A 288,358-nucleotide genomic window follows, 5' to 3' on the forward strand; every position below is an offset into this window, starting at 1 on the left:
TTTTGTAATTGTACTCCATTGCAATTACAGATTACATTGTAATTTAATTGAATGAAGATCTCAATTATAAATTACAATATGATTGAATTACATTGTAATTCAATTACTTTGTAACTATAATTCCCGGAGTAATTCAATTGTAATTCTGCACAACTCTGCTTACAATGACGAGCAAAACTGTAAACACACTTCGCTGGTTTTACATAAAACGTGATAATACAACCTATTTTTCAATTGAATGATAAAGCTTAGGTAATAATAAGTATATGGTGATAAACAAAACATAACAGTTTATGTTAGATAATATTAACAATATATGTAAAAGAAATACGATAGAGGTTATGTAAATTTATCGTATTCCTTTTAAAACTCATTTTGAATTAGATACGTATTGCGCATGTCTGTAAAACAAGATGGCGGATTGACAGTTGATAAGAGTAGAGACAAAAGAGAGAAAAGCGAAACGCATTAAAAAATCTAATTGATTAGGATTGTCTGAATAAAGTGTCACTTTCTTACATAAATCTTTGTGGAATAATAGCTTTTAATATCGTTAATTTATAAAGCTTTATTTCGACGAGCACAATTAAACTGCAAAACTGTAAAAATTGTCTTCAATCCCTATTTCCGATAAATATTCCGTATACTGTTAATATGAACGAAAATAAACTGTCCTGTTTATCCTATTCACTTTGGAATTATTAGTACCTAATCTTTATCATTCAATTGAAAAATAGTTTGTCTTATGTAAAACTAGCGAAAACTGTAAGTAATTGACGCACAGCCAACGGAGCGTTCCTCTACGTATCTCCAAAATGGAGAATGGCTGGAGGAAGTGCTCACTCGTCAAATTCTATTGTTCTAGTTCTCTCGCCTCTTCTCCAAAGCGCGAAGACTGCCGAGTCACGGTGCTCACGACCGGTCAGAAATTTACAGTTTTTGATTCGTCTAAGAACATTAACTAACGCCAGAAAAGATTAAATCAGATAGCAGATTAAGTCGTAAAACTATTTGCAGTTCTACGACTCGATAAACTGTGCAACTCGCATTCACTCTTATGCCAATATTCCTACCGAATTCGCTACCGTACGTTGAACGACCTCGTAAATGCTAGGCCATACTCGGGCCCCTCGAAGTGGTATTGCTCACAGTGGAAGACGGCGGTTAGGCATTTCCTCCGGCACAATCTCGTTCGTTTATTGCGGCGCGTTGCTCGTAGCCTTTTACATTTTACCGAGGACGTTCTCGGGGTGCGCCGCCGGCTCGATTCAGATAGGTTCTAGTTTAGGGTTTCCACTGGAGCCGCCTGCGGACCACGAACATTCTCGGCGAGCTGGATATTAATTTATCCGGCGGATAAAGTATCCCTTTATCGGCCGGCCGGTAACAAAATATTCGAAGACTCCGTTGTTCCCGCGCGTTTCCTGTGGCCAACGCGGGTTACAACATAGGTGACTCCTAGCAGGTTCAACGCTTCGATCGTTCCCTCGAGGCGTTGTCCACCTGAGCATCCTTGAACGAAGAAAAAGAACGCGCAAGTAACGACGGAATTCCCAGGGACCGGCTTCTCTCGTTATTCCGGAATCCGCTCGCAAGAACAATCGATGATAATCGTTGGTTATTCTCGCCGAAAATTACGACACTGGTTCCTTTTTTCTTTTTGCTACCGGCTTCCGTTTCCTACAGCCGGTTTTGACGAAGGTTCGACGAACCGGACGTTGACCCTACCGGCTACGTAATTTGGGTAACTATCGAGGTAATAGACGAACATGCGGGCGATTAGGCGCGCCAGGGGTCATTCAAGCGCCGCTTATGTTGCTAATGAGCGCCGCTTGCTGTTTGGTAGCGTAATTTGATGCTGGAGCCGAAGATAACCGTTCGAGATCCGCCGTTTGGCTGACTCGCTGTAACTTTGCGAAAAATCGGCATTCATGCGTGCAATAAATTGCCTTGTATTCGTCGGAGATTGGCGAATGTATTCACAAAGTTTTAAATTAATAGATTCATTAGTTTCGGTTTTGAAAATTTTCGAAATCGCGTCCTTTCTCGACGATGAATGTGGGAGGAGCCTTTCATGGTGTACCTCCATGATCGAAGTACTATAACTTTGGATAAAACCGCTATCTCTGCATAAAAAAATTTGGTCGCGCTCTTTAAGGGCTGCCCAATAGACCCGCAAAATATTAAATTAATACATTCATTGGTCTCGTTTTAAAAAATTCTGAAAAATCACTTTCGACACCCCAAAAAAGATAGACCCCCTGATTCGAGCCTCTGTGATTAAATTACCATAACTTGGGAAAAAATCGCTATTTCTGGACGAAATAAATCTTGTCGTACTCCTTAAGGACTTCCAACACGCATCCCTAAAATCGCAAATTGCTAAGCCCGCTAGCCAGGTTGCAAAAAAATCCCAAAGACCACCTGTTCTCGAAAATCACGTGGTTCTCTCTTATCGACGTCGATTATCGACGTGATAGCGTGTCGATTAGATCTGTTCTAGGAAACAGTGTACAAACAGCCTGAAAATGTCCCAGAAAATGCAGCTCACCCTCTGACAAAACAGAGCAAACATTATTGTTGCGGTTGTCGCGCGAAATTCGACGACTCCGTGGAATGTTATCTAGCCGTAAAACGATGAGTTTCAAGAATGGCACGCAGGCAGGGGCCTTAGGCTGTCGCGTTCTTCTTTGGCTCGCCGAATGGGGATTTTTATTTTTTCAGAGATCGTGTGTCGATTGGAGAATATTACTAGGGGAACCTGTTGCCGGCCGGCCACGCGGAAAAATATAACGCGCGTATGCGCGCGACGAACAGAGAGGACCGGACGAGAGATGCGCCGGGCCGATGCAGCGAAGATGATTTGCGACGATCCTGAAAGTCCCTGCTACTTGTCACTCTGGATTTACGATGCAGTTTGTCCCATCGCGCTTATCATCGCGAATGCGCGCGCCTTCGACGCACACGCTCCTATGCATACGCTTGTTCTGCTCGCGATTGCAATTTCAACTGCAACTCTCACAGAATATGTTTCATTAGACTAATTTATATTTACGGAGGACCGTTATCTGCAAGATAAATTTTGTAACAAGAATATTTCCGCTCATCCGAGTGATCGAACACAGAAATAGTGACGACGTATGTTATGCCACAAGAATTTAATTTCAAATTTAATATAATATTATACTATAAAATTTGATATAATATAAAAATTTAATAGAATATTATACTATAAAATTTAATATAATATAAAAATTTAATAGAATATTAGACACCTTTTCAAGCGGAATAACTTTTTTTAAATTGGTCCAAATGACTTGAATCTTTCTTAGATGTTAGACCAACTAGTTTGCTAGAGAATGACTGAACAAACTTTTTTTTGGATTGCGATTGGTTGGAACGATAGAAAGATGAATAAATTATGATTTTTCAACTTTTTTATCTGAGCCTATAACGATAATTTGAAAAATGCGTTTTGTAGATTTCGATAACTTATATGCATACTGAAAATTTCATAAAATCGGTCAATGTTGCGATGAGCTACAAACATTTCAAGATGAGAGTTTAAGGGTGAAAGTCGCAGATTTTCGACCTTGCCAGGGGATTGAAAATTTTATATGGTTCATCTCTCAAAAAACGCATCCAGCATATTTTTAACCAATTTATTGTTTCCCCGTTCGAATTCTTTACCCTTTTAAAAACTGCGTCCTCCAAAAATTTTGTTCATACGAAATCCTCTTGTCCCATTTCATTTAGAATAAAGTTATTACCTTCCCGGCACTTTTCGATAACATTATAATAATCTTGGGGGACAAACGGTAAATTATTTTTCTCTAATAACATTTCTACGATGCCAAAAAACAAAACTAATTAATTAAAATTACCTTCGTCACTGCCTTCGGCCATTATCAATAATATTTCCAATATTGCCACTTTCACAGTGATAAGTGAAAACTTATGCGTCCAAAATTATCGTATATACTCTGAATATACTTAACCGCAAATGTTGTTTGCGACAGCTAACTTGAAGTCGTACACGTAATTACGGGCAACAGAAAATAATTGACAAATGGACTCAGGCCACTTTCAAAATAAACTAACTACCACTTATTGCCACTTATTTTATATTCTAAAAGGACAACTGTACTCTATTTGTTCTTTTTCAAATTTGCTAGATCTGACACAAAACAGTCCGGCATAAAATACAAAATCTTTTCTTAAAGACTCGTAAGACACAAATATAATCGACGCAATATAAAGACACAAATTAAGGTCGAAGTTGAGATCGTCATTTCCGCGAAAGATTAACAGAGTTAAATAAGTTTCTGGATAAACATGTAACAGGAACAGAAAAAGAATATATTATGCACGCACGAGATATTACCAACAGCTAAAACATTTGCATGGGCTGTTCAGCTGCCAGGAGTTGCAGCACTTAATCAAGAGAGCGGAGATGCACGATCGGAGCGCGGGAAAAATGGCCCATTCGAATAGTAATTGAAAATGCAAGTTACGTGACAGAACTGGTTTCGGATCAGGGTCGCGATTGCGTTTCGTCCGGTAATTGGTTTCCAATGCGGGGAATAAAGGATCGATGATCCTGCGGGGATCACTGGAACGTATTTCGATCGGGTCATGGCGAGGATCGAGGATCATACTCGTGATAATGGCCCCGAATAATGGAACGAGAGAAAGAGAGAGAGAGAGAGAGAGAAGGTACTAATTGCAGTAGGGTATCCCCGAGAGATCTGAATCCGCGGTAATAAGCGTAACAACGCGTAATGAAACCTGTCTCGAGTGAATTCACGGGAAAATCAGCGGTTAGGCATTTCTATGGCGGATAGAAGGGGAACATACAGAACTATGTCGAGTTTTTGGGAGCTCGAGAAATTTATGCTCGCGGAGGGAACGATGTTTATGAAAGTTCGCGCGCTGACGTCTCTCTTTCTTCGATATCGGGGTACCGTTAGCGTTCAGGGACTTTTGATTCGTTTGAGAAATATGCGGCCTCTCGGACGATCCTCTGCTTCGCTATTATGGCAACTGATATTCTATCTGGGTCGTCGACGGTGTTACGGAATGCTGATATGTATCGGAACAATTTTGGTTTATTGCGTTCTACCCGGCCCGGGTTGTATGAGATATTGTTGGTTGATGAAGAACGACAGATATCAGTGTTATTTTATTCAATTTTATCCAGCTAGTGTTCTACTAGATATTCTTGGTTGATAAAGAACGCGTCGATCGGAGAACTTTAATTTTATCAGTTGTTATCAACTAATAATTTATGAGTTAAACGACGGATTTTACGCATTTACGATGAGTAGGTGTGATTTCAAACAGTGGAGGCATTAGCAAAATTCGAAAATGCTATTATTTTTAGCCTGTTAAATATATCAAAAAAGAAAATAACTTTCTATCCCATTCCAGTTTGTTGCAATTCAGGTCAGAGTTGTGCACAATAGAATTACTCCTGGAATTATAATTACAAAGTAATCGAATTACATTGTAACTCAATCATATTGTAATTTATAATTCAGATCTTCGTCCAATTAAATTACAATGTAATTGCAATTGGAGTACAATTACAAAATACTTTGTAATGAAATTACATTGATTACGAAAAATCCGCTGTCTGACAAGTTCAATTCATATGGAACGCTAATCTGAATCAGTACGATTTTATTTGATTAAGTATGGTTCAGCTGATATTGTACACGTCAATTGATATAGAACGTTAATGTCATTCAGTTTATGCAGCCAATATTGTACTAGATATTGTTGGTCGATAAATAACGATAATGACGGTGAGAGGAACATAATTTTATTAGTTTTTGTTCATCTAATGTCACGCAAGATGGCGACTATCGTACATCGTTGCAGGACGGGTAATGATAAAGTTCAGATGTAGGAACCTTTTTTTAGGAGCATTAATTTTTAAACAAGTAGCTGGCATAAAGATAGTGTAATCAGAATAGAAAACGTGGTTAACGATTAGTATAAGATAAGACTCCGCAACTTCATTACTCTTCTTTGTTGTCATCTAAGGCCAGTGACGTACTAGTGATAAAATTAAGTATTACTTTCACTTTGTTTACACGTTACCACCTTTATGTAACATTCGACCAATATTCTACTTCTTTATTTGCAAATCAATTTTGTCTCATTTAGTTTCCAGTTTAATTATGGTGTATTTGCTCATTGACGAGTGGTATTAAAAACATTTTTGATGATCTACAACTTTTGTTGTACAAATACAATATAACTATACATAATACAAAACATATTATATATAATCAGTATTAAAAGAGATATACGAAGTCTAAAAACACATGACAGTGATACTGTGATCATTGCAAACAACAGTGTCGACGAATTCGAAATTGATCAGAATTAATTTTTAAGAAGATAAAAAAGACAGATCTCCACAGACTCTGGGAAAATATTATGACTTTAATGCTACACCAACGTAAGAGTGTTAAGTAAATAAAAATGGCAAAAATAAGTCGTCGAGGAACTTTCGATTAATAAAATTAATATTCAACAACGCAGAACAGACAGATTCAAGAATTTAGTTAAGATCGAATTACAATGAAAGATTTCAAATTGATAAAATTAAGATCCAAAAAAGACGAGAACAGTGTTTCCGGCAGAGTTATGCTAATTCAGTTACGTTGTAATGTAATTGCACAATTAAAATACATTGTATTTCAATTATATAGTAATTCAACTGTGTCGTAACTGAATTACACAATTCAAACATTTCAATTAATCGTAATTCTTAATTGTTGTAGTTTAATTGCAAAGTATTGTATAATTGTACTCCAATTGCTATTACGAATTACATTGTAATTTAATTGAACGAAGATCTGACTTATTTACAATATGATTGAATTACAAATGTAATTAAATTACTTTGTAATTCTAATTCCAGAAGTAATTCAATTGTAAATCTGCACAAGTCTGATCGTAATTCGTAATCAATGTAATTTAATTACAAAGTATTTTGCAACTCTACTCCACTGCAATTACGAATTACATTGTAATTTAATCGAACGAAGATCTGAATTATAAATTACCATATGATTCAGTTACAATGTAATTCAATTACTTTGTAATTCTAATTCCAGGAGTATTTCAATTGTAAATCTGCACAACTCTGCTTACAGTGACGAGCAAAACTGTAAACACACTTCGCTGGTTTTACATAAAACGTGATAATACAACCTATTTTTCAATTGAATGATAAGGCTCAGGTAATAATAATTGTATGGTGAATGTGATAAACAAAACATAACAGTTTATGTTAGATAATATTAACAATATATACAGGGTGTCCCACATAAATGGGAACACCTAAATATCTTTCGTATTTACAGTCCTATCAGAAAACTGCAGAGGACAAAGTGACACTATTGCAGGGGGGCAATATAATGGTGAAGAAAAAAATTTTTTATGTCGTGTTGATTAATGAAATTTCAAGGTCATCAAGGTAATCAATGTAATTTGATTACAAAGTATTTTCTAATTGTACTCCAATTGCAATTACGAATTACATTGTAACTTAATCTCACGAAGATCTGAATTATAAATTACAATATAATTCAGTTACAATGTAATTCAATTACTTTGTAATTCCTGGTGTAATTCAATTGTAATTCCGCGCAACTCTGGTTTCCGGCGTCGGATTGCCGATCAACTGTGAAAACTCATTGTTGGCGTACGCGACAATGGAAGAAACCATGATCGTAATTCGTAATCAATGTAATTTAATTACAAAGTATTTTGTAATTGTACTCAAATTGCAATTACTAATTACATTCTAATTTAATCGAACGAAGATGTAAATTATAAATTACAATATGATTGAATTACAATGTAATTCAATTACTTTGTAATTCTAATTTCAGGAGTAATACAATTGTAAATCTGCACAAGTCTGACCGTAATTCGTAATCGATGTAATTTAATTACAAAGTATTTTGTAATTGTACTCCAATTGCATTTACGAATTACATTGTAATTTTATTGAACGAAGATCTGACTTATAAATTACAATATGATTGAATTACAAATGTAATTCAATTATTTTGTAATTCTAATTCCTCGAGTAATTCAATTGTAAATCTGCTCAAGTTTGACCGTAATTCGCAATGAATGTAATTTAATTACAAAGTATTTTGTAATTGTACTCCATTTCAATTACAGATTACATTGTAATTTAATCGAACAAAGATTTGAATTCTAAATTACAATACGATTGAATTACAATGTAATTCTAATTCCAGGAGTAATTCAATTGTAAATCTGCACAAGTCCGATCGTAATTCGTAATCAATATAATTTAATTACAAACTATTTTCTAATTGTACTCCAATTGCAATTACGAATTACATTGTAACTTAATCTCACGAAGATCCGAATTGTAAATCACAATATGATTCAGTTACGATGTAATTCAATTACTTTGCAATTCCTGGTGTAATTCAATTGTAATTCCGCGCAACTCTGCACTTTCCGGCGTCGGATTGCCGATCAACTGTGAAAACTCATTGATGGCGTACGCGACAATATAAGAGGCCGCGAGAGGAGCGTGTTCCCGCGATAGAAAAGAAAACCGATCGGTTCTGGGTTGGTCCGGGCCGGTCGGTGGTCGGGCCGGCATTGGCTCCGTGTAATGTGTAACAGCATCGGGAGCGTGTAACGACCGGTGGACGGTTTGTGCCCCCTACCACCTGGACAACGGAGAGCCCACGATTCCCTCCTCGGTGTTGTACACGCAGGCACACACGCATACGCACGCACGTGCAGGGGGTACCGACTCTACGTAGAGACATTGAACACACACACGTGCTCGCCAATTGGAGAGCCAAGAGTTGGCCAAGTCTTTATAAGTAGGAGCCATCCGCGTCCTCAGGACTTACTCCCTCTCGAGAACGTGCCGCGATCGGCAACCGATTTCCAGAATAGTTCCTGAAAACACGCCGGCCTGCACGCGTCGAACGGATCGAGTGGATCGCCGCGCCGCACGATCGATCGATCCCGCCCGAGGAAACACCGGGGAAATCGACCACGCGACATGAAGAGAGGAACGACTGATTAGGATTAGAACACTTTCCTTGATCCTGAGACCAGGTGAGTGCAGCTGTCACCTACATTTATACTATTTTATTCTCGGTTATGTTTGTTCAGTTATGGTGATCTTCAGCCCGCGAAATTCACGCTAACGAGGTTTTTCGTTAATTACGAACGTCGCGAGTGACATTTTTTGGGGCGATTGAAATTGTGATTCCTTTCAGTGTTTTATTGATTCGAAGTTTGTCAATGATTTTTCATTTGGGTTCGCGAATTTTTGCTGGAGTGCTTTCAGCTTAAAGATTAGGCGGAACGTGTTCAGGTGTCATTTGTCTTGCTTGTGTTTTAGTGTAGTTGGTAATAGCATTTTTACGTTGCACTTTCAAGCAAAAATTACGAAAAATAACTCAGATTTTTAGGAATACATTGTGGTTTCTGAGGGAGCATTTTTTAGAAAACAGACGAGCTCAAGTTTAGGTGATATGTGTCCGTTTCCTGGTTCGGTAGAATTGCCAAAATATCGTTTCCAAATTAATTTTTATAGGAAAGTTGCAAAAATCAACAAAAGTTTCTATAGTTTTTGAGTGAACATTATTTGTAAATCTATAGGAATCAGATCAGCTCAGATTTAGGTGATGTATGTCGCCCTCCAATTTCGGTAAAATTGCCAAAATGTCGTTTCCAAATTAATTTTTATACCAAAGTTCTAAAAATCAACAAAGGTTTTTATAGTCTTTGAGAGAGAATTATTTGTAGATTTGTAGAAATCAGATGAGCTCAGATTTAGGTGATATATGTCCGCCTGGTGTTTCGGTAGAATTCCCAAAATATCGTTTCTAAATTAATTTGCACACTGGTGAAGATAAACAAAAGTTTCCACGAGAACTCTGCAGCTTTTAAGGTTTCTATAGTTTTTGAGAGAGCATTATTCATAGATCTTTGGGAAGCAGATGAGCTTATATTTAAATGTCCCACGTCTCTCCTCTCACTATAATCTATAACAGTGTCTCCAACACCTCCACAAAACTGTTCGAATGATACCTAAATCGCCTTTGAAACCTATTCGCGTCTTGAACGCCTTGTTGACCCTCCGATTATGATCCATTAGATAACTGCAGTCGGTTTCGAGGCTGTCGTTGAGTCACCGGGATCGTTTTGCATTTTGACCACGCGCGAGGGAATAAATTCGCGATGATGACGTCAAAAAATTCGAGTGCTATTAATCGGACTCGCCTCGATCCGCAGGGGAAGTCCTTGCGTATATCAATGTTTCATATCGCTCGGGCGTTACGATAATTAAAACGTCGCTGTTAATTCTCCGCTACGGAACATTGACCGTTCATTGATCAACGAGCGGCTCGATAACACAGGCGTAATTACGCTCGATAAGTTTCTCCGCTCCGCTAAATGCTCTTCACGTACCTGTAATTAGTCCCGATTACGCTCGTCCGACGGTGCTTCTCCCGGTGACTCAACGGCGAACTGCTTTTGTTGCGAACCCTCCGAGAAATGGCTAATCGGTTTTCTTCTAATTCGTCCATTTGCCTAATCGACGATGCGAACGATTCTCGTTGCACTCGGGAGCATTGATTTAAATCGAAATTCTTCGAAAAAGAAGATTTCGGAAATTCTTAACTCGGTTTCATTTATATCATTCAGAGAAGCGATCAGAGGACAATGAAGTTCTCACCTTGTGTCATAATCTAGTTCATTTCGGCGGTAATAAATTATTACGCAATGCCACTCATTTTTAAATAATACTATGGCCACCGGTGACCACAATGGCGTTCAACGTGTTCACGCTAGGTTCATGAAGCACTAATGGTGACTATTTTTAGAAATTTTAGATTTGTTGGATAAATTTTTAAAAACTTTTCAATGAAAACAAGTGAAAAATTTTGAAATTTTATTTATTCCAATTTTTAATTTGTTGTTTTAAATTTGTTTTTTGTTTTCGTGGATGCATCATTACAATCTCAACAATCGTAAATTAAGAAAATAAACCTAGTGTTGAATACAACGCGTTCTCTTGTAATATATGAAAAAAGTATTGTCACAGAAAAGTTACAAATTCTAATATTATGATCCTAAAGTCACGCGTTAAAATTACGAATAACAACATACACAAAATTAATTTCATTTTCGTTGGTCGCGTTAAAGAGATATTAAATTACATTAAACATTAAATTTGGATCTTGAAAGAATGGAGGAACGAACTTACAAATTGTTGTACAATTTCGCGCAGATTGAAACAGAGCCTGCCGGTGGTTATTGTCAGTTTGCGTTTGATCCAGGTTAAACAGAATTCAGGCCCGAATAGTGACACGAATATAGCTATAACGAGGCTCGAAAAGCCACTTAGCGTCACGTAACTGTTCCACCGGGTTACAAACACGATTTACAGCGGTTACAGCGTGTTTGTGACACGGACGTGTCCGAAAATTCCGAGTCCGATCGAGGATTCGCGTCACGTCCGGCTGGCCGAAAAATCGCGAGCTGTATTTGGATCGGCATTCCGGTCGAATCGATTCGTGGCATTGAGTAGATCGCGCACGCAGGAGCTGCGCGATGCAACCTGCTCGGCCTCGACATTGGTCGCGATCCATAAACGGAGTTCCTCGTCATAAAGCGGCCGTAAAAATATTTTTGAAGATCCACCGATCGATAGTCGGCTCGCCGGAATACAAAGCGCATCAGGGTTTTCCCTTGGAACGTTCATTATGCTAGGCTGCGTATCTTTACGCAGAAGAAAATTTGTTTGCGAGAAATTGGAACCAAACAGAGAGTTCTATCTTCCTTCAATGAATTAGTAAATGGTTTTGTTACATTTTTTTTAATTGCACATTGCCATTTTTGTCATAAATGCATCAAATCTGTGCTTGTACATTTGTTCATCTTCTGCGCCTGTTGCAAGAAATAATTCAATTTTCAATTCAATTCAATTCAATTTTGATTCTGATTCAATTTTTATTCTTGCTATTTTTAATCGCTGCTACTTAGTTCTGCCATAAATGCGTACAATCTGTGGTGTGCTCATACATTTGTTCATAGAAAGTCTTCAGGATCTGTTTCAAGAAAAATCATTCAATTCTTATTCCTGCTGTTGTTAATTGCTGCTACTTAGTTCTGCCATAAATGCATGCAATCTGTGGTGTGCTTATACATTTGTTCAAAGGAATATTTTCTGCATCAAGAGAAAGGAAATACAGTGAGAAAAGAAATACAGTGATTTCTCTATATATGTCGCCAAGGCCTGGATGCTAAACGTCACGAAATTCTCCCCACTAACCTATGAAGGACAACAAAGCTCGAGAGGCCTCGGACGCCGAGGAGTGTAAACATAACACGGCTCGGGTATGTCTGCTGGACATATGTGTGTTGACATATATCGAGAATTCACTGTATATTCTCTTCAAAGTTTATTCCTGCTGTTTTAAATTGCAGCTACTCATTTCTATCATCAATGCGTCCATGAATTCAATATTATATTATAAACGAATATAAAACGTTGCTATTTTTGTTAAATATTATATACAGGGTGGCCCACATAACTCTTAACAGCTGAATATCACCCTTATGCTCTCATCTTGAAACGTTTGTACCTCATTGCTACCGAATCATAAGTTACCGAAACCTACAAAACGCATTTTTTTAAATTATCGTTGTAGGCTAAAAAGTTGAAAAATCATCATATTTTCATTTCTTTATCATTTCAACCAATTGCAATCTAAAGAAATTTTTGTTTACTCATTGTCTGGCAAACTAGTCGGTCTAACATCTAAAAAAAAATTCAAGTCATTTGGACCAATCTCAAAAGAGTTATGCGATTTTTAAGAGTGTCCACCTAATATCGTCCCCGACTGTACAAGTCGAAACTTCAAACTGTAATATCTCATTATGGAAACATCTGACAAAAAAATGTTTCAAACAAAATTTACTTGTTTTTTCCTGTAGAATCTAAATATGTAACGTTTTGTAGGGGGTTCTATTTAAAATTATAAAGGTACGCCGGCGCCCTTTAAAGGGAAAGGGGGGCGCCACTTCAGGTTTATGTAATTAGAAAAGCCCTTCAGATCCATGCAATTTCAGACCAAGAACTTTAAAATCGATGGCATAGTTTCCGAGATATTCAGCTGTTAAGAGTTATGTGGGCCACCCTGTATATTGTTAATATTATCTAACATAAACTGTTATGTTTTGTTTATCACCATATAATTATTATTACCTAAGCTTTATCATTCAATTGAAACATAGGTTGTAGTATCACGTTCCATGTAAAACTAGCGTAGTGTTTACACTTTTGCTCGTCACTGAAAAATTGCTTGTTACAATAGAAAATCGTTAATTGTACCAACTGTGAAAAATATTCTTGGGACCGTCAACGCCGATTAAAAATGAATTGAGTGATCCTTCTTAGTGAGATTCGAAATAGATCCTCGGAGGGTCGACATATTTGATGACAACGAACATCCTCGGACAGATGCTAGTTATTTGGCGGTAATGGCGGACTATGGGACATCTTCCTGGCGAGAATAGTGGCCGGCCGCGATAAAAATGTTCGTTTTTCCCGGCAGTTGCACCCGAGAGATCGAAACTGTCGCGTTTGATGGATGCGCGCATGGGCGCTGCACGCGCCGCCTGCAACTTTTAATGGAATACAGAGTTGTGGAGTAACGCTCGACGGGGCGAGGATGCATTATGCACGCGGTGCACCGGTTTTTCACCGGCTTTAACGAGCCATTCTTCCCGGGCCCGCGATAAAAACAGCGAATCCAGCGAATCCACGAAGGACATTCCTCTCTCGCGACCGGTTCGCTCGTTCACCGAGCTTTTTCTGACGCTGACGGATTTATTCGATCGTCCCCTGGGCGAAAACCGCGAATCCATCGAGCCCTTTTACGTCACTCGATCGATGAATCGCCGTTGACGTCGATCCTGCGCGCCATTTCTTTTTTTTTCCCCCGGAGCGAGCCATACGTAGCAACAGGTGCGATTCGACCGGAGAAAAAAATAATATCGATCAGAGTCCACCGGCGAGAGATTAACGATTTCTCGTTATAGAAAATCGCGGAAAATCGCGGTTTATTAACGATCGTAATTGTAGCGGGGCCTTGAGGGATTCAAGAATTCCCCGCAAAAACCGGGCCGTTTTCCATGGAAAAAGAAAAATCCAGTGAGTCATGGTATTATTGCACCTCTGCTTGCGATCGAACAAGATAGTTATTACTCTCGCCGGATAATTGCTGGCTTGCTGACGCTGGTCGCTGCGATCCCCGCTCGATGCAATCCTGCTAATTGACGCCTGTGACGCGCGGCGATCAATGAATTATCGAATTCAACTAATTTATCTCGAGAGAGAGAGAGAGACTCTCCCAGCATTTCCAAGTAGCTCCCAAGATTAAAATGCAGGCGTTTCCTCTTAGTTTGCAAATTTTCTTGCATATTAGTTTTCGAAACACTTCTTCGATTGCCAATCTAGGGACGCCAAATATTCCAAAAAGGTAATTTATTTAATGGAATACAAATTGGAAAGTTAAAATGATACCGGGGACTCTTTTAACCCTCTTGCATGTTTCTTGAATATATTAGCACAAAAATTGATTTTTAAACAATTCTGTGACCCAAAGAGGCGTGATAAATATTTCTAATATTTCCTTGATCGCCGTGAAAATATCCACAGCAAAACAAAAGTACCAACAATCTTCGCTACAAGCACTCGTTTCACAAGTCTCCTGACACTTCCATCTTCGCATTCGCGCGATCTCGCATAACTCGCTCAGAATGTTGTCCAAAGTCCACGGAACTGGGACCAAGACGCTCAGTAACGGTTTCCCGATCGAATCGGCATTGATCGCCGTCAAAAATGGCAATTCAATTTCCCGCGGCGACGAAAACGCGGCGCGCACTCGCAAGCAATCTTCCATAGCAAGCCCGTTATTAATAGCGCCAAACAAGGCCCGGGTTAGGGTCCCCTCATTGATTCATTTGTAATTACGCTCTATTTACGTCGACGTTGATTCCCCCGGCGCGCGGGATTTCTCATTTGCCCCGGAGGATCGAGGCACTCGGGGATCGAGGATCGGGGGGCCTTGAACCTCCGGAGCCCGCATGAGATGCATGATAAATCCTCGGGCAGCGTTGCGGTCGCGAATAAGGGAGATAATGGAAAAATGAAGAGGACGATGCCGAGAGCGGGACACGGCTCGCCTCTGCACGTGCAATTTCCGAGTATCCCTTTAATTGCGGAACGCCGAGGACACAATTACCTCCGCCAAGGGACACGTCCGCCGCGAGCTGCCTAGAAAATGGCCGAACCGACCCTGATGGACCAGTGACGTCGACTCTAGTTGCAAACAGCTTGAACGTCCTCCAAGATCGATTAAGGGGGCCGGCAGGCATTTGGCCTTGACTGTCACGCTATGTTACGCTGTGCCTTTTTTTCTAGACATTTTACGTCTTAAATAAGTAAGTAATCAATTAAAAATGCATACCACCGTGTTTGTACATGTCTTTGCTGCGTCTGTATGGAGCCTTTTTTTCGATACGAACACTAAATCTCTCGAAATTGAGAGAATCTCTCAGCGGCAGCCATCTTGTGACGTCATACTTGATTCAGAATTCGAATTTTCTGCCGAATATTACAAATTACTCCACGATGAGGTAGAAATTCGCAATTTGTGCTCCATACAGACGTAGATTGGACTTTTAGGAAACACAATTGACCACTTCTAAACTGCTCATTGCAATATTGAAGCGGCAGTTTGTCTAGATTTTGACCCTTGCATACGTATATGGATTTCAAACCATGCCGGCTCCCTTAAGGTGGAGTGGGGTAAAACCGACCCAGAAATTGTAAAGTTTACTTTAAACTGATGTATTTTCTATCTATTCCACCAAAACCTAATGATCTTAGTGTTTTTATTTAGCGCATGGTTTATTCTTTAAGTTGCATTAATTTGGGTTAAAAATATCTTCTGAAACTTGTGATTTTCTTAATAAATTAAAAACAGTGCAGCTAGGGCGGACTTCCCCGGAACTGGGGCAAAACTGCACCTACCTGTTTAAAAATTATTGAATCTTATTCCCTTACATTATGGGGTAAAAGCGGAATTATTATTAGTAATAAAATAACATAAAGATAAAAATTCAAATTTTTATTATTACATTATCCAAGGTTAACAGTCCATCGGAAAGACGTTTCTCATTTTCACGTGAAAGTACGGTGTTTCTTCCTCGGGATTCACTTTTTTGTCCACGTTGTCCTCGGATTCGGTCACTAATTATATTTTTTTTTTTGGTATTTTATAGTGCTTGCTAGCTCTATAAACAGTCATTCGGCCAGCTTTAATTTCTGCCAATGCGTCAGCCAACATTTCCTTTGTATAGTGCGGCGTTGTTTTCTTTACATAATTTAGGACCATCGTGGAGTTGCAAAAGTATTATCAGTCTAAAAAATTCAAAATTAAATGCTTACCAAGAAGGGAATTTAATGAAACAGTCGAGTCAGTAAGAATTAAAATGTAACATTGGGTAAATTCGTACTATAGTGCGGTTTTGCCCCGATGGATAGTCCGAATTTGCCACATGCTCAAATATTTCCTGAGCGAGGTTAGACTATTATTTTATCAAAAAATATAAAAGAACCGATATATTTTATTACTATAAAGGAAACTTACCGTACTATACGTTGTGCCTATCGAAGATAAACACATAGATTTGTAAACTATTACTTAAATTATCGTTTTATAATGCTTAACTCAATCTTTGCTCTGCACCTGGAAACACCATGCGCTTTGTCGAACGAGTTAAACGCGGGAATCGCAGAATACATGGCAGCTGTCTATGTTGATCATTGAATACTAACCAAAGGAAGATTTCTACCTTACCCCACTGCACCTTATAGATAATTAAAGAAACGAACAGTGGTGCCTAATGTCAGACATTTTCTGAATCCTCGAGGATTTGAAGATCGGGGTCTCCTCTTTGCAACGATCTTTGAAAAGATGGCGTACGATTTTTTGTTCCGATGTGATTGAATTTTTCATTCTGCTGTCGTCAGTGTTCCAAGTACTTTTCTATTTCTCCACAAGATGGAGAGACGTTATCGCAAAAAACTAATTAGCGGTTTCGAAAGTAGGGATTCCAAGCTGTAAAATGAGCGTAGAATGGTCGGCGTGTTTTTATTACGAAGTTACAAACGTTTTCCCGGAAACGGGAATGGTCCGAGTAGATTCAGACGTTCAACGTCAGACACTGGAAAATCTGTAACAGAGGTTTTCCAGAGTAGTTCGAGAACGTCGATTCCCGCGCCATTGCACGTCACCGAGAATATGAAAGAGAAGGGAAAAGCTGGGGGGATTGGTGGGAGAAGAAACGGCCTTGCGACTTTCAGCGGCAAGGCTGCACTTATTGTAACGAGCACGCCATCATAACGATCGCCGGTTCACTGCACCGGATCCGCAGCAGCGCGCCGCATCTTCGTCAGGTTTGCATCTCGGGCGTCGATTAGCCTCATCATCGTTTACAACCATCCCCCGAGGCCCCCTCCTGCGAACCGGATCGATCATGCCGCACTTTCGTTTTCGTTCCCTTAGGATTCCTTCGCCGCGTCTTTCTCCATTTTACTTATCGAATTTCCCGACACTGCGACTAGCATAAACTAGATAGCAGGATGAACGTATCGTGTTCTGGATTAAGCGCGTTCGCGTTACATTGCTGGAATGCTGCTAAATGCATAGCGATCTTGTAGGAAACTCGCCTAAGTGAAACTGATCTTTTCCCCATTGGTATGATAACTGGACTGCGAGACTTTATGCAAAATAAAAATTGTCAGCATCGACTTCTTTCTTCCTTCCATGATCTTGATAAGTTGAACAATTACAGTAAGGAGCAAAACTGATTACACACTATTTGAAACAGCATAACTTTTTTCAAATTAGTCCAAATAACATTAGTGTTTTGGAGAAGTTAGAAGGATTAGTTTAGAGAGATGTAATACATTTTTGACAAAAATTTGAATTGGAATCGTGAAAGAAATAATAAAAGTTGGTTTTTTCAGCTTTTTTATCTGAGCCTGTATTGAAAATTTTTTAAATGTGTTTTATTCACATTGGTTAATTCGTTTACGAGTTATAAACGATTAAAAGTGGGAAAATTGCCATTGTTCACGATTTTCGACTCAAAATCTTGCTGGACTAATTTGAGAAAAGTTATGCTGTTTCAAATAGTGTGCAATCGGTTTTGCTCCTTACTGTATATTCAAAGACGAAGGAAGAAAGACATACAGTGAATTCTCGATATATGTCAACAACACGGGTCTTGTCAGCGTCGTGTTATGTTTACACTCCTCGGCGGCCTCTCGACCTTCGTGGCCCCTCACGGATATTCCCCTCGATAGCGGGGATAATTCCGCGACGTCTATCATGCAGGTCTAGGCGACATATACAGGGTGCTTCACCTAACTCGAGCATTTAAAATATCTCGCTTGTTTTTCATAATAGAGAAAAATGGCAGAGGAAAACATTAGTTGGTTCAGAAGGACAAATATTATGAAAGGCAAAAAAATTTGTTCAAGGTTATATTTTTTGAGATTTCAAGGTCATCGAAGTTTTTTTAAGTGAAATGATATATTTTTATTATCGCTATATGATAGCCGAGGTCAAGACGAATCCAACGACTTGTAATATTATGACCTTCACAATGACCTCTGCAATTTCTTTTCATAAAAAACAAGCGAGATATTTTAGATGCTCGAGTTAGGTGAAACACCCTGTATAGAGAGATTTCAGAATCCTATTACTTATGCATCATTATTGTTGCATTGAGTATCTTTTCACAAAATAAAAATTGTTTGCATCTATTGCAAGACACAAGGAATCAAATATAGGAACTTGTTTTTCTCTCTCTCTCTCTTTCTCTTTAATGGTTTGATTAAGTTGTAAGAAATGCGTTGATATTCTTTTAATCTTCATACTCTTTGAAATTGTGCTCCCTAATTTTCTCCAAAAATGCATAAAATCGCCAGTCCAATTATGATTAACCCTATTGTTCATACATTAGAAATTCTTCGCCGCGTTTCTCCTTCTAAAAATAAATATAAATAAAACAGACGTCTGTCAAAAATGAATATTCAGTTCGGCCCGTCTCCGATCGCTTCGAACTCGATGCTCAAAGAGAAACGAACGAACCGGCTGAAGGAGGAACCTTTCTCGGCCGTTGTCAAATCATCAGATCGTCCGCCGACAATGACGGTGATCCTATTGCTCAACATGATAATCCGACACCGGCAATCTCAGTTGGCGGCTTTGGCTTCAGCCTTTACAGGTTCGAAGAACGATCGTCGTTTGAGAAGTTCGGATCGAGAACTGGTTCGATGAAACCGGCCATTCCGAGGCCCTTCAAGGACGCGCATGCTTCTTGTATCTCACCCAGGGAGAGCTGGGAGATCGATCAACTTTATCTTCAACTTCTGCGCGATCCGCCGTGAACAGTTTAACCTGTTTCTCTTGGTTGTTTATCCTCGGCCGTGGGGCCACGGCGAAGGAAGCTGCGATTTCGTCGATCGTCGCGAACGTTGTTGCTATTTCTCCGGTTGCTCGGCGCATTATCTGCAAAGCTGGCGATACTCGCGGGTAACTGTACACCACGATTTCCTGAAACGTGCGTCGCGATTCGCCGGACAATTGATTTTAATTCGAGGCCACGCGTGCTCGAGCGTACAGTTACGCGACTGGCAGCGTTTCGATGGAAACCGGCTGTGTTTCGTTGGAAATTGGTCTGGGGATTTTTCCAGGAGACTGGGAAAACCTGTGATCGATTCTGAGAAGGATAGAGATCCTGAAGTTGGCCCTGGAGAGCGCCAGTTTTTGGGAATTTGCATTTTCTGCCGCGGGGGTAGAGATACTTTCGGTAAACTGAGAGCAAGATGGCGGAACACTTGAATCTGCTCGAGATTAATTCTTGCGCGTTATTAGCAAGGTTCTATGGTTTCGTTATTAAAGGGCCTAGCCGATTAAGATGGTCAAAACTGCCCTTAGAGGGTTTTCAATGATTAATGAACCATTCGAAAGCTGACCCAGAAAAACCCCTCTGAGCAAAATTTCAACCCCTATCTTGCCCGTGAGATCACACTATGATGCTTCCTAAAATTCTGAAAAAAATGTGGCATATGTTGGATCCTAAGACAGATTTTTGAGAATTTTTTCAGATTTTTGTCTTGCAAACTGTGGTCGTAAAAAATGCAAAACCTCAAAAAAATCGGAAAAATGTACATTTCTCAAAAATATGAGAACATGCTATTTTACTATTTAGTGCCCCGATAAAGTACCATAACAGGCAGTGTCATCAATTCTTTTTAGATTTTTTGTTGTGGGAAGTCATTGTCAAAAACAAGAAAAACCGAATTTTTTCGACGTTTCTGCTATTAGTAGGAAAGTTACACTTGTTGGTTTTACCGCAGGTATATATTAAGTCATTCTAAATATTATTACATTGCAACAAGTAAGTGTTTGACCTAAGTTAGGTGGTAAGATACTGTGCATTCTAAATTGCTAGTAAATGTATTTGCAGAATCCACAGACCACTCGACTTCAGGAACTGATATATTTCTGACTGAAGTGCAGAAATGTTTCCCATAAAGATGTCCAGCTTTCTCCAAATTATTTATACTGTATATAATACCTAGACTGAGGATTTGAAGCATTTTTGTGCAAAAGTAAATCAAATGCAAAACATTAGAAGAATCTAAAAACACTGCTATATTATTTTCACCCTGTTGAACATACAATTTACTAATGAAACTCATATTCAAATAATTTTTAAAAATCCCTATAATTTTAAACACATTTAAAGAATCTGAAAATACTGCCGTATAGTTCTCTATAAAATTATTAAGTTAATGTCTATGTGGCTCCTATATATATATATATATATATATATATATATATATATATATATATATATCCGCAAGGGTACCATTATAATTCGTAGAGTGAAAAATCCAGGCAGTCAGTTTTAATTGCAGCAGATAAATTTCGGATTGGCTATTTAGCAAGCGTAAAAAGGGAGAAGAAGTTTTATCAGGTGGGGCGGTTATAAAACAAAGAACGCGCGGGATAATCGGTGACGCAGATTCCGGGACACGTTAATCGCATTAAGGCGAAATCGAGTCCCGGGCTTATAGTCGTGGATCGTTACCATAATCTTAGAGATGATGAACTGGTTCCGGCGTTCGGGTCGTCGAACCGGGTTTACGATTGTTGGCCACGGACGCGGGCAATATTAATTAAATCGTTAGCCGAAATTTCTCGTTCCGGGTGCTCCCGTAGAACCGTTAAATGGCGGGTTCGTCGAAAGCAGATGTACAATTACCGACGATTCTCAAAGCTCCTCGGGCCATCTTCGCGTTCAAAGAACATTCAAATCGGATATTCGAAAACATGTTTTGCTCGACAGCTACAACACTCCGAGCTGGCGGGTCCATTTCTCGGGTACCATTTCTCCTGGCCACTTTCCGAGCGGCAATCATCGGAAGAAGGAACCGTTTTGGCCTTTCGAAGGCTCGAGGCTTTTGGAAAAAATTATTTCTTCACGGCCTTCAGCTTATTTGGAATTTTAATCGTTCGAACGCAAGTCGGATTTGTATTCCAGTTTATAATATTATTAAAAATGGTGATATTTGAAATCTATTCTAACGAAGAATTACACAACTTTTCCCTCAGCTGTAAGAGTTTCCTGTAATAGTTTAATATGTTTTTATAAACATTAATTTCGCCTCGATTTGCAACGTTTTGCAGGTTCAGACTGCGACTAAAGGAAAGTTAAAATATACTTGAGTCACGTCATTGGCATACTATTAATAAAAATGAATTAATCGACTGGTTGACTGATTTACAACAATACAAAACAGTTGCTGACAAGAAAGTGAATTTTGTCCAGCTAATTGCGGCTTTCGAACCACCGTGGATGGTAGGGTACGAGACTGTGTAAAAATTAGTCGAGAGAGTGCTTAACGATCTGTCATTAACTCGACGCTCCTCCTCATCGTGGCTGTTTATTATACATTTTGAAGACTCCGGAATAGCGATGTTTACCCGACAAATGTTTGCGATCGACGATGCCCGGTGGTCTTCAGCGAAACGCCCATAAATCGTTGACGATCCACGGCCAGTGATAATTATTATCACTCGTTCACCCGGCCGTGTATCATTCCACTCGTGTAATAATTATAGCGACTCCTGGCAAATAGTGTTTGACGAAGGTCGTCGCTGATCAATTACGATACGCAGCTACGTTGCTGTTTTTACGCTGCGTTACGATAAGCGGCCTGCGTCGGCCGTGGATCCCGCAGTTAAAATATTGGATCGCGCCCTTCCCGAAGGCAATTTCATTCGAATCGAAGGACGAGCGCGGTTATTGTACGTTTTTCTTGGTCGTTTACGATTTGCTCTCTTCTGTATATATGACACTGAGAAATATTCATCGTATCGGTTCATCCATTTATAACTAGTGTTCCTTCTCGAGAATTTCTCGAGAAATTTTATAACTGATTATATTTCTCATTTCTCGAGAAATTTCAATATTTCTCGAGAAATTTAAATCTAGGAAAATTCAGATGAATCTCATGTATTTTATAACACATAAATTCTTAAGTTCTCTTAAATTCTTATTTAAAACTTTAGAAAAACTGAATACTGAATTGAGCAATGAGTTTCTTGTTGTTATTAAAGAAGAAATATCTAAAAGAAGAGACAAGATTGTCGTATCCCTTATAAAATATCTGCATAATCCAGAATCTCTGCAAAAAGATTGAGAAGATACATTTTTTAATTCAACATCCAAGGCAGATATGTATAAAATGGCAAAACAAATTCTAAGCAGACTTTTTGGAAAATATGACAATGATTCTTATGAAAATAGTGAAAAACTTTCAGATTCTCAGAATGAAGAACTATCACTGGAAAAACAGTTAGAATTAGAAATTGCAGATAGCCTTCAAGAATTTAGTGTCGAGAGTTTAGCGGCAGAAGAAAATAAATTCCGGACTCTAACAAAGGAATTCCAAATTTTTGAGTCCACTGGAACAAGGACACCCAATCTTCAGCAACTTTTGGATGTTCTGTATACGATAAAGCCAACATCCACACAAAATGAAAGAAATTTTTCTACGGCCACAGATTTTGTTACAAAAAAAAAAAAGAAGTAGATTGTCTGATTCTACATTAGACGCGTTATGCTTCTTAAGAAGTCATTTCAAAAGAAAAGCGTAATGTTTCACTTTATAAAAGTTTGGTAAAAGTTTCCCAATATTTTTCTATTTTATTAAAAATTCTCGAGAATTATCGAGAATTATCGAGAAATATAGTCTTATTTCTCATTTCTCGAGAAATGAAAAAGTTGAGAAATCAGGAACACTATTTATAACCTCCCCTTTTTACCAAATATAAAAGTAAAGGAGTTTACTGTTCTAAAAAGTCATCCACCGTTCACGATCTCTTCTCTAAATATAATAGCAAATATGTTCATTATTCATTAAAATTAATTGGAATGAGTAGGTGTAATTGAAAACAGTAAAAACACGAGAAGAATTTTAAAATACTGCTATATTATTTTCACCCTGCTGAACCCACAAATTTAATTTACTAATAATGTTCATATTCAAATAATTTTTTAAAATTACCCCCATAATTTCAATAAAAATTTTCAAACAAAATTTTTTACAAATTTTTCTTACAAAATCTCTTACCAGTCAAAATGACTAGTTCCTAATTTTTTCTTTCGCAATTACTGAAATTATAAAAATGTTTTCATCAGAATTTTTTGAATGAACTTTTTCATTGAAGCACATGTTAGAATAAAAATGGTATTAGGTTTGAATAGATGTAGTCTTGTCATTATTACAAAGCAATATTCATCAGTTGTATTTATTACTCGGCAGTTCCAGTGTTAAGGAAGAAAATAATATTCTATTTCACTCGAGATTGTTCCAATCCAGGCAGAAAATTTTTATTTTGCATAAAGTTCCTCTGTATATTTCTCGTTCTGCCAGATTTAGTAAACAAACTGGCGAATCTGACAAAGATATAATTCAGCTCATAGGACTAGCACAAATAAACATAAAATCCCTTTATTTCACTGTTTCTCTTTAGACAATTACGAATAAAAATCTCACTTTGCATAAAGATCTGCAGTCTATTAATCACGCGGTAAGCTTCCCTTAAGTTTAGTCACAGACTAAACTTAAGCTGACTCTGCAAAATTCACGTGACTACTCTTGACTATTAAAATCTCAATAAAATCAGACACGCGGCAGTACGTCACAGGCGACAATTTAAAAAAAAACCGAATCCCCCATTGAGCAGACAAGATCTCCCGGTCGCTATTCCAAGCGCATACTATACCACTATACGTCGCATTAAACAGGAATGAAATACGAGTGCGAGAGAGGCTATTCAAACGGCGCGGTCGTAAACTTTCCTACGCGAGATCCCGGCTCAAACATAGTTCTCCATTCAGCTTCCAAGCGCGGCGCTCCGCGGGGCACCGCGGACAAACAGCTTGGTAATATCCCGAGGAAATACAATAACAACGGTTAACAACTGCCTGCCTCGGAGTAGATATTATTCCAGTCCGGTATGCACGCAGCAACAAAGTAAACCCGTCTTCATTGAACAAATCGTGTCTCGTTCCACGGCGACTCGATCCGCTCCAATGTCACGATCGCCGACACTGACATTGACTCTGCTCTTGCGAGTTATGTCACCGAGGCGCGCGCACGCGAGAGAGAGAGAGAGAGAGAGAGAGAAGCCGCATTCTCGAGTTATGTCACACCGTTCATGCAATCCCCTTTTCACCGGCCAGCGGGAGAAAGGATCTAGAGGATCTTGCAAACTTCTCTTTCTATTTGCAACTCTTGCAAGCTTCTCTCTCTCTCTCTCTCTCTCTCTCTCTCTCTCTCTATTTGGAACTCTTGCAAGCTTCTCTTTCCCTCTCCATTTGGAACTCTTGCAAGCTTCTCTTTCCCTCTCTATTTGGAACTCTTGCAAGCTTCTCTTTCCCTCTCTATTTGGAACTCTTGCAAGCTTCTCTTTCCCTCTCTATTTGGAACTCTTGCAAGCTTCTCTTTCCCTCTCTATTTGGAACTCTTGCAAGCTTCTCTTTCCCTCTCTATTTGGAACTCTTGCAAGCTTCTCTTTCCCTCTCTATTTGGAACTCTTGCAAGCTTCTCCGTCCCTCTCTATTTGGAACTCCTGCAAGCTTCTCTTTCCCTCTCCATTTGGAACTCTTGCAAGTTTCTCCCCCCATTGCAATTAACTGCCGCAAAATAAAAATTGTCCGTGCTAATTTCAAAGGACAGAAATGTGAATCCTCATCGAAACGATCTATCGTCTACGTGTCCGAAGGTTCGGCTAATGTTCTGGGAGGTGTAGCCTTTTTATTATTACTCGCCGTGTTAAGGGACGCCGAGACCCTTTTAACCGAAGCGTTCGCTATCGCGTTATCGGCGGCCTAATGCGTTTTACGACGTTACGCGCCTGTTCGGACAGAACGCGCTTAGGTCGTGGATCACTCGGCGCCGGACTGTTCCTCGCGGCAAATGGCCCGAGCGATTTGGGCGAATAGCCTTTCCCCGTTGAATGAAACATTTCGCGCGGCTCGCTCGGCGAGGCGAGGGTTCGGGCCCCGTTCACACGCGGCTCGTTCTTTGAATACAAATCGGCGTTATGTTCCCGATTCGGGCCGAGGATCGCGCGAAAAACAGGAGGATACGGTTCGCCTGTTGCATTCCAAGCGGGCTTGTCGGAAGACCAAGTGCTCCGGAATTGATGAAGAAAGTCTCGATCGTGATTTTTGCCAGAGGACGTTCCTGGGATCGAACGATCTTCGAAGATCTTTCGCGTTCCTCGACCGGTCTTGTCCGGCGAATAGGAATCCTCGAGCGTGGACCTCTGCGAAATGTCTTCGCGAGGAACAAAATGCGCAGGAAGATTCGACGAAGTTTTTCGTTAATTGCAAATTGCTCAACCACTTGCTTCAGGGTCGAGGAAAACGAGCTGCAATCGTCGGCGTTTCCAAGTGGAAGCTGCGTGTAATGGACAGGCACATTAGCTGGCCGTGTACGAGCCTCAATTTTCTCTAGAGCCTTCCTTTGGACAAACTTCTCTCGCAGTATGTATTAGGCGTACCCATAAGTAATCAATTATTTGCAAAGAATTTGTTTTGCCTTTGGTTCTGTACCGATCAGTCAAGAGGAAACACGTATTCTTTTACAGTTTTCGGTAAAGCAACCTGTCTTCAAAATATTCTAATAATTTTTTTTACAACCCTGTAATAAAATGGCGGCGTCCTCTCTCTCTCTCTCTCTCTCTCTTTGGAACTCTTGCAAGCTTCTCTCTCTCTTTTTCTCTGCATGGAACTCTTGCAAGCTTCTCTCTCTCTCTATTTGGAACTCTTGCAAGCTTCTCTCTCTCTCTCTCTCCCTATTTGGAACTCTTGCAAGTTTCCCTCTCCCTTTCGCGCATGAAACTCTTTTGCAAGAGCTTGCGCTCCCCTCTTTCTCTCTCTCTCTCTCTCTCTCTCTCTCTCTCTCTCTCTCTCCTCTGGGCAGGATTTATGGTTGTTCCTTTCGTCGGCCGTGTACACGCATATCCCGTGCAGTCGTAGGTCGTGCACCGTGCAATTCGTTACGAAGTCGCGCGGCCGATGATATTTATGGCAGCGGATCCGGTGCATCTCGTTGCGTCCGCCGCGTATTGCGTATCCTGCGCCGGCGGAGGTCCTGCGAGAGAGTAATAGGCCCATATACAACGCGAGCCTGATGCATGGCTCGGGTTTTATGAGACTTAATGCTGTCCGGCGTCGAGTGAATCATTACGCTCGAACCCGCGTTGCTCGGTCAATTAGGTGGCCCGGGAAGGTCCTTCGGGCGATCGCTTGAAGGATGATCCTCGCGACAGAATGATCTCGCTTCACAATGAAGTCGCGGGACTCCTTTCCTGGCACCCCGCGGCGTTATTTGTTCAATTAGGTACGAAGCAGAGGCTCTTGACGATTGCAGGGGGTTGAGAAATGTTTCCTCAAACAGGACGTTGATTTTATTGCGGGATGATGTCCTCGAAGATTTCTGTAACATTATTTGTCTAATTAGAACCAAGAAGGAGGAATTTCGATGGGCTGAAAAATTGTTACAAATAGTGCTGATTTCCCAATGAATAAATGTCTTCAAATGTCCCACAATTGTTTCCGATTGCTCTGCAACGTCTGAACCGAAGGTTTAGGGTGGTTTTAAGGACAGAAATCCGTCGATCCGCGCCTATGAGACGTGCAAGATTGTCGAAGGGAACGCGTGGGTGTAGATTGCGGATCAAGGTGCAAGCCGAAGGCAAAGAGTAGCTCGGTTAGTCCTTTTTCCTTGCTTCATCTCGATAAACCAAGGATTTGTGGACTCGTGGCTTTCCTCGCGCGATATCGTCTCCGATGAGCAATAAGATTGCCTTCGCAGGATGATATTTTCTGACAAAGGTCGGCCAGCTCCTCGGGAATTCCCTCCGAGATAGCATGCCCCTTTAGAAATCAATATTTACTATAGCTCGTAACTAATTCGAAGACGCGCTCAATCGCAAGATCATATCGGTTCTCAAGTACCATGGCGGATCAGAGATTCATGAGATTTCAGCTGAGTGTGCTCTAGGTGCAATCAACTGACGTTGGAAAGGTCTTCTATTGTCTTAGATATAAATTTCATTTAGTACTTGATACACAGTACTCCGGACTGCGAATCTTTACGTAAAATAAAAATTGTCTCCACCCTCAACTTCGGGGATTATTTTCAACCCCTCGACATAAATCATTCCGAATGAAGAGAAATATATGTAAAATATTCTCCAACATGAATCCCACTAAAATCTCATGTGTTACACTTAAGACTTGCACTCAACCCCTTGCAACACACACACACACACACACACAGGTTGCTAAGGCTACAAACAACGAATCATTCAGGAAAACAAAGAACCGAACCGTGCAGAAGACACGCAGGAATTTCGAAGCCATAGTAACTCATGTTCATTCAGCGTACACGTCGGTCGGGCTGATCTTCTAATTCCGCTCACGGTTACGCTGATTTACCGATTCGCTGAAAGGACGTATCAAGTCGGATCATTAGAGGCGTGTCGGAAATCAATTCTAGCCTAACTGTACAAGAAACCCGATGAAGCCTAGCCTTCCTCTTGTAGCTCCATCGGTCGTTCAGCTGGAACAATCGAGGTCACGAATCGTTTCGGACGGTGATCGTTTGATCCTGGATCGTCGATCATGTGGGGAAAGGTAGCAAGGTCAGGGGATCCAACAGTTGGCATCCTTGTGACGGGGAAGATTGGACGCGGGCCAACCAGAACGTAGGAGTAACTGTGCGGGCCGTTTATCTTCGCCGGTTTATGCGAAATTCACAAGTGTGGAAATCCACGCCCCACGTCCCAGATAACGATGCGGATTACGTCACTTTGTATTATCCCGTTAAAATGATAGGGTCTGCGAGCTGTGGCGCGCTGTCGATTCACCTGTTGAAACCTTTGGCCGCTCTAACGCAACTGTTTGACATTAACCCTTCATTAACGAGCTGGGTTACGAGATGGTCCCATTCTACAGATTGGAACATCTTAATCCCGTTCGGTATAATAATGAGTCAGACTCGTGATGAATAGACTGCGGGATTTACGCATTTATGATAAAAGCGAGTGGGTGCAATTTAAAGCGAGAGATAGATTAAAAGAATTTAAGAGCTCCATTTTTAATTAAAAATTGGTAAGCACAATTTAAAGCAGTGCACATATTAAAAAGATTTAAGGACATCAGCGTATTGGTTTCTGCTTAATAGTGATTTTGATAATTATGATTTTGTGTCTTGCAATCAATACAAGTGTTTTCTATGTTGCATAAAGATCCGCAGTCTAGTTATTAGTTTCAGCTTGTCAGAATGATTGAAGGAAGAACGAAAACTCTGTTTGGCTCTCGTTTATTGTAGTCGGTAAAGGGCGTATGTTATATTTTGTAAAACAAGAAGACGTAAAAACAATACTTGAGTGCCATTCTTTCTCTTCCTCTAGCCGTTCTTGAGTACACTAAAAATATATAAGATGTTTCACCTAACTCGAGCAGAAAACATTAGTTGGTTCAGAGGGGCAAATATTATGATAGGCGAAAAAATTTGTTCAAGGTTATATTTCTTGAGATTTCGAGGTCGTCAAAGTTTTTTTAAATGGAACGATGTATTTTTATTATCGCTACGTCATAAAAAGTCATCCCTCGTTCACGATCTCTTCTCTAAATACAATAGCAAATATGTTCATTATTAACTAACACTAGAACTACCGGACCAGTCAAAATGACTGGTTCCTAATTTTTTCTTTTACAATTACTGAAACTGTAAAAACGTTTTCATCGGAAATTTTTGAATGAACCTCTCCATTATTACAATAAAAAGTGTATGAAATGTGAATTGGCACAGTCTTGTCACTGTTACAAAGCAATATACGTCAGTCGCATTTATTGCTCGGTATCTCTAGTGTTAAAATTAATGAAAATGGGTAGGTGTAATTTAAAACAGCAAAAACATTAGAAGAATTTAAATATACTGCTATATTATTTTCACCCTGCTGAACCTACAAATTTAATTTACTAATAAAACTGATATTCAAATAATTTTTTAAAAATCCCCATAATTTTAATCACAATTTTCTTGTAATTTACTAATAATATTCTAAGTTAGGTGAAACACCCTGTATATAACTCGTGTAATTTGGATCGTCTTTGCTTGAAAAAAATCACAGGAGCACGGGTCGAATCGCACATCAAGGGTCGAATAATTTTTCCGAAAAAAATTCCGCAAAATTCACGGAAAAACAGCCTCGACAATTGGAATACCCCATTAACACTTTTACTGCCAATCTAGAAACCACAAAAATTCCATAAAATCAAAGTAAGTTATCGAATGAAATAAAAATTGAAAAAAATTGAATGTATGATATTGAGTAGTCAGTAGCATTTTACAGATCCGAATCAAACTTGGTACACTGAATCTACTAACGTAAAAATTCCTTTTAAAACCTAGACAAATAATTCCGTCACCCACATATGGGTGACATGGCAGTTAACGTGTTAAAGGACAGCACCATTTTATGTTGCAGACGAGCGAGATTTGAGCCATGTGGTCAGGACTGCGACTGCTGGGAGTCCTGCTTGCGCTGAGTTTGCACGCGAGGGCCGGTAAGACTTGCTGATTACCATGCGGAATTCCCGTGGAATATTCATGGTCCGAGGTCCCGGCTAAAGATGCAGGCCGAGCAGCCGTTTTTAAGGGGGCGCGTTTGAACAATCTATTTTCCTGACACGTCCATTTAGAGTCCTGCTCAGTGGAGCGCGTGATGCGTTTACTGATTTCATGGGGCATCGCTAGTATTTTTCCCTCCTATCCGCGGGTCGCCTCCACGACCGTGTTGTTTGCGTTTGTCGTTGTTGTTGCTGCCGCTACTCGCGGCTGCCACTGTCGTCAAACTGGTTCCAACGTAGACGCAGCCTTGAACGGATCGGTGGATACTTTATATCGGGGAAAAATGCCGCGCTGTATCTGACAGTGTGGATCTCCCCTTCGGAGATTCCCCCGTCATTTTTCCGCGGGAGAGTAAACACTTTATCGCGATCTTTGATTAACGGCGGCTGTTAAAGCAACATGGACACCTCGGACCATCTGTGCGTGACCCTCGAGCGTCTTCCCTGATTTATCTCGATGTTGTTCGTTCTCTCCCTCTGGCTTTTTAGATCCGTACGACTATATCCAGAATCAGTATAGGCAGACCGCTAACAATGGGTTCGTGTGCACGGAGGAGGGATATCATCCTGATCCTCGCGACTGTAGGGTGTACTACAGATGCGTTGATTGGGGCAACGGCAGTCCGTTGAGTACCTTCAGGTTCGAGTGCGGGGTGGGCACAGTGTTCTCCAAGGCCAAGGGTGATATCTGCACGCACCCTAATGACAGTGGAAGACCAGAGTGCGGGGGGGACGACAACGAGATCGATTCGAACTTTCCTAACTCGCCGGATACGTCTTCGACGCAATGGACCACTACTAGTCAGAGTACCACCAGGCTACCGCCGACAACACAGTGGACTACCAAAAGTCCGTCGACAACACAGTGGACTACCAAAAGTCCGTCGACAACTCAGTGGACTACCAAAAGTCCGTCGACAACTCAGTGGACTACCAAAAGTCCGTCGACAACTCAGTGGACTACCAAAAGTCCGTCGACAACTCAGTGGACCACCAGACAACCACCAGCTAGAGATCCTCCAGAAAGTGGCAGTAACAGTTCCCAGTGCACGCAAGAGGGCTTCCTTTCGGATCCGAACGATTGCAGGAAGTTCTACAGATGCGTCGATGGGGGTTCCGGGAAGTTCATTAAGTACGAGTTTACGTGCGGGGTTGGAACCGTTTGGGACCCGGAGATTCAAGGGTGTAATCATGCTTGGGCGGTAACACGGGAAGATTGTAAAGAAGCCTCGCCGGGCGCCGGCGGTGTCGATAATAGTGGACAATGGAACGGAGATAACGGTGGACAATGGAATGGAGATGCAGGAGATAATGGCGGACAATGGAATGGTGATACGGGAGATAATAGCGGACAATGGAATGGTGATAGCGGCAGCCCTGGACAGCCCGGAGACCCTAATGGTCAGCCGGGACAACCTGGAGATCCTAATGGTCAGCCTGGACAACCTGGAGACCCTAATGGCCAGCCGGGACAACCTGGCGATCCTAATGGGTCACCTGGGTCACCTGGATCACCTGGATCACCTGGGTCACCTGGGTCACCTGGATCACCTGGGTCACCTGGGTCACCTGGATCACCTGGATCACCAGGTACGCCATTTTTTCCCCACCTCCACCAATAGAACCTCCCCCCTAGGATACGTTACTATGACATTATTACCAGGGGGTAATCGACTCACGGCGATTTGAAGACGTATCTCTGCTTCCTTATGTCTATGCATTACATTTTCATAATTTCCCTCTCCCTATTTCCTTTTACTCTTCCACTCCTTTTCTCCATTCATCCAATTATCCTCACAGGTATATGCCGTATTCCTCATGTTACTTCCCGTTAACAAATAAGATACAACAAAATACAATATAGTAACACACCAATATAAAATAAAACAGAATAAATACTTAAATACTTAAATTAATAAATATATAAAACATTTGCACTGACATCACCAGGTACACCTGGAAGCCCCGGAACACCTGGTACCCCTGGAAGCCCAGGAAGCCCCGGAACACCTGGAACCCCTGGTACGCCCGGAACACCTGGAACCCCTGGTAGTCCAGGATCACCTGGAACCCCTGGTACACCAGGAACACCTGGAACCCCTGGTAGTCCAGGATCACCTGGAACCCCTGGTACACCAGGAACACCTGGAACCCCTGGTACTCCAGGAACACCTGGAAGCCCTGGAACCTCTGGTACTCCAGGAACACCAGGAAGCCCCGGAACACCTGGTACCCCTGGTACTCCAGGAACACCTGGAAGCCCCGGAACACCTGGTACCCCTGGTACTCCAGGAACACCTGGAAGCCCTGGCACATCTGGTACCCCTGGTACTCCGGGAACACCTGGAAACCCCGGAACACCGGGTACCCCTGGTACTCCAGGAACCCCTGGAAGCCCTGGAACACCTGGTACTCCAGAAACACCTGGAAGCCCTGGCACATCTGGTACCCCTGGTACTCCAGGAACACCTGGAAGCCCTGGCACATCTGGTACCCCTGGTACTCCAGGAACACCTGGAAGCCCTGGCACATCTGGTACCCCTGGTACTCCGGGAACACCTGGAAGCCCCGGAACACCTGGTACCCCTGGTACTCCAGGAACCCCTGGAAGCCCTGGAACACCTGGTACTCCAGGAACACCTGGAAGCCCTGGCACATCTGGTACCCCTGGTACTCCAGGAACACCTGGAAGCCCTGGTAGTCCAGGAACTTCTGGAAGCCCTGGTAGTCCAGGTACACCTGGAAGCCCTGGTACTCCAGGAACACCTGGAAGCCCTGGCACATCTGGTACCCCTGGTACTCCTGGAACACCTGGTACACCAGGAACACCTGGAAGCCCAGGAACTTCTGGAAGCCCTGGCACGCCAGGAACTCCTGGAAGCCCTGGTACTCCAGGAACACCTGGTAGCCCTGGTAGTCCAGGAACACCTGGGAGCCCTGGCACGGCAGGAACCCCTGGAACCCCTGGTACTCCAGGAACACCTGGAACCCCTGGAACACCTGGTACCTCTGGAACCCCTGGTACTCCAGGAACACCTGGAAGCCCTGGTACTCCAGCAACACCTGGAAGCCCTGGTACACCAGGAACACCTGAAACCTCTGGTACTCCAGGAACTCCTGGAACCCCTGGTACACCAGGAACACCCGGAACCCCTGGCACTCCAGGAACACCTGGAACCCCTGGTACTCCAGGAACACCTGGCAGTCCTGGTACTTCTGTTACTCCTAGTAGTTATAGTTCTCCTGGTAGTTCTAGTTCTCCTTGCACTAATAATGCTGCTACTAACCCATCAGGTTTTTCAATCCTTGCTAATACTCACAATATACTCATTCCACCATAACCTTCAGATGTCACAATTCAGTATCTTTTGTAGGTACTCCAGGAACCTGTACACAGGAAGGATTCTTCCCAGATCCTGAGAACTGCCGCAAATTCTATCGTTGCGTTGCTAGCGATTCTACACTCATTAAATACTCATTCGAATGTGGTGCCGGAACTGCCTGGGATCAGTCTATTCAGAGTTGTAATCATGAATCAGCTGTTCCTGATTGCAAAGGTGGATCGAGCTCGTCTCCTCCTCCGGGCTCTTCGGATTCTTCGAGCAGCCAGTCTCCCGGTGGAACAACTAGTCAGCCAGGTACAACTCAAACTGAAACAAGCACACCATCATCTGCACCGTCGTCTAGTAGCACAGCACCTCCCTCTTCGTCTTCTCGCCCAACGACAGACAGCCAAACAACTGTCGCACAATCAAGCACAAGCACAAGTAGCTCTACAACACCTGCTTCTACATCCAGCCCTGTGACTGCTTCAAGTAGTAGTTCATCCGGTCCCCCATCAACTAGCCAATCAACAACAAGTCCTGTAACAAATCCCGCAACAAGTTCAACAGCGTCGTCCACGGAGCAAAGCAGTACAGGCAGTTCTACAATAATCGCTGCAGATCCAACAGAAACCTTACCACCTGAAAGCACGACTGCATCCAGCACACAATCAACTGCAACCACAAATCCACCCTCAGGTTCATCAAACTGCACACAGGAAGGTTTCTTCGCCGATCCTAAAGACTGTCGCAAATTCTACCGTTGTGTCGACAACAATTCTACCTTAATCAAGTACGAATTCCAATGTGGCACTGGAACTGCCTGGGATTCGAGCATTCAAAGCTGCAATCACGAGTCTGCTGTCCCAGGCTGTGGATCCAACTCGACTGGATCTAACGGCGAAGATCCATCTTCAAACGAAGTTGATGGAACCACCAGTCAACCTGCACCGTCATCCAGCAGTTCTGCACCGTCCACTTCATCAAGCAGTCAAGCACCGCCTCCATCATCCAGTAGTTCAGCACCGACTACTTCGTCAAGCAGTCAGGCACCGCCTACTTCATCAAGCAGTCAGGCACCGCCTACTTCATCAAGCAGTCAAGCACCACCTCCATCATCCAGTAGTCAAGCCCCGCCCACTTCATCAAGCAGTCCTACACCGCCTCCATCATCTAGCAGCCAAGCACCACCCACTTCATCAAGCAGTCCAGCACCGCCTCCATCATCCAGTAGTTCAGCACCGCCCACTTCATCAAGCAGTCAGGCACCGCCCACTTCATCAAGCAGTCCTACACCGCCTCCATCATCAAGCAGCCAAGCACCGGCCACTTCGTCGAGCAGTGAAACACCAACTCCATCATCCAGTAGTTCAGCACCGCCTACTTCATCAAGCAGTCAGGCACCGCCTCCATCATCCAGTAGTCCAACAACTGGCACATCGTCAAGCAGTTCCACAAGTCCTTCATCTACCAGTTCAATCCCATCATCCTCTAGCCCAACAACCGCTGCACCACCCAGCAGTTCCTCAACAGCCTCGTCAACAGCACAGTCCGATCCAAGCACAAGCACTCAATCCACAGATTCAGGTGTTACAGAATCCGTTTCGTATCTACCTCCCACGGGACCAACGAGTACCACATCTAACACCCAATCGCCCGGAAGTACTTCGTCACCAGGATCATCACAGTGCTCCGAAGAAGGCTTCTTCCCCAACCCGGCCGACTGCACGAAGTTCATCCGTTGCGTCCGCAATGAGAACGGCTTCCAGAGATACGATTTCAGTTGCGCAGCGGGCACAGCCTGGGACCAGTCCCTCCAGACCTGTAATCACATCGACCAGGTAGCTTCCTGTTCAACGGAGAGCAACGAGATCGATAATGGACCACCAGGTAGCTCGCCATCAACCGATTTGACTCCACCGGTCACTAGCTCTGGCACAACTGCGACTGCCACTACTGCAACCACACCTAGCAGTACTCAAGGGGACACACCTGTGGAATCAACGACGACATCTCCAGATTCCGGCACTTCAGGCAAACCAGCAGAGATACAAGAACCGTCCAGCACCGAGAGCTCATCCTCCACGTCTCAGTCCAGCACTACGTCATCCTCCAGTGGCTCGGACTGTACCACAAAGCCACCTAACAACACGATAGTTTGCGAGAAGGAGGGATTCTACCCGAATCCAACGCAGTGCGACAAGTTCTACCGCTGCGTCGACAACGGGAACGGTTTCAACGTGTACCACTTCAACTGCGCGCCAGGAACCATTTTTGATCCCAGCATCAGCGTCTGCAATTACCCTGAGTCCGTTTACCCGGCGAGAGACTGCCAGATGCCTTCTTCAACCACCAGCAGTACCACCGAGGGTTCTACGACGGAGGCTGAGAGGACCACCGAATCTTCAACCTCGACCACCTCCCAGGATGAATCGACTACATCCGAAGCTACCTCGGAATCCACTTCGGAAGCTACCACGGAGTCTACAACAGAATCTGCAACAGAGTCCACTTCAGAAGCTAGCTCGGAATCTACTTCAGAAGCTACCACCGAAGCAACCACGCAGTCTACTTCAGAAGCTACTACGGAGTCTACTTCAGAGGCTACGACGGAGTCTACTTCAGAGGCTACAACGCAATCCACTTCAGAGGCCACCACAGAATCTACCACGGAGTCCACATCAGAACCCAGCACAGAGTCCTCGAGCGAAGCCTCCACGACTGAATCGACCACAGAGTCCACGTCCGAGGCTACCACAGAGTCCACAACTGAAGCGACCACAGAATCTACCTCCGAAGCTGCGTCCGAGTCTACCACGGAGTCTACGTCCGAGGGAACCACGCAGTCCAGCACAGAATCTATCTCCGAATCCACGACAGAGTCGACGTCGGAAGAGCCTGGCAGCAGCACCGAGTCCTCGGAGCAAACGACTGAGACCACGGAGACTACTCCAGCCTCGGCAACTCCATGTCCGATTGGAGACCTAACCGACGAACAGATAGTGCTGATTTGCCCAACCGGGTTCCGAAGACATCCAAAATACTGTAACCTGTTCTACCAGTGCACCAACGAAGGCAACATGGAGATCAAGGTGCTGGTGCTGAGCTGTCCGGAGGGTACTATCTTCGACGACAAGAAGATACAGTGTCTGCCTGAGAACCAGACCAGCCAGGCCTGCGAAGGCACCATTGCCAGTGGGAGATTTTATAGAAAATTGGAGGAGAGCCCCGTGTCACCTGTAAGTAGACTCTAATTATGAATAAGAAAAATGTTCTAATCGCTGCGATCGTATTGGGTTGTTCGGAAAGTAATTTCGTTTTTTTTTTTTTTTTGGTGAAAATGAAAGACGATTTTCTTATAGTGTATAAATATTTCATTTAATTAAAATTAAAAGCAAATTGTTTACTGGGACGAATTCTTATAGTGTATAAATATTTTGTTTAATTATATATTCTCCATTTTGGTGCAACACCAAAGTACCCAATTACCCAATTTTGTTTTTATCAGCTTCAACTGGCCCTCCAGAACGTGGTGCGTTTTCAACATCAAAATTGTCGGAACGAAATTTTGCAAACCAGTTTTCCTACTGGCGTTCTATCCCTATATTTGATAGGGCCCCAAACAGAAACTATTGCGCAGAATCAAACAAATTTTTTCACAAACAAGCCTTGCTATATCAGCTGTCAAAATACATAGTGACAATGAGGCTTAAGTGTGAAGTTGGCCGCGAAAAAATACAATCACGTCCTCTGTTGAGAAAAAACGAAATTACTTTCCGAACAACTCAATATAATATAATAAATCGTCGAATAAGGGGATAGCGTTGGTATAATGATAATTGTTTCTCGGTGTTTCATTGATTTTTGATTTGATAAATGAACGTTCGTGTTTGCTTTCAGATCAAGGTGACGACTGAGCCACTCTGCCCAGGAGCGGGACACTATCCTTACAGGCAAGGCTGCAGCAACGCGTTCTACAAGTGCAAACGCGACTCCAGGGACGTTCTTCAGGGCTATTTGTACAAGTGTCCGCAGAGCTTCTTGTACTGGTCGGTTTCGAGGAGGTGCGAGCGTGCAACGCGTCTGCCGATGTGCACCCACCTGTCTTACAGAACGAAGACCGATTTCTGGGACAACCGATGGCAAATACCAGTCGAAGACTATAATCTCTCTGCCAGAAGTCTGCGCCTCTTCTGATCGTTGACGCGCTAGAGTTTTTCTTTTTCTTTTTCTTTTGTTTTAACGGACAGTGTAACTCTCAGGTCGTTTTCCGATATTGTTCCACGATTTCTGAGGACGTTAAAAGACAGAGAGAGAGAGGAGAATCAATTGTTAGAGGTTAGGTGAAATTCGTTCGCAACATGGCTGCGGAAGATCCCGTGAAACCCCGTGATGGATCTTCGGCAGCCATCTTGTCGTGATTTATAATCGATTAGAACGGGATTGCTGGTCCCTTCGACAACGGTGACCAGCAAATCGGTGTTTTCCAACGATTTTTCCCATCGAATCCGGAAAAGTTGCTGGAAACAAGCGTTGGGATTTTGGTTGTGGGACTCGTATGCAATATGCAGCTGTATTCAGTAATTTATACTGTCTTTGTGTATTTATTAAGCTGATTGTATTCGGTTTTGTATGAATGTATGATAATTGGCGAACGATAAAAAGCGACACCGGTGACAAATCTGCTTGAGAATACGGTTGAACGCGCGGAAATTGTTTCTGAATACAGTACAAAGTATCGGTAGTAGCCTTGGAAAGATCGTGTACATAATTGCAGTTTAATGATGTTGTTAATCATTGCTTCCTCTAATCGAAAACGCTGCAGATCTTTCTTAGACGACGCGTCGCAACGTCGAGATTGCGAGGCGATGTCGGTGCCAGATACTTATTGTTTACAAGTAAGAATTTAGAGTAGATTATCAAACAGTATAATTGTCGACTTGTGTATGAGTACCGAGTGTGTTTGTATTAGATCTCTTCACGAACTGATATAAATAAACGGTAAGATTCTCGAAGCACTGCGATTTTGTTTCTTTTCAAACCCAAACATCCTAAACCTTTAATTTCAACCTTACCTTTAAGATTATTAATTACTGAAAATATTATAAAATTATTTATTATGCCTTGTTTAGGCTTGTTTCGATCAGGAAATTCTTCGATAAAATTCTCGAATGTATTCAATTAAAGCGGAAGAATGGCACTTCGTGATAGAAGCATTTCGGATTACAAAAAAACAAAACACAAGGACACAAGTTACTCTGTATCTCGAGTACTATTAGTCATTTTCGCTAAAATAAATTAGACGGCAAGATGGTCAAGCAAAATGAAGATTATCCATGCGAAAAATGATGTAGGTTCTGATCCAAGCTAAAAGATGATGCAGATTCTGATCCAGGCTAAATGATGGTGCAGGTTCTGATCCAAACTAAAAATTAGCCTAGGAGGCAGCACTATACCGGTGACACCGAAACACAGACGAGGTATCAGGCTACAAAGATGATTCAGGTTCTGGTCCAGACTAAAAAGTTGATGCAGGTTCTGTTCCAGACTAAAAAGACACTCTCATTTCCTCTCTGGTGAGCACACTCTGTTCCTCTCTGTGGATACGTTACTGCCTCTGGATGCGCATGCGCGAAAAATGCGTCCAATATCCCATCACTAAATTGGATGCGCAGTAAAATAATGAGGTTAACAAAGTCTCAGTTCGAGAGATAGAAAAAGTTACAGTACAAAAGACAATACTGCATAAACAACCGTATAGTTACGCGTGTAATTGATTAGTATAAAATACAACATAAATGTATTAATTGCGACATTGTAACACGAAACGAACAATATGGAGGGGGAAGTAAAAACGGATAAGCATGTTAACCTCAAAGAAATAGCTGAAACATATAAAAAATTACTGGAAGGTAATGACAAAGACAAGACACTAGAGTACCTGAAAATGATAGAAGAGGAGCTAAGTAATATGAGGGAAGAATGTAATGACGCGGAAAGGAAAAAAGAAGTCACTCTAGTGCTCGCAACAGTAAATCTAAATCTTGGTACTGTATTGTCTGATCTGGAGGAATTGAGAGCAAGCGAAGAACGCTTGATGAAATGTATAGACTTACTCCAAGATCTAGAATTAGAGATGAAGGAAAAAATCTATCCGCTGGTTCATGCTCTAAATCTATTAGGTATTATTTGGTCCCAGTGGGACCAGCCCGAGAAAGCTAAAGATTTTTTACTTAGATCAGAGCAAGCCTTCGTTGAATACACAAGTAATAAGGACTATGAACTTCCCGATAATATAGATAAACCCAGACCGAACCCATGTATATACAACCATGAAACCGAAGACGAGAAAATACGTCGGGAATCGTTTGAGGGATTGTATACAGAAACATTGTGTTATCTAGCTCAGGTATATCGTACTTTAGATGATCATGCTAAAACTGCCCTATACTGTCATAGGACTTTAAGCAGACAGTTATGTCATAACAAAGTTACAGAAAAGCTAGATTATGTTGATTGGGCTTTAAATGCAGCAACATTATCTCAATATTTCTTAAAAATCGAAGGTTTTACTCAAGCAAGACATCATTTAGCTGCTGCATCTTATATATTACAAACATATGAAAATATATTGAAGAAGAAAACCGAAGAAAATCCAGAATCTGAGGCAATTGCTGCGGAATGGGAAAATTTTAAACACAGAAGCGCAGATGTTGCTATGTGTTGGGCAAAGTATGGTATCTTACTTTTAGATCTATCCTGGCAAAGACTTTTACAAAAAAATGAAATAGATGAAGATAATAATGAGATGCTTCAGGAAACAAATAATAAAGATATATCTGAATTGGAATCTGTTAAGGACTTAAAATTCAATGATTTAGAAGAGACGGTAAAACCAATAGCAAGCCAGATTACTGATCAATATTTGTTAGATTTCAATGATGCTAGACTAGTATTTTTAAATATTAAAAAATGGTTGGTGCAGGCTGAGTCCTATTACACTTTAAACGAACATGCATCCGATCATGTATTAATTGCACAAGATCTTGCACAAGCATACTATTATTTATCATTCTTTGAAGACGATGAAGATAAGCAGGCAAAAATGCACAAAAGGAGGGTGGATGTTTTAGAAGATGTTGTAAAGGAATTAAATCCTCAGTATTATCAGTCTGCTTGTAGACAAATCTGGATTAGATTAGGAGAAGCATATTCAAACATACTTGACATAAAGCTTGATCGTCTGAAAACCACAGAAAGGAAGCCACAAGCAGTAGCAAAAATTAATCGATTGGCTCACAATTCCATAAAATATTTCCAGAAATTTCTAGATTCTTTAGAGCATTGTCCGACTGATCCTAAAATGCAAGAATTCCCTGAAGAAGTATTGCGACCAGCATTATCTTCTTATTTTAATATTGGTAGACTGTATGGTAAAATAATATGCAACACACATGATGCATTGGACCACGACAAAGCAGTCCAAATTTCCTACGCTGAAAAGAGTATCAATGCATTGAAGTTTGTTGTTGATTATTGCGACAAATACCCGGCAGCAGCAGATATTATGAAACCTTTATTATATCTTTGTAAAGAATTTGTAACCTTATCGACAGTCAGACTAAATAACTTAAAAGCAGCAATGATAAAGTAGTTGATAAAGCATCATTCTATTAATATAGCATTTTTATGTTGTATTGCATTTACATCTAATATTCTTTATGAGAATATGTAATTGCAGTTCACAAATGAGCACATTACGATTGCAAATGGTAATAGTACCATTGCATTGCATTATGTTCAGTATAGAGTGATATTATTTGTTTTCTACATACATGTTTTATAGTAGTCCCACAACTGTTGTACAAACTTTATTTTGCAGTTTTGTATTAACGTAATAAATTATGTTTCAGTCTTTAAATTAATAACTGTATTATATACTTTTAAGAAGGAAATAAAACTGTTTTAATGTATGTACGTAAAAAATTATGGTCTTCCTTGAAATCCTAATTATAGACGTAGAAAATATTACAATTTCGACGAGATGATTAACATTGCAGAACCAGTAGCGTATGGGGTATACGACCATTAAATTCTAGAGATAACTCCTTCGCAGCTCATTTGAGGTCACTAATCAAAATACGTCGTTCCATTAAAGAAAAAAAAACGACGATGACCTTGAAATATCGGACAGTGTGACCTAGAGAAAAGAAACTTCTCTCTTTTTGCTGAGAGCAGACATACGACTAGATTGGTAGAAAAGCTTTGGTGGCTGAGAGTAGACATACGACACGGGCAGAGGGTTAAAAACAACCCACCCTGTATCTATAAACTTTATAATAAACAACAGTTTATTTAAATACAAAAGTATAATAGTTTTAAGTCTGTAACTTCGTGTTAGAAAAATCGAAGTAAACAAACGGTCGAGGCAGACCATGTATCTTTTGTCAGAGCGTTGCCCCTCGCAATTGAAACAGAGGCATACTGTCGAGCGCGTCCTCACGGCTGCGGATTTTTGGGACGGCGGTCATTCTTATTCTGACTGTCGTCGTGTACGTTTGTCGCGAATAAAGATTCATAGCATATTGTAATACGCCCACATTTATTTAAGTTAACGATATCGCGTTATCTATCTCTTCGTACTTTTCTTACATTCGAGTATGTCTATTTGCATAGTTATACGCATGCACCTTTATAATATTCATGAATGATTCATTGTTGTAAGTATCTAGAATCGTCGAAATTTGCGGAGGTTTTTCATCGAGCGTGTAAAAATGAGTTAAGTTTATCAAGTGGGATCCATTGGGATTTTGAGGCTTTCTCGACCCAACTCTTAATTGCAGGCACCTTAAGGACCTTTTCATTGAGTTGCTTCAAATTCTCATAGTTCTCAATAATGTCGGAATCCATCATGAAGTTGAGATATTCGAGAAGACCGACAAATGATATGTCAGCCCAGGTCAGAGCACCTCCGACGAAGTAACCGCCGTTCTTCTTCACTTGAGCGTCCAAACGTTCCAAATAGTATGGCACCTGCTCTTTGGCAACTTTGAGTTTTTCAGCCTTGACAACTTCGTTGGTCTCGTACCAAAATGCCGCCATTTCTGAAAAAGAAAATCATTGGTTAAAAAAAATATTGACAGATAAAAGAAATGAATAGAATTTTAAGAGAACGTTAATCTAAAATCGACGCTTACTTGTACGAACGTCATTAATATTGTCAACGGCGACATCGATTTCAAGGGCCTCCCAATCGTTCTTTCCAGCAAGACCAAACTGCTTCGCCAGATATCGACAAATAGCTAGAGTTTGGTTAATTTTCTTTCCGTCGATTTCAAGAACAGGAATTTGACCAAACGGCATTTCTAATATTATAAAAAAATGAAATATTTTAATACACAACTATTCGTAATACTTGGATAATTTCGAGTGAATAACAGTATTCGTTTTAGAAAAAAAAAAAATGAAGTAGAAGACATTGAAATTTATTTAGCATATTAGACTTGAGGCTTGGCTTATGGCTTATTATTACCAGACTTAATCTGGAGCCAATCCTCGTACGTGACACGGTGGTCCTCGAATTCAGCTCCTCCATAGCTAAGTAAAAGTCGAATTGGTTCGCCTAAAGCCGTTATCGGGAAGTAGGTGAGTTTATAAGTCGGCATCTTTCTGTAATGGAAACAATTGAATGTATAACTAACATTTATTACTATAGCTTTCACTATAAATATGTTGGGAATATGTAATTTATTACTATCTATAATTATCATTCATTAATGAGTATTCAAAAATACATATTACTTCGAAGTAACATTAAATTATTGCGCCGATAGCTTATTGTACTCAACCGTAATTATAAAGGTGCGCGCTGCACGGCATAGGTATAGTATGTGTATTGTGACTCTGAATTTGTGACGTCACAAGATAATTTCAAAATGGGTGACACGGTAGATCGACGCCGATAGTACGCCGCCACGCCATTGCACATTGTCGATCGCAAGAAATAGAAACTAAATTGAATGTTATTTCTTCCCCTAATGATTTCAATAGAAGAGAAATCATATGTTGGTCCTCAACTTCAAAAATTTTTCAACAATTTTGAATTTCATCTTCTCAATTTTGCTACTACAAATGTATAAAGATCGGTAGCCTAATAATAACTAATCACAAGCGAGGCAGATGTCCGGTAGATATCAGTAGATGTGGGGTTTTAGTGTCATCACTTTTCTGCATCATCTTTTTAGCCTGGAACAGAACCTGCATCAACTTTTTAGCCTGGACCAGAATCGGACACACACACACACACACACACGTGGAGAAATGAGGATAGTTTATACATCTTTCGAAGCTGTGACGTCGCAAATTCAGTTATCTCCTCTTCAAGAAAAATTAACTGCGCCGTGTCAATAGCTTTATATGGTCTAAGGGCTTTTATGGTATAAGCATTTCAACTTTCGGTCCGCGTCCGAAATATTTTTCGAGAGTATGTCGAAGGACGCGTAATCGTACACACCGAAATACGGAACAAATACATAAGCGAATGATACGAATCACCTTCAGTCAACAGACAGAATACTACATATACAACTGTATATTTTTAAAAAACACGTATACTCCTTAATGTTCATATTTTGTATACCTAGCTATTGCCAAGAATCTCAATGTTATACACAAGCATTCTGCCGGCGAAATAGCACGACACATTTGCATATCTTTTTTCTTTTTCTTATCACAGGTTCTACAAGTTGCCAAAACTACTCGAAATCACATACTGATAATACCATACTGATAAGTAGGAAGTTATTAATATGCAGGAATATTGCGCGCTATTTATTACGCAAACGTTCTCGACAATAGAAATGTATGGCTTTCGTTAGATAATTTTAGTAATTTCTATAACTAGATCCTTGCATGTAACACTCGAAATATAAATCTTTGACGAAACATTCTAATTTCCAGAATGATCTTTCTCACAAACCGTGGCGTTTCAATATAGCCGGTACAAACGAGAAGCTGAATTATGCAAAGTAGATTCCTATAGGTACATAGGTATAGGACTTTGGTACAACCGGTGTGCAAATAATGAAAAGTAAAACACGAATTCGGAATAAGAATTATTTAGTCGTAAAACGTAAAACATGTGTGAAATCGATCAGGAACGACAGATGAGACGAAGGATGAATACTTACATTTAGTTTTTTGCAGTCAAACACTGGAACTAACCAACGAGAACACCAACAGGAAATGAGCAATGATGAGCAACACTATTGCTATGAGGTCGTATATATATTGTACCAGACCTGTTCCTATCTCTTGATCATCGTATCTCATTGGACGACATAGCGCGCCGCATGCCAATTCGATCAACTCATATGAAGTTAGGAATCATTTTCGAAAACCTGTATTTTTAATTATGACGTAGGTATATAGAATGATAATCGAAATGCCATAAAAACTTGATTCACGAATATTGAGATCATTTAAGAAACTTAAACAGCAAGAGAAACAATAAAGAAGATTTCAATGTACGCGGGCTTTTTCTCCTCGCGGCGAATACGAAATACAATCGAGATCTTGCAGCCGCCAAAAATTTGAAATGGTTCAAGATAAAATATACATAGATGTCAAATTTTCTGCAAATGTGCAAAAAGTTAACGTTGCGTTGTGAAGCCGCTTCCATACGATATCTACTTACATTTATTAGAGATAAAGTTTTTTCGTACTTCGCATATCTCAAAATATAACAGCGACGTCCAAGGTGATCTTAACTATATGTAGTTATTGCCTCCCCTTGTGTAATTCCGATATCAATGTACATCGAACGAAGTGACTCTTTCGTTTATCCACTCGACTATTTTTACAATATCAATCAAACGGCAAACAGGATTCCCCTATCGTGATTTTGTTATCGGCAGAATCTACATGCATATAGGTAGATAAGTATTTCTCGACGTAAATATAAATCGGCGATGTTAAAATACTATTTGATTTCTATGTTTATCTATATTTTTGGAACATTTCATTCATGTGAATATTTTTTTGTTAATAATGTCGACGGTGTAAATGTGTGAATGAAATTATTTTTCCGTTTCATTTGAAAATCGAAATTTTTAGTCTGGATACACTAGATACACGTTACTATTTTATAGTTTTATAACTATATATTTTTATTTTATAGTTAAACAATTTTTCGAGGTAATATTCTTCGAGTTGACGTTAGAATCCGACAAACCAAAGTGCCTTTCAAACCAAAGTGCCCCTATGACAAAGTATTTATAAAAGCAGTTATTGTCTTTAATTCATACTAAACATTCGTAGCAAAGTGGTTGGAGCCGGTTTCAAAAATGAAATGAGGTATATATAAACTTTATAATAAACAACTGTTTATTTAAATACAAAGATATAATGGTTTTAAGTCTGTAACTTCGAGTATGTTTTTTTGTATAGGTATACGCATGCACCTTTATAATATTGATCAATGATTCATTGTTTTAAGTATGTAGAATCGTCGAAATTTACGGAGGTTTTTCAACGAGCGAGTAAAAATGTGTGTAGTTTACGATTTCCATTCGGATTTTGGGGCTTTCTCGACCCAACTCTTAATTGCAGGCACCTTAAGGACCTTTTCATTGAGTTGCTTCAAATTCTCATAGTTCTCAATAATATCGGAATCCATCATGAAGTTGAGATATTCGAGAAGACCGACAAAAAATATGTCAGCCCAGGTCAGAGCACCTCCGACGAAGTAACCGCCGTTTTTCTTCACTTGAGCATCCAAACGTTCCAAATAGTATGGCACCTGCTCTTTGGCAACTTTGAGTTTTTCAGCCTTGACAACTTCGTTGGTCTCGTACGCAAATGCCCCAATTTCTGAAAAAGGAAATCATTGGTTAAAAAATATATTGACAGATAAAAGAAATGAATAGAAGTTTAAGAGAACGTTAATCTAAAATCGACGCTTACTTGTACGAACGTCAGTAATAGTGTCAACGGCGACATCGATTTCAAGGGCCTCCCTATCGTTCTTTCCAGCAAGACCAAACTGCTTCGCCAGATATCGACAAATAGCTACAGATTGGTTAATTTTCTTTCCGTCGATTTCAAGGACAGGAACTTGACCAAACGGCATTTCTAATAGTATTAAAAAAATGAAAAATTTTAATACACAACAACTCGTGATACTTGGATAATTTCGAGTGAATAGTAGTATTCGTTTTAGAAAAGAAATGAAGTACAAGACATTGAAATTTATTTAGCTTATTAGAGTTAAGGCTTGGCTGGTGGCTTATGATTACCCGACTTAATCTGGGGCCAATCCTTGGACTTGATACGGTGGTCCTCGAATTTAACTCCTCCATAGCTAAGTAAAAGTCGAATTGGTTCGCCTAAAGCCGTTATCGGGAAGTAGGTGAGTTTATAAGTCGGCATCTTTCTGTAATGGAAACAATTTATTGTATAACTAACATTTATTATTATAGCTATCATTATAAATATTGTGGGAATATGTAATTTATTACTATCTATAATTAACATTCATTGATCAGTATTCAAAAATACATATTACTTCGAAGTAACATTAACTTATTGCGTCGATAGCTTATTGTACTCAACCGTAATTATAAAGGTTCGCGCTGCACGAAAGAGACGTTGGTGGGGAAAACGTTTCGCCTGCGGCAGGCTTAGACCATGTATATACTTATAAACCTGTCATAGGTATAGTATGTGTATAGAAAAGTCGAGAATCCAGTGAAGCAAAGATCTCTGAATTTGTGACGTCACAAGATAATGACTAAGATAATTTCAAAATGGATGACACGGTAGATCGACGCCGATAGTACGCCGCCACGCCATTACACCTTGTCGATCGCAAGAAATAGAAACTAAATTCAATGTTATTTCTTCCCTTAATGATTTCAATAGAAGGGGAATCGCATATATTAATCCTCAATTTTTACAATTTTTCAACAATTTTGAATTTCATCTTCTCATTATCTTTTAAGCCTGGAACAGAACCTATATCATCTTTTTAGCCTGGAACAGAACCTACATTATCTTTTTAGCCTGGACCAGAACCTGCATCATGTTTTTAGGCCGTATTAGAACCTGCATAATCTTTCAGGCTGGATCACGGCCTACATAGAAGAGCCTCTTTTAACATAGAAGTAGTATCCACTCTGGCATTATTTGGAATCCGCTGCTAATGATGCAGGTAAGATGATGCAGGTTCTGGTCCAGGCTAAAAAGATGATGCAGGTTCTGGTCCAGGGTAAAAATTAGACGAGGGAACAGCACTATACCGGGGACACGAAAAACCCAGGCCTGAGAACTCTCATTTCCTCTCTGTCCATACTTTCTGTATACTGTGTACACGGCGCGCCCGCTGACACACACCCACACACTCACACACACCTGCCTTTCGCACATAAGCCAAGCGTTGGCCCTGGGTAAATGAGGATAGCTTATACATCTTTCGATTCCGTGACTTCACAAATTCAGTTATCTTTTCTTCAAAGAAAATGATCTGCGGCGTGTCTATAGTTTTATATGGTCTAAGGCCTTTTATGGTCTAAGCCTAAGCATTTCTACTTTCGGTCCGCGTTCGAAATATTTTGCGAGAGTGTGTCGAAGGACGCGTAATCGTACACACCGGAATACGGAACAAATACATAAGGCAATGATACGAATCACCTTCAATCATCAGACAGAATACTACATATACAACTGTATTTTTTTAAAAAACACGTGTTTACATTTTGTATACCTACCTATTGCCAAGAATCTCAATGTTATACACAAGCGCCCTGACGGCGAAATAGCACGACACATTTGCATATCTTTTTTCTTTCTCTTATCATAGGTTCAACAAGGTGCCAAAACTACTCGAAATCACATACTGATAATACTAAATTCTCAGTAATATGCAGTAATATTCCGCTATTATTATGCAAACGATCTCAACAACAGAAATGTATGGCTTTGGTTAGATAATTTTAGTAATTTCTATAACTAGATCCTTGCATGTAACACTCGAAATATAAATCTTTAACGACACATTCTTATTTCCAGAATGACCTTTCTCACAAACCGTGATGTTTGAATATAGCCGGTACAAACGAGAAGCTGAATTATGCAAAGTAGATTCCTACAGGTAGGTATAGGACTTGGGTACCACCGGCGTGCAAATAATGAAAAGTGAAACACGAATTCGGAATAAGAATTATTTAGTCGTAAAACGTAAAACATGTGTGAAATAGATCAGGAACGACAGATAAGACGAAGGATGAATACTTACATTTAGTTTTTTGCTGGAGTCGAAACGTAAAGCAGTCAAACACTGGCACTAACCAACAGGAAATGAGCAACACTATTGCTTATTCAGATGGTATATATACCAGACCTGTTCCTATCTCTTGATCTTCATATCTCATTGGATGACATAGCGCGCCGCATGGCAATTCGATCAACTAATATGAAGTTATGCATCATTTTCGAATTTCTGTATTTTTAATTATGTCGTAGGTATATAGAATGATAATCAAAATGTCATAAAAAATTGATTAACGAATATTGAGATTATTTAAGAAACTTAAACAGTAAGAGAAACAATAAAGAAGATTTCAATGTACGCGTAGCTTTTTCTCCTCGCGGCGAATACGAAATACAATCGAGATCTTGCAGCGGCAAAAAATTTGAAATGTTTTAAGATAAAATATACATAGATGTCAACTTTTCTGCAAATGTGCAAAAAGATAACGTTGCGTGGTAATGCCGCTTGCATACGATATCTACATCTTTTGGAGATAAAGTTTTTTCGTACTTCGCATATCTCAAAATATAACAGCGACGTTCAAGGTGATCGTAACTATATGTTTGTAGTTATTGGCTCCTCTGTGTAATTCCGATATCAATGTACATCGAACGAAGTGACTCTTTCGTTTATCCATTCGACTGTTTTTACAATATCATTCCATATTTCATCATATTTATCAGCAGAATCTACAATTATATAGGTAGATAAGTATGTTTCGTAACCGCATAGTCATCGATAAATCGGCAATGTTAAAATAGTATTTGATTTCTAGGAGCGATAATTCACGAACATTTCATTCATGCGAATATCTTTTTTGTTAATAATCGACAGTGTAAATGTGTGAATGAAATTATTTTTCCGTTTCATTTGAAAGTCGAAATTTTTAGTCTGGATACACTAGATACACGTTACTATTTTATAGTTTTATAACTATATATTCTTATAATTATATATTTTTATTTTATAGTTAAACAATTTTTCGAGTTAATATTGTTCGGGCTGATGTTGGAATTCTACTTTTTTTTTCCATGCGCTCTCGTGTTCCTATCAAACTAAAGTGCCTCTATGACAAAGTATCATAAGATTTCCTTCTTTTTTAGTAGAATTTGAATTCTCAAACGTTTAAAAATTCCCACGAGAATACATTCTAAAATCCAGAAATTTCTACTAAACTCGTGTGAATTTTTTCATAGTTGCAGATTGCGTTTTTTCGATTATTCAACTCGATCTAATATTTCTTTCTGAGACTAAGTGCATCTACCAGGTATATTCAGGTATATTGTCTTTAATTCATACTAAACATTCGTAGCAAAGTGGTTGGAGCCGGTTTCAAAAATGAAACGAGGTATACATAAACTTTATAATACACGACTGTTTATTTGAATACTGTAGTAGATGAAAACTTTATATATTCTCCCAATGACCATATAAGGCTCGACGGTTTCCCGCCAAGACTAACGGTTGACGAAATCGCGCGCTCTTACAATACAAAAGTATTTTAAGTGTGTAACTTCGAGTATGTCTATTTGCATAGTTACACGCATGCACCTTTATAATATTGATCAATGATTCATTGTTGTAAGTATGTTGAATCGTCGAAATTTACGGAGGTTTTTCAACGAGCGAGTAAAAATGTGTTCAGTTTACGATTTCCATTCGGATTTTGGGGCTTTCTCGACCCAACTCTTAATTGCAGGCACGTTAAGGACCTTTTCATTGAGTTGCTTCAAATTCTCGTAGTTCTCAATAATGTCGGATTTCATCATGTTGTTGAGATGTTCGAGAAGACCGACAAAAAATATGTCAGCCCAGGTCAGAGCACCTCCGACGAAGTGACCGCCGTTTTTCTTCACTTGAGCATCCAAACGTTCCAAATAGTATGGCACCTGCTCTTTGGCAACTTTGAGTTTTTCAGCTTTGACAACTTCGTTGGTCTCGTACGCAAATGCCACAATTTCTGAAAAAGAAAATAATTGGTAAAAAAAATATTGACAGATAAAAGAAATGAATAGAATTTTAAGAGAACGTTAATCTAAAATCGACGCTTACTTATACGAATGTCATTAATGTTGTCAACGGCGACATCGATTTCAAGGGCCTCACAATCGTTCTTTCCAGCAAGACCAAACTGCTTCGCCAGATATCGACAAATAGCTACAGATTGGTTAATTTTCTTTCCGTCGATTTCAAGGACAGGAACTTGACCAAACGGCATTTCTAATAGTATTAAAAAAATGAAAAATTTTAATACACAACAACTCGTGATACTTGGATAATTTCGAGTGAATAGTAGTATTCGTTTTAGAAAAGAAATGAAGTACAAGACATTGAAATTTATTTAGCTTATTAGAGTTAAGGGTTGGCTGGTGGCTTATTATTACCCGACTTAATCTGGGGCCAATCCTCGAACTTGATACGGTGGTCCTCGAATTTAACTCCTCCATAGCTAAGTAAAAGTCGAATTGGTTCGCCTAAAGCCGTTATCGGGAAGTAGGTGAGTTTATAAGTCGGCATCTTTCTGTAATGGAAACAATTGATTATATAACTAACATTTATTATTATAGCTATCATTATAAATATTGTGGGAATATGTAATTTATTACTATCTATAATTAACATTCATTGATCAGTATTCAAAAATACATATTACTTCGAAGTAACATTAAATTATTGCGTTCGATAGCTTATTGTACTCAACCGTAATTATAAAGGTGCGCGCTGCACGAAAGAGACGTTGGTGGGGAAAACGTTTCGCCTGCGACAGGCTTAGACCATGTATATACTTATAAACCTGTCATAGGTATAGTATGTGTATAGAAAAGTCGAGAATCCAGTGAAGCAAAGATCTCTGAATTTGTGACGTCACAAGATAATGACTAAGATAATTTCAAAATGGATGACACGGTAGATCGACGCCGATAGTACGCCGCCACGCCATTACACCTTGTCGATCGCAAGAAATAGAAACTAAATTCAATGTTATTTCTTCCCTTAATGATTTTAATAGAAGAGAAATCATATCTTGACCCTCAATTTAAAAATTTTTTCAATAATTTTGAATTTCATCTTCTCATCTTCTCCATTTACAAATGCATAAAGATCCGTTGCCTAATAACAACTAATCACAAGCGGGGTAGATGTAAATTATGTAAAAATAGCAGCACTACCTTAAATTGTTGTAACTGCGATCGATTTATGTGTAAAAAACATTCTGTAACCTGCATAATATGCGAAAGTTGTTAATCTTCAGAATCAAATATCGATTCCTACATCATTGCAGTATCTTAATAAAATATATAGAATAAACGTTTGTATAAATTGCAACATTCTTTGAAATTCTCCTATCCATTCCAGAGACATTCTAATTTCCAGAATGACCTTTCTCACAACCGTGATGTTTGAATATAGCCGGTACAAACGAGAATCTGAATTATGCAAAGTAGATTCCTACAGGTAGATATAGGACTTGGGTACCACCGGCGTGCAAATAATGGAAAGTGAAACACGAATTCGGAATAAGAATTATTTATTCGTCAAACGTAAAACATGTGTAAAATCGATCAGGAACGACAGATGAGACGAAGGATGAATACTTACATTTAGTTTTTTACTGGAGTCGAAACGTAAAGCAGTCAAACACTGGCACTAACCAATAGGAAATGAGCAACACTATTGCTTATTGAGGTGGTATATATACCAGACCTGTTCCTATCTCTTGATCATCGTCTCTCATTGGATGACATAGCGCGCCGCATGGCAATTCGATCAACTAATATGAAGTTATGCATCATTTTCGAATTTCTGTATTTTTAATTATGTCGTAGGTATATAGAATGATAATCAAAAGGTCATAAAAAATTGATTAACGAATATGGAGATTATTTAAGAAACTTAAACAGTAAGAGAAACAATAAAGAAGATTTCAATGTACGCGTAGTTTTTTCTCCTCGCGGCGAATACGAAATACAATCGAGATCTTGCAGCGGCAAAAAATTTGAAATGTTTTAAGATAAAATATACATAGATGTCAACTTTTCTGCAAATGTGCAAAAAGATAACGTTGCGTGGTAATGCCGCTTCCATACGATATCTACTTACATCTGTTAGAGATAAAATTTTTTTCTATTTCGCATATCTCAAAATATAACAGCGACGTTCAAGGTGATCGTAACTATATGTTTGTAGTTATTGGCTCCTCTGTGTAATTCCGATATCAATGTACATCGAACGAAGTGACTCTTTCGTTTATCCATTCGACTGTTTTTACAATATCATTCCATATTTCATCATATTTATCAGCAGAATCTACAATTATATAGGTAGATAAGTATGTCTCGTAACCGCATAGTCATCGATAAATCGGCAATGTTAAAATAGTATTTGATTTCTAGGAGCGATAATTCACGAACATTTCATTCATGCGAATATTTTTTTCATTTGATTTTCCGTTTCAGTTGAAAATCGAAATTTTTAGTCTGGATACACTAGATACACTATTTTATAGTTAAACCATTTTTCGAGTTAATATTGTTCGAGCTGACGTTAGAATTCTACTGTCTTTTTTTCCATGCCCTCTCGTGTTCCTATCAAACCAATGTGTTCCTATGAGAAAGTAAATTTGATTTCCTTCTTTTTGAGTACAACTTGAGTTCTCAAACGTTCAAAAATTCCCACGAGAAAACATTCTAAGATCCAGAAATTTCTACTAAACTGGTGCAAATTTTTTCATACTTGCAGATTGCGTTTTTCCGATTTTTCAACTCGATCTAATATTTCTTTCTGAGACTAAGTGCCTCTTTCAGGTATATACACAATAGCCCGTGCCTTATAGGCAGTTATTGTCTATAAATCATACTAAACATTCGTAGCAAAGTAGTTGAAGCCGGTTTAAAAAATAAAACGAGGTATTTTGTCTGTGCTAAAACTCCGGGCACCGACGAGATGTCCGAGAAAGTCATACATGTTATTGGCAGGTGGCAGCACTAATCACATTTTGAAGTTTTCAACTTCATTGGAACTACACATTTTACAAATACTGGAAGTAATATTAGGGGTACCCATGAGTAATGTCGTTTGTACAGATTCTGCTTATTTTGAAAGTTATCTATAATTAATCAACTTGCTTTGAATATTAAGATCCATCTTGGTCTTGATCCGACGGGTTCTAAGTCTGTGACTATACTTGTCACATTTTTTGCTCTGTATTATCGATATTATGAATTCCGACGCCAGAAATGTGCTTCAAATTTTTCGCCTTATTTCGCAGGGAATCAAGACAAAATATAGCTCAATTTGTAGCCGGAGATATTTTCTAGCGCGCGCTACTCTTGATTTCATCCAGAAAACTCATCCAACGGCATAAAAATGCTTGGATTCCACGGCATGCGCATCGTCAATTTTTGGGATACTTCTAACGCTTATATCACCAAATATCTGCATAATCTCGTGAGCTTGTGACCAGCGCGCGCTAAATTGAACCTTCCTCTTTCGAACGAGCCCTTTCCCAGCGAAAAATATTCTCATACAAGGACGAAAAGTTGAGGCATGTAAATCCATTTTTCGCCTATTTTTGTCGGTAACGTGGTCGCTCTACCTTATCGCGAATCTACGGAGTCTTGGCTCTTATGACTGGTCGGCTTTTTTAAAATTGTTAGGGAAGCTACTGGACGCTAGATTGAACCTTACCCTTTCGAATGAGCCCTTTCCCAGCGAAAAATATTCTCATATAAGGACATAAAGTTGAGGTATGTTAAACTATTTTTCGCCTATTTTTGTCGGTAACGTGGTCGCTCTACCTTATCGCGAATCTACGAAGACCGGGCAAAATAGATATTATTAAATCAGTAGTACAAAAATGTAGACAATTTTCGATGTATAGCTGTCTGACGTCCGGAGATCGTCGCATACCATTGAGTATCGCATTAGGAGAAATTGATCTCGCTTCGACCGACGTCTCTGGAATGATCAGAGTGGGGCGAACAAGTATTTTAAACGTCAATATGCCTGCTCAGGTGTCGTTGCTGTCCCACCGAGGACTGCACGCTGCAAGGTGCGCGCAGGTGCATACCAATTCGACCTGCGTTTCCTAAATACACGCAACAGGTCTGCAAGGGGCACACCCCAAAGAGGTCATCTAATCGACCACCATTGTCCTCGCGTTCGGGTACCAGGCGTCTTTTCACTTTTGCTCGAATCAGGTCTCGTCCGAGCACGTACCGTCGAACCGACGCGACGTGGTCTCATTCGGTAGAACGAGAATGAGGGAAATAGGTAATGCTAATAAGAGGCAGCGTTTCATTTTTAGCAGCGCTTTCCGTTGAAACTGCAAAGCAAAATGTTTCCGGTAATCGTTAACAAGCCAAACAATTTATAGGCCTCTGGAGACTAAACATTTCCCTGAAACAATCTTTATCAATTCCATTCAATTCTCTATCAATATACTGTTACAAACAATAACACACCGGCGCCAATAACTGTGCTACTCCATCAACAGAAATGGCTGTCGAATGAAAATCGCGGACTCAATGAACAAATGGTTTTTCTCTCGCAGAATACGCATGTGTAGCTCGGGAAGTTACACTAGAATGGTAAAATGATAAGTTAAGAAGAGACGCAAGAGTTTGGCGGCGTTGTGGTTGTTTCTGGACCGATTCTTCGAATGAGGTTTCCTGGGTCGCGGCCAGAATTCGAAGCTCAGGGACTAGCGACATGAGCTTCGTTAATTGTTGTCTCGCGTTTCTCTCCCTCTGTTGATCTCTGCCTCAGTCACGGAGGGTCCTTCTCCTCGTGGTAGACGTCGACTTTGGGGGGACCAGAGGGGACACGAGGGAAGCCACCTGTAATGCGTGTAACGGTACAGAGGAGCGTACGGTGGCGCCGATTGTTGGCGACGCGAACTAAAATCTCCTTAGGCGAGGTCGAGCGGCCGCATACCACGATCCGAGGAATCGCGTTGTGAACGCAGTCGGTGTCCGGTCGTCCGGGAACGCTCGAATTGCGAAGGTAAAACCGCGAGAGGTGCTGGTCCTGGGAAGTGTCGATCGTCCAGGCTGTCCGGGCGACGTGTAACCGAGTGACCGACGCGGCCGTGACACACGCGCTGGTCAAAATTCTTGCTGATCTCGATCCTCCGCGACCGGTCTCGGCGGCTACCGTTTTCCTCTCCGTTTCACTTCTCCTTTCCGCCTTACCTTCTCCTTTGTTCGCCGCGACCGCTCCTCCGACCAGAGAGGATCCTCGTGGTTCCCCGTGAGAGTTGCGTGTTTGCCTTTGGCCGCACACCGTCGTGCACCAGTGATCCACGTCCGCGGCGGCAGAGTTACCTGTGCAGGTGACATCTCCGGAGTCCCAGAGCCTAGGGAAAAAAGGGGGTCCACCAGCCCAACAGAGGAGGCTTCAACAGTAAGTGGAATTTGTCGTTGATGCGAGAGAGCATGCCGCTCGGAGACATCAACGCCTGGTCAGGGCATGCGCTTCCGTGCTTCCTCGGGTTGCCATCGGTTCGTTCCCACCGCGTGGCCACACGCTCTCGTCCCCCTGTCGCATCGTTCTGACAACAAGGATCAAGGAACTCCAGGTGATATCCTCCAGGTTCGCGGCTCGATTTTAAAATGGCGCTACGCCCCGGAGATCACGCAGGAGACCGGGCCCTCTTGGATGCTGCGGGACGCGAAATGCCATCGAACGTGTCTCTCCTCGAACCCTGCCCCCTCTCCCCACCATCTTTACTCGACTCTGCGCTCTTTCTCTCTTTCTCTCCTTACCGAATCGGTACCCTTTCCCTGCCATAAACACGAAGTTTCGTGCTCCTTGTGTCACGTTGCCGATCGAGGCGCACACCAGTTCGGAGACGCTGGAATTCTCATGATCTAGCACACGGGCGCGACACGGACAGGTTTGATTATTTATTTATGAGACGGCCCTGTCGTAAAGCGATAGCGAATGGCGGGGGGAGGGGGGCGGTGTGCAGCCGAGGCTTGTAGGAATCGTGGAGAAACGGTAGGATTGAATCTTGATGAATTAGAGATGCCCGGAGCTAGGAACGATACCAAGGATTCTGTGGAATTCAGGTGTGCGAAGCGTGTAAGATGATAATGGCGATAGAGACGCATGAACAAGAAGCGTTTCTCGCTAATGGGAATAGATGCGCCGCATTGTTTACACGCGGCTATTCTGACTCATGGCAACGCGGTGCGTTCAGGTTTATTTATAATGCGAGAGCAGGATCGCTCGTTTTCGACGACTTTTTTTAACAATTTTCGGAACATTTGAAAAGTACAGTGTCGTCCGACGAGCTCTGTCCACTTGAATGTCTTGGTTATTTCAAACAATACGAGAAAATGTTGCTTACAGAAGTTGGAGGGTTTAACGCTAAACCTACCGACATTTCATGTATACCTAATCCTACCATGAACGGTAAAATGGCTGCACAAAAATAAAATATGTATCTTAACCCTTTCCACTCGAAGCTATTTTATCTCCAAAATGAAACATTTCTTGCGACCAAGAATATTTTCTTTCTATATATATTTTTTTTTTCATGTTGTACATACGAAAATGGTGCAATTTACTCGTACAATACTGAAGTGTTTAGTGATTTATTAAATACAAACCAATTTAATAATGTAAAAAATATTTTAAATAATGATACAGCAATTGTTAGTGGCGCCTTAGAGTCGCCATTAAGACATGCTACGAAATTTTTCGGAAAGTAAACAATAAAGAAAGTTGTGAATATTGAAAAATGGGTTGTATGTGTATTATAGGAAAAGTCGATAAGTTACTTGGCGATGCAGTAACGTTGTATACAAGAAATTCTAAACGAAATTTCAAAAACGGTCATTTCACCGAGCGTGGTAGGTTTAGTGTTAAGAAACTAAATAAATGATATTCTTGCAAGTGGAGGCGTAGATATAGAGGTCACCTTGGATTTTTAAAATGAAATGTCCAATTTTTTATGCTCGATTTCGATAGATTATTCGGAGTATAATTAATATAGGCACAGAAATTTGTACCCCCACAGTAATGGGGTACCTTACCCTGTTCAGTATTTTCTAAAGCCTCCTTTATATTTTATCGCGGAAATTGGATAGAGATTAGTATAACATAAAATATTTATTTATAAGAAAGCATATATTTGTATAATTGTTCGACTAACTTCTTGTATTGTTGGAAATACATATTCAAGTGGACAGAGCTCGTGGAACTGTGTCCTTAACTTTGCTCTAGAAACTACCGTTAGTCTTTTAAGAAATATTTCTGACAGTCGTAAAAAATTAAGCAACCATACTCCATGATATTTTAAATCGTAAAATCTTGCTTTTGGAAGTTTTCGAACGAGTTATTTAAGAGCGCGTTATATTTTCGTAATTACGTCGCGGGGTTCTGGCAGTTCATAAGTTAAACGTTTTCGCAGCGTGATCCGGACACGTCGCTCGATCTAGATGCCCGATTAGGCGAAAGTATTCAAGGACAGTGAATCGTGTGACCTCCCGCTGTTGCTGGAGAAAGATGCTGTCCCGTTATTAACGTTCATTCATGTCACGTAAAACGATCGAACACGTTAGCGAGTTATTAGCGGCCGGCTATCTAGTGAATCATTATAGGCTGCAACGATATAACCGAGTGAGCATAGAGGAAATCTATATATATACGTGTACATGTGTGCAATACGTGTATACGTATCTTCCAGACGTGTACGAGACATTTGAATAATTTCTAAAAATATCCCCGTCCGCAGTTGTCGATAACGGTTTCTGGCCGATTCGATGGGAAACTTTAATGTCACTTTAATGTGAACGTTTCAGGATTCATCGGCTGCACGGTATCGTAATTTATTCTCTAATCGTACAAAAGCCAAAGGATCGCTGCTAATTTCCATAGATTAAATTGATTACAGCTGCCAGCGGGAGATGCGCACGGCGGACCGGTGATATTTTAATTGAATTTAATGGGGATGACAGTTCCTTAAAAAGCGAATTTTAATTTTACCGCTTCGGTTCTACAGGAATTTCCCGGCAGTTCCCGAGATTTATTTATTATTCCCGATCCCGCGGAGATCTCGCGCTGTTTACGTAAACGGAGAAATCAGTGCAGGCAGGCGCGAAATAATTATTAGTAATTCGAGCATTTCCGAACTTTTGTTATTCGCAGAACGTGTCGCGATTCACTTATTGCGGCGCCGATCGACGCGAGAGATTTTATTGCTCATTGTGACCGGCAGCGGTTAATTGCTCTCGCGGTTATGCGTGTCGCCGTGTTGATGCTTTCAATCAGCGCGCCGATAAGAAAGTCGACTTTAGGGGAAGCACTTTCATCGCGAATCTCAACTCGTTCCGTGCCAATGCAATCGAACTTTCGACGGATACTGCACAAAACCGTCTTTCCAATCAGCGGCGACTCGAAATATTTACACGATCCTGCAATTGTTCGCGAAACAATGCCACAACCGGCGAGACTTCGATCGATTCGATCGATACCACGAAATCACGTTTCAGTTAACGGGAGAGACATTTGAAGTTGAATTCGAAGAACGATTTTAACGCTGTTCCCTGTTTTTAATTGTTATTCGACGTCATTTTTCCATTCCACTTTATTTCGTCAATTCTTACGTCTTTATTTGCCATGAAGGTTTTATTTCATTATAAAATCGATTGTAATTGCGAATCACGGGACAGTGTTAGTATGATTATGCTTGGAAAATTTATCCATTAATCATTTAGTTATTCATCGATTATTTTACGAAATTTTATTTCCTCCAACTGTAAGGCCTGAAAATCAGATTAATGAAAATAATTCTCAAGCTTTAGAAATTTTTGCCGGAATGACAAAAGTATAAATTTGTATACAGAATTACATAACTATTGATAAAAATTATGTAAGTCTTAGGTTTTCACGTAGGAATATAATCGGCGACTGTTTTCAACGTTGTTCTTAGTTGTTGAAAAGAACTCGCGATATAATACATGTCCGATGGTTAGAACGGTGCATACGAGGATAATTAATTTCCCGCGTATCTTTTATATCGACAAATAAGATGGCGATTATGAATTACATAAGATCCTTGTATCACTGTGGCCAAGCTGCTGCTTTCTCTGTTTGACCTCGATACTTGTTCGACGAAATCTCGATTCTTCTCGATGTTAGATTCGGCTGGGTTGCGCGTATGTCAAAAAATTTCTCGTCGATTATCTTTGATGTCAGATCCATGCGATAATACCTCTGTTCATCAGTCGGCTCTTGCATTAAGGAACAGTAGAGCAAGGTGTCCTGAATTTATATTATACTACCATTTTATTCAACTGAAATAATATATCTTTAATTAGCGCACAAATAATTTATGCATCCGGGACGCCGCACAGTGGGCGAAAATGCCACTTTGGCGCTCTAAAATAATAACTTCCATTAGAGATAATTGAATGAAATTTAATAGGTAAAAAGGTAACATTTATGGCCTCAAATTGCAACAGAAATCAATTTCAATTTAAACGGTGTTTATTAATTGCACAGGTTTGAAACAAATTATAGAATAAGTGGAATTAATATACCTGTTCTTCCGCATTAATATTCCTGAAGTATATCTGTAATTTCTGGTAGATTTGTTGCAAGTTGTCGCAAATGAATTTTTTTGCATTGTTTGGTCAACTAATCATAGTTTATCACAGTGTAGTCGTTGCTAGGTTCTATTAGGTTTCGGCTAACATATGCATACTTAAAGTTCAAACTTAGGTGAAAAACTTGTGCTCACTTGAAGAAACTATAATTTTCACAATGTAATAACAATTAGTTGTTTCAACATCGTTTTAGATCCTAGAAGATGTAAGCTTTTGTATTGTCTAAACCCAGCTCAGCTATTTCTAATAGTTTTCTTTTAAATTGCACTCAAATATTGGAAAAATCATGCGAAAGGAGACACTTTCACGTTCTTAATTTTTTCCTCGAACTTTGCCGGCCAAAAAATTTTTTTCAGATTTGCTTCCTTTGGAATGTTCTTGATCACTCGTTTATTTAAAAACAAACGTGCGCCGAAGAAATATATGGTCGCAAAGAGATGTATGTTTCGCTGAGAGGTGAAATAGAGGTCGTCGAATATGAATTTTTTGTCGTGCGATATTCCTTTGTTCCCGCGGATTTAATTCGTTCCGACTTCCGTTTCCGACAACAACGACAACGGGGCAATATTTATCGTGCTCGTCAGAGAAAGTATCTAAATCATAGCCCCGGCAAAGGGAACTGCATGTCATCGGGACTATGCAGATTTACCGGGGAAGCATTTCAACAAAGGTGCAAGGGAAACGCATCTCACGAGACGAGGAATGGCCGTTGCGGAACAATGTTTCGAACAGCGGAACGTTTTTCCCTTGCTCCTTTTATTCCGCGATGGCTCAACTTTTGCGACGCGCAATTTGTCCCCGTGAACGATTCGACAGGGGGCAAATTATCCATTTCAACGAAATGGAAGGCAATTTATTCGCTGCCCTGAAAACTTATTTCACCGTGTCGAACCAGCAACGACGATTTGTCGCTGTAATTTCGCATAATTTTCTAGGACGCGTCTACCGTTCGTTTTAAAGACCTTTCCCGATTCTATTTACTACCAAGCCTCGGAAAAGTATTTCCCTTCCGTCGATTTATAATTATTTTTCAACACTCGTATGCAATTTTAATCGCAAGGAATGTAGAAGCTTATTAAAGCAGTGGACGTATTAAAAAGATTCAAGGCTACCAGCGTACTGGTTTGAGCTTAATAAAATAATTAAGAAAGCTTTTTTTCGCTCCTGTGTCTTGCAATCGATGCAAATATTTTTGCATAAAGATCCACAGTCTACTTATTAGTAGACGCAAGGACTATAGAAGCTTATTAAAGCAGTGGACGTATTAAAAAGATTCGAGGCCACCAGCGTACTGGTTGTAGCTTAATAAAATAATTAAGAAAGTTTTATTTCGCTACTGTGTCTTGCAATCGATGCAAATATTTTTGCATAAAGATCCACAGTCTACTTATTAGTAGATCGCGGATCTTTATGCAAAATAAAAATTGTTTGCCTCATTTAGAAGTAACACGGGCCAAGTAAAAATTCCTTTCTTCTTTTACTAATGTTAATAAGCTGACACCAACACGTTAATATTCTTAAATATTTTCAATCTCTTCATTGCTTCAAATTGCAACTGCTCATTCTTGTCATAAATGCATAAAATCTGCAGTCTGCTTATTAGTAATGGTTTCCATTAATACAGTCGGTCTATTCCAGTACGTTTATTCGAAACTTTCCCTCTTTACGACGACCCCCTATAACATTTTATTGCATCGTCTCGGTCGTTCTATTGTGCTTTGAATGATAAGTATACTACCAACTTTACAATAATATGGGGTATACCATAAATTGCTCCTTACCTCTGTTCCATAAAGCAGCCAAAAAAAAATCGTTTGTCAAGTTTTAGGGGATCCTTGCAGAGAGGAAGCTTCAATCTTCAAAATGGTAGATTCTGTGACGAAAAAAGTTTGTCTGTGTTTACAAACATTTCAATTCTCACCCGTGCCATGCGAATGCAATATGGCGGGCTGAGAATCATACAGGAGCCAAATTCCGAAGATTTGAGTTAACTCTTTGCACTCAGCGCTATTTTCATTCTAAAACTAAATTTTTCTTCCGTCTTGGAATGATAAGTGATCTATTAAATACAAATTTCGTAATGTAACAAATATTTTGTAATACTTTTTGTAATTTCTTTGAAATAATGCCACAACAATTTCTAGTGGTGCTTCAGAGTCACCACTCGAGTGCAAAGGGTTAATATTCTTTTCCCAGGCATCACTCATTTACTGAAAGATGGCAGCATATGTTCTGTCACTAAACGAATGGAACGAACCATGTCAGATCTCAGAACAATCAATTAATGAACCTAGTAAATAAAATTGTTGACTTTTCCGTATTTCTCAATCGCTGAACGGTACGTAATCTTTCGAGTGATACGAGAAAAAACATTTTTGACCTCGAAGATACGGGCATACCCTGTCAGAGGTTAGAATATACCTGAAACCTAACTCAAGCTGTACAGTGTGTATAAAAATTATATGTCACGCCCACCATAGCGTGATTCTACACCTCTGGATCGGTGGAAATCTGTTAAAAAAATGCACCCCAAAAATTCACCTTGACCTTGGAAATCAATGTCAAAGTGTCGAAAAATTTTCTTTTATTGCATCGTATAGTACTCATCACTCAAATTTTTCGACACTTTGACCTTAAGTTTCGAGGTCAAAATGAATTTTGCGGTGTACTGATGATGAATTTTGAGGTGTAGAATCACGCTATGATGGTCGTGACATATAATTTTTATACACCCTGTACATCATAATCTGTCGGTGGAAACGACGCGTGGTCGTGGCCGTTCTCTTTGAAGCGCGAGAAACAGACGAATACCGTGATCGACGGTGATTCACGCAGCATCTAGCAGCCGGATCGAGGATCGAGGTATACGCACGCCCGCGAGGATCGATCACGCGGACAGATCCTCGAGTAAAAGTACCTCCTGGCGTCCTTCTGCGGTGCTCACCGAGGAATGTATTTCGCAATCTTATGCTAATTTGGTTAGTCACCCTCGGTAGGTCGGCTGCGCTCGATTCCGCGCGCACAACGGCGCGCGCACACGCGCGTGTGTTTGCCGTGCCGGAATAGAAGAGGCGTAACTGAAACGAAACGACGACAAGAGGCCAACCGGGAACAATGGCGACGGCAATTTGGCCTTTCTACGCTATATCGATTGTTCCCCTGTCATTTCGCGACTCCTTATCCCTAAACGCGGCCCATTGACTGCGCGAGCTATGCTGCAAGCAGATCGTTACACGGTACATATCCTGTAATCGCGCCCTGCCTTTATGTCGTGACATTGAGATGTTTATGACAATTCGTTAGCCGGGACCACGAGCCCGCCGATTCGGCAATAAATGCCCGAGATTTATGGTACCGCGAATATCAAGCGGACCCCTTGGGCCTCTTTTTATAACCATTTATTGGGAGCCATTTCGTTTGAAATATTGTCTCCACCCGAGAGCAACAAATCATTTTCTTTGCAATCGCTCGGCTGGAATTTCTAACGATCTCCCGAAGTTTTCTTCTTTAAAAATTGCCGGAAGTGTAAGTGTCAGTTGCACTGACACTTCCCCTTTTTCTCCACTGGTTTTACGATTTGTTTCGTAACGATTTTTGTGCGCGGTTTGTCCTGCCAAAGCGTAATAGCGATTTCTCTGGGAATGTTAATATGTTTGTATAAAATTTAATTTGGATAAAAAGTACCCCAATACGCTTTTTTAACGGATCCAATTTCTTCCGTTATCGTTTGGCTGTGTTTTCTACTCATTTTTTCATACGAAACAATTACCTCTATGTTTTTCGAATACGGTCAATTAAAATTCTGAATTTTAACTTACATTTTTCTTTATGCTTATACAGTGATTTCTCCATATATGTCGCCAAGGCCTGGATGATAAACGTCGCGGAATTATCCCCACTGTCGTGGGGTATATAATGGGGTATGTTGTTGACATACGAAAGTATTTGAACACTTATTATGAAATACTGTATTTCTTATAATAAGTATATTATACAATACTTGCAGAAATATTATTAGTAGATTGGTATGACTCTCTAGATTATACAGGTCAAGTTTCAAGTGAATCGAAATGTGTATACAATAGTTACGAATTATTTCCCCCCAAACATACACTTTCCTGATGGCACAAAAGTATTTGCACACAGAAATCTCTAAGAATGAATGAAAAGAAAGTTTTTCAGGCACTGAATGTAAACATTCGGTCTACGTGCGTCAGTCATAGTCTAGCATTCGTAGTCAAATAATCTATCGAACATGTGTCGCAAAACAAATTCCTGAAAATAAGACAAATAAATTGTGAAGTGGCGTAGCGAAGGAAAGACGTGCAATAAATAAATTATTAACCCTTTGCACTCGGCGCTAGTTTCAATCTAAAACTAAATTTTTCTTCGGTCTTACAATATTTTCATTTTATTCATACGAAACTGATCTGATTTCTACATATAATATTTAAATGTTTAGTAATCTATTGAATTGAAATTTTGTACTGTAAAAAATATTTTGTAATATTTTTTGTAATTTCTTTGAAATAATGCCACAATAATTTCTAGTGGTGCTTCAGAGTCACCACTCGAGTGCAAAGGGTTAAATATAAATAGATCTACATTATATTCTTAAACGATCCAAATCTGAAGGAACTGTAAAAAACAAGTACCGTTCAGGCCGTCCAAAAAAACTAACGGAAAGAGAAGAAAGAGCTTTGATCGGTGAAATAAAAAAATATCCAAAGATTTCTGCTACACAACTTGCAACGATAGTTAGAGATTACTTCAAGAAAGATGTAAATCCAGAATTATGTAGAAGAGCGCTGAAAATGATTATCATGCCAGGGTTCCTAGAAAGAAGCCGTACATTGGTGATATTAATAAGAAAAAGGGATTAAAATTCGCCGAGGAATTTATTAGTAAAAATAATGCATTCTGGAATAAAGTAATCTTTTCAGGTGTATCGAAATTTAACGTTTTTCGATCGGACGGGCGCAGTTTTGTTTGGAGTTGTTCGTACCAAAGGTGGACCTACTAAATATTTATTAAAGCTTTAAAAGTTACCTGTTGAAATACTTTTGTGGCAAAGTTTATGTTTGTAAGAAATAATTCATAACTATTGTATACATATTTCGATTCACTTGAAACTTGACCTGTATAATCTAAAGAGTCGTACCAATTTACAATGTTAATATTTCTGTAAGTATTGTATAATATACTTATTATAATAAATCAAATATTTCATGGTAAGTCTTCAAATACTTTCGTGAGTTCAATCGCAATGATACGTTCTCTATCTTCACTTACAAAATTCATTTGCTTCCAGTTTTATTAACCCAGTAGGGACCGTCTCATTAATTGCAAGCAAACAATTGTACATTGTCAATGACTGTTATTGTGCTATCTTTATGACTGGGAGCGTGGAATCAGAGGCAGCTCGAATTCTAGAATATTCCCTAGGCGTATAAAAATTTTACGCATCGCGGGTTAAACATTTCTCCCACTTTCTCTCCGGCAACAACAAGCGTCTGAAGCGTTAGCAGATTGTTCGCGATCGGCCTCGGTGAGAGAGAAACGGTCGCCGTTCGTTCATCCTTCGTGCCGAGGGATCGCTTCTTGCGACAGTTCCGGTATCCCAGGAACGCGAACCAGTCGATTTCAATAGCCGATCGCTTTCCAAACCCGTCGAGAAAACCGCGAACCATTTTCCACCGGTTTTTTTTTTCTTTTTCCTGTCCACCTGCCATGCGGCTACGTTCTCTCAATGCGGGACCGTGAATCATGCGAACGCAACGGCGAATACCACAATTTTTCCGAGCTCGAGGCATCGTTTGCCCGCGCGCAAAATAACCGAACGCTTTGCCACATTTCCTGTGTTTCCGAAACGGCCTGCGATCGGTATCAACGACTCTTCATGCGAGCACAGATTTCGCACTAATCCTCGCAGGATATATTCGATCAAAATCGACAACGTAATTGTTGAACTAATTATTTAGGAATTATTTTTAATTATATCGAACCCTCTCGTCGTTCTACGTAAACATGTACAATGTTAGGTTAGGATGGTCGAAGAATGATTTTGCGAGGTATTTTGGAAAAATATCTTCATTAACGGGGCTCGTCAAAATGGCGGGTTCTAATATTTTTAATTTGCAATTATTAAGATTCTAAAGATACATCCATGAGGAATTATTCAACAAATTTTTCTCTACTTTTACTCTGATTATACAATGAGTACAATATTGAGTAATATACTGAGTACAATATTAATTCCATTTGTTACCAAACTTCAAATAAGCAGTAGTTTCGAAGTGTTCATGTAGTTCATGTTTCCGTAATAGAATTTCTATACGGTGTTTACTCGATATATGTCCAAAACACCGGTATAGCCAGGGACATATATCGGCCAGGAGATAGAAGCTCCAAAGGTTAGTTCTGGGACTTTCATCGGCTAGGCGTTTGGGACATATATGGAGTAAACACACTGTAGTTCCAATAACTATCTCGATGACCATACAAGATGCTCAGACGAATTCAGTCAGGAAGATCGAGTCGACGATCACGATCTTCGCAAGCCTCGTGATCGGAAAGACTAATTCGCTAACCGGAAGTAACGTGCACCGTTTGATTATCATTCGGCTTCCGGCATCAGGGTTACCCACGCATCGATGGAACATTACCAGGAGAAAAGTTCGAACTGCGAATCTTCGTAGAAAAACCTGAATTTCGCAGTTGGCGGTTCGCTGTCGAAAATAATTGACATGATCCGTTGAGGTCAAGGCTAGTTGGCCTTGAAAGGAATTCGAGTATCTGGAATGCGGATTTTTGAGGTTGCCGAGATGTTTAGAGACGCGACACACTTGTGCCGATCTTCTCTTTCCTCGAAGCTTCGATTCCTCGATGATAGAAACACCGACGGTTAACATACGCACATTTATTTTCTCCACAGTTGGAAAAAATAATGCGTTTCGCGAGTAATTAATTTCGAACACAGCATCCTCAGATTAGAAATTGCGGACCGTTCATTTTAAGATTCACTCGCTGAACAGAAGCTAATTAAATCTGTTCGCTGCTAGACGATATTGACGGTGTGTGGTTAATTAAAATACTCGAAGACGTATATTTTACAAATAATTACTTCAGAATGTTAAAAAATATCTAGCCGCGCATAGTATAATTTATTTTCAATAAAGAACGGATTACGCGCGCCTATTAAACTCGGGTTTCATTCGATCGGTTGAAAGTTAATTATTTTACTAATTTCAGATCATTATTCTAATCGAATGTATGCTTTGATTGCAGTGTAAACGAATAGTTGAGTGCCCTCGATATTTCCGAATTAATCTTGAATCAATCAATCCCGATTTTTCGTGCTTAGATTAATAAGAAATATTCCATTTTTTTTTATAGGAAGCGGAGAAAAACATTCAGGCTCGCCTGTGCAAAATGAGGGTAGCTCGTTCTCATCGGCGGTTCTAACACTGTGACAAGATGTACTCCGAGTGGCAAAAGGTGAGTCAATTTCCCACTTTTCTCTTTCTCCTCGAAAGCTTTTCCACGTTGGACCGTTTTTCCGCAACTCTTAAATGTCACTTTGTACCGGCGAACTGCTGCAAAACTTTCTCCCGTGTAATGCTCAGCGTTTAGAAAATTAATCATTAACTGTTTCGTCATCGGCCCGCTCTATCTGTCCCACGAAATGAATTGCCAACGTCTGTCGTTGAATTGCGTAAGAATGATAATGGAAAATATATTTAAATCGCTCTTAACACGTTGACTTCGACGTCACGTGGGTGATGGAATTATTTGTCCAGGTTTTAAAATCAATTTTCACGTTAATATATTGATTGTACCATTAGGATCTGTAAAATGCAAGAAAGTTGCAGTACAACGAAATATCATTTATTTAATTTTTTTCAATTTTTATTTCGTTCAATAACTTAATTCGATTTTAATTTTTGAGGTTTCTAGTTTGACAGTGAAAGTGTTGAATCGACGAGGATTTCAATTTTTATTTCATTAAATGACTTAATTTGATTTTATGGAATTTTTGAGGTTTCTAGTTTGGTAGTCAAACTGTTGAATCGACGAGGAATTCAATTTTTATTTCATTAAATGACTTTATTTGATTTTATGGAATTTTTGAGGTTTCTAGTTCGGCAGTCAAAGTGTTGAATCGACGGAGACGGGAGGATTAAATAATACTTATGCAATAGACTTTCACAGAATAATAAAAATTTCTCGCTACAACTGTTACAAAATTCCTGAGTATCTAAAAATATCACAGATTCTGCCCTAGAAACGAGTTCACTGTGATTCGTTATTTTGTTCATTTTCGAAATCTACAGGGGCGGCCATATACTAGGGGGACCCATAAGTAATCAATTATTTTGAAATCTGAAACAAACTTTGTAGTAAATTCAGGTTTTTATTTCTTAATTTATTATATAATCTCCATCATCATCAAGGACAGTTTGCCATCTTTCCTGCAAATTTTCAATCCCCCTCTTATACGATCCTCGGAAGGTACGGACGCCGCCATTTTATTACAGGGTTGTAAAACAATTATTAGAATATTTTGAAGACAGGTTGCTTTACCGAAAACTGTAAAAGAATACGCGTTTCCTCTTCAACGATCGGTACAGAACTAAAGGCAAAACAAATTCTTTGCAAATAATTGATTAATGGGAACTCCTGTATTAACAAGGCTGCCTTTTTATTAATTTTAGTGGATAGAAATAAAAAAAAAGAGAGCCAACAGCACGTGGTGTTCCCAGGCGGTCACCCATCCAAGTACTGACCACGCTCAGCGCTGTTTAACTTCGATGATCGGACGAGAATCGGTTTACTGCAGCGCGATATGACCGTTGGCTAATTTTAACATATTCAAATGTGCAGGAAATTGTTCACAATCCAAATTTTAACAAGACTAACAAGTAGGGAACATAATAACTTAATATATATATATTATCTTCTGTGGAAGATGTAAGGAAGCACCTTGAGTCATATTTTGCTCGACGAACCCTGGATTTCTATAAGAGGGGGATTGAAAATTTGCAGGAGAGATGGCAAACTAATAATGATGCAGATTATATAATAAATTAAGAAATAAAAACTTGAATCTACTACAAAGTTTGTTTTACATTTCAAAATAACTGATTATTTATGGATCCCCCTAATATTAGAGAATTTTATCGCGAGTTGATGGGACAATGGACAATGGTTTTAGAATTTCTTGCAATTTTTAACTTTCGTGGTGTTCATTCGTCAGGGACGACGCGTTTGTCAACTATAACTGAATCTGAAGAATGACTTAAAAATCTTCTTCTACATTATAATCCCAAATTGAATTATTAGATGACGTTACTGGGGGTGACTTGTCGGTTCACAATTCAAATTGATGCTGTTGTTGGAACCATTAAAGAGTCTTTTCTATAGGCCACAGACTTTTAAAAATTATATAATATTCCTATACTTACATAAGTAATGTGTTCACATTTGTACATATAGAAAGACACTGGAAATTGGACGTCGTCTCTGCATTTATAATGGAAATAAGCAGGAAAGATGGCAAACTGTCCTTGATAATGATGGAGATTATATAATAAATTAAGAAATAAAAACCTGCATTTACTACAAAGTTTGTTTCAGATTTCAAAATAATTGATTACTTATGGGTCCCTCTAATATATTACATCCAAACGCAATGACGTTGTGCATCTATTACTATTGGAAAAGGTGTCTCAAGTAAAACTCGATGAGTTCGAAGCTTGATTAAAACTTGATAAATCGGTAGATCCAAATCGGGAAAACTCGGGTCGAACGTATGTACACGCGCACACACAGTTTGTATTTACTATATCTTGCTGATTCATTACTGCGCCAAATAACGCGCTCTAACTAGTCCATTGTATCTAACGACCGAGACTACTTTCCATTAGTTTATCTATTGTACCATTATTTCGCGAATTTGATTCACGTGTACGTATACACGGTGTGCGCGAGTGTGTCCGTGGGCTGTGTTCCGCGGTTTAATTGTGCCGTCGAAATAATGCGCTCCAACTAGTCGGGGAGTCCTGATTCTGTCGTGGCACGGGCTGATTTATAAAAGCGACTCGATTCAAGGATACACAGATTATCTCTCCGAGAAGTGGAGTACGCGGATAAGCAATTGCGAAACGCGCGAATACACCCAGGAAATCGGTCGTCGCGAATTCAATGGCCTGCGTAGGAGTCAGGCGACGCGACGCGACGCTGCGCGGCGCGGCGCGTCGTGTCGACAGCGTCTCCGCGAAAAAGCAATTTTAATTGTTGAACAATCGGGTACTCACGGGTCATTGCGTTTCGTTGCACAATGTTTACGTGGTCAGGATCGTACCCGGGGATTGTTGCGTGGTCGGAGTCAATGATCTGTGCACACGCAATTGCGTTGTCGCGTATCGTACGAGCCCCAGCCACTTTCGAATGCCTCTTTGCGCTTCGCGCCGTTTCGTCCGGCGCGGCGACCTAATCGCACTGTGCTCTCGCCGTCTACGCTTGCGAACAAGCGCCGCGCTTGCTATTATATTTTCGCTCCTCGCTCCGTTGACCCGGCCAGTTGATCGCCAGAAAATCCGTGAAAACTATTGCGCAAAAACGAAGGCACTGTTCGCGCTCCCGGAATCTGATCGAACGTCAAACCTCTTTCTGCAATCCGCGCGAAATTTTCCTAGCGCGAAGCACACTTTTGTAATAGTAATCATTCACTGCAAATCCCTCGTTTAATGGTTTCTTTCAGATATGTAGCTTAAACCGTGCTGTTCCTGGCGACAAGCCTTCTTAAATAACAAATTCTTTATATTGTAACGTAACAAGCACAAAATAATTAGGACATTGCTTCATTACCTACTGAAAAATAGTAAGCAAACAAAATGTTGGAAATAGGTATTTGGCCAATGGAAACTCTGGAAAAATGTATTCGACATTTTGCAATTCAATAAAATATTAACGCTCGGTGGTTTAGTCATTAGGTAAATATACATTATGCCATAAAATAAACTGCTTTATGTCGTAAATAAAACTTGAATCTCTAAAAATAAATGCAGGACTTTTAGAAAAATTTTAATACCAAGTGCTTCAAAATTTTTGAATTCCACATATACCCTAAAACTAAGTACATTCGATATCGTTCAAGAAAATATAGTATAAATTAAATCATTATTGACTGCAATAAATTTTGGAAATAATCTTTCTCACACTTTTCACATTTCGTTTTAATGAAAGTGATACGCTGGCTAAGGGGAACAACAAATAGGAAATTTCTGTTTCCCAGCGTACAGTGACAAAACATTTTATTACTGTACAAATGAGGGTTAAGTGTTTAATGAACAGTCGTGCGTGGCGTACTCGCTCGTGTGAACTTGTAATTGAACACAATGGTTTCGCTTGGAAAAATGGAAAAGGTGTTAGCAAGTTCAACACGCGTTCCGTGCATTTAAAAATGAAAGACTACCGTTGCTTTCAAACATTTAGATAGGACTTGTTCAAAGGATAGAGCATTTTTAATTAACCGTACTCTGAAATGTAATCTGACAGCGTTTTTCAATGATCACAAAAGGAACTGTGGCGCATTAGGCATCGAAGCCGAAGCGACGCACGTTTCATTACTTCAATCTTTTTAATATCGGTTACGCTGCCCGACGACGATCTCTTCCGCAATTATTCGTGAGCTCATTATTCTTGATTGGGCCCGTGTAATACTAAGCCAGTAAAAGTGAGAACGCGGGTAAATCTGCCCGAACTAACTTGAAAAGTAAAACATTTCTCTGTTGCACGCGTTGGTGTTCCTTGTTTTCTTCAGAATTTGGACCATAAGGCCCTTATTTGATTTTTATTTTATTCCCTAAACATATATTTTGTGATGAAAACTAAATAGAAATGTATTTTGAAATGTAAGGATATTCTTGTTCTTTTAATGGTTTCACGACCTTATATTTCACCTATTAATTTTTCTACTAATTAACACGTATTATTAACGGAATTGGATTAAATTAGATTTTTGGATTCTTGCAGTGGAAATAATTACAGCTTCAGATACCTATATTTTCATAAAAACTTTTTTCAAAATGTATAGAAATTATTGTCTAGGTCATAAAATTTATAATTTCATACATTCAAATTTATTGGAAATGTTGACAATATAAAAAAATACTTACTTATCACTTTCTTGGGTTGCTAATTTTTGATACCAAGAGATTTTGAAATTCAAGTGAAAGGAAATAATTAATTGGTTTTTTTTATCAAGATTTACGTATAATTTACAATACATCAAAAGGGAAAAATAATTATTGTAACATTCCGAAAGGCGAGTGACGTTTTCAACGAATTTGTTATCTTAAAATATCTTTTAAATGAAACGTACACAAGTCAGACCACAAATGTGTTCCAACGCCATAATTAGATTTAACGGAAGCATCCTCTCTAATTTCCCTATAGTAGGAGTAGCATTGCGCGTCTGTTAAATTGAACGTAAAGTTTTTGTGTTCCGATCTCCATTAAATACCACTATATCATTTGCTATAAACAAATTTGAAAAAGTAGAAATATTCCTTTGAACCTACATAGTATTTATTTCTAATGTACTACAAGGACCTTTACATCCGTTCTAATAGTGATAAATTAATTGAAACACATAAATAAATATTTTGCTAAAAAAGTACCACATTTGTCTCTGATATTGCACCCCACAAGCTTGTATTCTAAATACTTGAATTATTCAATATTGAATTATTGAAATTATTGAATATTCGAAAATTTAATTCCGAATAAAACTAAATATTTTTCTCGTTTATCCACTGCGTAACGAAACAATTTTAATATATCAGAGGTAGAGACATTCGGACATAAAATAAGTGCACACAATAATTATGCAAGTAGCACTTGCACAATACAAACGGTACAAAGGAGTAAACTTTACAGCGGAAATTTCGTTTTTAAATAGAGCAATCCAAAAATCTATTTGAAACCGGAAATTGATCCTCACATGCTCAATAATATTCGTCATAAATAACTGTACTTGCATACTTACATCAGACAACTGATACATAAGATTACAAAACACCAGCACCGATTGCTTCACACAAATTTCACCTCTCTTTGCTAAAACAAATAAACGTTCTAATATTTATGAATTGCACTCGTCTTACGAATCAATTACAGTCACTCACGAAAGTATTTGAACACTATGTATACATATGAACTGAACTATTGTATACATATTTCGATTCACTTGAAACTTGACCTGTACAATCCAGAGAGTCATACCAATTTACAATGTTAATATTTCTGTAAGTATTGTATAATATACTTATTATAATAAATGAAGAAACATGTCCGAGCCGTGTTATGTTTACACTCCTCGGCGTCCCTCACGGGGTATACCTCGCGGTAGCGGGGATAATTCCGCGACGTTTATCACCCAGGCCTTGGCGACATATATAGAGAAATCACTGTGTAAGCATAAAGAAAAATGTAAGTTAACATTCAGAATTTTAATCGACCGTATTCGAAAAATGTAAAGCGTTGATGTAATAATGGAAGAAATTGGATCCGTTATAAAAGCGTATTAGTGTTCTTTTTATAATATACTTTATAATATACAGTCGGTCACGAAAATATTCGGACACCACCATAGTTTTGACTATTATAGTCCGTACTTCAGAAAATGCAATAAGAACAAAAAGAGGTTTCACGTATGTTACTATGCAGTGTGTAGTTAACAAAAACATATGAGATATTTATTTACGATAAGTGATTACATAAATAATAAAAGAAAAATGGACAGTACGCTCATTTTCATGTCACGAAAATATTCGGAGACTTGCCATACTTCTCAAGTTTACAGGTTCCAGGAACTGACTGAAACAATGTTTGTAAACATACCATTATGTACAGAGTATGTTAGGGATCGAATATTTGTCAGTCTCGCTCAAAATTTGTGCGAAATGGATCGGAAAAGTAAGAACACGTCGTTTGATATGCACGTGAAATCTCTTTTTATTTTTATTGCATAAATTTATAAACTATAATAGTCAAAACTGTAGTGGTGTCCGAATATTTCCGTGACCGACTGTACTTATTGTAATAAATCAAGTGTTTCATGGTAATTGTTTAACCCTTAAATGCATGAGTGGGGTCCGCAAAGGACCCCAGTGTTGGATTTTGTGTTAACATTTTTAGCCGCGCCATTTTTAGTTTACAGAAATTGTACAGTTTTACAGAAAGTTTACAGAAATAAATTGTTGCTGTAATCAAAGTTAGCAAGGAATTAGGTAAGTGGGGTCCTCAGTGGACCCCATGTATGCATTCATGTTCCTAAGATTTAGTTTACCTATGCACTTAAGGGTCAAATAGTTTCGTGAGTCACTGTAGATGCCCGGGAATTTGATCACCGATCAACCTCGCACATTGTATAATTACGGAAGCCGGCGGAAAGCCATCGCGAAAGTATCCATGTCATTAGCTGCGGGCTTGGAAAAATTTCTGAGAAAGAGAGAGAGAGAGAGAGAGAGAAAATCGGGACCGTAAGATAACGCAACTGCCGCGCCGGCGAAACCGTTGCCCAATATAAATCTTCCCCGGTTTGAACTCGTACGAACGCGGTTCGAACGGTTCCGCGAACACAATCGGTTTTTACCATCGACAGGCCCCGGCCGTTTCTGCAACTCGCCACGGTGGCTAGTTAGAGAATCGCTTCCCGTTCTGTGCAGCCTATATCCAGGCTAGCTCCACGTAGGCGTACTCGTATTTAGCGCGTAATTTATATAAGAAGAGAGGCACGCTTGGTTCCACCCCAAAGCACTTCGATCCACTGGCGCCAGCACCTCTTCTTCAACGTTTTCCGTCGGGAAAGCGTGGAGCGCGCGCGCGCTCGCGCGCACGCGTTTCCCCCGTGCGCTTTGCGCTCGTTTCGCAACGCTCTCGCCGGACCATTGAGCGCACGATGGAGGAACGGACCCCGGAAGCTGCAACCGAAACGGACGGGCCCTGTAAGGGCTCGGTTCCGGGACGGACGCGCTAGCCGGCATCGGCGCAATTAGCCACGAGGCCGGCTTAATTAGAAAACCTGTACGCCACTGTGCACACGCAGCAATTGTTGCGGAGAAGAGGCGTGTAACTTCCAGTGTTGCATCGAACATCCTCGCGTCCGGATCGCGGAACTCGATTCCTCCTGGTCGACCACGTTCTTCCTCCCTTTGCTCGTCGGTCCCGACCCTAATTTTGCGTCTCCACGGTACGTGGACGGTGCAGCGTGGTCCTTCGAGCTGTGTCAGTCCTCGCGGCAGCGTTTCCGGCTGACCCCGTTTCGCCGATCGGTTTTCGCGAACGCGAAGCAGCACGCGCGGTGGAAATCCCCGACATCCTCGCGGGATTTTCGATGGATCCGATTCGAGATTTCGAGGTGTATACGTTCGCGGGGCCTTTGTGTGTGGCTGTGTGTGTGTGTGTGTGTGAGCGACTAGCTTGTGAAACGAGCTGAAGGACAGCGAGATCGGGAGACGCAGCGACGTGGAGCAACGGAGGAGTGTCGTAGGTGCTGAACACGAGGACAGAGGACTATCCGCGACTTTTCATAACGTCGTCCCGCGCCGGTTGGTTCGAAGTGACAAAGGATCGTCGAAGGGGACCGTTGAAATACCGGGAGATCGGCAAGAAGAGGACGACCGATGGAAGCCGCGCGCCGGTATTCCCGAAACGTCGCGCCCCGGTGACCGTTAACGAATTCATCGCGGCGGAACACGAATTTTTCGAGACTGGTGACCCAATGCGCTGGATAGTAAACCGTCTCGGCGACCTCCTAACTTCTTTAAGGCGAGTTTAAAATGCGCGAGCGCGTCGCGCGGGCCCGATTGTCTCGAATCTTGACCGATCGTGATCGGGTTCCAAAGCGGGCCGAGCTCCGGCGACGCGATCCCGTCGATCGAAGGGAACGCGTTCTTCTACGATCCCTATGATCTCGTGGCGAATCATCGAAACGATCGGCGGAGCCGCCGCACGACGAAATGCCGCGATCACCGTGACGCAGCCGATGCGGAATGAAAGTACAGGTGAACGACACCTGGATTTGACTAGGAGACACCTTTTCTGATCCTCCGCGAGCCGGACGGTGTTTGCCGAGACTTTCTGCAAATAGAAAGAACAGGGAAGGCGGAAGTGGGGTCTCCCCTGCGTTCACCTTGAACCCTGCGGGCTCCGGCGACGTGACGACGTTCTCTCGCTTTGTCCGATCGGAAAAATCCGCGGCGCAGTTAAAGAGAAACTACGCGGGAACGTTGCTTTGACCCGCGGTTAATTGCGCGGTCGAAAAATCGGCAACGAAAGTATCGTTGCTCGCCGATATTAGTCGCGGACGTGGTTCGATCGTATCTGGTCGAGCGAGAAACTGGTACCCGGGCAAACCCGTATCGCCGTTCAGGCTGATAACAATGTCAGGTTCACGCAAAATTCCGCGCGGCCGGCGTTAATTGGTGTTAAACGAGACCGGCATACGCTGAAATCGGCCGGCGCGGAGCGGCGCGGCGGCCTAGGTGAATTACGTGCTTCGTGGTCTGTTCGTGATTTAATTGACGTTCCCGTTAGCGCAGCCTTTAGCAGTGTCTTCAACAGTACATTCCGTCGAAACATGACTTCGCGCGGCGTGGCCGACAGGTTCGCCGATTGCTACCGGTTTCGGTGACGGGAAGTGCTCGATTTCCTGCGACGAAAAGACGCTTGGTCATTCCCGACTCTCGTTTTCCAAGATTTTTGAAACGTCGCTCTAACAAGAAGAAGAAAATCGGCGATGAAAATCGAGAACTGAACCGATTCGCCTGGTCGGAGATCGTCGATCGAGGAAAGTCCGAGGACGATGCCGATGAAAATCGAGCGGTGACCGGCCGTGCGCAACATGGAGACCGCGGCACCGAGCGGCTTCGCCAAGAAGCCCGAGCGCAGGTCTACGCGAACGTCGACCTCGAAGAATCGGTTTTCGTCACGAAACACGCGCTCGGAAGCTTTCTACGCCGGCGCGGAACCGTTATCCGTTCGACGCGCGTTGCATAATTCCGCCGGCCCAGACCCAGATACAAATTCCGCTCCGAATTCCAGCGGATCAGCGGAACGCGCGAGGAGGCAACACGCTTCCGGCCGGCCGAGGAACCTGGACCCAAGGGCCGGTGTGGACGTAGGGCCTAGGGTCGAGAGGTTACCGAATCAAGAAGTGTTCCACACGGTTCCGCGAGACTTGGCGGTGTCTCGGAAAGAGATACTGCGGCGTTACGACAAAGACGAGAGCTCGAAGTTTTCGGAGGCGTTGCGTCACCGATGGAGGCGGACCTCGAACGCCGAGGAGCAAGAGAGACCCAGGACCCTGCCTTCGATCGCGAAACGATCGCAGAAAGAGTCGACCGGCAGGCCGGGCCAACCTCCTCAGGGTTTCCGCAAGGTATCGAGGCAAGACATTCTGCGCAGAAGAGCCAGCGTGGACGTGCCAGTCGGTGTCTCTCGCGGCAGGAGTCGCCCGGAGGAGAAGCTAGAAAGTTCAGAGGCGAAAGGTGGCACCTCTTCCAGTTTCTCGAGGAGCGTCCCGCGGACCGTCGGTAGGTGGGGCAGAGAGGACGAGAGAGAGTCCAGGTCGGTCTGTGATTTCCTGGCAGTCGCGAGCAAGCTGCAGGACATCACCGGTGGCCTTGTGCCCAGACCGTCGACCTTGCCGAAGATACTACACGGATCGAGAGGATCGCGCTCAAAGGAGGACTGGGCCAGCCCTAGGCTGGCCAAGGACGCGGTCAGGAAGGAGCCGCCCGTTTACGGAAGGATACGCAGAAGGAAGACCTCCTTGCCAGCCAACCACGGGACACTTCGCAGCTCCCAATCGTCGTTGAACACGCTGACCAGGTACTCGACGCAAGGGCATACTCGTGTCAGAGAAAGGGCCGTGGACGTCGAGTTCAGGACAACCACCAGACACCTCCGGGACCCTGTGCCGGACGCGCCGTATCATTCAGCGACCTTGCCTCTCGTTGATATGAGAGGAAGCCCGCAGCGGAATGCCCTTTACGCGAAAGTGTCTCGGAAAACGTCGAAGAGCCTTCAGAGATATGATGGCAAAGCTGATCAGAAAGATGGTGGTGACGATAGGGACGCTCGCGTAGACTCCGGTCACAGGACCATGTCGCGCAGGAGGATCATCGACAACATGAAGGACGAGAACGCGTACGAGAACAGCTCCAGGACCGAGGACTCCGTCCAATCGGAGAGCCAGTCCTACCACAGCGAGAACAAGAACATGTGCGAAGTGGACAGTGATCGATCGAAGGAGTCCTGGACCAGGTCCAGGGAGCCGACCAGGTACAGGTCCAAGTCTCAAAGCAGGCTGACAGAGAACTATCGCGCGAATCATCAGGCCACGACCAGGCTGGCCACGACTCTTCCCAGTTATGTGAAGAGCTCGAGAAAGTGTTCGACCGGGAAGCCGCCGGAGGCCGAGTGTCACAGGAGGCTGTCCAAGGAGACCGGTATCTCGTCGAAGCAGAGCAAGGAGAGATCGAACTACGTGAAGAAGTCGGCGGCCAGCCACGTGAAAGCTTACAACGACGCGAACATCGCACGCTCGAACTCGCCCGTGACCACGTCGTCGATTTTCGGGTTCTGCACCGGGAAGAGGAAAGTTCACTCGCCGAGCGGCAACGCGAGAAAGGACGAAAGTGCGGCGTCCTGTCCGACCTGGAACGTGAAAACGGTTAGCATGGAAAATCGTCTTTTCAGAGGAGAATGCAGAGGTGTCGGAATTTCTTTGTTATCGGTGAATTTGGCTCTACTCTTTGATACTGCTTTCGGAAGGTTACAATGGTCTCTTAGGAAATATTTGTCTGAACCGATGCATGTCCGTTGCGAGAATGAAAGTGAGGGCTGATGTGACGCAAATGTCGATGACTCGCAGAATAGCTGAAAAAGACTGCTTTGTTTCGTAAAATGAGCTACCGGTTGCCAAAATGTTTCAGCACCGCGACTAACAGTGCCTCGTTTTTTTCGACCGTTTCGAAGAAGTGAGATCGCGAAAAAATCCTACCGGAGAATAATAATTAAAAAAGTTTGTTAAACATTCGGATATTCAGGAATCGTATCATGTGATCCGAAAAATTAAGCCTGAGAATATAAACGGGATTATTTCTGGAAAAATAATCCTGGAAAACCTGGAAAAATTTTTTGTCGGTAATGTAGTCACTCTACCTTATCGCGAATCTAGGAAAACCGAGCCCTTAATAGACTAAATATTTAAATGCAGTGATTCTTGAATGGTGCTGGCTTCAGCCTTGGTTTTTTAATATATTATGCATAAATCGTTGTCGTTGAGAGAGCAAATGTTTAAACGCAGTGATTCTTGAATGGCTGGCTTCAACCTTGGTCGTGGATCTAGTTTCTCTGAAACTATTTGCGGTAAACGCGGACATGATTTTACTTGGTAACGCTCTGAGTCAACAAACATTGACTACTAAAAAACGGGTGACTCAAAAATCCAATAATGAAATGCAAACATGAATGTTTGCGTTATAATTTGGTGGTTAAATAACTAAGAATAGACCTGTTTTTATTGGCAGTTTTAAATGTTACTAGCAGGTTATAAAACTTGTTTACACTGAAGAGAAAAACTGAGTCCACACTATTTGAAACAACACACTTTTTTAAAATTAGATCGAAATTTTCAGCATGGATATAATTTATCCGAGTGAGCAAAACACATTTTAAATATTTTTAAAAACAGAACTGTAAAAAAGAACTTTTACTGTTTCTTTCGCGATTACGACCAATTCAAATTTCTTTTTTTAATTTTTTACACCTCGTCTAATAAACTAATCCTTCTAACATGTCGAAAACACTCAAGCCATTTGATCTAATTTTAAAAAAGTTATGCCGATTCAGTTTTATCCTTCACTGTATTTACTGGCTTAAAATTACAAAGGGTAAATGAGTATAAATGTCGGAGTATCAACGATTTTATAACTCTAGAAAATTTCTAAAACGATTATCGACAGTTTTAATCCTAGATCAAATGGATAATTGGATCTGCACTCCATTTACTGACTAGAATTTTTTTAACACAAATGTGATTCAGTACTACACAATATAGAACAAGGCCAACAAAGGGAAAGGAATTCTTTCGGTATTTCTTTAGAGACAATGTGGAGTCATGGTGTTCGCATAAGAGAATTTCGCACGAATTTAACGTAACGTTTAGTCTTCATGAATCGGAAGTTTCTAATTTTTTTTTAAATTGTTGATATTTAAACTGTTACAATTTCATAAAAAAGGATCGTTGAATAATAAACCGGAACTCAATTCAAAGCTCGAAGCCTCTACTTTTACAATCCATCGTTTACTTTTTTCTGAATTGTTTTTGCATAATATAGCGGGCAGGAAATTGAAAACACGTTTTTCTCAGAAATGTTATGGATTGAAACATCTCTAACAACATTAGAACATTGTTTTTTTGACTATGTTAATTATAATGTATATAGATTGAAGGTTTCCTTTTACAATGAGCTCTTGAAACTTATGCGACCTTTTTGCCGTTTTACCGACCTTTGACTAAAAGAAGCACTGCCATTGTAGGTTCAAAAATTTGTAAAATAAAATTATCGAGTAAAGATTTCAATGAATTTAGCCATGGCTGCTTGAAATTGTTAAAAGCAAATATTAAATTTCTTTAACATCTTCAGAACATTATTGAAGATATCTGAGAAAATTTACACAGAATTTTAGAAAGTTCCTAGTGTGCTACAGTATTACCTCCGTAAGTGTCGCAAAGGTCTCTACCGTAACTGTCAACATCTCATCCCCACCACTGGGGGAATCCTCACATTACACTGATCATTGTATCACACGCCGAACCAATTATTTAACGAGCCAAGACTCCATAGATTCGCGGTAAGGTAGAGTGACTACGTTACCGACAAAAATAGGCGAAAAATGGTTTCACGTGCCTCAACTTTTCGTTCTTGTATGAGAATATTTCTCGCTGGGAAAGGATTCGTTCGAAAGAGGAAGGTTCAATTTAGCGCGCGCTGGTCACGAGCTGACAAGATTATGCGGATATTTGGTAATATAAGCGTTAGAAGTAGGCCAAAAATTGACGATGCGCGTGCCGTGGAATCCAAGCATTTTTACGCCGTTGGATGAGTTTTCTGCATGAAATCGAGAGCCGCGCGCGCTAGAAAATTTCTCCAGCTACAAATTGAGCTATAGAAGTTGGGCAGCTTAGAAATTTGGGGGCTCAGAAATTAGGGTGCCCTAAATATTTGAAGTTCTAGAAATTTGGGAGCTTAGAAGTTTGGGTTCCTAGAAATTGGGGAGCTCAGAAATTTGGGGTCCTAGAAATTGGGGAGCTTAGAAATTTGGAAGCTTAGAAATGGGCGAACTCAGAAATTTGGAGCCCTAAAAATTGGGGAGCTCAGAAATTTGAGGCCCTAGAAGTTGGGGAGCTCAGAAATTTGAGGTCCTAGAAATTGGGAAGCTCAGAAATTTGGGGCCCTAGAAATTGGGGAGATCAGAAATTTGAGGCCCTAGAAGTTGGGAAGCTTAGAAATTTGGGGTCCCAGAAATTCGGGAGCTTAGAATTTTGGAAGCTTAGAAATTGGGGAGCTCAGTAATTTGGGGCCCTAGAAATTGGGGAGCACAGACATTTGAGGCCCTAGAAGTTGGGAAGCTTAGAAGTTTGGGGTCCTAGAAATTCGGGAGCTTAGAAATTCGGGAGCTTAGAAATTTAGGATTTTAGATATTGGGGACCTTAGAAATTTGGGGTCCTAGAAATTGGGGAGCTTAGAAATTTGGGGTCCTAGAAATTGGGGAGCTTAGAAATTTGGGGTCCTAGAAATTTGGGAGCTTAGAAGTTTGGGGTCCTAGAAATGCATCCTAGCATTTCTAGTTTATCCTAGCACTTTTATGCTATTGGATGAGTTTTCTGGGTGAAATCAAGAGCAGCGAGCGCTAGAAAATATCTCCGGCTACAAATTGAGCTATATTTTGTCTTGATTCTCTTCGAAATAAAGCGAAAAACTTGAAGCGCGTTTCTGGCGTCGGAATTCATAATATCGATAATACAGAGGAAAAAAGTGTGACAAGTTTAGTCACAGACTTAGGACCCGTCGGATCAAGGCCAAGACGGATCTTAAGTCAGTGGCTGAAGGCTGTGAACGGAAATTATGCAGCAGTTGTCGACCTGTTGACTCTGCAAAAGTCACGTGACTATCCTTGGCTCTTGAAAACATTGAATTAATTTTCGTTTCCAGGGTGAATTGGTGTGGTTCGACCCAGGCGTCGGCCATGTGCTGCCAGGCGAGGTTTTGGAGTATCACAGGGCCGCCAACGTGCTCTCCGTACAGGCGGTGATCGCCGGCAAGGTATGATAATATCTGCATCTGCAATCGATAAAAATGACGCAACGTGAATGAACATTCCCCGGGCTGGTTGACGAGTGGAAAGGGGACACACACAAGCGTATAAATCGTTTGGGATTCGAACGCTCGACCAGAGACAAGTTGTGCAAGAATCGGGTGACATGTCTCTTCGGGTATCTCGCGTTGCTTCGGGGAACAGAAAAACGCATATTCGTTGCGTCGGATCGTCCCGACGACGAGCCCGGCTCGTTTCTTTCCAGACTGAATAGGAATCGGATATTTACCGTTCTCCCCATAGACATGCCAACAATGAAACTACGCCGTGTGTTATTATCTCGAAGGGATAGAGGAAACTGGATAAAAGTGTGCTAGACTACGTGCTAGTCAACAATACCGGGGTCCACTTCGAGGCCAAGGAACAACCGGTTATTCTGCATTTCCTTAAGACGACGACGCACGCTTCGGGCGGTCGCCTCGACGTTCTAACTATGCTCTATTGATTTTTTGTCGAAACAATTTGGCACGGACACAATGGGAAAGAATGGTTGTTTACCGCGGCGATCTGGGTCGCGATGCGAATACCTGGAAAACGTGATACGGGAGTAGTTACGTGATTCTTTTTTTTTTTCTTTCTTTCTTCGCTATCTCTCTTTGTAGGTCGTCGACCTCCGATGTAGATCATTCGATTATCTCGGTAGCACTCCGAACAACCCGATCGCTCTAATGTCCCGATAAATGTAGTTTCAGATACGAAATTGTTTCTCTCTCACTTTGCGGATATGTGCTGCGAATGATTTCTCTTTGCTGGGCACGTAACCATTAAATCCACAAAAACCGTAAGAAATACGAAAGCTACAGAATTCATGCTTATTAACCGTTGTATAAAATAGTGAGAACAGCACCGGAAAATTTCTACCGAGTCCAACTTCCACGGTTTTATCGCGGAAAATTGTCGGATCGTTGGATTAGTATTGTTTGTTGTAAAAGTAAAATGCTCATTTTTGTGCTGTTTGGGAAATTAATTGATAATTATTTTCTGCGCGGTTAGGTAATTATTTGATTTATTATCGCGTTGCATGCTGTAAAGCAAATTGATTTCTATTTAGCAATTCACTGAGATCATTATTAAATGTATTCATTGAGTTGTCGAATTTTTTTTTTTTTCGACGCGTTTTGAAAGTTCAGTTGCCGGTTAATGGTTACATTGTTATTAGGCGTTGTACAAGAGAAAACTATAATAGACTCCACTGGCAGCTCATCGATGCCATCATCAGTCAGGAAGTGTCGCAATTAATCTTCATATGCCACGTTGGAATCCATCAGCCAGCAACATTCAAGCGATTGCAATAATTCATTGTCTATGCTGAAACTAATGTATTAGGTATGTGCGTGCTAAAGTTTTAGTCTTTTTCAATAGAAGAAAAATGAAAAGAAAAACAGTACAATAATAAACATGGACTCATTTTAACGCTCTAGACATCCACTTTCGCAGACCAGTATTAACCCTTAGCACTCGAATGGTGACTTTAAGGCATCACTAATAATTGCTGTATAATTGAAATTATTCAATTTGTTTGTATTTAATAAATTACTAAACATTTCAGTATTGTAGGAGTAAATTGCACAATTTTCGTATGTATAACATGAAAAATATACAGTGACTCCCACTAATATTCGGACGCTTTTAAAAATCGTATATCTTATTATTGGATCATACGACTTAGTTTTTTTAAAAGAAGTTAGCAAAATTGCAATTGGTCGAAATTGCAGAGAAAATACTAAAAGTTGTATTTTGCAACTTTTTTATGTGGACTTATATTGAAAATTTAGAAAGTACGATTTGTAGATTTGTATGAATTATACATGTTCTGAGAATTTCATCAAAATCGGTCAACGTTGCAATGAGCTACAGATGTTTCAAAATGAACACATAAGGGCGAAATTCCCTGACAAGACCAAAATTCTGCGATTTTCACCCTTAAGCTATCATTGTTAAGCGTTTGTAGCTCATTGCAACGTCGACTGATTTAGATGAAACATTCAGAATATGTATAATTGATACAGATGTACAAAACGTACTTTTTAAATTTTTGATATAAGCCCGCATTAAAAAGTTGCAAAATACAACTTTTAGCACTTTCTCTGTAATTTCAACCATTTGCAATTTTAATCAAACATTTTTTCACGTTATGTAGCGAACCAATTGTTCTAATTTCTCGAAACAAATTCAGGTAGTATAGTTCAATATTAACAAGGTTATGCGATTTTTAAGAGCGTCCGAATATTAGTGGGAGTCACTGTATATATAGAAGGGAAATATTCTAGGTCGGAAGAAATGTTTCGTTTTGGGGTTAAAATAGCTTCGAGTGCAAAGGGTTAATTTCCTTTTGGGAATGTTTATGCAATAATGAAAAAGAGAAAAAGACTAAAACTTTTGCATTCGCCCAATTAACCTAGACAAATGACCAGAATAATTCCAAGCAATAAAACAGTAGTATATCTCAAATATCGTTAACTTTGTGACGAGAAGAGAAACATCTCGGCAAAAATGTGAGCTAAATTGTTATCTCTGGGGGGAATTTGCCATATAATTTCCGAGATCCGCGAACGGTTCAGAATTTTTCGAGTCGCGGTAAGATCGTCATTTCTCTCCGAGCCTTCCGCGCCATTGCTCGGGCTCATTGTGTCGTGTACACAATGGTTCGATAAATTCCGCGGCAATTCCAAGCACGCTGATCAACGACCGGGCAGAGCAGCAGTATTGTAAAACGTAACGCATACGATTCGTGTGGCATTGGCGACTCGGTAGACCCGTTACGAACAGAGGAACGAAAAAGAAAGAGCAGATAGGTTCGCGAGGAGATTAACGCGTTGGAAGAGGAGGAGCAAAACACAAGATTTCCATCGTGTTGGCCGGCTAACGGGCTAGTCAAATGCGTCTGGTCCCAGATAGAAAGTCGAATACCGCGCATACTTGGCGAAATACCGCGAAATACTTCCGCTGCTGCTGCGGGTACCTTGGAAAATTACTCCAGCAGATCGATGTGCCGGTACCGACGTGAAAGTGCATATCGAAAAGGGGCACCGTGCTCGCTACTTGCAACACCTTCCTGCACTTTCAAGCTCCAAGGACATCATATTCGCAACAACATCGTGTCCCCGTGTTTTTCGCGTTCCCGTCTTTCACTTTCGTCTTTGCTCTTCGTCGCATCTTAACCAGTTTAACTCTGGAATTTAATTTGAAAAATCCCTCACGCCGCGGAATTGAAATCAACCAATGACGAATATACAGTCAGTCCCACAAGTATTCGATAACTTTGTCAATATTGGACTATACTACTTGAATTTTTTTTTTTTTTTGAGAAGTTACAACAATTGGATCACTGCATAACGTGAAAAGAATTTTTTACGAAAATTACAATTGGTCGAAAGTGCAGGGAAAATAGTAAAAGTTGTATTTTGCAACTTTTTTCTGTGGACTTACATTGGAAATGTAGAAAGTACGATTTGTAGATCTGTATGAATTATACATGTTCTGAGAATTTTATCGAAATCGGTCAACGTTGCAATGAGCTGCAGATGCGAAAAAATTAAATACGAAAAGTAGTACTTTATTTTTATAGAAAGCAATAGAAATAGAATAATAATAAAAGAAATTGTATAGAACGACCAAAGGTTAAAAAGACATTCATTCATGTACTATAAATAGTTTCTACGCGATTCTTATTTGCATCTATTGAACCTTAAAAACGTGTACAATATAATTTGCATAAATATTTGCAGACTACTTACGACTATGTAAATTAAGGATAATTTTGCAAGTTGTTGCCTTGGCTTCGTTTATTGATCGACATAACATTTACAATTCTAGAAAAATATAAACAGACGACAGTCAACATAACCTTAAATGAAATATATTTTCCGCTAAATTGATATTTGCAGTGCACGTATTTAAGTTACGTGAAACTATATTTACTAAATTTTCAATATACTTGTCACGTGGTTTACCAACGTAACTGTCTAGGCAAGCTCGATAAACATTTATTTTTATTGCTTGTAACGCAGCCATTTTTCCAAGTACGCGGCAGCAGAATATTAAATGGAGCCCGATCAGTCGTAAACACGAAAGTATTCATGAAAATAGTTAGCATAGTTTTCGTGCGTCATGCGGGGATATCGTATACATAATTTGCGGATACATACCATCTGCGGAACGTGGTTAAAGATGCTGCGGTTAGGAGAATTAGCTTCGACCTAACCATTTCTAGCAAATTGAGTTAATGGCAACTCTGGGATGGACATTAAACGCCAGTAATAATTAAGTACACCTTACAATGTTCTAGAACGGGAACGGCTTTATTAAACAACATGTTAACGACCTCTTTGAACAATCTTGTTAACGAGTAGTTTGAGATTCTTAAAAGTTATTCAGTATTCCAGATTTAAATTTTTCATTTACAGTAAGCATTTTCATTCAATATATTATTTCAAGCGAAAATTTGCGACCGTATAGCATTTTCAAATTTCACGTGTCGCATAACGTTAATATAATTTTCAATTATGTGCCAAGATTATTAGTTTTATTTGCACGACGTTGCATGGTTGACTTTAACATCGATTATTTCTGTAGTGGCATGAGTATTCGATTTCTCGACGCATTGTTGTGCGTTGGTAGCGGAGTTTAGTTCAACGGTGACCCATTATAGTTGGTCGTCGCGCACAGGCGTCGAATTGAAAAATTTACATAAATTTCCCATCTCCGAGAAATTGTCACTATTTGAACAGTGACAATTAGACTGCGGATTTTATGCATTTACGACAAAAATGGGCAAGCACAATTTAAACCAGTGGACATATTAAAAAGATTTAAGGGCGCCAGCGTATTGGTTTTAGCTTAATAAATAAACTCTGGTTGTAAAAATCGAAAAACACGAAAAAAATCGAAAAAATGCAGATTTCATACGGAAATCGAGGAGACACTAGAACAGAATTAATTTAGCAATGAGATATTGTCCTAAGTATTTCGGAATTGGCAGTTGTGTGTAACGATCGTCCCAAAAACCGAAATATTTGCATACATCGCACTACGCGTGTTGCGCCATTGTCGCGATTTCGACTACAGCTGTTTCCCCGACGAAATTCTTTTCTCTTGCCAAAAGTGTTCCTCGAATTCCAGCGGAGCTTAAAGAAGCGTAAAATAAAAAAACAGTGTTACACGAAGCGAGTTTTAGAAAACTGGAAAGCGCGTTGGATAATTCAGTATTTGATTCGAGCAAACTGTTTAGCCGCGGAATGCAGAAACACATGGTTGCTCCATCGTAAACTCCTGCCGCTAGAATATTTTTATATGATACCAATTCCGTTTGCAGTACCGTGCACGCACGGTGTTAAGCGTAATTCCGAAACAGTTTAGCTCGTTTCGGTTCCGTGCTAATTGCTCGAAAAATACTTGTTCGATTACAACGTATTCACCAGATATGTACTAGGAAACGGCGAGCAGAAATTCGTAATTTATTCGAAACGGCCCACAGTGGGCCAAAAGCGCCAAAACGTGGCCAAAATAGGAAGGAGTAATTCAATTTAGTTCAAAATTGATACTCATAGGTTTCTCGGGTCGCTGATTATAAATCTGATGTCAAAATTACAAAAAACAAAATGGCGGATTCAATATGGCGGAGGCGTAACCAAAAAAGTTATTGGACTTTCTTGAAAAGTAGTATTCCCATATTTTTCGGGCCGACGAATATGAATCTGATGTCAAAATTACAAAAAACAAAATGGCGGATGCGTAACCAAAAAAATGATTGGACTTCCTTGAAAATTAGTATTCCCATATTTTTCGGGCCGACGAATATGAATCTGATGTCAAAATTACAAAAAACAAAATGGCGGATGCGTAACCAAAAAAATGATTGGACTTCCTTGAAAATTAGTATTCCCATATTTTTCGGGCCGACGAATATGAATCTGATGTCAAAATTGCAAAAAACAAAATGGCGGATTCAATATGGCGGATGCGTAACCAAAAAAATTATTGGACTTTCTTGAAAATTAGTATTCTCATATTTTTCGGGCCAACGAATATGAATCTGATGTCAAAATTATTAAAAAAAAACAAAATGGCGGATTCAATATCGCGGATGCGTAAAAACATGATTGGATTTTCTTGAAAATTAGTATTCCCATATTTTTCGGGCCGGCGAATATGAATCTGATGTTAAAATGACAAAAAACAAAAATAAAATTTTTTTTAAACAATAAAAAAATTATTATTAAAAAAGAAATTGTTGTATCAGAAAACTCTATAAGTGGAACCATACAATGCTTATTTAACAAATTTTATTATAACTTCTAAATTTCTCGAGAAAACATGCTTGTAACTAGTACCATGACTACCTCTGCGTCAGAAAAATGGATCGCATTACGAAAGGGGCAGTTTTGGGCAGTTACTTTTTCAAAATAATGTTAAATAATAGTGTCTACTACAAGACTCGACAAGAATCTCCGTGGAATATTGTGGAATATACAACTTTTAGTATACATTTGTAAAATCTGTGCACTAAGTTTTATCGTTCATTTCATACATTCCAAACATTAATTAATATAAATCCAATGTTATTATTATGTACAGTATTTACTTCCAGGAACAGCATCCATCGTACACGCACAAAAAAAAATTCAATTTCCGTAAAATTGTAAGCTTGACACAACGCTTTTTTTTCACAACGTAGTTCACTGCACGAAAACTGCGAGACGACTGTATGGGATATTTGTACTCCCACCATTTAGCAGGTATAGGTAGTAAGACCTTTTTACCTTCGACTTCTTATACAGTCATTACCTGAGAATCCAATACGGCAAGAGCCATACCCCTAACGTGAAATTCATTTTTTGCATTTTGGTCACGTTTTGGCGGTTTTGGCCCACTGTGCGCCGTCCCAGTGAAAGGAAGCTCTTAATTAATTTCCATCGTACCGCGAACGGCTCTCGGACGTCCGTTAAAAAACCTCTAACGGAATCAGTTTCTGTTTACCACGCGGGAATCAGCCGTCCGCGAGGTTGATATTGCGACGCCGACGCCGACGCCAATGGAATCGCAACTGCGAACTCAGGCAGTCCGGTGTATCCGGTTAAGTCTCACGTGAGCGGCTTTCGTGTCTTATGTGAATTCGCGCGGATCTTCCTTTTTTAACAAGCATTCTCTCTCTCTCTATCTTTGCTCGCTCGCGCCGAAGATCGAGTTGCAATGCTCGTGGAAATCGAGCAAAAACCAGCCGGGAGGAAAGACACTGTTAGAAAAGTTCCGGTAGGATGAACGGGACCATTTTGAGAAAGTCCTATTCCATCCCGAAGAGGACCGAAATCGGTGTAACGGCCCGTAAAAGTGTTTCACAGTCGAAGTCTTTGAATTCTTCGGAACGTCACCAGTGAGCCGTGAAACATGAACCGTTGAAATGAAATCTGTCGCAGCTAGATCTAGAAGTGACGTGTGCGCTTCTGACTTAAGTGGAACAATCAGAGGTTAAAATACTACGGAACGATATTGAACGTCTGTTAACCACCGAACGGAGAAGTCTTTGAAAATAATTAGGTAATTTATAGACGCGTTAAATCACGAGTGGCCGCAGGAATCTTCTAACCTCTGCCCCTGAAAGGGAGCTATGAATTAGTGAAACACAATCCGGAAGCTTAACAGTGTCATGTTCTAATCCTCAAACATTTCTAGGGAGTTTAATGTACCTATAAAGAAGACTGTAAAGTCGCGTTCCAGAGAGCCAACAGATTCTTAATATCTGTTAACCCCAGGTGTTCGAACACAAAAATGATGAATGAATAATAATCCGCGCGTGATCAATGGCGACCCCGGAAGACAATCGTTCCGCTGTGCCGACAGTTCGTTCGGGATCATCGTCGGAGTCCGGCGTGTCCTTCGGCACCGACACCTTCCATTCATCATCGGCGTCCGGCTCAAACGGTAACAGTTACCATTCAGACACGTTCCGTCAAGATCAGGTGAGAGAGTCCGGCTTAGGCGGCTCTTCCCAGGCCAGCCAGCGTCAGAAAACTCTGCCGGGGCCGGGTTACGATGTTCCTGTTCAAAAGTCAAGGTTACGCGCGGAGGAAAGTGTCTTCGGCCACAAGGACGAAGAGGTGTGCTTGTGCGCGCCGCGGCGAGACTTCGTCGAGTGCCATTACAAAACGACGAAGTCGGTGCTGAAGAATTTCAGGGAGACCTTCGACGACCTGGACTTCGGCCGCGAAGTCGAAAACGATCCTTCGAGAGAATTCCTCGATGACTCGACCGGATCGTGGACAAGCTCGACGACGACGTCGTCGCGAGAGTTTTTCCGCGTGTACCCGATAAGCGACGACCAGAGCGACTCCAGCAGCTACTCGAGGAGGCAGGGGACCTTCAGGAGAACGGTGTCCCGAGAAGCGACCCTGAGGCCGAAGTTGAAGAGGTCGCCGGAACCATTGACGTACCTCTGCCTGCGCGTGATCGACGAAAATGTAATGCGGTGCGACGAAGACGACGATTTCTGACTCTGCATCCTTTTATGATACGTCGTTGAATGATTTTCGACCTTCTGGTTGTTGCATAGGTCCTCTATTGTTGAGCGGATTTTTGTTAAACACTGGGGAATTTAGTCGAACATGAATAAATGGGAATCTTGATGTTGGAAAGAATTTAGCGGCTTATTTGTCCGTTTATGCTACAGCCTTAAGAGAATCTCTCTGCGGCAGCCATCTTGTGACGTCATACTTGCTTCAGAAAGCAAGCTTTCTGCCGAATATTACAAATTACTCCACGATGAGCTAGAAATTCGCAATTTGGGCTCCGGACAGACGTAGATTGGACTTTTAGGAAACACAAGTGACCACTTTTAAACTGCTTATTGCAATATTGAAGCGTCAATTTGTCAAGATTTTGACCCTTGCAAGTTCATATACAGTGTCTCCCACTAATATTCGGACGCTCTTAAAAATCGCATAACTTTGTCAATATTGGACTATACTACTTGAATTTTTTCGAGAAGTTAGAACAATTGATTCGCTAGATAACATGAAAAAATGTTTGATTAAAATTGCAATTGATCGAAATTGCAGAGAAAGTACTGAAAGTTATATTTTGCAACTTTTTTATGCGGGCTTATATTAAAAATTTAAAAACTACGTTATGTACATCTGTAATAATTATACATATTTTGAATATTTCGTCTAAATCGGTCAACGTTGCAATGAGCAACAAACGTTTAACGATGAAAACTTAAGTTGTTGCTTAGGCCCTCCACCACAACTCCGTTATGATTAGAAACTATATTAGGGGTACCCATAAGTAATCAATTAATTGCAAAGAATTTGTTTTGCTTTTAGTTCTGTACCGATCGTTGAACAGGAAAAACGTATTCTTTCAGAGTTTTCGGTAAAGCAGCCTGTCTTCAAAATATTCTAATAATTTTTTTTACAACCCTGTAATAAAATGGCGGCGTCCGTTCCTTCCGAGGATCGTATTCGTCATTGCATACTTGTTCATTTTCATGCGGGATTTAATGTAACAACAAAGAAAATTTGCGATGTTTATGGAGATAAACATTCTATAAGAGGGGGATTGAAAATTTGCAGGAAAGATGGCAAACTATACTGGTGGAGATTATATAATAAATTAAGAAATAAAAACTTGAATTTACTACAAACTTTGTTTTAGATTCCGAAATAATTGATTACTTATGGGTTCCCCTAATATAAGAAAGAACAGAAAGATGAACAAAGAAAAAGTTCCGGTCGGCTATGTGTTAATATCAAAGTTCATTATTGTAAACATTGTGATTAATTGTAATTTCGTATTTCAGCCTCAAATTTTCACCCTCACCAATCTGAGTGGAGTGAAACCGAGACAGGATCTTGGCCAGAATGGAGTCGAAGACATGATTCAGCTGACGTGAGTATAATCTTGCTGTTCTAAGTTATTTATAAAATTGATCGTATGACTAAACAGAAAAAATTATTAATATTACAGCGATCTCAACGAAGCTTCTTTGCTATGGAACTTGAAAATTCGATACGACAAGGAGTTGATATACGTATGTTTGTTTATCGTATTTCCGTTTGTACTAATAAAAATTGACTGGTGATAATTCGATGAATTTTTTGATGGCAGACGTACACGGGGAGCATCTTAGTGGCAGTAAATCCTTACAAAATGTTTGACATTTATGGTCTGGACCAAGTGAAACTCTACGAAGGACGAATACTCGGCACACTACCACCGTAAGTTTCACTTCATTTTATATGTCGATGCAAACAACGTTTCTTCAAGACAATTACATTATTTTCGGATATATTTAACACTTTCAGTGCCACGTCGGTCATATATGACTGTCACAATTTTTTTATCAGCCAAAAGTAAATTTTTAGTACAATTTCTTTTTCGGATGATTGTAATGAAAATGATACAAAAATAATACAATGAAAATAAAATAATCATAATACAATAAAAATAAATATATCAATGTAATAAAAATAATACAAAAATAAAACAATAATAATAAAATAAAAATAAATATATCAATGTAATAAAAATAATATAAAAATAAAGCAATAATAATACAATGCTATTATTAAGCTGTATTAAAGTATTAAATAGTATTATTAATAGTATTTTTAAACTCGTCAAATTACTGTTTTGCATTCGACTTAGTTTTGCTGCAAAAGTGCATAAAATCCGCGGTCTAATTACAATAGTACTTACTCAACGGCAACCGGATCGTTTGAAACGGAGAGAAAAAGTTGTAAAATCGTTAATGCGTTGTACAGATATTACTGCGATACTCTCTAGTGATGTATTCAACGCAGAACAGTTTCAATTAACTAATGAGCACGTCACGATGTGATTGTAGTCACCTGTTCGCCGTGGGATCGTCGGCGTATAGTCAAGTAACAGCTGCGAATAATGCTAGCGCGAACCAGGTGGTCGTTATTTCCGGTGAATCTGGCTCGGGAAAAACGGAATCCACGAAACTCGTGATGCAGTATCTAGCTGCTGTTAATCGGGCGCCGAACAATCTGGTCACCGAGCAGATACTCGAAGCAACGCCATTGCTCGAGAGCTTCGGAAACGCGAAGACCCCGAGGAACGACAACAGCAGTCGATTCGGCAAATACTTGGAAGTTTATTTTAGGGAGTGAGTATGCGCTTATGCAAATTATGCACCACTCAATCCTTCTAACACTGGCATCCGGACCCGTTAACACGACAGACCTCATATTCCTCGTTTTTCAATTTAGCTGTTCAATGCAAAAGTGGTTTCGGTCAACTTACCCCATTAATTCTTTTCCTTACGTATGAAGAGGAATGATTTTGGATTTTTTAATTCCCCTTTTCCAAAAATTGTATACATTAGCTAGTAAACTAATCCCACTGACCAGCTCAAGCTGTTTTAACTGATTTCGAAATAGTTATTCCGTTTCAAAGAGTGTACGAAGACCTTTTTGAAGGCGCAGAGGACAATAAATAATTTTTCTTGAATATTCTCTGCAATAGAAATAATACTTTTAATGTTTCGCGACTGTTGGGTTCGAGAAAAGCTACCCTCGGTGGTTCCAGCGTTAATGGAGAAAGTGGTAGCGCGCAAGCACCTATTTTAAATCGATTAGCGTTAAGAAATACGCGTTAACGATGCTGATTAACATCCATCGGCATTGTTCCGGCTGAAATCCTCGCCGAAGCTAATCAATCTTCATCAACGCTTGCAGCGGAGTGATCGTGGGTGGGAGGATAACGCAGTACCTGCTGGAAAAAAGCAGGATAGTCACGCAAGCCTCGGAAGAAAGGAACTACCACGTCTTCTACGAGCTTCTGGCTGGCTTGGACCAGCAACTCAGGGACAAATACGGGCTGCTGACGCCGGACAAGTACTTCTACCTGAACCAGGTGACTTAAAATCCCCAATAGACCTTGACACCCGATCCGGGGACCTCGGAGATAATTAAAACGTCAATCTTTCAGGGTGGAAACTGCGAGATCGATGGGAAGAGCGACGTCCAGGACTTCAAGGCCCTTTTGTCCGCCATGCAAGTGCTGGGATTCACGTCCGAGGAGCAGGACACGATCTTCAAGATCCTCGCGAGCGTGCTACACCTGGGCAACGTGTATTTCCATCGGAAGCAGATGAGACACGGCCAGGAGGGCGTGGAGGTCGGCTCGGACGCTGAGATTCGCTGGGCGGCTCATCTTCTTCAAGTGAACTCCGACGGGATCATCAGGGCGCTGACTACTAAAACCACAGTGCGTGGAAATGACGCGAGAAACGATCGTAGTATCTCGGACGATCGAATAATCGAGCTCTCGTTTGCAGGAGGCGAGAAACGAGAGGGTTTTCACCGCGTTGAACATCGATCAGGCTCTGGACGCCAGGGACGCGTTCGCCAAGGCCTTGTACAGCTCGTTGTTCTCCTGGCTGGTCGCACGTGTCAATCACATCGTCTACAAGGGCACCAAACAGACCGCCGCCATCTCGATCCTCGATATATTCGGGTTCGAGAACTTCGCGGAGAACAGCCTCGAGCAGCTCTGCATCAACTATGCGAACGAGAATCTGCAGTTCTATTTCAACAAGCACATATTCAAGCTGGAGCAGCAGGAGTACGCGAAGGAGAAAATTGACTGGACCACCATCAATTACACTGTGAGTAAAAAACGGGAAATTCCGTTCGACGAGCTGAGTGAAACGAGGAAAACAAAGAGTCGAATCACAGTAAATAATGATATTCCATTTTCCTCGCGAGGTATGCGGATCGTTAGTTTCATTTCTGTGTCATTAATTTATCTTTAACGGAGGTTTTTGACATAATCATGTCGCTCTAGATTTTATTAGGGGTATAAGTAGTCAATTATTTGCAAAGAATTTCCCCTTTAACCCTTTGCACTCGAGTGGTGACTCTGAAGCGCCACCAAAAATTGTCAAAAAATATTTGTTACATCACAAGATCTGTATTTAATAGATCGCTAAACATTTAAATATTATATGTGGAAATCGGATCAGTTTCGTATGAATAAAATGAAAATACTCTAAGACGGAAGAAAAATTTAGTTTTTGAATTAAAATAGCGCCGAGTGCAAAGGGTTAAGAGGGGGATTGAAAATTTGCAGGAAAGATGGCAAACTGTCCCTGATAATGATGGAGATTATATAATAACTTTACCACAAAGTTTTGTTTTAGATTTCAAAACAATTGATTACTTATGGGCCCCCCTAATATTACCGAGATATTGCTCAATTTAGACTTCGTATGGAGTGCTGTTTAATTAACATTGGATTACTTGTCCCCGCAGGACAATTTACCAGTTATTCACCTAATCGCGAAGAAACCAGTCGGCATTCTGCACCTGTTGGACGACGAGAGCAATTTTCCGAAAGCGACGGATCTCTCGTTCCTCGAGAAATGTCATTACAATCACGCTCTCAGCGAGCTATACTCGAGGCCGCGAATGAACTCGGCCGAGTTCGCTATTAAACACTATGCCGGCCAAGTTTGGTACAACGTCGAAGGTTTCCTGGACAAGAACAGAGACACGCTCAGGCCCGACGTGGTGGAGTTATTGATAAGCAGTAAAATCTCTGTAAGCGTTTTTCCATTTGAGGAATCGGTTTTCATTAACGCTGTCGGCCGGCTAAATCGATCCGTTAATTGTCCCGCAGATGGTCAGCAAAATGTTCCAGCACGTAAGGACAACGCACGAGGCTAACAAAACGATGAACAAACCGAATGGCAGATTTGTTACAATGAAACCGAGAACGCCGACAGTGTCGGCCCGTTTTCACGACAGTCTGCAGCAACTGTTGGACTCGATGTCGCAGTAAGTAGTCTACAAATTTTATACTTATTCCCTTTAACTGTTCACCGATAAATCAGGCGTCGTTGGGAACATGAAGAATTCCAGGAAGTCAGTGGTTCATCGTTCTAACTTTCTAACGTCTCGCGCTCAAACGCAAGCAAAAAAGAAACATTAAAGCTGCCTTGCTTGTCCGACGAATCAAATCTCTGCGCACACGCTGTGAAATTTAATCAAACGTATCTTGATGTTTCTCGGACTTTCACAGCTTGCACGCAAAAACAACCTGCCGTTTTATAGCTTCGCCCGGAAGCAGAGTGCAAGTCGATGTGTACATCAAAATTCATTTTGCGGTTAAATAACTACACGGATACGTGGTTAGGAGTATTCAATTAGCAAACCGCTCGAGGGTATTTCCGTTTGTATTAAAAACGAAACGAACGCGTGTTATCGTCCCGTTTGGTTAATTGCGATCTCATCATCAGTAGACTGTTTTATTTATCAGAGAATTATACTCTCGTGGATAGGCACAACGAACGTTTTTCCTCCTTCGTTATTATTTACTTTCACTGCATTAAAATTATATCGAGTCGAGTATTTTTATCGGAAGATAGACGAAGTGCGGAATTAAGTGTTGTTTACAATGTTTATTGTACTCTCCAGGTGCAACCCATGGTTCGTACGGTGCATCAAGCCGAACACGGAGAAGGCGCCGATGAAGTTCGATATGCCCTGCGTGCTCGAGCAGTTGCGCTACACTGGAATGCTCGAAACGATTCGTATAAGGAAAACGGGTTATCCAGTTAGGCTGCTTTTTGGACACTTCGTTGATCGGTACAGATATTTGGTGTCCACGCATTTACCCAGGGGAGCCCCTAACAAGGAACTCTGTCGCATCATCTTGGACAAGGCTGCGTCGAAGGAGGCACAATCTCAGTATCAGCTGGGTCTGACCAGAGTGTTCTTGAGGGAGTCCCTGGAAAGGACCTTGGAGTACAATAGAGCCCTCATTTTGGAGAGAGCCGCCATTACTGTGCAGAGGTAGTCACCGCTGTCCAAACCTCTTAAACTGTCCCTTAACATTAAACCTACCAAGCATTAACAGTAAATATTGCCTTATAAAAATGGCAGCCCTCAATTTATTCAGATTGTCATAGTACATAATGAATGCTAGGACAAGGTTATTCTAGTATTTTCCATGAATGAATTTTTGTAGTTTCAATAATTGTAAAATGTAGAACTGGTTATTTTGACTGTGGTAGGTTTAGTGTCAATTTTCTGTGAACCAATTTTTATAGTTGCAATCATTGTAAAATATAAATCCGGGGTCATTTTGACCGTGCTAGGTTCAGTGTCAATTTTCTGTGCCAAAAGTATTATGTATTTTTGCCAGAAATGAGTACATGCAAAATATATACTGAGTGTACACAACTTAAAATTAGTGGAAGACGCAATTAGGGGAAGCGGAGGCGTTTGCAGGAGGTCTCTGCCTTTCTGTTGACGTAACTTTCATTCAGCTAATCTAGCCAATCCTAAATCATTGCGGAAAAGTCTCTCCCAGCATCGAGAAGTTATTGACGATTCGAACAACGATAGAATTAGTTATTGCTTGTGTATACGTGCTGAATAATTCGAGTCAGCTTGATGGAACTATTATAGTTTGAACATTGCATCGTTTCGGTAATTTGTATATTTTCTTTTTTACTGAAAAATTGCAGATATACCAGAGGATTCCTGGCGAGGAGGAGGTTCCTCAACATCTCGAGAAGCACAGTGCTGATTCAAGCTGTTTACCGTGGTTATCGCGAGCGGAAGAAGTTCAGGGCACTGAAGAAAGGTGCGCTGATGGCGCAGAAGATTTACAGAGGGAAAAAGCAACGCGAGAAGTTCAAAGTTCTCAAGGAGGAGATGACGAAGAGGGCGGAAATCGAGAGAGCAAGCAAGGAGCGGGCCAAAGCGAAACAGCAAAGAGAGGAACAGGAGAGAACGTCGAGAGCCGTGGCTGGTGTCAATCATTTGGAAATTCCTGCGGAGCTCGCCTTCATTTATAGCAAACTCGACGGTATGTTATTAACGTTTTTCTTTCATTCGTACAACTATTAATCTTTGCGGTACTAACTTAATTGCCGTCTTCGAAGATTTAAAATTTCATCTTTCTCCCCTAAAGTACTTCAGAATGCTACCTTGTGGAACGAAAATTAAAACAAGTTGCCAGCCTTCGCTATTAACCGCTCAGTAATAAATTAACGCTAATAAGTATTAATATAGCCTCCGCACAGTGTTCAGGAAATGATTACATTTAAACGATCCATACACGTAAGGAACTCATCGGTGTCTCGGTTGTGTACACAAATTAATTCGTAGCTCTCATTTCATAAATTTCGTGTTTATTTACAAACAATCGGGATAGAGAGTAGGCCGAAACTAATTCACTGAAAGAAGCCGTCCATTTTTCTATTTTTATGCCTTATTCGCTGTTTTACTTTTACATCGAGCTGACAAAGCGACTAGTGCTTGTTATTTCATTTAATTAAACCCTCAAACCAAACAGATAAATATTAACTCACACCACTTTTGCGTTAAACGCTTCACAGTATTATTAGGAAAATATTTCGTTGTTAACACTTTGACTGCCAAACTAGAAACCTCAAAAATTCCATAAAATCAAAGTAAGTTATTTAATCAAATAAATATTGAGAAAAATAAGATGTATGATATTGAGTAGTCCTCCAACCATCTTGCATTTTACAGATCCCAATAAAATTTGGTACAAAGAATATATTAACGTAAAAATTAATTTTAAAACTGACACAAACAAGTCCGTCGCCCACATATGCTTGAACAAAAAGCTTGAATATCTGGAAGAAAGAGGTCTTTAATTTTAAAAAATTTACCCTTCTGTGAAAATAGTTCTTTACAAAAATTCTTTCTCTTCAGATTGGCAGCCAACCCACACGGAGAGGAACCTGCTGAAAGTGGTCGGCCAGGTGATCCCTGTGCACCAGAATTACAGCCTGCCGCCGGACATCGATCAACACCAGTTCTCGAAGTTCACCAACATATACTTCAAGAGCCACATATTCGGGATGAAACGGGAACCGATAAAGACGCCGTTCCTGACGAAAGCCCGGGACCAAGACTACACGGACTCGTTAATGATCTTCAAGATGATCCTCCGGTTCATGAACGAGAACAATCTGAGCGGGAAGAGGGAGCAAGCGCTCGGCGATTACATAGTGAACAAAGGAATCGTGAATGAGAAGCTACGCGATGAGATCTTGTGCCAGCTTGCCAATCAAACGTGGAAAAATGAGAACGACGCGAACAAAGAGAGAGGCTGGCTGTTACTGTCGAATTGTCTGTCGGCGTTCCAGCCGAGTCCTACGTTGTTCAAGTACTTTCTCAAGTATGTGTCCGATCATGCGTACGACGGTTACAAAGCCTACTGCCAGAGGAAGCTTCTGCAAGGCGAGAGAACGATATTTAGGATAATGAGCAATAATCAACAAATCGTTCACCACGTACCGAGGAATTATCCGCCTTGCGTGCTCGAATGGAGAGCGAACAGGAATCGCGTCAACATGGCGCTGAGCGTGGGATTCTATGACGGTAGCTATACTATATTACAGAATCTTCGACGCAATATACAACTTCAAACTTGATACGAGAGTTTAAATTATATAACCGTGAGAATAAGTCTCTCAAAGTGGACAACAATTTGGTAGGATTTATTTTGTCACACTTATTGGATCCAAAGGATGCAAATTAAACTGCAACAGATTCAGATCTATGCAGATAATCAGTAAATAGATTTGTTGAATCTCGGAAATACACAAATTGCGCGATGGAAAATTGTAATTTAAATTATATTACCGTGAGAATAAGTCTCTCAAAGTGGACAACAATTTGATAGGATTTATTTGATCAAACTTAGTGGATCCAGAGGATGCAAATTAAGCTGCAACAGATTCAGATCTATGCAGATAATCAGTACATAGATTTGTTGAATCAGAAATACACAAATTGCGTGATGGAAAATTCTAATTTAGTTTAAATTCATATGCTAGAAAATTTACCTGATCAGAAAGATCCAAATTGTGTGACCACATTGAGACATTTATTATCATGAAAATGAAGAATATAAAACAAGATTGATAAATCAGAATTGCACGTTATTGATGGTTGTAGAGGAACAAATTTAATTATCAAAGAAAATTTACTTTATCGTAGAAACATAATTTACTAATAGAGATTAAAAATACATTTGGAGACACAAAGTACGCTAACTTTTAGGCGAATCAGTCACCTGCGCCGTGGACTCGTGGACGACCTGCGAGGAACTCGCGAACCTCGCGGTCCACAATCATGGCGTCGACAATTCCGGCTGGACGATCACTCTGTGGAACCAGTTAGACGGCCCGGACGCCATTGTTACGGAAACCAACGGTTTCGACTATGTGCTGGATTTGATTTCTGAAATGGAGCTGGCGCCAGCTTTCCCAGCCGCTAAACATATGTTCCTGGAACAGCGAAAGAACAGTTTCCCACCTATTAAGAAGCGAGAGGTAAGTCGATCAATTCGGTTTTTAATTGATTCGTGATGTTTAACGAAACTCGATTTCAGCATACGCAGATAATCCGGGAATTGGAGCAAGAAATAGAGCCGCCCGTGCTGAAGACTTTCCAACCTCTTGAGAGGAAGTCTGTGCCAAAAGTTGTCGACAAGCCTGTCGAACCGGAAATCCAGTCGCCTAGAAGACCTGCTGTTCCGCCCCCGCAACCCCCAGTGGCGAAACCATCGGTAAATTAAACTTATTGTTAATAATTTATCGTTTCGTACGAATGGAAACGCGCTGACAATGTAATATTCAGTAAGCTAAAGGGATTTCTTTATTTTGGTTTACGTTGAATGGATTATTGGGAATGTGAAGACTATTATCGAAATAAATGATGGTGTTAAAATTATTTCATAATTGACACTAGGTTTCAATATTTGTTGAAAAAGACGAAGGTCTCGCTTTCAATTTGTAATTTGTAGGGAATTATAGACCAATCCAACATCAATTTAAAACACGTTTAAAAATATTCACATGGTCAGAGCAGTCTTCAAGTTTGAAAAATTGTTTATGTGAAAGAATAATAAGACACTGGATCACTTATGCTTCAATATTTGTTGAAAAAGACGAAGGTCTCGCTTTCAATTTGTAATTTGTAGGGAATTATAGACCAATCCAACATCAATTTAAAACCCATTTAAAATATTCATACGTGTTCAAGTTTGAAAAATTGTTTATACGAAATACACGGTTACGGTTAACATCTGCATAACGCATATGCACAAGAAGTAAAAGGAGGTGGGAAACGATGCTTCGTTAGGTGACCTAGGGAGAACGTCCACTAGCCTAGATTTGTTAATGGAATATTTAATTTCCGTCTAATTGTGCTCCTTCCAGGTGAGGAAGCAGTCCCACGAGGCGATATTAGAAACCACAACGGCGACAGGATTGTCCCGAAAATCGGCCCTCAACGACAGGTATTTCGAGAGGGAGAAGCAACGTAGTCGCAGCCTGGACAACCTTCTGCAACCGGAAGTGGTGTTGCCGCCTGTGAAACTGGCGAATCTTGGACTATCCTCGTCGAAGTTGAACGAACGTTACCACAGCCTCGAGAGAATAGGAGAAACGTCTGCGGTCAGCAACGTCGAGTACATGACGAGGTCCGAAATTACGCAGGAGAGGAAGTACAGCAGGATAACAAGGTCGACGGAGCCAAATATCGAGGAAGAGGATTTGACGATCGATTTCGAGTACCCTGATATTCAGTCGGTCAGCCAGACCGGAAGATCCGAGGACGATAAGAATAGTTACATTAGGTCGCAGACTAGGTTCATCAAATCCCAATACCCTGGTGAGCATAAATTTCTTATTACTAGACGGTAGGCCCCTGTGCAATCATAAATTATACTACACAAATAATAGAAGGCAAAGTTCATTAGAATTTCACATATGATATAATATAACGTTGTACATAGAATGTAATGCTACCAAACTTAGATATAATGTTACTAAACATAGCGTTATATTCATAACATAGAATATAATGCATAGAATAGAATATACTACTAAACTTAGATATAACGTTATTAAACATAGCATTATATCCATAACATAGAATATAATGTCACTAAACATAGCATTATATTCATAACATAGAATATAATGCTACTAAACTTAAATATAACGTTACTAAACATAGCATTATATTCATAACGTAGAACATAATGCTACTAAACTTAGATATAATGTCACTAAACATAGAATTATATTCATAACGTAGAATATAATGCTACTAAACTTAGATATAATGTTACTAAACATTGCATTACATTCACAACATAGAATATAATGTTACTAAACTTCACTTTTTGTGAAATTTGTCTAGAACAAACATCAAAATTCTCATAAATATCCTCAGTTTTTGTTTATTATCACTAGACTCCGGGTCTTTGTGCAGAATAAAAAGGTTGTGGATCAGTTACAGGACACGAGAGCTAAATATAAATCTATATATTTTTGTTTAAAATTGCATCTACTCATTTTTGTCATAAAAACATCAAATCCTGCTACGGTGATTGGTGTTTTAATTCAGACGACAATTTATCTCAATTCTTCTAATTAAAAACTGCGTCAAAAAGGTTTTATTCCAAAGTTAACACAAGCAAACGATTTTATAATTATTTGAATTACAAATATGCTTAGGGATTATTAAATAAATTCCCTCGTTCAAGCACATTTTGCTACAAAAACAATAATTTTTATAAATCATATGCTAGTCACATTTTGTACTTTGTACGTGTTAAGACATTCACCACTTTCTTTCTTTAATGCTATAATTATGGAAGACTTTCGCTTCGTTCGATTTTGATTAAAACGCGATTCTCAGACAAGCCATGATCTCCAGAACATATTCCGCCATTCTTCCAGCTGCTATCGCGCGCTAACATTTTGCATTACACGTTTCCTGCGGATTGTGCGCAAAAAGTACTTCGTTTCGAATTAATGGCATCCAGTTCAAATCACATACAATAAACCAGAGAAAATCCGGTATTCATCCGAGACTTTCCCATTCATTAGTAGTAGGTCGAGCAGTGCATACATAAATGATGAAACTCTCCCATAGTGCGGAGCGCGTTATTCGAACAGATGATATCACTCGTTACTACGGGTCGGCTGGAAAAAAGCTAAACTATAACATTTCTTTCTACGTCGAACTTGAATCCAAGCGAGTCCATTCGTTGATCGGATTGTCCCAGAAAGAGAGAAAAGTGAATACTTGTTATACATACTATACTATACCGTACATGCTATGTTTTTCTTTGAATCCGAAGGTAAACGAGCGTTGCCGGGCAGCCAATCGAGCCGAGCCTACATCGAGAAGAGCGAGTACGGTGTGAAATCGTCCGCCATGTCTGACACGAGCGAAGCTCCTTCTCTGGCGTCGCACGTGAGACGCGTCAGGGTGCCTAGTCAGGCTTCGGATGTGGATCAGTTCTTGGACGAGTTGTTCATGCCGGTTCTGGACGGGAATCTCGACGAGTTGTCGGACGCGAGAAGCTTGGCAGCCAGCATCAAGGGTACAGACGAGGACAGGAGTCGAGGGAACGGTGTCCTGCTCGATACCCTAAAAGCAAACATCGACGAGGCTCGGACCGATGGTGGAAGCGTGGGAAACGTCGAGGACTTCATGAAACTGATGTTGAAGAGCTCCGAGGATGAAACAGCTCCTCCGATCACGGCGGAAGAGCTGTCCGGGAAGATCAAAGGTGGAGGTAACATGGACATACCGAATCAGAACGCGACCTTCAACTTCGGCGCCATCACGCCGGGGATGATGTCCCCGCCCATGATGATGCCAATGTTCAGCGCGTCCCAGCAAGTGCCTCCGCCGCAAAGTTCAAGCATGAACATGGGCGCCGGCTTCATGCCGATACCCATTTACAGCATGCAGGGCCTCAGCGTGCCGCAGTATCCGAGTTCACCGCCCAGCCAGAACAACGACATGATGGCCTACCAGCAGAACCTCCAAAGAGCGTTCCTGCAGAGCGCCATGGCGCAGAACATTCAGATCCAGCAGCAGCTCTTGGCGCAGAACCAAGCTCTGCAGCAGCTGCTCGTGCAGAGTCCGAACTCTGGACAGCAACCGGTGAGAAGCTCATTGAAAATCTCTACTGTGAATAATTACACACTTCGGGGTGTCGTTGACGCCTCTCTCTTTCTGTTTTCTGGAACGACATAAGCGGAGAGGTGAATTCTTGATGAATAGCTTGTGATCTGTGTAAACCGTCCTGCGAGTTATTTATTCAAAAGATGATCTGTGAACCAAAGATTTGCGGAGGAAATCTTGTCCAATAATTCTCTCAAGAATCTGTTGGAAACTTTCTAGCGATCCTTGAGTCTGTCCAGACGCGAATCGCGGAATGATCCATCAGTCAAAGAATTTTCTCATTAAAGTTGATTATCCTCTTACGTCGTCCCAGAAAACGAGCATACCACTCTCGGACATAGTGTACATCGGGCACACAGAAATACCAAAAGAAAAACACACAGACACATACAGGGTGTTCATTTTGAAGATATTAAGAAAGTGTAAAACACGTGTCCAAGGATTTCGAGGGGGGCAGGGCGTTTCCAAGGTCATTTGAAGGTCAACTTTGTTCTTTCAAATGGAGACTTATATTTATTATCGTGGGATCTTATTGTACGTAAAAAGACCAGCAATTTTCGTTTTACTTTTTTTTTATACTAGTTTCGGAGATATTTAAAGAGAATTAGAGCGAGTCACACTTGTACAGCGAGAAATTTTGTAATTTCTTTATAACTATAATAAATTTTCAAAATGTTCTCCGTTGTTTTTTAAACAATAATACAGACGATTCTCAAATTCTGAACGAACATTTTTGAAGGTTGGAATAGCTCTACATTCCTGTACACGCAAATCGTTGACGCTTTCGACGATTTACAGCATCGTTTAAGAAAAAAGTGCATTCGTCGCTAAAACAAATGTTTTTAAGTAGATTAGGAGCGACGTTGATCATATTTGTTAATTCCTCGCAAAACTCAATCCGCCTGTCAAAGTCATCTTCCAATAACTTTTGATGCAACTGCATTTTATAAGGATGAAACTTGTTATGTTTAAAAAATTTATGCACAAATCTGATACACCAGTTACCATAGAAACTTGTCGAGTTGAACTAATACGATTCATAGAGTAAACTGTCCTATAATTTGATCAGCTTCTTTTATGAATTTTGGCTGGTTTCTTTTTCAATTTGTCACCGATCCTGTTTCCTTAAATTTTTGCAACTAATTGTATTTGAACGTAACTCATTGAACGTAGCAGCAGTTCGACGAGCACTCAGCTCCACAAATAAAAATTATTTCTGCTCGTTCTTCTAAAGAGTACACCATTTTATACAATTAATTACGATATAGTATCTCTTATTACGATGACTCACACTTGACTAAATAGTACAATCTTATATTGAAAAACAGACAACACAAACAAGAGATCAATAGAGGACAATTTTGTTTCGAAACGGTACGTGTTAGTAGAATTGGAAAGCATTAACAATTTGCGTCAAAGAATTTTACACAATAATATGCCTCGCTCTACTTCTCCTTAAATATCTCCGAAACTAGATAAAAAAAAGTATCCTACGAAAATTGCTGGTCTTTTTACGTACAATAAGATCCCATAATAAGAAATATAGGTTTCCATTCGAACAAACAAAGTTGACCTTCAAATGACCTTGCTGACGCCCCCCTCTTCCCCCTCGAAATCCTTGGATACGTGTTTCCCACTTTTTTTAAAATGAACACCCTGTATATATACACGCATCGTGTAAAAAGAAGGACGGACACACATCGACTCTCGGCTGAAATTCTTTTTCCCCGACGCTGCAGCTCGTCGGCTCGCCGCAGCACAGTATAACACTTAACGACGTGTCGTAACGACCGTAAACAGAGAGAATTGCATGTTAAATGTCATCACAGTGAATGGATAGCCGCGGTCCGGCCGTGTCACTTTCACGATCACATGTAACTAGTACTAACACGATATCACTATTGCACAACGACACTGCACGAGAGCGCAGCTTCGCCGAGATCGCGATCGCTCCTGATCGAGAGACCGTGCCCCTCCGGGCGATCCTGCCGGGCTTTTGAGCCGCATCGCGGCATGGGTGTGTTGTTTCCAGGGCACGGCGTTGTCCGCAGGCCCCTCCAGTATGAATCTTGTCCCCCCAGCCCCTCAAAACGGTGCCCAAATGGGGCCCAATGATTCTATTGGACGCTACTCCAAGGTATCTACTGATTTCATCTAACAAGCGCTGCCCCTGGTAAAAAGTATTCGATCGATTGTTCACTCCGTCAGACCTGCAATATTGTTTTATCGGTAGCGGATGATACAATGCTCGTCATTCGTAAATAGACTGCGGATCTTTATGCGTTTATGGGTTCTGAAAATTTTCAAAAACTGCCAACATACAACATTCGACAGAATTTAGTAGAATATTTATTTATTTCAGATCTATAAAGGCTGCTACGACTGAAAATTAAGATTTTATTTTACTCCACTTTCTTAAAACACCTCTAAAAAAATTGAAAATTGTAGAAACATTCGCAGTATATTCATAAATAACATATTTGTTTCCTTACAATGTACGGAATAAGTCAGCCCTTAACATCATCTTTTTTGCTAGCAGCATAATAAGTGGTCTAATAGTTTGTCGTGACACATGGAAAAATGATAATCACCAATTTTTAATACTCAGTCGGTGTACAAAGTATTCGTACACCCTTTAAAAACAAATAATTTTTTTAAAATTGGACCAAACGGCTTCAATTTTTTGGAGATGTTAGGATTAATTTACTAAGTACAGTGATGTCTCTATATATGTCGCCAAGGCCTGGATGATAAACGTCGCGGAATTATCCCCACTACCGCGGGGTATGAGGGGCCACGAAGCTCGAGAAGCCTCCGTCGAGAATAATTCCACGACGCTTATTATCCAGGCCTTGGCGACATATATAGAGAAATCACTGTAGTTTTTTTATGCGTCGACCGATTTCAATGAAACCTTGTGCATGTATGCAACTTACTTGGATCTACAAAAGGTATCTTTTAAATTTTCATTACAGACATAGATAAAAAAAAATCGTGACCTCTACAACTCTTTTCGCAATTACGACCAATAGCAATTTAAAAAAAAATTATTTATGCATTACTTAGTAAATTAATCCTTCTAACTTCTCCAAAAAATTCAACCCGTTTGGTCCAATTTTAAAAAAGTTGTTTGTCTATAAAAGGTGTACGAATACTTTGTGCACCGACTGTAACTGTATTGCAAAGAATTTGTTACAAAAATAAGATCCCTTATAAGATTATAGCTCTAGTTCAAACGTGTTACTGACCCTAAACCTCGAAGAACTATCCCTTCAACACGAATGCTGTAAAGTGGAAACATGAAAAATTTTTGCAAGAGCTACTTTCAAATAAAAAATGCAGTTCCATATTTTTTTTTATATATATATTCTTGAAACATCGTGGACATTTCTGCTGCTTATTTTAGCAACGAAGTTTTCCGTTGTTAGTATGGTTCATCAGCATTCTGATCGAGCACTTTCCATCAGGGGTGGTAGAACGGCGAATAACTTCCGTGTACGTACTCGACGATTTCAAATAATAATGATCGAAATTCGGTAATCGTGTACAAATATTGTATCATAGTTTGAGGATATTAACCGGTTATGGGAACGTTTTCCGTGAAACGAGTTTGAAAGTTGACCTGTACAGTGGTGCGAGGGAATGTGGGTTCCGGGGAACTTGGTACACATTGTGACGACAGATAGCCGTAGCGAAAGACATTGATTATGTTTTATGATTGTTCGGATGGTGATTGACACAGTTCGCGAGGATCGGTCTGTAATTATTTATTATCGACGGCGAAGAATCGTGTCACGGTTGCTTGGAGAAGGATGTAGAGTCAGAGCACCGAGATGAGGTCTGTAATTATGTTTTTACGTTCGCTTTAAAATTAGTCTCGCTCAAAAATTTCAGCCTTGCATGAACATATTTGCTCGAACCTGATTCGAAATCGCATTAAAAACCGGCAGTGTAATACGTAAAAATTGTCCTCGAGAAGTCGATCAATATGGTAGCCAATTTCCCATGTTACTGGCCGAAGGAACCCCGTCCGCCTGCAATCTTTTTCCAGCACTGTACATATCAACGCACGAGCAACTCGGAGCATGTTTACGATTCGCCACGTTGTAAAATACTTTTGCAAACCGTCTCGAACGTGACTGGCGATATAACCAGGGCGCTGGTAACATTGTACCATCCCGAGCGACAACGATTTTACGGTCTTTAACAGTAAGTTTGCCACTGGCCAGGTATCGTTTAGGGAGCCGGAAGACGGAGAACTGTGGTCGACGGAGAAGCAGGGCACGCCTGCTGCGTCCTCGACGAACAGCCAGCGCCAGGAAGTGACGGTCAAGGCTCAGATCCATCGATCTCAGAGTCCGCCGAGGAAGAACTCCGAATCGGTCAGGAAAACCAGCGTCGAGTATGCCGTGCGGAAAGTGAGCGTCGACAGAAAAGCGGCCGAGAAGAAGATCTCGGGTCCAGCTGACCCGAAGAGGTCCAGCTCGAACAAGAACAACGTGCAAAGTAACTTCACGAACGTGCTGAGCGAACTGAAGAACCGCAAGAGCAGCGTGGACAGCAACTTGTCGAATTCCAGCAACAACAAGGGTGTGCCACCCCCGCCGCCTATGCCACCACCCCTCGAGTCCCACGACCCGTCGGAATCGCGACCTTTCCTCGACCCCTACGGGAGAGCCAAGACTGTCCGAATTGGGAAATGGAGGTACGCAAATATACGGTGACGAGCAAAAGTATAAACACACTTCGCTAGTTTTAAATAAGACGTGATAATAACAGAGAGGAAACGAGAGTGCTCACGCCCAGGATTTTAGTGTAATTTTTAGCCTGGACCAGAACCTGCAGCATCTTTTTAGCCTGGACCAGAACCTGCGTCATCTTACTTGCAACATTAGCAGCGGATTCCAAATAATGCCAGAGTGGATAGTGGATGCTACTTCTGTGTTAAAAGAGGCTCTTCTATGTAGGCTCTGATCCAGCCTAAAAGATGGTGCAGGTTCTAATACACGCTAAAAAGATGATACAGGTTTTGGTCCAGGCTAAAAAGATGATGCAGGGAAGTGAGAACACTAAAACCCCGATAATACATTTCCTTGTGTCTATAATGTAATAATAAATTTCCTCTCTGATAATACAACCTATTTTGCAATTGAATGATAAAGATCAGGTACTTATAATTACAAAGTGAATAGGATAAACAAAACACAGCAGTTTATTTTCGCTAATATTAACGATATACGGAATATTTATCGAAAAATTGAAGACAATGTTTACAGTTTTGCACTTTAATTGTGCTCGTCGAAATAAAGCTTTAAATTAATATTTTCTCCATTTTCCTTTACTTTTTTGTACTGCTTCTAGCCTGCGTGGCATACTATCTATTAAATTTTTAATAATTTCCCGCTCAATGTTGTACCATTCTTGTTCTGTTTAAAACATAACAGTTTATGTTAGATAATATTAACAATATATATGTTTTGTTTATCACATTCACAATATAATTATTATTACCTGAGCCTTATCATCCAATTGAAAGGTAGGTTGTATTATCACGTTTTATGTAAGAAGAAGTTTCTATGGCTTCAAATAGTCTTGAGGATTCTCTTACCGATTCGATTACCACGTGGAACGGTTAATCAGAATATTGATCCGTTTGATTGATTTCAGGTGGCCACCGCCGAGCGACTCGAACGAGAACCAGAGTCAGGACAGCTTCATAGAGTTTAAGATGCGCCAGCAGCAACAGCAGCGCAAGATCACGCCACAATTCGGGGAGTACAACCAAGGCGACGGGGAACCGAGCACGGAGGGTGCAGTCGAATGGGAAGAGTTCGAGATTGAAAATATCGTCGGCAACGAGGAGAGAACGGTGGTGACTCACACGCCAGTTCCCGCGGCCAAACACGAGAACGGATACAAGGAGGAGGGGGAGAAGAAAAAGAAGAAATCCAAGTACGATATCGTGCACGACCGTACGAAACCCCGTTCACTTGCTCGTTCAAGTGAATAAAATTTCCTCATTTCCTCGTTTAATTGATAGGCCGTTCGTTACTATGTTTTCAGGTCCGCGCTGGAGGTAGGCGCACAGAGGCCTTCCCCGGGCAGCATTGGCAAGCTCAAGCTTAGTTCCGAGATGAGACAGAGACTGGAGAAGGTGACAGCCAATCACAGCGTCAGATCGACGAAAACGACCGAGAAACCCGCTCTGCCGCGGGACGACGACAAGGTGAAGCGTCTCGAAGACAACAGGAAGCTTCTTCTTGAACAGCAACTGGGTAACATTGTCCACGAATTTTAACAATCTTCTTTAAAGGGGCACAGCAGTATTGGAATCTCGAAAAATCAATTTGATAATATTATGGAGGTCTCATTCCTTGGAAACAATTTAAAGAAACCTTTATAATATGACTGTCATAGTGTGTTAGATTAAACAATGAGTCATGCTGTATATGAATCATTCTAGATTGAACTGTTTATAGGTGAGGTGTTCGAACAGTAGAGGATTGAAATACCATCGGATATTAGAAGTAGTACTTTATCGAGAATTAAACAAGTAAATATGATCCGAATTGTATCATGTTTGGTCTCATTTTAATCAGAAAAAGGTCACAAATATATAGGTAAATTTTTCATTAGAAAATAATTAGAAACAAAAAAGTTTTGTCAATGAATTATTATTGTCTCACCGATATATCTAATTGCGTATCGCGTTACACTTCTCGACGATCGAGTTTCTGGGCCCCTCAAGGGTACGTAAATTTTTCACAATTATCGTGCATATCTGTTTCACAATCGAGACACTGCTTCACATAATTAATTAGCGAAGTTATTGAGGTCGTAGGTTACCGGAACCATCGTTTCAATCTCCAAATCACGTTTTTAAAATTCTACTTGAAGCCTTAGAATGCCACGCATCCACAATTGATTATGAAAAATGAACAGTAGTATCGAAATAGTCCAACGCATTGTCAGAAGAAGCCATTGATTTTAGTTATTCAGCACTGCCGTGCCTCCTTAAGCAGTACGTTGCGATGAATGGATAATTGTCTGATTTCTTGTAACACCGTTGCAATCATCGCGCGGTTTGAATGGCTTAGACCACGTAGTTAGTGGAAGAATGGTTGTGAACATGATTTGACGCTTTAAAGGAGGTCGATGGGACGATTATGCATCCACGGCCGATGACACGCAGAGCGTAACTTCGAAAGGCACGACGGACATGATGACTCAAGCCCAAGTAGTTAGAACCCAGATCGAGAGGATGGAGAGACCCGTGCCACCTCCGCTTCCGGTTACACCTCCGCAACCCCCTAGTCCGAGAGGCGGAAGCATGTATAGTAATAGGTACTTTTCTCTATTCTTTGTTATCGCCTCGCTGCATCTTCATTGGCATCGTACTCTTTCGAATATGGAATGCGTCAATGAGAACTTATGCAGTACATTGATTCATTTACATACAGGGTGTTCCACCTAACTATTATAAAAAAACAAGCGAGATATTTTAGATGAGTTAGGTGAAAAACCCTGTACATACTTCAGTAAAAATCAATTGAATTCTCACTGCATACATGTTGCGAATTTGTTCGATAAAATAAAACAGTCTCTTCGATGCCTTGCTACTACTACTCTAAAAGCGTGATCTTTCTGGATAATGTCTATATAATAATCAGTAGACAGCGGATCTTTATGCAAAATAAAAATTTTCTGAATTACAACAAACCGGATTAAGATAGAAATTTATTTTCTTCCTTAATATGTTTAATAGGTTAAAAATCATATAACAGTATTTTTAAATTCCTCTAATATTTTTACCGTTTTAAGTTACATCTGTACATTTTTCTCATAAATGCCTAGAATCCGCTGTCTAATAGTCAGCAACCGACAGATTCCACAGAAATAATTTCAAGTACAAATTGCAGCCAATCCGGCGTGCCGCAGCCAAGGTCACCCCCAGCGCCGATCGAGCCGAAGACTCGGGACACGTTCCGGACCTCCCCGGACTCCGAGACTTTCGACCACTTCGCAAAGGCCCAGCGTGACATGTTCAGCCACAGTCGCGACATATTCGCCTCCCAGCAGCACCTAAGAGAGAATCACGAGTACAGGAACGACTTCGACAAGTCAAGGTCGCAGGATCAGAAGTCCAAGGACTTCTACAGCAAGGACAGCACCGACCTGGCCAGCTCCGCGCGGGACAGAAGCTCCGATTTCGACTCGCGCCGGGATTTGAACTCGGACATCTTCGACCCGAAATACGCCAGGGACATTTTCGAGAACTCGAGCTCGAAGAGGGATCCCTTCGGGATGACCAGAGACGTTTCCCCGAAGTCCAGAGACAGTTTCGGCATGCCTTCGTCCAGGGACTTCGGCGTCATGCCGAACACGAGGGACTCGTTCGCGGTAGCTCGGCAGAGCTTCAAGAAGCTCGACAGGGAAGTCGACAGAAGGTCCAGCATCGCGTCCACTCATCGCACCGACAAGATGGAGAGGATCGAGATCGAGGAATGGCCCGAGTTCCTCAGACCCGTGTTGCCGCCAGCCGACAAGCCGGAGATCGAAAAGGTCCAGGAAGTGATGAACACGAAGCTCTATCCCCAGACCTCCACCGCCCACTTCACCTACAATCGAGTGACTTGGACTTTGAGGGTCAAGAAAGAGGTGTTCGCACCCAACGAGACCCTCAACAGCCCCCTGGCACTTCACCTGGTGTTCTGCCAGGTTGCTTACGACGTTCTGGCCACGTCCAGCATCAGGATCACTAAAGAGGATAGACAGAACATGCTGAAGATGTTGGACAATTACGGCGTCACGCTGGATAACCTCCAGAGCACCCAGCACAAGATCACTATAAAAAAGAACGTCGTCGACATGGCGAAACAATGGCCCCTGTACTTCGCTAGGATATTCCCCGTGTCGGTAAGTGTCCGGGGGTACATAAGTAATAGCAATCAATTGGAAATCGCGTTTGGCCTACGTTTAGCATTAGTTTCGTGGTTTTGAGTTGCAACTAGTTGGCCGTGAATTCATACATGGCTAATCAGACGTGGCACTCTCGAGTAGAAAGTCTTAAAAAGAGAATAGAGGTTAAATTGGTATCGACTACTCGATTATTAGCAACAATGTAACGTGTTATTGTGCTGCACAGGCGATGTAGTTATCCTTGGAAATTATAATAGCTGTTATTATGTCCACAAGTGCCTGTGTCTATTGTTTTCTGGCTGTTCCAATGTAACAGTAGTGATTTAATACTCCTTCATTTTTAGTTGTCTATCAAGACCAACGGTATTCTGAATTCATTGAGACTAAGGGTACTGCACTGATTGTTTAATTAGATTGGACGTCAGCATCTAGAGATCCATTCTAGTTATTCCAATGTAGCAGTAGTGATTTCCTACTGTTTTATTTTGAGTTAGGTTATTTTTAGTTAAGTCTATCAAGACCAACGGTATTCTGAATTCATTGAGACTAAGGGTATTGCGCTGATTGTTTAATTAGATTGGACCGCAACATCCAGAGACCCAACACGTGGCAGTCTCTCATCATGGTCTGCGTCTTGTGAAACGCACTCCGCAAGGGGATCTGGTCATCCTGGAGACTCTACCCCTGGAGGACATCGTCTCCGTCAGTTCTCCTCGAGCTGGAGTCTGTGTCATGCAGATTTCGTCGGGCGTTAGGCTACCTCTGCACACGAATCGGGCGCCACAGCTAACGGAGATGATCAACAACTACATCAGACTGGTGAGTGATGTCCAATGTTTGCTACTTACCAAAAACTTGAAATAGATCAACAGAAAAAATACACTAGAATCAAATAATTGTTCCGAATTTATTAAAAAATTCTTTGGAGCTAGTTCGCGTTGCTAGCGAATGATCACTATGTTCGGAGTGAACAGTAATTAACGGAGGAGGTTATAGCAGAGAGGAAATGAGAATGCTCACGCCCGGGATTTTAGTGCCCCGGTATAGTGCTTCCACCTTGTCTAATTTTTAGCCTGGACCAGAACCTGCATCATCTTTTTAGCCTGGACAAGAACCTGTATCATCTTACCTGCATCATTTGCAGCGGATTCCAAATAATGCCAGAGTGGATGCTACTTCTATGTTAAAAGAGGGTCTTTTATGTAGGCTCTGATCCAGCCTAAAAGATGACGCAGGTTCTAATGCGGGCTAAAAAGATAATGCAGGTTCTGTTCCAGGCTAAAAAGTTGATGCAGAAAAGTGGGGACACTAAAACCCCGAGCGTGAGCACTCTAATTTCCTCTCTGGTTATAGGTATTGAATTACAATTTCAAATTGAATATTGCGTCAGCGTAAAATTAGCAGTTTGATGATTAACCAGTTTGAGACGAAGTATGATCGTGACAGTAGATTACAGTTAATGCCGGGATTAGAAATGCGGAGTTGTTGCGCGGTGAAAATCCGCTTCCTTATTCTTTTTCGTTCGATTAAGATGTATCAGGGTTATGACTCTTTTCGCCGGAAAATAGAACGCGTCATGCAAAGCGCGCAAAAAGACCGGAGGATTATGCTCGTTGCTTTTCTTCGGCGATCGTTTTTTCAAAGTCGATAGAGTGATCGTGTAACCGTTACCCACATTTCGAGCAGGCGTTCAATGCGGTTATATTAATAGGTGTTACTAATTTTACATTCGCGGTGTACTGCGACGGCAAACAGCGTCGAATAATTGCAGTTTAACCGATGTTCGAATAAGTATTGGAATTTACACGCGCCGCGGGAAATTGCACGTTATTAAGTATCATTTCAAAGAGTGCGACTCGCCACACCATAATCTACGCTTTACGCCTCTAAAATTGCTGGGACAGAACCGCATTGAAAATCAGTTAAACAATATTTCAGTAACTATTAATTTTTTCACCCAGTGTGCCCCTATAGCCTTATGTTCTGGGTCCAATTTTTCCCTAAACCACAATATTGAAATTTACACGGTCCGACAATGTTAACTTTCCATGTTGCTTAACAGTACACCTAGCGAGCCTTAAAAGTAATTGATACATGTTGTCTTGTAAAAATGACGAGATCGAATTTATTTGTAATACACGTAAACCTCTTCATAATTTCAGTAATTGTAAAATGAAAAACCTGGAACCGGTCATTTTGACCAGCGGTGGTAGTGTTAAAACAAAAATAACACTTCTCAAAACATGATAAACGTTTTCCAAAGGCAACAAATGGGGAGAATCGAATTACAGTGCCTACTCGATATATGTCAACAAGACGGGTCTTGCCAGCGTCGTATATCGTGAAGGAGACATACCCGTGTTATGGTTACACTCCGCGGTAGTGGGGATAATTCCGCGACGTTTATCATCCAGGCCTCGGCGACATATATAGAGAAGTCACTGTACATCATCTATTCCCAATTTTTCCCTACGCTCGTCTCTCTGGGGGACAATAATTTAGCAGCGATTGAAAGAATCGCACAAGTTCATTCAAACGAGTTGGTAATCGGAGGTCACTTATCCCATAAGAAGCAAATGAAGGACCGTCGCCCGTCCGATCGGCGGACCGTTTCAATTTCTCACGAGGGAACTGGTTGCCCCGCGCAGCCATCCCTGCGATCTCGCCAGAATCGCCGAAGGTCGGCGGCTGCGTTCCATCTTGCGCAATTAATCGCAGCTCGATGAAGTAACGCGATCGCACGTGTGGAAATCGGTACGCGGCTGTAATAAGCCGAAGAAGGATAACGGCGACGAAGCGGGAGGGGGATTTCAGGTTGTCGAGGCGCGCGTCCGACGGCCGACGCATTCCACCGCGATAATGCGTGGGTAGCGGAAAGCAAACCCACGTTTTCCTCGAGAAAGGACGAGCCCGGATCCCAAGGGGGGTGTCTACGCGTGTCGCTGGACAACCAGAAAAACGTAAACGTGACCTCGAGCTGGTTAGACGCCGATTGGTCCGGTCTTCGTAGATTGGCGATAAGGTAGAGTGACCAGGTTACCGACATAAATATTGTAAATATTGTAGGAGAACATTTTTCCCTGGGGATGGGCTCATTCGAAAGAGGAAGGTTCAATCTAGCGTCCAGTAGCTTCCCTAACAATTTTTAAAAAGCCGGCCAGTCATGAGAGCCAAGACTCCGTAGATTCGCGATAAGGTAGAGTGACCAGGTTACCGACAAAAATATTGTAAATATTGTAGGACAACATTTGTCGCTGGGAAAGGGTTCATTCGAAAGAGGAAGGTTCAATCTAGCGTCCAGTAGCTTCCCTAACAATTTTAAAAAAGCCGGCCAGTCTTAAAGTGGGATTTCCTAGACACGACGTTTTTCGATCCTCGGCCATCTTATACTCCGTTCGTCAAACTTTAACAAAAGCAATCGCCTGCTTCTGCATCTGGACGCGTGCCTTACAGTGGCAACGAGTCGCGAAGACGATCGTGTCTTCAGGACTTGCTACCTTAACCTTTCAACTGAGGATGACGAGTTGATTCGTCATCGGAGTTCGCAAAATTGATTAAATGAAAGATTAAATTGACTAGATCACTAAATTGCATGAATTCTTACTAATATTGTCAGCAATGCTCGGTTAATACCAAACGCAGTGAATTCTCGATATATGTCAACAACACGGGTCTTGCCAGCGTCGTGTATCGTCAAGGACACATCCCCGTGTTATGTTTACACTCCTCTGCGTCGGAGGCCTCCTCGCAGGGTATACCCCGCGGTAGTGGGGATAACTCCGCGACATTTATCATCCAGGCCTTGGCGACATATATAAAGAAATCACTGTAATATTTAAAGACCACATTTGTAGAAAATTGCAACGAAGTTGGTTTCACGTATTTATTTTGTGCCCCGCAAGTAGCAGTTACGATCTTCCGTGTCGATAACCATTCTCGTTCGCATGAGGCTAATTATTGCAACAAGTTCTACATATGTAATTGTAAAAGAGCAATAATTTATGCTAATGCCAGAATATTTAAGTAACGCAAGACGGTGCGCACGCGGGGCAAATAAATAGTTTATTCCAGGAGGTAGGTTTGATTAATCGTTTTCGAATGGAGCAGGATGTTCTGCGAGAGGTTTTCCATTTCCTCGTTTTCTTGTCACTCTACTTCTCGAGCCGGTGGCATCGCTAGGAATGCTCCTGGTTTTGCGCTCATGCGCGAAGTGATGGAAGTGATGATCGTCCAGTCGATTACTCTTATTCGGACTCCGGTGGTGTTGCAGGAATGATAAAACCGTTGATACTCGGCCGTTCGAAAGCGGATGATCTATTCGAAACGAAACATAGTATTTTCGTCAATTAAGATTTCGCGCCGGGGAATAACTAGACACGCGATAGATTAATTGTGTAAAAATTTGAAAGCAACGATATACATGGAAAAACGTCTACGGATGGTTCCATATACATTCGCAACAACTAGGCTGTGAACATCGACGCGAATCCCGGTTTTCATGACCTGATTTAGCGGAGTCTATAATTAAACAGGAACTGTATCAATATTTAAATAGGTCAGCGGAAATATAAAGTCTACATTGAGTCTTATCTATCTTTCTATTTACGCGAGTTCACACAGTTGCATCGGACTCTTAGTTTATCGATTATCAATGCCAGGCGCTGATGCAGAAGCTAGTTTAATTTAGATAGCGTTAAACCATTTTAATACAGTCATATAATCCAGTGTTTAGATACTTCGACCGATAATTATTTGTACTACTTATGGATATTTATGGATAGATATACTCATGAATAGATTACGGATTGTTATTCAAAATTGTCTGTAGCTATTGCAAGAGATAGGAGCCAAATACAGTGATTTCTCTATATATGTCGCCAAGGCCTGGATGATAAACGTCGTGGAATTATCCCCACTACTGCGGGGTATACCCCCTGGGGGTTTGCGAAGCTCGAGAGGCCTTGGACGCCGAGGAGTCTAAACATAACACGGGTATGTCTTGTAGACGATACACGACGCTGGCAAGATCCGTGATACTGACATATATCGAGAATTCACTGTACACATCTCGTTCTTCCCCTAACAATTTCAAGAATTTGAGAATAATATGTCGGTATCCTCTTTCTACTCTTTTAAACTGCACTTACGTTTATCACAAATGCATAAAAGCTACAGTCTATTCGCAAATATTTTTAGCAAGCCGGTAAAGTAGGACTCTACTATCTCAACATGCTTCCAATAGAAATAGCTCAAACTGGAGCGATCCGTGAGCAATATTATTTATGGAACAAATCAATAAGTAGTTAATTCGTCATTATAATTAAGCAACTATTCTATTGTTTGCCTGTTTAGATCGGATAATCGAGGTTCCATTGCATAGAAAGATAGATTTTCATTCCGTTTCATAATTTCTGACTGACGCGATGTATATAGACAAGTTCTTTTTTCCCTTTTACCATATTCAATTATCGCACATTTATGATTGATTGATTGACTCGTCAATATTTTGACTCGTGCGCGAAACTGACGTGCGAAACGTCGGATTTTACCGTTAATTGAATACCGATTGTTGAGTCTCGCGTGTAAACATTCGAGATTTCGTAAGATCTTGCGCTGTTCTCGAACGAGGACTATCGACGTGTCAAGGAACGGTTCGCGATAAGAAGACTCGGGAATGGCCGAACGAAACTGTACGCAACAATAGCTTGTAATCTTGTCAGCTGCGACATGAATGGAATCCTGATTAATTATCACAAAAGCGGCTCGAGGATTTATCGACGAATGGATGATGAGCCGCGTTTTGAAGGCTCGGTTTAACCGTTATTTCGAAATTGCCTTCTTCGACCCCGATCCATTCTTCGCTAGCAAATATCTGGCACTGATCGAGGATGATAGCCTGCCTGGATTCACCACTGATTCTAATTTTAACCAAATTGGGCGCTTTATTCAGCCAAATTGACGATCTATTGTAATTTATGCTGGAGGTACAGCCTAATCTCCAAATCTTCTGCCGTGAAGTACTATGTCCACCGGATCTACGCATGGGGTTTATGCTGCGCGGTCTCGTAGACGCTTCATCATCATGAGTTCAGTCGATTCTGAGCCGTAGGATTTTTTATTAATTAATCAATAGACTGCGGATCTTTATGCAAAATAAAAAATGTTTGCATTGATTGATCAAGACACAGAAGCGAAACATAAAATTTTTTCCTCTTTTAATCTAGAAACCAAGACTCCGTAGTTTCGCGATAAGGTAGAGCGACCAAGTTACCGACAAAAATAGGCGAAAAATAGTGAACTTTATCGTGCTCTGCAAAAGTCACGTGACTACCCTTGGCTCTTAAGTCTTTTTAATATGTCCACTGCTTCAAATTGTGCTTACCCATTTTTGTCCTAAATGCATAAAATCCGCAGTCTATTAATTAGCGAATAAAAAGAGTCAGACCGGGAACCGAATAAACGGGGCACACCAATTTTGTTCGTCTCTATGGAAACGATTGACAAAGAATGTCCAATTATCAAAGCAGTGAAAGAAATCGGGGCAGCAAGGAATAATCTATCGTTAATTGCAGAAATTTTCAACGTCTGCAGAAATATGATTCCGCATCAACATCTCTCTACCGAGATGAAAAGAATCCTTCGACATTGAATATTAACTGATGCCACGATATTCGTGCGACACTCCAGCCTCGGAGCGGTGGGATCAGTCAATCGATCGGCCTGATCATTTTACTTGAGCGATCAATGGCGTAGCAAAAGCTCCCACAAACCGAGAAGAAAGAAAACTCAATAATCGTTACTTTCACGCGATAGGCGCCTCTAAAAATAGGGACTTTCGATCTCGGCAAAATTCCGGTCGCTTTCCATAGTTCCAATCGAACGCGGCAAGCATTATCTCCCAAGGTTTCATTACAAATAATTATCGCAATAACAACAAACATCCTTATTACACCTCGTAAAAACGAATACAACACAACGGCCGTAGGAGAGAATCGATTGTGATGCGGCTTGATGAGAATCGACGATGAAAAGAAGCGAATACAGCGAGTTACGTGTGAAGCGGCTGCTAAACAAAAAAGAATAACCTATACCTACTGTGCAAATACCAAAAAAAAGAAAGAAGAAAAAGTAAAAGTAAATTATGTGTTGTAAAGACCGGGTTCAGCGCAGCGGTATTTACGCTTGGTTTAATTGTGCGATATAATTGAGACGTATAATTAGAGAGGAAGTTTAACGATATCGGGGAGGATTAGGAAGTCAATGATTGCCTACAGGTGAATCCCCTTTTCAATATTGCCAAAGGTTTACGATCTATATTTAGGAAACTCGCGATAGCCTGTCGGAGGCACTCCTTATCGGCCCGGATCGAAAACTGTCTACGCTGATGATACGGTATGAAGAAAAAGAGGAAGAAGGAGGCATTGGCCAGCATATATGACCACTCACTGGAAACGCAATTTACACTAGGCGTTGCCCGAGGTTGCCTCGTTACGTTGCACGGGCTTCGTGCTGCTAGGATTTCCAAGTCGATCGTCGCTAATTGGTGCTGGCCGATCGCCTTGCGGTTCGTCCGTTCTTCTACCGAACAATCTCAGGTGCGCGAGACGCCCGGTTCCGTTTCTGTTCAGCCGTGACGGGAACGGATTGGCCACGTGCCGTCGCGAATTCCCAGTGACATATTTTTCGACGGTTTCGCCAGTTTTTCCTGGCCACTTTGGAGAGAAGAAACCAGGAATCGGAATACACAGTTATCTTTCGTTTTTTAAATAATTCTGTTCGGTCTCGTGTTTTCTCAGTAAAAAATTTGCTATGAATTTGCCACCAAAGTCTACAAATTCCGATCCATCTGCTTCCGGCATTAGGCTCGGTATTTCAGTGCAAAGTTTGCAGCCGAGATTCCATGCCAAATCGGGAGCAAATCGAAGCCAACCTTGGTTTCGTTGTAGAGGGCAGGTCGGTCGCACTAAGAGCGAACCTAACCTTATTCTGAGAGTAAAGTAGTTTCCCTCCTTGATTGTAGGGGGGAAAACGGAATTAAATGATTGAAAATGTGTGAAACTTAAAATTATATAATTTAGAAGTTTAAATGAAGTTCTATTATTCCTCCTACAACAAGTTTTACTCTGATTTTTCCCGATATGTACTCTTAGAGCAAGGATTTAGTGCGACCGACCTGCCCTCTATAACTAAGCCAAGGCTTGGCCCCAATTTGGAATGGAATTTTGCCTGCAAACTTTTCACTCAAATTCCGATCCATCTGTTCCCGCATTTGGCTAGGAATTTGTCGACAAGTTTTGGTGCCAAATTCATACAAAATAGGGACAAAATCCAAGCAAGGTTTGGTACCAAATGGACAAGCCTTTTGCTCGCAAACTACGTTACAAACATTGCGCAATATTTGCTCGAAACAGCATTTGGCTAACTGGGTTCTTACAGCTAGTCTCATAATTGATGGCACACGCTTCAACTGTATTTCATTTCAATTTGTTTACTGTTCCTCTAAAAGTATTACAAAACTGCTGTAAAGTCCATTCTTTGTGCAAAGTCGGAATTCCTCGAAGTAATTTGGAGAAGCTTAATTAGGTGGAAGTACCTATTAGTCTATTTTATGTTTCACGTAAAATTGTGTTCTCCATAAACGCATTAAATTTTGCATATAAAACAATTATCATATTTCATTATGGTGGCGTTCGAATAATCACCGTGCCAGAATATTTAACGGGATTACTAACAGTTTTTTAATGAACAGTTCTGAAGTTTACAACCACGATTATTATTGCTTTGAACAGTTCTTCGAGTTGTTTTAGTATTACTGTCCAGTTAACGCGGAACGCATTCGGATAATAAAAAGCAGGAGTCGCAGCGGAACGCGTGAGCTTTCTATGCAGACGGCTGTTCGTCAGGGTAAAAGGCGTTCGAAAGGTGCAAAACCGGTAACAAATTGTTGTTCGCCTCTTTTGTCACAAGTGACGACATCGTACACGAAGCTTGACGACACACACAATGGCCGACCTAACCGGAAGAAGTCGGCGTCTTCAGAGGTTTCAAGCGATGCCTCTAGATGCAAATCCCGCGGATCTCGCAAAATAATAGTCAATTACACTCCCATTCTCGTTTCTCAACTCTGCGATCCTCTCTAGTGGGAAAATCGCGAATTCAAACAATTTTCTCGCAAACTGGTCACGATTTTTCTGCGTACACTTCGTTTATATTAGGGTGGCCCATAAGTAATCAATTACTTTGAAATCTAAAACAAACTTTGTAGTAAATTCCGGTTTTTATTTCATAATTTATTATATAAATAAAAAAAAAGAGAGCCAACAGCACGTGGTGTTCCCAGGCGGTCACCCATCCAAGTACTGACCACGCTCAGCGCTGTTTAACTTCGATGATCGGACGAGAATCGGTTTACTGCAGCGCGATATGACCGTTGGCTGATTTTAACATATTCAAATGTGCAAGAAATTGTTCCCAATCCAAATTTTAACAAGACTAACAAATTCGATACTTCGATACATCTCCATAAACATCGTAAATTTTCTTTATTGTCACCGTTGCATTAAATCCCGCATGAAAATGAAAAAGTATGCAATGATGAATACGATCCTCGGAAGGTACGGACGGATAGAGTTGTAAAAAAAAGTATACTTTTCAGAATATTTTGAATACAGGTTGGTTTACCGAAATTCTTGGCTGTAAGGCTGAATAAGGCAATATATTATTATTATTATTATATTTTTAGAAGTATCGGAACCAGGAGGAAATTGGATGCTTTAATCATGCGTTAGCTGGACGCGCTGTTCCCCGATAGCTAAATAAATCTTATTAACGGAGGAACGTAAACGCGAATCTCCGTTCTGAATTGCAAATTCTCAATCTACCTTACGCCATTCATCACCAAAAGAAAGTTTCCGGCCAACTTGCCGCGAATAATTCGAACGCGATATCGTATAAGCGTTTTCACCGAGCACCTGTTTAACATCACCAGTGATTTCGTAATTTATCACGGACGTATCATCCTCGACGCGACCGTAATCAATTTTCTACGCCGGCGCCGAAAAAATAATGTCACGCGTAATGGATACCGATCCGATCTACCGCAAAACCCCTGATCAATTAAATCGGATGCAACCACCGTTCATAAATCACTGAATTAGACAGTTGCCTAGAAGGAGTATATATTCAAACGAATCCGCATAACTTACCGGTGGCTATTCTTCCTTAATAAATCATAGGTTCGTTTATTCAAAGTTCAAGAAAAATCGCAGACGACTCTCTAGAACCAGTTAGCAACTGATTGCGTTATTCTCCATATCATTGCAGTTATTACGGTCGTTAACATTATTCTTATGGCGATTAACAACCGAGTCCATATCTCTTCTTAACAAGTCGTTTCTTTTAATTTCATTCACAGATCTGGCAATAATATGTACACCTAATCGGAAATCGTGAAGTATGTCAAGTTCACTTGGTAGGATATTTCTTGGTGAGACATTTGAAAGGAATGTCAATAAAATTCGGTAGGAGCAAAAGAAGAATTTCCTTAAACCCACGCACTGAAGGATTAAAGTTATGCAAAAGCATGAAGGATGGAGAATGCAGGTAAAGCTCCTCGAGCTGCACAAGTAAATCTGGGAACTGCGATACGAACGCAACAAAGATCTCAAAGAGCAAAGTTTGCCGCAAACGGCGTGCCCGGTGAGTGTTTCTCCTCCAATAGAGCATCGTTTACGATTCCGAATACCGTTCCGCGATTTACGATGCAATTCGCTGCAGTATTATATACCAGTCGCATCTTTGCATTCCATTACGACTGGAGACAAAGGAAAAAGGAATTCCTGTCGCCGCGGCGACGAGGGAGAGAAACGTCGATTCGTTCTGTCGCGGTCGTAGCGCCGCACAGTGGTCCCAAATCGGCATTGGATAAAAATTCGAATACAGACTCCAAGACTCCGTAGATTCGCGATAAGGTAGAGTGACCACGTTACCGACAAAAATAGGCGAAAAATGATTTTACGCGCCGCAACTTTTCGTCCTTGTATGAGAATACTTTTCGCTGGGAAAGGGCTCGTTCGAAAGAGGAGGGTTCAATCTAGCTTCCCTAATAAGTTTAAAAAAGCCGGCCAGTCATAAGAGCCAAGACTCCGTAGATTTGCGATAAGGTAGAGTGACCACATTACCGACAACCAGTGTGTATCATCCTCGTGTCTCTTGTTCCGCGTGTGCGTTACGCGGGTTCGTAAACACTTCTCGCGAGCGCAGGTGCATCGGTGCAAGCGTCAGGAAAACTCCGATCTCACCTGGTTTCACCTGTCCGTAAAAAATCGTCTGTCGCACCGCGCCGGTATAATTACGCGACGAGGAAAGGCGCGATCGAACCGGTTGGGGTCCCCACAGAAGAAGAAAGTTTCTCTCTCTCTCTTTCGCTCTCTCTCTCTCTCTCTCTCCCGTTGGTTACTCAAACGCATCCAACAAGTGCATTGTTGCGCCGACGACGTTTGTCCTGCCGGCCGATTTCGTAACTTGAAATGTTTGTTGTTTCTGCAACAACACGCACGGTATTGAACAGCGCTCTTCGCTGTCAGCGACGACAATTCCAAATGGCCGACTGGATGATAATAATAATCATTCTCCGGTGCCGCTGCCGTTAGACTCGAAAGGGAACAGTAGGAGGAACGGTGTTTGTAAACGAAATTGCACAAGCTAGTGAGAAGAATTGTGGCATAAACAAACGTAATTGAACGTTTCTACAGGTTCGCTGTTAACTCTTTACCGTATGGTTTCCATCTTCTCAGCTGCAACAATTAAAGTGTTTTGTTCTCAGTAATTCCGTGGAAGAACACAAGTTTATATTTATTGTGTGCTCACATTTATTCTCATGCTTCAGTATTGACAACATAAGAACAGAATTTGATTTCTACTTAAAGGAAATTAATCTTACTCGTAAATTTTTTAATTTCATAATTTTTTAAAGTCTCTGATCCGTGGCTGAGGATTTTTTTAATAAACCTTTCAATAGCCATCGCAATTTCTATCGCGAACCAACAAGTTATAACCTCATATCGTCATCTAATAATTTTGTTTGGGATTGTTATGAAAAAAACAGATTTTTAAGCCTCCTTTTCGTAAATCGTATTAATACACTTCCGGTAGATACAGTGTTAGGTATAGAAAGTAATTTTTCAGTGGCTCTTGTTTCTTCCCAAAGGCGCAGACAATTTTCATTTTGCATAAAAATTCGCAGTTCAGTCGTGAGCCTAATTCATAAGACTTTTTCGGTAGAAAATTTTCGTTTTCCGCATCGAGCACCGGCGAGAGAGATCACGCGGAGTATGAAGCATGAATGAAGCGGATCAGGAAAGAGGACTCGGCATGAAACTCCAATTTCGTTTCTTTTGTCTTCTTTTTTTCTCGTTGTTTGCGGATCGGATGCACACGGTTGCATGCGCGGCAGGCTTCTCGGATATTCCCCGGACGAAGGAGCCGAAGCCACGCAGTTACGTTCAGACGCGCAGCTACTTAGGCTTCTTTCGAGCGATTCCGAGTTCAAGCAACTCGTGTTTACCGGAGGCAACACCTTCGTCTCTCTCTTGCACGCGGTACCAGCATGGAGGCCGGAAGCCGTTTGAATTGCTAATGGCCCTGGCAACGATCGCTATCTCCTTCTGACACCCGATGGCTGGCCTAAATTCTCCGCCCGGTGTCCTTCCCGGTCCCGATGACTCACAGTCGCCCTTCCTTGCTTGTAAACATAACTCGGGTATGTCTCCTGGACGATACACGACGCTGGCAAGACCCGTGTTGCTGACATATATCGAGGATTACACATTTCGTTCTTCCTCTAATAGTTTCAGGAATTTGAAAATAATATGCCGCCCTTTCTTGCTCGAATTTTTGGAACAAATCTGCGCGCGCTGCTCTCACTCCGGTTTCTACAATGCTTTTTTCTTACTTGCCTAACAGGAAACCTCATCAACACCTTTTTGACAAAGATTTTCTCAAATAACCTGTTTTTGTGCGGTACATAGCGACCGCATAAAAGAAACCGCACAGAAAAAAATATTCAGAAACTTCATAAATAGCTATAACAAATAATTGTTTACAACGTGTTAAAGAAAATTCTTTTTATGCGGTGGAGAGGGACCTCATAAGAAAAAATGTCAAAGACATTTACGAAATGGCGAGAAAGTGCTTTCCAAACAAAATAAATAATTAACACATGGAAACATTTTAAAACATTTCTCATTTTAAACATGGAGAAATTTTCAAAATGCACATAATTCAATACTACTCGTCGTAGTCCGAAATCTTGTTGTGATGAACTGGTTCAAAATCGCTTTCGTCGCTTAAAGATATTAGTATTGATCTATTTTTTGTTAACATGAAGTCAGTGATCAGTTTTTGCGACGACGGTTCAAACTCCTTTCGGAATTGTTATCTGTTTTAAGAAAACGCTTTTCCAATTGTTGCAAAGCTGGATCCCTGCTGGAGATCCCTATTACAAGGGTGTTACAGTGAATTCCCGATACAAGTCACTGCGAGCCTCCCGTTTAAAGGTCACTGGGACTACCCATATCACCACGGATAGTGACTTTTACGTTTCCAGCGTGCATTGTGTATTTCAAGTGCAACGTTCGGCGACAACCACAGATTTCGTCTAAATGTCACTCGCCTGAACCGCGCAGGTGACTTATATCGGGAATTCACTGTATAATGCCAACACAAATGCCAAAACAAATCGCACAAAAAGAAAAATTCGCATAGAAAAGGACCGCACAAAAACAGGTTTGAATGTATTGAAAATAGTTCTCTTGGAAAACCAGATCACACATTAAAACCTCATACAGTCTCATAATTGACGGCACATACTTCAAATCGGAATAAGTTCCTTAACAATAAGTTTACGGGGCACTAAATATATCTATTCTCCGCTACTTCATAAAAATAACGAAAATGTATCTACGCAAATTTTTTTAGCCATTTCTTTTACAATATTTACCAGAAAAAATAAATTTGTTGAATAATTTCTCATTCATGCATCTTTCCAATTTCGATAATTATGAATTAAAAATACTAGAACCCGTCATTTTGGCGGGTCCCGTAAACCTAGTGTTAAAATAAAAATCAAATAAATAAAGTGAAATCAAATAAAATCAAATAAACTAGGAAATAAATTCCTAAAAATTATCCACGCAAACAGATGAACAACAGCGATGTCTGAGCACGTATAACCAACAGAATTCTGTTATCAGATTTGAAGAACTATTTTGATTGTACTTTCAATGAAAATAATTTGTGAAAATCTAGGTGTAAGTAGGTTATAAAAGCAATCGCTATTGTGCATCTTGACTTTCCAGTTCCGAGTTCATTAAATGATTTGCTTTTATTCCGCGGAATTTTGATGGGCGCTAGATCGGCAGTCCATTAACATTTCTATCCTTAATGGAATTTTATGCTCGTGAATTTAACTAATTAAGTTCGAGCTGTGAATGTGAAGATAACGCTACCCAACAATTTGGTCGATATTTTTAGTGCTAGTCATTAACATTCCTACACCAGAAAGTAATACAGACTACTTCCAAAAATTTTCTCTCATTAAGTTTAATTTTTTAATAAAACCCTGAAAATCAAAATGATTTAAAAAATACTTTCATTATTATATTCTCTCAAGTCGTGTTAAAGTTCTGCTATGACTATTTTGTCTTAAATGTGGACTTCCAATTAACATAAAATTATTTTTGTAGCAGATTATTAACCGTAAATTTTATGAGCACGATTTTTAAAAAAATCGCAGGAGTATTTACTGCACAGTTTGGTTATTATTTATTTTTTCAGTAATGTTATTTATTTTTTGCGTAATGTAACAACATTTTCGGATCCGCGTTTTGTATAACCGAAAAGGAAATCGCTGTCGCCCGAGGTGTTAAATGAGCCGCTGATTGCAAGGAATAAATGCAGTTTTTTTGCACTCATCAATTAACTTGATTGCATCTGTTACCGGCTCGGACGAGCGTTGCGCAATTCAGGAAGCATATTTTGTATACGATACTCTATTATTAGACAGTAGGACGCTCTATATAGCGTTAAATGAACCATTAATAACCCGCAACTGCATGTTCAACAACCGATATTCCGCGCAGTGCAGGTAACTCTTTTCCCGTGAGGTGGAGTGCATCCGAATTAACGAACCTTCGTTACCTAAAATCATAATGCAAATTAGAAACCGTAACAACGAGACGGGCAATTGCGGTATTGTTTTAACGCAGAACTGAATATCGTAATTTTTTCTTGCAAACACACCGTCTCGCAGGAAATTTGGAAATACGGACGGGTTCAGAGATTAAACCGTGCAATGGTTCATAAAATTCCAAAGCACAAAAAAAATGGAATTCTTTAGATCTACGGGGTTTGACAGGAGATTGAAAAACTGATAAATCAGTAGGCGAGGAATGCTCAAGGACAAAAAGTTGTCAGCTCAAGAACGCGGGGAATCAGGAAGTCAGGAATGCAGAGGTGTGGAGATGCAGAATTTCAATTACAATTTACAATTACCTTCTTTGCAGGATCTACTATAACATTACTTTGTAACTTCTGGTATTCAAGGTGCGAAAGAAGCTTGACAATAAATTCGACGTAGTCAACATCGCTGTCAATACCATAGCTAAAAACAGTGGGAGACGAGAAGTTAAAGTGCACGTTCTACTATGACTACAGGCACTCCCATAATTGATGGCACACAATTTAAATCAGGATAACCTTTTTATGCACCAAACGACTACAGTTTTTTTGCCAAGATAGACGTATTAGTCTACTCTAGCTGATATGCAACGAGAAATTTGGAAAAATTGTGTTTAGTCTGAATAACGAAAATAACAAAGTTGCTTTTTACAATTTTTTGGGGCTTGTAATGAAAATTTTAGAGATGTGCTTTGTAAATTATAAGTTATATGTTTCAAATTCCTTTTTTCTCAAAAAATTGTATGCCACATTGGAAGTGTTCCTCAGATTGGATGAATGTTATCAACATTTGAAAAACCATCTAACGCTAAATTCATAGAAGATTCCCAATTTTATATTTATAGTAAATATGAAATTCATACGAAATAAAAAAAGAAATAAATATACAATTAAATGAATATAAAAGTGAATATTAAGTAAAATAAAATGGCTAAAATAAAGTTGTTATTAAGTAAGTATAAAGTCCCCAATTTTATATTTATAGTAAAAATAAAATTCCCAATTTCAAAATAAAAATTAGTAAATATAAAATTCTCAATTTTGAAATAAAAATTAGTAAATATAAAATCCCCAATTTTAAAATAAAAATTAGTAAATATAAAATTCGCAATGTTATATTTATAGTAAATATAAAATTCATACAAAATAAAAAGAGAAATAAATATAAAATTAACTGAAGATAAAAGTGAATATTAAGTAAAATAAAATTGCTAAAATAAAGTTGTTATTAAGTAAATATAAAATTCCCAATTTTAAAATAAAAATTAGTAAATATAAAATCACCAATTTCAAAATAAAAATTAGTAAATATAAAATTCCCAATTTCAAAATAAAAATTCGTAAATATAAAATCCCCAATTCTATATTTTCTTTTGTCGGTCGGAGTAAGTCGCGTTTAATACCGTAGCCACGAGCAACGAAACATCAGATAAGTTTCCGACAAGGCGTCTTGCCATCTAGGAAATGCAAGTATTTGGCATCCGCGTGTCATGTCGACGGGACATGGACGCGTAACGCGCCGGGGAAAAGGGAGTTGCGAAAGAGAGAACGTCAGAAATGGAAAATGTGACTCCGGATCGCGAAACAGGGGAGAGTTTTCTAAGAGCCGACTGGTATTTCTAGTCACGACATGCGCCTTTTACAGTGCACAATCATGTCGGTGGAAAAGATTTCGCCTGGATCGCGTTCTTTTCGCCGCGTTGGCATCTAGCCTACCGTAGAAGAAGAAAAAAAAGAAGGTTCGGAGACAAACGGAACTGGTTAGGAAAATGTTTTGCGGGGAAAAACTGCGGTCGAGAAAGTGTTGAAATTGCTTCGCCAAGAACTGAAATCAAATTGCATCCAGTTTATCCGCCGAGAGTCCCTCCCGTGGCGGTTTATTCTACGAAGGATTTCTCTGGTTGTCGGATTCCACTTACCATGCTGATTATTGCACAATTCCCGAGCCTAATTTTTTCCGAAAAATTCGGCAAAGTTTACGCAGGCTCTTTGTATGTGCTCTCCAAAGTACTCCATTTTTTCTGGTTATAGTGTCGCTTCTTAGACACTTTATTCATTGATTAGAAGACTGCAGATTTTATGCATTTATAATGGGTAGGTGTAATTTAAAACAGTGAAAACATTATAAGAATTAAAAAATACTGTTACATTATTTTCGACCTATTAAATATATCAAGAAAGAAAATAAATTTCTATTTTACTCGAGTTTTTTGAAACTGAAAGAGAATATTTGTATGTTGCATAAAGATTCGCTTTATGCGAATTATTTTTGTACAATAATGTAGAATAGTGATTTTTAGTGGACCACTAAACCTAGTGTTAAAAATATTTAAAAAACTTTACTTTACCTTACTTTTCTTTTAAATAGACAGTCTATTGATTAGTAATTTTGATCAGTCGGAAATAATATATCTATATTTTTTAAATATTTTTAACACTAGGTTTCGTGGTTCACTAAAAAATACTATTCTACATTATTTTATAAAAGTAACAATAATTTTATCGAAACTTTTAGCTATTCCTTTTTACAATATATACCCAAAGAAATAAATTTGTTGAATAATTTCTCATGGATGCATCTCTACAATCTCGGTAATTGTAAATTAAAAATATTAGAACCCGTCATCTTCCATATTTATAAAATCCGCATTTTACTTGTAACACATTTTATCTAAAATCGAGTACGAATTAACTTCTTAATAAGCACACTTCGTGTTATTAAATTTAATTGGTTAGCTAATTTACTTCAGAGATAGCAAAATTTATCCAATCTGCAAAATCACACATCATTTATCGGCAGTTTCTGCGCTTTCTAAATTTGCAATTTCATAGACTACACTTCAAAGAATCGGCATAAATCAAATTTTATATTCCTTTCGAAAGGAAGCCGGTTGAAAGCATTCCCGATTCTAAATTAGTATCTTCATTTCACTATGTTGCAATACGTAACAGTATTAACCATCGCGTGTTTAATTCGCAATGATAAACTAAAAGTGTTCTACGCGCACACAGAATTTCCATAGAATAGCAGACTCATTTTTAACCTGTGCAAACAGTGTTGAGGAATCTTAATTGCCCTCTCACATGATGGCTGCTAATTAAACATGCTTTTAATTGAACCGCTGTTAGAACGTTAAAGCGCAATCCGAACAGGTTCGAAGAGAGCAACGTCGAACAGAGTTTCGGATTCGCTGTGCGTAAATTATCCGGAGGACGGCGTAATATAATTAACGAGCTTTTTGTCCCGTCGCGATTGCTAAATCATCAATGATTTCATCGGGCCCAAGCAGAGAAAGATCGAGGTCGTAGGTTCGGCCACGTAGAAACGTGGGAACCCGTTTCTTGGAAGTTCGTGTGCGGATCTTCGTTACTTCCGGCGGAAAGGGGCGACAACGGTTCGCGTTCCAGTAAAAATTTTGGTCTCTGTTAGCCGCTGATTACATCTCTCGCGTTCCATAAACACCCGAGACGTCCTCTCCTTTTAATTACAGAGCTGTTACAGTGACCACGAAAATTGCGCGACCAAAGACACCCGTGGATTACAATAATTGTCACGAAGTGCTGCATTTACTTTAAGATTTATTTGATCATTCGAACGCTCGAAGTTACGTCTCACTTGTACATTTAATGCACAAGACACGACTCTGCTATTAAATATCCAGATAAATAATTTTGGTGCACGTGTTTAATTCTTTAACACTAAACCCACCACGGTCAAAATGGCCGGTTTTCTACTCCACAATTATTGAAATTGTGCTTCAATAATTGATTTCATAGGAAATTACTGAATTCACTTCTTTATTTTCATAGGAAATTACTGAATTCACTTTTTTATTTAATAAAATTTTATAATAAAAATTTTTATTAATCTTTATTCATTTTTTATAATAAAAATCGTACAATGTTTAAGTAAATTCAATCTTCTCCCTTCTATAAGACGTTCCATTTTAATATGTTTCTGGGAGGATTTCCAAACTGCATTTCCAAATATAACCATATTCTTTAATAATAAAATTTAATAATAGTTGTTTACAGTGGCCAAAGAGCAGGGAAGTAAAAATTCAATAAACTTTGGCTGGAGCGTTTAATGAAATGGGGTTCGGAAAGTATGCGTTTGCAGGGGCAACGTTTACTTTGACCACAACTCTCGGAAACAATGGGGAACGAAGCTATACTTCCGCGATCAGGCTTCACGATGACGCCGGGGTATTATGGGGTTCTTTTCAGGGTCCGAGTGTAATCATTCGTTTCCGTTAACGACAGGTGCGGTCGCTGTTGCACGTACACGCATGAATCACGCGTCTTTTTCTGTGTAGCCTCTTCTTTATTTTTCTTTTTTTTTTTTTTTCTTTCAAGTGGCCGTCGATCGGGAATGTTAAATCGTGGACTGGTCGGCTCGGATCTTTACGAGAGTCACTGTTCTAATTGGGTCTTTAGAAAGTGCCGATTCTTCGCTTACATATTAAGCGTGGCCGATCGAGAATCAGATTTTCCCCGTTTGGAGAATAAAATCGGCGGAATCGGGCGGGTAAAAGTTGCGAGAGAAATTACACCGATCTGTCCATAATTACGGACGGAGCGATGCTCCTGTGCGTGCGTTTCTTGTTAGCGCAGAGAAAGAGCAAGTAAAATCATTCTAGGTGGAACTAAATCATAGATCGTTTCTTGCGTCTTCAAACCGATTGGAATTTTCTGTTCGGTCATGAAATGAGATTCAACATATGTAGAACCTTTAAAAATAATATTTATATTGAGAATATTACATAAATTATAGAAACAAATATAAAAATAAATGAAAAATATAATATTAAATAAGTATAACAATAATATCTAACAATATAAAAATAATTCTTAGCTAATATCGCTATCAACTAAGTTACTTATGGGATTAGACGGAAGTTCTTGTTAAAAGTAGATCTAATACACCTTTCGGTAGCGAATTTGTATTTTTTTGCGGTATCATCCTATAATAATTTATGATGGGATCAGAAGTAATTAACAGCATTGCTGTTAAGTCGTAGTTTGTATTCCTAAATACTATAATAATAATAATAATCCTGAACTTTCTTATGTCTTTGTTGCGAGCTTCTTGAGCCTCTTCAGACATCGTGCCAATTGGCAATAGGCATGATTTACTTATTTCTACACTATGAAATAATAATTTGTGCACTGTACCGGGCATATAAAACCGGGGATATAAATTGAAATATAAATCTTCTGTTTCGCGAACCTCGAAATTTAGAAAATTAATGTTGTGACCTGAAGAAAGAGCAGATATAAAAAAAATCGTTCAAGAAGTTCCTTATTAATGCCTGTTATTTTCGAAGTTTTTGTAAAGTTTTTGAATAAACGTCTAGCCGTGTTACCATCTTTTTTGGAGCCATTTCTTTCTGCTTTCCTAGAATGGCCATTCGGTCCACCGTACGGTGTTACAAAGATTTTCAAAAATTGTGACAGGCAGGTTAGCAGATATTTGCAGCCGATTTTTGTCAGAATCCCTTCTATATAGTTTAAACTTAATGCAATAAAAATTTCAAGATGGGACCTTTCGAGACTTTCTAGTTCTGCTCTATTAAAGTCAACTAATCGGCATAGAAAACTGGTACTTAAAAAATCTCTAAAAATTATTGTAAAGGACTTTATTAACGAACTTTGTGAACATTAATGTTAATATTTACATATGTTAATATAGAATATCGTGCATAGAAGCTTAAAGATTCATATTTATTGCTCCGACATAATTTTCTTTAGAACAAATATAAACGTACGATTTCGCCGTATTACGGTTCGGAGTTTTCACGTGTTGATTTCGATACTCATATCGCTATTAAATGAATTATTATGGGTATAATTAGTGAACATTCCGAAAGTAGAATATATGAATGTAAGATCTATTTTCTGACGTGACTTTTTTCCACCTAATTGTGGAATTGCTTTCTCGAGTAGAAATTTTTATTTTTGCTCAAGATTTTTCGCTGCGAACCACTATCACTTCCGACTTTTTCCTGCCCCTTCCGGTTCAGATTTCTACTTCGCTGCGAACCACTCGGAAAACGTTGTTCTCGGTAACGTTCTCTCTCTCTCTCTCTCTCTCTCTCTCTCTCTCTCTCTCTTTCTCTCTCGCCGCATTTAAAGGGAAAGGTAATAGGTGAAGAAAGCAAAGTGAGCCGTTTCAACGTAATTTGCAAGTTACAAGTATTAGGAGATGCTAGACAGTATGTACCACGGACCTCGAGACACTGATTTATCAGTCCGCGAGGAAAATGGAAAAAATGGTTTACGATCTACACGCTTTCTCTGGTTTCTTATAAAAATGAATGAAGACGTCATCGAAGTTCTGATGGTTTTTAAAACTCATCAATATTTTAAACTGCCGCTTGAAAGTCGACTAAAGACATATCTGGAACGAGACAAACTGTAATTGACTCGTAGATATAATAAAACACGCTATTGGGTAATCCGAACTTTCTCTGATTCATTGCAAAAATTAATGAAGAAATTATGGAGACTGCGATGGTTTCGTAAACGCATGTTCCAATTGCTTCTTGAAAGTCAAATAAGAATGTGTCAAGAATGGCACAGCTTGTAATTCATGGATGCATAATTTCTATATTTTCTCTGCTTCGTTACAAAAGTTAATGAAAAATTGATCGAGGCTGTGATAGTTTTGAAAATTCTCGAATAATCTAGATCGCTTTTTGAAAGTCGAATTGGAGATCGTTCGGTACGCAACAGACGTAAAGAAACAATGCAGACGTTCCGCGTCTAGATTAGATCGCCATCTTGAAGTGGTTTGGATCTAGGCAAAAAGAATGACTTCTTTATCCGAGTAATTAATTTGCTTCCAAGTAGATTAATTCGCCACCTGCAGCTCCTCTCGGTTTCTCTTTCTTTTCATAATGCTCGCTCACCGCCGAGAGCACGGCCATTAGCCAGCTGTCGCCAATGAGAACTTATGGCAACCCTCTGTCGCGATTTCTGCGTCTGCAACTTTATCGTCCAGCACACCCCTTCAATTTCAACGTACACGGATCGTCGGCGCAGGCAATCATGTTCCACAATGCAGGGGACATGAAAAACAACTTTTCATGATAATCGAATTAACGAGCGGAGGTTAATCGACTGTAATAACGGTTGTCGCTGTGGCACGAAATTAACTGGCCATTTGTCGCAAATAGCACTGCGCGTTCAAAGAACTGCTGTCACAATTCTACTACCTTCATAAAAATCTCGTTCCAACAATTATTCTGAATTATTGTACTAATCAAGATCATTAAAGCGGTAAATCACTCTTTTTCTCACCATCTCAAAAATCGCTAGAATTTCTCGAAACATCAATTTCTGTTCAAACTAAAATCTTTAAAATGGGGGCTCCGTTTTCTTTTCAAAAATCGCCCTCCTTCTCGTCTGCTTAAAAAAATTACTAGAATTTCCCTAAATGTAAATTTTTGTTCAAACTAAAATCCTTAAAATGAGAGCTCTGTTTTCTTTTAAAAACTAGCTCTCCTTATCTGCTTAAAAAAATTACTAGAATTTCCCTAGATGTAAATTTCTGTTCAAACTAAAATCCTTAAAATGGGGGCTCTGTTTTCTTTTCAAAACTCACCCTCCTTATTGCCTGCTTAAAAAAATTACTTGAATTTCTCGAAACATCAACTTTTGTTCTAATTAAAATCTTTAAAATGTGGTCTCTGTGTTCTTTTCAAACCTCGCCCTCCTTCTCGTCTGCTTAAAAAAATTACTTGAATTTCCCTAAATGTAAATTTCTGTTCAAACTAAAATCCTTAAAATGGGGGCTCTGTTTTCTTTTCAAAACTCGCTCTCCTTATCTGCTTAAAAAAATGACTTGAATTTCCCTAAATCTAAATTTTTGTTCAAGTTAAAATCTTTGTGGTTTTCTTGAATCAGAATGCAAAAGTGCGAATTTGGGTGACAGAAAAACGCGGAGGAGGAGGGAAAATTAGTTTTCGTCGGACAGACGTAAGAAAATCCATTAATTACAGACGTTCAGCGCAATCAGCCAACACCGCGATTAGGATCGCGAGAGCTATAAATATAATCGGCGACTGGTGTACGTGACTTTCCGCTCCGAATCGAATAAAATCGGCGGTGTTTAATGAAACAGGACGACCAGGATATTTTCACTTGTCTGTTACGAAATGAATGAGCGCGCGGCTGCAGCCGCGATTCGTTGGAGCTTTTCTATTCCACATTCCTTGTTTTATAATGCGCATACCAACACGGGGGATTTCTCATTGGCGCTCGATGAGAACGCGCCTCGATGGTCAACGAACGATTAAGTCTTGCGGCCTATTGTGCGCGCGGAATCGTAAGATGCTGGGGCACCTCCGCAAATATCTATTGTTCGAGCGGCTTAGTATCAAAAGCACGCGTGAAATCTCCCCGGTTTGCAATACTAAAACATCGCGGCTCGGTCTTCCTCGTGCCATCAACGACGCGCCATAATTTATAGCAACAATTAAACGGATTCTTCAGAGCCATTAGATTCATTCAAATTCCACCTCGCAGTTATCATCAATGTACTGTAGATTTTATACATTTTTATCCAGGGGACTTCATTTTAAAATAACTTTTAAACTTTCAAATTCAGCACTGTTATTTTCAATTGATTAAAACGATTAAGGAAAGAAATATATTGTTATGTAGTCTCAGCTTCGTGCAATTAATGCAGACAATTTTTATTTTGTATAAAAGTTTGCAGTCTGATCATCGCGAGAAATAGTAAGCCTTCTTATCGGACCTAAATAAATTTATTTTACAAAAAAGCGTTCCACTATAATATTCAAACTCACACGGAGCACTTATCACTGCGAATTTTACGCATTTTAGCAAAAATCGATGGCGGTAACAAAACACTGAGAGCATCAGAAAAATTAACAAACACTTTTACGCTAATTTCCGCTTATTAAAATTGTTAGGATGAGAAATATATTGTTATATAGTCTCAGCTGCGTGTAATTGATGCAGATGATGTTTGCTTAGCATAAAGACGCAGTCTACTTATCCCGAAATGGTAAGAATAAATTTATCAAATCATTATCCCGAAGAATATACTTCTCTAGCGGTACATGAAATCTTGCTATTAAAATTTAAAAAAAAAGGCCATAGTTTGAAGATCGAATCCCGATAAGTGCGTGCTGTTTATCTTCATTAAACGGAGTAGAATCGGGAGTACCTGAGACTTTGTTGCCGGCCATTGTATGCAACAGTAACTGTAATCAAACAATCGGAAACTGTTCAGGATGCAGTAATTCGGGATACCGTGCGGCAGCTGTGTACGCAAATCCAGCTGACAGTCAAGTGGGAACATTCTTGCGAGGGCCTAACGTAATTAAGACACCTGAGGCCTCGTTGTTATGTCATATGCTTCACTGACCTATGTTAATTGGCCTCCGAGCCGACTCCTTCCGTCGACTGTTAAACACTCGACTAGTTCGCGCGCACGCGGCTCGCATTCGAAATTAAGAACTGTACATCCAGCGTAGCACTGTCATACCAATTCAGGAAATTAAATGCTAAAGGATGCAGCCGTGTGCAGCCTGGCTTCGCCGTAAACGAGCAATTCATTTTAATTACAGGCCCCGCCGCTGAAACCGCGCTGATTCGTCCGGGCATTAATTGTTCATCCACGGGCACGCGATTCCCTCTTTCGCTCAAAATTTGATTATTAAAACCATCGGTATTAATCCTGTGAACGATAAGTATTCACTGTGATATCAGAAGACAAATTATTACGAGAGAGATTCAATTTTCTTTTATATCTTCGAACTGTGCACTGTTGATAATGTAGATGCCTGTATATCTCTTTTTGAATTGTAAAACTTTGTGAAAATTCAGGATTCTTCTAGCATACTTCTTAAACTTGAACTTAAAGCGCAGCATAAAAAGTTTGTTACAATGAAAATGAAATCTTAGAAAAATTAATGCCCTTTGACACCAGGTTTACGGACCACTAAAACTTATTGTTCTACATGATTTTATAAAAATGACAAGAATTTATCTATCGGAATTTTTAGCTGTTCCTTTTTATAGTATATACCCAAAGAAACAAATTTGTTGAATAATTTCTCATGAATGTATATCTTCACAATCACGGTAATTGTAAATTAAAAATATTAGAACCTAGTGAACCTAGTGTTAAGAATAGTATGAAATTGAATTCCATTTGCCGCAATATTATTATTATTCTTGAGTTGTAGACTTTCGTATTTGTATTTTATAATCTTTTCTTTACATATCTTACACTCTAACCACCTACGATTCCTTTCAGCACAGTTAGAACTACTTTGTTTGTCAGTAATGTCCTACATAAGGAAGAAAATTTATATTCAAGTGTACAGTCTACGGGTTAAATATTGATAACAAAAGGATGTAATTGTGTTTCGATTGAAAGGAAATAAGTAGCATAAATATCGATTAGATTCTGTTTCGCGGAGACGCTACGAGACGATTTCTAATCAATAAACCGGATAGGTGAATAATTTATTTTTGTCAGGACATTTACACACAGACTGCACCATACCGTAAAGAAACATTAAGAAATTCCCGTGCCAATTGAATCAGCGTAGCACACTTTCCAGCAATCGACGGTGATTTCCATCCCCCGTTCGATCGCTCGATCACAACTGTCAAACAATTTTCCAACGGTCCGCGCAACGGCTGAATTTCTGTGACGAAATTACTCGGCGTCGTTCTCCGTTGCCGCCGGTAATGTTCCCAATCTAAATACCTGGACAACCCTATTTATTAAGCTCGCTCGCCTCGAAAGTTTCGCTCGGTTGTCTAGTCGAGCCTAACTCGGGACCCCGGGGAAACGTTTTTAGTCTACATTCCCCGTTTCATTATGTACATTCCGAGCGGCGCGTAACGAAAAATGAAGAGGCAAACGTCTGAATGGTGAGAGAGAGAGAGAGAGAGAGAGAGAGAGAGAGAGAGAGAGAGAGAGAGAGAGAGAAAGAGGTTGTGCGAAGTCATTGGCACCGTGACGGTTCCGATGTGTGGAACCGCTGGCGGGAATGGGATACTTGGACGCTCCTCGGATCAATCGGAGCACATTTTAATAAATTTTATTCCCAGCGTCCGTAGAAACTCGAGCTGGTTGTCCGGCGTCGAAGAGCATGAAGTTAAAGTGCCTGGAAAATAACTGAAATTTTAAACAATCCTATTCAGAAGACCCCGATTCCGTCCGGAGACTTTACGGTGCTACCGAAATGTTTCGGAGCACGTACACCATTTTGCGTATCTCTCTTCGGCAGTCGTTCGAATGTTACTTTCCAAATTGGTTAGCATCTTTACTTTAATTATGACGTAGTCTCTTATTGATAAGTCGGAGTAAGCGTGGTGAGCAACATGATTTTTTTCGTCCTCGAATGGCGGGACTTGGGTCCGTTTTCATCCGGAGTTGGAAATGTTTTAATTAAATTCCAGTTTTCTGGTTCAATTTATTAGCTGTTTATATTAGGTCGTTGTGAGAGAGCCGCCGACTTTCAATAATCGACCGACACTTTTTATGAAATTAAACAAACTGCTCTAATGTCCACGGCAGCATAATGACAGGTGAAATGGCATCGCCTGAGGCGTCCTATGCCCCTCCTACTCAAGTCTCTACCCCCTCCACCTCAAGTACCATCTCTACCTTAAGTTTCTACCCCCTCTACCTCAATTCTCTACCCCCTCTATCTCAAGTCTCTACCCCCTCCACCTCAAGTACCATCTCTATCTTAACTCTCTACCCCCCCTACCTCAAGTCTCTACCCCCCCTACCTCAAGTCTGTACCCCCCTACCTCAAGTCTCTACCCCCTCTATTTCAAGTCTCTACCCCCTCTATTTCAAGTATCTACCCCCTCTATCTCAAGTTTCTACCCCCTCTACCTCAATTTTCTACCCCCTCTACCTCAAGTCTCTACGCCCTCTAACTCAATTCTCTACCCCCTTTCCATCCATTGGGAAATTGTCCGTTTCCCATGGCACACCCTGTATATCGGTATAATCAAAACACTGAGTTGCACTCTATATTAAACATTTGTGCCATAACATTTGCGGGCGCCTGAAGGCCTCTTCGACTCGTGCAATGTGAAACGAGCAGCTATAGACTCCTCTCGTTTCAGCGGACCGAAGCTTATGGTCGCCAACAGTATTTGTTTTATTAACAGTAGAACTGTCAAGCTCTAGATGCAACATGCATACATTGCCGTATAGTGACAACAAAATTGCATTTTTCTTAGATTTCGTACCAGTTGTATTTAAATGTCTTCTTCGATGGAGAAGTCTATAAAAAAATTTTCTCATGAAAACATATTTATAATTTCAATATTTCTAAAAGAAAAAATTAGGAGCAAGTCATTTTGACTTATTCATTAGGATCTTTACAGCATCTTTACATCATCCCCTATAATACATTTTAAACTTCTAGTTTCTGTTTGATTAATTAAATTAAACTGATTTTGTGAGAATCTCTGGGATCGATTTTTGCCACTTAGAAAGAAATTCTATTTTTCTGTGCAATAGAACCACGATTATCCGATCTAAACAGGCAAACAACAGAATAGTTGCTTAATTCTAATGATGAATGAGATACTTATTGATTTGTTCCATAAATAATATTGCTCATGGATCGCTCCAGTTTGAGCTATTTATATTGGAAGCATTATGAGATACATAGTAGAGTCCTACTTTACCGCCTTTCTAAAAATATTCATAAATAGACTGTAGATTTTATGCATTTGTGGTAAAAGTGAGTAAGTGCAATTTAATGCTATACCTACCAAGCACAAAACATATGAAAGTGAAACGTCTTATAGGAGAAGACTGAATTTACTTGAACTTCGTACCATTTCCATTATAATATGTGCTTAAATAGAGAAGTCAATTCAGTAATTTCCCATGAAAACGATTTTATAATTTCAATAATTGTGAAACGGAAAACCGGTCATTTTGACCGTGGTAAGTTTAGTGTTAAAACAGTAGAAATAGGATGACATATTATTTTTAAATTATTACAGGAAGAACGAAATGTGCACAGGGAATTCTCGATAAATGTCAACAACACGGGTCACACCAGCGTCATATATCGTCCAGGAGACATACCCTTGTTATGTGTACATTTCTCGGCGTCCGAGGCCCCTCGAGCTTCGCGGCCGCTCGTGTTCCGCGATAGTGTTCCTGATTTCTCGAGAATTCTCGAGATATATATTGGGAATTATTATAAATTGGGAAACTTTTACCAAACTTTTCTAAAGTGAACATTACGCTTTTCTTTTGAAATCATCTTAAGAAGCATAATGCGTCTAATGTAGAATCAGACAATCTACTTCTTATTTTTTTTAACAAAATCTGTAGCCGTAGAAAAAATGAGATAAATGAGATAAATGAGATTCATAAGAATTTTCCTAGATTTAAATTTCTCGAGAAATCAGAAATAACCAATTATAAAATTTCTCGAGAAATTCTCGAGAAGGAACACAAGTCCCGCGGTAGTGGGGATAATTCCGCGACGTTTATCATGCAGGCCTCGGCGACATATGTGGAGAAATCACTGTACTCGCGAAACGGCTTCGCTGTGCGCAACGCTGATCGAATGCCCATCGAATAATGCCCATCGGCGCGTATGGCAGCGTACGCACGCTGGTGGAAAGGCCCCTCGACCCAGATATCGGTGTTTCGATGGTGCCGGGCAGCAGAGCGGAGCCGGGCGGGGAGCAGCGCTGTCTATCGGAAGCCGCGCGGCTCTTCAGTTCATCGACTGTCGTCGCGCGGTGCAGCAACGTGCAGCAACGTGCAGCAACGTGCAATCGCGCGCCGTCTTCCTCGCGTCCCGTCGTGTGCGTCGCGTCGCGACCCTCCGCGCCGAGAAACTTCGCCCCGACCCGGTCATCGGTGTTCTAATCGTGGTTGATAACGTGGTCAGTGGAGTGCCAGTGACTCGACACCTGCGGAAACAGTGACACACGAACCCTCTGGTATACCTTTGCTGCTTTTACCCCTTGTCTCGAACGTACCGAGGATTTTGGAGTCTCGTTAACAGGACCCCCTGACCTTTGCTCCGTTACAGTCAATCGTACCGTTCGAGCTGGCAGGAATCTATGGAATATGTAGGCTCATTCAATTTTTTCACCCAAAGTGACTTTTAATCGCGTGTATTGGAGTACGGGGGTGATTTTAATCATGCTCGGGAAGTGGAGCATTTAAAGAACTACGGAGTGGAGGCGTACCGATGGATTATTTGTTTTTAAATGAATGGTTGTAGGACGGATTTATTTTCCTATTTTATTTTCTTTGAGTGCCGAAACTATTTTATTATATCATTATATAATAACAGGGGGGATTTTATTCGTGCTCGGGAAGTGGAGCATTTAAAGAACTATGGAGTGAAGGCATACTAATTGATTATTTATTTTTAAATGAATGGTGGTAGAATGGTTGTAAGATTTATCTTCTTATTAGCCTTTGAATGCCGGAACTATTTTATTATATAATTGACGATGCTCAACAACTTTCACAACTTTCTTTATCGATATCTTTATACATATTTCCGAAGGTACATCTCGTAGACCCTCTAAGCTATTCATTTAACGCTAAACCTGCCACCGCCGGTCAAAATGACCGGTTCCAGATTTTTTATTTCACAATTACTGAAATTATGATCAAGAATGAGTAGGTACAATTTAAAACAGTAAAAACACTGGAAGAATTTAAAAATACTGTTATATTATTTCCAACCTTTAAACATATTAAGAGAGAAGATCAATTTCTATTTCACTCCAGTTTGTTGCAACTCATGTGGAAAATTTTGATCTTGCATAAACATCCGCAGTCTAATTATAATACGAACCGCAAATTCAATCTCGTCGTTTTTATAGGACAACGTGTATTAGTCACATTTAAGGCTCGGTAGGTGTTAATGTGTTAGTGTTAATTACGTCATGTATCAAACTCTCAAATGACGGTTCTGATATTCTGGGTCAAGATCTGATATTAAAACTGAAATAACGATGTTGTGCCCAACGATTGCAACCATCCCATTATTGCGTACAAAATACTGAGTGTTTCAGAAGAAATACGAAGCAAGGATGTAATCCGAAAGATCGTGGCTTAATGCCGCGACCACTAAGAACATAATCGCGCGAGGCTACGCAATTAATAATTGTCAATTTCGATTACCCCCTTCTCGCGTGAAGGAAACGCGCCTCGAATAATCACCGCGGCACGTGAGTAACTGTATCCGTGAAACGTAAATACAACATTTGTGGTTGCCCGATGTCGTTCATTACACGCGCGCACCTACCCGAAGACAGTAATTTCTCCCGGCACCGTGATACGAAATTCTGTTCGATTGCAAAACGCTTATTAAGTATGGAGAAATGGCTGGCAGCGCGTAGATGGATCGTTTCGTATCTGGGTTTACCTGTTCGACGGAACACAGAGTTGGAAAACGTATTGAAGCACGCGGTTGCGTAACCGGCGAGAGAACTCTTCGTGCCTATTCCCCCGAGACGGGAAAAACGGAGAAACGAAACGTCGACGTTGACCCAGCGAAACGAGCTTCTTACCAGCCGCAGATTTTTCTTTCGGTCGCGCGCGTCATTCGTTTTTCTTCCTGTAATCAGGTTTACGTCAATCGCCCGAACGCTTTCCTGTCGCTGCAAGCACCGGATGTATTGGGTTGTTGAAACTCGAACGCAGCACATTCAAATTTCGATGTATTAGGAGGACCCTAAGAGAAATCTAAAACAAACTTTCTAGGAAATTTTATTTCTTAATTTATTATACAATCTCCATTATTATCAAGAACATTTGCCATTTTCCTGCAAATTTTCAATCCCCCACTTATAGAAATCCAGGGTTCGTCAAGCAAAATATGCTTGAAAAAGCAATTAAATCCCGCATGAAAATGAAACAGTATGCAATGACGAATACGATCCTCGGAAGGTACGGACGCCGCCATTTTATTACAGGGTTGTAAAAAAAATGATTAGAATATTTTGAATACTTTACCGAAAACTGTGAAAGAATACGCGTTTCCTCTTCAACGATCGGTGCAGAACTAATGGCAAAACAAATTCTTTGCGAATAATTGATTACTTATGGACACCCCTAATACATTTATTGAATTATTATAAGTGCCATTTTGTTCCACAATCTTTCTCCATGGACAAGTTCGGTCCCATAAAGACCTGATGATGCACCTTATGCACAGAGTCGCGAGATCAGGGGAATTGACTAGAATTGAGGGGGAAAAGTTACCCCCTCTCTCTGCCAGTACCTGATCAGTCACGTGACATTGAAACGCGTCACGTGACCGAGGCCGTGGCGGAAGCGTGGGGGAATAGCGCGGTAGAAGGGGAAACTAGAGTGGGGGAACAAGTCTTAATCTGGCGAGTCTGGTATCGCTGTAAAAGCATTATACTCTTTGTTAGAATCTTAATAAAACGGTATCAGCAATGATAGTCTACAAAAGTAAAAGTCCCAAGCTTTAAAAGGGGATCAGGTTTATTGCTACACTATTTTTTTTTTTTTTTAGAGAGATTGTCACAATTTCGCAAATTGGGGATAGTCAAATACTTTTTGGACCCACTATAGTTACCTGAGAAACAGTGAGGTCCCCTCTCATTCTCGGTGACCTCCTTTCGAGGTAAAAACCGTTGAAAGTTGATATTATTTGTCTGGAAAATGTTTTAATTCCCTTCTGAATACAACGGTCTAAATGGCGATGTTAATAAGGCAGGCTTAATTAAATGAATAATTCCAATAGCGTTTATATCGCCGGTACAATGATAGAATAATTAGAATCGCGAATAAGGATTTCATGGAGTATCATTTCTCTCTGGGAGTTCTCATTGAAGGTTGTTCAGAGTGATTTCGAGGCAGCCGCGTTCTCCGTTTCTTTTAGCAACAAGCTTTTCGAATTCGTTGTTTTCTCACGCTGCTGTCGGGAGGATGGCATACTCGCTGCCGCTAACAATCGGTTTCCGTCCTTAAGCAGGAGAGCTCATTAAAAGTTACCGCTGTTTGCGAGTCGTCGTCGTTCGATTATGGACAATTATTATGACAGCGTGTAACATCTCTGAAGGCAAGCGCTGCGCGCACGCGGTCGTATAACAGTATCGTACACGGCAGCGTGAAATCAGCAAACGGTCTAGTAATTAATAGTGCGTGACCTGAATAAAAAATGGGCGGCGAAACACTCGCTAAGGCGTCTGTTCTAGAACCTGAGGACAAAACTACAATAACGAACTATGTATAACTTTCGAGACAATCGTCGAACGTTGAATTAAGTTGAGTGTAAAAATTAAGTTGAGTTTATTAATTGAGTTTTTAAACTTCCTCCATTGAAAAGAGGAAACATTGAAATTTTTCTATAACAGAATGATGGACAATTTTTCATATTTAATAATAACTGTGATTTTTTAACGCAATCAATAGTTACTCGACAGTACAAATTAAGGATAAATACCAATACCAAATAATTTCTATTGGGACACAAAATTCTCACCTTCAGTGCGAGTACGTAACTGTAATGAATATTCAACGTAAAACAAAAACGCAACAGTTGCGTCAGCAGTGTTATTCAAACAATCGACGCATCATTAGCAGCGAAAGTGCGAATTAATCAGTAAGCATATCGGGTTACGTTCACGCATATTTGATTTAAATTCCATATCGATCCACAGAATCTGCTCGAATTCCATTATTTCAATCTTTCATATCTAAAAGGACCAATTTCATCCAGACTCTTCCGTAAACCTAGTATTTTCAAATGTTTCGTTTTAACCCACCAATTTTCAAATGTTCATTTCCATTTTATACATTATTTAGTCTTATTCAATTAATAAATAGAAATCAATCTTGCTTTTATCCACTCTGTTTCACCTTGAACCATTTAAAATAAAGACAGCTAGGAAAGAACGGTGTCAGCAAATCAGAAGGACGCGTTTTGCTGATAGTAAAACGTGCATCTTCTGTAAAAAGATCCGAGGTCGTTCCCGCGTTCCACGATACATGTACATAATAATTCCGGATTTATGGAAAACAGGAAGACATCGGCCCCGATCTTGTGATATCGGTGTCGATCTATCGGCGAGCAAGGAAAGCGAAGGTTGCGCCCGAGCAATGTCACACACGTCACAGCCTCCGCCCTCTCGGTTTCCATAGGGTTCGGCCGGGGGAATAATAGTCCCGATCTCGATCGTGTCGCAATAAATCGGTTTCACCGCGCCAGTGTCATGGCGAAATCCTGGTATTCGTGTCGCGACGTTCAATTACGACTTAGCAACGTTGTTTACCTCGGGCCGGTTGCCGCGAAATGCCACACGAACCAGTTGAGAAACGTATCCAGAATGCACAACACGCCCAGATAATTGAGCTCCCGGGACATGGGGGGCACTGTTCCCTCTCGAGGCGGCAGTCTCGTGTGAATCGGTCAAAACATCAATCTTTTGTCATTGTGTTTTTTAAGAGTGTAGAACCCTAACACTAGACTAGAACCTTAACACGTCATTTACGAAAAAATGACGGGTTCTAATATTTTTCATTCACGATTACAGTAAATTCTCGATATTTGTCCAAGACACGGATCTTACCAACGACATATATCGTCCAGGAGACATACTCGAGTCGAATTAGGTTTACACTCCTCGGCGTCCGAGGCCCCTCGAGTTTTTTTGCCCCTCACGGGGAATACCCCGCGGTAGTGGGAATAATTTTGCGACTTTTATCATGGAGGCCTTGGCGACATATATGGAGAAATCACTGTATTGAGATTGTGAAGATCGGGAATTACACAACAAATTTATTTCTTTAGGTATACAGGGTGTTTCACCTAACTCGAATCGGTCAAAACATCAATCTTTTGTTATTGTGTTTTTTAAGAGTGTAGGACCCTAACACTAGACTAGAACCTTAACACGTCATTTACGAAAAAATGACGGGTTCTAATATTTTTCATTCACGATTACAGTGAATTCTCGATATTTGTCCACGACACGGGTCTTACCAACAACATATATCGTCCAGGAGACATACTCGAGTCGAATTAGGTTTACACTCCTCGGCGTCTGAGGCCTCTCGAGTTTTTTTGCTCCTCACGAGGTACACCCCGCGGTAGTGGGAATAATTTCGCGACGTTTATCATAGAGGCCTTGGCGACATATGTAGAGAAATCACTGTACTGAGATTTTGAAGATCGGGAATTACACAACAAATTTATTTCTTTAGGTATACGGGGTGTTTCAGCTAACTCGAGCATCTAAAATATCTCGTTTGTTTTTTATAATAGACAAATATTATGACACGCAAAAAAATTTGTTCAAGGATATGGGGGAGGGACCTACTTTTATGAATTTCTGGTACTCAAGGTCACGCGAAGGTCATAATATTACAGGTCGTTGGATTCCTCTTGACCTCGGCCATCATATAGCGATAATAAGAATATATCATTCCACTTAAAAAAACTTCGATCACCTTGAAATCTCAAAAAATATAACCTTGAACAAATTTTTTCGCCTATCATAATATTTGCCCCTCTGAACCAACTAATGTTCTCCTCTGCAATTTTTTTCTATCATAGAAAACAAGCGAGATATTTTAGATGCTCGAGTTAGGTGAAACACCCTGTATATTATTTAGAAAATGGCTAAAAACTTGAATAGACACATTCTTCTTATTTTTACAAAGTAATGTAAAATACTCGCTATTAGTGCTCCGTTAGTGTTAATACCGATCCTCGAAAAATTCTAACAATTTCACGAAAAGAAATAGCACTTCGCGTCACAATAGCATTTCGCGAAAACAAATTACGACCTTTCCCGGTGTCAGGCAAGGTCGTAAAAAAAATGGTAACGTAAGACGTAAACCACTTCGTGAACCACTTTGAAAAAAATTCATGGAGATTGTGAAATTATGCAACGTTCGCATGAGGCCCCTCAAAATACAGATTACGACTGCGTAGAGGTATTCCGCGCGTTCGCTCGGCTAGACGCAAACAAGAGATGACGCGGCGATCATTAGCGGTTATTGTTAACGGATGATGTCGCGATCAGACTCATGCTACCTTGGGGCGATTCATTTAAATCGGATTGTCCCGGATCGAAGACGTCCTGGTCGTAAAACTGGGCCGCCATTTATCTCTCTTTTTTTCCGTGTTCAACTACCTTGCGGTTGCTAGTGATCGCTAGACCGCGCATCTTCACGCGATATATCAAAATGGCCGGCAAATCGTATCGGCTTGGTGCACAAATAACGACCGATTTTTAAAAGTCTTCAATTTCTGTTACGCGACATTTTATAACTTGCATAATAACGGAGAAAGCAACTTAAAGTGCGAAGAAATAATTATCGCCGAACTGTGAACAGTTAGATCGTCTAACTGCTATTTATCTAGGAATTAATCAATTAGAATATGTTGTACAATATTTGACGACTAACTAATTTCAGTAGATAAACAGCGAAGCTGTTCCTTAAGAAAACATTATAGCGATGCTAATTACAGTTGGAAAAAAAATATAAGTGCTTCTAAGTTGCTTCAGAAGTTAGTGTTCCTCGTAAAGTTGATTTACGTTAATGAAAAACTTTCGCAAAAGCGTACGCGCAATCAAAGTTCATTCGCTTGAAACTTTATGATAATCTCTTTATTAGGCTGGATGAGTTGCACAAACATATTAAAATTGCTCAACGAAAAATAAGGCATGCATGCACGTCTTCGGTAAGGCTATTCTTAATACGGAAATCATTCAAATCGGAGATTAAGATCGGGCGTGGCGATATGATAGCGTTTTTTACACGCATTGAAATCACCGGAGAACTATCAGCAGGTATTGCTTTCACAATTTCTATTGCAGAGAGTATGTCAAACGTATTATCAATTCGGTCGTTTCGTTATGCGATCGATAACTGATTTCCCTACGACATTTCAGGTTTTCTATATTCAGAACTGATAAACATAAAACTATTTTAAATTATTTCGTAGTCCACCGACATTTACTGCCGCTTACTCTGCCACGTGATTTGAATATTACCAGGCTCGTGCGATTCGCCATAGTGCTCTTAAACTAGGAATATTATTCCCTTACAGTACAATCACGCGTACAAAAGATAAAATAAAGACGTCACACAGCATAAATTTAATAATAGATTGATGTGAAAATCATTGCTATAGTATAGCTATTTCTTATCTTTTAATATTTAATTCTTTTCGATATAAAAGCGGGAGAAGTAAACAGAAACATCCAAGTAGCTTTGCTTTTTATTTAATGAAAAAGCTATTTGAATCAATATTAAAATGTTTATAAAGTTGGAGCGAGAGATTGATTAATTTTTCTTTAGACTGTTATTTTATATGTAATTTTAGCTCTCTATTAAATTCTTACTAAAAAGCAATTTATTTATACATTTATTTTCTCTTTCTTTCACTTTTTCTGCTTTCTTGTTCTCATCCATATTCAATCAGTATGTTTATATTTCAGTTACTACAGGCTGTTATTAAAGAAACTGATGTAAACACGAACATTTATAAATAAATTTGTAGAAACAGACACGCCGTGAAATTGCTTCTCCTTCGTAAAGGCTTCTAGCAAATTAAAACTAAACCATTAAACCATTAACCATTAAATTGAATTAGTTAATGCACTTTGCAACTTTCCCTTTTGTGTGGTCTATAAACGCATTGAGTTAATGCAGTTTAATTTCCATGTTCCTGTAATTAAGTAACAGGCCTTCCTGTGTATTGTCCTAAACGAAGATATTAGGTTGGGGCAAGAATAATAACGGATCTCATCAGTTTATGTACCAAAAATGTTTTACTTTCTCGAAAGGGGTCAATCCCCAAGGTCAAACGGAGTAACTTTTTCCTTTACAAAAATGTTCTCCGCGGCTTCGTTAAGGAGTTATTCGCGAAAAACGTGGACCAATCCGTGCGCGGCTACATTCGACGGATTTCGGTTCGACCAATGCCAACGCCCCGCTCAGCTGTAGCCGCGCTCTGATTGGTCCGTGTTTTTCGTTAATAACTCCTTAACGAAGCCGCGGAGAACATTTTCGTAAAGGAAAAAGTTACTGCAAATAACCTCACGGATGATCCCTTTCGAGGAGATCCGACATTTTCGGAGCACCCTGTACAGTACACAAATGAAAAGTGCGAAGCTTCATCTATGGATCTGTGTTGCGTCTTTTGTCGTAACTTTTTATTATCGGATTATGTTTGACGAAGTGAAAATTGGGAAAAAGTAAATTTGTGCGACCTAGGTTTACGGGACCCGTCAAAATGAAGGCTTCTGATATTTTTAATTCACGATTATTGAGATTGTCAAGATCTTTTTACGTGGAAATACTGAAAAAATTTATTTCTTTAGGTATAAATTATTTTAAAAATGGCTACAAATTTGGGTAAATACAGTCTTCTTATTTTTATCAATTAATGTAAAATGCTCACTTTTAGTGCTCCGTAAACCAGTGTGTGTTAACAACGCAATTGTTTCAAAAATTCCGTGACAAATATGAAGAGGCTCGCGGACGTCCTCGAGAAGGACGGGTCCTGGAAAAACGTCTCGAGAGGTTTCACCAGAAACTGGCAAATCGAGCGCAAAATATACAGCTTTAAAATTCGAGAACAAAGGCCGGAATTATTTTTGCATCGAGCGAATAATACGCGCGCGCGCGCGCGATCATCTTCTCTCGCGGAGGACGTTAATTAGAATTTCTGCGCAACCGAGTAGAAAGGGTTTCGCGCGTATCGTTCGTTTTCCATCGGCGTTTCTCGATGAAGAAGCCACCCGAGGAAAGGGAAAAATAGGCGGTGCGATCGTGATCTTCCTTACGCAAGCCTCTCCCGATCGCATGCGAGATCGTTAACGATCCTTCTGTACGCAGGTTTACGCGTTCCGCGGATAGTTGCGTCGTGGTTGCCGGCGCGCCAACCGGCGCATCTTCCCCCGAAGATATCGATCTTCGATTGCGCCCGGGAATAATGGGCCTTGATTAACCATAAGTTTGTTCGGACGACGCGGCATAGCGCCGCGCCGGCCCGATGTAAATTAACGATCCGTCGTCGTTATCATCGGGCTGACCTTGCCGGGAAGAGAAAACCGCGCGCAGAAACGATGAAACAACGCGCCACTGGCCGGCCTGTAATTAAGCCGAAAACGAAAATTGTTATTTGAGTGCCGCAATAACGATCGTCGTTCTTTTCACAATCCCACTGCCGCCGGAGAGAGAGTTAATTAAATTGAGGAATTAAAGGGCCCGTTCGGTCGAGCTCCCTTTTACCGTACCTTCTTCCAACTCGTCCCCGGTTAGGCGACTGTGCTTCATTTTCCCTCTCGACTGCGCATCCAATTTATCGAGAATTTTTTAATTGAGAATATTCCGGTGTCGATACCGTTTTTCTGGAAACTATTCGAGAGGATATTTTCGTCTGCGAGCGTCGTCTCGAGATTAGTGTCTCGAGAAAATTTTATGTAATTACTAGACTGCGGATTGTATGCGTTTATCGATTTTAAGCGGCGGCCATATTGAAAAGATGTACACCCCAAGAGAACGCGGTTTTTTGCTTTGTCGATTGCGCATATAATTTCCTATAGAAAGTCTACAATTTTATTTCGAGGAGAAACGCCGGCCAGGTGTAATCTAAAATTAATAGAGCGATGAAGCGAATAGCTGATAAATTATGAAAAATATAGGATGTCCAGTTCCCGACGGACCGTTCGCCGACACCGGTGTGGTGGTCCGCCTCTAATTAGACGGCGGGAAAAGGATTACGCGGGATCACGTTAATTACAGTCGCAGCCGATTTTCTAATCGGCGGCATCTTCGAAAAAGTGTAACTTCTGCCTGGAACGTCTATACCGAAACTGTAGCGGACGCGAAAGAATCATGGTTGTCTTTTAATTAGAGCCACGCAACAGAGCAGAACAGGACAATGCTAATTAGCCGTTTCTTGGCCGATCGTTCTGCATCCCCTTTCGCGGGATGAATATTCATGGAAATCGCTTCTTTTTCTGCCACCGAATGAAAAGCTTGCGCGATTAATTAAGCGTCCTTGGGAGCACGTTCCTCATATGCTCGATCGGAGATTACTCGCCGCGGAGTTTCACCGTCGAGAAAATATTCTTCTCGAATCGCATCCGAAAAAGAGACGAGAGAGAGAGAGAGAAAAACGAGAAAAAAACAAGTAGACGGGAGAAAGAGAAAATTTCGATCCCGAGAAACAGGTCCGGGACCAGCAGAGATAAAACACGAATAAATTATTCCCGGGGACAAAATATCCGTGTTTCCGAGCCGATGGCTGACGAGCGGACAGCAATCACCGCGAACCCGAGGTGATAAACCGATGGATAAACACGACAATTATCATTCAAGGTCGGAATTATAATTTCAAATAATCCCGGGGACGACGGAGCGCGCGGCGAGCCTCTATCGCCAAGATAAATTGACTTCGTTCGGCATCATTTATTTCATTCGCGGCGACCACTGGATTCGCCTAATCGCGAAACGGAGACATTTTGTAGGCCAGAGAGCCTGATCGTTCCATTAGCACGACGTGCCGCAGCCAGGATTTGCCTGGATCCCTCTTCTTATAATACTAACGCATCGCGTCGGGTCGAGTCGAGTTTCCAATGAACTCCTCTTGTTTTCGAATCTGGGTTTTCAACCCCCCCACCTGGCCACGCGTATAAATTCTTAATCCGCAAGGAGGACAGGTGAGAATTCCTCCGCGGGCATTCAAACACTTTCCAGAGAAGGATGTTCCACGCATAAATTGCCTTTTCAATAATTCCGTTGCCGCGACGAGACGAAATCGAGTAAACGCGAAATTTTATTTCGGTTTTATACTAATTTTATGAGAGTTGAAAGCAACCTCTGTGCTCAATCGTACAGCTGATTGCAAATATTAGGAGGACCCATAAGTAATCAATTATTTTGAAATCTAAAACAAACTTTGTAGTAAATTCAAGTTATTATATAATCTCCATCATTATTAGTTTGCCATCTTTCCTGCAAATTTTCAATCCCCCTCTTATAGAAATCCAGGGTTTCGTCAAGCAAAATATGACTCAAGGTGCCTCCTTACATCTTCTACAGAAGTGAATATGATATTCAGAGATGATAGTCAGAGGGAACTAAAGGCAAAACAAATTCTTTGCAAATAATTTATTACTTATGGGTACCCCTAATATATTCGACCCCCATACGCTTCACACACTTTCTGCTTCAGATATTGCAAAATTTTGTAATTCCCTACGATTTTATAAAATGAAAATCTCTCATATAATTTAAAACTTTCATTTTTATACTTTCCTGTATTTCTGGATAGAACGCGAGGATTAGTAGATTTGCAAACTAACGAAATTACCTTGTTTTGTTATAATTCATCGTAAAGTCATAAATGTTTATCGAAAATATAATAATCAGACTGCGGATCTTCATGCAAAATAAAAAATATTTGACTGCGAGACACTGGAGCGAAATAAAAATTTCTTTCCTCTTCTAATTATTTTATTAAGCTAATACAAATACGCTGGTGTCCTTAACACGTTCACGGACAGTACAAATTTCAGTTTTGCAAAAATAGACAGGCAATTTTTCTTGAAACTAGTTGTACTATCCAAAATCTGATTAGACATAAACAATAATAATAAGGTAACTGTCATTAGTAATGACAGTTGGTTATTACTTTGAAATGTATATTAATTACAAAAACTTAAGGTTGTATAAAATTAAATGAATAAAAATTGGCTTTAAAATTTGAATGCTATGGCATTCATGTCATTTTGCATCACTATGAAAATGAATGCTGTAGCATTCACGTCCGCGAACGTGTTAAATCTTAATATGTCCACTACTTTGTGCTTACCCATGTTTGTCATAAATACATAAAATCCGCAACCCAATGAATAATATATAAAATAACTGATCTTTTATTGTTGATACAAAAATATATTTTACGTTACTCCACACTGTAATCTAAATACAGACAAGCTTGTCCAGCCACTTGTAAATTCTAATCTAATTTATTCAGGAAATGATTATTCTGAGAGTTGCCAACAAGATTTGCAGGAATTAATTATGCAACCATAAATGATTGAACAGTGTTCTCAGCCAAGATTTCGTAGTTCCCGCGGCGATTTTCCCCGGGATTTTCATGAAAAGCGAAGCGCCCTTCCCAGTCCCGGCGATAAGCCCAATTTCCAAGAAAGCCGTGGGCCTTTCTAATTCACTGACGGAACGAAGGAGAGTTCGTTAGCGCGAGAGATAATTGCAATGAAAAGTGTACATTGTTCGGCGATCTCACGGGACGCTTCTTCGTCGGTCTTCTCACGGGGGCCCTGAAGAAGGTCTTTCTTCCGTGATCCACATCCAGCGTTGCGTGTTGTAACAAGGACAATTCTACAGCTTCTCGAACGAGTTATCGAACGAAGGACGCGTCGAAGAGTTAACGTACGGTACCCCTCCATCCCCCACTTTACACCTCCTCAAAACGAGGTCTTTATAGAATCTTCGCTTTCTCTTTTATACATACACATTCTTCCGTACATACCTCGAATCTGTCCGTTCAATTTCATTCTACGAATATTCATCGATGATTCCCACGATTTCTTTCCCCTTTCTCTCTGCTGTTCTAATTGCTGGCCTTACGGTTTCTCGAAATTTTATTGGCAACAATAAGTGAGAACTGTTACTACGATGTTTATCAAAATGATCCTCCACGTTCTTCCAATATTTATAAATTATCATATTTCCCAATGCTTATTTTTCGTCTCACGAAAAAGTGTAAGAAAAAGTATATAAAAATGATTAATCAGCAAAATAAATTTTTACTCGACTCCTATAGATGGCAATTGATGTATAAATTTTGCATAAAGATCCGCAGTCTCTACGATTCTACGTCATATTTATGTGCTGAATTTGGGACCATGATTTAGTCAATTTTATATGATATATTAAAATATTTTGTTCAGTGTTATTTCAAGAAATTTATTTTTCTGAAGTAATAGTGGATTATTTTAAGAATACCGTATTTAGAAAGTTGAAACTGGATACAGAATATTGAGATCTGGAAACTATGATAATTGTAAGATCGCAGATTTTCCTTTTCTCTCCGAGCACTTCAATATAATTACTCTTTTGATTTGCAAATGGAACTTCGCACAACGAGAAGTCATCTTTCGTTATGGAGTTGCGCGCTGCAAAAACTGCATTTTTACGCGCCCGTTCCGCGAGGAGCGCATTTTTCAGGATAATGCACAAAGGTGTTCCGTTCGGGAAAAGTTCACGGCCGACGTGCGTAAATGATCTTCAGCCGATTCAAGAAATCAGGGTCAATTGTATTCTATGAGATGTAATTTCCATACACTTTGCTCGCGGCCGCTCATCGCGTTTCATAATGCGGCTTATGCGGACTTCGAAAGTTCTTCTCCCATCGACTTCGCCGGTAATTTATTGGGAACGGTGTGTTCCAGCGTGCATTGTCATTCGAAACGTTGTCGCATTGTGTGTTAACAAAGAACGAACCAGACTTCTGTCAGCAGTTGGCTTTTTGCGTCATCCGAGTCGAACGGGGATCCAATTGCTCGAGAAAACTCCGCTGAAACACCTTACCTTTGTTTAAAACATTTTTAACCACGCGTTGCAAACTTTTCTGCAACCCACCATCTTGTAAACTGAGAATTTTTACCCTAATTCCCCTTCTTCTGGATACGAAAATAAACAGTCGGTAAAAGGTGATCGGTAGACTACGGATTTTTATGCAAAATAAATATTCCATCTTTCAATAAATTGAATAAGTTACTTTCTTAAATTTTTCTAACGTCTCTTCGTTTTTTGATCGTACATTTTTTTTTCTATAAATGCATGAAATCTACAGTGATCAGTGGTTCCAGAACGAGTAGAAACATTATTTCGTTCAACATTATTTTTTAAATGTATTATTATTAGTGATTACTAACAAAAATATATGATTTCTTATTGGGAAGGGATGCTCTATATCATACAAAAAGAAAAACTAATGAAAAATATGGGACGAAGCGATGAGGACATCGCAAAGAACTCGATCAATTTTCAAAACAAAAAGCTCAACTTTCAATGATCATAGTAACTAAAATATTTATTCAATTTCATTAATTTCTTCATTTCCGAGGTCTACAGACGCTAACAAAGCAAATTGATTAGTTTTCAATTTCGAAAAGTCGACTTTTCGGTGAAATGTCCCTAAGCTCCTCGATCCGGACGACTGTGGCGCCACGGTAGCAACATATCGGTACGTTCGAGACCCAATCAAACAAAATCCCCCAATTAACGTCCCCGCTAATTGCTCGCCAAGCAGATCGATATCCAGTCTACATGGAGCAACAAATACGTGTCCGTCTGAAGTGAGACTGTGCCCGGAAGTGATCGTGCCAGACGAACGAATGCGTTTGCCGAGAGTGGTCAGCCGAGTGTCGATCATCAACTGACCAGGATGGAGAGGGAAGTTTCGGACACCGAGGGGATCTTCTCGAAGAGGCTGTCGAGCAACTGGGCAGAGCTTCCGACGACCCTGAGGAAGAAGCAGAAGCACCGTCCGGAGATCCTCTCGCAGTTCTTCGACCCGTCCGAAATCTCGGAGCCGGATTGCCGGAAGTTCGAGCCGAAGCCTTTCAACAACGTCCAGAGGATCGTTCGCCGATCGGAGTTTCTGCGCAAGTTCGAGACCTGCGAGAACGGCAGGAACCTGGATTACCGACGGGAGGCAAAGATCGAGAGAAGATCCACGCCGGACTATTCGTTCTGTCGCGTGAAGGAGGACTACCGGAAGCACTACGACGACCACGAGTCGAAGCTTGGACCCCGAAGAAAGAGCCTGAGCAATCTCGTCGGGAAATTCGAGCAGAGGAATTTCTCGGACGAAGATCGCAAGACCAACTCGCCGGACAGTCTGCTGGTGAAGTCGTCGGAGTCGGACCTGAGCAGCGACGAGTACGGACAAACGGACGACTCGGGAGCCTTCCTCGAGAAGGCGTCGAACCGCGACCGGGCCCTGAAGAGCGAGCCAAGGAACAGGTTCATCAAATTCTTCGCGAAGGATGACTGCAAGAGGAAGAAGAAGCAGGAGGAGCGAAAGATATCACCGGACTCGAGCCAGCTGGACGTGAACAAGAACAACCTGAAGCAGATCTCGAGGAGCGTCGAGTCGAGCAAGAAGGAGCCGAAGATGTCCGGCCAGCAGAAGTTCGAGTACGAGAACATACCGAGGATCGACGTCTCGAAGCTCGAGCAGAAGAGCTTCCTCTGTCCTCTGACCCCGCCGGCGTTGAACTCGAACAACTCCGAGCGGAGTCAACCGACGATCGAGCAACTCAGACTCGAAGAGGGCTGTCTGCTGAGAAACTCGAGGAACGCCAGCCCGTCCGGGCAGCCGAAGAATAATGAGTTCCAGGAGATAAAGTATCGCGCTCAATCCCCGGCGAAACAGAGGAACTCGGAAGAGCTGCAGGTGAACGATCTGATCCAGGATTTTTACGACAGCGATCAGATCGTCGGTCGCATGAACGGGGATCGGAAGGTGTCGAAGATGGAGACGATCGCCGAGGAGAACGCCGACGGCAGCAAGCTCAGCGTTCGCGAGATCCTGAAGAGGTTCGAGGAGCTCAGGACGCAGAACGAGGCGCAGGTCGAGGAGAAGTCGAATGACAAGACGCTCACCACCATTCAGGAGACCTTGAAGAAACTCGACGAGAAGGTCAAGAGCTACCAGGTCACGATCCCGATAAAATTCTTGTCCTCGATTAATAAATAGCCGGTAAATCTTACCGGCTCCGCGGAGAGATCGGACACGTTCGCGTTTACCGTGTCCACCGGTTCTCCTTACCTTGATTTTATGCGCTAGCGGCCCGAGATCCGGCGATGCTGAAGAATCTCGTTTCACGGGGACGGAGTTTGTCCTCGTGGCGATCGATAGCGATCAATCGAATTCTGGTAGGAGAATTTTTACGCTCGACGTTTCGCCTGAAATGGACCTGGAAGCTCGAGCCTTTCAACCGTGACGGCCATCTTGTTGTTCGTGTTCATTTTGTTTTTCATCCGGTCAATAATTCGGCCATGTTGATTTGCGACCACGTAAATTTTATTTTGTCGCCTTACGCCTTTACAATCTGAAAAATTATCTAATTAACAAGTAGTTTTAACACCAGGGTTGCGGGACCCCTCAAAATGGCGGCTTCTAATATTTTTAATTCACAATTATTGAGATTCTAAAGACGCATCCATGAGAAATTATTCAACAAATTTATTTCATTGGGTATATTTTCTTCACAATTCTTATATTATAAAGTAATTATTTATTTTATTTTTTTAATCAGTTATTTGTATAAAGTAACATAAAATAGTCACTTTTAGTGCTCCGTAAACCTAGTGTTAATGGTACCGTTGAGTTTTCGTCTTTGAAGTTGTGCCATTTCTAAATTTAATAATAATAATTTTAAAGGAAGTTTTACCATTAATCTTCTATTCGATATGAGTTTGTTCAAATGGGAAAATAGAACTTTGGTCGTTTTCTTTTCCTACATTATTCATCAGGGCGCGTTTACCGACAGCGAATATTCTGTAATCTAATTACGTACAAAAGAGAGTTATATAATATAGGAAGCGTCTGGAAATGAGTCTCTCGATTACGTAAACAAATTCATCACTATTCTATACAAAGCACAGAGCTTACGTAAAATCGATATTTTCGCCACGAATCCATGGAATATTTTAATTAGACGAGCACGGTAATATCTGCGTAATTACAAGTTTACGTCACACAACACATGCTGCTGTTTGATTTTGTTGTATCAACTACCAGGTGCTAACAATCTAAGTAACTTTCTCGTTTGTTCGACTAATTGACTTGGCGAAATACAATTCGGTGTGTAACATTCGTTGCATTCTTTTGCAATTTTTTCTTGCGACAGAATTAGGAGAAAATTTGGAATGTAGTTCTTGTTAAACAAATCTAGTTCTCTTTCTCTATTTTTTTGCGAAATGGCTCGGCTAGTATCAGCATACTTCATCAACATTAAAAATTAATTACAAAACTGTCTGTGGCAAGAAAAGTTTCAAATATTCCGCGAGCACTATACGTGTTCCGTTAGATGCCAATTATAGAATATATTTGTACCACTAGTTTCGTAAATGTCATTTCGAGAAAACAAGCTTTAACACTACATTTCCGGGACCCGTCAAAATGGCGGATTCTAATATTTTTAATTTACAAATATTGAGATTGTAAAGATGCATCCTTGGGGAATTATTCAACAATTTGATTTCTTTGGGTATATATTATTAAAAGAATGGCTACAAATTTTGATATTATACATTCATGTTATTTTTATAAAGTAATGTAAAATATTCAGTTTTAGTGCTCCATAAACCTACTGTTAATATCCAATTTAGACAACTGGAATATTATATTTAAAACTACAAACTACCAAATATGGAACGAAATTCTTATGTAAACTTCATCCCTTAATAATGCAGCCGAGAATAATTTTCCACAGAGATTTTGCTTTTCATACAATATTATTTCTATAAATACACGCTTTCATCCTTTTGTAAAACTGGCTACAGAATTCAGGCAAATTTGCAACCTCCGAGGTATGTAAATGTTTGCACATTCGCGAAAGCATTTTCTATTTATAAACTGATTTCCACCAGCGAAGACAGCCATTTCTATATTAAATTTTTATGGGGGCACAGCATTAGACCCCGCGGACGTTCCTTCGACGCTTGCTCGGGCAACGAAAAAGAGAAGAAAGTCACGAACGAGTTCGCGATTTCTGCACGGCATTTCCCGATGCGGACGCGGCCTACGGAAGTAATTAACTCGGAACACATCGGGGTGATTTTCCTTAGCAGCGATTTACACGCGTTATGGCGACGCTTCGAGGAGCAGGCTCGTCAATTGTTGTGTTTTACGAGGGATAGAGTTTCATTTCCTATTCAATCCGAGCCGCCGCCATAGTGGTCTAAACCGCGAAATTTAGTGACATTTTGGTATAACTTCTAAACTATTAAAATCTTTTTTAATGGTGCATAATGTACCATACTTTTTGCTTATTTAATAGCTTTTTTTACTATTTTTCAAGTATATTTCCAAATTTAACAAATTTAGAAACACATTCAGCTAAGTAAATATATTATTCCTCTAAATTTTTGAAAAATCGCTCTTTAAATAAAATTTGGTTCAATGCCTAAAGTGTTTTTTAGTCGTCAAAGAGTCCCGACGAAGAACCCGGGGACCTATGCGCATGGTCGCACGGACGCGGGCGACTTTAAACATTAATAACTTGTGACATTTAATATTTAATAGTTATAATTTATCTTTATATTGGGGTATCTAATCCTAGTTTATTTTCAAGATTTTTTAAAAACTTGTATTTCTATAATTAAATATATTATATTTTTATATTTCACTAAAAAAAAATATAAATTTAATCTCAATTTAAAAATTTCTATTTATTTTAATAATTAACTTATAATAATAGTCTAACCGCTGATGCTGGCACTAAAATTTACCATTGTTTATTTTAAATTTCTTACTCAAACTTTCATTTATCTATAATTTTAATTTGTACTTAGAATTATACACATTTTTTAAATTTTTATTTATAAACAAAATGGGAATAGACAAAATGGGAAATAATTTTTGCATGAATGTGTAGAAGAAAGTATGCTGAAAATACTCCGTTTTGTAAAATTCCATGATCTCGTATGATACAGAAGATATTCCTTGCGAAGTCTTAAGAATCTTGAAAATTTTCTACATTGCATTTGGCGTAACATGTGTAATACATTATGAATAGTAATTTTTAATCGACAGTGGTAATCTGCAGCTTAAAGATAAACCTTTAGTTTAAAAAAAAAAATTGGAAGGAAAATATTAAAAAGGATCGTCAGGGCATCTCAAAGAAGAAAAGCAATTTTTTCCATGGGAAAGGCTGTCTTCGAAACTTCGAACTTTGACCGTTTAGTACAGTAATGGTATTTATTAAATTTTATTAATTTTTTCATTTTCAAGGTTGCTGGATATTTAGAAAGCAATAAGCATTCAACGTAAATATGAGACAGTTGATTTTTTGACAAAATGTCACTAAATTTCGCGTTTTAGACCACTGCGCGTCGGTGTCCTTGATGACGTCGGGATTCTGCCGCGAGCGTTCCGCAATTTCGCGCGCTGCGCGTGAAAAGTCGATTTTCAAGGACAGTTAGGCGGAACACGTTGCGCGTGCGCCGTCGTCCGATTTCCGAAGCCGAGAAATCGTCTCGGTACGAAAATGTTTGTTACCGTTATCCGGACGATACCGAAGCACCGAAATGGAATGCAGAAAGCAGAGGCTGCCCCGCAGCATCGCGCATAATCAGCCCTGTTTACGTCGCCACTATGCACGAGGCCGGGGATATATTAGTAAAGCCGATGCGCCCTGGCGCAAAGGTACCGTAATCGAAGGCTGCGCCGTGTGTAACGAGCGGAACCATTAAAAAGTTTAAACGGAATTAATGGTGCCACCTTAGAAGACGTTACTCGCCGAGCAATTAAGGTTAACGAACAATGAATTACGACTTTACGCCGGATAAAATAGTGCGTTCCGCGCGCGACGCCTGCTGTCATTGCCTGCGCGTCTTCATTTTCCTCGATGTTCTCCATTGGAGCTCGTTCGATTCTATATCACCGATTTTATTGGCCAATAAGTATTTCTACCGAGACGATCTGGTATGTTCGCTAGAATTTGTTTAAACTCTGATGTGCCGTTAGAAATCAGAAATTAATTGCTCATTTCTTTTGCATTTTTTTGTTCCAGTATTTTACATGGATAAAAGATGGTCACAGTTAAAGATTGTATAGACAATGCATGATTTTAGCTATTTTTCGGCGAATAAAAATTGTTAGTTTAAATAAGATAATAATTGTTTAAAATAAGATTTTATTTCTGTTATGTTCACTGGAATTTGTTTGATGCAACAACAATATATTTTTTAAATTTAAAAGGACCGATTTCATAGACAATTTGTGACTCCAATTATTTCTTACAGAATAAGAATAACATTTTCATTTCATGAAGTAACATAAGTCTTAATATTTGATTTTGTTACTGCTAAAACTCTAAAATTTAGTACAACGTTTTCTCATCGTTTTTGGTATTACACTGTAATACGTTAATTGAAAAAGTAGGTTAGGCTGAGGAAGACTTGTTATTTGCATATTGTGTGGACTAATTAATTAACGTTACATCAAATACACGTGGCTTAACGAGGCAAACCTATTCCGAAGAATATTAATAAAAATGGCGCATGCATAGTTTTTCTAGTCGTTACGTATGAGATTATAATGTTCACTATTTTGAGGTTAATGCTGATGACTTCTTACCACGCGTTCAAGTCTCTCGGAGAACGTTTATATCACAATCTTATCCCGCTGATACTAATCGCGTTTTGAATATAGCATTTCTTCGTGATTTATAGTTCCTCACTTTTTGCGAACACCGTAATCTGTATACCTTAAAAATTCTGAGAAATAAAATTTGCGTTTGCAAGGAAGAATGTTGTGCCGACGTTAGAAAATTCTGATCACGTACTTGCGACTGGCATACTTTTCTTTGTACAAAGCGTGTACGACATCTGTAAAGATTGCCATTTCAGACTGCAAAACTGTCATTTTATATAGACAGACGCGGATAATTAATTTAATTTATTCACACAACTCGGCGGAGCCGCGAGTAAATGTATTCTCCAAACAGGCCAGAGAAATCAAGCGGCTTCTTATTCTTATTAATATTATACCGTAACTATGTGTGTTGATGTCTTCCACCATACCTGGATGCATTAACGACTATGTGGGTCAGGGTCAACATCTGATTATCCCGCTTGCTCAGGTACATTCAGGTCTTGTCAGCGGCGTGTTAGGCGTGAATGTACCAGATACTATTTTGTCACATCTCGGAGAAACTAATTTTCCAACAATAATTTCACCCACTAATTCTTTAATAAAAAAAATATTATATTATTATATTTATTCCAAGCCACTTGTTTCTAGGATAAGGGGCCCAATTACCGTGGAGGTACCAATTAGTGTGCCTATTATTTTTAAACCATACTGAAAATGTTATGTTAAAAAATCTTTCTTAATATTTATTACGCTTTAAAAATAAGTATAATTAATATGGGCATAGTAATTGGTACCCCCACAGTAATTGGGTCCCCACCCTAGACTGTGGACTATTTTACAAAATGAAAATTGCCTAAATTTGTTGCAAGGAACAGAAGTTAAATGGAAATGTATTTCTTCCTCTAATCATTTCAATAAGTCAAATCTAATATAACATTCACGAATTCTCTTGGTTCATCCATTTTTTGCCATAAATGCACAGGAGCCGCAGTCCACTTATATCTTTCAAATTAGTTTCAAAATCATGCAGAACATTTTTCAGATTTCTCTTGATATACTTGGAATGCGTCTAATTACACCATTTTTTCCCTAGTAATTATCCCCTGATCTTAATCAGCATTCATATGGGTTTCCGTGAACCGTAAATATTTCTTCCAAAAATAATTGCTAATCAATCTCTCGACGAAGGAGAAACTTATCCGTAATTAAAATGCACGATGTTTCTCTAATCGCGGTTGCAATCACCATTAATATTTTTCGAGGTATCCTAATCGCTGGTTCTTCTGGTAGATTCATTAGCAACTGTAAGATTAAAATCGCATACGAAAGCCTTTTCTTACTCGTGACTGTTTAGAACCTATTATCTTATTTTGTTTAAACGTTCGTGGTGCATTTAACATCTTTTTCTCCCCTGCACAGTATAGCTGCTCATTACTTTCGAAACTGCTGCTGATTGGGGGTTATATTATTGTAATATTGTTCCGTCAATAATGCAGAGGAAAGAAATCATAATTTACTAAATATATGTCAGCCGAGGCAAATATAATAGCAATCATTCGGACCAATAAACTTTCACAGCACTGTGGACGTAGGTAACAAGAATTTTCTCTTATGCATTATTGAATAAATTATCTATTAAAATACTAATAATACTATCAAGTATTATTGGTTGAAGCAATTCAATTAATTGAATATTTCCAACTTTGTAATTACTAGACTGAGGATTTTTATGCGAGACGGAAATCTTATTAATTGTGATATACGAGAGCTACATAGCCATTTATAACTTCAATAATAACTTTCTTAATAACTTGAACAATATTTCTAAATTAATTGTCAGAGAACGATATGTAGAGCAAACTGCAAATTAAAGAATACATTAAAACTGTAAGTTGAGAAGTCATTAGAAGTGTATTAACCTTTTGAGAACGATTATCGTCATACAATATGGCGAGATTAAAATATTTAATTAGCAAAAGATCAATACTTGTATTTTTCTTTCTCGATATTTAAGAGTTTGATGTGTTCTCCAAGAAAAATACTGTTAATATTTCTGAAAATATATTGAAATAATTAACTTGATTTACTAAGAACGTTAAAACGCAAGTAAACGAAGGAAATAATAATTTCTTAGAATGTGAAAAATATGAATCTCTCATTCCATGGTTGAAACGATTAAAGAATGCGGGCAGACATTTAATTAGAAAGAGGGTTTAGCGTGAGCGTGTCATTAATTCGAAGAAAATAGAGCTGTTCGACGGATTAAAACGAATATTTGGAAAGTATGGTTGGCCGGGGATCGTCTGTGAACCATTAACGCACAGTTTCGCGTGGAAAACGGGAAAAAGGACTAACATCTTTAGCCCACTAATCATGTTGTTCCCCGCATTCCTATTCTGGATCGCGATCGCGTGCGAGGAAACCCGTTTTCTCGTTCGCGAGATCGATCGATGGATCCGAGATATCCGCGACGGCGTCGGTGAAAAGCAGGAAATGGAAGGCGAAAGAGAAAATGAATAATAGGAAAGGTCGAGAAACCCTCGTGTAAATCACTTGCGAAACCAGGGCGTCGCGTCGCACGTATCGGCCGGCATGCGAGGGCTTCACAGTCGTAATTTACACCGGCGAATGAAATTTCGATCGAGATCAAGGAAACGGAAGAGGCGCGTTCACGAAAAACGAAATCTCGAGTGATATTACGTCGCTCGAAATAACAGACCGCGCACGCCACCCCCTGCGGAAAGTGAACAATTATTTGCTAATTACTAAAACGTAATTATCCGGGTGTCACTCACAATGCGGCTGTCGCGCCGCCACGCGAATTAAAAAGTATAATTAATCATTTTATAATTGCCGCTTTCTTGGGAAAGAGTCGAACAATCTCCTTTGAGGTTTTCCTGTCTGTGTGAAAGGTCAATTTCGCGACTTTCAATTTGCGAACAAACACCGCACCAAAAAACCAACTCAAAACAAGAAAACATACATTATCTTCTGCATACTACGATTTCTGTACTTTCTGATGACGTATCTTATCCTTGGAGATACATATTTAGGCGTGCATATCTGCTTGTTTAAACTGTGCGAACTACTTTCACGAATTGGATATTGATAAAAGATACTGTACTGGATTTTCATACTCTTTTCACACTTGAAACTAAACTATCAGCGAGTATAATAACAAATATCGCTTACATTTCGACTTCTCTGCAATAAAAAAGCCTTTAGTTGACTAAATAAATTTGTTCTGTTATTATTCAGGCCTTGTTTATAAGCAGGCTACGAATTTTATGCATTCAGAACGAAAATGAATGTTCGCAATGCAAAACTGTGAAGACATTACAAGAAAATTTTTATTTTGATCCACAGTCTTACAAGTGTAAAGTGTACCTACCACGTATTTGGTAGGTGCGAGTATTATAATTAAAATACGAAAAGCGTCGAGCACATTTTTGTGTAAGGAAAAATAATAATAAATTTGTAATAATAATTGTTGAAATGTAATAATAATGTGAATTTGCTTGCAGGTCGATCAGAAGCCGCTGCACAAGTCGAACCACCACGAGAACCACGTGTCCCAGATCACAAAATCGATCCAGTCGCAGGCGAATCACGGTTCTCTGAATCATGTGCAGTCGCACGGTCAGTCTAATCACGTTATCTCGAACCACGAGAACCACGTGCCTGCGAGTCGTGTGCCGAACAACCACGTGTCGGCGGCGAACCAGACGAACCATCAGAAAAACCAGCAGAACCAGCGGCTCAGCCCGAACCAGGAATGGCGGCAACCGGAAGACAACGGCAGGCTGCAAGAAGATGGCATCTACGAGAGCGGGCCGGTGGTGAACGATGGGAAACACTCTCTTTTGCAGTACGCCATGCTGAACTTCAGACAGAGCACGGAAAAGTTAGTATACCTTCTAAGCCACTTCATTATTTCACTCTTTGCACTCTGAATTATCTTTCAACTTTCTTCCCGATAATTAATTCCAAATGTTCTATTTAAAACGTACTTCATACGACAGTTTCTTAATTGCTAGTGATTTTAAAGAATTGGTTTGCTTGTCTAATAAATGTAAACTAATAAATGTAACTCTTTGCACTCTGCATTATCTTTCAACTTTCTTCCCGATAATTAATTCCAAATGTTCTATTTAAAACGTACTTCATACGACAGTTTCGTAATTGCTACTGATTTTGAATTTGTTTGCTTGTCTAATAAATGTAAACTAACAATGTAAACATTTCGAGTCTCGCTCGACGTAGGAGTGCAAAGGGTTAACCTTCGGGTGGATTCTGGAAATTATAGTAATTTATTTAAACGAACTGACGGTTCAAAATTCATCGTACTAAAATATATATTCGATATATTATTACAGTTAGTATTCTCATCGTCTTGCACCTTGAAAATTCGAATTGGTACTACAATACAGCATCGGCATTCAATATATTGGTACAGCAATTAATTTTTGAATGTAAGAAACAATTAACAATTTCTGGACGCGACATTTTCTCGAACCAGACATTTCAATTCACGAGCAAACTATAAAAGTGATAAAAATGATTCGTTGAATTATTTATTGAACAAACGGTGCAGAGTTGAACATATTAGATCGCGGGTTACAAAAGACGTGTTTCTAACTGATTTGCTTCTTCGACTGTTGCATGCAGCACACTCGAAACCCGGATAAGTGAGTATTTATAATTACGTCGTATTGGAACGTGAAATTTTCTTAAACGGAGACACCTACGCCGAACCGAGATACAGCAATAAAAGGGAAATTAAAGTTAAAGACTAATTGGCCTCTCTTACGCAAGGAACGCGAGACAGCCGTGTTGAGAAAGCATAACGCACTGCAGTTCTCATAGTAACATCGACCATCTTGGCGAGCGCGCGGCTAACAAGTACTCCTCGTCTTCTTTTGGCATGTTTCTGCAAGCCGCGAGTTACCCTTTCGAACCGTTGCACCGTTTCACTTAGTGATCGCGGGAAATCGATTTGTCAGAGCGAAGATCATTCATAACAGTGTCAAAAAGTTGACGTCAACGTCCCATATTTCATAGTGCATCGAGAGAACAATGGGGTCACATTGAGTTGAAATGTTCTACTACGAATGTGGCTGTCCTGTAATCGTTTGTGAATGTGTATGGTTGCCCACGTCACTGCCAGCCAACATTTTCTCGTGAGAAAACATTAACAATTTATATTAACACATTACCTACCGGCGACTGTTTCCTAATTTTTGAAAATTATTGGTTCACGGTTGAGGAGTTTATAATAGCTTCTTCGACAGCTGTAGCAATTTCTGTAACTTAATTTAATAGTTTTGCTTAGGATTATTATACAAAATATGATTTTTAAGCTTTCTTTTGGTACAGCATAATTATTGATAATTCTATTAATAGGCTTCCGATAAATACCTCCTTATGGTTTCTGTAGTACGGTAACAGACCTGCAGAAAATTAAATTGATGCAATGTTAAAAATATGACAATTATTACTAAGTTGCCGGTCTTTATTGTAAAATAAAAATATTCTGCAGCAGTTACAAGAAAAATTCATATTGCAGCTAATGATTAGTATTTACAGTGACTCACGAAAGTATTTGAACACACTATGAAATACTTCATTTAATATAATAAGTATTATACCGTAATATACCAAAATATACCAGAATCTAATAGAATATACCATAATATACCACAATATATCGGAATATACCATAATGTACCAGAATATACTTTTGTGGCATCATCAAAGTTTATGTTTGTAAGAAATAATTCACAACTATTGTATACATATTTCGATTCACTTGAAACTTGGCCTGTATAATCTAGAGTCATACCAATTTACAGTGTTAATAACATTTCTGTAAGTATCGTATAATATACTTATTATAATAAATAAAGTATCTCATGGTAAGTGATCAAATACTTTCGTGAGTCACTGTATATTTATTTTTAAACGGATAGATAAATTCTTCGTCACGAAATTGCAACGAATGTTAGTCTGACCGCTTTATTTTCTGCTGGTCATAAAGTTGCGCGGAGGGAATTATCATAGCGGTCGCGTTTTCTGTGAAAGAGTCGCGAAAATTACACGAATACAAGCACCGCTCTGGTAATTTCAATGCGTGGTAAAGTAACATCGCCTGTTCGCCAGCTCACATCGTCAGTTCCATTACCTTCTTGGCACAGCATGCACGTTAAACTTGGAAAGTTCTGTTCTACTTTGAGCAACTACAGCTGTGCTGTTTCAACAATACAATTCAATAGTGTTGTAATCTCCGATAAATGACCGCAAAAACTTGAATAGAAACGTACGCAGGTGTCAATTAATAGAAATAAAATGGTGTTTACATGGTGGTCGAAGAAATTGTGAGAATGCTCAACCCTCGAACGTCCCCCAGGATAAAAATTTACCCATTTTTACATACTGTAAACCGATTGATTTCTGTCAGATTGCTGTGAGATGTCCTGAAGATGTGACGATATGAATGAAACATAATTTGTTTGAAGCAAAAATGGGTGAAATGTTCAGATGAAACGATTCTTGAGAAGGGTGTGGGAGTTAACATATCGCGATTAGGGGGCCCGATTCCAGTATAGAAACGTAAAAATAGATTTCAAGTAGGATAATAAATCGAGCGCGAGAAGAACCAGGGTAAAAACGTAGAAAGAATAACGAACGAGCAGGATGCGAGGAGCAGCGTTAAAGGAGGCTCATTAAAACACCTAACTAGAGTACCGATTTCCTAAACACGACTTTGACAAGCGACGACCACCCATTCAGTACTCTGAACGGGACTTTTTCCCCGTCGGTAACAACATCCAGCAATGGAAAATCCGTTTACGGGCCGGTGCACCTTCGTCAAGAGGTTTTCCATTTTCGAAGACTATTACTCGCGTCGCCTCCGAGTCCCGTTTCTTCATTAAATTGATCCGAGCAGCCTTCTTGCGCGGCTAGAACCCCCGTACGATCGCCGGACCCGTGCCGATAACACCTCAGAAATGTTGAACGCTCTCCGAACGAACGAAAGTATTGATTTCTGTGTTCCGTTCGACAGATTCGAGATGTTGAAGACCGCGGATGGCTCCATAAGCGGTTCTCTGAAAGTCATCGAGTCGCTCAAGAGCAAAAAGAAGAGCAAGAAGAGTAAAGGTCAACAAGATGGCGCGGAATGGACCTGGAAGGAACAGGTGGATCTCGTCAAGTACTCCCCTGTGCCAATAGAGCAGAGTCTGCTTAGGCTGGACGGTGATTTGAGTGGTCTAGCCGTTGAATGTTTCCTCTGCCTGATGAGGTACATGGGCGACCAACCTCTTCCTCCGGACACCAGCGAGGTCAAATGCGTTTACACCATCTTGATGGTGAGTACTATGGTTTTGTGCAATACTGAATTTTTTGGACCAACCCGTGGCCAACTGATTTAGTGATCTAACACTTTGACTGCCAGCACAGCAACCTCAAACAATCCATAAAATCAAAATGATTTATTTAACCCCTTGCCCTGCGATTTATTAATTTAGTAATTTCCTAAAAAAGGAGAAAATTTATGTCTACTGTATGCCTATATTTTCTTCAATAGCTAGGTTATTTGCTCAATATTGATTTCCAATTATTTTTTAGGGTAGAGGAACTTCACTATGATAAAATATTTTCTATTTCATGTACTATTTAGGATTCCTTTAAAGAATGGTAACTTGATTAAACCAAAGATAATCAATAAAAGATTTCCTTGATTTTCTATTTGATCATAAATTTGTTCAGTTATCTTCAATATTTTCTTTTCATTTATTAGCAAAGTAAAGAATGACAGCCAATCAATTATTAAATCGTGGACTATACGTAGTTTTTACCTGCATTTGCAATGAGTCTGGAATAGATCGTTAATTGGTAACGGCAAAGAGCGACGAGAATATTTTCTTTCGAGCATTCTACATTAATGACGTCTAATGATTATAATTAAAGGTGCGTAGGAGAGTAGATGCATTAAAAAGAGAAGCAAAGTTGCGAAAACATGTTCTTCGCATCTGGTTAGAAAGATTGTAGGGTATTATAATAATTAGTAGCATTTTGTGACTTTCAGCGAGTTTCGAGTAGCACAGAAAGATATCATTAGGTGTAATTGACAGCTTAGAAAGCTTTATATCTCGTTCAGCTTTGCAATAAAATTAGTATAATGAAACATGCCGAAGAAGTCGTCTATATAGGACAGTGAATAGTAGCACACTGCAGGGTAATAGTGCGCATGCGGCAATAGAGGTTTGTGATTTCCCTTGAATTATCTCATCAGACCCCATTTTCTCTGAAGAAAGTACATCGATCACGTTCTAAATGATGCGCGGAGATCACCCTAACTGAATCCGAGGTTCTTTTCGCTGCTACAAAAAGGAAACTTTGCTTCATGCTTGTCAATTTCATCGGTCTTTCTCCGGGCCATTATCTTGAAACTATCTCAGAATTATCACACAATACGAAAACTCACGAATATTACTCGAAGAAGAATAAAGTTAGGCTTCTGAGCGTGCACGCTCGTTGGATTTCATTCCACTATTTCTTCATCATTTCTCCAAAAACAACCTGTTCGAAGGTAGATCAACATCTTAGCGGGTGCAATTACTCGCGAGGCGTTAATTCCTCAAACAATTACCGAGAGTGAAACCAGCTTTCTCTTCTTCTCGCTGATAGGTCCGCGGCAATCAACGCAACTTGACACCAAGGGACACCATTCTCGCCTCGTAAACAGGAACTGAAACTGCAAAAATTATCCATCAATTATGCCGAGCTTTTGTTATACTTATCTCCTAAAAATGCTAGTATAAAAACACCCTGCTGGCATGGTCCTATATAAATATATTTGTAAATCATTGTATATAGATCTGCTGGTTTCCAGAAAAATTTTCTTTCCAACCAGTTCCACCAAAATTATTTATTTTGGCAGACATTGCTCACACATCTGTGATATTATTATTTTTTTTTGTCTCTCATTTTATTCAAAAAGTTTTCTTACACCAAATTGAGAAAAGTTAAGAATATTGTCTTTATAAAAATATTGATATAGAAAACAAAGATGCAGCGAGAAGTGAGATGATTACAGAGATTTACATTTACTAGAGAAATCGTGCCAGGAAATTTGTAATTCGATTTCTGGAAATTGTTTCGAAAGGATTTGAAGTTTTGAAATAATAATATGTTGCAGCACTGCCACAAGTACGAGCAACTCCGTGACGAGGTTTATTGCCAGTTAATGAAGCAAACGACGAACAACAAAAGTCCGAACCCCGATAGTTGTCAGCGTGGTTGGAGGATCTTCAGCATCGTCGCTGCCTACTTCACCTGCAGCGACGGCTTGAGGCCTTACCTGACCAAATACCTCGAAACGGCGGCGTATGACAAAAGGAGAGCCTACCACGGCACCGCTACGGTGTGTTTGCAGAATCTTAGGAAGACTGTTAAGTACGGAGGAAGGAAGAATGTGCCGAGTGTCGACGAAATCATGGCGATCAGCGCTGGCAGAAACGCCAAGAGACAGATCTATAGATTGCCAGGTGGAACGGAGAGGGTTATCAACACCAAGTGTACCACGGTTGTGCAGGTAAGCCTAAATACTATTTGTAGTTTTTTAAAATTTCACTCAAACCTAAAATAAAAAAAAAATCCAGTTTATATTTCATCGATTTTCCCAACTAGACACCTCCGAAACTTGTTTATTTTATAAATAAATAAAATTGATAAACCAAAATAGAAATTATGTTTTATGCCATGCATCATGGTATGAAACTATTTAATTTTTTAAATATAATAGTAACGGTTTCAAACGTTAAATATTTATAGACTGCTGATGTTTATGCAAGTTTCAGTACCCTTTGGGGATAGAAAATAAATGAAATCATATTAAATTCTATAGAACTTTGCGTAGCATTTACGTAAATATTTTTGCATGAATATGCGCAGTACTTTGACAAACATTTGAGAAATCATGGATTGGCGTCCGAACGCTGCAGACAATAATTAACTTTGTCTCTTTTCGAAAGGATGTCATCGAAGAGATGTGTAACGTAATATCCGTGAGACATCCCCATGAGATGGACGAATTCTCGTTGTACTGCATCGTTGATGGTGATGCATTCACCATGCCGTTAGCCAGAGACGAATACGTGCTGGACGTGACGACTGAGCTCCACAAGAATCATCAAGTCTTCTATTTAATATTCTGCAGGTACTTAATTGCAATTAAAAACATTTCTGAAATATATTAGATGTAAAAATTAATTCGGAGCTCCCGCAAATAGTAATCAGTTGTCACTTTATTTTAAATCCAAATCCGTCAAATTGAACGTTCGTTAATCATTTATAAAATAGAGTAAGTGCACAAGTGGAATGTATTTGGATTTTTTATAAATCATCAAAAAATTCACCGAAAAATGCTACGAATTAATTTCTGCATCTAATATTTCAATTTTGCAAGATTCCATAATGGTTTATTGTATTTTGACAAATTTTTTGAAAATCTAGATCCGTTTGGTACTACCCTCTCAGACTGGACGCCCCGCTGTATATAGAAGTTGTGTTCAACCAAATCGCTCCAGATTACCTGGAGGGTCTTCTGCTAGTTCTACCTGGCGACCATTTACCTCAGGAAGTTGTCGTGAGTACAGCCAACGTTATTAATTATTTTTACCCGTAAAAGTAACTCCACTGAATATCGATTTATTACTACTGAAATTACCTAGACTATAGTGTAAGCTGAAAACTTCATTATCAAATAACTGACAACTTTCATCAACAACTTTGACCAAATAAGTTGCACAAAATAAGCAAAATTTGTGTGAAACCTACAAAATGCGCCATTCAACGTGTTAAATTAATTCTGAATTATCCTTAAAAGAATTTTTCAGTTGATTTTTATGGACTGTTAGACAACTAGAAATATTAGGAATAAGATCTGGTAAAAACCAAGTGACTGCTTCGTTAAACTATTCTCAAACATGGAATATTTAAAAACCTTAAAATTAATGGAGTTGCAAAATTGAAACGAATAATTTTATTTACTACAGTACGACATGGCACAAATAGCAGCTTTGCTGCACAGAGCGGCGGACATGGCGCACGAGCCGACCACGAAAGAAATCAAATACTTGTTGCCAAAGCCGGTGCTCAGTTTGAGAGAGCCACGACCGCAACAATGGTCGAACATGGTTCAGCAAGCGTGGAACAATGTGCAACACAACACGGTCGCCGCCTGTAAGGCACAAGTTCTCGGTGAGTATTGTAATTAGATCGTGAATCAGCCACCAATTATTTGATATTCGAGCGTTTCTTCGCGATCGCAGAGTATGCAATTATATACTTCAATTCTATTTGAACATTTGTCCGTACACGTCGATTTAAATATTGGATCAGCGACGGGCACGGTAGGGGCTCCTCAAAGCCTGCTTCTGTAATAAAAATTATTTAATAAATATTCTCGATAGAACGGATAATACAATAACGGTCCCGTGTTCACGTTACAGAAATTTTGTGGAAATGGCCGCTGTTCGGATCCAGTTTCTTCGCCGTGAAAAGGGTGCCCGAAGGGAAAGAGAAGGGCGGCGATCACATTCTGGCGCTCAACAGACACGGCGTGCATTTCATCGATTTAATCACACACGTAAGAAACCTAACGCTGTGGAAACATTATCTCTCGCCGACTTTCAGCTTCACTTTCTTCAACTTGCTATCGAGTTTTCGTTACGATTAACCTCTCAAGCACTCGTCCGCAACTCTGTCTCCCAGGGACGGCGCGCCTCGCCGCAGAGGGCACAAAAGCCACTATAGTGGCGTTACCGTTCAAACTGATGCTTTCCACGGAAGCCGCTATAGCGGCGTACAGTGCTTCAGAGGTTAATGTCACGATGACGGTAACAGTCATGCCGCAATTCCATTATCAAGCTTTCTGACAGTTACAGGATACCAACACAGACATTTAGGATGAGGGATGCAATTACTATGGGGGCACCAATTATTGTGTCTATATTATACTTATTTTTAAAGCATAATGAATATTGGATCCCTTACCCTATCTCTTCTTAAGAGAATAACATTATAGAGTTACAAACTATGTTTTTTCAAATTCTTTAAATGCTTTTCACTGTTTTCCGCTTGACTTACTCATTTATTTCTATGCATCAAATCCATATCGATGCATCGAATCTAATCAATATAATATTATTACTGAAACTGTGTTCCAATTAATATGACGCTGCAATAGATATCTACATTAGCAATGTTTGTGCAAAATAAATTCTTAAAGATATTGTATATAATTCTGCAGGAGACGTTGCATCAGTATCCGTACTCCGAAGTAATATCCACCAGAAAAGTGAAGTCCGAGGAAGGGACCCTCTATTTGGACATGAAGTGTGGCAACTTGATGCAGCAACGGATCACCAGGCTCCAGACAGAGCAAGCACACGAAATCTCGCGGCTGATTAGACAATACATCACCATGGAACAAAGGGCGACCAACAATCAAGCCACTGGCATCGGGTTTGGAATGAGATAAGGCCCTCGATCAGGTCCTTCTTGTTGATCAATCGATCGTCGATCGTTGTACATACCTATTTAAACGAAGGGAGTACGAAGCAAAGAAAATATGTCTGTCCGAGGAGTCTGTAGTCTAAGAATATTGGAGCGAACGTCCTCTGATAACGTTTAATTAAGTCCACGAATGCCCAATTAACGAATCAAGATCTTGCATGCTTCTTGCTCGAAATCGACCTCTCTGATGAACACGCAGAATAGGAAAATAGCAAAGAGAGAGAGAGAGAGAGAGAAAGAAAATATTCACTAACAATGATAGTCAATATCAAGAATGATTTTATATTGTTCGTGGTTCAGGGAGATACCCAAATTTCGCGTTTTACTCTGTTGTTATTTATTTATTATCGAGGGGGTGGTATTGTAAAAAATGACGGGGAGCCATTCGGATGTTCGGAGGGAGCTGTTGAAAGTCTTTGAATCTGTAAATATGTTTGTTAGTAGCAAAAAACGAAGAACGAACGCGAGGTTTGCCACGAGCGGAGAACAAGAAGAGCCGAACTTTCGTTCGAAAGTGAAGTGTCCCATGCATTTCATCTTGTACGATGAAAACGAAAGAGTAATGAACGATCGAGCAAATGAGCCGATGCATTCGCGAGAGTGCATCGACGATCAAGACAACCGAGATTACCGGAACGGTTTAAATATTATCGTAGAATAAGACGATCTAGTTGCACCGTCGTCTTCGCCAACGTCAGCCAATTTGTACGTAACACGTGAACGTTGATGCGCCGAAGACGGAGGAAGACAAGAAGAACGAATGCTCAAATATCTAAGCAGTTATTCTCGGCTCTGTAAATACGCGTTTAGAAACGTTTTAGACGGGAAAGTCGATAGATCGGAGAAGAGAACGCGAAGAGACGTTCCCGATTTTTGGCGAAAGACGGCAGAACGCGTTGACGCTCTCGACCAATGTCGCGTCTTCCGATTGATTTCTTTTTCTTCTCGATCCGGACGGCGAGTTCCTCCCGAAGGAACAGCCGGTTGATTAGTTGTTACGCTGGCTAAGAGTTTGTAACGGAGCCTCGGTGTAGAGTTGTTTTATTTATACGAAACGTAAGAAAAAGAAACAATACGGTACACGAATGATTATACTTTATGTAAATCCGTTTCAAGACTAATGTTTAACGAGTACTGTTTTGATGGAGACTAACAAGTTGCGGTTGCATTTTATCTTAAGGAGACATTATTATTAATTATTGTACGTATCGCGTATCGATGTGAACAGAGGTGTTAAACTTTATATTAAAATTTCTACATATACGAACCTTGTGGAATTTTTATCTTAAACTTCCCACTCCTTTTTAACTAGACGAATCTGATGAAATTTAACAAGAAGTTATATCATTGCACAGGATTTTGTTAAGCCGATAATTATCCCTCCAGCACATTTAATAAAATACTATACTATACTTTTGTTTAAATACAAAATAAACGACAAACATGGTATTACATATGTATTTATTGATAAACCGGAGGCAGTGAAAGAAAACAGAAATCAATACAAAATAATAAATCGTCAAAAAGATAATCCTAAATACGACTTGCACAATAAATACAATAGCATTATTTCCTTCTCAGTAATATTTAGTATTTTTAAACATTCGACATTTCACATAAAGTAATAGAACGTTCATGTCCGAGTATAAGGTTTCTATAAAAAAAAATATTTTCTGTAAAAGGTATAAAATTTGAACCTTACAGATAAAAAATATATTTTACTGGAATCTAGACTGGAAATTTCATTCGTTTATGAACTCTGCGAATCTACCAAATACAATATTAAATATTTTTAAAAAATCCTTAAAACACCCAACTAGAATGGCTTATTTTCTATTTTGACAAAACAATATAAGAAAATTTACTCATGGCTGATAAACCAAACGTAACATTATAAAACTGATCGCTAAATTCTGTACACTTAACCCTGCAAAAAATAACAAAAGGGCTCCTCGAGTCTCAAGTTAAAAATAGTAAAAATACATTGTTCATACTGCTTAAAATATTAAACAAAAAAAAAGATGATTTACTGTCACAAATAAATAGCTATGCCGGCAAATGGGCGAGTTGCTTAGTCTTTCTAGAGCGAATTAATTTTTCACATGAACGGGGCTACCACCGGGTGTCCTCATCTTCGTCTCTTGGGGCCAGTTACTGGCAGTGTGTCGAACATAACCAGGATCAGTAGGCGACGAAGGTGTTCGAGCTGCCCCAGGTGTTTGCGTACCTGTGCTGGCCGTTCGAAGGGAGCCGAAACACTCTTCCAACATTTCCATTTCGTCTTTTGTTTTATTGTACGCCTTCCCATAACTCTTCGGCGGCGACGGAACGTTGAAGGAGACGTCGCGATTCTTTTTGTGGTTCGGTGATGCTCCTCGCATGCGAATTGGCACGTTGTCATACTGGCTGGTATCCGAATACCTGGAAAGATTTTCAAGTTACGTAACACCAAAAATTATAATAAATTAGCTAATATATTTACATATGAGATGAATGGTATTAATATTATTAATATTACTAATAATATCTGTCGCATATAGAAACGTAAACAGGGCAACGGTAAAAATAAATAGAGAGCAGAGTAGACACATTCGTAAGAATGAATGATTGAATAATAAATAATACTTTCTGCTAATACAATTTGATTAAAAAATAAGAATTTCTTATCACTGCACGATACACCGAAGGTAGAACAAATATAACTTATTCTTATCTTGACACTGCAAGACATTATGCGAATTCATATTTTTGTAAAAAAATTTCAATAAGTCTAAAATAAAATGTGTCTGCGTTAAGCTTTATCAGACTGTCCCTTTAAAGAAGTTTTCACATTTTTGTACGCTTTAAACGAAAAGTCACCTTCAACATTTATACAAAATATATATAATGGTCAATTTATTTTTAATTTTTTGTTCAATATATAATGAATTATTCTAACGATATCTCCATTTGTTATAAGATAGATATAAGATAGATATTCTTAGCAGTGACGTTGAATAAAGTATAATATACAGTTGCATTTAAATATCCAAATATAATTAATTTGTAAACCGTTGTTTAAATTTAAACAATTTAGAATTTAGTATCGTCTCTGAATATGCTATTTTATGTAATGACAGATCTACCTGTAGGACTCGAAGGCTTCGTCAACGTCGTGCTCCACCTTCATAATTTTCACACCTGGATTAACAACCTTGGCAAACATGGTTTCACTTCTGGCGGCCATTTCCGTTGGAAAACGGGGAGTGTCCACTTCATCTACAGGTCGCTGATAAATATCCTGCACTTTATAAACAATCTTAGGCATGTCGTGTCTGTGGTCCATCTTGTACGAGTCTCGGGTTCCGTTCTTCTGCATCTCAGAGCTTCGAAGCCTCGCCGAATCTCTGAGAGCTCTACCATTTTCGAAATTCTGCGTGTACTCCCTACGTTCAGACTCGTCGCGCACCAAACGTCCATTTTCTTCGTCCCTTGGCATCCCTTTGAAGGACTGACTCGTCGGACGATCTTGTTCCCATCTCCTCGGATCCTCGGTGATCTCTTCCGGTGAACTTTTCTGCTGTCTCTCTTCTGTTTTCTCGAAACCGTCGTTTATGGTACCGTCCTGCGATTTCGCAGTCGATTTTGCCGGTTTTGATTCCTTCTCGGTAGTCAGGGCCGCCAAGTGTTTAGCTACAATATTGTTAAACGGACAAAGAATAATTACACAATGGTACTAAAAATATTTTCTTTGTTATTTTTCGTCGCTTAGTTTTAGTTTCTTCATCTTCAAATCTGTAATTTCGTTAGTTTCGTTGAAAATTGTCTGTTCTATGAGTCTGAAGCTTCTGTAAACACAATTTTCCAATTTCGAACTATGGAATTTCTGTTTCGAATTTTTACTTGGCAAATATTTAACATTTTGGCGCAGAAAAAATTACAGAGATGTTTTATGAAAAGTTTCTTTGTTATTTGTCGCTGAGAATTTTGATTTTTCACGACTTTGAGTAAAAATTGTTACTTTGTGGGTCTATTAATGAGTTTTAAGATTTTTAACGTAATTTAAGTATGTTTTTATGTAGAAATCGATTTGGTATCGATCACTAGACAGAGAAGTAAAATTTATTTTGGTAAAGAAAATATAAAAATGTTTCGTGCTAATTTACATTCTAATGGTTCTCGAAGGATCTTCGGCTTCATTTTTTAGTTCTAATCAATTCAAAATCCGCCTAAAATGCGGCAACCCGACCGACAGAGGTGTACGTCGTTTACGTCATAAAGGCGCGCGACAGTAACGTATCAAAAGGGGTCCTCGCCCGCACCCAATGATTAGGCTTTGATGTCACACACTTTCTGAATCACCCCTTAGATTTTCTCCCACCTGTAGTAGAACACCCTGTACAATGAAATAGATGTATAATAACAAGACTGCGGATCTTTATGCAAAATCAAAATTTTCTACCTGAATTGCAACAGACTAGAGTGAAATAGAAAATTTTCGTTCTTAATTCATTTGCATCATAAGGAAATATGAAAAGAAGGCCTTTGTTACCAAACTTTTTCTTTTATCATATTTAAGTACAAAAATGACTACAAGTACTTCATATTTCAGTATTATAAGAAAAAATTAATTGATAGTGATCAAGAAAATTGTGCTTATATATATACACTAATGATGCAAATGGGATAATATGTTAATAGGTTGAAAGTAATGTAACAGCATTTAAAAATTTTTCTTACGTTTTTACTGTTTTAACACTGGAACTATCGGAGGAGTCAAAATGACTTGCTCCTAATTTTTTCTTATAGAAATAATGAATAAACTTCTCTATCGAAGTAGATATTTAAACAAAACTGGTAAGAAATCTAAACAAATGCAAGTGTGTTGTTATTATCAGGCAATGTATGCCAGTTGCATTTACTGCTTGGTAGTTCTAGTGTTAAAATACGCCTGCCCATTTTTGTCATAAATGCATAAAATCCGCAGTCTAGTAATAACATATCAATCGACAACCAGAACGTCAAGTTGCCTGAGTGGAAAGTCGAGCAAAAACGTCTCGGCACGGAACGCGTGTTTTATGGACACAAGCCGTTATTTATAGGCCGATAATATTCGCCTCATGCATATACGATTCTTCTCGTCGAGGTACCTTTTTTGCTAGACAATTCTGTCATGCCTTGACTAATTTTCTTCTTCGGGGAACTCATCAGCAAATCGGCGATGAACACCAAAGCCGTCAATATGCACAGTGCCCCGAACACCGCGGCGTTGTCTACCAAATCGTCGGGTACGTTTTCAATGGACGCCAGGGACAAAGCGCCAACGATGCCGAAAAGAATAACGCCGAGTCCGAGAAAGAACAGCTCCTTGAATGGAAAAAGAAAACGATATTCAAATTTCTTCTGAAGAACAATCAAAATAATTCTGAAAGAACAATCGTTTAATACCAAGTCGTTTCCGCTTCCACGATTGTGTAATTTCTTTCCTAAATTCGGGGGACAAAAGTGAAAAAATGAATCACGGAGTGTGAACGGGCTGAAGGAAAATACAGACAACCTTGTTATTTTTCTCTGTGGGTATCTTGTTGTATAGATTTGTAAATAATTTTAATTTTTCTTTTTCGATGTACAGGGTGAGTCAGTAAGAAACCTTTTAATTAATTATGTAGCATTTTAAGGCACGCGCCGAATGAGTACAATTTGATTTTTCTGTATCTCACATTTTCTGAGATGTCAAGGTGACCTTGAGTTTTTTCAAAGTCAATGCAACTTCGATTTAACCCTTAACGATCCAAGCTATTTTTCATACGAAGAGAAATTGTGGACTCAACATTTTTATATCAAGTATAGAAAGAAAAATATTTATATTATAAATTTAAATATTTATATCATTAATTAATTTGATTTTGGCCGCGAGTTGAATTTGAAGTGGAATTAATATGCCTGTTCTAACTAAGAACTAAATCTGTAATTTCTGGTAGATTTGTTGCAAGTTGTCGCAAATGAATTATTTTGCATTGTTTGGTCAATAATTTAATTAGTTTATCACAGTGTAGTCGGTGCAAGGTTCTATTAAGTCCCGGCTGAGATCTGCGTGTTTATAGTTCAAATTCCGGCGAAAAACTTGTGCTCACTTGAAAAAACTATAATTTTCAAAATGTAATAACAATTACATGTTTCAACATCGTTTTAAATCCTAGAGGATGTAAGCTTTCGCATTGTCTAAACCCAACTCAGCTATTTCTAATAATTTTCTTTCAAATTGCACTTGAATATTGGAAAAATCATGTGAAAGGAGACAATTTCACGTTCTTAATTTTTTCCTCGAACATTGCCGGCCTCCTGTTGGTCGTGGGTGTGGGGGATAAAAATTATTTTCAGGTTTGCTTTCTTTGGAATGTTCTTAAAACATCACTTATTAATTTAAAAAACAATTTTTCCATTTTTGAGCTCCGAAATCGCGATAAGCGTACACGGATACGCATGCAGGAATCATCTCGTGACCCGCCCAGCCCGAGAGTTGTGAGTCATTAAATAAGTCGCAGTGGTGCACGCATTACGTGGTCATACTCCAAGGATGCGGTTACGTGGTTCATCTTGCGACTAGCGTTGCGCTAAGGATACAGCCTTGGCCATCAATGACAGATCTACCTGGACGCGTTGCCACGCCGATATTCTCACGGTACCGTTCGGATGCGTGATCTGTTTCGAAACGGTTCGTCGCGGCCTGCATGAATTAATAAGGGAAAAACATGATCCTTGGGAAATGGCGATCTGTCAGCCGGCGTGCCACGACGCGACGCGACGCGATTATTATGCTGATCGGCATCGTGCGTAATGGACGAGGCGTGTCCCGAAGAAACCGACGCGCACCAGGAAGGATATTGGAAACGTAATAATAATTGAGATTATCATCGTGAGAGCGTGAAATCTTTTGCCTTGGAGAATGCCTCTGATCTTAATTCCTGAGGAATTCTATTCATTTTGCACGGCCGGTGCGCACAACATCGTCATGGTAACGAGTTGTTCGAACTAATTGGATGCAGATATTTGTTTTCTCGTAGAGTTTCCAGACTTTTATATTTACCTCCACCAGTGTATGCTTCGCATTCAAATCGTGAGAATTGTAAAAATATAAATATAATTTATTCAAGATGCGGCAAGTGTGACGATGAATAATATTCCATTTTTTAACATTTTCTGAGCAAGAGGCTGGAAGATTTATAAGTCTGATAATCCTTGTTATCCTTGAATTAGACTGTGCTGGCTTGCAAGGAAGAAAACATAGCAGTATCAACTGTATTTGTCTAATAATTGTGAACAAATATCTTTCACTGATGTGACTAGAATTCAACTTTAGAATATAAACTATTATCATTGGGATACTTAAATGTGTACAATCTCACAATCTATCAATCGATATATAAAATTTCACTGTTATCATTTGAATTTGTAAATGTATATAAATTCTATTAATTGTTAAAATGTTTTCTACTATTGTTATTTACGTATTTACATACACTGTAAAAGCAGAACGATCTAAAGAATGTAATTGTTAGAACGAAAGTAATCCTTGGCAAATGAATAAATTGTATGGATCATGGATAAATTTTGAAAGCCATGTCATTCAATAAGAGAAGAGTGGGACCCGATAAAAATCAGTGTCGTCGAAGGACACCATGCTCCGTAAAGGGGAAAGAATATCTCCAGGAGCTCAAACAATAGGTCTATTAGGGATTGCAAGGTCTTGTATAATTGTTAAACTGAAAGAACTTAAGGATTCCTAGGATACGCACTTGACGAATTCTCATTCGTGTTGCAATTAGCACACGAAAAAGAGAGGAACGAAAATGGAAAAGAATTACCGTCTTTCGACCGGTGAGTTCTCCCGTGGCGGCGGCAACGAGAAGACCCGTCGTTATTATTATGTAACCACCACAAGTCGCAGTCGCTAGAGCGGCGCCTAGATTAACAAAAGTCACAGGTTATGCATCTTAAAGCCACAAACAATTTTTAAAATCACTTCCTCTTAAACCACTATTTTACAAACTGTTCGCACTGTTCCGAATTATTCTGAATCTTTTCTTTTAGTGCACCTGGTCAATAAACTGAGAACGTTCGCGAAATTTCTTTTATGCAATTTTTGCGAACAAACTAGTATTTCCAATTTTCTCTTAAGTCACTATTTTACAAACTGTTCGCACTCTTTTGAATTATTCTGAATTTTTCCTTAGTGCAATAAACTGAGTCAATAAACTGAGAACGTTCGTGAAATTTCGTTTATGTAATTTTTGCAAACAAACTAGCTTTTCCAATTTTCTCTTAAGTCACTATTTCACCAAATTGTTTGCACTCTTTTGAATTATAGAGAAATAGAGAAATACCAAATTCCCAAATATTTAAATTATTTATTATTGAAATTGTAAAGATGTATGTATGAGATATTGAATACATTTACGTTTATGAACATATTTTATAATAAAAAATCGCTAAAAACTGAATAAATACGTTCCTGTTATTTTTATAAAATAATGTAGAGTAGTCGCTTTTAGTGTTTTGCGGATCTAACGTTAAATATTGTTTGTTCCTTTCCTTTTCTGTTAACACATTAAAGGTACCGCCAGAGATGAAAGGAAATTCTCGTTAATGAATGTTTTTACGACTTCCGGCAATCGTTTTGTTCATGAATTCTGCATCTTATCAGGTAAGAGACTGGTATGCAATTACTGAATCTATCAAAATGGAGACTTTCATTTCCTTATCTTTAGAAAGGAGATGAATGCCATGATACACAGGTGTTTTGGAATATCGGACTAGCGAAGTTCACTGAATCGAAAAGCAATTAGTAACGAAAGTGTTCGAACGATAGCATCTCGTATCTCCATTTTCATAAGAAGAAATTTATTTATGATCTGTGTACATTCTTTTATCTGCGTTTTTTCTCGAGTTGCTCTATAATTAACGACCATCTAGCAATTCGCGGGTAGTTTTCTTCAATCTAATTAATAGATTACGGATTTTATGCGTTTAGGACAAAAAATCTTATCTTTCAAGCATAACGAATATTAAAAAAGCGATATATAACATATAAAAGGAGATATTCAATTTTTTTCACAATGAAGCATAACGAATATTTAAAAAGCGATATATAACATATAAAAGGAGATATTCAATTTTTTTCGTTAAAATCAGTTAATAAATATATATCATTATGCTTTACGAATAAGTATAATTGATATAGACACAGTAATTGGGTCCCTTACCCTACACTGTTTCATAAATTTTCTCTAGTTTTCGTTTTGCAGAATTAATTGATTTGACAAGTGAACGGCTCAATTGATTATCTTATCGTTCGAATAATGAATTGACTCGTATTGAAATAAATGAGTATGATGATTAAATGAAATGAAATGAAAATGTTCAAACCTATTGCACCCCACGTGACATTATTCAAAAGGGACCATTCCCTGCTTCGACTTCTCAGATAATGGAAGACCCTCCGACTCTCATCGTCAGTTACCCTAAGCGCCACCACGCAAGCGAGACAAAGCACCTGCAAATCGTACGTTTCTTCAATTGTAATCTCTCCATTTGAACGAACGAAATAGAAAGCCGGGAAACAACTTAAATTCATTGTTTCTTGTTCAATCTTTTTCCTCGCTTCGCTGTGAATCGTTAAACGTGGGAGTAATTACAAATAATTGATTGTGGGAACATCCGAAGGAATTATCTTTGTGCCTTGAGAACGAGGAGTTAAATCAATTAGGATGCTTACATTGGAATGTACCATATGTGACGGAAACTGTAAAATTTTAATTTTAAATTCAACATAAAATGCAACTTTTAATGTTCCAAGGGTTTTGTTTGTGACGGAAACTGTAAAATTTTAATCTTAAATTCAACATAAAATGCAACTTTTAATGTTCCAAGGGTTTTGTTTGTGACGGAAACTATAAAATGTTAATTTTAAATTCAACATAGAATGCAACTTTTAATGTTCCAAGGGTTTTGTTAAGGTACTTCGAATATTGACTTTCACACACCACTTCGACAATCCTGATGAACACCTTCCGGTTCCACATGTTCCACACGGATTGGTCGCGTCACTCACGAAAATTTAAACAAAACAACGATGATATGAGCTCTTTGTGCAATTCTCACTCTTGTTCGTCGCATTACGAGAAGTCTCAGGCTAGTAACGAATTATCCTGTTACCAGGCAGCCAGGTTGGAGTCACTGTGCTGTGATTTTGAAACCAGTCATTATAGTTATTCTTCACTTCAATAGCTCGTCGCGGCGATTTCGAAATTCATACCCTGAATTCTAGATTTCAATTCCTTGCTCTAATTACATTATATCACAGATTCATGGAAATCTGTGCGCTCAAAACTCATTTGCACATTTTTCCAACATGTAATATACTAATCTCTAACGGTAAAAATATTTACTATCACGTTTCTTTGAAATTTTACACTGCCAGTCACTTCAGCATAACATTAACTGCACCAGTGAATTATTCATTTTTCTTTGATTCTAAAGGAAAACTTCGAACATATATTTACCGAAAATGTACATATTTATCACACGTTGCGAACAGAAAAATTTTAATTTATTCTGTTCTACTGTGAATATGTACAACTCGTTTAAAAAAAATTGTAATACACTACGTCATAAGTGTATTAGTAAATCTCTAATAGAATTCTAATGTTCTCAGGTATAATCTCGAAGAAAATATTTATTGATCACGTTTGATTCCAATTTTACACTTCGATTCACAGTTATATGATATTAAGCACACCAATGCACTATTTTTCCACGATTGGAAATTAATACATACAGCATATATTTACTATAAAATATACTCGACAGTTGTTGTAAGTAGAAAATTAAAAATTTATTCTGTTTTACTGTAACTTTCTATATTTATTCAATTTGTAAAATTATTTACAAATTTTAATCAAATATTTCCAGAAATAAACATAAAAAATTTTATACTTTGATTCACAGTTATATGATATTAAGCACATCAATGCACTATTTTTCCACGATTGGAAATTAATATTTTGAACATATATTTACTATGAATTTATATACTCAACAGTTGTTGTAAGTAGAAAATTTGAAATTTATTCCGTTTTACTGTAAACTTCTATATTAATTTAACTTGTGAAATAGTTTACAAATTTTTCTAACACACTACGTAATATACTAATCTCTAATCAAATATTTCCAGATATAATCCTGAAGAAAATATTAATTGTCGCGTTTGTTTGAAATTTCACACTTTGATTCACTTCAGCATAATATTAAGTGTACCAATTCACTATTTTTCGTTGATTGGTAATTCAAAATTCGAGTGTAAAAATTCGAATATTAAGTGTATCAATTCACTATTTTTCGTTGATTGGTAATTAAAAATTCGCTCGTAGCAACTAGAAAATGTGAAATTATATTTAGTGCTGCTGTCATGTATTTCCAATCGGAAAATAGTGACTCGAGATTGGTGCACCTGGTAGAATTGACTCGCGCAACACGAATCTATCGCTGACACTGTCCGACAGATAACCGATTCGACACTTCTCATCCTAGTCCATGGTACGCGACAGTTTCGAGGGCCACTCGGAAAGAAATCGAAAGAGGAGCGAGGAAAGTGATTCCGGCACAGAGCGCGCGAGGAACGGAATTAGCAATCGATAGAAAAAAAAAAAAAGAAAGAGTTGGGACCGGGGAGTCTTGTCACTGGTATTAGACCCGGGCCTCTGTCGAAAGGATTGCGAAAAAGAAGACTCGGATCGCGGCGCGCTCGGACGACAACTGAAGAGATAGGAAGGCTCGTGGTTTTAGTAGCACGAGCTACTCCGTGTCACGTTAGAACGTCGGTGCGGTGCAGGTAACAACAATGCTATTATCGCAGAGTGCATTGGCGCAGGACGGTGTGAATTTTTGCAATAAGTGCCGCAAACCCGCCTGGCGAACCTTGAAACGGTTCGGCACCGTGTCGTCAGTTCAACGCCTATAAACAATATTTCATTAATGCAGCATTCTTCCTCCCAATTTTCAAAAAATCGATTTTTCACCTGTTCTTCAAGTACAAGTGTTGGTAGAACATGTGTGCCTAAGGACTTGTCTGGATACGTAAAGTTAACGTAGTTATAGGCGTTTGCATGTTGGTTGCCATGGTATCTCAAGCTCTAGTTAACTAATTAAAATGTTGAGAGGATTGATGAAGATTTTGAGTACAAAAATCGTTCACTTTTGATCCGAAAAATATACAAGTACAAATGATAAAATAATTATAAAATTTCAGGTATCTCAATTTAGTAGTCTGTTATATATTTTTAATAATCTTAGGAAAACTTCAAACACGTCAACCTCGAATCGTCATTTTTACCAATTTTTTCGCCATCTTTTCGACTTCGCCGAAGGTTCGCCATCTTCCCCACTCCGTATTCGCATAAACATATTTGTTAATCAGTTGTTGACCCACGTAAATACGTGTAAGTAACCGATTAATGATTTCAGTGATTCAAATAATGAAACTAGTTTTCCGTTTAATTTTTGTGATACGAATTTGATCTAATTAGAATTGAATTTCACTAATTGTGGTGAAAACTTATCAAATTCTGAACGTTTAATGGGTGAGTATCAATTACGAAGTTTCTTCGACTGAAATAAGTTTTAATAAAGAGATGCAACTTGTTTATGGCTGGGAATTAGGTCGAAAGTTTTTAAAGACGATAAGGAGCCTTCAAAAAATTTGCTATTTACTGCGCTAGAATTGATTAATGAACAAGGAGAGAGGTTCTGGTGCAGGTTTTCTAGATCGTCGATGATTTTTGCTCTGTTAAACATTCTTTTCAGAGAAATTCTGTTTCCGTATCGATGGATGAATGAATATAGATGAACTTTCGCAGGTGAATGTACTTTTAATTTACGATTCCACGTGACTTTCTTCTCGAAGATCTCCTTCCTTTTCGCGATACTGTAAAATAAATTTCTTACTCGTCCTTAGCATGAGAGATTAGTTTCTGTACAAAAGCAGATGGAATGAGCAAGTAGAGTAATTTTAAAAACTGTTCCTGTGTTTGTATGCACATAGTAATATGTACTTTGTATTTGAGTCATTTCCGTGAATCATCCGCAGATTTCAAATTAAGTTAATTTTCTATTTAGCAGGAAACGCGATGACTCGGTGAATAAGTGTTATGAACGGTATGCTTGTGAATGATTTCTCACAACGACAGGATCTTTGATAGGATATTTTTGTTTATATAAATTGTTTATTTATAAAGGTCGCATCAACATCTAGGTCGGTCATTAGAATTATGCAATCTAATTACAGTATTTTAAGTCTGTCTACATGTGAGTAACAATTCCATTTTACAGTAAAATTCTACAGCTTCGAGAAATGCAAGAGTAATCGCAATATTAATATTTAAACAATGTTGTAATTTATTGTTACGAATTTCTTGATGCAGTGTTTTCATTTTACGATATTAGAAATGAGAATCAAGCAATACAATGAAGTGCTTCAAGTGATGTGAGTCATAAAGTCTTCAAAGTCCTGAAGACTATACATTATGTATCATTAGATGCATATCTGCATACATAGATAGATGTTATTGGAATCGCACAATTTGAATTTCATAGAAACGAGAGAAAACAAACCGGCTTGCGTGCAGTTTATAATAGATAGAAAAATATGATTACGGATAAGGAGATGTTAATAGAAAATGCAAATATCATGAAACTTATTCCAAATTTATTTTCATTTGGAATTTGAAAATAAGACTTTCATATTGCAAATGGAGAGTACAACCCATGGCCAAAAGTATTCGATCACATTTAAGAATCGCATATTAAAAATTGCACCAAATGAGTCGAGATTTTTTTACATATTCGAAGGATCGGTGTGCTAAATAACTTTTCAACAATCCAATACAGAGAACAATGAAAAGTCCTTCAAAGTCCTTGAAAGTCCTTCAGCCTCCACCAAGTTAGGGTAGCTCTTGAGATCTAGGACCGTAACGCGGGGGAGAGGTGTCAGCGTTGTGTGGCTTTCATTGTTTTCCAAAGCAACGTGTACAAACAACTGTAGGCATAAATAAACGGTTATAGGAAGGGATGACTGATTATTTAAATCGATTGCGTGTTTCACTTGGGTCTCTCGTGTCTCGAAACGTTTCTGACGACCGAGAAACATTGTATGCTGCATTCGCGCAAGGAGATTTTCGACCTCAGCCTCGAGCTTATGGCAGACTGCCCGGGCAACAATGTAACGTTGTCGATGCATTGAAATCGGTCTGGAAAGATTCGGACCTGTGGCCGTGTTAAACTGTAAAATTTGACTTCAATTTTACATCGTTATTAATATCACATGTAGTGAAAATTGCTCACATTATGTGCATCATATATTTTTAATTGATTGAAAAGAATTACAGAAAATTTCTGCATTTTCCACTTTATAAAACAGAGATTTTTAAGTATAAAATAAACAGTCACGAATGAAAATATAATTAATGTTTTCAGATTTTCTGCGATGAACGTAAGAGCTGTAATGTATGTAATTGAGAGTAATACAGATATTGTGATACATAATAATGTACACAATTAATATTACTTAAATGAATTATGTAATGGAAAGTTACTGGAACGTGAAGTTACACTCGAGTAGAAAACTAATTGTGTAACTCCTGATCAACAAGTTAATAATTCATACTTATGAATGTGCAAAAGAAATGGAGTATCTATTTGCGACTTCAGACAATTTACATTGCACTGGTTAAAAAGAACTTGCATTGCAAGAAATGATAATAAAAAGTAAAAAGTCATAACAATAAATATGCATAAGTCTACTAGTCAAATTGAATAATAATGTAGAACATACTGTAAGAAAATAATAGCATTAGACAGAAAACTTACAAACGTGAATTTAAGCCAAATTAAAACCTGATTGAATTTAAATTAAATATTTAAATGCATACGTGTGCACCTCTATTAGTCAAATTAAATAATAATGTAGAACATACGGGAAGAAAATAATACTATTAGACAGAAAACTTACAAACGTGAATTTAAGCCAAATTAAATGATTGAATTTAAATTAAGTATTTAAATGCATAAGTGTGCACCTGAATTAAGAATTCAATAAGCGTACTCAATAAAAAATTAAACATTACAGTCAATACAAAAGAGATGGTTCCGTTTTTCGAGTAATTGTTGATTGAAACGTTAAAAATAAATGCCCTGTACGAGGCTCGAGAACAAAATTTCAGGGGAAGGGGTAAAAACAAACGACAATAGGGGGGAACTGAAAACAGATGAAATGATAATGTAGAAGCAGAAAGGAAATTCGTGGATCGAAAGAAGAGAGAAAGATTGTCACCGAGGACCGAAGGGAAATGACTTTATCCAATGGGAACAGTCCGAAATAAGCGCCATCTGACCCCGTACACTTGACCCGTAGAACCATCGTGGCCCCGCCGCATCAGTCCCATTCAAACCGTGGTGATGCATTTATCTGTCGATCATCGATCCCTCAATCGAAATCTTCGTGTGTTCTTCGGCTTCGTTTAACGAACTCGGTCGACTTTACTTTCTAGCTTCTGTGTAAACGAACGTTGTTGCGTGATCATCTAAAAATGTTGTAATTAGGAAAGTGAAAATAACGTTTAACGCGAAAGAAATGTCAACCAACGTTAAAATGGATTCGTATGAAATTGGAAATAAGGAAGACGTGCAACTAAACAAGAAACAATTGGGTGAGTTACGAAACATTACAATAATTATAGGGGTTGTTTCTTATCGCATTTTTTGCTTAGTATTCTCTAAGAAATATTTATCGATATTGCTTTCCACGCGCATTTTACAATAAGTTCTTTCGATTCGTTTCGACTCGAAATTCCGACCTGATTTTTTAAAGTAGAAATATAAATTCGAAGTTACAGTACGTTTGTCTAAACATACTGTAATGTTACACATCCTTTCAAATTTTTTTTTCATTGGAAAACGCTTGCTTTTTATTAAAATTTAAAATTCGTTTAGTAGTTTGTAATAGAAATATCTTTGTAATTTCAACAATTATAAAATACAAAATTGAAACTGAAAACTTGTCTTGGTACGGTTACTGTTAAATACGTTTTATGTACTTTTTACCTTCGATTGTAAGTTCTTTTTTTATAGTCGAGAGGCTGAGAAATAAATTAAATAGTTTTTATTTATATCAATGTTTATATTATTTAGTAGATAAATATTTATGTGTACGTTTACACGTTGTTAAAACACATTTTATTTACTTTAATGCGATCGTAACACATTTTCCACCGTGTAAAAAGGGACTCTGGTACACGAGGATAAATCAATTTTTATTGTATCGCGTAACACGGTGGATCCAAAAAGTATTTGAACACCAAAATGGATCCTTGAGAAATTTCTTGATTTCTTGACAATTTCTTGAGAACGAGAAACTCAGTGTTGAAACAGTTTTTGAATCCGCAACATATTTTGAATAGTTTGCAAATAGTTTTAAATTTCTTGATTCCTTGACAATTTCTTGAGAACGAGAAATTCAGTGTTGAAACAGGTTTTGAATCCGTAACACATTTTGAATAGTTTGCAAATAGTTTTAAATTTCTTGACAATTTCTTGAGAATGAGAAGTTCAGTGTTGAAACAGGTTTTGAATCCGCAACACATTTTGAATAGTTTGCAAATAGTTTTAAATTTCTTGATTTCTTGACAATTTCTTGAGAACGAGAAACTCAGTGTTGAAACAGTTTTTGAATCCGCCGCGTGTACAGCAACAAATTTTTATCTGAAATTACAGTATGCATGCCCAGTAGAAATTGCACAACGCCAGTACGATCCGTCGGCAAGCTGCTGAACAAGAAGGAACACATGGACAGCTGCTTAAAATTGCTAAAATTTGTCGCCGATTCCGAGTTAACATTGACGCAGGTGAACGGGCAAAGAAAGCTAGGACCACCCTCGAAATGGACAGGGCCACCTCCAAGTCCGAAATGCGAGATTTTCGTCGGCAGCATCCCTCGGAATTATTACGAGCCCGAGATCGTTAAGATATTCAGCTCCGTCGGGCAGATCTACGAATTGCGTTTGATGATGGACTTCTCCGGCACGAACAGGGGATACTGTTTTATCATGTACACCACTGAGGAGGAAGCAATCCGTGCTGTGAAAGAACTCGATCAGTTTGAGATCTATCCCGGAAAGAGGATCGGCGTTGTGGCCAGCGTCAATAATCGTCGGCTTTATATTAACCAGCTACCGGAAACCATGAGCACCGCAACTATTATTAAGGTATGGCTGTCGAAATTTTTAGCAGTGTTCCATAAAGACACCGAATAACATTATTATTTAGAACAATGAGAATCATTGGTATAGAATCATTAGTTTGATCTTCATTATCCGAACCCCTGATATCTGTTATTATCCCAACACAGTTCACGTGTAAATAGCTTAGTCTAAAATGATGCATAAGCAATACTGTTTATATTGTGCAAATCAATATTACTTACATTCCTTATTTAGTTAAGATAATCGAGGTCCTACTGTAGAAACTAGAAAAAAAAACTTAATTATTTACCTTTTCGATTTTTTAATTTGTTTAAAATCTGTTCTTAATAAAGTTGATAACTAAAGAATTTAAATATGTAAGAAATTGTAGAGATTTAAACATTTTTTTCTAGTGAATTAATTTTCGTGATACTAAATTATTTGTAATAAAGGACTGAAGTTACTTATGCATGTAGCATACCTAATATTTGTATCACTTCAGTAACAACAATGCAAATTACAACAAATATATATTCTAATTATAATATTTGATATATTTACAGTGTACATTTATATTCTATTATTTATTTACGTATATCATTATATTAACTATAATATACATTTTCTTCTTCAATTCGATAAAATCTTTTAATTGCAGAACTAAAATTTTCCGTATATTTTTAACATTTTCAAAATTTTAATGAAACGTGATAGTGATCACATTTAAAGTAAAATTACAATTATAGAAAGTTCTACATATAATTTTGTACGAATATAGTATAGGAGCTAAACATTTATTTTGCTCGTTAATAATTTATATATGTTAAAAATAGTATATTGACATGGTTAAACTCTTTTCATTTTTTACTGTTTTGAATTACACTTGTAGTGCTAAGGAATTTTGAAATATTTATGGCACACGAAGTTTAACCTTTAATCATTTTATTTTACGTTTGATTCACTGAAACCATTTACGAGAGATAAATTTTATTCATTGCCGTTTTCTTATGTATAAAAATGTAAATTTGCAGAAACATTTACGGTCCACAAATTGTTGTATGGCTGACACAGTTTTTGTTTTCCAGCGTTTCTACGAAGTAACGGACGACGTCGAATGCGTTGCCGTTTATCGAAACTTCAACGGCTTCGTGAGCTATGTATTGATATCGTATAATACTCATCGAGGCGCTGCCATGGGAAGAAGAAGATTGATACCCGAATCATTGACGCTTTTTCCAAATTGTGAAATAATCGTGGAATGGGCGAATCCCAACATGACGCCTTGGAACGTGGTGGGTATATATGTAAGAGCAAAATACTTTTGTTTTCAAATAATAGATATTTCAGTCAGATTATCTTCAAGATGATTTTAACTATCACAATTGATTTTTAAATAACAATTTCTCTTTGTAAAAAATTTATCCTTGGCTTAAACAGTCGTATTTTCTAGTATATTACATATTTATAAAATTTTAGTTTCTCTCAAAAATATTTATTAATAATTACTAGATCCTGGATTTTTATGCATTTATAGAAAATTTTTAAAATATGTGGAAACGAGCCTGTTAATAAATAACATTTTGCGTCAATGATAAACATTTTCCCCACTTTCAATTTTTATAGAGCTAATTATGAAGATGAAAAAGTGTATAAAAGTTTACAATCTACTAACCATAACATATAATTAACTAGATTAATATCAGCAGTTATAATAACTTTCAGTTTTAAGATTGAAATGGAAAAAAATATTGCTATTTTATTATTATTGCTTTTTTATATTATGTTACTACTATTATTTTAATTTCAATTATTGATCAGTAGGTCGCGGATTTTCACAGCTATTTTATGTTAACTACTTGACGTACCTAACGATTAAAAAGGATTGGCATAATTTTTTAAAAATGTTCAACATGTATGTGCACAAAGTCCGCCGTCCATTGATAACAGTTGATTGTTAACACAGATAAACGCTGACTATGACGAAGGGATGTTTGTGTTTGCAAGCAGGCGGTATGTTGCGATTTATGGTTTTCCTTTCGTATGTAAAGAACAATGACATCGGTCAGTTATGGTCCCACGTGAAAATGGAACGTGGGTACTTTCCCCGGTTGGCTTGTCTGTAAATGGCATCGCAATTTACAAGAATCGAGATCCATGTACGCGAATACTTAAACGCGGATGATTTTATCCAATTTGTAGATCGCATTATATTATTTATGCAAATGGAATCTAATGTGTTATCTCGTACACAAGTTAGTTGTGCAACCAAGCACTCCGAAGCAAAAACATAAAAGTTGAAGAAAATGTTCAAAATTCGAAATATGTTAGGTGTAAAAATACTAAAACTGAACTATCAGAAATTCAAAACTGCGTTTGCAAGTCTCAATTTACCTTTTGAAGATTTTGTTTTATAATTTTATATATAATGTTTTTCTAGAGTTCCACATCGTTCAAATAACATTTTAGTTTGATAATCTAGTTTCATAATTATTGAAATTACAAAGATGCTTCCATTAGAAATTATTAAATAAATTTGTTTGAAAAGAAAAAAAAAATTAACACTAAACCTACCACGGTCAACTGACCGGTTTTCTATTTCACAATTATTGAAATTACAAAAACGTTTTTTGTGGAAAATTACTGAATTGACTTCTTTATTTAAGCATACATTATAATGAAAATCGTACAAAGTTTAAATAAATTCAGACTTCTCCCTTCTATAAGACGTTTCACTTTTATATGTTTTGTGCTTGGTAGGTTCAGTGTTAAAGATTGCGTGAAATCGAAACAAAATTCAGTCTTGTAATTTTTCTGAAACAACGTATGTCATATTTTTGTTTGCTACGGTTAAGTATTTTCTCCTTGGGAACCAAAATTGCGCAGAAAATCTAATTTTACTGAACCATAGTGCTGACGCAGTTTGAACAAGATGGTTCAAAGCTTCGTTGACAGATGGCATGTCGATCGTCGGCGTTCATTAAAGAGAATGCGCAGCGGCTGGTGTGTAGAGTCGATCAGCTGATCGTGTGCTTCCTTGTTCTCTCGTGTTACACGAAATCGATTTGAAAAATTCCCCGGTCAACCGATTCGATCGTGAACTAAACAAAATGAGTGCCACCATGGTAGAAAACGGTGTATATAGTGATTATCGCAGTCCTTTGGCGACTAGATACGTGTCGAAGGAAATGCGGTACAACTTCAGTGACCAACACAAGTTTAGCACGTGGCGGAAATTGTGGATCTACTTGGCGAAGGCAGAGATGGTTCGTAAACTGATTACTATAGGGGGCTTGAATGGATTAACATAACCGGCCTGCTCGCCTAGTTGCAACTCCGAGAAAGGGACAATTGAATGCTTCATACTGTCTTTCATTGAACACTCGAAGTGTGCTCCGTTTATTATAAAACTTTGCTGCAAGTCTTTCAACTGAATTTTGTTTACGTCACCTACTTGTAAAATATTAGGGAAGGGGGGACCCAATTGCTGCGGGGGTACCAATTACTGTGCCTGTGTTAATTATACTTATTTTCAGAGCATAACGAATATTAAAAAAGAGATATTAAATTTTTTCATTAAAATCAGTTAGTATATGTTGCATATCTCTTTTTAAATATTTTTTATGCTTTAAAAATAATTAATATGAGCACAGTGATTGGATCCATTACCCCATATAGATTTCAAATTGTATTTTTTCGTGTTATAAATTTTATTTCAAGACTGTTATATTTTTATTATGTGATCATTATAATTTGTTCTGTTCTTGTTTTTATAATGCTCAAACAATTCTTTTTTATTCTTGAGCCTTTATTTACAATGGTATTGAGTAAGTAAAGAAATTAACAATTTGGTAATAGTATGTTTATACAGATAAACTTTTAACCGACATTCTCATTGTTTATTGTTGTTCACATAATTGCATTCTAGTTTGTGTAAAATGCTGGAACAGAATAGTCATTTAATTGCCACACTCTATTTGTTGTTAGGAAACTCTCGAAATCATGCTTTTCACGAGGTTATCAGAAGTTCATTGAGTTGCACGATAATATTATTTCGGTAGATAGTGTTTCGAAAATTGCTGTTATGCCAATTTCGTAAGAAAATTAAGATTTTTTTAGTACATAGTATGAAAAACAAATACGTACATTAGGTGACTGGAAAAGTTTAGATGAATCCTTACTAATTGATCCATTTGCCAATATTTAGTGCAAAAAGTGCAAAACAATAAAAAATTATTTCATTTGGAATTCGAACAATGAAATAAAGAAATTATTCAGCTCTTCAAATAAACTAACACATATTTCAAATGCCATGCGGCCAAATAAGATAATACGTATTATCTTCACAATTATTTTTCAAATAATTTATTTCGATAATGACCGAGTCTAGTGCAGTTTTTAAAACCATTTATCTGATGCGCAGAAAAATCGCGGTCACAGACAATGTGCCTATAATCAGAGTTAGGCAAAACGTAATTTCAATTACAATTACTTACCAATTACTGTAATTTGAAATTACAGAAATAAAATTATAATTACATGTAATTGTAATTGGTAATTGCAATTACTTTATGAATCACTATAATTCATACAATACAACTACTGGTTGAGCCAAATTAATTGCAATTACCAATTACAATTACATGTAATTGTAATTTTATTTCTGCAATTTCTAAAATGGCACTAAAAAAAGTAATTAGAAACCTATTCATTTATTTGTACCTATTTATGTTTACACCTATGTATTTAACCCAAGAGGTTGTTGAGTGGAAATGCGGCCGGGTTGACTTTCGTTCAATTACTCAATTTTTTTTGGTATTTGTAATTCAATTACTGCAATTACAATGTAATTTTAATTGCTAAGACTGAAATTACAATTACAAGGTAATTTAAAGTAAAAGTAATTGCAATTACTTAGCTTCAAGACGTAATTGTGATTGAGGCTCTCAGTAATTGAAAGGAGTAATTGCAATTACTTAACACGATTACAGTAATTGTAATTGAGTCTAACAATTACTTCAGTGTAATTGTTCTTTAAACCCACTAATTTCTATGTTTTGGACCATTTAACCGTTTTCTTATTGAAATTATAGTCGACTTTTGCTGATGTAATTGAAGATGTAATTAAATACTCGTGCTATCAATTACTGCCCAACTATGCCGATAATATCCTGCAGGTTTGCAAACACGAAACATCCCTTTGTCACTTGTCGAATTTAAATGCAAGATCGTATCGAAATAATCCTTCACGCATTATAGTTGGAAGAGAAGGGAGTCTGCGACAAGGCTGGCAACGTACAGATAAAAACGGTGTCTCTGATGCCGATGAGACCGACAAAGTCAATGGTGCGATCGAAGCAGTCGAAAATCGTGGACAAAAGATCGATACCGGCAAACGGCCGGGCGATAAGAGCAGCTTCGGGGAACGTGCAAAACAATCCTGATCGTCCATCGAATCCCAGCCCGCTCGAGCAGTGTCAATTAAACAATCGTGCTTGCCCGAGCGATCTCTTAATGGAACTACAGAACGGGCGCAGGTTGAAACAAAATGGCGTCGAGGCTTGGGACGTGAACGGCAACTCGGGCAACACTTTGGACCAGTCTTTGCTCTATGACAAACTCAAGAAGAATTACGTTCAGCACCAGCAGAGCATGATTCTTCCATCGATCAGCGCGTTTTTGAGAAAAAGAAAGGGCCCAAGGAGTTTCAAGGTGAACGAAGCTCAGAGATACTCGAACGAAGATTTCCCATCGGACGGAAGATTAATTAATAATCGCGCGCCGGACTGTTCGTGTCAGTGTCGATCGCGCGAGAAGAACTCAATTCCCGGAAATTTCGATTGGAACACCGTGCAAGATTTAATGTCGAAAGTTTCGAGAGTTTTGCTGATGCCGAACGGAAATGAGAGGCAAATTTTATTGGCGAATAACGTCGTCGGTACTCCCAACGTTGCTGCAAGCCAGCCCCCCCTGGCTTATCCTAATCATTCGTTCGCGAATCACTTTCAGTACGGTAATTACTGTCCGAATTATCCTGTTAACGCTCTCGGGCAAATCGGCGCTGCTTACTTGCCCGAATTAATTCCGGCTCAGTGCAACGCTTATGACGTCAGAGCGTCCATGCTGACGCCGAGTCACGAACATTTGCCGCAGCAGTTTCTGTCAGGTAACGTGAACTCGGTCGTTCTGGGTCAGAACAACGATTGGTGTTGCTCGAGTTCGATGGCCGATCAGTTCGCCGAGAATCAAAACTTTCCGGAGCTCTACAACGAGATCTGTTATCAGACGAGCGGTTCGCAGAACGCGCAAGAAGCAACCTACTCTGATAAGGAGATCGGTCGAGGATCTATCCTGACCTCCACGTCCAATCTATACGATCCGTACGCTTGCAAAACTCCCGCGAAGTCGCCGTTCTTTGGAAATGACGACTTCTTTTGCGGGAACAAGCAATCGATCGGGGAATATATTCAGGGCGAGGAGAAGTTTGCCATGAGACCGATTTTGAAGGTTAATAACCCTGACGTCGGGATCAATTATTGATATCTGTACGGTCTTCAAAAAATGGCGGGTATCTAAAATAGTGAGACACGATCGCATACGGTGCTGGCATCAGAGAAGAAATTAGAGTGTTCACGCTCGGGGTTTTAGTGTACACACTTTTCTGCATCATCTTTTTAGCATGGAACAGAACCTGCATCAACTTTTTAACCTGGAACAGAACCTGCATCATCTTTTTAGCCTGTATTAGAACCTGCATCATCTTTTAGGCTGGATCAGAGCCTACACAGAAAAGCCTCTTTTAACATGGAAGTAGCATCCACTCTGCCATTATTTGGAATCCGCTGCTAATGATTCAGGTAAGATGATGCAGGTTCTGGTCCAGGCTAAAAAGATGATGCAGGTTCTGGTCCAGGCTAAAAATTAGAGTAGGGAGCAGCACTGTACCGAGGACACTAAAATCCCGGGCGTGGGCACCCTCATTTCCTCGCTGCTGGCATAAGACAATTTTTACAGTAGAAATATAAATATGAACAAAATTGAACTGAATATTTCTTTTTCAAAATACACAGTGGGTCCAGAAAGTACGGACAATCCGATACTCGGTGCTATTTTTAAAAAATTGTCGATGTCTAATAATTTGTGTGATTTGGAAGTAATGACAAAAATGTTCCCTGAACATTTCATAAAATCAGCACTTTCGAATAGTTAGAAATACAATATTAACATTTTGTCGCTGTCCTTTTCTAAAAACTTTTTTCGATTTGCTTGGTATCGAATGAATATCTTGAAAAAATAATAATACATTATACTTGGTATTCTGTGCGAAAACACTTTGGAAATTTTTGTTGTTACTGTTGGTATAATCAGATTTATTAGTATTTTTTGTTATACAATGTTCTAGGAGAATCAATTTTTAATTCAAATTTTATCGTAGGGCCATATTGTAAAAGTTGTATTATGCTAATATTTTTGCACAGCAAAACATATTTTTTTGCATATCTCTGTATCGAGATATTGAACAGTATATCGAATAGCTTTTCTCTAATATCATCAAATTACTGTTGTGGTTTTATTCTGGATTCAATAGTTTAAAAATTTAATGTTTAGTCGTCTATTTGAATTATTTGAATAATTTTTATTGTAGATATTGGGTCGTAACGTAAATACCTGTTCGGTTATCTTGAATATCTTGTTTTCATTTACTAACAAAGTAAACAATTACAGTGAATCGGGGTTCCGAACGGCAAAAGTTTCCTGAGGCGAAACGTGTCGAGCCCGCTCGTCGCGGTGATGGCCGAATTGCGACGAATTTTATTTTTTTCTCCGAAACAAATAGGAAGATCGACATGGGACTTGTTGCATGTCGAAGAGAGCCTCAATTGCTATAGAACGCACATTGAAGCACCTCTGGGTTCCGAACGGCTCTATTTAATCGCAGTTCAAATCATTTAAATTAAAACATATTTACATTCGAAGTCGAACGAATTTATCGTACAAGTTACAATCCGTTTGTTCAGCTAAATATTTTTAAGCCAGGGGTAGTGAAATAAAATATGAAATCCTGTGACATCACTATTAAAAAGACGATAACTTTTTTTAGTACTGTACCATATGACGTGGATTGTTTTTGAGAAAAGCCAGAGCAATTAGTGTAGTACATGACGCGGAATTTTGTAAACAAATTTCAATTGGTCGGAGTTGCAGAGAAAAATTAAAAGTAGTCTTTTTGCAACTATTCGATGTGGGCTTATATTGGAAATTTGAAAAATATGTTTCGGTAATCTCTACGAATTATACACATTCTGAAAATTTCATAAAAATCGGTTACAATGAGCTACAAATGTTGGTGAAAATTTGAGTTTTTTCATTTTTACTATTTTCTCTGCAATTTCGACCGATGGCAATTTTTTAAAAATTCTCGAAACTTCTAAAAAAAAATGTATGTCATATGGTCGAATATTAAGACAATTATCGTGTTTTTAGCAGTGTTCAAATATTACTGTGACAGACTGTATCTGAACAGCTTCGTTGGGTGCCATTATGCAAGAGTATCAGAGGAGAAAAAAGTATAGTGCTTGTTCCCCGCGATAAGCTAAATTGATGCAAATGTTCCATGGAAATATCTCGACCTCGGTGACGAGGCTTTATCTTTGTAAACAAATCAATAGGAGAACGAGAACAGATTTCTGATCGAGAAATAAGAGATATGAAACGAATATTGTATGTATGGTATTGAACAATTGTAAAAGATTTTGCTAATCAGTATTTGAAACGAGGCAGCGGCTAGTGGTAGGCATTTTTGCAATCGGCGTAGACATAAATTAATTTGTAAGGATTTATATTAAGCATATAGGATATTTTTCACATGGTTTACAGAAACCGGTGTTCTTGATTAAGATCATAATTACAAGTATGTGAAGGTGGTTTGTTTTACACCAAAGATTATTAAATAAGCAATCGTTATTTCGTATTATTATTATTATAATCCTCGGAATCTATTTGTATACCGAATAATTGACGTTTGTATAACTTTGTAACATCTTTTTTAATCTACCGGATCGTTAGCAGCTTCTGGACTTTAATTCGTTTATAATACAATCGAGAACTTATATGCTATTTTTTTTTAATACGCTGCTTACTAACGCATTTTGTTTTGCCTTTGATCAAATGATTCGTGCTGTCGTGACACAGCGAAGAAAACTTATGTTAAGAATTTATTGTGAACAGTGATGTAGATTAATATTGCTTTACAGTATTTTACAACAATTCATCAATTTTTAATATCGTCAAAATATTACCTTATCTCTATATGGACTATCTTTTTTATTTCGAGGAACATACGAGAGCCTGATACTTTGGAATAAATATTGGTTATACTTATTCAAGCAATGTATGTGTTAATTTTTCTTTAAATAAATACGGTCTAACGTGATCAACGAAGCAGCATGGTTAATTAACCGTCTCCCATTTTAAATCGAATAATTACAACGTAGTATAAAAATCTGAAAAAACTCTGGTCATCCATGAGACGAGAATATTTTTATAATAAAATAGAATTATATTTCTTACAATATACATGCTCATTAATCTCAACTGAATATGTACATGACAATGTTTCCAATAAATGACATTAACTCTTAATTATTTTTACACAATCTAGTCAAATACCAATAATTCGATTTATTCTAAGTTTTCCCCCTTTTGTGGAGCATCTATTTTTTGCCGAAGCAATGTGCACGTCCCTGCATTTGAATGCATGTCGGACAATTTTCATTCTTCCGGAAATACTGGAAAAAAGTTAACATTATAATATTACTTAACAAACCGTGATCACTGGAGCAAAATAGAAAACTGATTTACTTCGCTCCGACTGGTCTTCTGACGTAACAGAGTCCCACAGCGCGCGCATTTCAAAAACTTTTGTTCACTTGGGTCGTGTTTATACAATACCTACAAAAAATTAACCGGATTATGAATTAATAAACTGTGAATACCTATGTGAATATTCGCAGTCACTATTTCAATGAAAACTAGCTGCTCGATTCATGGTAGAACTTTCAGCTAATTATGCACTTGTAAATATCGTCAATTATGAAAGATATTGTAAAAAGTGATTTTTTTTCTCTACGAGAAGTATTTGTCGTACTTTAATTGCATTTTTCGAAGCACAATAATCACAGTACAGCCTGCCTCGCTTGTCCCTGTAAACGCTGTAGTAGTAGAAAGACGATGACACTGCAAAATACTGTTGAAATATTAAATATTAGTTACTATGATATAGTAACCGTCTTTTAGTTATTACCCTAACTATATTGACTTAACCTAACTAAATTAACACGTTCAATGTCGCGTGAATTTTGTGCTTTGCGCACAAGTTTCACTTGTATCGTTTATAGAGACGATCAACATTAATAAAAATAAATAAAGAAATAAAAAAAAACAAAAATTATAGTGCTCACCTGTATCTTTTTACAAGCTGGACAAATGGGCATTTCTCCCACGACACCTTTCTTGTCTGCTAGAAATCTCTGCAACAAAATTTTTAAAATTTCGTTTAAATAATATCTGTCATTGTTGGAAGTTTTGAGGTGGTTTAGAACTTTTGTGTATTTAATTACCTCCACTTCTAATTTACACATAGCAGGTGTATTGGGTTCATTAAAACACTCAGGGGTCCAGGTTTGAATATCTGTCTCAGCGTGCCTAAATGTTCATATCTTGGTTCAATCATGCATTACAAGAGTAATAACTAGAATTGATCAATTAACTAAAGATGTCTTTTTGTTCTTACACTGGATCGCATGGTTCAACTTTGTTCGTTTTCTTAAGGAAGGAGAACTTTTTGGGTTTGCCAGTCGAGGGATCGATGTCAGTTCTAGAATAACAATAAATTATTTTGCATTATATGCAACTCGACTTAAAATATTTACTGTATTTCACCAGTCACCAGTGTCAGCGCATAGCTCAAGAAATGTCTATTACTTCAGTCCCTTAATTACGAAGATGAATAATATTACACTCGTGCGAAACTAAAGCTAATTTCGTGCTGCTCATTATGTTCACGGGTTTACATAACGAAAGAAACGAGTTCGAGCCTGTAGACTGATACACTAATAGATTCACAAAGCAATTTCCGGTTAATTATCAGTCGTGCATTGGGGCCGAATGAGATAGAGGCGAGTTGGGTTGATGCACTGTAAAAAATTCACTGGGAAAAAAACACGTTACAATATTCCTTAATGAACCTTTTCAGCAAGAAGATTGAAGATCAACCAAAAATTCCATAATATTCTCTTCCGTCTTTAAACTGTATTAAAAACACTATAAAAAATTAAACAACCTTAAAATCCACTTTTCCTGATGACCTGCTGACTCTGAGAAGGTCACGTGACCAGAGAGGAAATGAGAGTGCTCACGCTCGTGGTTTTAGTGTCCTCCTGCATCATCTTTTTATCCTGGAACAGAACCTGCATCATCTTTTTAGCCTGGAACAGAACCTACATCAACTTTTTAGCCTGGACCAGAACCTGCATCATCTTTTAGGCTGGATCAGAGCCTACATAGAAGAGCCTCTTCTGGAAGCAGCATCCACTCTGGCATTATTTGGAATCCACTGCTAATGATGCAGGTTCTGGTCCAGGCTAAAAAGATGATGCAGGTTCTGGTCCGGGCTAAAGATTAGACCGAGGACACTAAAATCCCGGGCGTGAGCACTCTCATTTCCTCTCTGACGTGACTACCCTTGGCCCTGAACCGATCTGGCGAATGATTGGCAGAAATATCAATCTCTTACGCTTGCGTTTCCGCGCTCGGTTTCGGCGCCGACGGTGTTTCCACCGAAATTTCCTTTTTCAATTCTCCCGACGCCCTCGGCGACGATGTGTCCACCGTCGGTTCATCAGTGTCAAATTTGTCATCGGCACCAATATCCTCATCCGCGCTAACCTCGCTTATAGTGATGTCACTTGTGAGACTCTTGTCCCCCGTCTCCTTTATCGCCAGTTTCAAACCACGGACCGCCGGTCTCTGATCGATTGATTCATCCGCGCTATTTAGCCCTTCGATTTTCTTCAACGATGGTTGAAACAGATCAACCTTCCTTTCAACTCCGTCGACCGCCTCTTGCTTCACCTCCTCAGCCCCTGGTACAGGCTCTTGCGCAACGTCTTTCTCCGGTATCTCTTCGTCTATAACGATGCGCTTTCCCTCCTTCTCAGCCGCAATCGCGGTATCTTCACTCGCAGAGTCGGTTTTACGTTCTTCCAGCTCTTGCAACAGGCTTACCGCTTCTCCCAGCTTCGTGGGCGGCGGAACGTGCGCCGGGTCCTGCGACTTCAAATCGCCTTCGGACGCTGTCGTCGTGACAATGGAGTCCGATGGGTCCACGGGAAGGGCGTCTAGCTTCGCCGCATCTATACTCTAATCCACGTTCGATTTTACTGATTTTGACGGCGACGTGGCTATCGCTTTTTCTCTACGGATATTCTTACTTTTAACGCGTCGCTCACGCGCTTGTGCACTTCCGGTTTCAGTATCGACGATCTCCGCGCCTTTTCTTTCAACGACGATCTCGTTCTTTGCCTCTTTTGTTCCACGTCGTCGCACGTTCGCCTGCTGCAACTGATTTTTTTTTACCAGGATTAAGATCTTACCGACGGAATGTTCGACGCGACGCGATCAAAATCGAAATATGAATTCGAAGGTGAAACCGAATTTATTTTAACTATTTCGGATCTAATTCTCAATATAAATTATAGAATTGTGGAAATGTAAATGTTTTGAACACGTTTTTCTTTTTACTTGCTTTTTTTGAATAAACTAGAAGCTAAGTTCCCGCATAAGAACAAATTTTGACGATTTTTAGGAGCTTTTGGCCATGTATTTCACACGATCGAATCGCTTCGATTGCGAGTATACAAGCGAATAATGTGTAAGAAATAACAATGGGGTCGTTTGGAAAATATTTTATTGTTCAAGAGCGGGTCTTTTCAAAGTTCGAGTTTGCGAATTTTCGAAAAAATCTCTTACATGCTTTTCGAGTCCTCGTCCACAGTTTGAATAGATATGTCAGTTGTTCTGCTCGCTGTTACGCAATACGAGGCGTGCGTGAGTTTAGCGATAGTACCCGAGACTCCTGTCATTTGCTTCTCCTCTTGTTCACCTTCAAAATGGCGAACACCGCAATCTGAGATCTCAGAAGACCATACATTTAGAGTAAATCGAGAAAAGTGCGAATTTTCAAAACCAAATTCACCCCCTTTCCTTAGTTCCTTGAGATTCAAAATAATAAAATATATGTTATGTTACATATTTATGACAAATCCTCCATCCTCCTTCCGTGTAGCTACGTGAAATTCCGAATAATAAATCGTGCTATGACATTCGTACGCTATTTAAAAAAAAAAATCATTATTTTGAACTTTCCGAAATTATATAGTCGACAAAACTGTCATTTGTTATAATTTAGATCTTTCCAAGTACACAGTCAATGAAATAATCGTTTTAGACCTTTTCAATGGTATATTTGTCACATTCGTTTATAATGATAAAGTCTCGGCGATCACCGAGACTACGGAAAAGTTAAGTGTATCACACCGATCGTGGTGATCGGCGATACCTAAATTAGTATCGAAGGAAAGTTATTTCTGTTTCATGTTAACGCCTGTACTCGCAACCTGATCGATTCGAGCTTTCTCACTCGTCAACATTCCGGATTTCTGTTCCTGTTGATTCCGTTGCCCCTCGCTCGCCGATGCCGACTTTTCTTGATCCGGTCGCAGAGTCTGTTGCTGTTGACTTTGCTGTGGCATTTGTACTATACCTGTTGTTACGCATCTGCAACTATTTTTTTTTTTTTACATCAAATGACAATTTCATGGTACAATTCAAAATCAAATTGATTTTGTGACAATTCACGAAACTGTGGACGTCGTGATTAAAAATCAAAACGATTCTACTGTAATTAGGAAAATCATTGAGGACTCATTCCACTGCCTAGTATCAGTGGAACAATATTTTGTGAAATATACGAACCACATAAAGTATAATATAGTATAACAGTATAATAGTTTCTAAAAAATAAAATAATGTTTAGTAAAGAGTCCATTTCACTTTACTTTATACGAATAATATAAAGATTATAAAGATTTTTCGAAATAAAATTGACTAATTCCTCAAGAATGCATCTTTACAATCTCGATAATAGTAAATAAATAAATTTGAAACCTGTCATTTAGACGTAGTTGTAACGTTAAGAAACAATTTTTACATAAATACTGACCATTTATAAATATAGGTTTGAAACAAGGCTGCATAGAAAATTCACAGAGAGAAAGTTCGCAATACTGAATTTGCTTTTTATAAAATCATGTAATAATAGTTATGAACAGTACGAACCCAGGACAACACGGCATTCCTCGTATAAGCTGTACAAGCGCAGGACAAGGTGCACACGGTGCGCACGGTGCGCACGGGGCTTGCTGTTGCATTCCTGGTTGCGCATCCATAGAACCCGTAAATATTCCCATCCGTCGATGACACAATTCGCATTTGCTCACTGTTTGGGTCGGCATTTCCACCACGTGACGCTGAGTCTAAAGTTTTGCTAAAGTTTATCAAATCTGTCCAGTCTAACACGTTAACAATTGGTGTTCTCTACAGTTACTGTGCGTGTCGCACAAGAAGTCTCGTGAAAGGAATGCGGGGCTGATTGGTCAAGGTGGAAGGGGCACGCCTCTAGTTGCTCTATTGGCTAAAGCGGACACACAGACTATACAGCGTGTGACGTCGAAGCCTGAGCATTGGTCTACTGGAGCGTTAGCGGTGGGGATGTAGGCGGAGCGAGTGCCCCCTTTGCCGTTGTGCTCCTTTGCCCTTGTGCCCCTTGCCCTTATGCCCCCTTTGCCCTTGTGTCTTCTCTGCCCTTGTGTCCCCTTTGCCCTTGTGCCCCTTTGCCCTTGTGCCCCATTGCCCTTATGCCCCTTTGCCCTTGTGCCACTTCGCCCTTGTGCCCCCTCTGCCCTTGTGTCCCATTGCCCTTGTGACCCCTCTGCCCTTGTGCCCCTTTGCCCTTGTGCCCCTTTGCCCTTGTGCCGTCCCGCCAGACTTCCTGTGAGGCACGGACAGTACATGTGTTACCTTGCGTTACAGTTTTAATCATGTGACTAAATTTCGATTTCTCAGACCCATAGTCGCCAGATCAAGACTTGTTCCCCCACTCAAATTTCCCCTTCTATCGCCCTGTTCCCCCGTGACAGTTGTAAGATGTGAAAAATTTTGAATTTAGGGTTTGCAATTCATTTGAATCGCAGTTTCTGACAATTTTACAAGCACAGATGAAAAACTTAAAATCGCGACCTTTACATTTTTCATCGCAAAAGAAATTATTTACACATTACCTAGTGAACTAATCCTTCTAACATCTTAAACAAAAAACTCGATCCGTTTGGCCCAACTTTAAAAATGTTATTCGTGTTTGAAGGGTGTACGAATACTTTTTACATCCACTGTACTACAATGCGTGCTTGAATGAAGAAATGCGAATCATTTCTCACGGTCTTTATAATTTTAATAGTTGTAAAAGAAAAAATAGGAAATTTGTCAGTTGACCGGCGATGGTGGGTTTAGTGTTAAAATGCCATGTATTTTTTAACCTGGTCATCGTGAAAAATATTTGTGCTCAAAACTAAGTGTACTGTTTTATAGTCTTCAGATACGTAGGACGAAGGCAGAAGTAAACAGTGGGAGTAAAATAGTTGAGGAGGTATAGGGTTAAGGGCCCGGTCGTCGTAGATTCGCGATAAGGTAGAGTGACTACGTTACCGACAAAACTAGGCGAAAAATGGTTTCACGCGCCTCAACTTTTCGTCCTTGTATGAGAATATTTTTCGGTGGGAAAGGGTTCGTTCGAAAGAGGAAGGTTCAATCTAGCGCGCACTGGTCACGAGCTGTCGAGATTATGCGGATATTTGGTAATATAAGCGTTAGAAGTAGGCCAAAAATTGACTATGCGCATGCCGTGAAATCCAAGCATTTCTACGCCATTCGATGAGTTTTCTGGATGAAATCGAGAGCAGCGCGTGCTAGAAAATATCTCCGGATACAAATTGAGCTATATTTTGTCCTAATTCTTAGGACTCGTCGGATCAAAACCAAGACGGATCTTAAGTCTGTGTCTGAAGGCTATGAATGGAAATTATTAATTGAAGAGTCACATGACTATCCCGGGCCCTTAAGAATGAAATCGTGGATTTGTCCGTGGACTATAAGTTAATTGGTGGTACTCGCTTGGCTTTGGATATGAGTCATCACAGGGGAGTCCGTTTGGCATTTGGCAAATTCAACGGTGGAGGAAGAGCGCGCGCTCGACGGACGATCGACGTACTGTCGTCGTCGAGGCTGTCCTATCTTTCGGTAACAATGCTCGGGCATGTCATCCTCGGCTGCAGGCACCATTCTGACGTCGCTGACGCTGGTCATCAAGTCGAATTTGGTCGCCTAGATTGCAGAGAGTCACCGTCAAAGAGACGTTGACACTCCACGAGCATAAATTACTTCGCGCTAGAGTACTCCACGTACAGGGCGATTCATCTAACACTTAACCTTTTGCACTCCTATATTTAATGTGACTCGTCATCAATTTTACTCACAGGGACTCACCTAGTAGCATTTATGGTTGGCCAACGCTAACAGTTGGGAATTAGTTGGGATATAGTTAGTCTTTTTGCATAGAAAAAGTTAGAACAATTTGTTAACGAATATCCAATGTTGGGACTACAATTATTATAGTTGGTTAATTAACGAGAAATTTATATTGGTCCAACCAAAATTTGCAGCCTGGCTCGGGTTCAAGTACGACGTAGTTATGAAGTTTTTTGCACGAATTGTTACCGTGGAAATACAGTGAATTCTCGATATATGTCAACAACACACTTGCCAGCGACATACATAGTCCAGGAGACATACCCGACCGGTGTTATGTTTACACTACTCGGCGTCCGAGGCCTTTCGAGTTTCGTGTTCTTTCACTGAGTATACCCCGCGGTAGTGGGAATAATTCCGCGACGTTTATCATCCAGGCCTCGGCGACATATATAAAGAAATCACTGCACACTGTTTATGACATACTGCAAAAACAAAAACTGTTGGCCAACCAATATTAATGAAAAAATCACTTAGTGTACTTTCATTTGGTGGAATAACGACTTAAATTTATATAAATATTTCAGTCTCATCAATTTATATTAATATTAAAAAATAAAAATGATAAATTTCGTGAAAATATGCTTTGTCCCTTAGGCATGCATATGTGGATCGAAGAGGCAAATTTTCTCGAATAAATGAAAATCCAAGTTATTTTGCAAGCTTGCTTTATAATTATTATTTTTTGTATAATATCCTTTTTCATGAAAGATCTAACGAACCTCTGTAGTTTGAATTACGGTGTTAATAGGAAATTGTTACTACCTTTTACCTTACAATTTCGTGTTACATAGTTCTCTGTATTAAATAATGATTGGACTCACTTCGCACTGAGGATCACAATAGTTAGGATCGGTAAAATGCATATCAGCCGGGCCGGGGTACATGCAGTGCTTGCAAAGGCACTTTTGCTTCCAATACCTGCCGAAAATTCACAGTTGCAGATATTTGCAAGCGGCTTCTAACACGTGCGTTACTCACAATAGCATGATTATAATATCGATTAAAAATAATATGAACGCCAGCAGAGATAGACACAGGACTACTAGAATGTACCACAGTTTGATCGTGCCGATCAGTAGTATTAAAAGAATTCCGGCGATTCCAAAAAGTATTGCGCCCAGGAAGGAAAGAATAAATATCTGTTAGGGAAATGGCATAGAACAAATTTAATCCTGAATAATTCGTTAATTGTCACTTGAAACCGTTTCAGATGTATTATTACCGGGATTGCATACAATTCTCCTCCACCGAAAAAGCTGATCAATTCCACCGCGAGAACGAAAACGTAGACACCGGAAAGGACAACAAGTAACAAACAGGTCACAGCCGACACATCCGTGTTACCGATCGCAATCGCATAAATTACGAACACGAAAATCAGTAATACCACTAGCTAATTGTAAATAAGCGATCGTTAGATTACGGTGTCCTTCAGCGAAAACCTAGTCGAGGGTCAGACAAATATCAATCGGACTCAGCGTCGGATCAAGAGACATTTAGAGGCCCTAAACATTTAAGGGCACAGCTTAGGGCAGGGGTGGACATTTTTATCGGAGACCATCCCCACCATAGCACCCACTGTCCCCCACCAGTAAGCAAGGGGGGAGGGGTTACCCAGGGACACCGTGAGGCAACGAAGACGCGAGACACCAGCGTAAAGAGTGGTGGTTGGTGGGAGAAGCGTTTGAGGGGCCCCTACCGTGCCCATTACTGTGCAGAGTGTACTGTGCGTGCCGCACTGATTGGTCAGAGTGAAAGGGGCACGCCCCTAGTTGTTCTACTGGCGGTGACACATACTATACAGCGTGTGACGTCAAACCCTAGCATTGGCCTACTGGAGCGTCAGCGGTGGGGATATAGGCGGAGCGAGCGAGCGACCCCTTTGACCTTGTGCCCTCCCGCGAGACTTCTTGTTCCTGTACGATTTATTAGGCATTTTTGACAATTTTACTGAAAAATGTTTGCAACAAAAGTTAGAGTTTGGTCCACTGAATACTGATTTTTATTTTTCTACTGGCACACACGTGTACATAAACACTTAGCAATATTCTTACTGTGTAAAAGATGTAAAATTTAGTAAATTTCTACCGTGCCCCAATTCTCCTGGCGCCCCAAGCACGTGCTCACTTTGCTTACTGGTTAATCCAGCACAGAAAAATAATTTAAATGTATTTTTGAACAATTCCGTTCAAATGTAGAATTAGAGAAAACGTCCTCTTTATATTTGACTGACCCTCGTAACCAGAGATCGAAAAATATACCGTAGAATGTTTTTAAGATAACTTAGATATGGAAAACGAAAGTAGAGAAAAATAAAAATTGTATTGTTAAAGTTCTCAATTATTGTCACAAATACTCGACACTATTCGATGAACAGTATCACAACAATATCATTATTCTGCAATTTATTTGTAATATTTACGTACATAGATAGTTCAATAATTCTCCGAGTTTCTTTTGTAAATAATTAAGATATTAATTTAAATAATAAATAATTTTTAACAAACGTTCTCGAATACCTTGTTTCCATGAAATTTTTATTTTGCATATTGTAGAATATCTGTTCCACGAGAGTAGTAGAGTACTTTTTAAAAAAGCTTTTTCTATAAAAATTATTATAATAAAAGTTACAGACGTTTTCGTAAACGCGACATGTAGATTCGAAAAGAAATTTTTTAGAAACGAAATACATAACTGTTGATTTCGATCTCTGCTCGTAACACTGTTCAGAAAATACAGTGAAACGTTCATTACTATTACTGATACTTACAAACTGGAATATCCTAAGCGGTCTGATGATTAGTTTCGCGGTACCGTTGGTTCCGCGCTTGCCAAACACTGTCGACTTAAACGGATTTAATCTTTGCAGAAAGGAACGTTTACCTGCAGGTTAGGAAATGTACAATTGTTTATCTTTGCTGAGCAGCGTGCGAGAAAGAAGAAGATACGTTGTTTAATTGGGCTACTTAGATCGGTCAACCTTGTCTTTTCATAATTCCCTCGTTTCGCTGGAAGTTCGTTTTTTCTTCGTTTTATAGTATCGATCGAACCTCCGAGTAATCATTAAGACCTCCGATGTCATTCAACTTTTTGTTACATGCGTTCTGAACGTTGGAAAGTTGAATTCGCGCCTCGATAAATTTCCGACTTCGCGATGAACAATTGCGGGAGTGGGAGAAGCCAGCGTAAACATATGCAATAATTGGATACCGAACTTATCAACTCCATTTTTCGAAAATTTCTCAATTCTATAGTCCGAGCGTGCGAAGTATTCAGCCTTTTACAAACAATATAATTTTCTTCATCAATTTTTATTGTAAAAAACAATTGTGATAGGGGGGACAGGAAGAAAAAATAAATTTTGGGTAATTTTTCTGAGTGTGTTACATAAATTACATGGAAGCGCAACATTTCTCCATAGTAATGGCGCTTTTTGGATCCGCTGTAAGTAATTTTTCTTTAATTTTATACTTTTGAATGCAGTCTCATTGTAGCTTTTAATTTGCAATCTAAATTTCCGTGTACATTTTACTTGTTCATAACTTTCTCGGAGAATTCTAAAAAATTAATTTCGTAACACTTTTCTCCACTTTTCATCAATTATTACTCGATTGTTTCGTTAAACGTTTTTATTGATACAGAAATCACATAGTTATTGCATATACAATGTACGAAAGATAGCGTCTCCGTGTTTTCATTCGATTTTTTAATATTTAAATATAAGTAATACATTTGTTAAAATACGAATTATAAAGTTTACTCGAACACGCGTGATAAACGATTTACGCGTCTAATTACATATTTTATTTGGTACAGTTCCACATGTTTATCGTGTACACGAGTGATCTCTGGGATACACGATTGTTAGTTTAACATTAAATTGGACGGAATTGTTTTGATAAAGACTCGGCAAGATTCATTAGATCTACGAGCGCGTATGCGATAACTAGTTGCAATCTTTTCGGTTCGCTTATGCTATCCGTGAATATTAAAAAATATATTATTTTTACCTAAGAATATTCATGGCAATTCTGAGATTGAATTTCATCATACGTATAAAACGTATAACTTAACAACGCTACTGCTAATACTTTAAGAAATAGACTGTAATTCTTTACGCAAATGCACATTTTCGAAATTTGTTTTATAAAAATCAGAATATTTTTCTTAATAAACACGTTTCTTTTTTTCATATTCCAATAATTTTCAAGTGTCACAATTGTACGTAGAGTTACAGTCCATTGATAAGAAATCTACTCTATCTAATACGAGATTCATTGCATAACTATACAGACTTTGGATCGTAGCTTAGTATGAATTGATACTTCTCGGTGGTCCTTAAAACGTAAGGTATGCACAAATTCGATAAATCTTTGGATACTCGTTTTAATAACTTTCTTACACTAATCGCTAACGCTAATGAAGATACATTGAATACAAAAGTGAAAACAGATTTATAATTGTAGAAACTTACTCGGTTAAAATTATACTGACTTCAGACACGAACCAATAATTCAACATAACGCAATACTGTACTACAGATTTAAAAATACACGGTTTAATTTGTACATGTTTTTAAAAATAGTAACAGCTACCTTCTAGTTACGATTTCTAAAAAAGCTACTCCTATGAAAACCTTAGAATTAATCCGCGAATATTTGGCTCAAAAGTTTACTTGTCGATTGTATAGTTCGAAACATGGACGGCATTAGGTTCCAGAAGTACAGTGAATTCTCGATACATATACGTCAACAACACGCCAGCGCCGAGGCCTCTCGGTAGAGGGGATAATTCCGCGACGTTTATCATCCAGGCCTTAGCGACATATATAGAGAAATCACTGTATTTCGTGTTCAATCATAGTTCCCGGTTGCACAATTTAGAACACATTCGGCAGCCATTCTTCCATTCCCGCGAAATCATCAAATTTCGTCTATTCGAAAAGCATATAATAAGAACAACTATGTACATGCTCGCGCATGTGGTCGCGCTGTACTAACATATTATTGACTAAGCGTCACTCGTGAAATTGAAATTCGAGACGTTAAAATATTCTTTACCCTAATTATACGTATTTTCCTTGAACAACGTGTAACATCGTGTAATTACTTTACCGTCGATTTGTTCATAGCTTCTTGACAGCTGTCGGTTTCGTGTATCGTTCGCGCAACAAAGACATCGCGAAATAATGATTCCGAATGATACGTCTCCGTTTTCACTGCGTGCTCTTCGTCGCGGACCTCACTATCACAACCACCTCGAGGACGAAAACCAACGCGTCGACGAAAGTGAACACCGCTCCCGATATGAACATGTCCATGTACTGTTTGCTGGGGTAGAACTCGTTGTTGTTGTAGTAGGGGCCCTGGATCTTCCTCCAATTGTAGACGATCACGCTTCCGGCGACGACGTGCAGGAGCGCGCCCAACGAAGAGAACAGTACCAACTGGAACAAAACGACACCAATACTCGAAAACACGGACGACTCGACGCCATAACGCCCCTCGCAAAAACTATTCGATCAAACAAACCAAGCATCTACAGTCACGGACAAAAAGATACGAGACCATGCGTTTCTTCGTGTTCCCATCGGAAGAAAATTTAGTAATTCAATTATTAGGGGGACCCATAAGTAATCAATTATTTTGTAGTAAATTCAAGTTTTTATTATTAGTTTGCCATCTTTCCTGCAAATTTTCAATCCCCCTCTTACAAAAATCCAGGGTTTGTCAAGCAAAATGTAACTCAAGGTGACTCCTAACATCTTCTACAGAATGTTTTATTTCTTAAATAATGCTCCAGAGATCTGAAAAGATCAGAGGGAGCAATATCCGGTGAGTACGGGGGTGCGGTCAAACTGCCCATTGCAATTCTTTGATTTTTTCCTGAGTGAGTTTCGCTGTATGGGGCCGGCCATTGTCAATTTGCAGTATTACACCTTTTCCGTGGACTAAAGATGCCCTCTTTTTCAATAGTTCTGAATACAGCCGTTGTAATTGCTGACAATACAACTCGGCAGTAACTGTTTCTCCAGGTTTCAACAACTCAAAGTGAATTATGCCACGACAGTCCCACCAAATGCACAGTAACACCTTTCCAAGTGATAAGCTAGGTTTAGAGGTTGATATTGCGGTTTGATTTGCAGAAAGCCATTGCTTGGAACGCTTTATGTTATCATAAAGAATCCATTTTTCATCTCCGGTAACGATTCTGCTAAGAAATGGATCTCTACGAAATCTGGATAGCAATGAAGCGCAAATTGATCGACGAATATTCTTATTGGTCTCAGATAATTGACGCGGTACCCATATTCCTTGCCTATATGCCTTTCCCATTTCGCGTAGGCGCCTTTGTATAGTTGACCATGTGGACCCAAGGCTTCTCGATAATTCTTGTATACTTAATTTTGGATCAGCTTCCACTAGAGATTTTAGGGTGTCATTATCAAATTCAACTGGTCGTCCGAGGCCTGTCAGAGAGATCATAATCACCAGCAGCAAACCTTCTGAACCAACGCTGACACTTGTTGACCTTCGATACATCTCCATAAACATCGCAAATTTTCTTTGTTGTTACCGCTGCATTAAATCCCGCATGAAAATGAAAAAGTATGCAATGACGAATACGATCCTCGGAAGGTACGGACGCCGCCATTTTATTACAGGGTTGTAAAAGAAAATTATACTTTTTAGAATATTTTGAACACAGGTTGCTTTACCGAAAACTGTAAAAGGTATCGGTACAGAACTAAAGGCAAAACAAATTCTTTGCAAATAATTGATTACTTATGGGCACCCCTAATATATTAGACACATGCGAGTGCCACGTATAGGTATAACAATTTCTTCTACCTCACTTAAAAATTAATTTTTTGAGTACCACGTTGTTCATATAGATATGATTGATATAATCTGTTTTGCTAAACTCGAAAATTAATTTTTACTATAATCTATAATGCATCCAACTATTGTTACTATTAATAATACTATTAACATACAAAATAGTATTAACGCATTAAAGCTCTACCTTGTGTTGGCGTAACTTTTCTCTCGTAATTGTATCCGGTGAATTGATATTTTATTAAATTAATTATTGTTCGTGTTACAGAAATAATTCAATTATGTTCACAATGTTGATCAAATATTTTCTGTCCGAGATTATCGATAAAATATATATGTGTAGTATATACATGTATATATATATATATATATATATATATATATATATATATAGGGTCGAGTCACGCGATTGGAAGGCTTATTTCGAATTGGGCTGAAACTATTATAAAAATACTTTTAATAGAACTGGATAGTTTTTAAACAGATAAATTATTTGGAGCATTCTACGTTTGCAATTATAATAGTTTAATGCTTAAGAAACGAAAATTTCGTATATTTAAAATTTTTAATACTTGAGTTTATTTTGGTGGGTTTATCAACTCTTTATCTAATTTATTAGTTTACAAATTTTTATTCGTTTCCCTTCGAAGATAATTTTTATTAGGAAAGTTTATTAGGTTGTCCTCGAGGTAACCTCATGGTTAATGATCGAATTTTTGTTGAATTATTGCTTGAGATCGTAAAAAGTTAGCCACTTGTATTGATTTTTAAAGAGGGAGTGAATAAGTCGAATGTGAGGATATGATAGTTATGTAAAAATACGATAATGTAAACCAAAGTCCAAGTCCTAGCTGTAAGGCTGAACAAAGCAACGAAGTATATTATTTACTTTTAGAGGTACGTTAAAAATGTTTCTTCGTTTCAACAGTTTATAAACTATTTTTTTAATCTTTCATAATCAAATTATTAATACGGTCACTGGTTACGTTACATTATGAGATGAAGCGATTTTGTTCGTTATTTTTTGTTTTCCAAAAAAATAAAATAAAATCATATCTTTTAGGAATCGTTATTAAATACTGAATTGAAATATTACAATTTGTTGAAATACTTTACAGTAATGACTTAACTTTTGATGCCTCTATAAATAAACGCAATTAAAAAAATTGAATGGACACGAGAACATGTTTTGTTCAAGGTAAACACACGGATAGAAATCAACTTAATATTTTTCCTAATATTGTCTCATGCAAAGTGTGCTAATCGATCGGTGTGAGAAAAATACGTGGTTGTATTACGAAACGAAAGTTCGATTGCATTTTCTAGAAGCGTTACATTCGCGAAGAAAATAAACTAGTTGAAAATAGAACTTTCCATACTAGTCTACTTTTTCCTATATCTAATCAACCTCGAGGGTATAACCCGTCCCAATGGCGTAGCACAACCTGCATATTAGTTCTCGAAAGAACATTGAACTAACAAACGTAAATGCTGCCGAGTATAGAATAATCTCTTTGCTTAATTTATCATTAATGGGAACGTGCACCAACTTCTTCCCACATTTAATTGCCATATCCTCGAAGATTATCTTTTTACCATTACGAAAAGCTATTCTCCTCGAGCGTTACAACGTGTAAACAAAGCATTAGGTATATGCAAAAATTTTAATAGAAATTATGAAAAATTATTTGAGTCGTTTTTCCTGCGAATAATTATTGAATTAGAGTTGTGACGTTTTTACTGTGTAAAGTTAGGGTGATTTCAAAGCTAGTGAACTAATAAAGATAGTTTAAAAAATTGTGTCAATTTTCGTATGAACGAACGACATATGAATGCATAAAGTACAAAACTATGACGACATTACAGGTCTTCAAGAATACTTACTTTCGACTTATTAAAATTGTTGCAAGAAGAAATACATTAGAATTTTATTTCGCATAATGATCCGCAGTCTAGTCACCACAATTTATTCCGAAGTCCATTTTTTTTAGATAGACTAAAGGAGGCCACGGTGCTGTCCGCGTTCGCATCGAAGATTCTAATTTTATAGCGTGCTATCACTGCGGTGCGACGGTAACCGTCGCCATTTTTCGAATAAGGAGTCCTCGCGTATTACTAGTTTCGATCGTTAAACAAGCATAAACGTCGCAAAAGTAGGTGGTTGATAAGACGAGGCATGGGAACCCGAAGGTTGATAAGTTATAAATTTCCGTCAAAGTAGAACACAGAACACAAGTGTACACTCGCATGAGCAATAGTACATATTGTTTGGGAATGGTTACCATTTATCGAACGTACAATTTTCAGATAATCATGACAAATTTCAAACGTGCTGTTTTGCGATTGCAGTTTTAAACATTTTAAAATGAATTTAAATTACTTAGAACTGTATTTAATTAGGACGACGATAAATTTCAATTAAATGGACGTCTTAATGCCACTCATTACGACATTTCCACGATCAGAGCTATTAACACTAGGTTTACGGAGCACTAAAAGTGACTATTCTGCATTACTTTATAAAAATAACAAGAACGTGCTACCCACATTTTTAGCAATATTTTAAAAATAATGTATACCCAAAGAACTAAATTTGCTAAATGATTTCTCACGGATCGTTAGAATCTTAATAATTTTAAATAAAAAATATTAGAACCGTGAACCTAGTGTTAACAGTGGATTAGTTTCGCCAGTCGAAGTAGCATTCAATGTGTGCTCGATGTGTGCGTGCGCAGGCAACAGTTTACAAAATTACATTTTGTCCAGGCTATGCTATTAACTGGATCGATACAGTTACAGCATTGGTTCGCAATGCTGGGTGTCGTTTATGTTCCGAGAAAAACAAGCGAACCTTCATTAGGCAGCCTTGAATATCTAATGCAATTCGGTGAGGCAGCATTTTCCCGGCAGGTTGTTGCGATTCCCTTTATTTTGCGCACGCACTTTAACAATGCTAACACACGGGTCGTTAGAACAGTCTCACCACGGGCAAGAATAGATTATGTAAACTAAATCCTACACAAAATAATTGAACAATTATGGGGAAGCTAGTGAATGCGGTTAAGACTTCTCGATTAATGTCGATTCAACAACTATAGTAAAACCTCGCTAGTTGTACGAAACTGGACCGAAAATGTAAAAATCGAGGATGTGCAACTGAAGAGGTCATCTGTAGTGTCGTTCTTCTTTTATTTCCACAAATTCGAATTTATTTGTTTCCACTTTCCTAAAATTTTGCCGACAAAAATTGAAAATTGCATAAACATCCGCAGTCTGTTGATAACATATACCCAAAGAAATAAGTTTGTTGTGACGAGCAAAAGTCTAAACACACTTCACTAGTTTGACATAAAACGTGATAATACAACCTATTTTTCAATTGAATGATAAAGATTAGGTACTAATAATTACATAGTGAATAGGATAAACAAAACACATTATTTTCGTTAATATTAACAATATACGGAATATTTGTCGAAAATAGGGATGGAAGACAATTTTTACAGTTTTGCACTTTAATTGTGCTCGTCGAAATAAAGCTTTAAATTAATATTTTGTCCATTTTGCTTTACTTTTTTGTACTGCTTCTAGCCTGCGTGGCATACCATCTATTAAATTTTTAATCATTTCCGGCTCAATGTGGTACCATTCTTGTTCTGTCCTTTTCCACAATTCATGAACACCTCAAGGTGGATTGTCATATGTTGTTAGCCTTCTTTTCACAATTGACCACAAATTTTTGATTGGGTTCATATCTGGACTTTCTGCTGGCCACTTCATCAATACTTTTGATTTCCTAACCAGGTTTTTACTATCTTTGCAGTACGCTTAGGGTCCCCGTCTTGTTGAAATACTACTTCGTCTTCAGCAAATTCCATAGAATTAACAACAGAAGGTAAATTATTTTGCAAAATATTTAAATAATGCTCTTTGCGCATGATACCTTCTATCCGAACTAAGGGACCAGCACCCTTGCGAGTAAAACAACCCCAACACATAATTGAGCCACCCCCGAACTTCATAGTTTGTTTTTTATGCTACTTGCTTGATTACTATTTTCGGATGGAGTCCAGTACCAAGACCTTCCATCGGAGTCAAATCTATTAATTTTTGTTTCGTCAGGCCATATAACTCTTTTCCAATCTTCTGTTGTCCACTCTTTGTATGCGTGAGCAAATTTTTTTCGTAGTTTAATATTTTTGCCTGAAAGAGCTGGTTTGCGTTTCTTTTCTTTCGCTTTGAACCCGATTCTCTTCAAGGAGCAGCGAATGGTTCATTCACTTGCATTTACTCTAACGTCTTGAGCCGTGATTTTTGGAGTTTTATGACTTTCAGTTGCGGTCTACAGTTCCTTGAAGAAGTTGACACACTACCTTTCTTTATTCTTGCAACCATCGTACGACATACACCAGATTTTCCTGCAATTTGCCGTAGTGAAAAACCTTTATCGCACAATGAAATGATACTGTTTCTTTGATCTGCGCTAAGTGGTTTCATCTTGACTTAGGCGTGTCAACTAACTCTCAAATAGGAGAGAAACTGTGTAAACACCACTCTAAACGCGTCTTACTACAGTTGGCTATCAGTGTTTGTTGACAATTTCATTTCCCTAGCATTTGTAGCAAACTGTAAACATTGCTTCGAGTCCTTATTTTTGTAAAATATTATATATATATTGTTAATATTATCTAACATAAACTGTTTTGTTTATCACATTCACCATATAATTATTATTACCTAAGCTTTATCATTCAATTGAAAAATACTCGTCCTCGTACTTTTGCTCGTCACTGTATCTTTAGAGTCTTAATAATTGCAAATTAAAATGATTAGAACCCGTCATTTTGAGAAAAATGAAACTGGTTCGTTTAGAAATTTAAAGAAAATTGGAGAAACGAAACACAGCCGAGGAATGTACAGTATGAATATTACCAAGGAGTAAGTAGGTAACTGTGAGGTTTCAAAGTAAGAGCAAATAATCGCGTGGAAACGGAGGATGTGTTGGTGCACGCACGAAGGACACGGGGCATCTGTTAATTATTGACGCCGTTGAACGCGGTGTCGTCGACGACTCAGCTGTGCAAATGAGCTAGAATCTCGATAGAGAGCAGCGAATTGGAAATTTGAGCCTCGTCGGACTGAACACATGTCGAAAATATCGAATGAAGGAAACGGACCTACACAACGCAACGCCGTTCTTCCTTTTCTGATCGTCACGCGATTCCTCGATTGTGTCACCTTGTCAATTTATTGTTACGAGACGCGTCACGTAATCTAGATTCTATCATGGGTGTGCGTACGAATGTTTCATGGTTTGTTAAACTGTCAGGACACTGTCCTCTTTCGTTACGTATGCATGAGGTACTTAAAGGATAATTTAAATCGACTGCCATTTTACATCGTGCCGAATATTGTAAATCAATTTAAAAATCGCACGCTTTCTGAAAACATCATTGCATACTACGTCGTTTATTAAACGAATTAATATGTTTTCAGTCGAAAATAAATATTTTGAATAAGTACTCATGTCAAAGACAATTATAAATGTTTTGACTGTAAAAGTATACTTTATTCGAAGGTAGTTAGGTGTAAATTAGAAAATTTGTTAAGTTCTTTGGAATGTCATATTTCACCGCGATTATTTTATGCGTTGAATGTATTATACAACTTACCGTCCTCTTTGGTATTCGATCTCCGAGGAAGTGGGAGATGAGGAGGATCGAATTGATGATAACGTATCCAGCGATCGTGATGTAAATGATCGCGGCATCGTCGAGTTTGAATTTCGTCCGGATCAGTATGCGTTGGAACGAGTTCATCGGATCCACCACCAAGCCAATCGCAAATACGGCCAGGATCTGAAAACAATACAATGCATAATGTCAAAAGCGTACATAACAAACATTACGTCATGAAGTACATCATAAAGAATAATCACTTTTAATTGTTCTGTGTAGCCTGAACGATAAGTAATTAATACGAGCAGTTCTATGTAAACTGAAATGCGGATTTTTACACATCTCATAAAACATTTTAGAAAATGCCAGAAAAATATAGTGTTTAATAGAACTACATGTTTGTATTATTTTTTAGCAGTGTTAACACTATTTTTAGTACTTATTTATTTCAATACAGCTTTAAATAATCTGTTATTTACGTAATTCTGTTTTGTCTAGAATAGTTACAAAGATCTTTCCATAGGAATTGATCAAATAAATTTATTTATGCGCGTACATGTATTAAAATTCGCGAAAAATCTACATACATTCACTTTTGTCATTTTTGTGAAAACTAGTTGCTCTCAGTGAAGAAAATGATAAATTGCCGTACAGTGATTTCTCTATATATGTCGCCAAGGCCTGGATGATAAAGGCCGCGGAATTATCCCCACCACCGCGGAGTATACCTCGAAGCTCGAGAGGTCTCGAGAGGAGGGTAAACATAACACGGCTCGGGTATGTCTCCTGGACGATCTATGTCGCTGACAAGGCCCGTGTTGTTGACATAGATCGAGAATTCACTGTATTTGCAATTAAACCCGTTGCTTTATAACATAGAGTCAGCCTCGCGATGAAGATTTGGAGCAGAAACAAAAGAGCAACGGGAGAACTAAATTTGTTTCGAGTAATTATGGTACTCACGACTTCCACGATTTTGATGATGAACGGTATATGTCGGATGATCTTGCGCTCATTCGAGGCATGCTGCTCCTGTTGACTCTCGTCTGCCATTCTGACTCTGCGGTGTTTCCCTTTGCCGTCACCCAGTTTGAACGATTTCAGTTTCGCCTTTTGTTCACGGTCAATTGTCCTGCCTTCCGATCCCTAGTTCTCTTTCATCGAGCGCATCGATCCTGCTGGTAGCATACGTCGCGATAAACATCACAGTGAACAGGGAGAGTGGCGTGTAACCACCATAAGCTGGGGACAAGTGGCGATGAAGTGATTTCAAGAGGGTGTAAATTACTAGTAGAAATTTCAGTATCGTTCTTCAAGAATTTCTGTGCGAGCAAACTCTACAAACTCCTCTTCGTTATTTATCTTCTAGATTAATTATTAAACTGCATGATATTCTTCGGCATGGAAGACTTCGATATTCATTTGAATAGCAAATAAGCATTTGCTTCGTCAAAAAAGTTTTACTTGTTTTAATAGTTTTAAAAAGTTGAAACTAGTATCTGTTGAATTGATTTTAGTATCTCTACTGTTTTAAATTTCGCTTACTCGTTTTTGTTATAAATGCATAAAATCTGCAATATTAGAGATGAATTATGAAAATCTTGATGATGAATTATAAAAAACTTGATAATTACGAATATTTTTGTTCATCTTTGGTAAAACATTCATCGCAAAAATTAATTCGAATTAGTTTGTAAAAGTTGAAAATCGAACAGTTTCATTGACAGTTCGCGCCTAGTATATTTCTGTTTCTCGAGCGGAATGGTATTGGCATGACTGTGTCATTCATATTATGCAATCAGCGGAGACCAGATTGATTAACATTCTATACTACGACCGTCGGTTAAAATTATGTTTTGTGAGTGAATTACGAGAGTTCCTCTATGCAAGAGGACTGCGTGTCTGAAGCATGATCGGTCTCCATCCTTGAACAATTTAAACAAAAAAAATAGCATTCAATCCTATCCTCCCTCAATTTTTTAATCCTAAAACACCATGAAAAGGTAACAGAAATACTCAACATTCAAAATTGAATTTTTCCATCGAGACTAATTTTTATAAACACATCGTCGTTGCCTATGCAACAATATTCATAAATCAAGTGACTGAAATGTCAACATGATGATGACACAACCTTTCAGGAGCCAAACAACACATACCTCTTGCGACGAGGACTCTACGCACGCTGTGTGAACGTTCTTGAACACTTCCTGAAGAATCCTCTTCTCTACAAGCTCGCCAAACCTTAGCCTTCTGGTCTAGAACCTTGAAAAAATCGATTTTTCTTTTTTCCCCGAAACGATCTGCTTAAATTCGTAGCAATAACAAAGTTGCGGAAGTTTAAAGAACGCTAAAGTTAGATTACTAAATGCATTTTTCCCGGAACCTTGCTTTCTAACGTGGCTGAGATGATATCTCAAGATCTAGTACTGCGACCTTCAGATGGAATCTTCAGGAAACTTACCGCTATCAAATGAATCAAAAACTTCAAAACATATGGAAATATTTATATTTTCTCTTATTATGCTAAACTTGAAGAGAGATCGCGAAAGAATCAAAATTCAAAATGTTAGGTAATGAGATATGTTAAATAATGAGATATTTCGTTTATATTTATATTTTGTATTTATATTTTTCGTTTTGCCAAATAATGAGATATTTCTTTAGGTTTACGCCACAACTACATTCCTATTCCCTTTTCTATTTCATTATTTCACTTTTTCGTGCCCGTCTACAAGAAACTATACTATACTTTACAATTTTAGGTATTTCGACCTCAAAAAATTGTATCGCGTAGTCAAAATAACAGTAAATATGTGCCCGAGCAAAGCCTCGACGCAAAATGACGCTCCAGACCAGAAGACTCTCCTCTAAACGGCGTCACTCAGCTGGATTTCGCGATTTATACTCTGTTCGTCGTAATTTCGTCGCTACGTAGTAAAATATACGCAGCGCACGCGATCGCTTGAATAGTCAAGTTCGACGAATGGAGTGTAAGCGGCACGAAGATCGCAGAACGCAGCGTCGCGACGCGTTTAGGTTTACCCCAGCTTTACGGAGGACCCTTTCGCTATCACCTGTTCATCGATCTCTTCACGGTGTCACGGAACGGCTCTGGTTCGAGGTGTAATTTCGCAGGTTCGATGACGCGAGAGCGGCGAACGGATCGATCGATTCGATCGACGACCGGTGGTCGCGGCTGTCTGCAGGTGCGGAATCGCGGCGATCGTCGGCGACCGATGCGGAATCGACAGTGAACCGTGGCAGTTCCACGCTGCGTCGCGGCACAACTTAAACTGGAACGCCAAGCATGACACGCCGCGACTACTTCGTACGAACGTGCAACTTGCGCAGGCGGTCTGTGGGCTTTGTTAGCAAGGTTCACCGCATCACCGTGTGCCGTCGGCTCGCAATCTTACGTCCGATTCTGTCACTGACGTGTCATTTCCCGAAAAACTTTGACCAGCGCACGGTGGGGAATTTGGACAAAATCGGATTCAAAATCAAGGAACTTTCGATAGGAATGTGGTAGAGCGATGACATTTTTTTAAAATGAAAGCTGCAACTTTGTAGAATATGGGAAAAATAGAGAGATTATTACCATCCAATTATTTCAACGAAAAAATGACTTCATTAGTTTTTGTCACAAAAATCTATTTTTTGCAAAATCCTGAGATCGTAGACAAATTTCGAGACCAGATTTGAAATCAGCGTGAAAAAATCTATGGCAAATGATGTACAGCATGTTAAAAAAAATTTTTCCGCGCGTGGTATTGGAAAAACAAAAATTTTCTCGGAATTTGTGCGCGTTTAACGAATTTTCTCGAGGTTAAAAAACGTTCGTACCATAATCTCCCTATTTTTCCCATATTCTACAAAGTTCCAGCTTTCCTGGAAGTTCCTTGATTTTGAATCCGATTTTGTCCAAATTGCCCACTGTGCGGCGCCCCACCCTCGAATTACTTGGGTCACTTTTTAGTCGCCCGCTACAGCTTCGTTCCGATATAAGGCGACGATGTTTGTTTCGAAATAAGGGGTTCGCTGTCCCGAGCCATCGCCTTATAACGGAACAATAGAACACATGCTGTCGACCAATTCTTACTCATTCATTCATTTAAACAGTTGACATGCTTATTTTATCCCTCCTTGAAACGACTCATTTTATACTTCTTCTTGAGGCACGTAAAACCATATTTTGTCGGTAAAGTAGTCACTCTACTTTTGGCAGTCCGGGCCCTTAATACTAGGTTTACGGGACCCGACAAAATGACGGGTTCTAGTATTCTTAATTCACAATTGTCGAAACTGTTTGAAATTATTCAACAAATTTACTTCTTTGGGTATATATAGTGTAAAAGAATTGGCTAAAAATTTGAATAGGTACATTTTTGTTATTTTTATCAAGTAATGTAGAATAGGAATATTTAGTGCCCCCGTAAACCTAGTTTAAGCTTGCAAATAGCTTTCGAGTATCAAAAGTTTTTTTTTATCGTTCTTAAAACCCGTTATATGACTCATTCATTACTCATTATATATTTTACGTAGCGCAAATTAATTGTACAATTATTTGATATTAAGCGAATATATCATCTTGGCGATTCTTTTTCAAATAATTTATTTCGATAATGTTCCCTGCTCAATTTCTGAACATTTCATTCATATCACATTGATTTCTTATTGAAACACATAGAATATAGTTAATGCTTGACTGTCACAACATTCCGTAGGACTAAAAAGGGTGAAAACATTGAATTATTCGTAGTGAAATGTCAGTTTTAACCCTTAGCACTCGAATGGCGACTGTAAGGCGCCGCTGAAAATTGCTGTATAATTATTCAAAATATTTTTTACCTTATTAAGTTCGTTCGTATGTAATAAATTACTAAACACTTCAGTATTGTACGAATAAATTGCACCATTTTCGTAAGTATAACACGAAGAAGTATATATAGAAGGGAAATATTCTAGGTCGGAAGAAATGTTTCGTTTTCGAGTTAAAATAGCTTCGAGTGCAAAGGGTTAATACTTTCTCTAAAAAATCTCCGTTTACACAATAATCGTAACAAAATAATTGTAATAAATTGTAATTGTAATAAATTCACAATAATCCTCGACAAATTGCGTTATGGAGGGTGAGAAAAATCCTCAGACTTCCAAAAATTGTGGAATAATCGCCAGGTGGATGCGTTGAAACGCGCTGCGCAGCCTCTGCACGAGAGAATCCGTGTAGTCGAATTAATTCAGTGAATCCCGGCCGCGCGACCGAGGATTTCGAAAAGAAAAAAAAAATGGCCGCGGAGTAATTGGAGCCCGGAACGAAGGGCGAGGTAACCACGGGATTTAATTCACGAGCACGTGTTGTCGGTGCGTCGGAGAGCCATGCATCGGAGCATGCTGGACTTCACGTGACTCACGGTGTATAATTTGCGTGGACATACTGCGGATGTGTACGCGTGCAAAGCCTTGGAGCGCAGACCAGCGGCCGCGCAGCGCCTTGTTGAAACGTGCATGAACGAAAACGGAATCGGAATCGGACCCCGGGGTGCACCGATGAAAACCGTGGCGAATTTTCTTCCATAAACGTTCTCCTAACGGCTGCGTATGAATTCCATTTTACCACGGTGTGTGTGCCAATGCACAACCTTGGGAAACGATCTCTCGGGCGTCTTCTTCCTTCATTCTCGCGTTCTCGCTTTTTACACTTCGTTTCGCGAACCCGCGAACATTCTCGTCGGGAAATTATTCTCGTCACCGGATTGCGGACATTGTAAAACAATGAAAACATATAAAAGGTGGACCCATAAGATCACTTCAATATTTATAGAATTATTAACCCTTTGCTCTCGAAGCTATTTTAACTCCAAAACGAAACATTTCTTCCGACCAAGAATATTTCCCTTCTATCAGGGGGACCGATAAGTAATCAACTATTTTGAAATCTAAAACAAACTTTGAACTTTTTATTTCTGAATTTATTATATAATCTCCATCATTATCAAGAATAGTTTGAGAATATTATATTATAATATTATCAAGAATATTTTGAGCACAGGCTGCTTTACCGAAAACTGCAAAAGAATACGTGTTTCCTCTTCAACAGAACAGAACTAGAGGCAAAATAAATTCTTTGCAAATAATTGATTACGTATGGGTACCCCTAATATTTACTGCAGAATACTACTGTATTATTTTCGTCCTGTAATAATTTCAGTACATTTAAAATTTTGGTGGACCATTTTTTCCTGATAAACTACGTGACCAAATGTTAATTAGAAGATCAAAATCGATTTTACAAGTTTTCATCGTCCAACAGAAATAATATAAAATTTAGTAAGATTACAGATTCGGTTGTGCACTGTTTTACGATTATTGCCCAACAAATTTCACTTCTCTTTTTTCGTTTAGAGTGCCATTTCTTACGTATGTTGTTGTTAGCTTGCTTTGGAAGTGCATAGTGAATTAGCGCATATTGAAGTGTGAAATAGTTACGATTAGCGACCCATATTCGTAAGTTCGTTATATAAGAGACGCTCAACAGTGGTCTGCGATAGAAAGTTACGTTTTGGCCATGACACGACAGAGGTATGGCAGTGTAAATATTGAAGCACTTAAGGATGTCAGTAATTTCACGATGACGATTGCGGATCAAATAGGAGTCAGCCTCTAGACAGACTATCTTCTTATGTACAATATCGATCACAAACTTCTAATTCCAGATATGATTTTATGTCGCGAAAGGGGACACGCGTTATTTATGTTGGAAAGGACTCGCGTTATTTATGTTGGAAACAACATGAAAAATTCAAGTGCTCTGATTCTGAGGGATGATTAAACGAAAAAATACGATATTGCAAACCATATTTTTGCACTTCTAAACAATTTTTAAAAATGAATTTGCCCCTCTTAAATTGAACATTAATAAACTACGAATTATCCACTTTACACAGTAATTTTTCATCTCCAGTGATTCAGTATACACCTGTAATCTATTTATTCGATTGCTATAATGGAAACACTGTATTCAACAAAATAAGGAGAATTTTTTGAAAACATATTAATAATTATTTTGAAGTATTATAAGTTGACTTGAACGAGTAATGTTTAATTGATTTTTAAATACAATAGTGCATACGTTTATTTCTTAATTTAATACAAATGATTGGATTTGACAGAACGTTTCTGCGTTGTAAAGTGAATTTATTGTTAAATATTTTTTTAAGGAACTACTAGTAAAGGTTTGCAACAAAATAAAAGTGTAATAAATCCAACTGAAACATAGTTCTTTGATATTATTGATATTCATAGAATTTCATGTTAATTTTAGTTCAAGTAGGGACGTTCCGTTCTAACTATTTTCTAATTGCGCAACAGTCTCAACAATGTGCTACAGCAGCTATAGGAAAAACCATACTATGCACACGCCAGTGTCGTGGCAAAACTCTCACCTACACATATGCGGGCACTACGACATCGTTAATACCATTCATGAACGCGAGTGCAGTGTCATGTGTTCAGTGGGTCAGTAGGTGCGGCATCTTCACCAATGATCACCGCGCGATCTTCCTATGACTCTCGCATTATTAAAAACCATTTCCGGTTCTGAAATCCATCTACTGAAAACCACGATTGCCCCTATTTACTTTTTTTAATTTTTAAATGTACTTCTATTAACGTAGAACTCAAAATGGAATTTTACAATGCTATCGTTTTGAATTATTTAAATATTCATTTCAATCCACGACGACTTTTTATGTACCGTCAGCATAAATATTATTTAGTAGCAGCACGCGTTCAACAATTTTTCAATGAAATACTACTTATGCTGAATTTATTATTATTAATTATTATTATTTCATATGATATAGGGTAAGAGACCCAATTACTGTGCCTATAATAATTCTACGCATTTCCAAAGCATAATGAATAATTAAAAAAGAGATGTGTAACATATGTATTAACTGATTTTAATGAAAAAATGTAATATCTCTGTTTTTAATATTCATTGTGCTTTAAAAGTAAATATAGTATAGGCACAGTAATTGGTACCCCCACAAGAATTGGGTCCCTTGCCCTAGCTCAAAAATCAATTTTGCATGATACAGATCTATTTTTTAAGTAAAAGATTTATACTCAAATAACAAATAGAAAACACAACAGAGAAGAATTGTTTCAGAAATTAGCATTTTTATTTATCAAGACACCTCACTTGTGCACAATAGGATGATCCAGGATTGCGAAATTGTGCTTAATAGGCAAAGAGATTCCTATCTCTGGATTAACATAATTCTTTTTGTCTTTCCTTTCTTCAGCAAATGGGTGTCGTTTTTCGAGTCGTACCTCGAAAGGTTAAATTACCAGCAACGCTCGTAATTAACGTGATTATGTATCCGGATCGTGGGTGTGGGATCGTACCGGTCATTCACGATGATTACGAGGTCAAGTAGACTAATTGATGCATATCGTGGTCGCTTTGTAACCCTCCTCCGGTTCGCTAACACGAAGATCAGGAAAAAAGCACGACGTGTTTCTTCTTGTCTCTCATTCTTTTCTTTCCTCCCGAATCATTTCTCACAAATCTTCGTGGCGTTATTTATTGACAATCTGACTATCACACAAAGGTTCTACAATATTTATTTCATGTACGGGATTATCAGAAAAATTTTAAACATACAGTCCCATTTTCCCGAAATTCTCGATATGCGATAATTTCGTTACAATACAATAGAACAGATGTTGACAATTTTTCGAGAATCGGAAACTTAGCGTTCAAACACATTTTAGATCTGCTATAGTTCATTCGTGTTATTAAAACGAAAGCTCTTGATTAGTGCTCGATGGCGGTTGAAATTTTTTCGACAATCCAATAATTTGTTAATGTGAACATTATGCAACCGCTAGTTATTATCTTCTCTCGATGACTGAAGTCTCTGTTGCTGAATGTGATGAAATGCAATAGCTGTCATCGCCACAGAATGGACTATTAGGGCAATCGAGAGCGCGAATTCTGAAAGACTGGGACAAACTCTATTAAGATATAATTTAATGTGGTTAATTGAAAAGTAATCTATGTTTACACTTCTATAAAAAGAAAAAATTGCACGCGGACTTCCTTCCTCTTTCGTTAAGGTTTTAACCAAATTTTACTCTATATATGTCGCAAATGCCTAGCCGATAAAAGTCTCGGCACTATCCCCACTGCCATAGGGTACACCCCGTGAGTGGAATGGAGGCCTCTAGAGCTTCACTAAAGAATCCCCTGGCCGATATATGTCCCGAACAAGGCCCTTGTTTTGGACATATATCGAGTAAACATTGTACTTTGATTGCATACGGAAAATTTATATTTTTGTTTAGGAATTTCCATGCACTTTTGTATTCGACAATTTTCTAGGTACCTTCAGTGGACTTATTTATAATTTTAGAGAAATGTTAAAAGTTATCTATACGAAAAATAAATTTACGAGAAATACTGATGCAGAATGCTTACGAACGTACTTGTAATCCTTATCAGCCTCACTTGTAGCCTCGACTATCCACGCTATCCACTTGTAAAATTCATAAATGCCGCACAGCATGCTACCGATTGCGCCAATCACATTGAAACATATTTCCTTGTTGGATTGAAACCAGAAACATTCAAATTTCCCGCCACAACGTCGTATCCCGAACTCATTAGCGTGTTACGTACGTTTCACTTACTCACGATGAACATATAGTCCTCTTGTGCGGATAACATTAGTATTTCGATGCAATTGATGATGAGGTAGCCGGTTATGAACGTGGGTACTAGAATTCCGAAACACGGAATCTCCAAATATGGCTCCAACGGGCTGTAGTATGATAGTGTGCCAATTATGCAAGCAGCCTGCGAAAAATTAATTAAGAAACGATTAAAAACCGCTTCACTCCTTTCATTACAACAGCTCCAGTTTAGTTTAAATGGAAACTTCAACTTTTGTGTCCTTATTCACACTAATTAATTTTATATCAATTTTTAATATTGGTCTTCAATTGGAAACAATGTTTAAATACGAATTGTTGTAAAGAAAATATCTAGCTGCAATTTGGAATCTGTAGATGTAATTTTTTATCTTATTTCCGCTAGAGATCAAGTATATTTTAATAAATGTTTATAATTTAGGGTACCAGAGATGTGGTCTTCCATATTAACAATGTCTTCTCTTTGGTCCATTCGTTGAGTTTCAAGAATGGAAAAGGTAACGGCAAGCTGGTCATGTTTTCCCTATTGATTAAAATTTCACTCAAGAATACACAATGTTTATTAATCTAATATTTAGAAAAATTCGCGTTCACACTTTGTTTAGCGATACTATCCCCTGAACATTTTTCGAGATCATTCTCTCTGCATCGATCACATTGTGTTACAAGAATTTCACGTTGTTCGTGCGAAAGCAAACAAGTCGACAGTGACCGAGGAAGTTAGAACCGACGATGAAAGACATCAAAGAACTGATCACCGACGTTAATTTCATTTTGAGGCTGGTGGAATTTGTAAGTGAACGTTTTAACAGAACTGTTGGCGGTTCAGAGAGAACATTGGATGGATAGTGATTGGTTATTTGGTTATGGCTTCCAGGTGCTCTGCATCCTCACATTGATTTTCTACCAAAATGGCATCGGGATTATTTGGGTGATTTCTGTCCATGGTTGGCTGTTCTTATCGTTCTTTTATATTGCGTCCTACATTTTTGAGGATCAGTCTGTGTGGACGGTACGAATATAGTTTAGATAATTCAACAATCATTTATCTTCTTTAATACATTCGATATACCTAGCAAATATTAAAAATTTAACCTTTATACGGTGAAATGGGGTTTTTGAATCCTCGAGGAACTTTTAATCGATAGATCAACTGTCCATATTTATTATTGAACAAAATTTTAAAGGGTACGGTTTGTTTCGATATAGTACAGTAGAGTCTCGATCTAAGGAAAACTCTCGGGTCCGTGCTGTTTCTTAGATCGTACAGTTCTACTGTTTTTTTTTGTGACCGCGCCGAACGTACATACCGTTAATTAAACCTCTAAATACAGTTGAAATTATGCCCCCAAAGAAAGTATGCCCCCAAGTGGAGGGGATGAGCGCTTTTCTTAGATCCTACAGTTCCCGTTTTCTTAGATCCAGACATTTCTGCACTTACTAAATTAACTTCTAGATGGAACATTAATGTATATATTGTTACTAATCTAAATTGAGGAACAGGATTTGATTTCGTCGAACTAGATTAGAAAAATGATTTGACTTTTCTATTTTAAAGGAAGCTTTCGCTCTCGGATTCTATGTTGCGTTAACGTTGCTCACCGCATTGATGGACCTGTCGAAACACTGTATCATGCCTTTCATACTAGGTAACGAACCCAAAATATGTATCTAAGATAGTAAATTCGAAAACAGCACGAGTAGGATTTGCAACAGCATTATCCATACTTGTTCTAGAAAAGTGTTACAATGATTATCTACTAGCCCGTACCGATTATCATTGCACTGTATTTTTAATAATATTCTTATCGTAACAGAATTATCATTGCACTGTATTTTTAATAATATTCTTATCGTAACAGAATTATCACTTTTAAATGCATAAATATTCTAGAGCTAATTTTGCTTAGTGATTTACAATTATCCTATTTGTTTTTAATAGAAATACTTTGGGGTGGAATATAGATTAGAAACATTCAGCGAATTGTAAAGTGTAAATTAATTCTGCGAACTCAGTGGAATAAATGTACAACTGTTAAACATAATGTGATCAATACCGCGGTAAAATGTAATTCTGGTTCTTTCAGCCGGTGTATTGATTGCAGACTTAGTGGTTCTTGTCATAACGAAACGCGAATAATGAGAAGAAAACGCATTGAACATTGGTGGACAAGCGATTGCTCAAACAGAAAAATAAATATTATCCGCGTACTGGAACAGCGTTAATAAATCATCTAGCCATTCCTACAAATTAACACAAGCGAAGCAAAGACATAAGATGCGAGTTAACAACGTTTATTCAGTTTCATTATACATTTGTAGCGCGGGTCTGTATGTTTATCATTTCCGACATAACCTCTATGTATATCATGTATGCAGTTTCGAAGAACAGGATGATGAAATTGCCTGCGAACGATCGGAAATTCGAATTATACAAATAAAGGTGCAATTCTAAATGAAGTCGGAATTTTGTAAGAAATTTTTAGTGTCGAGAATAAAAGTTTATATTGTCACGTTTTTATCTCAATTGAAAGTTCTGAATGGGGAATGTAAATAAAATGTGTTTAGAAAATGTTTTACGTAAACGGGTACCTAGTAACAGCAGCCCGATCTTTAACTCGCTTCGGTCTATTTCGATGTCTAATGAGGATTCATTACGCGATCTTTCGATGCCTGCTATTCCGCCTATCAAATGGAAAACCACTCCGAGCGAGAAGCAGATGAGTTCCTAAAAATACAATGAAAAATATGTCCGAAAGGTATTCTAACGCTAAATTTCCGATTCTCGAGAAATTGCCAATATTTAATTCATTAATAATTTCGTTGGAAAAATAGTACAATAATAGACCCATTTTAAAGCTCGGACCATCATTCAATTTTTTCTAGGATATTTCTGCACGAGGTGAAAAATTGGGGACACGTTTTCGGTAAAAAATGCTACAAATTAAGTTTGTAAAGGCATGAAAAAATATTTCACGGTTTCTATTTAATTACAACACCGAAATAAACATTATCGAGTCTCATTTTGTAACTAACTGGCAGTTTCCGTGGTCTTTCGAACACTTGTGCTATCCCGATGGAAATATAAATGATAGAGTACGTCGACGCGTTGATGCAGTAAATCACCCACAGCCATCTTGGCACCGAGTACTCATTGTACTTCGAGAGCTCGTGGAGGCAGATGACAGCCATGATCTGAATGACGAAGGGGTGTAATCGAATCTCTGGAAACACCTACGATTGCTCCCATAGAAAATTTCGTTTACCAGTTTCAGCACTTTCAACAGAAGGCTGAAGTCTTGCAAAAGCTGACGAATGAACTCGAACATATTTCTTTGAAATGGTTCATTTATATTGTTCGTCCTGAAGTTGCACAACTGAATTGTCTATACATTATATGAAGAAGAAGTTTGTGTATACAAGGTGTCCCAAAAATGTGCTTCCTGGAAAGGCGTGATTCCTCAGGTCTTTTGGAGTAACTTTTGCCTTTGCGAAAATCTTCTCCGCGGCACTGTTAAGGAGTTATTAACGAAAAACGCGGACCAATCAGATTAAGACTTGTGTCCCCACCCTTCCCCTTTTAGGTCACGTGCCCGAGAGGGAGGGAAACTGTTTCCCCTCAATTCGAGTCACTTCCCCTGATCTGCCTGTAGCCGCGCTCTGATTGGTCCGCGTTTTTCGACGATAACTCCTTAACGCCGCCTCGGAGATCATTTTCGCAAAGGCAAAAGTTGCTCCAAATGATCTCGGGAATCGCCTCTTTTATGGAAGTACATTGTTGGAATATCCTGTATAGTAACACACAGGAAATCGATCGAGGCACATTCATTATAATTGAAAATTGAATGATCAGCAAACGGATTGTAACAGGCACCAAGTAATTTATTAATGTTCATTTATTTTTTAGTGTATGCGAGATTCAACGGTTTTATTTCTTCGTGATGGTTGATTCGAACAGGTTTAATCGCCACTGTTGCCACCTCCACCTCCACCTCCTTTTGCGAAACTTGGACCCTTTCCCAAAGCTCCCAGTATGAGCAAAATCACGTCGATGACGAGCAATATGAACGCCACTGTTAATTAACATTGACAAATCAGAAGATTATTCGTCGTCTTCCAATGACACGCTATGAAATGACACAATAAATTCTGTGTCCCTTGTTGGGCATATAACTTACACAGTGTTAGTATAATAAATATCAGGAACTGATCTTGTTCTTGCTCTGCAAAATCATTACGACTAAAGTGACGAAAGGGGACAAGGCATGTTAAAATTATGTTATCGCTAGACTGCGGATCTTTGTGGAAAGTAAAGAGTTTATGTCATTTGTAAAACACAATAGTGAAATAAAAGTGTTTCCTTTTTTAATGTAATAAATTCTTCTAATGCTTTGACAGGTTTATGTTTCACTCATCCATTTTTGCAATAAATGTATAAAATCTGCAGTCTAGTTAATTAGACAAGTTAGAAAAAAGATAGCTATTGTAGGTATTATACTGTGTGTGGGTAACAATGGACAGCAGGTCCCACGATAAATAATATTTCACGATAAATGCTCTTTAATGTTATACTTACACTTTAATTTATTATACATTGTTAATTTCGTGAACTTACTAGTCACCGCGTACTTCGAATTGTAGTCGTTAATGTACACAAAAGTTGCAAACGCCAGCATAATAGCCGATATAGCCATTAGTAAGATTTCCTGAATAAAATACAAGTTATCATTCAAATCTTATTTTATTAAATATATTGGTCTTTTCATTTTTCTTTTATTTTATGGTCTTATGTCACTATTGTTAATATAGTGAATTATTATTACAAAGTTTTACTAATGCTTATTCTTGAGTTTGAATGAATTTGTCCTGAATGCAATTAAATGCATTCTTATAGCTTTTGCATATTTTGCATGAATGGCAGCTATTGTCGAACACATTGGAATTAATTAAAAATTTTCAGTACAGTTTATACAATTCGTACTTTTTGTTCCTATTGCAATAAAGTTGTATTAAAAATTTATTAAGTAAATGTCCATTTTAGTTTTTCTTCTAATAAAATGTAAACGTACAGTTCTAAATTAATGATGCTGCTTTTGAATGTCAATTGCGATGAAAGATCTAATGATATTTAATCGGTTAGTAGGGAGTAATACTGGTTTATACAATTACCAAAATTGGAGCCACTTCGAACCATACGTAACCATACAAGACGATGATTAAATACGAAAGAACGATAAAGTAGTATGCTTCGAGGTATATGAAACGGTAGTATTGTTTCGTGGTCACATCGAAAACTAAAAATTCGACCACGACCATTAGAGCCTAAATGAAAAATATGCTTTTAGATCCTATTATTCTGGTTACTGTAAGTTGACGTCACTTACAGCTACGATAGCCTTTAACACAAAATGGAAATCCGTCCATAGAGCCATGCATGCTCGACCCATTTTTGAACTTCAGTTTTTGTCGGTTATTACGATTCGATTGAAAATTGTTGCGTCACGTATAAATAGCGCAAATAGAATGTGATCACGCTTTTCAATATTAGAAACTTTGAAGTTGTTAATTCACCTATTATTCACATTTGTTCTGAACGATTATTTCTCTCGACGCGACGTTCAAGTAACATTGATCGAAGACAGTGATTTATCCAGCACACTAACGTATTTCAGCTTATATAATCGAAAATTTGTTTAAATACCTTCTTACGTCGAAAATAATATTGGATGATTGCAAAATTTCGTGCTCGATTTTCACAGACCTCAAATCTTTTTTATTAGAAAAAAATCTAATCGAATATTCGATTCTATCTAATCTTTTTTTTATTAGAAAAATCTTTTTTTGTTTACGTTTTTGCGAGAACAATAACCTCCAACTTGTAAACTGTTAGGAAACCATTGTAAAAAATAGTCGTGACTATAAATATAAATAGTTAATAAAATTGTGCATTTTAGCATGTAACCGTTTAGGTTTTATTTTTTAAATCGACACGAACATTTGCAACCCTTAAATAAAAATAGAGAAATTGCGACATATAATTTACTTTTTGCTTCCTCTGCTAAGAAAAGTAGTATAAAAGTACACAAGTACAAAATATTTTATTCATTGATACTTCGAAATGCACAAACGTAGTTTAAATTATTACGAAAAGTTATTATTCTATTCCGATTAGAATTTGCTGCCTCCGATTAAAAAATATTTGATAACTCCTTGCAAGATAACAGAGGTGTTCTAAAATAATTTTTGTAAATTGTACGTTATCAAATATTTTTCGATACCGGAAATAAACGCGGAACACTTTCAATTCATGTGAACGATCAATGGAATATGTAAAAGCTAATTATTGGATTGCAACATAAATTCGTTCGGCTGTAAAAATAAGTGTGTTCTAATTTTAACGACTGAGTCGTGACTCATAGCAGATGCAGATAACAGTGACTAACTAAAAGTTATTATAAATGGAAAGAAGATATTGAAGACAACCGAACGAATTTACGCTATTAAACACACTTTGCGATAACGAAAATTCATACATGATTACAATTAACAGTTATTACTATGGACACAACAGTGACATCTCCTGCAAATCGTTTACAATTTTTTATCCTAATTGATTCGCAACGTTTACAGACACGTTTCATTAGATTTTCGAAGACGATAAATGAGAGGCTTCGAAATTGTTGGTCTTGAAAATGATACAAAAGATTGCTTAAAATTCGCGTGAAACAACTCTATTATAAAAGATCATCACGATTCTTCAGGAAGTGTAAAAAGCTCAGAATTAGGTCAACCAGATAGGCTGCACCTTCGATAACGCATAACGATCCAACAGCCAATCCCACCTAAAAAAATTGAAAATTCAATAGCGACACATACTTTACAGAAAATTTGAAAATAATTTTTAAACGTCAATATACTTCATAAATTTTAACATAAACTGTTTCGCATACTTTTCAAACGTGTACTAACCTGAATTGACGTTTATTATAGTACATCGAAAGGTATTGTCACTCAAATTTTATATACACATTATTATGTGTACATTTCTACATTAACAATTTACAAGACAAAAACATTTCTATACTGCCGATTTTTATAGCAACTGTGCATTTAGGAGCATAACTTTTTTGATCCATTGCAGAAAGCAGTGCCTCACTCGCAGGTGGCTTTATCGGCTAATTACTGATTTATGTTCCGTTGCATCTGTCTCATCAATTACTGTCAATTTAGTTTAGCAACACGATGTCGATTAAATACCAAAATTATCTTACAATTTCCTTCCGACGCACGATTAGTATTTCAGCACAAAGATACTAATCAAAAATCTTTCAAGTCGAATAACTTTTGTTGCAAAATGCGCAGGAAAAAATTAAATTATTTGGTAATTTGTTACAGAAAGAGTTTTATGCTCACAATAATCACAAGATGAAAAGTTTTATAGTTCCAAGGAATTTAATTTTTAAGCATTTCATTTTGCATTGAAAATGCAATGGCTCAAGTAAATTATATTTGTATTTAACATTCATCTCTGTCGAAATGGTAAATAGAAACGTAGTGGGACAGAAAATAGTTATTAAATAATTATTAGCGAATGGGACCGCATCCCAAAAGTTTTGTTAATGGTTAAATTATAAAAGATTACAGCAAGTTTTATTTAGTTTTAAGTCGATAGTGGAAACAGGAATGCAATTATGTCAAGCTCAACAAAACAGAGTGACAGACAAGGAATGTCGTATTCTAAAATATTAGAAGTCAAATAAAAATGATCATGATGATTATGATTATGATGGACTCTTTCTTACCTGCCTCTCTTGGACAATAGTATCGAATTTATGCTCTGGAAGGTATCCGTGCCAATAGTGAAGCGCTGTTCCACCCACAGCGATGAACATGAACGTTCCAACGAAGTTCATTAAAACTTCCTAAACAGATAACATTTTCTTAGTAATATATGGAGTTGAACAAAGTGTCTTATCATTAGATTGCGAAACTTTATGCAAAATACTAATTTTCCTCCTCAATTTCTTCATCTAAAAGTTTCTTTCTTAATAATTTTAGCAAGTTTTCAAGTTCTTTTAATCCCCCTATTCTTTAAAATTTTACTCATTTTTGTCATAAATGCATAAAACTCGCTGTCTACATGTCATTCTGTCATAGTTTTATTGAAAGAAATGGAAAAATTTTCAAAGAAAGTAGAATTTTGCTAAAAAAGGGCAAGAAGTTCTATAACGTAAAATATATACTTTGCAAGCTTCAAAACAATTTTTACCCAACTAAATTTCTAATTAAAAAACTTTTAAAAATTGGAGCATAGTGTCAGCGAACGTGCTCAGCCCCATAAGCATAAAATGAAAAAAGTTACACGCAGTTATTCTAGCTCAGAAAAATTTCTATTTTCTGGAGTTAGAATAGCTTCGATTGCAAAGTGCAAAAATTTACCGACTAATTAATTTAATTCACCGGAGCTGATTTTTATCTTTGAAAATGTGAAAAGTGTTCTCGATTCGTAAGGATTTAATTGTAGGGAGTATGAAATCTAGTTTCTGGAGTTAGAATAGCTTCGAGTGCAAAGTGCAAAAATTTACCGAACAATTAAATTAATTCACCGAAGCTGGTTTTTATCTTTCCGTGAAAATGTGAAAAGTCTTTTTGATTCTTAAGGATTTAATTATAGGGAGTATGAAATCTATTTTCTGGAGTTAGAATAGCTTCGAGTGCAAAGTGCGATAATTCACCGAATAATTAATTTAATTCACCGAAGCTGATTTTGTATCTTTGAAAATGTGAAAAGTCTTCTCGATTTGTAAGGATTTAATTATAGGGAGCATGAAATAAGATCTTACGACAAGCGTTCTCTTGTGGTACGTGCTGCCGAGACAATAGGTGATCAAAACGACGCTAGTATAAATGAAGAAACCGACTAGCACTCCGGACGCGACGATTTCCGCGTCCGGACTTTTATCTTCGTTCAAGTTCCATGTTCCACCGACCCCAAGGAATTCTCCTTTGAATCCTGTCCTGTACAGGATCAGGATTATGAGGTTTAAAATCTGGAAAAATAATTGTTCAATCATTATCTGAAATAAAACTGACGAAGCTGGGAAAATAACCGTTTCATCATGTTTAACGCCGTTTGATCATGTTCGACACGAAAGCGGTGCAGTTTCTGAAAAGGTGGTTGAACTTTTACAATCGTCGGGCGAGAGAAACGTTGAAAGATAAATGAGTTTGTTATAGTTTGACGTTGTTTGGCACTTGGGCTTGTTGGGCGTGCTAGATTCTTAAGGAATAGTAACACCAGGTGGAAAGTAGTACGCTCGTATCGCAATACTATACATCAAAAAGGGCGTTGTATCGCTTTACAAACAACGTTCCTTATCGTACGCCGATAAGGACCGAAATGAATCATAGAATCGTATATGAATGCTTCTTGAATGAGTCCGCTTGTGATGATTTATCAGATGTATTGCACTAATTTGCGAAGTTGGCGTCGTTGGCCGAGCATTTTGCCATGCGGCCAATTCGATTCTACCCCTTGTTACCAAGTTCGTTAAGAATCATCATAAATCAATAAATAAACCCTATCAGATCTATTATTCAGATTTCCTAATTTCTTCCGCTTAAGCATAATCAACATATACTTTAACTTGGATTACGTTCACACATTTATCTTTACAAGTGTGTTGTCTAATCCTTTATGTTACTGTTAATCGTGAACGTATCATATATAAAGATAAATGCGCTTCAAGGACAATGTAATTAGAATCATTATTCTAGAAAATTACGTTAATAATCGCATACTTTGATAACCTTAATGAAGATTCTATATTTTTTAAGTATTCAAACTAATTTCTGCAACAAAAGCAGTTTAGCCGTTTGTTCAGCGATATACAATGTAATTCTTGCTTGGGATCCCAGAAAAACTATTTAATTTCTGCAAATGTTCTCGCCATTGAAATTCTTTCACACCACTTCAACCAATCGTACACACGATCAATTTTCGGACGATCGCAAATTTTCGCTACGGCTCGATTCTCATTAAGTGTCGATGGATAAACGATTGAAGAGTCTCCTCACCAACTTAAGAACTTTTATCACTATACCCGCGACACTCTCCAGAGACACCATGTTTAAACTACGGAAGTTGTACTTTTTCACGGTGGAAACGAACACGTCCGAATGTGAAACTCATGGCGTGCTCGATGCCTACAACCGAGCACCAAGCCCTCTTTTATCTAATCAGATGATACAGAGTACGTTGAAAGAGGGATAAGAAGTATAGAAGGCACCTGCACATTTACTCTGCTATCGCGAACGATAATTTCCGTCGATCCCATCGAAATATAATATTTGTTGTAACTCGCTTCCCCAACAATGTGTGGAATAAAAATTCTGTCAACAGTAACATCGTGCTCCCTATTTGCGTTCGACAGGTTGCCATCGTTTTCCGAACTCGTCAAATTTTTACGCCCAAATGACCCCCATTTGAAATTCGAATTTGTTTATGAATGACTCGATGTGAATTTGTTTTAACAATATGAAATGATTATTCTATTTTTAAAACGATCCAGTGACTTTTTGGTCACCCTGTGTAAGGGTATATTTATACTTCCATTAAGTATTCATACATTCGATGAGTAATTAATGAAAAATTATTTTAGGAACTTGGTTTGGCTATCACACCGGACCAGATTGCCGAAATGGAGGCTCGCATAAACGACATCGACTTCGAGGCAGTTGCAAAAGAAGAAAAGGCAACGAGACACGACGTTATGGCTCATCTTCACGTTTTCGCGGATCAGTGCCCGAAAGCTGCTCCAATCATTCATTTGGGTGCAACCAGTTGCTATGTTGGAGATAATACGGTGAAATTCAATTTTTCATGGCGTTTTACCAAATCGAATCATTTATGCAATCCACTTATCCTCCTACTGTTTCCAATTCCTTGCATTCGATTTGCATCATGTTTGTAAATAAATACGAAAACACGCTTGCATAGGAAATGATTGTAACCAAAATTAGCGTTTAAAAACAAATTACAAAGTAGCAGATTCATATAAAACTATTGTAACCGAAATTAACGTCTATAGATGAATTTCAAACATACACTTGCACATGAAATGATTGTCACCAAAATTAGCGTTTAAAAACAAATTACAAAGTAGCAGTTTCATATAAAATGATTGTAACCGAAATTAACGTCTATAAATGAATTTCATACATGCAGTTGCATACGAAATGATCGTAACCAAAATTAACGTTTATAAATGAATTTCGAAGATGCAGTTACATATGAAATTGTTACAGTCTAAAATGATATTTGTAGGAGAATGTTGTTGCAAATAGAAATTGAGCATTAGTAATTTTCTTCGGAGAATGTAAATGCAATGGAGAATGTGATATTGTGCTCGATGTGTAATGTTAATATTTATACGTTAAGGACCTAATTATCCTGCGTAATGGATTTGACATACTGCTGCCGAAACTCGCGAACGTTTTGGAGCGTCTTGCAAAGTTCTCTATGGATTACCGTGATTTACCGACATTGGGATTCACTCATCTTCAACCGGCTCAGCTTACTACTGTCGGCAAACGAGCATCCTTGTGGCTTCATGAACTTTTGATGGACGAAAGAGCCATTCGACGTGCGAGGGACGACCTCAAGTTCCGTGGAGTGAAAGGCACCACTGGGACCCAAGCATCCTTCCTTCAATTATTTAATGGTAAACATACGTTGCCGCTAAAAAAAGCAATCACATAGTTCCTAGTTTACTTTCGTTTTTACCTGGTCAGCCAAACCTGCTTCGAGCCAATTTTTGATCAATGTTTGTACTTTGCATGGATTTGGCATGGATTTGACATGGATTTGGCATGGAATTGCGCCTGCAAACTTTACACTCAAATACCGAGCCTAACGCGGAAATATATAGCTCGGAATCTGTAAACAAGTTTTGGTGGCAAATTCATAGCAAATCAAGAACAGATTGTTTACTGGGTTTATATTATTTAAATTAAACTCAGCATTTATATATCGCGCTCCGATAATAGATAAAGTGTATTTTTACTTTCATGTTTTGGATATTTTATTTTATAAGTATTTTTATAGGTGACGGTCAAAAAGTGAAGCAGCTAGATCGTCTCGTGACCAAAATGGCGGGCTTCGAGAAGCATTATCCAGTTACCGGTCAGACTTACAGCAGAAAAGTCGATGTAGAGTGCTTAAATGCGCTTAGCTCTTTAGGCTCCACTATTCATAAAGTAAGAAATCCCATAAATTTGTTCACAATAATATATTTTACAAAGAATAAGTAGAAAATTACAAATGATTCCGGTAAAATATGAATCAAAATGAGTGTTTCCAAGTTAGTTACTCTAACCAGAATAAACAGTCAATAAAAAGGTGATCTATGAGATCATAGTGCTTTAATGTTGCAGATAAGGTGTAAAAGTAGACCTAACACTTATACTGTACTCATGTGGCGCTATCGCTCTGTTATCATTCCACTGTCACTTCCAACGTTATCGACAGAGTGTAGAAATGACTGATTTAGAATATTTTCTACACACGTTTGTCTAATTTAAAAATCGTGTCATTTGAGAAAATACAAAAATTTTTATTTACATTGAATTGCAATAAATACAAATTTTTCTTATTCATAAAATGTGCTAGGTCGGACAAAACCGAGATCAATTAAATTACTAGATTTTAGAGTCAAAATAGCTCTGAATGCAAAGGGTTAAAGGGTGAAAAAAGTTTATTGAAATAAAATGATAATATTCTTGCTTTTCCATTTAAATTCCTTTGCCACTGTGCCTTTATATCCTAGATTTATTATTTAAAATAATAAATTTATTTATTTTTATCCTAGATTTGCACGGACATCAGGCTCCTAGCAAATATGAAAGAAATCGAAGAGCCGTTCGAATCCACGCAAGTAGGATCAAGTGCTATGCCATACAAAAGGAACCCGATGCGTTCCGAGAGGACTTGCAGTATAGCCCGGTATTTGATGACTTTGTCGAACAACACGCTGCAAACAGCGGCGACACAATGGATGGAAAGGACGCTCGACGATTCAGCGAACAGAAGGATAACATTGTCGGACGCGTTCTTATCGGCGGATGCTATTGTAATGACCCTTCAAAATATCACAGAGGGTCTCGTTGTTTACCCCAAGGTCATCGCGAGGCACGTGGCCCAAGAACTGCCCTTCATGACCGCGGAAAATATAATAATGGCTATGGTGAAGGCTGGAGGCGACAGACAGGTAAAAAAAAACATTATCTAATCGGTGATCGAATAGCTTATGGCACTTTTTAGCAAGTTCCATTTGGAACGTAATTTTTTATATGAAAAACAGTTTCAAATGCACTTAACACTAGAACTACCGGAAGAGTCAAAATGACTTGCTCCTAATTTTTTCTGTGAGAAATATTGAAATTATAAGTACGTTTTCATAAAAAAATTTTTTAATAAACTTCTCTATCGATGTAGATATTTAAACAAAACTGGTACGAAAACTAAACAAATGCAATTTTGTTGTTATTACAAGGCAGTGTCTGGCAGTTGCGTCTAGTGCTTGGTAGTTCTAGTGTTAGTAATACTTTTCTGAAATATTATATTTCCTCTTATCCAATATCGGTCTAATATACAGTATTATTATGCATGTTTAACCCATTTGCATCATAAGGAAATATGAATAGAAGGCCTTTATCAACAAACTTTTTTTTTATTATATTTAAGTACAAAAATGACTACAAGGAAAAGAACTTCATATTTTAGCATTTCTATTTTTTAGCTGAAGAATAATGATAGTGACCAGGAAAACTGAGCGTATATATACGCTAATGATGCAAATGGGTTAATATGCGCCCAAATAATTTGTTGAATAATCAAACTCCCGATTTTGATTGAATATTTTGTGCCAGTAGTGTTTACGCATTTGTAGGAAAATTGAAGATCACATCAATATCAATAAATCCCGATCGATATCTTTCAAAATATACGATATAAATTATCCTTCTTCGGTTCTAAATTGAAAAAAGAAGAAAAATATATTACCTACCTGTAGTAAGCTGTAATATCCAGAACACTATTCAACGATTAAAATTGTTTCAGGTGTGCCACGAAAAAATACGAGTGCTCTCTCACGAGGCCGGCGCGCAAGTGAAGCAGCACGGTCTGGACAACGATCTAGTCGAGAGGATCAAGAATGATCCGTACTTCGCGCCGATCCTCGATCAACTGGAAACTCTACTCGATCCTTCGACATTCGTCGGTCGAGCTCCGGAGCAGGTGGTCGAATTTTTGGAAGAGGAGGTGTATCCCGTGCTCGAGAATTACAAAGGACAATTGGGCGGTCGCGTGGAGCTGAGCATTTAAAATTCCAACGTTTCCAGAGAAACGCCATAACTTCTACGATACGGGTATCCGCAGAGGACATTCTCGCAAAAGAAAAAAATAAAACGTGTGATAACGCGTTCGACGCTTCCATTGAAGTTTCATCGGTTTTAATTCAGCGTAAAAGATAATGTAATTAGTACAGGATTATTTTATAAGCTTCACACAAACCAAAAAAAGAGAAAATCTGAATAAACGAAAGAGATGTAGAGAGAGAGAGAAGAAAAACGCACTGTTCTGCAGCCGCGTGCACGCTTCCTCGACACCTGAATTTTCTCGTGGTTTTTTCCGCAGCGGGACGACACTCCTTTTGCCATTTTTTTTTCTTTTGCTCACGTTTTCCGATCTACTTCTCGACAACGTAACTGCTGTGATAGCGGAATGCAGCGTAAGATGCAGTGTGTAAAGAACAGTGTGTGACAGTAGCACAGATGCGACGGTCTTAGGGGAATCGGTGATTACGGTATTTACAGGTGGGACGGACATTAAATGTCAGAGCGGGCAGAGAAAGTTCAGCAGAGACAGAAGGTAGAGCAGAATACTGAAAAAGAAAGACAGAGGCGTGAGAGCGGATCGTTTATTTGAAACACAGACGAGACCACGGTGGCAGCTGCTTCTCTCGCGGCTGACATCATCTCATGACACACGTTCACTGTCGCCAATCATTTTCAATCGATCCGACTCTCCGTTGAAAAAATATCTTAGCTCTTCTTCGTAGTGAAGGCTCGTTTTGCAGTGAACGTGTTCGGTCATGGCTCAACCCTCATAAGTCCCTCAGAAACTGAAAGATCTCCCACGATTTTCTCTTATTTGCGTTTTCTTTTTTCTCGTATTTGTGTCGATTGCGTTTTAAGAGAATTCTCAACGAGTGCAGTCGATTAGCAACATAGTCATCGGGAGATAAAAAGAAGATTCGAGAAAGCGTGAGGAGCTCATGAGGGTCGAATGTGTCTCGCGTCTTTCGGATCGGCGAAGCAGCTGCCACGAGTTACAGAGTCACCTAAAAGTAAACGTTTCACCTGATACAGGAAACAATTGGCTGTTCGAGAATAGAAACAGTTATAGCACTTGAGAATCACAGCACGAGGGACAGAATAGACGGAGGGGTAGGGGGATTGTGTTCGCGTCGTTCATTTCGTAAGGCAGCGTTTGCTTTCCGAGTCGTGTAACGATAGACAGGGGAGACTAGACTAGAAAAGGAGAGAGAGAGAGAGAGAGAAAGAGAGAGAAAAGAAGAGAGGAAAGTAGATAGAGAGAGAAAGAGAGCCCGGTTCTCCTGGTCGAGAGTGACACAAAGGACTTCCGTTTTCGCTGTTACGTAGAGCATTCTTTAGCGTGTGAAAGATTATGTACAAAATTCACGGAAATCGTAGCCGAGAGACAGTGTGAAAGGAGAGAGAAGAAAACGGAAAAGAATGGAGAAGGTAGAAAAAAAGATTCAGAGCTGTAGATGAGAGATAAACAGTAGAATGCACAGGGACATGCTTGTAGTCGAGAGAAGTGAAGCGTATGACTGATCGAGGCGTGAAGAAGAATTAGAGTAAGAGAAGAGCGAGAGCCATTTTTAAGAGTAGCAGAGAGAAAGAGTATAAAATATATAAAGTACAATGCACAGCATTATTAGAGCATTCAATTTTCTAATAGTATCGATAAGAAGACTAGAAGGAACGTCGAGAGTTTTGGCGACGTGCGTTTGAAGAGGCGAGAGCGAAATTTGTAGTTTTAGAAGGAGCATGAACAGAGAAGAAGAAGAAAAGAGAGAAATTGTAGAGAGAAGGTGAAGAAGAGAAGCCGGAGAATGCGGATAGACAATTTTTACAAATATGTACAGAGTAAGACATGAGTGAGAGGTCTGCACAAAGAATAGATGACAGATAGAAGATAGATATAACAGATTGTAGAAACATTAAAGGTCAGCGAAGGAAAAGAGACGTAGATATGAACATAGGCGAAACATGTGTAGATCAGAAGTAGAATAGATGTAGAGTAGAAGACTAGAGAATTGAAGGAAGAAGAAAGATAAAAATCGAAGAGAAAAGTTCCGAGAAAGTAGATGGAAAGAGAAGAATTTGAAAGAAGATTGTAAAGAGAAATTTGTTCGTTCTGAAAAAAATTTACAACGAAAAAAAATATACAAAGAGGGTAAAATGTACAGATAGAGGATAGAACGAGAAAGAATGAAAAGACGAACACAATGATAGGTAAGAATAGTTTTAGAAGAAAGGTAAGCATAGAATTTGAACTAGCAGAAAGACAACTAGAATTAGAAATAGAAGAAAAAGAGGAAAAAACAGATGAATAAGATAATACCAGAAGCAATTGACAGGGAAACAAATTTAGAAAAAGAAACATAAGAAACAGATAAATAAGATAATAACAGAAGCAATTGACAGGGAAACAAATTTAGAAAAAGAAAAATAAGAAACAGATAAATAAGATAATACCAAAAGCAATTGACAGGGAAACAGATTTAGAAAAAGAAAAATAAGAAACAGATAAATAAGATAATACCAAAAGCAATTGACAGGGAAACAGATTTAGAAAAAGAAAAATAAGAAACAGATAAATAAGATAATACCAGAAGCAATTGACAGGGAAACAGATTTAGAAAAAGAAAAATAAGAAACAGATAAATAAGATAATACCAGAAATAATTAATAGAGAAACAAGTTTAGAATTTGTGGAAGACGAAATGCCGAAGAAATAAAGAGCATTTTAAACATGAAGAACATTATTATGTTTTAAACATAAAGTAGATTTTGAAAGGAAGTAGAGAGTGAAATTAATTAGAGTAGTGAAAAGATTGGCCTTACAAGAGCAGAAATAGAAAAAGGTAGAATGAGGAGAAAATTTTGAAAATAGAGTAGAAATCAAGAAAAAGAGGAGACAACAGTAAAAGACGAGTAGAATGAGAGAAAGAGAGAAGACAAGAAAAGTCAGAACTGAGGAACAATTTACAAAGATAGTTCAGAAAAAGTTCAGAAGGATATCAGAAAAATATCAGAAAGAGATCAGAAAGAGATCAAGAAAAGGTCAGAAAAAGATCAGAAAAAGATTAGAAAAAGTTTAGAAGGATATCACAAAAAAATCAGAAAGAAATCAGAAAGAGATCAGAAAGAGGTCAGAAAGAGATCAGAAAGAGATCAGACAGAGATCAGAAAGAGATCAGAAAGAGATCAGGAAGATATCAGAAAGAGATCAGAAAGAGATCAGAAAGAGATCAGAAAGAGATCAGAAAAAGATCAGAAAGAGATCAGAACAGAGGAGAAAGCTTTTTTGAAACAGTAGTATCCACTTAAGATAGAATAAGAAAATAGCACCTAGAATGAAAATAATATACAATAATAACGCAATAAATTTCAGGTACTTTGATACAAGAGAATACAAAAAAAAAACAATGAAATTCTATTAGAAACTTCAGGAAGTAATAAAAGATCAAAAAACAAGGAGGAGAAAGTTTGTCATAATGAAAAATACAGCAACATAAAGAAGAAGAAAGAGAGAGAGAGATAACAAGCAGACTAGTCGTAGGAAGAATGTAATTACAGAGTCGCAAGAGAAAGTAAGAAATAAGAGACAAAAGTATGCGAGCAAAGAGAAGCTTCAGAATGTTGAGAAATAGGAAGAAAGTGGATTTCCATCATCAAAATTCCGGTCTGTACAAATATTTCGTCGAATCATTTATCGAATTTTGAGATCGTAATACTGACAGGTATTCAGAGAGATAGTATCCAAGTAATTGTAAATGCGAAATTACTGGAAAGAAAGGAAAGAACTAAAGAGGCTTAGAAACTGAAAATCAAAGCGTAGAATAAGAATAAAGTTTAGAATTAGAGAGTAGAAGAAAATTTTGTAATACGAAGAAAATTTATACACAGAAAGAGAAAGTTCCGAGAAAAGCATGGTACATGACAGGTCAAGCATTTGTACACATTGTTTAGAATAAAAAGAGATATGTACAACAAAAGTAAAAGTCTGAGAAAAGTTAGAATAGCCGGAAGAAGAGTAGGAGAAGAGAAAACAGAAAAGAAGAAACGAAGAAATTCGTCGATTCCAAGTATAGGGTGGAATCGACTCGTCTCACAATTTCACTGAATCATTCCCACGCGATTTCACTGGAACAAACAAGATCATTGAGATTGTGAGACAGTCGGAAAAAGAAACCGAAGGGAAAAGGGCTATCACAGAGCGTTAGGTTCGTGGAGAAGGATAAAACCGCTCTGATCGATCGTTTTCCAATTCAGAATTCGTACAATTTCGCTAACAATCATTTCGAGCGATTCTGCTTGGCAAGTAGACGCCAAAAAAAAAAAAGAAAATATAATAGATTCGCAGTTCCAGCAAATGTTGAACTCCGAGTTATATCCGTTTTGCACTCTTCAGCATCAGGTCGATATCAGGTAACCATCATAAATATACCAAGATCGTCAGTAATCAGCCTTCGAACGTTTCAACAATGTAACAGAAGATATCTCGCATAGACTATAGATCGCATTAAAATTCTGATTACTGAGGGCGAAGGCGTTTTGTCGAGAGTAGTTTTACGTTTACGTTGTATCCCGGTCGGCCATGGCGGATTTTAGCTTCGTCTCGAACGAGTTTTCCGATGGTAGCGATCAATTGTTTTCCGAGCCGTGTCTGATCTTGAGAAACAGCTTCCCACGGGGTCCAATGATCCGATCTATTGTTTCTTGGCGATACGGTACCCAGAGAAGGTGACACCGTTCGTGATCTTTCCGGAATCGGCGAAAACGGCAAGGTGATCGCCAGCTTCGACTTCCAGCAAGATCAAATTGGCGCCGCCTCCGGGACCGGTGCTGACGACCGGCCGCCAACTATCGGAGTTGTTCAATTTCTTTTTCAGAGTCAGCTGTAGATCGGTGCTGCCATAACCGGCGAAACTGAACTGGTACAGGCCTGGACAATGAGTCGTGAAAATTCCAGTTTGCGCGACGTAACCCACGCCTTTGTCGACCAGCGTCTCAGAGAAGACCACTCTGGCAAGCTGATGGATAAACAATGTTGTTCACGAATTTATATTGAAATTTTACGATTTTATTATTCCGCTTCAATCGATTAAAAATATCCATATATTGAAAAGGTGCATTGTTCATTTAATATTGTACATTTTGCATCTTTTACCGTACAAAAACAGTTAAAACAATTTGATTCTAAATTTAAAAAATATTTTTCAACACCATTTTGATACTAGAGTTTGTACTTCAATTTTAACACGTTTGCTACCAGCGTCACACATTTATGACAACCACTATTTTGTATTTCAAGTAAATAATTTTTTTCTGTCCAATTTAAAAATCGTGTCATTTGAGAAAATACAAAAATTTTTATGACATTGAATTGCAATAAATACAACTTTTTCTTATTCATAAAATGTGCTAGGTCGGACAAAACTGAGATCAATTAAATCACTAGATGAATGAAATGATAACATTCTCGTGTACGTCATTACTTAGAACTATAGCGTGTACCATTATATTCGGAGAATTTCTAATTTCTTTGTGACAATAGTTTTGTTCATATTTCATGAGAGGATACGGTTACATTTATTGAAATGTTATAACTGTGAAGATTATTGTTGAAATAAATGCTGGTAGCGAACGTGTTGAACAGTAAATATTTCATCGTATAGTATTTCGATGACGCTATTTAATATGACTTAATCGAAAAGAAAGCGATGTCTGAATTTTTTTTTAAAGTGTAATTAATTTAAAAAATGGAAAACTCACATCGATAGAACCTTGGGTAGCCGAAAAAGCAACAACGCCAGCGCAGTCGGCTGCAGTTGCCAATTTTAAGGATCCGACGGTGGTGATGCCGGGCGATGGGGGATCTGGAACTGCTGCCTCCGCCAAAATGGCTGCCATTAATAACAGCAGCGTCCACACCACCCTGGAATTAAAATTATTCCGTTGAAAAACGACAAATCTTCTATACGACAACACATCAAATCAGGAATCGAAAGAATTAGGTAGCTTGTTGATGGATTCTGCAGTGAGTTCTCTATATATGTCACCGAGGCATGGTCGATAAATGTCGCGGAAGACCCGTGTTTTGGATATATATCGAATAAACACTGTATTTAAACCGTGGAACTTTTTCAAAAAATGTCACATTGTAGGTTCCGGTAAGGACAAATAAAGTTCTTGAGAGTAAAACATTTAGTTATAATATCATTTACAGAATAGACAAATAAAAATGTATATAATACTGGAGATACTGGAAATTATTAATATTTTAAATTGGTATTGCGAATTCGTTACTAATTTGTGTCTCTTATGGAATCTCTATTACTAAGTTAACTCTTTTTTATGGGACATTTATTAAACAAGTTCTAAAATATCTATTTCATAAGAACATTTGTTAAAGAACTTCCCAAGTGTGACATTTGTTTTCTAAAAAAATACTGTCCCTATAGAATTTTTTTAAAAACAAAAGATAGCTGTTGATTTCGATCCCTGTATAGAACTATACTGCATTCGTAGTTACTTATTCATAGTACAATTCTATCCAAAAAAATCGTACTGAAATCAAACTCGTAAAAGTTCCACTTCGCTGAAATATTTAATACTAAACGTGCATGGCTTATAAGTGTCACTATTCTTATCGTTTCGCATTTTGTTTACCTCATATATCGAGGGACGTTTGCGACGGAAAGTTTCAATCCTTATCGCTCGAGCTACGTAATATAGTTATTATTTCCATGGTAATTCCATGACTCAGTGTAATAATTATTTTCATGGAAGTTCTAAAGTTTAGTGTAATGATCACTTTCATGAAAGTTCTAAAGATTAGTGAAACCATTATACTGCAGATTTCTGTGCAAAATAAAAAGTTTGTGCACCAGTAGCATTTCCTTAATAATTTTTATATATTAATTCTCTCAAAGTCTTTTGACCTTCCCTCGTCTTAAATTGCACCTACTCAGTTTATTTTTAAAAATTCTGAAAGTCTAAAATTCTTCAAAGCCCAAAATGGCCCTCCGGTATTATAAATGGTATTCCCGGATCATCGCGTCGCGTCGCAGTGACTGAAAGTGACCAATCCAGTCAACACACTGACACAGATAAAACAGAAAAATAAATCGGTGACTCGTTCTTGCGTAACGGTCCGAGAGTGGGCGCGTTCAAGTATTTTTATAATTTCATCTCGCTCATTTTTCCGTTCGGTTCGCGTTAAATCACCACTCTGACCATTCCCGGCAAAGTTCAGCCCGGTTACCGACTTTCACTGCTCGGGGCTACTTCTCCGTCTGGTTCTCCTTCTCTTTTTTTTTCCCCCTCCCCCTCATGTCGCTTCGTTTGCTCGATCTTTCTTTCGGCCGAAAAGCTTTCATTTTCGGAGACACTTGTTCCCGTTTCCGAGTGAGATTTCTCGTCTTCGATAAAGTTGTCAGATCTCGCGAACTTGAAGGAGAAATTGCCCCTTCATAAAAACCATTCCGGAATCCACCATTTTGCAGCCGTCACTAGGCCGAGAATTCCGTGTATCTTTACATTTCATAATTGAAAATATTTAGTGAATAATATAATAGAATAATATAATAACCCTTTGCACTCGAAGCCATTTTAACTCTAAAGCGAAACACTTCTTCCGACCTAAAATATGTCCCTTCTACATATATTTTTTCGATTTTCAATTTTCAATTTACTCATACTGCACTGAAATGTTTAGTAATTTATTAAATACAAACAAATTCAATCATGTAAAAAATATTTTGAAGCCTCTAGTGCCGCCTTACAGTCGCCATTCGAGTGCTAAGGGATAATATAATAACACAATATAATAATATTTAATATTTAGTGATATTTAGTTTTAGGGGGGGGGGGTGTTGTCAGTTTTGTGAATTGCGAACTGCTACCGCGAGTTCAAGTACAAGAACGTGAAAATTTCCATAAATCTGTGTGCAGTGAAAGTCGTGCTTAAGTATAAAAGAAAAGGGCGAGCACGAACACGTGTTTTCGTTAGCATCCATTATGCAGCAGGCTGGCTGGTATTTACGCGCGGCATTATGCCAATCCGTAGAACCGAGATAAAAATTTTATCGGCGCTAGTCTCGCTCTGTTTATGGCACGGTCGCCGCGACGAAAGCAACAAAACAGAACAAAAAGAAAAAAAACAAGTGTTTATTCTGTCAAGCCCCATCAGCCACGCCAATCGAGCTAAACTTTCTACTTCGAGTCCGGAGAAAGTGCGCCTCTTATCGTTCCGTTTCTTTTCATTTTTTCCCGTTTCCTCGACTTTTGTTTGCTTCTCTTTGTTCAACGAGTTATCTAGGAACGTCATATTTTTGCGAGACGAAAGTCCTTTCACCGTAGTTTTCAATTTCATTTCGAGGTATAATACTTTCAGCTAGTTGTAAATGGGACTGCGGATTTTATGCGTTCGTGACAAAACTGAATCGACAATGCATACTAAACTCTGGAGACATTAGAGCAATTTACGACCCGTCAAAATGACAAGTTTTTATACTTTTTATTTAATATTGTCGAGATTGTGAAGACACAGCCTTGAGGATTATTCGACAAATTTATTTCTTTGGGTTAGCATTTTTAAGAAAATGGCTAAAAATTTGGATAAGCACATTCTTATTATCTTTATAAAGTTATGTGACCTATAGTCACTTTTAGTGCCCCGTGAACCTAGTATTAAAATTTTTAAAAGCAAGAGCACATTTTTATTTCTGTTTCTTACAATTAACTCAGAGTATGTTCATTTTGCATAAAAATCTAGTCTATTTATGAGATAAATATGATATGTATAAATCGAGAACAAACTACTTTCTCTGATCCAGTCTATTCATTATTAGTGTAAGTTAAATGCTGCCAGATTTGTTTGTCAAATATTAACCCTTTAAATTAATTAAAACGAAACATTTCTTCCGACCTAGAATATTTTACTTCAAAAAATTTGTTTTCATGTTATACATACGAAAATAGTGCAATTTACTCATACAACACAGAAATGTTTAGTAATGTACTAAATACAAACAAATTTAATAATGTAAAAGAAAATTTTAAATGATACAGCAATTTTTAGTGGCGCCTTACAGCCGCCATTCGAGTACTAAGGGTTAAGAAGATGTCTTTCGTTTCGTAACGAGTGTACTGTAGAATTTCCATTCGAGATGTCGATATTCAGTGATGGAATTGTTAATAATGTTTCCAGCAGAGCAACCTAGGATCGAGATCTATGATAATCGAGAGAGATACTCGCTCCTGATTAATATAAGCGTGTCAATCGGCTGGTCTAAAGTTCACAAATAACCAGGACGTTAAGAATAACCGGTGTAATGTACTTTTAACCCCTGAATCGCATTTCGTTGTGCAAGATAAAATCTGAAATCCTTTCACTTTCACGGGCTTCAAGGCGAGGATCTCACGTGTGACACGTTTCTGTCGCCCACGTTGGGAACAACGGTAGTAATCGTGACAATTCCTAATTATGAAATACAATTTGATAATGTCAATGCCCGCTCGACGAACAATCACATTATTTAGCCGCCAACCACTATCAAAACTCATATCATTGCGTTCTCTTTATCTGTTTTCTAGAGTTTGCTTTCAACGAGTTTAACACTAGGTTTACTAGAAATTACTATTTTACATTACTTTATACAAATAATAAGAATGTGCTGTCCAAATTTCGAGTTTGCTTTCAACGAATTAAACACTAGGTTTACGGAGCACTAAAAATAACTATTTTACATTATAAAAATAACAAGAATGTGCTGCCCAAATTTTTAGCCACCTTTTTTAAATAACATATACCCAAAGAAATATATTTGTTGAATAATTCCTCATAGATATATCTTTAGAATCTCAATAGTTATAAATTAAAAATATCAGAACCCACCATTTTGACAGGTCCCGTAAACCTAGTGTTAAACTTTAACAGTTAAAGCACAATTTTTAGGTTAGGTACCAAGCATAACTTTTAAAGAAATTATTCGAATTTAGTCTAAAGTGCTCCATACTGTATACATTAGTTTGCTAATTATCGTAAAACTAAACATGTCTTTTCTATTTAAACTATTATGTCGAACAGCTGTTTCTTTTACATAAATTAAAAATTAATGTTCCTGATGCTAAATAAACCTGGTTTAAAGCAACAAATAATAATAACAATAAATGTTCCTGATACCTTTAAATCCATATCTTTTCAGAAATTTGTATAGAAATATTTATAACTAGATTTAAAGTGACAAAACTGATTTTAGTAAAAATTTAATGTTTGCAGAAATCTGGTGTTCAATGCAATGATTTCTAAAAATAACACATAGTTTTTTATATTCCCAAGTAAATTTAGCCTGCGAGGTGAAAAAGGCGAGGCCATTGTTGAATAACAAAATCTAGCCGGAAGTACTTTTTATCGCCGTTCGTGAAAACAATCTTAGCCTGTCGTTGCAAAAACAATGTAGCCTTTGGCGTAAATGAAAATATACGAACTAGTCACTGGGATTAGGGATCGAAATAAATAATCACAGTAATAATGATCTAATAGATCGCTGGATTATTTAACTAGGGAACCTATCAATTCAGCCGGCACGATTTATAGACAATTAATGAGACGTGTAATTAACCATGGTAGCAAATATGCAATATATTATCCTCCAGAAATTAATTACCAGCGTTCAAATCGGCGGCGATCAACTCGACCATAATTGTCTTACTCTCCAAAATATTTCACATTTCTTACATTACGCGCCGCGCTTAATTACCCCGAACATAAATAATCCTGTTAATACGTAACCGATGAGTAATTTCCTGCTATCCATAACAACACGGTAATGTTGTATTAACCCTTTGCACTCGGCGAATTTTTCAATATAAAATTTTTCTTCCGTCCTACAATATTTTCATTTTATTCATACGAAACTGATCCAATTTCTACATGTAATTTTTAAATGTTTAGTAATCTATTAAACTTTGTAGTGTAACAAATATTTTGTAATATTTTTTGCAATTTCTTTGAAATAATGCCACAACAATTTCTAGTGGTGCTTCAGAGTCACCATTCGAGTGCAAAGGTTTAAAATCGAGTTCGACATTTCGTTTTTCACAAATGACACCGGTATCGAGGAATTAGCTATTAGCGATATAAGATCGTTAAGTTGTCAGTGGTCTTCTATAGTCGATGCAGCTAACGATTGCTTGTTTGCCGAGTCGGGGAACTGCAAAAACCTGTTTGAATTTTATGCAGATTCGCGAGGAGCAAATGCGACTTGGGACGAATGCGCCGCGAGCGAATTTATCAAAGTTGATAAGCTTCACGCAACGATTTACATAATACACCTCGAGATCGCGTCCGATCGTAATGGTGTCCGCCTTATGCAACATCTGCATCCTAACGCGATATTCAGTGTGATCCACTTATCGCTGAATATCGTTTAACGAGATCGAGCCACGCGACCCGCCATCGCGCGAAAGAAATCATTCGAATATTATTTTCTCGTCTCTTTTTCTTGGATTCTTTTTAGAATCCAAAGTTGCACGAATCGTTTCTCACAGAATATCAACGAGTTCGTTATCATTTTATTGCGTTAGTGCAGTTGGCATGCTATTACTCAGCGAGTTTGGGCACGAGGGCGCGCACGTCGGAGCATTTGCAATTGTTATTTGGCCATTTGCAATTGTTATTCCGCGGACCTTGTAAACCCGCGCAGTTCAAGAATGGAGGGAAAGCATCTCAATTGCTAATATCGAATAGTTACGTGGGGGAATAAGAACGGAGAATGTTTGAGAAATATATTGTTTAAACAGCGGTGAAGCTCGAACGTAATGCAACATTTATTCATAGTATTTTCATATTTACAGAGTTCACGTTAATCCTAGCATAGAACCGAGAACAGATAACGTAATTATCGTAATCGCTGTCGAGTAAACAAGAAAAACATGACTCAGCGGCACCAACAAATATCAGCAAACACATCAACAAATACAGTTAGAAAAAAGGATGATCGATGATCCACAATGTAGATGTAATTACAACGAAAGAAGAGTTTCAGAATTAATTAGAATACGATTAAGAGGGTGCTATGAACGAGCAAAATCGAACCTGTAAATACATCAAACTTTTCTGAAAATTCATCGCTATAATTAACAAAAAATGTCATCAAACTTGGTCAAACGAAACGAACCACTCTGACTCGGCCATTAAAGTAGATCTACACTGTCACTAAAAACTTTGGAACGCGAAATAAAATATTCCCTAAGCGTTTCATCGAAAATACTATTTTGTCACGGTGATTAACACTAAACTAGAAGTAACTACTATACGTTGTCTTATAAAAATGACGAGACTGAATTTATTCGGGTTTTGTGCGGGTCGTATTATAATACATCCTAAATATATTTATTTAATCATTTCCCATGAAAGGACCTTTATAATTTCAGTAATTGTGAAATACAAAATCTGAAACCGGTCATTTTGACCGGCGCTGGTAGGTTTAACCAGTTAACTGTGAAATTTAATTTGAAAAATCCCTCTCGGGATTAAAATCAAGCAATGACGATTATATACGTCGAATGCAGGCCAAACGCCGCTATTATAAATTGTACGAAAAAAGGAAAGCAAAACGAGAAAGAATTACATTTCTATTCGATAAGAAATTAACAATTCATTAACGTTGACCGCACCGCAATAGAATTTTGAATGACGTGTATACACGTGAAACGCGCTTAACTGGTTAAACAGTGTTCGATCGTAACGAAAATTATAATTACATGTTTCTTAGAAGATAAAATAAAACTTGCACAATTATCCACCTAGAACAATTAATTAGATTGACCAGAAAGTCCCTTCGTCTCTTTTGCAAATTTAACAAACGACGAAATTGCGTAGAAATATAAATGAATATAAGGGAAGAAAAATTGGAATAAAAATGGGATATAATCGTGTTTCGTAAACATTCGACTATCTGGCCAAGCTGATACAATTGTAGAAAACGGCGGAGTAGGCGTGATTAGACTACGATTAGGATGAAAATAGAATGCACGTAGACCGTTTAAAGGGACTCACATGATGGTAGAAAGTGGTGTGGCACTGGCGGACTTCCTGGCCGTGTTGGACAGCGGAGCTGTTCGATGTTCCAGGTAAGTTAAACCAGGTGAAGTCGACGTACGCCTTTATATTACCTTGGACGACCGAACCGCTTGGTCTTGACGCCACCTCCAGTCTTCACCTCCCTCGTTTCGTTCCGTTTCGTTCCTTTCCTTTCCTCGTGTCAAGTGCTGCTCGATGGCCCCCACTCTGCCGGCCATAGTTAAGGACAGCCGAGCAGATAGCGACAGCCGGATTACTGGCTGTTCTAGCCTCCGGCTTCTGATACGGTGTTAAACGGAGGCGGGGATAGAAATCCGCAGTTTCTGATACAGTATATAGCACACCTACCACGCTAATGAAAACCAACAGCGCCCGGAGAAATTTTCAATGATTAAATGGTACTCGAACGACGCGAAACCGTCGCACTCTGCGACCGTGCTGCGTCAACCACTGAGTTACTGACACAATTTATCTTATTATACTGCACTTTCGTTCGGAAAAACACCTTCCGTACCTATTTATAAAGATAATCGTATTTCTCATCCTAATTTTATCCCATTGCGTTCTGGTTTTGTGGAAATTCCCACTACTAGTGACTCTAGATATTTGCCCTTGATTTAATTCCATTTTAATGCCAAAATTGCTGCTGAATTTTTCTTTTATAGTTATCGATATTACAAAAATAGTTTATAATTTAATCTGATTTTGACGTTGGGGTAAAACTAGAGTGACTTCTAATTTTCTTTTTTTTTTGACAATTACTGATATTACAAAAATGTTTTATAATTTAATCTCATCTTAACGTTAGGGTCAAACTAGAGTGACTTCTAATTTTCTTTTTTGACAATTATTGATATTACGAAAGTATTTTATAATTTAATCTCATTTTAACTGTAGTCTCAAACTATGGTGACTTCTAATTATTTCGTTTACAATTATATTTTCAAAAAGCTCGCAAGAATTACGTGGTTTGTACTGCATAATCAACATTTGACAGACGTATTAAATGATAGCAGGCTCTAATAGCCATGGTAATGATCCATCCATGGTAATTAATATTCTCAACGAGCTATCTCTAATGATACTTCGGGCGACAGAGTGGTATAGTCGAGTTGCGTCACGTGGATCATAGAATTATCAGTTAATACTGTTAACAGTCGCGGAAGTAATTTCCCTGCGAGCGTAAACGTCTTCGGTGCATGCATAATGAGCATAAAATTTTTATTCCGTTGTTGAGGTGACTGTCACTGTCGCGCAACGCCGCCACTGACATTTTAATACGCTCTCGGGCTAATGATGTTGTATGCGTAATATCAGGAGTCTGCGAATACCTTATGATTATTTAGAAAACGTATCCTCTAAACATCGGGTGAATGGAAATGAATTTTCTCTTGTGGCACACAATGCCGCCGTTAGGGCCGAACACCTGATGGTAACCGGGACGTCGTGGATTAATTAACTGTGCGCGCAACGAATAAGTCAATTATCGACGAGAATATTTTATAAATTAACGAGCCCCTATCCCGTTTCTTCGTGCACTACGCAGGGACCAATTATACGCCTCATTCTCATTTCTAAATACTCGTGTTTGTTTTCCCCTGAATTGTAACATTATGCAATTTTATGTTGCACTGTACTCTCTTTCATGTGCTCAGAGTTGTGCAGAATTACAATTGAATTACTCCAGGAATTATAATTACAAAGTAATTGAATCACATTGTAATTCAATCATATTGTAATTTATATGATAATTCAGACCTTCGTTCAATTAAATTTAATACAATGTAATTCGTAATTGCAATTGTAAAAACTGAAAAAAGGAATGTTTTTAGGTTACCACTTTTACGTTAGGTTCTGGGCTATACATAATTTGGAGAGCTGTATTTCAATTACACATCTGATTAAAATAATTAGTAATTGAATTGATTGAAAAGTTTGAATTATGTAATTCAGTTACGACGTAGTTGAATTACTATATAATTGAAATACAATGTAATTCAATTGTGCAATTAGTTGTAGTTAGCTCTACAATATTTACTATTTTGGATTGGATGCAAAACCAATGCCGTTAGCGATTCAACAAAAGGCAGAAAACTGGTGGAAAATATTGATTGGTTTAATAATAACTTTCACTTTGACTTTCGGTTCGTGTTGTTTCGATCATATCTAGCCGCTCCTCGGGTCCATATTACGTTCACTAGTTGCACACCTTTTCTATAGAACTTTCGATTTTTAAAGCGGCACACTTTCAAACAGAATATTTATCAATAATTCCTAAAACAGGTATTATTAAACTCGTCCTAGAAAAATGCATCTGACTCATCAATAACAGGCTTCATTACTTCTAATAAAATCATTTTGTAAATAAAATGTGTTTCATTACTTTTTGATTTAACGCACCGAGCACGGAAACTGAATGGTATCTTACAAAATTGCATTTATTTACATTTTATGTAAATAAAATTTATTCAATCTCCCCAATAATTTCTGCAACCGTGAAGCAAAAAACCTAAAACCAGTTGTTCGACCTGCGGTGGCGGTATTAGTGTTAAAAAAGGTCGAGCTATGCCGGCAATAAAATTGATCGCAAGAAAACTCGCAACAGAAAATTACCGGAGCGTTCGCCGGTAATCAATTTGGAAATAATTGAATAATTGCTTCTCTGATATAATGCCATCCAGTAGAAATATTTCGTTTCCTTACAGCTGAGATTATGCCTCGCTCTATCTCGTCAAACAACTGCTCTTTCCCTGGGGGAATGTACAAGTTTTACGCAATCCATGAATTAAACTGGAAAGAACCCGAAACGACACATGAAAGTATAAAGTCATAATTGCTGGTATCATGCGGTCAGTAGTTCGTGTAAGAACCGACCATTAGAGGAAATTCTACAGATCAAATGTCCATTGTCTCTTCCTTCTTCCTTTCTTTCGAATTCCTGTTTCTTCTCATTCGCGTAATTAGACATTTCCATCCTACACAAATTATACTGTATCCCAAACTATACATATAGGTTACATATAGATACATATACGATATGAAATCCATAAATCAAATCTACTGAAATTATGTGTATGTAATATTGAAGAAGTGTAAAAATATGTAAAAGTTCACGGATATACTGATCACTAGATGTTTATGCATTATTTCTGTTTAGTTACTGTAAAACGTTTCATTTCTTGACGACGTTATTAACATAACATAATTTGTTTATTCGAAGTCTAAAGAAAAAATTGTGAAGAAGGGTAAGGGACCCAATTACTGTGCCTAAATCAACTATAATTATGTTTAAAGCATAATGAATATGAAAAAAAAAGAGATATTAAATTTTTCTAATATCTCTATTTTCTCTTTTTTGAATATCTATTTTTTAAATTTAATATCTCTTTTTCAATATTCATTATGATTTAAAAATAAGTGTGTCCCCACAGTAATTGGGTCCCCTACCCTGTTACCTCAGACTCCTTTATGCAATTATTTCTAAAGATCGTGTAATGGTTGAGCAAAAATATTAAAACCACGAAAACTAACAAATTGCAATTGAGTTGAATGCAAATTCTATTCTGCTTCCATGCTGTCAATTGGAATTTCCTTTATGAACTGACAAAGGAAATAAATTTCTGTTTAACTGCTCCGTAAATTACGCAGAGGATTGCCCATTAAGCTATTAAAAATTAATTACACTTCAGACACGTTATTTCGAAGTAAAAAGTAAATGTACTTTCTGTTATCCAAGCTGGTTCTGTGTTATGTGTCGTTTTCTTATGAAAATGTATCAGTGGGTCACCGGAGACAGAGTTTACTTCCAGTGACCTCCATTTTGGCTCCTCTTTCATCCTCCATTTACTTCTCCGGTAATGGAACACGTCTTCAAATGTACACTTTGCTCAAATTGAGAACCATAACCTACAAAAATAGTCATATGAAACAATTCTATTAGCTCTCTATCGAAGTAGAATAAATTTATTCATAGCTTCGTTATTTCACGTGCATGGTAGGAGAAATCAAATAGTTACGGTACGTTAATTTTTATTTTAATTGTTATATACGGATCATCGTCGACATTTTTCTGTGCTCGTTAAAATTTTACAAAGTAGCTGTGAATAGTGAAAATAATGCGGTTAAGCACGATCGCAGCTTCTGCTGGCAATAGTTATCGCGAGAAACTGTTTCCCATAACGTTTGTGGTCTATGGAATCGCACTTTCTACACCCATGATTTACTATTATCATTCACTCGTTTGTACGTTTAATTGGGAAAACCATTCGACGAGTAATACCAGCGATTGTACACTGATAATTCCTATCGTCGGTTCATAAACCGAATCTAGCACGTGTAAAGTAAACTAACCACGATTTGGGTGAACGCACTCTAAAAACCAAAGTTATAGTAGCATACTTGAATCAACTTTCGACTTATGCAGTACGAAACTCTTTAACGTATTTCATCATCCGTTAGTGTTCCTAAATAGATCACGAGATAAGAATTATCTAAGTTTAAAGACGACATTGTGTCCTGATTTCAGTTTTCTTAATTTTGTGTAGGATATAGGTTAATTAAAATAACGTAAGAATTGTATCGAAAATATCTATTTTACAATTTTAAACCCAATAAATTTATCAGTGAACTGCGGATTTTATGCATTTATGACAATATCGAAGAAACACTGGAAGGATTTTCAAGGACTTCTCAAGGTCAGAGAAAATATAATTTGACTTTTCAGTGTCGTAAAATAGACTTGGATAATTGTTATTTTGCATAAAAATACGCAGTCTATTAATTAGTATTGCTGTTATGAAACTGTTCGTGAAATGAAGATATGAACATACTACAAATTTTACTTTAGTATCGTTATAATTAGATCTTATGCAAAATAAAAATTTGCTACCCGAATTGCAAGAAACTGGAGTGAAATAGAAATTTATTTTCTTTCTTAATATGTTTAATAGGTTGAAAATAATGTAAAAGCATTTCAAAATTTTTCCAATGTTTTTACTGTTTCAAAATAGGCCTTCCCATTTTTGTCATAAATGCATAAAATCCGCAGTCTAGTTATAATATAATTAAGTGTGTACTTACCGATGTACATAAAAGTTGATTACCTTATTAACTAGTACAGTTGAGTTAGCTCAATGTATCCAATAAGATTACTTCAGAATTGGAACGGAAATGAAGTTAGATATTAGAAAATTTGCATAGTCCACTTACCGTCAATTTAATTCGCCGTTTCACGCAGCCGATTTATCAACCGTCCCCATTAATAATTTCTCTGGAGTAGCTATCGGAATTAAGTGAACGTCTTCATCATTAAATGGAAAGTCACCACGCCTCGACTATATGGAACAAACGAAAGTTTAGCTTGAGGCGCTGTGATAAAACGACAAACGCGTTTTGTTCGATCCTGCCGGCGAGAACATATTTACAACATACAGGATAAAAGTAAACTACACCGTATTATTTTTGTACAATTTCATGTTTATTATTCTAAACTCGTAACATTACATTAAGTAACCGCGATAAAATGGCACGATTATCGAAGCTCCGACCTAAGTTTGTGCGAGAGAAACTTACGTGTAAAGAAGTTGTCGCGAAAAGGGTGTTCGTTACAAAAAAAAAAAGAGAAAAGAAAATAGAAAAGGGTTTGAAAAGGACAGACCTTAAACGCTACTAGTAACAAGCGGCATAAATAAATAATCGTTGCGTCGTGGGAAGAAGCGAGAGGGGATTGGTAGGAACAAAGATGAACACGGAATAAAGGCAAGCTTGTGTAGCGCATAAACAACATTAAAATCAGCTGCCCGCGCGCGGCAGGGTATGCAAGAAACCCGGAAAAGAAAGTAGACGAATTCAGGGGGTATATTGGTTATGCAAACTGCGTTACCGACTGTGCGTCGATACCGATGCGCATACCTTAGAAATATTTACAAAAAATCGCCAATGTCTCTTGGACAACGATCACAACAATTTCTGTCCGAACAGCAGATCAACAAATACTGGAATAACATTACAGCTAGGATCAGCTTAACCCTTTGCACTCGAAGTTATTTTAACTCCAAAACGAAACATTTACTTCCGACCTTGAATATTTCCCTTCTATATATTAGATAAGTTCGTGCCGTTTATTATTGTACCATTTAAATTCTGAAAATAAAGTATGTAATTACCCTTTCATTCCACAACCTCTTCTGACCTTTTTGCCAAAGACATCATAAAAGCCGTCACTGTAAAATTTCTGCGGTTTTTCAATAAAACACTTTTCAATGGTGAATAATATAAACATATCCACGGCACGAACTTATGGAACGACCTAATATATATTTTTCATGTTATACATACAAAAATGGTGCAATTTACTGGTAAAATACTGAAGTGTTTAGTGACTTATTAACACTTTGACTGCCGAACTAGAAACCTCAAAAATTCCATAAAATCAAAGTAAGTTATTTAATGAAATAAAAATTGAAAATAATTAAACGTATGATATCGAGTAGTACTCCAACTTTCTTGCATTTTACAGATCCTAATCAAATTTTACGTAAAAATTCATTTTTAAACACATATGGGTGACATGGCAGTCAACGTGTTAAATAGAAACAAATTTAATAATGTAAAAAATATTTGAAATAATGATACAGCAATTTTTAGTGGCGCCTTACAGTCGCCATTCGAGTGCTAAGGGTTAGAAAATCATTTTTCCACTTGAGAAATAATATTTCGATTTTGCTTCTTCTTCCGTCGAGGTTGTCCTCTTGGTTGATTCTTCTTTCTTTTGTTTTCTTTGTTGAAACAGGAATTAGAGTGTCGGTATTTACAAATTTCGAAGAACAGGGGACGTACAGTTATTTACAATGTTTCCCGGCGACATCGAATCGCGCAGGCCATCGAGTTCCTACGATTTGGATCGGTGAGCACAGCTTGACTTTCACCTCTCGGACAGTGTGCTTTCGCGTTCCCGTACCTCGATCGCCTTGGATCTTTCTTCTTCTTTGTCTTGATCCTCGTCACCTCCGGAAAGCACTTTGTTATACCCGTTCCGCGGCTCGCGGTGGTATGCGAAGAAATTAAGCGTAAACCGTTATATGTCTCGTTATAATTAAACGTTACCTCAACGCCTCATTGTTTTGTCATTGTGCACGTTTATGCAAATCTGAATCTTTCTCTCTCTCTCTCTCTCTCTCTCTCTCTCGTCGCTCTTTCGGTAATCGAGACTAATTGCCAACGCCGGACCTTCCGTAGCAGATAAATTCGATTACGTGGTAATGCAAACTTCGATAAACTAACGACACACTCGCGTGCCTTATCAATCTGCATAAATTCCGCGAACCACTTATCGCGTTGCCCATCTGTAGAATTTAATAGGTCACGGCGAGCTGCTGAATAAATTAAACAATGCGAGCCAAAAATATTAATCGAATCTGTTTAGAGAAAGGAAGTAAGACTACCGTTACTTCATTGTTATTTTTTAGAGAAACACTATGTTGCAATTTATCAAAATTGCATCGCGGAAATTAAATAGTGCGAGCCAAAAATATTAATCGAATCCGTTTAGAGAAAGGAAGACTACCGTTACTTCATTGTAATTTTTTAGAGAAACACTACGTTTGCGATTTATGAAAATATATTTTTTGCAGTAGTATCACGATCGTCTTTTCTCGTCTAGATTGCCAAGACTTCCGGCCCGCTATAGTGCTTCCAAAAATTTTTCAAATTTGAACCTAGATATTCCGAGCTCACAATTTGCATTCTGAAGTCAAAACGATCAATAAATAAGTGAGAAGTAGATCGTCCTGTACGTTTTCAAAATACAGACTTCGATATCGTTCCAAAAAATTTTCCAAAATTCGCTTTAACACAAAACAATGTAATAAATAAACGAAAACTAGTTCGTTCTGTACACTAGCAAAACGAGAACAGAGGTTGTCCAACACGTTTACGCCCAAATCTCCGATACAGTGATCTCTCGATATATGTCGCCAAGACCTGCATCATAAATGTCGCGGAGTTACTACCGCGGATTATACCCCGTGAACGGCCGCGAAGCCCGAGGAGTGTAAACGTGACACGGCTCGGTTACGTCTCCTGTACGATACATGTCGCTGGCAAGGCCCGTGTTGTTGACATGTATCGAGAATTACCTGTATTCGCAAAGTGCGCTCTTCGTTAGAGTATTCAAAGAAAGTGCTGATAAGAATAAAAAAAAAATTGCCGCAGTGTTCGAGATCGATCAGCTATCCGTCGACAGGGGACCATCTAAACTAACAGGTTGTCGTCCTGGCAAGCGGGCCCCATGCTGGGCCAGTTGCAGGCCCCGGCGCCATTGTCGAACGTCAGATGAACAGGGCAATTGAACACGTGAAGCGTGAACTTCTTCTTCCAGTCGTCCCAGTGGCAAGCGTAGAACTTGTTGCAGAAGTTGGGGTGTCGGAAGAGCCCAGGTCTGGCGCAATTGGTGGCACCTTCGAGAACCTCCTCGGAGTCTCGGAGTCCTCCAGGTCCGTAACGATCGAAGGAAGCGCCTTTCCCGACGGAATTCGTGGTGGAGGCAGCGTTGCTCAAGCTCTTTCCGGATCTGAAGTTAGCGCTGAAGCCATGACTCGCGGAGGGACTTGGCGGGATGCTGCCGCGAAGTCCTGCGTGCACGGAAGGGGTGACACTTGGTAGATAGGTGGATGAAGGTGGACCTTCAATTCGAGAACCTGTAGAGCTGAAGTCAGGAGCAGGCGTCTCCAAAGGCCAGATCTTGGTAGGTCCCTGGTAGGTCGTGTAATCACCGTCCTCGTAGGAACCATCCTTATCAAGGTCTACGTAGATGTCGGAGTCGTCGTAATTCGCTAGATCTACCTTGCCCTTGGACGAGTCGATCAGCTTGGAGCCCGGACCACCCAGGTTAGAGAAAGGATCGCCCTTGCAGGTGCACTCAGCCCCTAGCTTGCCCAGAAGAAGAGGATGCAGATCGCTCCACTTCACGATCACCTTGGCCTTTCCAACGGCAGTGGATTTGGCAGTGGTTTCGTACGAAACGACGGAGGTGGGCCTCGTGTATCCACCGGAGAACGACGACTGCGTCTTTCCGAATGGAGCCGGGGTCGAGCCGTAACTCGGTCCTGATGATGAGAAGGATGAGGTCTGTGTTCTGGAGGTGTCTCCTCCAAATACTCCTGGCGTATAGACGTCGTACTGACTGGGAACGTATTTGGTGGTGCCCCTGTTGTAATTCGTCACCAGCTTGTCAACTTCGTTCCTCGAGATCTCCACTTTTGTTGGGGAGCCTCCGGTTGGCGCGGTCGGCGTGGACTGTTGATAGGTGATGTCAGGGAAAGGCTTTCCGTAGGTTACGCCAATGCCCGAGTCGCTTGGCAGGTACTGAGTCTGTGGGTACAAATATTTTTAGAATACAACTCTGATTGTTTATCGAATAATTAGTATGTTAATCCATAAAAGGAGCACGTTTCTGAAGATCTTATGGACGCTATGACGAGATCCTTGTAACTCTTAATACAACGAGTCTATAACTGGCTACTGAAAATTAAAATTTTGATAGAATCTTTGCAACCCTGGGTTAAAATGATCAAGGGTTCAATGTAGATCTGTGCCCCCACTCGGTGGTGGCCGTTGGGTGGGAAGGCGCGGGGGACACCCTTCGCTAATTGGTGCCCCCGGGAGAGAGGGGTGGAGAGGGTTCTACGCGTGGGGTTCTTCGCGTCGCACTGTGCCCCCATCAGGGGAGGCGGCGGATTCGGGGGCTTGGGGTGTGAGCTGTCCCCGGCCGTCGGAGGGGAGCATAGCTCTTCCTCCGCCCGGGGTCTTATAGAGTAGTCAGTGGGGGAGGCTAACCCCCTCCCCTCGGTTAGTATGATAGCTGGGAGGTGTCCTGTTGAGTACTCGCGTGATCCAGGCACCTTCCCTTTAGTTTAGGTGGGCTTGAGTTTTTAGTGGGTAGTGTCCGGGGACACTCCCCAGGGGATAGTCCCACATAACCCCGGCTTCCCCCAGGGAGGAGGGAATGTAAATGGTAAGGTTCAATGTAGATCTTACCTGTGGCCTTCGAGAGTCCGGAAAACCGGAAGAGGTCACCCTTTGTCCGAATGAGCTCTTCGAATCGTAGTACTCCGAACCCGAAGACGTGGAGGACCCATAATTGATCTGGAAAGTTACAGTGAAGAATAAGTCTCAGGATCAAGTGTTAATTCGTGTGATGGAAAATGAGTCTTACTTCTGGTTGCTCAGTCACAGTAACGGGTGGTCCAAATGGTCTAGGTTTCGAGATCGTGTACGTGGACGTCACTCCAAATATTGACGGTTGAGTCGTGCTCGAGACATAACCGTTTTGCACGTTCCCACTTTCATGGAAGGTTCTTCTGCCATGATCAAATTGTGTCTGACTGGATATGGATCCAGTTTGAATGCCTCCGTCGAACTGATTCCTGGTTACCGTGACCGTAGGAATCGGTGTTGAGGACACGACAGTCTGGTAGCCAGAGTCGATCACTGGTCGGACTGTCGTTGACACAACGGGGATCTTAGCGGCATCGTAAAGTGTCGTCTTATAACCATCCAGAGATCCAGTTGTGTAGACTATAGGCGTAGACGTTGGTACCGGCCCGCGCGTGAATCCACTGGGAACTTTCCCTGGATAGTATCCCTCGGTAGAGCCAGTGTACGTGTTTCCGAGTCCAGGTGATACGGTAGATCCGAATAGTTTAGGCGAGTTGTACACTTCGACGTTCAGGAACGGCGTTGGCGTCGTTGCTGTGAGGATACCGCCTTCGGTCGATGACACCACAGGCTTTCTGATACCGGTTTCGAAGGGGATACTAGGTTTGGGGTAGGTGTAGCCAGTCTTAGCCGGTTCCAAAGTAATTTTAGATCTGTCGACGTAGTTCACGTCTTGGGATTGAGTGCTTTGGTAGATGCTGCTCTCGGTGGATGATTTTGTGAATCCTGCTACATTTCCGTCGAACGCCTTTTCGCCTATGGCATCGGGTTTAAGCGTGGGACGTGTTTGTCCCGTGCTGATCACATAGGTACCACGACCGCCTAACGTGGCAGTTGTGATTCCTGTCTTGGTGGGTCCTGTTTTGGTGAAACCAGTTGAGACTGGCTGGCCAGATCTATCAGTCGGGTATCCAGGAATAAGAGTGTCAGGAGGAATGACACCACCAGTAGGTCTGTAGTCCGGGATGTCATTCTCTGTGTACTTGGTTGTTACGTCGCCGTTATTGAACTTTATGGTGCCACGGCCTCCGTTATCATGGTACTCGTTTATTTTGTAACCGGTGGCCGGAGTAGTGCTCACTCCAATCTTCGTTCCATAAGCGGGAGTTACACTAACGCCACCTTGAGAGTAGCCCGAGTCGGTGAAGATGTGAACTCCAGTGGAACCGACAACTGTTCCCTGGTCAACTGATCCGTGGTGGAACAGTCCAGGTGCGGTTGGTCCTGTGAGGACAATTCCAGGTGCCGTTTGTCCTGTGAGGGAAATTCCAGGTGCCGTTTGCCCTGTAAGGACAATTCCAGGGCTAGGTTGTCCTTTCACGATAGTTCCAGGCGCGGGTGTTCCCGTCAAGATGACACCCGGCGCGGGAGTTCCATATACTGCAGTGCCAGGGCTACCAGAGCCAGTGTACACGGTCTTCACTCCTCCACTGACCACGTAGCCAGGTGTACCTGTGCCAGTTTTAACGTATCCCGGCTGTACCCCTCCAGTCACTATGGTACCTTGATCAACGGATCCTGAAATGACCGCGCCAGGTGTTTCTCCGTAAGTGATCACAGTTCCAGGAGAAGAGTCTCCTGTGATAACTGATCCTGGAATATTATTTCCGGTTATGATAGTTCCTGGAGATCCTGTAACGCCATAACCAACGGATGGTTTGCCAAATCCGTGGTACGTGGTTCCAATCGAGGGCACTTGACTTCCACCGAAAGTTACGTTCAACCCGCCTGTACTTCCAGAACCATAATGGCCGCCGGTGTATCCACTGCCACCTTGGTAAGTTGTTTTCCCATCGCTAATAACGCCTTGATCGTATCCTTGACCACTAGTGGAACCGAAATATGTCGTTGTCACTCCTTTTTGTCCTGAGAGTACGTCAGCAGATCCTCCATGACCAGTGTAGATCTGACCTGGCAATGTCGCTGTGCTGATACAGTTGGTAACACAATTGATAGTGGGCGTGTAAGGTTTCTGTACGTATGTGGTTCCAGCTGTAAAGAAAACGTTCAATCACGTTAGTCCGTATGCATTTATTGTTAGCCTAAATAAATGCGGGGCTGAGGGGTGTCAATACGAAAAATATAATTTTGTGAAACAAATAAAATATCAGGTCTCCCAGGTTTCACCGGAAGTACTTACATGTATGTCCTTGAACTCCACCAGTGTATCCTATTCCCGCACCTATTGTACCCGAAGAATCATAGACCCCTGTCTGCGGACGAGTACCATAAATAATGGTATGGCCAGTTCCAGTTTGAGAGCCACCTAAATTGGATCCGGTGTATTGAGTTCCCGGTACCGAGAACTGAACGTTGGAGGAACCGGTCTGGCCACCTTTGATTCCTGAAGTTGTGTAACCTCCTGTCGAGTACCCTGTTCCGATTCCGCCAGCCTGAACTCCACCTTCATATCCTCCAGCTGTGGTGCCTACGTAACCAACTCCAGCATGACCACCACTCGTTGATCCATCATATCCTCCACTAGTGACCCCTCCTCCAGTTCCCACACCACTAGATCCTTCATATCCTGCAGTACTAGATCCACCATGGACAATCGTTGTCGATCCAGCATATCCTCCAGCAGTGATTCCTCCAGCTCCTCCACCAATAGTTCCTTCGTATCCTCCAACTCCAGATCCACCATGGGCAGTACCTTTTGATCCACCATATCCTCCACTAGTGACGCCTCCAGTTCCTACGCCACTGGATTCTTCATATCCTCCACTAGTGACCCCTCCAGTTCCTACGCCACTGGATCCTTCATATCCTCCAGTACTAGATCCACCATGGACAATGGTTGTCGATCCAGCATATCCCCCAGCAGTGATTCCACCAGCTCCTCCACCAATAGTTCCTTCGTATCCTCCAACTCCAGATCCACCATGGGCAGTACCTTTTGATCCACCATATCCTCCACTAGTGACGCCTCCAGTTCCTACGCCACTGGATTCTTCATATCCTCCACTAGTGACCCCTCCAGTTCCTACGCCACTGGATCCTTCATATCCTCCAGTACTAGATCCACCATGGACAATGGTTGTCGATCCAGCATATCCCCCAGCAGTGATTCCACCAGCTCCTCCACCAATAGTTCCTTCGTATCCTCCAACTCCAGATCCACCATGGGCAGTACCTTTTGATCCACCATATCCTCCAATAGTGACCCCTCCAGTTCCTACGCCACTAGATCCTTCATATCCTCCAGTACTAGATCCACCATGGACAATGGTTGTTGATCCTGCATATCCTCCACTGGTGACCCCTCCAGCTCCTCCAGTTCCTTCGTATCCTCCAACACCAGATCCACCATGGACAGTACCCTTTGATCCAGCATATCCTCCGCTAGTGACCCCTCCAGCTCCTACACCAACAGATCCTTCATATCCTCCAGTACTAGATCCACCATGGACATTGGTTGTCGATCCAGCAATGTAACCTGTTCCAGATGATCCTCCATGAACACTACCGGTCGGACCTGAGTATCCTCCATGAACACCGCCAGTCGAACCTGAGTATTCTCCTTGAACACCACCGGTCGAACTTGAGTATCCTCCATGAACCCCACCAGTCGAGCCTGAGTATTCTCCTTGAACACCACCGGTCGAACCTGAGTATCCTCCATGAACTCCACCAGTTGTGCCTGAGTATCCACCATGAGCCCCACCAGTTGTGTCTGAATATCCACCATGAATCCCACCAGTCGATCCTGAGTATTCTCCTTGAACACCGCCAGTTGATCCTGAGTATCCTCCATGAACACCGCCAGTTGTGCCTGAGTATCCACCATGAACCCCACCAGTTGTGCCTGAGTATCCACCATGAACTCCACCAGTTGTGCCTGAGTAGCCACCATGGACCCCACCAGTCGATCCTGAATATTCTCCTTGAACACCGCCAGTTGATCCTGAGTATCCTCCATGAACACCGCCAGTTGTGCCTGAGTATCCACCATGAACTCCACCAGTTGAGCCTGAGTATCCCCTATCAGCACCACCAGCCGAGCCCGAGTATCCTGACTGACCTGATCCCGTATAACCAGTACCAGTTGTTCCACTATAAATTCCGCCAGTTCCCGAATGCACAGTGGTTCCTGTTCCTGCATAACCCTGGCCCACAGATACTTGGCCAGTGCCAGTTGCTCCTGTGTACCCTAAGTCAGATCCAGTGTGTTCATTCGTAGATCCAGAGTAACCGGCGCCAGATGAACCTCCATAGCTTCCACCAGCTCCTACTTTACCAGACCCACCATAACCACCCGTAACAGTTCCAGAATAGCCTCCAGTTCCAACGTGACTGTCTTTGGACCCAGCATATCCACTTCCAGTTGTTCCAGTGTACCCAGTTCCCCCTTGCCCAACCGAAGATCCATGACCACCGACGTTCGATCCTGTATATCCACCAGCTCCAGAGAATCCTGATTGTCCTGAGTATCCTCCGCTTGCCGTTGTTCCCGAATAATGAACCCCAGCTGCTCCAGAGAATCCTGACTGCCCTGACTCTCCAGAGTGTCCTCCAACTCCCGCTGATCCTGAATAGCCAACACCAGCTGTTGTTCCTGTGTACACTCCACCTTGGCCACCAAGTGCACCGGTATAGTACCCACCACCAGCTTGCGTAGATCCTCTGTTATCGTAGACAGTACTCGCGTAAGCACCGTCCGAGTACCCTGGTACCAACCAAGGCCACTCGCAGACCAACTTGTGCTCATCGAAGATCAGTCCGAACGGACAGCGGAATTCGTATGCCATCATTTCTGGACCACCTGGAATTACAATATTTAAGGAATTAATACTTGTTTGGCCAAGCTCGAATGGATTAGTCAGCGAGAGATAAAAACCTAAGTCGATGCAAGCGAAGAACCAACGAGGATTTTGTGGGTCCGCATAGTATCCGGGAGTTGAAGGACACTCGAATCTCACTCGGGCTACGGGAGCGATCTCGCTACTTCCTGGACACGGGGATCCTTGAGGCAAGGATCCTGGCCAGACGCAAACTTCCGTGCGTTCATCGAAAGCCAATCCTGCTGGACAGTCGAACTCGAAGACGGAGTAGTCTTCCACTTCTTGATTAAATTTGACGCATCGATAAAATCTGTGGGAACAAACGTTCATCATCGATATAAACAACGGTGATTTATAACTATAATATTTCTATAATAATTAAATCGCGTATTTTTATACATTGATCTGATGGCATCAAATACTAGTGACATTTCTGATCACATTTTCAACAAAGAAAATTTTTAGTCAGTAAGAAGAAATTTTATTCTTTGTAGGGGCATATTTTATGCATTTATGACAAGAATGAGTAACAAAACATTGAAAGAATTTAAAAATACTTGTTCCCAACTCTGTAAAGCTATTAAGAAAATTCAGCCCCTGTATCTTGCAATTAATAGAGGCAATTGTTCTTTTGCATAAAAATTCGCAGTTTAACTATATAGAAAATTGCCAAGTTACCTGTTGCAACTCTTTGGATGTACAAAGTAGCCCTGTCTGGAGCAAGTGAATTCAGTCTGAGTATTTTCACGAACAGCTCGAATGTGTCCTTCCGTGTCAACTACACGGACCACTCGAAATTCGGATGACTTAACTTTAGTAGGATAAGTTAGTTGAGTTTGCTGTAAATTAAAATAGTTTGTAATTAATTACCAACACTTGTTTACCGAAGGAAAAGTGGTTTCAAATTTTCGACATATCTTGCAATATGAAGTAAGTATGAAGTAAAAGTGACTTCACATGTTAAGTATTAAGTATTAAGTTTTTAAATATTAGAATTTAGACAAGTATAGGATCAAGAAAGTGTTGCCATCTAACGAGACACTGATTAGACTTGAAGCTCGGGTGAAAGGTATTGTACCGACGAAGCTTCTAATTTTTATACCTGATAATGTAAATATAACACAATTGTAAGCATAAAGTATAATTGAATAGTAATTCCAAGCAACATTTCAGTAAAATTAATCTTTCCGAATAAACAGACGTCTCTTCTGTCAAAGTACCATCACTCGATAAAGAGGAAATCGTATTTAACGACCGAGCGTTGGTTTCCAAACAAGCTTCATTATATTCATAACAATCTTTATTTACATGTAAATCATCTTCCAAAGCATTCAAGACAGCAGCCCTCGACTTTCTCTTGAAGTCCGTGAAAGAATGATGAATTTCATGAGTCAGAGGTTTCCCGCAGTCTGTTTGGAAGTCGTTTTCGATATTGTGTATGGCGAGTCCTGGCAGTTCCCGAAGAAGCGCATACTTCCCCTAAAAATTACTCGTGTTACTCCAACAAAAATTAAATAATCGTGAAACCTAGAAAACCCAGAACATTTCAAACCTTAATAGAAATTGAAATTTTATCTTCGAGAGCAATCCACGTCTTGTTCTTGAAAGCATAAGGTGCAGTGAGGTCTTCATCTCGTTCGACTGTCCATTCGCCATTGTTCATCGAGTCGCACAACTTGAAACAAAAATTAGGTAAAGTAAGAAATGTATTACCAGAGAGGAAATGAGAGTGCTCACGCTCGGGGTTTTAGTGTCCCCACTTTTCTGCATCATCTTTTTAGCCTGGAAAAGAACCTGCATCATCTTTTTAGCCTGGAACAGCATCATCTTTTAGGCTGGATCAGAGCCTACATAGAAGATCCTCTTTTAACATATACTGGCATTGTTTGGAATCCGCTGCAAATGATGCAGGTAAGATGATACAGGTTCTGGTCCAGGCTAAAAAATAGACTAGGGGAAAGCACTATACCGGGGACACTAAAATCCCGGGCGTGAGTACTCTCATTTCCTCTCTGGTATTACATCAAAATTTTTATAATCCAAGAAGCCTAAAATAACGTTGATGTTTCACCTGTTTCCGATCAACGACAGTGGGCTGCCTCTCTTCCGTTTCGGAGCCCGGTGCATTGCTATCCTGATTCTTCAAAGTAAACTTGTAAGCGTTCGCAGGCACCGATACCAGGATTTTTCGCTTAGGTGCTCCCAATCCAGTGATCAAGTCGATCAAGCTGTCCGCGTTGTACATGTCGAAGAGGCCCATCAATCGTGACGGATGGAAAGAATGATAGTCGTCATCTTCTTCGGCCAAGTAATGCGTGGGGATCGTAAATAGATCCACATACCTGGCGACAAACACGAGAAACTAGAAAAATTTGCATTAACGTCTACGACGGCACACGGACGAAGAACGATAGTCAACAGACTTCTCCGATCCGTGAATCACACCTGGAAACACAGTGTAATCATTCTAGGGGACGTGCTGCTACTCGAAAAGAATGACTATGACTCGTCCTAGATCCTTTCGATGTCGTACGCGACAATCCTGTGCGATGCAGACTCATTCATATTCGATGATACGCTCCGAATACAAGTCATACATGATACGGGTACCGTGATTTGGATTTACTCTTGACCTACTTATCTCGTCGAGTGTCATGGCGCAAATAGGTAATAGCGGTTCGCGACAAATTGTTTATACAATAGTTTTCCTCTCTGTTCCTTGCGCGAGTTGAATTTCTGTTCACCCACGCTCGCCTCGCTTAATAACATGCTTATCTATGACGCCCACCGACTATAAATTGCATTTACTTTGCTACGAGTACTTTCATACCTGACTTCACATGCAAAATTCTTGTCTGCCAACTGACTTCATTTATTAAATTAAGTCTCAATATATTAAAATTTAATATCTATTTTCTGTTAACCTCATGCTTCCTAACAACCAAAAAATGTAATTTCTATCGTAACATATGTCGCCATTAGAGTACATATAATAAATATAAATTTTCTTTTTCGTCTACGCCATTATGAACAGCAGAGAATGACTGTAACTGTAAAATAAATTGTAGTGCAAACAGTGATTATTTGCATGCCAATTCTCTTATATTTTCTTGTTGATGCAATTTTTAAATTAAAATCGTAACACAAAGCGATAACAAGTCTACGTTTTAAATTTTTAAGGATTCTGTATGTGAACAAAGAACATAATTCGGTAGCAAGTACCAAATATTATCCGACGCGAAATGCTTTAACGTCGCCGAACACTACAGGGTGCCCCAAAAATGTTGTACTTCCTTAAAAGCTCATTTGAAATAACTTTTTCCTTTACAAAAATCTTCTCCGCGGCTTCGTTGAGGAGATATTAACGAAAAACACGGACCAATCAGAGCGCGGGTATAGGACAGGACTCGTTGAACGGGGCGTTGGCATTGGATGAACCGGAATCGGTTCGCTGTAGCCGCGCTCTGATTGGTCCGCGTTTTTCGTTAATAACTCGTTAACGAGTCGGCGGAGAATATTTCTGCAAAGGAAAAAGTTGCTTCAAATGACCTCGGGAATCACCCCTTCCAAGGAAATCTAGTATTAATCTAGTATTTCTAATAATTCTGGGACAGCCTGTACATCGCGTTCGTGCTCCTGTCATCCCGTCAGATGACAGTTTTCGTTCTGATTCGCATATCGTTCCCTGCCCCCGACGCTCAAACATAGTCAATGGAAAATAGCGAACGGTTCGACGACAGCGTTCGGCGAATGATCCACTAATTGGAAGGCGCGTCGATCCGCGAAGAGTCAATCGGTCAACTGGTGCATCGGATCGTTGCAGCATTCTCGACTCGCTACCGAGTCCACAATTGGCACAAGGTTGAACAGATAGACCGTACATGGATGTGTAGTTTTTGCTGAACTGTCTGCTCGTCCCTTACTCAGTACATAATTCATGGAACCGTTTAGCTGACGGCTGTTACGTGTCGCAGAAATTCTCGAGGATAGTTGTCGGTTTCACGCGTTTCTAGCGTCAATGAAATGGAACTTACTTCGAGAGCCCCTTCAGGTCGAACTGTTTCGCCAAATCTTCGGGTTTGGTTGGTAGAACCAGGAAGACCCTCTTGTCCAATGACTTTTTCGCTAGCCCGTCCTTCAAGCCCTTCACGAAGTCTACTAATCGATCCTTCGTGCCTGCTGTAATGTTCAATTCTACTCCGTCGACCTGTTAAATGCAAATGTATTTCTTAAAAAATAGTGCAAGAGCATTCTTAAATTTATGTAATTTTGTTACAGTTTTATACTTTATCTACACACTCCTTTTTATCATAAATGCACACCTATGAACAGACTGTGTATATTTATGCAAATTCTCATTTTTATTAGCTTTTTCTTTACAGACCCGAAGAAAGGATCAGTTTCTTGTATTGACTAGGAAATTTCACGTTGTGAACATAGAATAATAATGCTATTTATTTTTGTTAATATGCACATTGTGATAGTATACAATTATTAAATGATTCTTAACCTGCAGCTATTTAGACAAACATTAAATCAAATAGAAATTAAGCAGTTCACCTTGTAGATTTGAAATAAAAGGGCATTAAAATTTCTTCAGGGTTATGGTATTCTGAATTGTTTGCAATTGTGAATGCTATGAATACGTAAAATCCTATTTCTATTTCTGCGAGTGATCAAATTATTAGAGCCACAGTACGAGAGTAATATTTTTTTAATCCTGTGATGATTAATGTCGTCCAAACAGCTGCTAAATGTGAATTTGTATTTTGCAAACATAAATACTTCATAGAAAAATAAAATAAGAATTCAGTGTAGCTAGACTTTCATTTAAAAATTGATTGTTTTAATGCAAGTGGTTACAATATTTTGTATAATAACCGAAAATGTTTAATTACATCTTTTAAGATTCCAAGCAGACGAGCGGTGGTCTCCCGACGTACGGTACCGGAAGTGTTCAACGTCATTGCAGGATCATCGATGGAAATCACGAATTGGAGGGGTGGCTTCATCTGTTTCAGTGACTTCTGGAAACTCGCAAAATCTGAAGAAAAAAATTTGCTTATAGAATAAAACTTACAACAATTTAGCATCGACTATTAAATAAATAGACAATTATGTTACTGGCCGTAAAAAACCTCGGTTTACAACAACCGCCTTATTATCTTACACTCTCACTCATTCTTTTACTCATTTTACTCCTATTAATTAACATTTCTTGCCAGCTAACTATAATTGCGTAATTACGTGCTAATTAATTATATTTCACATTAACGATCGCATTCTTTTACGTTACATCTTGGAACTTCGAGAATAATGGTAAAAGCGCGAACTTTTTTCTGATTGTTAATTTAAACGCGACGTAAAATTCAGGACAGCAACGTTAAAGCTAGCAGCTGGTAAAAAGTTCTCGCAACTACGTAGTTCCGCCTTCCTTTCCACATGATTGTCAATCCCGCAACGCAGTCAACAAGAAGCTGTTTGGTGAAACGAAATCACAGTCTTCGAACAATTAATCATGAACTTTCACGCATTCGCGTAATTGGTCGCGACAGCGATCATTACGAAAAATTACAAAGCATTATTTCCCATTAGAGGTCGCGTATCAACGGAACAACGGTTCCGAATCCAATTTATTGGCTTTTTAATTACTGGCTCGTTTGGTCAGATCGGTCAGGAAATTGCATACGAGATCAACTCACTTTGCCAAGTAGGAGCGACGACCGGATTCAAATAAGGCCTAGCTAATTAAGTAATTAATCGTCCATGTTTGAAAGACCGCTTTAATTGCGAAGATTCGCGCCCTAATTTTGTCAAAACAATTTTAACACTTCAACGATCGTGAAATAATTAACAGTTCTCCTTCAATTGACCATTCTAAATTAAGGAGAACTGTTAATAAATTTTTTAATAGCAATCACAATTTCATAAGTCATCTAGCTATCAGATAAAAGAATTCAGATAAAAAGTTAGATAGCTTAGAGATTAAAGAAAAAACTTTTTTGGAGTTGAATAATCCTGTTTTTTGCAAGTGATGCAATATATTTATTATATAATGAACAACTGACTGGCATAATATTTTAGCTCGGTAAATCAAAGAGGCAATAAACTTGCAAGAAAGTCGATTCGATCATCGCTCCCAACTAATTACTTTATCGTGTTTAATTTTCTTTTTTTTTTCTCGCTTTTAAGGACCAAGAAGATATAATTGCGCGGCAAAAGTGCATAATCCGGCGGTGCAGAGGATTGCATTATACGCAACACGTTCTTCTGCTGTTACGTCTGTAAATGGCACGCAGCAGAACAGGTTTGCGCCAAATCCTTGTCTTCGACGATCATATCGATGCATATCTTTCCACAAAACTTCGACTGCAGGTAATTATTATTATTATTATTATTGCTCAAGGATACATCACGTGGAATTCGACAACCGAAAACACCACATCTCTCTCTCTCTCTCTCTCCCTTTCTCTCAATTTCTTCACCATTGACAGTTAGCGAGAAACGTTGACCAGGCCTGGTCGCCGGTAGAAAAAGGAATGTGAAATCAGATCGTACCATTTTTCGTGAACGTTCACTGCCAATGGCGAGATTAAATCTCGACGTTAGGCGAGAAGAATGGCCGGCGTACAACTAAATACAATTTAGGCGCGAGCCGGGGAAAGTGATGTTTGCTCCACTCTCGCAACTGGATCATCTGTAGGAACCACTTTCGACCGCGATGGCGTCCCATTAGCCGCACCCATGCTCGGATTTGGCTACGGGAGCGGGGCCATTTTTTTCGAAACTACCTTACGAAAGTGAATGGAATAGAAAATCCATTTAACCCCTTAACTTTCGCAACTGATACTGTCACAGGTAGCTTGTCTTGTAACAAGTTTTCGCAAAGAAATGGAACTGCAGGTTAAAAATTGGAAATCGGTGTGTCGTTTCGTTTGCGATTCAATAAAATTACTTTATTAACACTGAGACTACAAGATGTGTAAAAATGGTTGGATATAGAATAAATAATCAGAAGAATCAATTTTGAAAATGACAAATATTGAAATGAAAAACTCTGAATTTAAAAAACATGGAAATTTTATAGATATCAAAATGTGGTTGTAAGTCGAATGATAGCCACACTCAAAATGGAGACATGATCTGTGTGCATTTATTAATCACTCTCACAATTATTAATAAAACTCCTTTCGAATCTCTTGGATCAATGTTTTATAAAAATTTGTGCTGTCACACTAGACTAGAATAACTCAATCCATTAAAATCCTCACATTTCACTTTTTATTTACATATTTTTCTTTCCTTGGCCCCAATATTATAAAGCTAGCAATTGGAACTGTTAGCTGTTACAAAATCAAAATTTAATGATTTCAATTAATGAAAATTTAATGAATATATGTCCAAAGAGGTGCATTGAATAAACTTTCAATGAATGCAACTTTGTAATCCCAATGGAACAGTAGATTACAAAATTTGAGACTCGCCCAAATGGCTTCTACCAATTTATTTCTCATTTCAAACATGGAGATATTTTCAAAATGAACATAATATTTTAGAAAAGCATAAAACAAATCACATAGAAAAAGGACCGCACAAAAACAGGTTTGACTGTATACTCAAAGAAATAAATTTGCTAAATAATTTCTCACGTATGCATCCTAGGAATCTCAATAATTTTAAATTAACAATATTAGAAACCGCCATTTTGACAGGTCCCGTAGACCTAGTGATAATTAGGTAATCAGCCTTCGCGTCGAGGGAAGTCTTTTTTCTCGAAAATTGGTGTCCGAGCCGCAGCCACCATTCGCGAAATGAGGGCGGGAAAAAAGAGGAATCGGGCCTGAGCTCGTTTTCGCGCGATTATGTCACAAATACGGCATACGTAGGCGCATCTGTCCTCGTCCCGGCATGCATTTCTCTTGCCTTTTTTCCACGTCTGGCCCTCCACGATCCGGTGATCCGACGCGAGTACGGAGAATATCGAATTTTACGCGTGACATACCGTAATCAGCCCGGGCCGGGCCGGGCCGGGCCGGACCTGCCCGCCTCTCTCTTATGCATAACGAATTGATTTCGGCGATGTTACGAAACCGCCCACCACCCCCTCCCCGCCACTTGCCGGAAAAATTTTTTTCCTTGCACAACCGGTTGTATTTAATGACGCACGTAATAATCAATACTTTTATTGCGTTCTGACGCGGCATAAGTGCTACGGTTTACGACGACGCGACGCACAGTCGTCGATTTTTCGAAAAAGTGGGACGAACATCGGCGTGACTCGAAAATTTAATTCGCGTACAATAGAAGTCTATAAAAATAATAACTTAACATCACCATAGATAGATTTTTTCCATGAAAATCCCCAACAATGGATTTACAAGGCTGTCTTATTGTAACTTTGAGCGTGCAATTTGTGTAAAACAAAATTAAATTTTTCAAATCTGTATGCGATTGAAAAACTGCAAAAAATAGATTATCTCTAATTGTAATTTTCAGTACGAAATTAGTATACGTAAAATAGTATTTTAATAGTAAATAATCCATAATCAATTTTTGCTCTTCTAGTGAATAATATATGATGCCTGAATTTTCGTGTATAGTAAAGGTTGGTTAATGGGGGTATAATAAATTAGTAATGTTAAATTAACTAGCAGTCTTAACTAGGCTTTAACGCCTTGTATCCTCTCTAGACTGTCATTTTTATGAATGACGAAATGTTCTTGGGCTTTAGTGCAGTTCTATGAATTTTCAATCAACTTTATTATAGCATTATTAAAAGTCTTGTTAGGATGACACGCAATATGAATTGTAAATGCTGCGTTTTTCTCGATTCGCTGTTCGAATTGATGTAATTGAAAAGCAATCTGTTCGCTAGAAAGTTGACACTGATTCTCAATTGACACACGCATTTACAGTCGTAAAGCAGTTAACCATTTCAAAATATTACTGAAACTGGTTTGATATCATTAATGGAATCGGCGACGACGGTTCATTAATCACCGTGATAAAGATAGTTTTTCGCGACTGGTAGCCGATGACATAATTACGGGTAGTCATTGACACAGTCAAGAAATATAAAAGTTATAAATAGTAAGCTGTGTATTAATAGTTACGGTCGCGAAATTTTTATATTATTACTGGACAGCGGATCTTTATGCAAATTTTTTATGTGAATCACAACAAATTGGAGTGAAATGGAAATTTATTTCTTTTCTTGATATGTTTAATAGGTTGTAAATAATATGACAGTATCTTTACATTTTTCTAATATCTTTACTGTTTTAAATTACACCTACTAATTGTTGCCATAAATGCATAAAATCCGCTGTCTAATTATTACGGAATAAAATTCTGCAGAGTGTCAGACAATATTTTTTAATACTTTGTAGAATGACTAAAATAGTACAGGCGTACGTGGCAGAGGGAAAATGAGAATGAGATTGCTTCAGTATAGTATAACAAATGACTGAACGTAACAGCATACGTTGTGGTGTTAGATTTCGATATCCTGTTGCAAGTTCAAGGATGTGGCGCATCTTTATGGATGCAGTGTTTATGCAATCACTCGTTATAGTACTGACTACTTCCACTATGAAAAAATTTAATACTATCTTCAATTACAGATAAACAATGAATAAACTCAAATGTCATTTGCGAAAAAATAATTTTATAGCTTTAGTGTTTCGTAGTTACTTCACCAAAACAATCATTGACAGTATGAAATTGAATAATACATTAATAATGTATTAACCTTCTATTCTTTTGCTTATTCTTTCCAATTGATTATTCTTCTGCCAGTAAAATTAGGTAGAACGAGGAAATTAATACATTAGTTATTTATTAATGTCTTAACGTATTGATTTCCTGACTCCACCTAATTTTACTAAGCTCTAATAAAAGCTGAAGAGCAGTATAAATATCCTCGCAGATCGCCTCCGGTGCAAATGCTAATACCAGACACATGAATTATTAAAATCATAATCCCATCACGAAACTTGATTGATGCTCTTCAATTTTGTATCATTATAGTTTCCATGAAGGCTGACACTGTTGTTTCCCTGTAATCCAGTAATAATTTTCCCGCGCATCCGATCGCAACGAATAAGAAATCGAATGACATAATCGTTTACCGTCGATTCTCGCGATTAGCGCGAATCGTCTGCTAAACGAGTATCGTTTTCTGTTAAAACCACCAGGCCATCAGGCACTGTTGCGTGCGATTATTGATAATTATTTCGAATCGAGTATGCCGCAAGGACTTACCGGAAGTCGAGAGATTTCGTACGTCGTATCCTTGGTGCACCAGCGTGGTGCACCTGCAGACTGCGTTGGTCAGTTGTTCGATGTCGGAAACGGAAGTGTAGCAGACGACCTCCCTTCCTGGCGATGTCTTTTGTTTCGGGCATTCTGCAATAATTAAAAAGGTCAATTACAATTTTAAATCACATCTAAACTCGCAGTTGGCACATCTTATAATCAATATCTCGGAAATGTGTTCCCTTTGTAACTAATAAACTGCGGATTTTATTAATTTGTGCCAAATATGAGTTGTCGCAATTAGAAACAGTAGAATTACTAAAACAATTGAAGAGTATTAGTATTATTACTTTCGACCTAAGAGAATTTTTATTTTGCGGAAATGTCTGCAGTCTAATTATTAAATTTTATCAAAGTCCTTGACATTATTTCCTTAACATTGTTTACCGGCTTAAAAAATTGTTTAATAGAATTTAGAAATAATTGATCTCGCCCAAATTTTATTATAATATGTGCATCAGTAGTTTATTCAAAAAGTTCTCATTCTTTTTCAGTAACTGTGAAAAAAAATCAGTTAGAATTCATTTTGACCTGTGTGGTGCTTCGAACGTTGAATAGTCGTCGATAAATAATGTGGAATATAATTTAATGTACAATAAAGTTTAATTTAGTACGCGAATGTAAAATATACATATGTTTAGCGAAGTGTCGGGGAAAATCGGGTCAAATACAATTTACTTGTGTGCATAAATAGTTCCAATAGTTGACAAATAATAAAAGAAGAATAGAAATCCACTGGAAGCCATAAACGCATAAAGATCCGTCCATTAATAATGTTGCAATACAGCGTAAAATGGCGATTGTACGTCAGTGTATTATAGTGCGGGATCGTTTCATAACTAAGTTTCCGTTTGATATTAATGCCAGTTTGATAACCCGTTAATGGACACCGTTCTAAGAAAATATGAACATTTAGAAACCGAGCGGACATAACGGTACAGGTCAGCAATTTTTCACGGCCCTGAGCATGAGGTGTCATAAAAACAAACCGAAAATTAATGTCCTCGCGGATCTGTTTGTTATGCACACTGATTGAGCCTTGTCGTTGACATCATCGTCGGTACGCTATGCAACTGTTGCTATAATAATCGTTTACATAGTCATGCGCAGCCTTTCTATTCCCCGGCGAGAAAAAAAAAGAAGAAGAATCATGCAGCAAAGATGCCCTGAACATGAAAACGAGACGCGGATTGGCCGCGACTTTTATTAACGATCAATTTTGCATCTATTGCCAGACCCGTTAAAACCGTTTTAACATTTTATAGCAGTGGACAAACATGAATCAATCAGCGAAACATAACACGAAAAATTGGATCGAACTTTCAATATTCGATATTTATTTCTTTTTTTAATTGACTCATTTTAAATCTTGGAGCCTCTACTTTCTCTAGTGTTCATTTTTCTCTAATATATTTTTAACATGATACAGCAGGGGGGAAACTAAAGACCCACTTTTTCCCAAAAATACTGCAAATTTAAGCAAGTTTCCAAAAATTAAAAAATTTTCTCGTAACTAAAACTGACACAGACTTTACAACGACTTTTTAAAAATTGTTTTCTAGAGCAAAGATATGAGACAAGTTCAGTCGTCTAAAGGCATCATGGAGTAACTTATGCTACCACAAAGTTGGCGGGAACACCTCTCATTCAAAACTCGATAAAATAACCAAGAAAGTCGTACATCAATTTGTGAGGTGTGCTTGTAAACAGGAAACTTCAATCATCAAATCAGTCACGGGAAAAAGTAAAAGTTTTCACAGATGAACATACGTTCAAAAAAATGTATAGCATTTTTAAAAAATTAAACGAATAAAATGAACGACGGTTTATGAAACTAGCTTTAAAACGAGTCCAAATTTGTTGTCGTATGATCGTTATATACAGGGTCCCCCCGTTAAGTTATGTCACAACTTTTTAGGCATTTCCGATAGTACAATTAAAAAATGTTTTAGTCTTTATATTAGTTTCTTTAGTAATAATTAGTTTTTAGTTATTATAATTTGCTTTGTTTTGTAGGAATTAATTTTTCATTAAAGTTACGTTTGCCCAAAACTTTCGAGTTTGAGGTTATTTCAAGGTCATAGTATAACACACTGTTGAATTCGTCTCGACGTCAGCGACAATCCTATGACGTCCAAAACATGTGGTGCCATTTAAAAAAGTCAAGGTGACCTTTACTATTTTACGTAAAAAGCATTTTTCTAGATTTAAGAATATGCGAACATGTAGCACTCCAAGTACTGACGAACTTTTGTCTCAAGCATTTTTTAATTGCACTATCGGAAATGCCTGAAAAATGGTGACATAACTTAACGGGGGGGACCCTGTATAATAGAAATAATATTTTCCCAGTGTTCCGAATTTATGTTAGGCCTGTTATCACACGATTTGATAAGGAACAGTACATCGTAGAAAGCGTGAACACAGGCGAACACGTTTATTTTCTGAAATTCCCGACCGGTGTTCGAAATGGAAAGTCTGTTTGTCGATTGTCTGGCGAAACTCGCGGCAACTGATGTATCGATGCACCAGCCCGAGAATGGAATGTCTTCTTCAGGTTCTTGCACGCGTTCCGAGCCGAAGATCGACCGGGTTTCGTGTCTCGTGACGCAAATGGTACCGTCCTTGCGTGCGAGCGAGCGAGCAAGGATAGTTGCTCTAGTTGCCGATGGCGCAATCTAACCTTAGAGGACAGGACGTTCCCGATACCGGCGAAACGATCGCGAAAGCCCGCGGAGACAAGAAGAAGACCCGGCGGAGGTGATAATCGCGCTCGTAAACCGCTCCTTTCAATCAGACTGACATCACACGATCGACTGCGTTTTAACTTCGGTAAACATTCTTCGATCATTCAAATTTTGCGCGCGATCCTCGGGAGACCAAAGTTCCGCGCCGTATTTTTAACTCTGTTAGCTAATTTAGCTTCACTGGCTAATTGACACCTCCGATTTTTTTTCTGAAAATCGCGACGGGTGCATCCGCGAAGATGAGGAAACTTGTGAGCGCAAATTTTTGGATTTAGAACCCAAAAGTGTGGTGACAGTGTCGTTGCAAGTCGAAGGTGTGTTCAAGGTTGTTAAAATAAGGAAATGTTGTGGTAAGTAGACGGATAATTATACGTAATTAAAAT

General features: G+C 39.0%; 15 protein-coding genes, 1 long non-coding RNA gene and 2 other non-coding genes across 38 annotated transcripts in view; 6 read left to right on the top strand and 12 right to left on the bottom strand.

Annotated features, from left to right (window-relative positions):
* The first annotated feature begins 8,849 nt into the window (after positions 1–8,849).
* Positions 8,850–38,740, top strand: LOC143361104 (uncharacterized). 4 transcript variants are annotated; one of them, XM_076800368.1, is made up of 7 exons: positions 8,850–9,135; positions 30,258–30,336; positions 30,889–31,989; positions 32,350–32,628; positions 33,774–34,037; positions 35,310–36,961; positions 37,623–38,740. In XM_076800368.1, exons 2-7 carry the CDS (start codon positions 30,276–30,278, stop codon positions 37,917–37,919), a joined length of 3,654 nt encoding a protein of 1,217 aa, XP_076656483.1. In that variant the 5' UTR covers positions 8,850–9,135; positions 30,258–30,275; the 3' UTR covers positions 37,920–38,740. The 4 variants fall into 4 exon arrangements, with proteins under 4 accessions (XP_076656483.1, XP_076656491.1, XP_076656501.1 ...); XM_076800376.1 differs by having other exon boundaries at positions 8,851–9,135; positions 32,350–32,421; XM_076800386.1 differs by having other exon boundaries at positions 8,851–9,135; positions 32,350–32,421; positions 33,783–34,037.
* Positions 34,043–35,305, top strand: LOC143361708 (uncharacterized; the record flags this gene model as incomplete). Its single annotated transcript, XM_076801302.1, has 1 exon — positions 34,043–35,305. A coding segment is annotated over one exon (1,263 nt), but the record flags the coding sequence as incomplete, so codon positions are not given.
* A 611-nt stretch (positions 38,741–39,351) lies between the features above and the next one.
* On the top strand, positions 39,352–41,940 carry LOC143361326 (KIF-binding protein). Its single transcript, XM_076800645.1, has one exon. It carries the CDS (start codon positions 39,559–39,561, stop codon positions 41,374–41,376), a length of 1,818 nt encoding a protein of 605 aa, XP_076656760.1. The 5' UTR covers positions 39,352–39,558; the 3' UTR covers positions 41,377–41,940.
* Positions 41,941–42,050: 110 nt separating this feature from the next.
* Positions 42,051–52,685, bottom strand: LOC143361398 (glutathione S-transferase-like). Of its 2 annotated transcripts, none has more exons than XM_076800767.1 (5): positions 52,630–52,685; positions 43,255–43,391; positions 42,920–43,087; positions 42,375–42,826; positions 42,051–42,112 (listed from the first exon to the last, which is right to left on the bottom strand). In XM_076800767.1, exons 2-4 carry the CDS (start codon positions 43,385–43,387, stop codon positions 42,480–42,482), a joined length of 648 nt encoding a protein of 215 aa, XP_076656882.1. In that variant the 5' UTR covers positions 43,388–43,391; positions 52,630–52,685; the 3' UTR covers positions 42,051–42,112; positions 42,375–42,479. The 2 variants fall into 2 exon arrangements, with proteins under 2 accessions (XP_076656882.1, XP_076656888.1); XM_076800773.1 differs by lacking the exon at positions 52,630–52,685 and adding an exon at positions 44,912–44,979.
* On the bottom strand, positions 46,084–49,158 carry LOC143361421 (glutathione S-transferase-like). The gene is made up of 4 exons (XM_076800796.1): positions 49,015–49,158; positions 47,018–47,154; positions 46,686–46,853; positions 46,084–46,592 (listed from the first exon to the last, which is right to left on the bottom strand). Exons 2-4 carry the CDS (start codon positions 47,148–47,150, stop codon positions 46,279–46,281), a joined length of 615 nt encoding a protein of 204 aa, XP_076656911.1. The 5' UTR covers positions 47,151–47,154; positions 49,015–49,158; the 3' UTR covers positions 46,084–46,278.
* LOC143361413 (glutathione S-transferase-like) lies at positions 50,659–52,757 on the bottom strand. Its single transcript, XM_076800784.1, has 4 exons — positions 52,630–52,757; positions 51,414–51,550; positions 51,082–51,249; positions 50,659–50,989 (listed from the first exon to the last, which is right to left on the bottom strand). Exons 2-4 carry the CDS (start codon positions 51,544–51,546, stop codon positions 50,676–50,678), a joined length of 615 nt encoding a protein of 204 aa, XP_076656899.1. The 5' UTR covers positions 51,547–51,550; positions 52,630–52,757; the 3' UTR covers positions 50,659–50,675.
* A 3,277-nt stretch (positions 52,758–56,034) lies between these two features.
* Positions 56,035–177,511, top strand: Myo10a (unconventional myosin 10A). Of its 3 annotated transcripts, none has more exons than XM_076800559.1 (34): positions 56,035–56,433; positions 68,040–68,141; positions 82,934–83,044; positions 92,893–92,981; positions 93,060–93,123; positions 93,201–93,310; positions 93,940–94,224; positions 94,796–94,973; positions 95,049–95,327; positions 95,398–95,727; positions 96,374–96,661; positions 96,741–96,898; positions 97,538–97,915; positions 98,593–98,936; positions 99,812–100,483; positions 101,168–101,439; positions 101,499–101,675; positions 102,328–102,781; positions 104,262–105,076; positions 107,130–107,234; positions 109,327–109,802; positions 110,765–111,049; positions 111,161–111,372; positions 112,246–112,441; positions 113,017–114,013; positions 114,593–114,835; positions 167,190–167,569; positions 170,729–171,032; positions 172,865–173,260; positions 173,700–173,884; positions 174,181–174,313; positions 174,723–174,927; positions 175,179–175,315; positions 175,979–177,511. In XM_076800559.1, the coding sequence occupies exons 2-34, from the start codon at positions 68,121–68,123 to the stop codon at positions 176,207–176,209; spliced, it is 9,510 nt and encodes a 3,169-aa protein (XP_076656674.1). In that variant the 5' UTR covers positions 56,035–56,433; positions 68,040–68,120; the 3' UTR covers positions 176,210–177,511. The 3 variants fall into 3 exon arrangements, with proteins under 3 accessions (XP_076656674.1, XP_076656690.1, XP_076656682.1); XM_076800567.1 differs by lacking the exon at positions 56,035–56,433 and adding an exon at positions 56,590–56,608; XM_076800575.1 differs by lacking the exon at positions 107,130–107,234.
* On the bottom strand, positions 69,382–69,501 carry LOC143361811 (5S ribosomal RNA). Its single transcript, XR_013083528.1, has one exon. It is a non-coding gene; the product is annotated as a 5S ribosomal RNA (ribosomal RNA).
* LOC143361815 (5S ribosomal RNA) lies at positions 123,332–123,451 on the bottom strand. Its single transcript, XR_013083530.1, has one exon. It is a non-coding gene; the product is annotated as a 5S ribosomal RNA (ribosomal RNA).
* A 525-nt stretch (positions 177,512–178,036) lies between the features above and the next one.
* LOC143361119 (uncharacterized) lies at positions 178,037–188,010 on the bottom strand. 6 transcript variants are annotated; one of them, XM_076800425.1, is made up of 7 exons: positions 187,733–188,010; positions 186,267–186,464; positions 185,650–185,776; positions 184,089–184,186; positions 181,374–181,590; positions 179,370–179,916; positions 178,039–178,665 (listed from the first exon to the last, which is right to left on the bottom strand). In XM_076800425.1, the coding sequence occupies exons 2-7, from the start codon at positions 186,303–186,305 to the stop codon at positions 178,335–178,337; spliced, it is 1,359 nt and encodes a 452-aa protein (XP_076656540.1). In that variant the 5' UTR covers positions 186,306–186,464; positions 187,733–188,010; the 3' UTR covers positions 178,039–178,334. The 6 variants fall into 6 exon arrangements, with proteins under 6 accessions (XP_076656541.1, XP_076656540.1, XP_076656539.1 ...); XM_076800424.1 differs by having other exon boundaries at positions 186,267–186,546; XM_076800423.1 differs by having other exon boundaries at positions 186,267–186,756.
* Positions 188,011–191,467: 3,457 nt separating this feature from the next.
* Positions 191,468–200,156, top strand: LOC143361318 (uncharacterized). Its single transcript, XM_076800635.1, has 4 exons — positions 191,468–191,984; positions 193,048–193,538; positions 194,600–194,806; positions 198,771–200,156. The coding sequence occupies exons 1-4, from the start codon at positions 191,909–191,911 to the stop codon at positions 200,049–200,051; spliced, it is 2,055 nt and encodes a 684-aa protein (XP_076656750.1). The 5' UTR covers positions 191,468–191,908; the 3' UTR covers positions 200,052–200,156.
* Positions 196,500–249,530, top strand: Adsl (adenylosuccinate lyase). Its single transcript, XM_076800673.1, has 6 exons — positions 196,500–196,777; positions 243,114–243,317; positions 243,893–244,175; positions 244,559–244,710; positions 245,322–245,720; positions 246,572–249,530. The coding sequence occupies exons 1-6, from the start codon at positions 196,622–196,624 to the stop codon at positions 246,833–246,835; spliced, it is 1,458 nt and encodes a 485-aa protein (XP_076656788.1). The 5' UTR covers positions 196,500–196,621; the 3' UTR covers positions 246,836–249,530.
* Positions 201,629–204,036, bottom strand: LOC143362056 (uncharacterized). 2 transcript variants are annotated; one of them, XR_013083571.1, is made up of 5 exons: positions 203,972–204,036; positions 203,659–203,757; positions 203,373–203,462; positions 203,082–203,299; positions 201,629–203,014 (listed from the first exon to the last, which is right to left on the bottom strand). It is a non-coding gene; the product is annotated as an uncharacterized LOC143362056 (long non-coding RNA). The 2 variants fall into 2 exon arrangements; XR_013083586.1 differs by lacking the exon at positions 201,629–203,014 and having other exon boundaries at positions 203,050–203,299.
* On the bottom strand, positions 206,920–208,273 carry LOC143362135 (uncharacterized). Its single transcript, XM_076802061.1, has 2 exons — positions 207,909–208,273; positions 206,920–207,353 (listed from the first exon to the last, which is right to left on the bottom strand). The coding sequence occupies exons 1-2, from the start codon at positions 208,082–208,084 to the stop codon at positions 207,152–207,154; spliced, it is 378 nt and encodes a 125-aa protein (XP_076658176.1). The 5' UTR covers positions 208,085–208,273; the 3' UTR covers positions 206,920–207,151.
* LOC143361436 (uncharacterized) lies at positions 213,827–226,056 on the bottom strand. 4 transcript variants are annotated; one of them, XM_076800828.1, is made up of 5 exons: positions 225,810–226,056; positions 224,892–224,997; positions 223,696–223,907; positions 222,727–222,912; positions 213,827–215,661 (listed from the first exon to the last, which is right to left on the bottom strand). In XM_076800828.1, exons 3-5 carry the CDS (start codon positions 223,783–223,785, stop codon positions 215,431–215,433), a joined length of 507 nt encoding a protein of 168 aa, XP_076656943.1. In that variant the 5' UTR covers positions 223,786–223,907; positions 224,892–224,997; positions 225,810–226,056; the 3' UTR covers positions 213,827–215,430. The 4 variants fall into 4 exon arrangements, with proteins under 4 accessions (XP_076656943.1, XP_076656935.1, XP_076656959.1 ...); XM_076800820.1 differs by having other exon boundaries at positions 223,696–223,910; XM_076800844.1 differs by lacking the exon at positions 224,892–224,997.
* Positions 238,098–242,680, bottom strand: Ssk (smooth septate junction protein snakeskin). The gene is made up of 4 exons (XM_076800873.1): positions 242,530–242,680; positions 241,296–241,502; positions 240,255–240,374; positions 238,098–239,294 (listed from the first exon to the last, which is right to left on the bottom strand). The coding sequence occupies exons 1-4, from the start codon at positions 242,578–242,580 to the stop codon at positions 239,187–239,189; spliced, it is 486 nt and encodes a 161-aa protein (XP_076656988.1). The 5' UTR covers positions 242,581–242,680; the 3' UTR covers positions 238,098–239,186.
* Positions 246,942–260,101, bottom strand: C1q-vp (C1q-like venom protein). The gene is made up of 3 exons (XM_076800859.1): positions 259,892–260,101; positions 252,601–252,763; positions 246,942–251,858 (listed from the first exon to the last, which is right to left on the bottom strand). Coding segments are annotated over exons 1-3 (489 nt in total). The 5' UTR covers positions 259,894–260,101; the 3' UTR covers positions 246,942–251,534.
* A 6,355-nt stretch (positions 260,102–266,456) lies between these two features.
* LOC143361176 (uncharacterized) overlaps positions 266,457–288,358 on the bottom strand; it is a 24,507-nt gene continuing 2,605 nt past the window's right edge. The window contains exons 2-17 of one of the 6 annotated variants that reach the window (XM_076800442.1): positions 285,175–285,318; positions 279,810–279,955; positions 278,946–279,118; positions 276,983–277,253; positions 276,464–276,586; positions 276,220–276,390; positions 275,590–275,750; positions 274,968–275,221; positions 273,783–274,892; positions 273,612–273,650; positions 273,433–273,578; positions 273,216–273,240; positions 272,271–272,720; positions 270,129–272,122; positions 269,951–270,058; positions 266,457–269,284 (exon numbers count right to left, since the gene is read on the bottom strand). In XM_076800442.1, coding sequence (XP_076656557.1) covers positions 268,166–269,284; positions 269,951–270,058; positions 270,129–272,122; positions 272,271–272,720; positions 273,216–273,240; positions 273,433–273,578; positions 273,612–273,650; positions 273,783–274,892; positions 274,968–275,221; positions 275,590–275,750; positions 276,220–276,390; positions 276,464–276,586; positions 276,983–277,253; positions 278,946–279,118; positions 279,810–279,955; positions 285,175–285,318 — 6,434 coding nt within the window. In that variant the 3' untranslated portion in view covers positions 266,457–268,165. Of the gene's footprint in view, positions 269,285–269,950; positions 270,059–270,128; positions 272,123–272,270; positions 273,579–273,611; positions 273,651–273,782; positions 274,893–274,967; positions 275,222–275,589; positions 275,751–276,219; positions 276,391–276,463; positions 276,587–276,982; positions 277,254–278,945; positions 279,119–279,809; positions 279,956–285,174; positions 285,319–288,358 lie in introns of all 6 variants that reach the window. The other 5 variants (XM_076800452.1, XM_076800435.1, XM_076800429.1 and 2 more) reach the window with 5 other exon arrangements.

This window comes from Halictus rubicundus, chromosome 1 (genome assembly GCF_050948215.1).
Source record: "Halictus rubicundus isolate RS-2024b chromosome 1, iyHalRubi1_principal, whole genome shotgun sequence".
Taxonomy (NCBI): Eukaryota; Metazoa; Arthropoda; class Insecta; order Hymenoptera; family Halictidae; genus Halictus; species Halictus rubicundus.

Coding starts and splice junctions, on each gene's coding strand:
- LOC143361104 (XM_076800368.1), top strand. CDS start 30,276: ATGTGGTCAGGACTGCGACTGCTGGGAGTCCTGCTTGCGCTGAGTTTG. Junction 31,990..32,349: donor TGGATCACCTGGATCACCAG/GTACGCCATTTT, acceptor TGACATCACCAG/GTACACCTGGAAGCCCCGGA. Junction 32,629..33,773: donor AGGAAGCCCCGGAACACCTG/GTACCCCTGGTA, acceptor TATCTTTTGTAG/GTACTCCAGGAACCTGTACA.
- LOC143361326 (XM_076800645.1), top strand. CDS start 39,559: ATGGAGGGGGAAGTAAAAACGGATAAGCATGTTAACCTCAAAGAAATA.
- LOC143361398 (XM_076800767.1), bottom strand. CDS start 43,387: ATGCCGACTTATAAACTCACCTACTTCCCGATAACGGCTTTAGGCGAA. Junction 43,088..43,254: donor TTGGCTCCAGATTAAGTCTG/GTAATAATAAGC, acceptor TTATAATATTAG/AAATGCCGTTTGGTCAAATT. Junction 42,827..42,919: donor TATTAATGACGTTCGTACAA/GTAAGCGTCGAT, acceptor TTTCTTTTTCAG/AAATGGCGGCATTTTGGTAC.
- LOC143361421 (XM_076800796.1), bottom strand. CDS start 47,150: ATGCCGACTTATAAACTCACCTACTTCCCGATAACGGCTTTAGGCGAA. Junction 46,854..47,017: donor TTGGCCCCAGATTAAGTCGG/GTAATCATAAGC, acceptor TAATACTATTAG/AAATGCCGTTTGGTCAAGTT. Junction 46,593..46,685: donor TATTACTGACGTTCGTACAA/GTAAGCGTCGAT, acceptor TTCCTTTTTCAG/AAATTGGGGCATTTGCGTAC.
- LOC143361413 (XM_076800784.1), bottom strand. CDS start 51,546: ATGCCGACTTATAAACTCACCTACTTCCCGATAACGGCTTTAGGCGAA. Junction 51,250..51,413: donor TTGGCCCCAGATTAAGTCGG/GTAATAATAAGC, acceptor TAATACTATTAG/AAATGCCGTTTGGTCAAGTT. Junction 50,990..51,081: donor CATTAATGACATTCGTATAA/GTAAGCGTCGAT, acceptor TTTCTTTTTCAG/AAATTGTGGCATTTGCGTAC.
- Myo10a (XM_076800559.1), top strand. CDS start 68,121: ATGTACTCCGAGTGGCAAAAG. Junction 96,899..97,537: donor CTGTTGGACTCGATGTCGCA/GTAAGTAGTCTA, acceptor TGTACTCTCCAG/GTGCAACCCATGGTTCGTAC. Junction 111,050..111,160: donor AAGAAAAAGAAGAAATCCAA/GTACGATATCGT, acceptor CTATGTTTTCAG/GTCCGCGCTGGAGGTAGGCG.
- LOC143361119 (XM_076800426.1), bottom strand. CDS start 186,305: ATGTGGAACCGGAAGGTGTTCATCAGGATTGTCGAAGTG. Junction 185,777..186,266: donor TCATCAGGATTGTCGAAGTG/GTGTGTGAAAGT, acceptor TACGATTTGCAG/GTGCTTTGTCTCGCTTGCGT. Junction 178,666..179,369: donor GAAGCCTTCGAGTCCTACAG/GTAGATCTGTCA, acceptor AAATCTTTCCAG/GTATTCGGATACCAGCCAGT.
- LOC143361318 (XM_076800635.1), top strand. CDS start 191,909: ATGTCAACCAACGTTAAAATGGATTCGTATGAAATTGGAAATAAGGAA. Junction 191,985..193,047: donor ACTAAACAAGAAACAATTGG/GTGAGTTACGAA, acceptor CTGAAATTACAG/TATGCATGCCCAGTAGAAAT. Junction 194,807..198,770: donor ACATGACGCCTTGGAACGTG/GTGGGTATATAT, acceptor CACGCATTATAG/TTGGAAGAGAAGGGAGTCTG.
- Adsl (XM_076800673.1), top strand. CDS start 196,622: ATGAGTGCCACCATGGTAGAAAACGGTGTATATAGTGATTATCGCAGT. Junction 243,318..243,892: donor GCTATGTTGGAGATAATACG/GTGAAATTCAAT, acceptor TTATACGTTAAG/GACCTAATTATCCTGCGTAA. Junction 244,711..245,321: donor TAGGCTCCACTATTCATAAA/GTAAGAAATCCC, acceptor TTTTTATCCTAG/ATTTGCACGGACATCAGGCT.
- LOC143362135 (XM_076802061.1), bottom strand. CDS start 208,084: ATGCCGACCCAAACAGTGAGCAAATGCGAATTGTGTCATCGACGGATG. Junction 207,354..207,908: donor GGAATGCCGTGTTGTCCTGG/GTTCGTACTGTT, acceptor AAAAAAAAATAG/TTGCAGATGCGTAACAACAG.
- LOC143361436 (XM_076800844.1), bottom strand. CDS start 223,785: ATGGCAGACGAGAGTCAACAGGAGCAGCATGCCTCGAATGAGCGCAAG. Junction 222,913..223,695: donor TCATCAAAATCGTGGAAGTC/GTGAGTACCATA, acceptor TATTGTTTTCAG/ATCCTGGCCGTATTTGCGAT. Junction 215,662..222,726: donor ATCGAATACCAAAGAGGACG/GTAAGTTGTATA, acceptor GTTTTGTTCCAG/TTGGTACTGTTCTCTTCGTT.
- Ssk (XM_076800873.1), bottom strand. CDS start 242,580: ATGGTGTCTCTGGAGAGTGTCGCGGGTATAGTGATAAAAGTTCTTAAG. Junction 241,503..242,529: donor TGATAAAAGTTCTTAAGTTG/GTGAGGAGACTC, acceptor TTATTTTTCCAG/ATTTTAAACCTCATAATCCT. Junction 240,375..241,295: donor ACCACAAGAGAACGCTTGTC/GTAAGATCTTAT, acceptor TTATCTGTTTAG/GAAGTTTTAATGAACTTCGT.
- C1q-vp (XM_076800859.1), bottom strand. Junction 251,859..252,600: donor CTACCCAAGGTTCTATCGAT/GTGAGTTTTCCA, acceptor TTTATCCATCAG/CTTGCCAGAGTGGTCTTCTC.